At 46.5% G+C, this 288,358-nt stretch overlaps 1 protein-coding gene across 2 annotated transcripts; it reads left to right on the top strand.

Annotated features, from left to right (window-relative positions):
• The first annotated feature begins 61,660 nt into the window (after positions 1-61,660).
• ZCCHC8 (zinc finger CCHC-type containing 8) lies at positions 61,661-160,825 on the top strand. 2 transcript variants are annotated; one of them, XM_077293158.1, is made up of 15 exons: positions 61,661-61,861; positions 62,018-62,058; positions 73,567-73,638; positions 74,701-74,806; positions 94,847-94,921; positions 100,686-100,789; positions 128,146-128,217; positions 128,489-128,549; positions 141,294-141,436; positions 145,937-146,079; positions 146,162-146,283; positions 149,280-149,366; positions 149,945-150,062; positions 159,068-159,442; positions 159,551-160,825. In XM_077293158.1, exons 1-15 carry the CDS (start codon positions 61,670-61,672, stop codon positions 159,895-159,897), a joined length of 2,058 nt encoding a protein of 685 aa, XP_077149273.1. In that variant the 5' UTR covers positions 61,661-61,669; the 3' UTR covers positions 159,898-160,825. The 2 variants fall into 2 exon arrangements, with proteins under 2 accessions (XP_077149273.1, XP_077149272.1); XM_077293157.1 differs by having other exon boundaries at positions 61,662-61,861; positions 159,068-160,825.
• Positions 160,826-288,358: the final 127,533 nt, after the last annotated feature.

The raw sequence follows: 288,358 nt of genomic DNA, 5'->3' as shown, positions 1-288,358 counted from the left end.
AGGAAAAGAAAACAAACTGATGGATGCTTGTGAAAAACTAAGTTTAAAAAGGAGTGCACGAGGAGGGGGACAAGGCGGGTCATCTCCTTTCTAGAATGGTGGCGGCACAGAGAGACTCCACACATATAGTTACTTTGAAGGCAAAGGATGGGTCGGAGCATACTGGCTGCGGGGCAATTTTGGAGGTGATGACTGAGTATTATTCGGATCTTTCTAAATCGCGGGTACAACCAACGATGGAGGAGGTGGATGGTTTTCTGGCAGAGGTTCAGTTTCTTAGACTTTCTACGGTTGATCAGGGACTTCTTGAAGAGCCGTTTAATTTGGAGGAGCTTGACGCCGCACTGGCCTCTATGCCTAATGATAAAGCCCCAGGGGTGGATGGTATCCCAGGGGAGGTGTATATAAAATATAAAGAGGTATTGCTTCCCGCTTTGTTGGAGGTGTATGCTGCTGGTCTGGTGGAGGGGGAGTTGCCACGGTCCATGCTTGAGGCAATAATTGTAGTGTTGCCAAAACAGGGTAAGGATCCAACGGATCCGGCTTCTTGTCGCCCAATCTCATTATTAACCATAGATATCAAAATGTTGGCTAATCGTATTAACAAGGTGATAATGACAATAATACACTGGGACCAGTCCGGTTTTATGCCCAATAGTTCTACAGCATGTAATCCTAGACGATTGTTTCTCAAATGCAGGTAAAGTCGGACAATATGGGTCAGAGGGTTGTGGTGTCTATAGACGCCGCTAAGGCTTTTGATAGTGTGGAATGGCGGTACTTGTGGGCGGTTATGAAGGCTCTGGGTTTTGGCGGGAGATTTAGAAGTTGGGTGCAATTGTTATATGCCTCTCCAAGAGCCAGGATACCGGTAAATGGGCTCTTGTCGGGGGATTTCCCTTTATATAGGTGAACGCGGCAGGGGTGCCCCTTGTCTCCTCTCTTGTTTGCAATTGCTGTTGAGCCCTTGGCGGCGGCGATACGTAGGGATAGGGACATAAAGGGATTTAGATACGGAAACTATGAAGAAAAGATTGCCCTGTACGCGCATGACATGTTACTGTTCTTGGAAGAGGCACAGGAGTCTTTGGGGGCTGTTATGAACAGCATTAAAGAATTTTGGGCTCTTTCAGGATTATCTATTAATTGGCATAAGTCTGTGTTGTTTCCCATGGATGCTTCGGCTCCTCTGACACTAGACCCTGTGGTTCCCTTAAGGATGGTACATGAGTTTAAATATCTGGGCATCGTGGTTTCGGGCAAAATAGAGGACTATGTGTGGCTCAACCTGACTCCTTTGCTTGGGAAGTTCCAGCAGAAGATTGGGGCCTGGAAGAAGCTATTTCTGTCGGTTGCAGGAAGAGTAAATTTGATCAAAATGATACTTATGCTTCAGCTCCTCTACATATTGCATAATGTTCCAGTGTGGCTGCCTCAGAGTAAATTTTATAGGATCAATGCTCTATTTAGGGCCTTAATTTGGAAGGGTGACCTGGCGCACATCAAATTGGAACATGGGCAAAGGATGAGAGTGGTCTGGCGGTCCCCAATCCATGGATTTACTATATAGCATCTCAATGCCAGCATATGGTAGGTTGGGGAGAACTGGAACAGAGCGCTTCAGCGTGGATAATCATTGAACACGCCTTAGGGAAAGGCCCATTGTTAGCCAGTCTGGAAGCAGGCAGATTCAGAATTAACCCCAAACAATTCCCAACAATAGCTATGATAGGGAAAGTCTGGCATAAAATTAAGTATTGGAGGGGATTAACGGAATTTACGAGATATACGCCGATTTGGTTTGAGCCTAGTTAGCAGAGCTCATGAGATTGCGGGGGTTCGGTCAGTGGAGTGTACTCGGCAAGCAGCGAGCATTTCCGGGATTATTCGGCGGTAACTGGTGTCTCCACCCAGTGTTTTTGGCGGACTTTAGAGACCCAATCACGGTGCAGGGATTGTCTGCCAGGCCATGAAACACCGCAGCTATCTTTGTTGTGGTTGTGCAGTGATTGGCTTGGCTGTACAGCATCATCCCGAGTATAAGAGACCTTGCGCCACCCTGCTCGCCGCATTCTGTTTCTGTTTTAGCGAGAGTAGGGAGAGCTGGTGCCGAAATAGGGTCAGACTCGTGGTTTTTAGAGGTAGTGTAGGTCTGCAACTCTTACATCCACATCTCCTGAGAAACCAACAGTCCTTTTTAGGGCTAACTTGTGGGTCCCGATATTACAGCGCTAGGTAGGCAAGGCACAGCATATGCACATCATTGCAAGGCCTGCAGGCACTTTATGTGCGTCCATTGCTCCCACTGCATCCCTCCCAAAGCTCTATAACTGTCTGCTGCTGCAGCTTCTTTACTATATACTTTTTTTTTTCCCAAAAATTCACCCCAAAAAAACAAAAATATACAGTCTGTTCTGTCAGACTGAGGCCTGTTGAAAAATCTTAGTTTGTCAGGCATACGTAGCATAGTTGTGTGTGCTAGCCTTGTGCCACTTTTTTTTTGTGTGTTTTAAATTCACCGTAAAAGGCCTCTTATATCTGCGTGCTCCAAGTTTGTGCATTGTATGCCGGTGTACCTCTTTTTTTGCTGTCTGATACTCTAGTTCTCTACAGCAGTATTTTGAATCTTAAAAAAAGATGCCACATATTTTACAGTGTGGTATTTCCATGACAGCCCTCATATATCTGTGTGCTCCAAGTTTGTGCACTGTAGGCCGGTGTACCTCTTTTTTTTGCTGCGTGATACTCTAATTCTATACAACAGTATTTTGCATTTTATAAAAAAAACAGGCCACATATTTGCCAGTGTGGTATTTCCGTGACAGCCCTCATATATGTGTGCTCCAAGTTTGTGCATCGTAGGCCGGTGTACCTCTTTTTTTGCTGTCTGATACTCTAATTCTATGCAGCAGTATTTTGCATCTTAAAAAAAAAGGCCACATATTTTACAGTGTGATATTTCCGTGACAGCCCTCATATATCTGTGTGCTCCAAGTTTGTGCATTGTAGGCCGGTGTACCTCTTTTTTTTGCTGCGTGATACTCTAATTCTATACAGCAGTATTTTGCATTTTATTAAAAAAAGGCCACATATTTGCAAGTGTGGTATTTCCGTGACAGCCCTCATATATCTGGCCCGGATATTCCTCACCCTGATCCTCCTTCTTCCCACCATGCCAAGTGCCCTGAGCAGGCGCGGACTGGGCCGGGTGGCAAAGGGGCGTGTGCCCCCCGGGCCGGTCACCAAGCAGCTGATTCGGGCTGCTGGTGGCCGGCGCTGTATTCTCTATGTCCTGACAGCGGCCTCACAGTGGAGCAGACACGCCCCCTGCCCCCTGTGTGCGGCCGGCCGGCTGCTGAGGAAGAGGGAACACTGCTGCATGTAACTGCTGGAGATCTGCATGTGGACGGCTCACACATCAGTGAGTACCTTCAGCTCTGTGTGTGGAGAGGAGATGGACGCTGCTGCTCACCTCCTGATTAGTCCAGGGCCGGTCCCTATGGTATCAGTGGCCGCTCTGCTGATGCTCACAGATTTATTGCAGGAGTCTGAACTTTCACCCTGTCAGTGCCAGGTCATCGGCTCCAGAGTTACCAGACTGCAGGAAAGTTCAGTCTCCTGCAATAAATCTCCCTATACTGAGAGTGACCAGAGACTGTCTACAGAACCCAGCACTGGAGTGATCACTCCTGAACCTGGTGACTGGACATCACATGCTATACACATGGCCCTGTATGTAAACAGTGCATGTATGTCCTGGGCCAGGTGCAGGATTGATCATCCAGTGTATATAACATTGTGTACCTGTGCCTATAGTATACCCCTATCGGGCGTAACTACAGAGGTTGCAGCGGGGCCCGGAGTGCTAAGGGGCCCCTAAGCACGCTGAGCTACAAAATGGGTCGCCGGCCCTCTAAATCCTCTGCGCAGGCCATGGTGCGTGCTCTCTTGGTGAACGCGCTGACCAAGGCCGTGGCGGCCCACATGAGCGCGGCCCTCGTTCTTGCTTGCGTACATAACTGCCGCCTTTGTCAGTGAGGGAAAACAGGAGAGCGCACGCACCAGGGCCTGTGCAAAGGTTTGAAAAGGCCGCCACCGCGCGCAGAGATGCCTGAGCCTTACTGTGTCTGACCCTGGCCAGAACCAGTGTCAGAGAACAGAGCTCTCCTCACCAATCCCCGGCCTGCATCTGCTCCACATCCTCCGCACCTCCGATGCTGGCTGGACAGTGGACCCTCCTCATCCTCCCCTATCTCAGATGAGACCCAAGATGAAAACTTTTTTATGTATATGCAGCATTTGCAGTTTGACCTGTCTAATGTATATTGACTGTTGTATATGCAATATATAAGTGATACTGCGATTATATACCGCAGTAGCAGTATCACCTATATAATGTATGTACAGCAGTCTATATACATTATATAGGTGAAACTGCGGTGATACCACTGTGTGTATTATACTGCGACCGCTGTGTATAGCCCATATAGGTCAGCCGCAGTGTATATGTGTGTAGGTATATGTGTGTATATATATATATATATATATATATATATATATATACACACACATACACACACAGAGCGCCTGGCCTATATGGGCTATACATAGCGGTCGCAGTATATTACACACAGTGGTATCACCTATATAATGTACGTACCGCAGTCGCAGTTTCACCTATATAATGTGTGAGTGAGTGTGTGTGTCTATGTATGTGTGTGTGCATGTATGTATGTGTGTGTGTGCATGTATGTATGTATGTGTATATATATATATATGTGTGTGTGTCTATGTATGTGTGTGTGCATGTATGTGTGTATGTATGTGTATATATATGTGTGTGTATGTATATATATATATATATATATATATATGTGTGTGTGTGTCTATGTATGTGTGTGTGTGTGTGTGCGTGCGTATGCATGTATGTGTGTCTATGTATGTATGTGTTTGTGTGTATATACATATATATATGTGTGTGTCTGTCTATGTGTGTGTGTGTGTGTGTGTGTGTGTGTGATTGTGTGTCTATGTATATATATGTGTGTGTGTGTGTGTGTCTATGTATGTATATATATATATATATATATATATATATATATATCTAATATATAAAGCTGAATGTGTGTGTGTGTGTATGTATGTATGTATGTATGTATGTCCGGGATTGGCATCTGAACCGTAGCAGCTACAGCCACAAAATTTTGCACAGTCACACGTCTGGACCCCGAGAGCGTCATAGGCTATGTTGTGAGGTGAAATTTTAACCCCGCGCTTTCCAATTCACCAAACAATTTTGCCCCTATCTACATAATGGGGAAAAAGTGAAAGGAAAAGTGTTGGAGGCAAATTAACAGCTGCCAGATGTGAACAAGGGGGACTTAAAGAATGACAGCGATGGCACCAAAGAGTATATACTGTACAGTTGCTAAGGTGGGGCCCCAACATGGGATAATCACACCACCACGGGGATATGAACACACACACAAAATGCGCCACACACTACCACGTGCTCGAACACATATACCACCCTCAGTGCACATTTCACCACACATACACCAACCTCGCCACATAAAAGTAGAAACACAAAAGTCGCCGCTCAAAACTCGCCACGCGCAAAACTCTCCACATGCAAAACTCGCCACACGTGCAAAACTCGCCACACGCAAAACTTGCACACGCAGAAAAATTGCCACACGCAGAAAAATTGCCACATGCACAAAAGTTGCAACACATGCAAAAGTTGCCTCACACAAAACTTGCACATACTCAAAAGGCACCACACATAAAACTCGCCACGCGCAAAACTCGCCATGCGCAAAACTTGCTGCACACAACTTGCTACACTAACCTGTCACATGCAACTCGACACACAAAAAGTTGCTACACGCATGTCGCCACACAAAACTCATCTCACAAAAGTCCCTACATGCATGTCGCCACACGCAACTCAACACACACAACTTGACACACGAAACTCGCCCTAAAACACACACAAGTCTGGTATCCTTCAAAAATAAAAATCTGATTAATAAGCAGACAAACTACAAGAGCAACAAATGTACCATATAGGAATCCGGCAGCTGTCAGTCACATGACCAGTCTATTATGTGTATGTGTGAGCTAATATATACTGCCAGGGGGTGGGCTTACTGTTGGCTGGGGATTTATCAGGCTGCCATTTTAGCTTACAAATACTGAGGTAAAAATACTGACCAAATAACGTGTGAACGAGGGCTAATACAGGAGGAGATGGCATACAGCTATATACTATATACAGGAGATGACACACAGGTATATACTATTTACAGGGGAGATGACACACAGGTATATACTATATACAGGAGGAGATGACACACAGATATATACTATATACAGGAGAGATGACACACAGGTATATACTATATAGAGGAGGAGATGACATACAGGTACATACTACATACAGGAGGAGATGACATACAGGTATATACTATATACAGGAGGAGATGACACACAGGTATATACTATATACAGGAGCAGATTACCTACAGGTATATAGTATATACAGGAGGAGATGACACAGGTATATGCTATGTATAGGAGGAGATGACATACAGGTATATACTATATACAGGAGATGACACACAGATATATACTATATATAGGTGAGATGACACACAGGTATATACTATATACAGGAGATTACATACAGGTATATCTAATATATAAAGCTGAATGTGTGTATGTATGTATGTGTGTATGTCCGGGATTGGCATCTGTACCGTCGCAGCTACAGCCACAAAATTTTGCACAGTCACACGTCTGGACCCCGAGAGCGTCATAGGCTATGTTGTGAGGTGAAATTTTAACCCCGCGCGTTCCAATTCACCAAACAATTTTGCTCCTATCTACATAATGGGGAAAAAGTGAAGGGAAAAGTGTTGGAGGAAAATTGACAGCTGCCAGATGTGAACAATGAGGACTTAAAGAATGAGAGCGATGGCGACAAAGAGTATATACCGTACAGTTGCTAAGGTGGGGCCCCGACATGGGATACTCACCACACACGGGGATATGAACACAAACACAAAATGCGCCACACACTACCACGTGCTTGAACACATATACCACCCTCAGCACACATTTCACCACACACACACACCAACCTCGCCACATAAAAGTCGAAACACAAAAGTCACCACTCAAAACTCGCTACATGCAAAACTCGCCATATGCAAAACTAGGCTCACGCAAAACTCGCCACACGTGCAAAACTCACCTCATGGAAAACTCACCTCATGCAAAACTTGCACACACAGAAAAATTGCCACATGTACAAAAGTTGCACCACATGCAAAAGTTGCCTCACACAAAACTTGCACATACTCAAAATGCACCACACATAAAACTCGCCACGCGCAAAACTCGCCATGCACAAATCTTGCTGCACACAACTTGCTACACTAACCTGTCACATGCAACTCAACACACAAAATGTTGCTACACGCATGTCGCCACACAAAACTCATCTCACAAAAGTCGCTACATGCATGTCGCCACACGCAACTCAACACACACAACTTGACACATAAAACTCGCCCTAAAACACACACAAGTCTGGTATTGTCCTTCAAAAATAAAAATCTGATTAATAAGCAAACTACAAGAGCAACAAATGTACCATATAGGAAATACGGCAGCTGTCAGTCACATGACCTGTCTATTATGTGTATGTGTGAGCTAATATATACTGCCAGGGGGGAGGGCTTCCTGTTGGCTGGGGATTTATCAGGCTGCCAATAGCAACCAATCACAGCTCAGCTTCTATTTTGCTACAGTTAATTAACCTGAGCTCTGATTGGTTAATATAGGCAACAAAGACATTCTCAGTATAACAAAGCTAATATATGTTGTGAAATGCTTCTATTTGCTTAGTTTTTGCCTTTTAATAATTACATTTCTATCTATTTGTTTTGTGGTTTTTGTGTGCAGAATAAATTTTTGTTAACACATTCTATTTTGCTAACAGCAGTCATTAACCCGGGCGAAGCCGGGTAGTACAGCTAGTATATATATATATATTATACACACCACTTATTTTTCAGATTATAAGAGGCTCCGGATTATAAGACGCACCCCGAATAATAAGAAAAAAATATTTTTTAATAAAATGGTGGTGCTTCTTATAATCCATGCGTCTTATTGCTTACTGGGAGTAGTGGGTGCAGTGAAGGGGGATCTCAGGGTCGTTGCTGGAGGAGGCAGGAGTGGGGTGATGCTGCAGGCCAGGATGAAGGGGGCTCTGATGTGCGACGTGATGGTGTGGGGGGGTCTTGTGCTGGTGCATGTCCGATGCTGCTGCCGGGTGTCTCTGGGTGCCTGGCGGTTGCTGGCCGGTGCTGCGGGTGTCTCCGGGGCCCAGCAGTGCTGCGTGGGTGTCCGGCGCTGCCATTTTGCGACAGGCCAGAGCCCCGGTAATTCCACGGTTCCCTGTGTGTGTGCAGTGGACTCCGAGAATATGGCCAAGAATATGGGCTAATAAAGAGTCCACTGCTTAAAGGGATTGTCTCCCACTAGGACAACCTCGTCTTAAACTGAATGTTCGGCCCCGATAAATTAATAAAGCCTATACTCACCTGCCGTGCCGCGCCGTTCCCACAGTGGCTGTTATGTGGTGTTATGCCACATGTTGCCTGGAACCAATCAGTGCTGGTGTCACTGTCCCCGCCTTCAGACAAACTGAACATGAAGAGGAAGTGCAGGATGAGCTGCTTGATCCCGGACGTCCTCTTCATGTTCAGTTTGTGCGAAGATTGAGACAGTGACACCAGCACTGATTGGTTCCGGGCATCACATGTCATAACACCACATCACAGCCACTGTGGGAACGGCGCTGGCACGGGAGGTGAGTATAGGCTTTATTAATTTATCGGGGCCGAACATTTAGGAGTTGTCCTAGTAGTGGACAAGCCCTTAAATATTTGGTGCTGCTCAGTTATATATATATATACACTCACTGGCCACTTTATTAGGTACACCTGTCAAACTTCTTGTTAACACTTAATTTCTAATCAGTCAATCACATGGCGGCAACTCAGTGCATTTAGGCATGTAGACATGGTCAAGACAATCTCCTGCAGTTCAAACCGAGCATCAGTATGGGGAAGAAAGGTGATTTGAGTGCCTTTGAACGTGGCATGGTTGTTGGTGCCAGAAGGGCTGGTCTGAGTATTTCAGAAACTGCTGATCTACTGGGATTTTCACGCACAACCATCTCTAGGGTTTACAGAGAATGGTCCGAAAAAGAAAAAAAATCCAGTGAGCGGCAGTTCTGTGGGCGGAAATGCCTTGTTGATGCCAGAGGTCAGAGGAGAATGGGCAGACTGGTTCGAGCTGATAGAAAGGCAACAGTGACTCAAATCGCCACCCGTTACAACCAAGGTAGGCCTAAGAGCATCTCTGAACGCACAGTGCGTCGAACTTTGAGGCTGATGGGCTACAGCAGCAGAAGACCACACCGGGTACCACTCCTTTCAGCTAAGAACAGGAAACTGAGGCTACAATTTGTACAAGCTCATCGAAATTGGACAGTAGAAGATTGGAAAAACGTTGCTTGGTCTGATGAGTCTCGATTTCTGCTGCGACATTCGGATGGTAGGGTCAGAATTTCGTCGTAAACAACATGAAAGCATGGATCCATCCTGCCTTGTATGGAGCATCTTTGGGATGTGCAGCCGACAAATCTGCGGCAACTGTGTGATGCCATCATGTCAATATGGACCAAAATCTCTGAGGAATGCTTCCAGCACCTTGTTGAATCTATGCCACGAAGAATTGAGGCAGTTCTGAAGGCAAAAGGGGGTCCAACCCGTTACTAGCATTGTGTACCTAATAAAGTGGCCGGTGAGTGTATATATATATATATATATATATATATATATATATATATATATATATATATTGCTTGCATGGTGTAAATCTAAGTATCTGTGTATATACACTGCACAGTACCACTCCTCCTGTCCTGTGTATATACACTGCACAGCACCACTCCTCCTGTCCTGTATATATACAGTGCACAGCACCACTCCTCCTGTCCTGTATATACAGTGCACAGTACCACTCCTCCTGTCCTGTATATATACAGTGCACAGCACCACTCCTCCTGTCCTGTATATACAGTGCACAGTACCACTCCTCCTGTCCTGTATATATACACTGCACAGTACCACTCCTCCTGTCCTGTATATACAGTTAGGTCCATATATATTTGGACAGAGACAACATTTTTCTCATTTTGGTTATAGACATTACCACAATTAATTTTAAACAAAACAATTCAGATGCAGTTGAAGTTCAGACTTTTAGCTTTCATTTGAGGGTATCCATATTAAAATTGGATGAAGAGTTTAGGAGTTTCAGCTCCTTAACCTGTGCCACCCTGTTTTTAAAGGGACCAAAAGTAATTGGACAATTGACTCCAAGGCTATTTCATGGACAGGTGTGGGCAATCCCTTCATTATGTCATTCTCAATTAAGCAGATAAAAGGCCTGGAGTTGATTTGAGGTATGGTGCTTGCATTTGGAAGGTTTTCCTATGAAGTAAACTTGCGGTCAAAAGCGCTCTCCATGCAGGTGAAACAAGCCATCCTTAAGCTCTGAAAACAGAAAAAAACCCATCCGAGAAATTGCTACAATATTAGGAGTGGCAAAATGTACAGTTTGGTACATCCTGAGAAAGAAAGAAAGCACTGGTGATCTCATCAATGCAAAAAGACCTGGGCGCCCACGGAAGACAACAGTAGTGGATGATCGCAGAATAATCTCCATGGTGAAGAGAAACCCCTTCACAACAGCCAACCAAGTGACCAACACTCTCCAGGAGGTAGGAGTATCAATATCCAAATCTACCATAAAGAGAAGACTGCATGAAAGTAAATACAGAGGGTTCACTGCACGGTGCAAGCCACTCATAAGCATCAAGAATAAAAAGGCTAGACTGGACTTTGCTATAAAACATCTAAAAAAGCCAGCACAGTTCTGGAAGAACATTCTATGGACAGATGAAACCAAGATCAACCTCTACCAGAATGATGGAAAGAGAAAAGTATGTTGAAGGCGTGGTACAGCTCATGATCCAAAGCATACCACATCATCTGTAAAACACGGCGGAGGCAGTGTGATGGCTTGGGCATGCATGGCTGCCAGTGGCACTGGGTCACTAGTGTTTATTGATGATGTGACACAGGACAGAAGCAGCCGAATGAATTCTGAGGTATTCAGAGCCACACTGTGTGCTCAGATCCAGCCAAATGCAGCCAAACTGATTGGTCGTCATTTCATACTACAGATGGACAACGACTCAAAACATAAAGCCAAAGCAACCCAGGAGTTTATTAAAGCAAAGAAGTGGAATATTCTTGAATGGCCAAGTCAGTCACCTGATCTGAACCCAATTGAGCATGGATTTCACTTGTTATAGACTAAACTTCAGACAGAAAGGCCCACAAACAAACAGCAACTGAAAACCACCGCAGTCAAGGCCTGGCAGAGCATCAAAAAGGAGGAAACACAGCGTCTGGTGATGTCCATGAGTTCAAGACTTCAGGCAGTCATTCCCAACTAAGGGTTTTCAGCCAAGTATTAAAAATGAACATTTTATTTAAAATTATTGAATCTGTCCAATTACTTTTGGTCCCTTTAAAAACAGGGTGGCACATATTAAGGAGCTGAATCTCCTAAACCCTTCATCCAATTTTAATGTGGATACCCTCAAATGAAAGCTGAAAGTCTGAACTTCAACTGCATCTGAATTGTTTTGTTTAAAATTCATTGTGGTAATGTCTATAACCAAAATGAGAAAAATGTTGTCTCTGTCCAAATATATATGGACCTAACTGTATACACTGCACAGTACCACTCCTCCTGTCCTGTATATATACACTGCACAGTACCACTCCTCCTGTCCTGTATATATACAGTGCACAGCACCACTCCTCCTGTCCTGTATATACAGTGCACACTACCACTCCTCCTGTCCTGTATATATACACTGCACAGTACCACTCCTCCTGTCCTGTATATATATACACTGCACAGTACCACTCCTCCTGTCCTGTATATATACACTGCACAGTACCACTCCTCCTGTCCTGTATTTATACACTGCACAGTACCACTCCTCCTGCATATATACACTGCACAGTACCACTCCTCCTGTTTATATACACTGCACAGCACCACTCCTCCTGTCCTGTATATATACACTGCACAGTACCACTCCTCCTGTATATACACTGCACAGTACCCTCCTCCTGTCCTGTATATATACACTGCACAGTACCACTCCTCCTGTATATACACTGCACAGTACCCTCCTCCTGTCCTGTATATATACACTGCACAGTACCACTCCTCCTGTATATACACTGCACAGTACCCTCCTCCTGTCCTGTATATATACACTGCACAGTACCACTCCTCCTGTATATACACTGCACAGTACCACTCCTCCGGTCCTGTATTTATACACTGCACAGTACCACTCCTCCTGTCCTGTATATATACACTGCACAGTACCACTCCTCCTGTATATATACACTGCACAGTACCCTCCTGTCCTGTATATATACAGTGCACAGTACCCTCCTCCTGTCCTGTATATATACACTGCACAGTACCACTCCTCCTGTCCTGTGTATATATACAGTGCACAGTACCACTCCTCCTGTCCTGTATATATACACTGCACAGTACCACTCCTCCTGTATATATACACTGCACAGTACCACTCCTCCTGTATATGTACACTGCACAGTACCACTCCTCCTGTATATGTACACTGCACAGTACCACTCCTCCTGTCCTGTATATATACACTGCACAGTACCACTCCTCCTGTCCTGTATATATACACTGCACAGTACCCTCCTCCTGTCCTGTATATATACACTGCACAGTACCACTCCTCCTGCCAATCCTGTTCCTGTCCTGTTCTCGGATAGGTGACATTGGTCTTTGGGAGGGTTAATATTGGTTTATTATTTTCAGGAATACTATGGGAAAATAAATTATATATATATTGGAAAACACATTTAAATGGATTATACCAAGTAATCCCCTTTCCCGAGAACTTTGTAGTTGCTGGGGTCCGACCGCTGGGACCCCCATGATCTCGAGAACCGGCGCTCTAAAGAAGCGATCGATCGTGGGCACTGTGGCGACATTCACACATAGCTCTTCAAATAACGCCTTTAAGAGGAGCGTTGAAGGGCACAACACAGTATAGGAAAATTCACTGATCGGGTGTGGGGGGAGTGTTAGGGTACCGTCACACTCAGCGACGCTGCAGCGATATAGACAACGATCCGATCGCTGGAGCGTCGCTGTTTAGGTCGCTGTAGAGACGTCAAACACAGCAGCTCCAGAACGATGCAGGAGCGATCCAGTGATGTAACGGTGACTCACTTATCGTTCTTACAGGTCGTTAGCTCCATGTAAAACATTGCTGGCATCGTTGCTTTTGCTGTCAAACACGACGATACACGCCGACCTGACGACCAAATAAAGTTCTGGACTTCTAGCTCCGACCAGCGATATCACAGCGGGATCCAGATCACTGCTGCGTGTCAAACACAACGAGATCGCTATCCAGGACGCTGCAACGTCACGGATCGTTCTCGTTCTCGTTGTAAAGTTGCTGAGTGTGAAGGTACCTTTATAGTCTGTGGGCTGGTGGGGTTTGTGTGGCATTGCTCCTTTTTTGTCCCAGTCCGGCCCTGGACAGCTCTGCAGGGAGGCTGCCATACTTTGTACTGGTTTTACTCCCTGCATATTGTAGGGCAGCTGAAGGGTTCAGGTAGCAGTGTCATCGCCCTGTGTTGTTCTGTAGCCCACATCCCCACACTGACTATATACAGTGGGCAACTAAGGGGTAGACAGCAGTTCCTTATGAATAGTAGGGTCAGTGGGTAAATGTGTCTACCTGTTTTACAATGGTATGGCCCAAATGTGAGCTGAGGTAAAACATTGCCAGAAGCTAAGAGGGACCAAACTTTCTTCTCTCTAGCCTCTGACATGTCCATACACAGGCACTAATGCCCTCACACTTCTGCCAGTATGTACTGCCGTGTGTGTGGCAGTAGTTTTTCTAATAGTCTTATCACACCTGTCTGCCTTACTTCCTTGAGGAGGGACGGGAACCAAAGTTGACGTGTTCTAATATTGAAATCCCATTTCCCAGCTCTGGAAATTCACCACTTACGGTTGGAGGATTGGCAGTGATTGCATGGTTTAGAGGAGCACACTTCCATTTATAAGGGGTTGTCCCCGTCAGGCTGGGTTTACTGGAGGGATACCCTCCGCGAGGCTGGAGGTTGTGGTGCGTATACAGAATGTAAACTTCACTCTTGTGAACTCAGCCTACAACTAATTATGTAATGGTGCATGTATTACTAATGCAGATGACGTTTGCGTGTGTCGCCATTTCTAATTCATCTATATATTTTACTATATTATACTGCTCTGTAGTAAGCTCCGTTCTGCACCCATATGTCTGTAGTAAGCTCTGTTCTGCTCCCATATCTCTGCAGTAAGCTCTGTTCTGCTCCTATATCTCTATAGGAAGCTCTGTTCTGCTCCAATATCTCTGTAGTAAGCTCAGTTCTGCTCCCATATCTCTGTAGTAAGCTCGGTTCTGCTCCCATATCTCTGTAGTAAGCTCGGTTCTGCTCCCATATCTATGCAGCAAGCTCAGTTCTGTTCCCATATCTCTGTACCAGCCTGTTTTTAAAGCCTGTTATGTCTGCTGCTTTAATGCAATGGCCAGAGGTAAGCAGGGAAAAGGAGGGCCACCGCAACTCGAGGGCCACTGCCTTGTGATTGCCCCCCAGGCTGAAAAGTGCCAGCCAGCCCCTGGCCCTGAGACAACTGATCCCACACTTGGACACTCTGAAGAGCTGTTCAGTTTTCCATTTCAAGATTCCGGACTCTCTGCCAGTCAACCTCAAGTGGGGACAGATGATATCGCACGAAGGCTAAGGTGGGAAAGTGTCACAAGAGGTGGACGATGATGAGACACAATTGCCAGAAAGTCAGGAGGAGGAGCAGGGTGCAGATGTGGAAGATGAGGTGTTGGATGACGTAGTGAGTGACCCAACCTGGCAGGAGGACATGCATAGCAAGGACAGCAGCACACAGGGGGAAGGAGGCATATCCCCCCAACAGGCAGGAAGAAGCAGTGTGGTGGCCACAGACAGAAGGCGTGCATCCATTCCCCGTAACACCAACATGAGTGAAGTTGCCATTCCACCTGTGAGATCTTCCCGATTCTGGTTGTTTTTTTAAAGACTCTGCCGATAACCCCAAACAGGCCATTTGCAGCACCTGCCATGCGCGCATCAGCAGGGGTAGCAAAACAACCAGCCTGACCACCACCAGCATGATCAGGCACATGGCAGCAAAGCACCTGACTTTGTGGGCCAAACCCAAGGCTCCAGGACCACTGCCTGCAGGTCACACCACTGCTAGTTCCACTGTTTTGTGGAGAAGCCAATCCCCAGTACACCGTGCATGTGAAGATGCCTCTAGCCCTGCACCTGTTGTGGCCCACAGTCAAGCAGCACCATCATCAAGCCCATCCATGTCCTGGTCCCAGCACAGCCTTCAATTGTCTATAACCCAGTCTTTGGAACTTAAGCGGAAATACCCCGCCAACGCCCCACAGGCCACAGTCCTAAATTCTAATATTTCTCTTCTGCTTGCTCTAGAAATGCTGCCTTTTAGGCTCATTGAGACGGGAGCTTTCCGCAACCTGATGGCGGCGGCCTTCCCAAGGTACTCGGTCCCCAGTTGCCACTATTTCTCCCGGTGTGCCATACAGGCATTATACCAGCATGTGTTCCACAACATTACCCGTGCCCTCAACAATGCTGTTACAGGGAAAGTCCACCTAACCACGGACACGTGGACAAGTGCTTGTGGGCAGGGACGATACATCTCACTGATGGCACACTGGGTTAACATAGTGGAAGGCGGGATCCAGTCGGACCTTGGGATGGAACACACCCTCCCCATGCCAAGGATTGCTGGGCCTACGTTAATCAGGGTTGCCCCCACAGTCTACAGCTCCTGCACCTCTTCCTCCTCCATCTCTGAAATCAACACATCAGTCAGAAGCTGGAAGCACTCCAGCACTGCCTCAGCCAAGCGGCAACAGGCTGTGCTGAAGCTAATCTGCATTGGTGACAAACCTTACAATGCAGAAGAGTTGTGGACAGCGCTGAAAGAGCAAGAAAAAAAGGACAGCTGACAGCACATCAGAAAAAAAGATGCACGCTCCAAGTCCACAGACCCAATTGGACGTAGTACTCCAAAATAAAATATGGAACAGCATCCAGTCCAGGTGAAAGATTGGAAAAAAATTTATTCCGCCATCATACAACATTTCGACCAAATGGTCTTTATCAAGTATATATAGTTTAGATGGTGTTCCATATTTTATTTTGGAGCTCTGAAAGAGCAGTCAGATGTTTTGATGACACCGCTGAACCTACAGCCAGGCATGTTCGTGTGTGGCAATGGTCGTAACTTTGTGGCGGCTCTGAGGCAAGGTGAGCTCACACACGTACCTTGCTTGGCCCATGTGCTTAACCTCGTGGTTCAACGTTTTCTGAAAAACTACCCGGAGCTGCCAAATCTGCTAGTGAAAGTATGCCGCCTGTCTGCCCATTTTAGAAAGTCAGCTACAGCTTCAGCCACCTTTGCAGTGCTTCAACAGCGTTTGCAGCTTCCTGCTCACCGACTGGTGTGTGATGTCCCCACGTGCTGGAACTCTAGGCTGCATATGTTGGAAAGGATTTGTGAGGAGAAGATGGCAGTTGTTGACTACCAACATCAACAAGGGCGTCGATATTCAGTTCAGACTCCACACATAAAACCTCAGGAGTGGACATTGATGTCAGACATATGTACCATCCTCCAAAACTTTGAGGACTGCACCAAGATGGTGAGCGTCGATGACGCCATAATTAGCATCACCATCCCGCTTCTCAGCATTCTGAAAACCTCTCTGCTCACAATTAAAGAGGATGCATTCCAGGCAGAGCACGAGGACATGGACCAAGGAAACATACAGGGGGATTACACTCAGCCCAGCCTCATGTCTTCTCAACGTGGATTGGTAGGCAATGAGGAGGAGGAGGAAGAACAGGAGCTACTTTCCTGTGCTATAGACAGTACTACAAACACATCTGTATTAGCTTGTGTTCAGCGGAGATGGTCTGAGGAAAGGGAGGATGAGGATGAGGACAGCTTGGTCAGTCGTCATTGGTGAGGACACGGAAGTCTTGCCTGTTAGCAGTCTGGCACGCATGGCTGACTTTATGTTGTGCTGCATTTCACGTGACCATCGCATTATCAAAATTTTGGGTGACACTCATTACTGAAAACAATATGTGATATTTGCGCTAAGTTCACCTATATGAAGCCATAAATAGTTAAAATAGTTAAAATACTGGGAAATGTCATAAAACAAGGTTCCCCATACAGGACTGTGATTAACAAGATGTATTTACCTTAATATCAAAGAAAAGGAGATCTGTGTCCTAGTGCTGACATGCAGAAAGGTCCTTCACTCATGCGCTGAAAGGTTGGTATCTGAAGCCTTCTCTGAATCTCTGTTCCAAAAATATCCAATATGTTGCAGAGCAAAATAGTAGTATAGGAGACGCTGTCCCGGCCGGTGACTAGCGTACTCTCCCAGAGCTTGGTAACTGCCGTGCACAGGCAGTGGCGGCCGCGTGTATAGAGCTGAAGCCGACAAGGTGCAGGACCTTGTGTGACGTCACAGTCACGTGATATGTACACGTGACCAGCTGCTGAGCTACGGAGCTACGAGTAGCACACAGGACCAACAGTCCTGTATGGGGAACCTTGTTTTATGACATTTCCCAGTATTTTAACTATTTTAACTATTTATGGCTTCATATAGGTGAACTTAGCGCAAATATCACATATTGTTTTCTTTGATTAACAATTTCTGGGACGATTGGGAGTGATTTCGTCCATATATTTGCTGCTTATTCACCTGGAGCAACCAAGCAGCGCCGTATGGTTCATTTTTAGACACTCATTACTGGTTGGTGACACTTCTAGACCCATGCTACAATGAGAACTTTCAATCTCTTCTTTCTGAGGCAGAGAGGTGTACTAAAATGTTGCAGTACCAGAGGGCCCTTGTAGCGGAATTACTTAGAAAATTCCCATGTGAGAACGCTGGCAGCAGACATCAGAGTTTGTTGTACAGCCAAGGAATCCAAGCGAGAGAGAAAGAAGTGAAATCCAGCTCAGGCAGGGGAACAATGGCAAAGTTCTGGGACAGTTTTCTCAGACCCTCCTATCGTGGTGGCCCAGAGGCAAGGGGTGCTGTCACAAGAAGTGCAATGTTTATGAAGATGGTGAGGGAGTACCTTGCAGATCGTACAAACGTCCTCCGTGATTCCTCTGTGCCTTTTAATTATTGGGTATCCAAGCTGGACACGTAGCATGAACTGGTTCTCTACGCCTTGGAGGTCCTGGTCTGCCTTGCTGCTAGCGTTCTGACAGAGAGGGTTTTAAGTGTCGCTGGTGGAATTATAACAGATAAGCACATCTGTCTGTCAACTGAAAATGCTGACAGGCTGACTCTTATAAAAATGAACAAGGGCTGGATTGGGAAAGACTTCTGTACACCACCAAGTGAAAACAGCAAAACATAACCTCAAATACATTCTCTCTTTTGGGGAGGTGCATTCTCATGCACCTCTTCACAACCACACATGGGTATACGCTTCCAGATTTGGTCTGTTCTTATCCTCCTCTTTATCCTCATCTTCATCATCCAGAACCACTATATCACCAGGGTGAGCGTGCTCTGTACCGTTATAGGCCAGTGAATTTTGGGCAAGTAGGCTGTGATGGAACTATATTTTTAAGTCCAAAAAGAACAACACATTGGGGAATTGGGCATGACATTACTTTGGGCCTACTTCTTAACTCAGTCTCCTGCAATCTGTTCTGTACCTGCTAGTAGATCACCAGGGTGAACGTGTTCTGTACGGTGCATGTTGGTCAAGGGGGTTGTGATGGCACTCTTTTATTTTTTTTTAAAAAGGATCCCACATTGGGGAATTGGGCATGACATTACATTGGGCCTACAGTTGTGGCCAAAAGTATTGACACCCCTGCAATTCTGTAAAATAATACTCAGTTTCTACCTGAAAATGATTGCAAACACAAATTCTTTGATATTATTATCTTCATTTAATTTGTCTTAAATGAAAAAACTCAAAAAGATTTGTCCTAAAGCCAAATTGGATATAATTCCACACCAAACATAAAAAAGGGGTGGACAAAAGTATTGGCACTGTTCGAAAAATCATGTGATGCTTCTCTAATTTGTGTAATTAACAGCACCTGTAATTTACCTGTGGCACCTAACAGGCGTTGGCAATAACTAAATCACACTTGCAGCCAGTTGATATGGATTAAAGTTGACTCAACCTGTCCTGTGTCCTTGTGTGTACCACATTGAGCATGGAGAAAAGAAAGAAGACCAAAGAACTGTCTGAGGACTTGAGAAACCAAATTGTGAGGAAGCATGAGCAATCTCAAGGCTACAAGTCCATCTCCAAAGACCTGAATGTTCCTGTGTCTACCCTGTGCAGTGTCATCAAGAAATTTAAAGCCCATGGCACTGTGGCTAACCTCCCTAGATGTGGACGGAAAAGAAAAATTGACAAGAGATTTCAACGCAAGATTGTGCGGATATTGGATAAAGAACCTCGACTAACATCCAAACAAGTTCAAGCTGCCCTGCAGTCCGAGGGTACAACAGTGTCAACCCTTACTATCCGTCGGCATCTGAATGAAAAGGGACTGTATGGTAGGAGACCCAGGAAGACCCCACTTCTTACCCCGAGACATAAAAAAGCCAGGCTGGAGTTTGCCGAAACTTACCTGAAAAAGCCTAAAACGTTTTGGAAGAATGTTCTCTGGTCAGATGAGACAAAAGTAGAGCTTTTTGGGCAAAGGCATCAACATAGAGTTTACAGGTGAAAAAAAGAGGCATTCAAAGAAAAGAACACGGTCCCTACAGTCAAACATGGCGGAGGTTCCCTGATGTTTTGGGGTTGCTTTGCTTCCTCTGGCACTGGACTGCTTGACCGTGTGCATGGCATTATGAAGTCTGAAGACTACCAACAAATTTTGCAGCATAATATAGGGCCCAGTGTGAGAAAGCTGGGTCTCCCTCAGAGGTTATGGGTCCTCCAGCAGGACAATGGCCCAAAACACACTTCAAAAAGCACTAGAAAATGGTTTGAGAGAAACACTGGAGACTTCTAAGGTGGCCAGCAATGAGTCCAGACCTGAATCCCATAGAACACCTGTGGAGAGATCTAAAAATGGCAGTTTGGAGAAGGCACCCTTCAAATATCAGGGACCTGGAGCAGTTTGCCAAAGAAGAATGGTCTAAAATTCCAGCAGAGCATTGTAATAAACTCATTGATGGTTACCGGAAGCGGTTGGTCGCAGTTATTTTGGCTAAAGGTTGTGCAACCAAGTATTAGGCTGAGGGTGCCAATACTTTTGTCTGGCCTATTTTTGAAGATTTGTGTAAAATGATCAATTTTTTGCTTCATTCTCTTTTGTGTTTTTTCATTTAAGACAAATTAAATGAAGATAATAATACCAAATGAATTTGTGATTGCAATCATTTTCAGGAAGAAACTGAGTATTATCTGACAGAATTGCAGGGGTGTCAATACTTTTGGCCACAACTGTACTTCTTAACTCGGTGTCCTGAAATCTGTCCTGTACCTGCCAGTAGATCACCAGGGTGAACGTGCTTTGTACTGTTATAGGCCGGTGAAGTTTGGCCAAGGTGCCTGCGATGGCACTAGTCTATTTTTTTTTTTTAAAAACCCATTGGGCAATTGTTTGGCAGATCATGCACTGCATTGCAAGTCTCAGAGTCACACAACACTACATTGGGCCTAATTCTTAACTGTCTCCTGCAATGTCTCTTGTTTAACTGCCACTAGATCAACAGGGTGAACGTGCTTTGTACTGTTATAGGCTGGTGAAGTTTGGGCAAGGAGGGCTGTGATGGCACTAGTATATTTTTAAAAAAGGTACCCCACATTGGTGAAACCACATCCTTGTTGTCAAACACTTCATAACATTTGTGTACCTTAAGGAGCTCACTTGAAAAGCTCCTTTTTGCGTTGCCTGGTTGCATTGGACACAATACACTTCATATAAATTTGATAAAGCAATGCTGTTTGTTTGGCACAGTAGTTCATTCAAAATATTTCTTTGTCTACTATATTAGTTTCTCTCCTTGAGAGCCTTAACTTTGGCTGCCTCAAATGTACAAATGGCGAATATACAAATGGCAATTTGTAAACAAGATTGAAATACTGTATACCGAATGCATTCAGACAATTACATAGCTGTTTTTCTTGTAAAACATTTACAGATGTGACAGACAATGCTCATAGTGACACAATCTTGATAAATGTTTGTTTATTCACTTCACAAACAGTTCTAAGCCTCTATATGTTTGCTGTTTGTCATTGTAAAACATTAAGGTTTACTGAAACTATGCCTGTGGTGGTTTAATCTAAATCCTTGTGGCTTTTATTTTCTAGGGGTTTATGGCCCCTCGTCTGATGAGTCCATGATATCACAGTTTCATCCAACCTTGAAAAGTGGCCACTTGAAGGGCTGGGTAAAACTAGAGTTATTACATAGTGTAAATCACTATATAAGACCAGAGAAACATGACTGAGATAGATGCCAAAACTGGGGTACCTGTACATGTAAATTGTGCTGATACCTGCATAATTGGGGACGCCCATGCAGTGTAGGTAATCTCCCAGGGGTTCTCTCTCTTGGTGTTGCTTCTCTGATATTCCAGATGGATGATGTTTAAAAGCATCTTGATGATGTTCTAAGTATCCAGGGCTGCAACGCAGAGATGGAAAAGATCCCACTCCAACGAGAACTTTATCGCATTCAAACAGTCCCTCACTACTTTCAAGACCACACTCGCCACAACAAAACAAACCTACTTCTCTCATATCCTCCCTGTCTCACAACCCTAAACAGTTATTCAACACCTACAACTCTCTCCTCTGTCCTCAGCACCTCCTCCCTCCCCACTCATCTCAGCTGAAGACTTTGCCTCATTTTTCAAGCAGAAGATTGAGAACATCAGAGACAGTTTTAGTCGACAACCCCCAGAACCCTTCCTCCAAACTACCGATAACTCCACCTCGAAAACCAACTTCTCCACCATTACAGAAGATCGACTCTCCACTCTACTCTCAAGATCGCATCTCACCACCTGTGCACTTGACCCGATCCCTTCCCACTTTATCCCAAACCTCGCCACAGTCTTCATCCCAACTCTAACCCATCTCTACAACCTATCACTAACAACTGGTGTTTTCCCCTCAAGCTTTAAACATGCCTCAATCACACCTATCCTCAAAAAGCCCTCTCTTGACCCCTCCTCTGTATCTAGCTATTGCCCTATATCACTTCTCCCCTATGCCTCAAAACTACTGGAACAACACGTCCATCTTGAACTGTCCTCCCATCTATCTTCCTGCTCCCTCTTCGACCGCTTACAATCAGGCTTCCGGTCACATCACTCCACTGAAACTGCCCTAACTAAGGTCACCAATGACCTATTAACCGCCAAGAGCAAGCGACACTACTCTATCCTCCTCCTTCTGGACCTGTCCTCTGCCTTTGACACAGTGGACCATTCCCTAGTACTACAGACCCTCTCATCTGTTGGCATCACAGACTTGGCCCTCTCCTGGATCTCGTCATACTTAACTGACCGAACATTCAGCATCTCCCATTCACACACCACTTCCTCACCTCACCCCCTATCTGTCGGAGTCCCGCAAGGTTCAGTTCTAGGGCCCCTGCTCTTCACCATTTACACTTTTGGCCTGGGACAGCTCATAGAATCTCAGGGTTTTCAGTATCATCTCTATGCTGATGACATACAGATCTACATCTCTGGACCAGATATCACCACCCTACTAACCAGAATCCCTCAATGTCTATCCGCTATTTAATCCTTCTTCTCTAGATTTCTAAAACTTAACATGGACAAAATAGAATTCATTGTCTTTCCTCCATCTCACACGACCCCCCCAACGAACCTATCCATTACAGTAAACGGCTGCCCGCTCTCCCCAGTCCCACAAGCTCGCTGTCTCGGGGTAATCCTTGACCCTGATCTCTCCTTCAGACCACATACCCAAGCCCCTTCCACTTCCTGCCACCTTCAACTCAACAATATTTCACGGATCCGTACATTCCTAAACCAAGAATCTGCAAAAACCCTAGTTCATGCCCTCATCATCTCCCGCCTCGACAACTGTAACCTCCTGCTCTGTAGCCTCCCCTCTAACACTCTCGCACCCCTAAAATCTATTCTAAGCTCAGCTGCCCGACTAATCCACCTGTCCCCCCACTATTTTTCCGGCCTCTCCCCTCTGTCAATCCCTTCACTGGCTCCCCATTACCCAGAGACTCCAGTACAAAAGCCTAACCATGACATACAAAGCCATCCACAACCTGTCTCCTCCATACATCTGTGACCTCGTCTCCCGGTACTTTCCTGCATGCAACCTCCGATCCTCATAAGATCTCCTTCTCTACTCCCCTCTTATCTCCTCTTCCCACAATCGCATACAAGATTTCTCTCGCGCATCACCCCTACTCTGGAACTCTCTACCAAAACATATCAGACTCTCACCTACCATCGAAACCAAAAAGAATCTGAAGACCTACCTCTTCCGGCAAGCCTACAACCTGCAGTAACCACCGATCGACCAAACCACTGCACGACCAGCTCTATCCTCACCTACTGTATCCTCACCCATCCCTTGTAGATTGTGAGCCCTCGCGGGAAGGTTCCTCTCTCCTCCTGTACCAGTTGTGACTTGTATTGTTCAAGATTATTGTACCTGTTTTTATTATGTATACCCCTCCTCACATGTAAAGCGCCATGGAATAAATGGCGCTATAATAATAAATAATAATAATAATACTATACTGTATGTAGCTAATCTTCATATATACGTAATCACTATATTTATGTAATCCTTATATGCACTTATTAACCTTTGTATGTTAACATATACAAAAGTGTACGCACTCACACTATTCAATCATACTATTCCTTGAATTTTGCAAGTATTAGCCTTTTTTAAAGCAGTTTCTGAACCTTAGTGTTAAAAACATAGCAAATAAAATTGCCAAATTCGCTTGTAAATAATTGTGCAAAGAGGGATCCATCATACTATTAAAACATACGAGTGGATTTTCATGGGCCCATCCAGTATGTGGGTTCCAAGGCCTAATGGGGTGTATATGACTGACAAAGCAGCAGGGCTGGCCTTGCTGCCAATGTGTAAAACAAAGGAGTATGGGACTACAAAATGCATATTGTGAAGTCGATTTTCATGGGTCCATCCAGTATGTGGGTTCCAATGCCTAATGGGGTGCATAAGACTGACTATGCAGCAGGGCTGGCCTTGCTGCCAATTTGTAAAACAAAGGAGTTCGGGAGTACAAAATCCATATTGTGAAGTGGATTTTCATGGGCTCATCCAGTATGTGGGTTCCAAGGCCTAATGGGGTGCATATGACTGACTATGCAGCAGGGCTGGCCTTGCCGCCAATGTGTAAAACAAAGGAGTGCGGGAGTACAAAATGCATATTGTGAAGTGGATTTTCATGGGCACATCCAGTATGTGGGTTCCAAGGCCTAATTGGGTGCATATGACTATGCAGCAGGGCTGGCCTTTCTGCCAATGTGTAAAACAAAGGAGTACGGGAGTACGAAATGCATACTGTGAAGTGGATTTTCAGGGACCCATCCAGTATGTGGGTTCAAAGGCGTAATGGAGTGCATATGAATTGGTAGCAGGGCAGGCCTTGAATTCAATGCCATACTTACAATGAAACCCTGCAAAGTGCCCTGGATGAAGCTGCACCTCCTATACATAGAACAACTCGGCACAGACGGCGACAACCGTGGCACACGCTGCAAACACGTTTCCTGCAGCGGTGCTCCAGGTGCGCCGAACGTCTGGAGAAAATCTAATCTACCCGAAGATTTCATCCATTATAAGTTCATGCTAAAGGCATACAACTCTGCCCTTCACCTCACCAAACAAACCTATTTCAACACCCTCATCACCTCACTGTCAAATAACCCTAAACGTCTCTTTGACACTTTCCAGTCCCTACTCAACCCAAGAGAGCAGGCCCCAACCACAGATCTCCACGCTGACGATCTGGCCAATTACTTCAAAGAAAAAATTGACCACATTCGACAGGAAATCATCTCCCAATCACTTCATACCATGCACTGTCCTCCCTCCCCCACTTGTTATGATCCGGTGACTTTGGAGCCGCATGAAACTTTCTCTGGAGTAGGTGGAAACTGTACTGACCGCAAAACCTGAACTAACACCGCAACTAGAAGTAGCCGTGGGGTGTGCCTAACAAACCCTAGACACCTCGACACATCCGGAGGACTAAATACCCCTATAGATGGAAATGGGAATACTACCTTGCCTCAGAGCAGAACCCAAAGGATAGGCAGCCCCCCACAAATAATGACTGTGAGTAGGAGAAGAAAGACACACGCAGGCAGAAAACAGAATTCAGCAAAAGAGGCCTCTCTAGCTAAATAGGGCAAGATAGGACAGAATACTAAGCGGTCAGTATTAAAACCCTTCAAAAATATCCACAGCAGATAATACAAAAAGTTCCACAATCTAACTAAAGACATGGAATGTATATCTGCAACTCCTGAGAATCCAACAAGACTGAGAAAATACTGAAACAATCAAGCTGGACAAAAAAACAATGAATAGCACGGAATTATTAAGCACACAGCATGTGTGCCACAAAAACAGAACCAAACACTTATCTGTCATGATCTCTGCAGGCAGAGATCATAGCAAGCCTATAGAGGGACAAGCTCTCGGAAGATGGAACTATACTGACCATGAACTAAGCCTGCCGCGCAACTAGAAATAGCCAGGTAGCATTTCCTATTTATCACTAGATGCCCAGCTCTGGCCTAAGACCTAAATAGCTAGCAGAGGGAAATATAAGACCTGGCTCACCTCTAGAGAAATATTCCAAAGAAGACAGTAGCCCCCCACATATAATGACGGTGAGTTCAGATGAAACAACAAACGCAGCAGGAAAATAGTCTTAGCAAATTTGAGGTCCGCTTACTAGATAGCAGAAGACAGATAGTATACTTTCATGGTCAGCAGAAAAACACTAACAAAACACCATCCAGAGATTACCTTAAACTCTGGCATTAACTCATAACGCCAGAGTAGCAATCCCTGATCAACGAGAGCTTTCCAGACACAGTAACAAAACTTCAGCTGTGAACTGGAACAAATAGGCAAAACAAAACATGGACAAAAGTCCAACTTATCTAGTAGTTGTCTAGAAGCAGGAACAAGCACTGAGAGGCATCAGATAACATTGTTGACCGGCAAGAAACCACCAGAGAAATGAGCTTAAATAGCGACACCCACTACTGATGGAACCAGGTGAAACAGGAAAGAGGATGACAAGTCCAATTCCACAAGCGGCCACCGGGGGAGCCCAGAATCCAAATTCACAACAGTACCCCCCCCTCAAGGAGGGGGCACCGAACCCTCACCAGATCCACCAGGGCGACCAGGATGAGCCCTATGGAAGGCACGAACAAGATCAGAAGCATGAACATCAGATGCATTGACCCAAGAATTATCCTCCTGGCCGTAACCCTTCCAGTTGACCAGATACTGGAGTTTCCGTCTGGAAACACGAGAGTCCAAAATTTTCTCCACAACGTACTCCAACTCACCCTCAACCAACACCGGAGCAGGAGGCTCAACTGAAGGTACAACAGGTACCTCATACCTGCGCAATAACGACCGATGAAAAACGTTATGAATGGAAAAGGACGCAGGGAGGTCCAAACGGAAAGAAACAGGATTAAGAATCTCCAATATTCTATAAGGGCCGATGAACCGAGGCTTAAACTTAGGAGAAGAGACCCTCATAGGGACAAAACGAGAAGACAACCACACTAAATCTCCAACACAAAGCCGAGAACCAACACGACGATGACGGTTGGCAAAACGCTGAGTCTTCTCCTGGGACAACTTCAAATTGTCCATAACCTGCCCCCAGATGTGATGCAATCTCTCCACCACCGCATCCACTCCAGGACAATCCGAGGATTCCACCTGACCGGAGGAAAATCGAGGGTGAAACCCCGAATTACAGAAAAACGGGGACACCAAGGTGGAAGAACTGGCCCGATTATTGAGGGCGAACTCTGCCAATGGCAAAAAAGCAACCCAATCATCCTGGTCAGCAGAGACAAAACACCTCAGATATGTCTCAAGGGTCTGATTAGTCCGCTCGGTCTGGCCATTAGTCTGAGGGTGAAAAGCAGATGAAAAAGACAAATCTATGCCCATCCTAGCACAGAATGCCCGCCAAAATCTAGACACAAATTGGGTACCTCTGTCAGAAACAATATTCTCAGGAATACCGTGCAATCGGACAACATTCTGAAAAAACAGAGGAACCAACTCAGAAGAAGAAGGCAACTTGGGCAGAGGAACCAAATGGACCATTTTAGAGAAACGGTCACAGACCACCCAGATGACAGACATCTTCTGGGAAACAGGCAGATCTGAAATAAAATCCATCGAGATGTGTGTCCAAGGCCTCTTAGGAATAGGCAAGGGCAACAGCAGTCCGCTAGCCCGAGAACTACAAGACTTGGCCCGAGCACAAACGTCACATGACTGCACAAAGACTCGCACATCTCGTGACAGGGAAGGCCACCAGAAGGATCTTGCCACCAAATCCCTGGTACCAAAAATTCCGGGATGACCTGCCAATGCAGAAGAATGTACCTCAGAGATGACTCTGCTGGTCCAATCATCCGGAACAAACAGTCTATCAGGCGGACAACGATCCGGTCTATCCGCCTGAAACTCTTGCAAGGACCGCCGCAGATCAGGAGAAACGGCCGACAAAATTACTCCCTCCCTAAGGATACCTGTGGGTTCAGAATTACCAGGAGAGTCCGGGTCAAAACTCCTAGAAAGGGCATCTGCCTTAACATTCTTAGAACCCGGTAGGTATGACACCACAAAATTAAAGCGAGAAAAAAATAAAGACCAGCGCGCCTGTCTAGGATTCAGGCGTCTGGCAGTCTCAAGATAAATCAAATTTTTGTGGTCAGTCAATACCACCACCTGATGCCTAGCCCCCTCGAGCCAATGGCGCCACTCCTCAAACGCCCACTTCATGGCCAAAAGCTCCCGATTCCCAACATCATAATTCCGCTCTGCGGGCGAAAATTTGCGAGAAAAGAAGGCACAAGGCCTAATGACGGAGCAGTCGGAACCTTTCTGCGACAACACTGCCCCAGCTCCGATCTCCGAAGCGTCAACCTCAACCTGAAAAGGCAGATTCACATCAGGCTGACGCAACACAGGGGCAGAGGCAAAACGGCGCTTAAGCTCCTGAAAGGCCTCTACAGCATGAGGGGACCAATTAGCAACATCAGCGCCTTGTCTGGTCAAATCAGTCAGTGGTTTAACGACATCCGAAAAACCAGCAATAAATCGGCGGTAAAAGTTGGCAAAGCCCAAAAATCTCTGAAGACCCTTAAGAGAGGAGGGCTGAGTCCAGTCACAAATAGCTTGCACCTTGACGGGATCCATCTCAATGGAAGAGGGAGAAAAAATATACCCCAAAAAGGAAATTTTCTGGACCCCAAAAACGCACTTAGACCCCTTCACACATAAAGAATTAGACCGCAGAACCTGAAAAACTCTCCTGACCTGCTGGACATGAGAGTCCCAGTCATCAGAAAAAATCAGAATATCATCCAGATATATTATCATAAATTTATCCAGAAAATCGCGGAAAATATCATGCATAAAAGACTGGAAAACTGAAGGGGCATTAGAAAGACCAAAAGGCATGACCAAATACTCAAAGTGGCCCTCGGGCGTATTAAATGCGGTCTTCCACTCATCCCCCTGCCTGATCCGCACCAAATTATACGCCCCACGAAGATCAATTTTAGAGAACCACTTAGCACCCTCTATACGAGCAAACAAATCAGTAAGCAATGGCAATGGGTATTGATACTTAACAGTGATCTTATTCAGAAGCCGATAATCAATACATGGTCTCAAAGAGCCGTCTTTTTTTGAGACAAAGAAAAACCCAGCTCCCAAGGGAGAAGAAGATGGACGAATATGTCCCTTTTCCAAAGACTCCTTTATATATTCCCGCATAGCAGCATGTTCCGGCACAGACAAATTAAACAAACGACCCTTTGGATATTTACAACCCGGTATCAAATCTATGGCACAATCGCACTCACGGTGCGGAGGTAACGACCCAAGCTTGGGTTCGTCAAAGACGTCTTGATAATCAGAGAGGAACTCAGGGACTTCAGAGGGAATGGACGACGAAATAGAAACCAAAGGTACGTCCCCATGAATACCCTTACATCCCCAGCTCAACACAGACATTGCTCTCCAGTCCAAGACTGGGTTGTGAGACTGCAACCATGGCAATCCCAGTACCAAATCGTCATGTAAATTATACAGCACCAGGAAACGAATAATCTCCTGGTGATCCGGATTGATACGCATGGTTACTTGTGTCCAGTATTGTGGTTTATTATTAGCCAATGGGGTGGAGTCAATCCCCTTCAGAGGAATAAGAGTCTCCAAAGGCTCTAAATCAAAACCACAACGATTGGCAAAGGACCAATCCATAAGACTCAGAGCGGCGCCAGAGTCAACATAGGCGTCCGTGGCAATAGATGACAAAGAGCAAATCAGGGTTACAGACAAAATAAACTTAGACTGAATGGTGCCAATGGAAACAGACTTATCAAGCTTCTTTGTACGCCTAGAGCATGCTGATATAACATGAGTAGAATCCCCACAATAGAAACACAATCCATTCTTCCGTCTAAAATTCTGTCGCTCGCTCCTGGACAGAATTCTATCACACTGCATACTTTCTGGCGTCTTTTCCATAGACACCGCCAGATGGTGCACCGGTTTGCGCTCCCGCAGACGCCTATCAATCTGAATAGCCATTGTCATGGACTCATTCAGACCTGCAGGCAAAGGGAACCCCACCATAACATCCTTAACGGCATCAGAGAGACCTTCTCTGAAAGTTGCCGCCAAGGCGCACTCATTCCACTGAGTAAGCACAGACCATTTACGGAATTTTTGGCAGAAAACTTCAGCTTCGTCTTGCCCCTGAGATAGTGCCATCAAAGTTTTTTCTGCCTGAAGTTCCAAATGAGGTTCCTCATAAAGCAAGCCCAAGGCCAGAAAAAACGCATCCACATCGCGTAACGCAGGATCCCCTGCTGGCAATGAGAAGGCCCAATCTTGAGGGTCACCCCTGAGCAAGGAAATCACAATCCTAACCTGCTGAGCAGGGTCTCCAGCTGAACGAGACTTCAGGGACAAATAAAGCTTACAATTATTTCGGAAATTCTGGAAGCTAGCTCTATTCCCTGTGAAGAACTCCGGCAAAGGAATTCTCGGCTCAGATACCGGAGCATGTACCACAAAATCTTGTAAATTTTGTACTTTCGTGATGAGATTATTCAAACCCGCAGTTACACTCTGGAGATCCATTATTGTCAGGTGCACACAGAGCATACAGAGATTAGGAGGAGAGAGAGAAAAAAGACTGCAGCAAGGCAGACTGGAGGAAAAAAAAAAAAAAAAAAATACCAGCAGACTTCTTATAACTCTCCTTTCTCAACCTGGGTCTTTAACACTTTATTGGCCGGTCAAACTGTCATGATCTCTGCAGGCAGAGATCATAGCAAGCCTATAGAGGGACAAGCTCTCGGAAGATGGAACTATACTGACCATGAACTAAGCCTGCCGCGCAACTAGAAATAGCCAGGTAGCATTTCCTATTTATCACTAGATGCCCAGCTCTGGCCTAAGACCTAAATAGCTAGCAGAGGGAAATATAAGACCTGGCTCACCTCTAGAGAAATATTCCAAAGAAGACAGTAGCCCCCCACATATAATGACGGTGAGTTCAGATGAAACAACAAACGCAGCAGGAAAATAGTCTTAGCAAATTTGAGGTCCGCTTACTAGATAGCAGAAGACAGATAGTATACTTTCATGGTCAGCAGAAAAACACTAACAAAACACCATCCAGAGATTACCTTAAACTCTGGCATTAACTCATAACGCCAGAGTAGCAATCCCTGATCAACGAGAGCTTTCCAGACACAGTAACAAAACTTCAGCTGTGAACTGGAACAAATAGGCAAAACAAAACATGGACAAAAGTCCAACTTATCTAGTAGTTGTCTAGAAGCAGGAACAAGCACTGAGAGGCATCAGATAACATTGTTGATCGGCAAGAAACCACCAGAGAAATGAGCTTAAATAGCGACACCCACTACTGATGGAACCAGGTGAAACAGGAAAGAGGATGACAAGTCCAATTCCACAAGCGGCCACCGGGGGAGCCCAGAATCCAAATTCACAACACTTATCTTTGCTGATTTGGCAGTAAGGCAGAAGGAACCAAACAAGGACCAACACCTCCAAAACCATGGACAACTGGCAAGGACTAATGAATCCTGCAAGCCTAAATACCCCAGTCAGAACTGCAATCAGCAGATACATCTGACCAGGACTGCAACTCAGGGACAACTGCATTACCACCTACAACCACCGGAGGGAGCCCAAAAGCAGAATTCACAACAGTACCCCCCCCCCCTTGAGGAGGGGTCACCGAACCCTCACCAGAGCCCCCAGGCCGATCAGGACGAGCCAGATGAAAAACATGAACCAAATCAGCAGCATGAACATCAGAGGCAAAAACCCAAGAATTATCCTCCTGGCCATAACCCTTCCATTTGACAAGATACTGAAGCCTCCGCCTCGAAAAACGAGAATCCAAAATCTTCTCAACCACATACTCCAACTCTCCATCAACCAACACAGGGGCCGGAGGATCAACAGAGGGAACAACGGGTACCACATATTTCCGCAATAAAGATCTATGGAAGACATTATGGATAGCAAAAGAGGCCGGAAGCGCCAATCGAAAAGACACCGGATTAATAATCCCAGAAATCCTATAAGGACCAATAAACCGAGGCTTAAACTTAGGAGAAGAAACCTTCATAGGAACATGACGGGAAGACAACCAGACCAGATCCCCAACCCGAAGCCGGGAACCAACACACCGACGACGGTTAGCAAAACGTTGAGCCTCCTCCTGAGACAACACCAAATTGTCCACCACCTGAGCCCAAATCTGCTGCAACCTGTCAACCACAGAATCCACACCAGGACAGTCAGAAGGCTCAACCTGCCCAGAAGAAAAACGAGGATGAAAACCAAAATTACAAAAAAAAGGCGAAACCAAAGTAGCCGAACTAGCCCGATTATTAAGGGCAAACTCGGCCAACGGCAAAAAGGCCACCCAATCATCCTGATCAGCAGACACAAAGCATCTCAAATAAGTCTCCAGGGTCTGATTAGTTCGCTCGGTTTGGCCATTTGTCTGAGGATGAAATGCAGAGGAAAAAGATAAATCAATGCCCAGCCTAGCACAAAAGGCCCGCCAAAACCTAGAAACAAACTGGGAACCTCTGTCAGACACAATATTCTCCGGAATACCATGCAAACGAACCACATGCTGAAAAAACAACGAAACCAAATCTGAATAGGAAGGCAATTTAGGCAAAGGCACCAAATGAACTATCTTAGAGAACCGGTCACAGACAACCCAGATAACTGACATCCTCTGGGAAACCGGAAGATCAGAAATAAAATCCATAGAAATATGCGTCCAAGGCCTCTCAGGGACCGGCAATGGCAAAAGCAACCCACTAGCACGGGAACAACAAGGCTTGGCCCGCGCACAAGTCCCACAGGACTGCACAAAGGAACGCACATCACGTGATAAAGAAGGCCACCAAAAGGACCTACCAACCAAGTCTCTGGTACCAAAAATACCAGGATGACCAGCCAGCACAGAACAGTGAACCTCGGAAATCACTCTACTAGTCCATCTGTCAGGAACAAACAATTTCCCCACTGGACAACGGTCAGGTCTGTCAGCCTGAAATTCCTGAAGAACCCGTCGTAAATCAGGGGAAATGGCGGAAAGGACCACCCCTACTTTCAGAATGCCGACCAGTTCAAGAACCTCAGGAGAATCAGGCGAAAAACTCCTAGAAAGGGCATCAGCCTTAATATTCTTAGAACCCGGAAGATACGAGACCACAAAATCAAAACGGGAAAAAAACAAGGACCATCGAGCCTCTCTAGGATTCAACCGTTTGGCAGACTCAAGGTAAATCAGATTCTTATCATCGGTCAAGACCACAATACGGTGCTTAGCTCCCTCAAGCCAATGTCGCCACTCCTCAAATGCTCACTTCATAGCCAACAACTCCCGATTGCCGACATCATAATTGCGTTCAGCAGGCGAAAATTTACGGGAAAAGAAGGCACACGGTTTCATCAAGGAACCAAAAGGATCCCTCTGAGACAAAACAGCCCCTGCCCCAATCTCAGAAGCGTCAATCTCAACCTGAAACGGAAGAGAAACATCCGGTTGGCGCAACACCGGAGCAGAAGTAAATCGACGTTTAAGCTCCTGAAAAGCAGAAACAGCCGCAGAGGACCAATTCGCCACATCAGCGCCTTTCTTTGTCAAATCGGTCAAGGGTTTAACCACGCTGGAAAAGTTAGCAATGAAACGGCGATAAAAATTAGCAAAACCCAAAAATTTCTGAAGGCTCTTTACGGACGTGGGTTGAATCCAATCATGAATGGCCTGAACCTTAACCGGATCCATCTCAATAGATGAAGGAGAAAAAATAAAACCCAAAAAAGAAACCTTCTGCACCCCAAAGAGACACTTAGACCCCTTCACAAACAAAGCATTGTCACGAAGAATCTGAAATACCCTCCTGACCTGTTCCACATGAGACTCCCAATCATCAGAAAAAATCAAAATATCGTCCAGATATACAATCAAGAATTTATCAATATAAGTCCAGAAGATATCATGCATGAAAGATTGAAAAACAGATGGAGCATTAGTGAGCCCGAACGGCATCACAAGGTATTCAAAATGGCCTTCGGGCGTATTGAACGCAGTTTTCCATTCATCACCCTGCTTAATACGAACAAGATTATACGCCCCCGAAGGTCAATCTCCGTAAACCAACTAGCCCCCTTAATCCTAGCAAACAAATCGGAAAGCAAAGGTAAAGGATATTGAAACTTGACCGTGATCTTATTCAAGAGGCGATAATCAATACAGGGTCTCAAGGAGCCATCTTTCTTAACAACAAAAAAAAAATCCCGCTCCCATCGGAGAAGAAGATGGCCGAATATGTCCTTTCTCCAAAGACTCCTTAACATAACTCCGCATAGCGGTATGTTGAGGCACAGACAGGTTGAAGAGTCGGCCCTTAGGAAACTTACAGCCTGGAATCAAATCAATAGCACAATCACAGTCCCTGTGCGGTGGAAGAGAACTGGACTTGGGCTCATCGAATACATCCTGAAAATCAGACAAAAACTCTGGAATTTCGGAAGAGGAAGAAGAAGAGATGGACATTGAAGAAACATCATTATGAACCCCCTGACAACCCCAACTAGTCACAGACATAGACTTCCAATCCAACACAGGATTATGTTCCTGCAACCACGGAAAACCCAGCACGATAGCATCATGTAAATTATGCAACACCAGAAATCGACAATCTTCCTGATGGGCCGGCGCCATACGCATGGTCACCTGTGTCCAAAACTGGGGTTTATTTTTAGCCAAAGGTGTAGCATCAATGCCCCTTAGAGGAATAAGGTTCTGCAAAGGCTGCAAGGGAAAACCACAACGCCTGGCAAACTCAAAGTCCATTAAGTTCAAAGCGGCGCCTGAATCCACAAACGCCATGACAGAAAATTATGACAATGAACAGATCAAGGACACAGATAACAGAAATTTAGGTTGTACAGTACTGATGGTAAATGAACTAGCGATCCTCTTTGTCCACTTAGGGCAGGCTGAAATGACAAGAGAAGCATCGCCACAATAATAACACAACCTATTCTGACGTCTGAATCCTTGTCGTTCTGTTCTAGACAGAATCCTATCACACTGCATTGGCTCAGGACTCTGCTCTGAGGACAACGCCACAGCGTGTACAGTTCTGCGCTCCCGCAAGCGCCGATCACTCTGAATGGCCAGAGACATAGAATCACTCAGACGGACAGGCGTGGGAAACCCCACCATAATATCTTTAACGAATTCAGAAAGACCCTTTCTGAAAATTGCCGCCAAAGCATCATCATTCCATTTAGTCAACACAGACCATTTTCTAAATTTCTGACAATATAATTCTGCCGCCTCCTGACCCTGAGACAGGGCCAACAAGGTCTTCTCTGCTTGATCCACAGAATTAGGTTCATCATATAATAGTCCTACAGCCTGAAAAAAGGAATCTACATTAAGCAAAGCCGGATTCCCAGATTCCAGGGAAAATGCCCAATCCTGTGGATCGCCACGCAGCAGGGAAATAACGATTTTAACCTGCTGAATGGAATCACCAGAGGATCGAGGTCTCAAAGCAAAAAACAGTTTACAGTTGTTTTTAAAACTCAAAAATTTGGACCTGTCACCAAAAAACAAATCAGGAGTAGGAATCTTCAGCTCTAAAACAGGAGTCTGAACAATATAATCAGAAATTCCCTGTACCCTAGCAGCAAGCTGGTCTACACGAGAAGCTAATTCCTGAACATCCATGCTAACACAAGACTCCTCAGCCACCCAGAACTGTACTGACCGCAAAACCTGAACTAACACCGCAACTAGAAGTAGCCGTGGGGTGTGCCTAACAAACCCTAGACACCTCGACACAGCCGGAGGACTAAATACCCCTATAGATGGAAATAGGAATACTACCTTGCCTCAGAGCAGAACCCAAAGGATAGGCAGCCCCCCACAAATAATGACTGTGAGTAGGAGAAGAAAGACACGCAGGCAGAAAACAGAATTCAGCAAAAGAGGCCACTCTGTCATGATTCCCCAATGGCATGGGAACATCAGAAACACAAAATAACAGACTAGCCCTCGGGTGATGGAAACTCAAGCTGACCGTGACCTAAATCTACCACACAACTAACAGTAGCCAGGAAGCATTCCTACGGCTGCCTAGATGCCATGCGCCAGCCGGAGAACTAACTACGCCTGGAAGAGGAAGGAACAGACCTGGCTTACCTCTAGTGAAATTCCCCAAAGATGATAGTAGCCCCCACATATATTAACGGTGAGTTCAGAGGAAAAGACATACACAGTATGAAGGTAGATTTAGCAAAGCGAGGTCCACTTACTAGATAGAGGAAGGATACAAAAGAGGACTTCACGGTCAGCTAAAAAACCCTTTCAAAAACCCATCCTGAAATTACTTTCAGACTCCTGTGTCAACTCATGACACAGGAGTGGCAATTTCAGTCCACAAGAGCTTCCAGTAACAGGAAATGACAAACTGTAAACTGGACAAAAGATACAAAACAAAAAGGACAAGAGTCCACTTAGCTGATCAGCAGACTGGTAGCAGGAACATGCAACTGAAAGACTCAGGTTACAATGATGACCGGCAAGGAAGTGACTGGAGAGCAAGGCTAAATAGGGAACTCCCAAAACTGATGGAAGCAGGTGAGCTGAGGCAGAAAAGAACACACAAGTCTCCAGTACCACCAGCCACCACTAGGGGAGCCCAAAAAGCAGATCACAACAGTACCCTCCCCTTAAGGAGGGGGCACCGAACCCTCACAAGAACCGCCAGGGCGACCTGGATGAGCCCTATGAAAGGCACGAACCAAATCCGAGGCATGAACATCAGAGGCAGTTACCCAAGAATTATCTTCCTGACCATAGCCCTTCCATTTAACCAGATACTGGAGTCTCCGCCTGGAAATACGGGAGTCCAAGATCTTCTCTATAACGTACTCCAATTCACCCTCAACCAGCACAGGAGCAGGAGGCTCAGGAGAAGGAACCACCGGCACCTCGTATCTCCGCAACAACGACCGATGGAACACATTATGGATAGCGAAAGATGCCGGGAGGTCCAAACGAAAGGAAACAGGGTTAATAATCTCCAAAATCCTATAGGGACCGATGAACCGAGGTTTAAATTTAGGAGAAGAAACCCTCATTGGGACAAAACGGGAAGACAACCACACCAAGTCCCCAACACGAAGGCGAGGACCAACCCGACGCTGGCGGTTAGCAAACCGCTGAGTCCTCTCCTGGGACAAATTCAAATTGTCCACCACTTGTTCCCAAATCCGATACAACCGATCCACCACAGCATCTACTCCAGGACAATCCGAAGACTCCGCCTGACCAGAAGAAAAACGGGGATGAAACCCCGAATTGCAAAAGAAAGGGGAAACCAAAGTGGCCGAACTAGCCCGATTATTAAGAGCAAACTCCGCCAACGGCAAAAAGGCAACCCAATCATCCTGATCCGCAGACACAAAACACCTCAAATACGTCTCCAAAGTCTGATTAGTTCGCTCCGTCTGGCCATTAGTCTGAGGATGGAAGGCAGACGAAAAAGACAAATCAATGCCCAACCTGGCACAGAATGCCCGCCAAAATCTAGAAACGAACTGGGTACCCCTATCAGAAACGATATTTTCAGGAATACCATGCAAGCGAACCACATTTTGAAAAAACAAAGGAACCAACTCAGACGAGGAAGGCAACTTCGGCAATGGCACCAAATGAACCATCTTAGAAAAACGGTCACACACCACCCAGATAACAGACATCCTCTGAGAGACAGGAAGATCAGAAATAAAGTCCATCGAGATGTGCGTCCAAGGCCTCTTCGGAATAGGCAAGGGCAACAACAACCCGCTAGCCCTAGAACAACAAGGCTTGGCCCGAGCACACACATCACAAGACTGCACAAAAACACGCACATCTCGAGACAGAGATGGCCACCAGAAGGATCTAGCCACCAAATCCCTGGTACCAAAAATTCCAGGATGACCCGCCAGCGTAGAAGAATGAACCTCCGAGATGACTCTACTGGTCCAATCATCAGGAACAAACAGTCTACCAGGTGGACAGCGATCAGGTCTATCCGCCTGAAACTCTTGCAAAGCACGTCGCAGATCTGGGGAAATAGCGGATAATATCACCCCATCCTTAAGGATACCTGTAGGTTCCGAATCACCAGGGGAATCAGGCTCAAAACTCCTAGAAAGGGCATCTGCCTTCACATTCTTAGAACCTGGTAGATATGAGACCACAAAATTAAACCGAGAGAAAAACAATGACCAGCGCGCCTGTCTAGGATTCAGGCGCCTGGCAGACTCAAGATAAATCAGATTCTTGTGATCAGTCAAAACCACCACCTGATGTCTAGCACCCTCAAGCCAATGACGCCACTCCTCAAATGCCCACTTCATGGCCAAAAGCTCCCGATTACCGACATCATAATTTCTTTCGGCGGCAGAAAATTTTCGAGAAAAGAACGCACAAGGTCTCATCACTGAGCAATCGGAACTTTTCTGCGACAAAACCGCCCCCGCTCCGATCTCGGAAGCATCGACCTCAACCTGAAAGGGGAGAGAGACATCAGGCTGGCGCAACACAGGGGCAGACGAAAAGCGGCGCTTAAGTTCCCGAAAGGCCTCCACAGCGGCAGAGGACCAATTGGCAACATCAGCACCCTTCTTAGTCAAATCCGTAAGAGGCTTAGCAACACCAGAAAAACCAGTTATAAATCGACGATAAAAATTAGCAAAGCCCAAGAACTTCTGAAGACCCTTTAGAGAAGTAGGCTGCGTCCAGTCACAAATAGCCCGAACCTTGACAGGGTCCATCTCAACAGAAGAAGGGGAAAAAATGTACCCCAAAAAGGAAATCTTTTGAACCCCAAAAACACACTTAGAACCCTTTACACACAGAGAATTCTCCCGCAAGACCTGAAAAACCCTCCTGACCTGCTGAACATGAGACTCCCAGTCCTCAGAAAAAATCAAAATATCGTCCAAATACACAATCATAAATTTATCCAGATATTCACGGAAAATATCATGCATAAAGGACTGAAAAACTGAAGGTGCATTAGAAAGGCCGAAAGGCATTACTAAATACTCAAAGTGGCCCTCAGGCGTATTAAATGCGGTTTTCCACTCATCCCCTTGCTTAATTCGCACCAAATTATACGCCCCACGGAGATCAATCTTGGAGAACCACTTAGCCCCCCTTATGCGAGCAAACAAATCAGTAAGCAGCGGCAACGGATACTGATATTTGACAGTAATTTTATTCAGGAGTCGATAATCAATACAAGGCCTCAGCGAGCCATCCTTTTTAGAGACAAAGAAAAACCCAGCTCCTAAAGGTGATGAAGAAGGACGAATATGTCCCTTTTCCAGGGACTCCTTAACATACTCTCGCATGGCAGCATGCTCAGGTACAGATAGGTTAAACAAACGACCCTTTGGAAATTTACTGCCTGGAATCAGATCTATGGCGCAATCACACTCTCTGTGGGGAGGGAGAGAACCAATTTTAGGCTCTTCAAAAATATCCCCAAAATCTGACAAAAATGCCGGAACCTCAGAGGGAATAGATGACGAGATAGAAACCAAAGGTATGTCCCCATGAGCCCCCCGACATCCCCAGCTTAACACAGACATAGTTTTCCAGTCCAGTACTGGGTTATGAGATTGCAACCATGGTAATCCAAGCACTAACACATCATGTAAATTATGCAACACGAGGAAGCGAATCATCTCCTGATGGTCTGGAGTCATACGCATAGTCTCTTGCGTCCAGAACTGTGGTCTATTACAAGCCAGAGGTGTAGAATCAATACCCTTCAGAGGTATAGGAACTTCCAGAGGCTCCAAATCAAACCCACAGCGCCTGGCGAAGGACCAATCCATGAGACTCAGAGCAGCGCCAGAGTCCACATAGGCATCCACGGTAATATCTGATAATGAACAAATCAGAGTTACAGACAGAAGAAATTTAGACTGTAAAGTGCCAATAGAAACAGACTTGTCAACCTTCCTAGTACGTTTAGAGCATGCTGATATAACATGCGCGGAATCACCACAGTAGAAGCACAAGCCATTTTTGCGCCTATAATTCTGCCGCTCGCTTCTTGACAGAATTCTGTCACATTGCATTTTCTCTGGCGTCCCTTCAGAAGATACCGCCAAATGGTGCACGGGTTTGCGCTCCCGCAAACGCCGATCAATCTGAATCGCCATTGTGATGGACTCATTCAGACCTGTGGGCGTAGGAAACCCCACCATGACATCCTTAACGGCATCAGAAAGGCCTTCTCTGAAAATTGCCGCTAGGGCACACTCATTCCACTGAGTAAGCACAGACCATTTACGAAATTTTTGGCAGTATATCTCAGCTTCATCTTGCCCTTGAGACAGGGCTATTAAAGCTTTTTCAGCTTGAATCTCCAAATTAGGTTCCTCATACAGCAACCCTAAAGCCAGAAAAAACGCATCCACATTGAGCAACGCAGGATCCCCTGGTGTCAATGAAAATGCCCAATTTTGAGGGTCACCTCGCAGCAAAGAAATCACAATCTTAACCTGCTGAACAGGATCTCCAGAGGAGTGAGGTCTGAGAGAAAGGAATAATTTACAATTACATTTGAAATTCAGAAACCGAGATCTATCTCCGGAAAATACCTCTGGTGTAGGAATCTTAGGTTCAGAAATAGGAGTACGTATAACATAATCTTGTAAATTCTGAACCTTCGTAGCAAGATTATTTAAACCTGCAGCCAAACTCTGAGAGTCCATCCTTAAACCGGAGAGATCAGAGCCATTCAAGGATTAGAAGGAGAGAAAGGCAAGGCTGTAAATAGAGCAGAAATACAACTGAGCCAACTAAGTAGCAAACATGTGGAAAAAAAAAAAAAATCTACAGACTTCTTTTACTCTCCTTTCTTCTGCCAATTACTTTAACTCGGCCGGTCATACTGTCATGATTTCCCAATGGCATGGGAACATCAGAAACACAAAATAACAGACTAGCCCTCGGGTGATGGAAACTCAAGCTGACCGTGACCTAAATCTACCACACAACTAACAGTAGCCAGGAAGCATTCCTACGGCTGCCTAGATGCCATGCGCCAGCCGGAGAACTAACTACGCCTGGAAGAGGAAGGAACAGACCTGGCTTACCTCTAGTGAAATTCCCCAAAGATGATAGTAGCCCCCACATATATTAACGGTGAGTTCAGAGGAAAAGACATACACAGTATGAAGGTAGATTTAGCAAAGCGACGTCCACTTACTAGATAGAGGAAGGATACAAAAGAGGACTTCACGGTCAGCTGAAAAACCCTTTCAAAAACCCATCCTGAAATTACTTTAAGACTCCTGTGTCAACTCATGACACAGGAGTGGCAATTTCAGTCCACAAGAGCTTCCAGTAACAGGAAATGACAAACTGTAAACTGGACAAAAAATACAAAACAAAAAGGACAAGAGTCCACTTAGCTGATCAGCAGACTGGTAGCAGGAACATGCAACTGAAAGACTCAGGTTACAATGATGACCGGTAAGGAAGTGACTGGAGAGCAAGGCTAAATAGGGAACTCCCAAAACTGATGGAAGCAGGTGAGCTGAGGCAGAAAAGAACACACAAGTCTCCAGTACCACCAGCCACCACTAGGGGAGCCCAAAAAGCAGATCACAACACCACTCTAGCTAAATAGGGTAAGATAGGACAGAATACTAAGCGGTCAGTATTAAAACCCTTCAAAAATATCCACAGCAGATAATACAAAAAGTTCCACAATCTAACTAAAGACATGGAATGTATATCTGCAACTCCTGAGAATCCAACAAGACTGAGAAAATACTGAAACAATCAAGCTGGACAAAAAAACAATGAATAGCACGGAATTATTAAGCACACAGCATGTGTGCCACAAAAACAGAACCAGACACTTATCTTTGCTGATTTGGCAGTAAGGCAGAAGGAACCAAACAAGGACCAACACCTCCAAAACCATGGACAACTGGCAAGGACTAATGAATCCTGCAAGCCTAAATACCCCAGTCAGAACTGCAATCAGCAGATACACCTGACCAGGACTGCAACTCAGGGACAACTGCATTACCACCTACAACCACCGGAGGGAGCCCAAAAGCAGAATTCACAACAGCACTGAAAGGGTGAGACAAACCTGACATTACAGACACACTGGGAGGTGAAGGGGGAGGAATACTAAGAGTCCGCTGTTTTTTGTTGTTTTTTTTTCAGTAATTGCCGGGTTCTGGTAAGCCTCGGTGGGCTCATATGTCGTGGCATGGCCGTGGTGGGTGACCTGTCAGGGTCCGGCTGCACTGTGGCAGAGTCCATAGTGCTCATAGAGCATGCAGCCATGCCAGAGTCCATAGTGCTCGTAGAACGTGCAGCCATGCCAGAGTCCATAGTGCTCGTAGAGCGTGCAGCCATGCCAGAGTCCATAGTGCTCGTAGAGCGTGCAGCCATGCCAGAGTCCATAGTGCTCGTAGAGCGTGCAGCCATGCCAGAGTCCATAGTGCTCGTAGAGCGTGCAGCCATGCCAGAGTCCATAGTGCTCGTAGAGCGTGCAGCCATGCCAGAGTCCATAGTGCTCGTAGAGCATGCAGCCATGCCAGAGTCCGTAGCACTTGTAGAGCGGAAGGCCATGCCAGGGTCCTGATGCATCGTGGTGGTGGTACGGAAGGCCATGCCAGGGTCCTGCTTGTTGTGAATTCCGCTATTGGGCTCCCTCCGGTGGCTGTAAGTGGCACTTTTGTGAGTTCTGCTCTTGGGCTCCCTCCGGTGGTTTTGGGTGGTATGGCTGCTTCTTGGATTTAGCATCAGCAGCTGCTTCCACTGATCGTCTTTCTGGCTCAGCTATTTTAGTCTGGCCTTATCCCTCAATCAATGCCAGTTGTCAATTGTTCCTGCTTGGAGTCACGGCTCTTTTGGATTTCCCTGACACTCTGACCTGTTCAGCAAAGATAAGTCCTTGCTTGTCCTTTTGCAGTCCACTTGTTGTGGACTTTATTGTTCAGCACATTCTATGTTTTTCTCATTTGTCCAGCTTATCAGTATCGATCTATTCAGCTAAGTTGGAAGCTCTGGGCAGCAGATTTTGCCCTCCACACCTTTAGTCAGGTGTGGAGATTTTTGCATTCTCTGCGGTGGACTTTTTCTAGTTTTTATTACTGACCGCACAGTGTCTGTCCTGTACTATCTATCTAGCTAGAAGTGGCCTCCTTTGCTACATCTTGTTTCATTCTACGTATGTAATTTCCCTCTCCACTCACAGTCATTATTTGTGGGGGGCTGTCCTATCCTTTGGGGATTTTCTCTGAGGCAAGATAGCTTTCCTGTTTCTACCTTTAGGGGTAGTTAGCTCTTAAGCTGTGACGAGGTGTCTAGGGAGAGACAGGAACATCCCACGGCTGTCATGAATCCCCAATGGCTAGGGATAGCACAGGACAAGCAAAGTACAAATAAATAACGGACGAGCTCTAGGGTGATGGAACCTGGGCTGACCGCTGCCCTACGCCTGACAAACGCAACTAGAGATAGCCAGGGAGCGTGCCTACGTTGGTTCTAGACGCCACGCACCAGCCTAAGAGCTAACTAGTACTGCAGAGAAAATAAAGACCTCACTTGCCTCCAGAGGAATGAACCCCAAAAGATATAGTTGCCCCCTCACATGTATTGACGGTTAAATGAGAGGAAGGCACACACATAGAGATGATATATATAGATTTAGCAAATTGAGGCCCGCTGTAAACTAGAAAGCAGAATGATACAAAAGGGGACTGAGCGGTCAGCAAAAAACCCTAATAAAAAAAAAACATCCTGAGATTACAAGAACCCATGTGCCAACTCATGGCACATGGGGAGAACCTCAGTCCACTAGAGCTACCAGCTAGCATAGAGACATAATAAGCAAGCTGGACAAAAAAACCAAACAACTGAAAATCAGCACTTAGCTTATCCTGAAAGATCTGGGAGCAGGTAGGCAGGAACCAAACAGAGCACATCTAAATACATTGATAGCCGGCAAGGGAATGACAGAAAGGCCAGGTAAAATAGGAAACACCCAGCCTCTGATGGACAGGTGGAAACCAAAGGCCGCAACCCACCAAAGTCACCCAGTACCAGCAGTAACCACCAGAGGGAGCCCACAAACAGAATCCACAACACACGGCTACTTCTAGTGTTGTGTTAAGATCAGGAACTGCGGTCAGTATAGTTACCACCTGCTCAGAGCTAGTCGCATGTCGCTCCTAAATCACCAGTCCATAACACCTGCTGCATCGTGGTGGTGGCAGTACGGAAGGCCATGCCTGGGTCCTGCTGCATCGTGGTGGTGGCGGTACGGAAGGCCATGCCTGGGTCATGCTGCATCGTCGTGTCAGTGGAGGAGGTCCAAGCAGGAGCAGCGGTTGTCATGGTGGTGGCGGTGGGCTGTCCAACAGCACTCGGCATCGTGGTGGTGCTGTATTGGTGTCCGGCAGTGCTAGGAATAGAGGTGGCCGTGCAGTGGTATGCAGCAGAGGTCGGCATTGAGGTTAATCGTGACAGTGAAGGCACAGGTGGATATGCCGCCACTGTCTGCTGAAAATACCGACTGTGCTGCATAGCCTGCACGTAAGCAGCATTGCAGGCCTGCATGACACTCAGCTGGAGGTCAGGAGTAAGGTGTTCCGACATGCCCTGCTCAATTTGGTTAAAAAGATGATGTGCTGGCCTCTGGAGGTCGGCTTTTACTTGGTCAAGGTTTTTGGTGACCTCCTGGATACGTGTATTCATGTGGCTAAGTGAAATATCCATTTGGTCACCCAAAGCCTTGAGTCCTTCGTGAAAAACCGAGCTCAAGTGCAAAAACTCGGGCATGAGGGACCTGTCTGATGCCCTCTGCTGCCGGGAGGAGCCCAAAAAAAAAGGGGCAGTGGCAGAGGACTGGGAAAGGGGAACACCTGATGGACCAGCTTCCTGGTCTCCAGTTAGTGTGGCAGGCCCACTTGCTGCAGCGCTGCTGGATGGCTGGGACGGGTCCGTGGCTGTCTGATGAAGGACCGCTCCAGAACCTGGGCCAACAGTAGTGCTCCATGTGCTGTGAAAAAAGGAAAAAGAAAATTAATACCAAAAATTAACCATATTAGATACAATTACCCATGTATAAGTAAACTGGGAAAACGAGGCTGAAGGCAATAATATAAAATAAAATAATTTTTAATGAAAATATTTAAAAAAATTTAGCATATAACAGGAAATGTTCATAAAAACAATGTATGCTGGGAACAAACTATTGGCAGGACGGAAAAACACAAAGTGCCAATAATAACCCTAGCATTTAATGTGACCTACGCCCCCTATTTGAGGAAGCCGGTCAGGCGAAACGGCGCTGTCGGGGTCGCTGTGGAACATTCTTGGCATTGGACACCTATCTATGTGAGTCTACATACCCTTGTGCACGGTCCACTTTACCATTGCACCGTGCACATTCACATTAAATGCTAGGGTTATTATTGGCACTTTGTGTTTTTTCATTTGTGCCCCTCAAACCACATCCGCTTTAGCAGGTTTGCTTTATGATATTGAAACATTCACTTTAGAAATGTTTTAGTGCGCATAGGAAATTAGTTTCCATGTTTTTGCTGGCTATGCGTACACCTGTTATTCCACATTACTTGGACAGGATAGCAGCACTCAGAGATATTTATTAGTTGCTTTATAATGTGATTATTTTCATAGCGGATTAGTGGTATATGGGCAATTATAGCATTTTTCTAAATTCTTATGCGGTGTGTGCCGCACAGGGACGTAGGAAATTGGTTTTCACGTTCCCTTGTTTTGATGCTGTTACTATTTAATATTTATTGAGCATTTGTTATTTATTTATTATTCTTTGGTGCATTCCTTAGCTATAGATGTCATGATATATCTTTAGACATTTGTACATGATTTTCCGTCCTGCCAATAGTTTGTTCCCAGCATACATTGTTTTTATGAACATTTCCTGTTATATGCTAAATTTTTTTAAATATTTTCATTAAAAATTATTTTATTTTATATTATTGCCTTCAGCCTCGTTTTCCCAGTTTACTTATACATGGGTAATTGTATTTAATATGTATTTATTGAGGTATGCACAACAGTTTCTATTGACACATGATAAAACCAAAAATTAACCAGATGCAAAATCCTGTGGAATAGAAATATACAGATTATGGCAATACAATATAACCTAATGCACGGGAGAAATACTTACGTTCTCTGGGCAAGGACCGGTCTTAAAAATGCCAGAACGCGATGGTATTTGTATTTTCTGATCCTTAATAATAATAATAATAATAATAATAATTTTATTTATATAGCGCCAACATATTCCGCAGCGCTTTACAACTTATAGAGGGGACTTATACAGACAACAGACATTACAGCATAACAGAAATCACAGTTCAAAACAGATACCAGGAGGAATGAGGGCCCTGCTGCTCGCAAGCTTACAATCTATGAGGAAAAGGGGAGACACAAGAGGTGGATGGTAACAATTGCTTTAGTTATTTGGACCAGCCATAGTGTAAGGCTCGGGTGTTCATGTAAAGCTGCATGAACCAGTTAACTGCCTAAGTATGTAACAGTACAGACACAGAGGCTATTAACTGCATAAAGTGTATGAGAACATGATGGAGGAACGTGATTATGTTGTTGTTTTTTATTAATAGGCCACACAGGGATAATTAGGTTAATGCGTTGAGGCGGTAGGCCAATCTGAACAAATGAGTTTTTAGTGCACGCTTAAAACTGTGGGGATTGGGGATTAATTGTATTAACCTAGGTAGTGCATTCCAAAGAATCGGCGCCGCACGTGTAAAGTCTTGGAGACGGGAGTGGGAGGTTCTGATTATTGAGGATGCTAACCTGAGGTCATTAGCGGAGCGGAGGGCACGGGTAGGTTGGTAGACTGAGACCAGAGAGGAGATGTAGGGTGGTGCTGAGCCATGGAGTGCTTTGTGGATGAGGGTAGTAGTTTTGTACTGGATTCTGGATTGGATGGGTAGCCAGTGTAATGACTGGCACAAGGTAGAGGCATCGGTGTAACGGTTGGCGAGGAATATGATCCTGGCAGCAGCATTCAGGACAGATTGGAGCGGGGAGAGTCTGGTAAAAGGTAGGCCAATTAGTAGAGAGTTACAATAGTCCAGACGAGAATGAATAAGTGAGACAGTAAGAGTTTTTGCAGAGTCGAAAGTAAGAAAAGGGCGAATTCTGGAAATGTTTTTGAGATGCAGATAAGAAGAGCGAGCCAGTGATCGGATGTGGGGGGTGAATGAAAGCTCGGAATCAAGGATGACTCCAAGGCAGCGGGCATGTTGCTTTGGAGTAATGGTGGAACCGCACACAGAGATGGCAATGTCGGGCAAAGGTAGGTTTGTAGAGGGAGAGAACACGAGGAGTTCAGTTTTTGACAGGTTCAGTTTCAGATAGAGGGAGGACATGATGTTAGAGACAGCGGTAAGACAATCACTGGTGTTTTGCTCCTGAACCACTGGGAACACGGCTCTCTTGACGCAGGTCCTTGTTGAAGCGGTCCTTCATTGAACGCCAATGTGTTTTGACTCTGGCCACTGTTGAAAAAACAAAACATAATGGTTAGACAATCGACTTTTGGCCATGCTCACACAACTCTGTGTGATGAGAAAAACTCCTGAGAGTTTATCTCATCACACACAGTTGTGTGAGCACGGCCAAGGTCTCTGCTGCTTCACACTGCATTGCAATACTTACCAAAAGCATTTTGGACCCGAGTTGGGGCGTTGTCCCAGCCATCCCACATCTCTTTGGCCACCTCATTCCATAGACGCCGGATCGTGACGTTGTCCAAGTGCTGTGGAACCTGGGTGTCCCACAACGGGACTCGCTCCTGGACCAGGGAGATGAGGAGGTCATTTTCTATGAGGTCTTCATCCCGTTCTGGAACCTAAAAATTAAATAAAGACATTAATGTTGGGTCAATTAACATATGGAAAAGAAAGAAAACAGAGGCTGAGAAATGGCATGAATAGGAAAGTCAAGATACAAAAGGATTCCAGAAGAAAAATGTAAAGAAATAGGAATGTAAAGAAAGGAAGATTCAAGAATACTAAAGTGAGGATACAGTAAACTGTTAGCCTTGTATACGTACACGCTGCCGCCTTGCCACCCGACCCTGACTCCGCTGCTCCTGCCCAGTTTCTTCCGCAGTAGAAGAAGAGCTCTAAAAAAATGAAAAACAAAAATTGTCATATGTGTAGATGTGACAGTGAATACTTACCAATCTGAGGAGGCAAGTACTCACCTAACTGACATGTTCTACTTCAGAAGGTCCAGGACGTTGCTCCTCATCAGAAGAAGAAGACATTCTGATGCATGCAGAAAGAAAGAAATGGCAGAAATTAGGACATGTAGAGACAGAAAATAGAAAATAAAGGCATTGGATAGGATATACTCACATTGTTCAGTGTCTTGTTTTCCTCCAAGGATGTAGCCTGCGTCTCGTCTGCTTCAGTGTCTGCTGAGTAGTGACCTGCAAATGTCCACTCCCTCCCTTTATCACCTTGTATGTGGGGGGTGGCTTATCAGTGTCTAGACATGTTTTTCTCATGTGGAACGCATGCGTTCACGAGCGCAAGCAAACGCATGTGCTTGTGAATGCATGCGTTCACATAGACAGCAATGCGGGGTTTTTTGGCGCATTCCTTGCGCAATCGACCGCATACGTTTCCAGGCGGCAAATTGACGCCTCTAAAAATTACTACATGTTGCATTTCCGCGACAAGCCACAGACGATGAAACGACGCATGCGTCGTCAAACGCGGCAAAACGCGAACGATCACAGACGCATGCGTCCCTAATGTTAAATATAGGAATACACAACGCATGCGGATATTTGCGGAAGAAACGCAATGTGAATGTGAAACCGGCCTTACATTTTATCATCTGTACCTCTATATGGAAAACTATATCTGCACCAAAGAATGAAAAGATGAAATGTAGCTTGCTTTAGGTAGCACAATAGTAAGAAAACCTATTTTTGATTTTATCATGTGTACCCTTGTATAGAGAACAATATTAGCACCAAAAATGTCAAACTGACATATAGCCTGCTGTATAACATTGCTAACAGAAGAAAGTATTTTTACTGTGGATGAGGCCTGTATACAATAGAATATATGCTCAAAAATTCAGTTATAGCCTTCTGTATCATGTTTGGCACAGAAATTGTTTTTTTTTACTCTGCATGATCTCTGCATACAGCTGAATTTCACCACCACTAAATGACAAGGTGAATCACGATAGCAAATGCTATGCAACAGGTCAAATTACAGAACAATTTCACCGCCACTAAATTACAAGGTGGGATATGGTATGCTGTATCATGTTTACAAACTGAAAAAATAAAATGTAGAAAGATCTACTCGTGCATGGAGCCCAATAGAAGCAGTGCACAATCCACTTCTATGAAATGAGCCCTGCTGTCTTTGTATGTGGAGCTTAGTAATGGCACAAAAAAAATCTGCTGGAAGGTCAATTTCACAGCCACACAGTGTCATGTCGGACGCTGTTCAGACCAGGTCGTTCGACAGACAGCGGTAATTCCGCTTTTGACCACTATGCGCTCATTGGCGTCGGCTAGATTTTATCTAGCTGATCCAGGGTTAAATTACCTGGTGCTCGGATTGGAAGCTGGGCCATGCCCACTGCCTTTAAATAGTTATCCTGAACATTGGGCGTCGCCGATTATAGCTTCTGTCTTGTGCATGTTATCTCGGTCTGGAGTGGTGAGCTAGTAGTTGGAGTATCGTTGCTGGTGGTGTATTTACCTTTGTCTTATTTACTCCTTCCTATATTTGTATTTATTTTGCCCTGTGCATTTATATTGTATTCCTGAGTGACTGCGGCGTGGTGTATATTTTCCGTTACCCTTGTCTGTGCTAACTGTTGGGTATTGGTGTATTATCTCTTCACTGGGTGGTGGTTTCAGCCTAGGGTTGAAACAGGAGACAGGGAGAGGGTGGAGGCCTAGACATGCACACCATCAGTGTAAACTCTAGGTAGAGGGTCAGTCAGGATTTCCCTAGTCTGAGGGAAATTGCAGGGGCTCGGGTTATTAGCTCTTGCCCAACTAGACTTCCCGTGACACACAGGACACTAGCTATCTAAACTATTTGACTTAGAAACAACTGCCTAGCTAACTAGCTAAAATCTATCAGCACCCAGGCCCAGCGTCAGGAGCGGCCTTTCTGCACTGTGCTAGTGACAAAATTCTGCTAAAACAAGATGTCCGCTCTTTATACAGATAGGGACATGTGATTTCAGCTGCCAATGACACAAGTCATTGTGTCAGGATATTGTGAATGTTTCCTGTGCCATGATTGGCTAGCCGCAAAGGGCACACAAAAAGTTAGAAATGAAACGTTTTTTACAAGCACACTGCTCTTCTGAGTGCACCTCACCCCGTACCCTCATATGGGTGTGCAAAACAAATTCTGATGTCATACAAAGCCACAGTACAGCATCCATTTTTACAGATACATTGCAATTCTGTAACGTAGGCAACTGTAAATGGTCTTGTAAATGATTAATGTAACGCTCTCCAGGTATCTGTGCATGATCATTCTCCCTCCTCCCAGCAGGGATCCCGATATACTCACAGTCCTGACTGCTCTGTGGTGCGTCCCTGTTCTGCATGGCTTCCCAGTCTCCCATCAGAGTGCCTTGTGCGCGCACGCTCCCCTATTCTTAAAGGGGCAGTGCGTACTTTGGTAATGCCCCAGCCAATAGCTGAGAGGCATCTAGTTTTTAAGGCACGCTTCCCTGTAGGGAGGAGCCTATAGAACGCCCTTTACTATTGTTAGTTTGCATTCATTCCTGTTTGATGTCAGGTCAAAGACCCTATCCCTGAACCTTTTGTGTATCTGAACCTGTAGTAGATCCCGCTTAACCTGAACCTGTGCCAGTGACCCTTGTTGTCTAAACCTGAACCTGCAGCAGCGGTACATGAACCCTGAAGAAGCACAGGTGGTACCTGAGCCCTGAAGTCCAACCCTTCAGCACCTGAACCCTGACACCGCTCCTGAAGTTCCTGAGCCTGAAGCCATACATGTGGTATCTGAATCCCGACGCAGCTCCAATGGTACCTGTGCCTAAAGTCGCACCTGCAGTATGTGATCCCTGACACTGCTCCTGTGGTACCTGAGCCTGAAGCCATACCTGTGGAATCTGTAACCAGACACCACTCCGGCAGTACCTGCGCTTGAAGCCACACCTGCAGTACATGAACCATGACCCTTCTGCTATATCTGAGCCTGACACCGCTCATGTGGTCTCTGAACCCTGACATTGCTGCTGCAGTACCCAAATCCATAACCGTACCAGCAGAACTTGAACCAGCACCAGTGTCTCCTCTGGTTAGCATTACAGGGTCCGTACAGTCAGAGCCTGTTCCAATATCCGAATCCAGCCAGGCCTGTGACTCTGTGTCAGTATCTATTGTGCCGAATGATCCAGACCCTGTGTTGTCTGAACAGAGTCCTAATCCAGTCTTACCAGTCACTCTAAGCCCTGTCCGTGTCTGTGAACCTGACCCCCAGGGTCAGCAGCTGCAGTACTGGGGAATGCCTAGGAGTGGTAAATGGTGGCTACCTGCAGCTCAAGCCTAACTCCACCATCAGGAGCTCTAGTGAAAACCAGGTAGCCCCTTAGCTATGCCCCTCCTAGGTAAACCTGGATCCTGGCACTGTGGGTTCAAGATCCACACGTGCATGACAATTGCTGCTCCTGTACAAACAGATTGCATATGGATCGCACACCGATGACAAGAGAGAAAAAAATTGTCTACGTTTTCTGGATGAAAATCTGAATGATTTTTTATACGCTCATGTGAACCTACCCTATCATAGATGGACTGACAGCATAGTGAGACAGGTTACAAAGCCTACAAAGTCTATATGGAGAGGGAAGGAGGTGAGAGGACCATAGTGAGTGAGCAGAGTCATTACACTCCGAGTGATGTATTTCAAGTGTTTATTTCTGTTAATGTTGATGATTATAACTTACAGCCAATGAAAACCCAAAAGTCATTATATCAGTGAATTAGAATACTTTATAACACCAGCTTGAAAAAATGATTTTAAAATCTGAAATGTTGGCCTACTGAAATGTATGTTCAGTAAATGCACTCAATACTTGGTGGGGCTCCTTTGGCATCAATTACTGCATCAGTGTGGCATGGCATGGAGACAATCAGCCTGTAGCACTGCTGAGGTGTTATGGAAGCCAAGGTTGCTTTGATAGCAGCATTCAGCTTGTCTGCATTGTTGGGTCTGGTGTCTCATCTTCCTCTTTACAATACCCCATAGATTCTCTGTGGGGGTTAGGGTCAGGCGAGTTTGCTTGGCCAATCAACCACAGTGATACTGTTGTTTTTAAACCAGCTATTGGTACTTTTGGCAGTGTGGACATGTGCCAAGTCCTGCTAGAGATTGAAATTTCAAACTCCAAAAAGCTTGTCGGCAGAGGGAAGCATGAAGCGCTCTAAAATTTCCTGGTAGACAGCTGTGCTGACTTTGGTCTTGATAAAACACAGTGGACCTATACCAGCAGATGACATGGCACTAGACCTTAAGCAGCTTGGATTGTGTGCCTCTCCACTCTTCCTCCAGAATCTAGGACCTTGATTTCCAAGGTCTAGTTTGAGAGTATTTTCACAAACATTAAGTGACCATAAATGCCATTTATTGTCATCGGCAAATTACTGAAAAGTTTACACACAAAAGGGGCAAATGTATATCAATACTGTGTGATTGTTAGTGTAAGTCATTTATCACAACGACTCATGTAGATTGATCAGTGCCAGTGTAGGTTTTAGTTGTGAAACCTAGCAAGTATTTTTCCTATAGGCTTTGGTGTACCACTATTAGGGTAGGTACACACGGTCAGTAATTTGCAGCAATTTGGACGCAGCACATGTCCGCTGTGTCCAAAGTGCTGCCGGCTATTAAGCGGAGGTGAATCCGCATGTGTTCACTGAACCACGCGGATTCACCATGTCCAATGCATTGTATTGGATAGGCATGCTTGCGGTCTGGAAAGACGTGCCGCATGTCTGTCTCTGCAGGTGAGTCGTGAGCATCCCTGCACGCATAGTGGGCATGTGATTTCTTGAAATCCCATCCACTATGCTGCAACAGCTGGATGCACTGGGTTGGATGCTGCATAAGTATGCAACGTCCAACCCGCAGCGTTTACTGACCGTGGGAACATACCCTTAAAGGGAATCTGTCACCTACTTTTTCGTATATAAGATGCGGCCACCGCCATCAGGGGCTTATCTACAGCATTCTATAATGCTGTAGATAAGCCCCCGATGTAACCTGACAGATAAGAAAAAAAAGTTAGATTATACTCACCTGGGGGAAAGCGGTCCGGGTCCGATGGGCGTCGCGGTCCGGCGTCTCCCATCTTCATGCGATGACGTCCTCTTTCTTGCTTCCTGTCGCAGCTCCTGCGCAGGCGTACTTGGAGTCACGATGGTCGTCGCGGTCCGGGTCTGGCGCCTCCCATCTTCATGCGATGACGTCCTCTTCCTTGCTTCCTGTCGCAGCTCCTGCGCAGGCGTACTTTATCTGCCCTGTTGAGGGCAGCGTAAAGTACTGCAGTGCGCAGGCGCTGGGCTTCTCGGACCTTTCCCGGCGCACTGCAGTACTTTGCTCTGCCCTCAACAGGGCAGATAAAGTACGCCTGCGCAGGAGCCGTGACAGGAAGCAAGGAAGAGGATGTCATCGCATGAAGATGGGAGGCGCCAGACCTGGACCGCGACGCCCATCGGACCCGGACCGCCCCCAGGTGAGTATAATCTAACTTGTTATTCTTATCTTTCAGGTTACATTGGGGGCTTATCTACAGCATTACAGAATGCTGTAGATAAGCCCCTGATGGCGGTGACCGCAGCTTATACACGAAAAGGTGACAGATTCCCTTTAAAATAAAAAACAATGTCCAACATATAACAAAGAGAAAAAAAAAAGCATTAAAAAACTTGAAATAAGTAGGATGGTTTTAAAATGCTGAAAGGGATTTTCCCGATCACAAAGTCTCTATTCCTGGTTGCGCTTTAAAAACAAAAAAACCAAAGTGCACCTTACTCTCCCTCCCCGGGTCAGGTGCTTTAGTCCTCACTGCTGCTCCGTGTGCCGCCTCCATTTCCTTCCTGAACGTCCCGGCGCCTGCGCTGTAAGTTTTTTTTCAGGCATGCACAGTTTGCACTGCCCTTCAAACTTACAGCGCAGGCGCCAGGGACGTTCATGAAGGAAATGGAGGCGGCGCACGGAGGCCCTGAGTGACGGCTGGGAGGCGTTTGTGTCAGGGAGGAAAATACATGCCCCCTGACAAATTCAGGTATGAGAAAAAGAAAAAGACTGACAGCACTCACTTGTTGGGGCGCCCGGTCCAAATCCAGGGAACCTTACTGGATATTCCACGTAGTCCAATAAATAAGTAAAGAACCAGCGCTCCATCCGGGTGTAGTTACACCCGGATGGAGCGCTGGTTCTTTACACCCGGATGGAGCGCTGGTTCTTTACTTATTTATTGGACTACGTGGAATATCCAGTAAGGTTCCCTGGATTTGGACCGGGCGCCCCAACAAGTGAGTGCTGTCAGTCTTTTTCTTTTTCTTGAACTGTTTGAACCTGGATTGACGTGAACCCTGCTACCATTATGGATATAACTACTAACCCAGATGTGGGTGATTTGGGTAATGCCATGACTTTTTCTTATACCGAAGATGATGCTGCCCGGATTTTATCTGATACCAATATGGATTTTGCGTTTTTAAGCAAGCCGACGACAGAGATGCTTAAGAGGAAGCTGGAAAATGAAAAACGGAGATTAATCTCCTTTGAGCTTCATATTGTAACTTTGACGGAATACTTTAAGATCCGTAGGATTCCACGTGGGTTGCGACCACACCTGAGACCTACTTTGCTTCCGGATAATGTACAGTTTTGTACAAAATTTGAGTCCATTTCCAACAAATATGCCTTTGACATCATGCTACTGAATTTTTAAAAGCAGAAACTATGATTAAACAGAATATTGTTGGATTGGAGAAACAATTAAAAACTCAACTGACAGCACAGGACTGGGGCCCCCTGGAGGCCAAGATGGATGAGAACTTATCTAAATTCAGGAATGATATTGAAACCACTAAGAGAACTAAGTGGTTTCGTGATGCTGATGATTACAAACTAGGCCATGTATTTTCCTGGCAATCAGGTCCTAACCAACATCCTAATAGTGGCAAAAAGAGATTCACGGCACCAAGGAGATGGAAGAAACCACAGAACAGGAAACAGTCGAACTTTGGCTTCACTACGGCTGACTCCGAATCTACGGATCACTCCAGTGCGGGAGGGGCCAAGAAGGATCATCGCCATTTTTTTGAGAAAGAGAGAATAGATAAAATAACCCCAGGAGGCGCGGCCGGAGAGGTGGTCGCAAGCAAAGGAAGTGGCAACACATCTCGAGGACAACGAGTGGGGCGGAATACCACAATGCGGACGAGGAACACGAAGGACAATTAGTAACTAGTAAGGAGTTAGTGGTTAACATTTAATCGGTTACTTTGTCGGATATTGAACTTAAAGTTTTGTCTAAGGGTCTCTCATTTTGTCCATCAAATAACTCAGATTGGTTTGGTCTGGAGGTTGATTTGCATGCTTTTTTTAGGAGACTGAGGCTGTCATCTTACTTTTCGGATAAGGTGGATAACTATGATACGAATGGTGAGATTTCAACACAGGGCTTTACTTTACGTGAAATAGGTTTATATAATAAGAGCATGTTTCAACCACCGAGTAAGAATCATTTTGTAGAGTCCTATATTGAATTGGTGCAAAAGGATGTTGATAGAATAAGAAATAGCTTTAGACCTACGACAGCTCATAACCTAACGTATATGGAGAGACAAACTTTGGATGCTTTGGCTGGGAATCCATTAATAACCATCAAACCGGCCGATAAAGGCGGAGTGGTGGTGGTGATGGACAGCTCAAAGTATAGGGCTGAGATACTACGACAATGGGCTGATGTTTATGTATATGAAAAACTGTCTTGCAATTCGACTCTAAGGTTCCAGAGAGAGTTACTGCTTGTGGTCAGTGACTCCCTAGCCATGGGACTTATTGACCACAAGCTGTCTGAATTTCTGATTGTTGATTCCCCGGTTACACCGGTTATATATGCGTTGCCTAAAATACATAAGAGTTTGAGTGATCCCCCGGGTCGCCCAATAGTTTCGGGGCGGGGCTCTTTATTCAATAAGACGGCCATCTTCTTGGATCGTGTGTTACGACCTTTTGCAACTTCGGCAAGGTCATATGTGAAGGACACAAATGACTTTCTTGATAAGATTGAGGATGTATATATCTCTGAGACAACTGTTCTAGCATCCTTTGATGTTGTGTCTCTGTACACTTCCATTGAGCATGAGAAGGGTTTGGATGCTGTCTCGTGCATGCTATCAGGCTCTGACGTGGCCCCGGAGTGTGCACGGCTTGTCCTCACACTGCTGGAAATCGTCCTCAGGAGGAATTTTTTCCTCTTTGGGGATGATTATTTCCTGCAGTGTTGTGAATTTCGTTCTTGGGCTCCATCCTGTGGTTGCGAATGGTATTTTTGGGAGTTCTGCTCTTGGGCTCCCTCTGGTGGTTTCAAGTGGAACTTAGCAGCTGCTGTCACTAATCGGTTCCCTGGCCTTGTTATTTAACTGGGCTTTTGGCTGTAGTTGATGCCAGCTGTCAATGTTCTCCTGTGGATTCAGTCCTTTTCTGGAAGCTCTCTGTTGGCCAGTCCATTTCAGCTCAAGATAAGCTCTGCTAGTTTTTGGGTGTTTCCCTGCTTATGACCTTCTGTTCAGTTTATGTTATGTCTCTTTTGTCCAGCTTGTCATTATGAAATATTCCGGCTAGTTGGAAGCTCTGGGGTTGCAGATTTGCCCCTCCACACCGTGAGTCGGTGTGGGGGTTATTTTTGTAAACTCTGCGTGGACATTTAGTTTTTATACTGACCGCACAGTAGCCTTTTCTATCTCTGTCTATTTAGATAGTATTGTGTTGTGAATTTGGTTTCTGGGCTCCCCCGGTGGCCACTGGTGGTACTGAACTTGTGTGCTTCATCTCCTCTGTTCACCTGTTTCCATCAGGATGTGGGAGTTTTCTATTTAACCTTGCTCCTCAGTCATTTCTATGCCGGCCAACAATGTTACCAGAAGCCTTTCTGTTGCATGTTCCTGCTCCTAGACTACTATCAGCTAAGTTGGACTTGTAGTCCTAAGTTTGTTTTGCATTTTTGTTCCAGTTCTCTGTGTTTGAATATTTCTGAGGCTGGAAGCTCTTGTGAGCTGAAATTGCCACTCTAGTGTCATGAGTTGATATTAGAGTCTTAAAGTAATTTCAGGATGGTGTTTTGAAAAGGGTTTTCAGCTGACTGTGAAGTTCCCTTTTCTGTCTTCCTACTATCTAGTAAGCGGACCTCAATTTGCTAAACCTATCTTCATACTTCGTATGTCAATTTCCTCTAAAATCACCGACAATATATGTGGGGGCTACTGTCTGCCTTTTGGGGAAAATTTCTCTAGAGGTAAGCCAGGTCTGTATTTTCCTCTGCTAGGGTCAGGCAGTCCTCCGGCTGGCGCTGGGCGTCTAGGGATAAAACGTAGGCACGCTACCCGGCCACTGTTAGTTGTGCGGTAGGTTTAGCTCACAGTCAGCTCGAGTTCCCATCTTCCAAGAGCTAGTCCTTTTGTATGCTTTACTACGGTCTCTTGCCATTGAGAACCATGACAGTATTGGCCTCCTTTGCTAAAATTCTAGTTTCATTTCTGAGTTTGTCATTTCCCTCTCCACTCACCGTCAATATATGTGGGGGCTATCTTTCCTTTGGGGGTTTCTCTGAGGCGAGATAGTTTTCCGTTTCCATCTTCAGGGGTAGCTAGTTCTTAGGCTGTGAAGAGGCGTCTAGGCAGAGATAGGAACGCTCCACGGCTATTTCTAGTGTTGGTGTTAGGAGTAGGGATTGCGGTCAGTAAAGCTACCACCTCCTCAGAGCTAGTTCATTATTTGTTTTTCCCACCAGGTCATTTCAGTGCTGCTCCGTAATCACTAGGTCATATCAGTGATTTCTGTCTGTGGAGCTGCCACCTCCTCTGAGCTTGTTCATGATTGGTTTTACCCACCAGGTCATCTCAGTACCACTCCGTAACCACCAGGTCATAACACTGCAGCTTAGGGGCACCGCCATGGGGTCCAATGTGGCCCCCACCTATGCAAACATCTACATGGCAGTGCTCGAGGACAGGTTCGTGTACAGTTCCAACCTCTGGTGCCATGTCAGAGCCTGGTGGCGTTATATAGATGACATTTTTGTTATTTGGGAAGGTTCTTTGGAGGAGCTGCATGATTTTCAGGCATATTTGAATCAGATACACTCTGAGTTACGGTTTATGTTAACATATTCAATGACACAAATACAGTTCCTTGATACTCTGGTGTATAAGGATGTAGATAAGTTGAGAACTGACATCTTTGTGAAAGAAACAGATAGGAACAGTTTATTGACGTTTGATAGTAACCATCCAAGGAGAATGGTGAATTCTCTACCGTGGAGTCAACTGCTGAGAGTTCGGAGGATAGTGTCTGATGAGGGTAAAGTGGACCAGCGTTTGGATGAGATGTGCTCTAAATTTTTGGCGAGGGGGTACCCTGTGAAGGAGGTGGTAAGATATAAGGAAAGGACTTTGAGTTGCTCTCGTGAGAGCATTCGCAACAAGACACGTGTCAAACGGACTTGTGATCGTATTCCGTTTGTGACAACATTTAATCCAGCTAGCAACCAAATTGGCAGAGTGATAAGGAAACATTGGTCTCTTTTACAACAAGGTCTGCCATCGATTCCTAGTTTTGGAACATACCCATTGATGTCCTTCAGAAGAGGATGAAATTTAAGAGACAGGTTAGTTCGTTCCGATATTGGAACATCAAAAATTTCAATACAAAAGACTCTTAGCACGGTGAAGTATGGTAATTTCCCATGTTTGGGCTGTGCGTGCTGCAATAATATGCTGAAAGGGGAATTTTTTTGCCATCCCCATACTGGTAAAAAGATCTTCCTGAAAGAGAGATATACTTGTGTGTCGAGTTGGGTTGTGTACATGATTGTATGCCCGTGTGGGCTCACCTATGTGGGCGAGATGACCATGGAGGTTAGGGCTCGCATCAGTAAGCATAAGAGCACTGTGAGGACAGGGCTTACTGAGCTACCGGTACCGAAACATTTTCATGAACACAAGCATTCGGTTAATCAGCTGAGATTTAGGGTCATTGACAGTGTTCCGGCTCTTAGGAGGGGTGGTGACAGACTACAATTGTTGAAAAAAAAGGAACTAAAGTGGATTTATATGTTGGGATCCTTGCAACCCAAGGGTCTCAATTTGGATTTCAATTTACAGACCTGTGTTACATAGTTTCATCACACAGATGTGATCTGGGTCATGCACATTGGTATTGTTTTTAATGTAGTCTACTCCGTGGTTTAGTACTTGTATACTCACCTTAATTTTATTTTATCTTGAAGGTTGTTATATATATATGGATGATTGGGGACTGGATTTACTGAGGACAATGTATGTCGGGGTTGGATTATTGGATCCGCCTCCTGTCTACTCCGATTTCCCCAATAAATGATAGGAGATGGGTTTCATGTTGTGATTTTCGGCTTCAGGTGTGTGGTTGGATGGTTTGGATCTACATAATATAGCACCTTACTGTGGAACTATGAAAAGACCAGGGTTTTGTTTGCTGGTATCACCTAGGCAATTCTTCCTGGCCTCGGACGTGTGGTACCGCTGCGGATGTGGGGGCGGGTACTCCTGCCGACTGGGTTTGCTGCTTATTGGCGGCGTCCTTTTCGGGCTGGTTGTGTGCGTGCGCACCTCTGCGGTGATGCCTTCATGTCCTGAGGCTTTTGGTGGATGATGCGGCCATAGTGGGTGTGTATATTGACGTTACCTAGGCAACTTTCTTTGGCCGCGATCATGTGATGCTGCCACTGTGTGTGGGGGCGGGCGCTCCTGCCGGCTGGGTTTCACCACCTTACATGGTGTACTCTCCCGGCTTGGTGTGCGCGTGCGCACTCCTGTGGTGACGTCAGCATGACTGGAGGCGGAGATTAGACGATGGTGGACGACAGAGCCGCTGTGCAGGGATATGACGTGAGTGGTGCGTTATGTGAGATGGTGGTTGATTGGTTGGGTGATGAACCTCCTGCTGGAATGTGACTTCTGATAGGCATCAGGTACATTTAGGCGCCGGTTTTGGAGGTAACCAATTGGCCTTATCCACCATAGGAGACAGTGTAGGGCCTACTTTGGATTGGGCCATTGTTCTCATGGCAACGATGGACACTTTATGCCGATTGGTTGGTGGAATAGTAAACAATCTATGAAACTCCGAATATATATATGCTTTCTATATTTACTATGCGGTGATTATATCTGCGGTGGTGGATTTTTAACATGTGTATAGTTGATGTCTGTTTTGATATTTTTTTATGGTATATTTTGTGGTGGGGGGTTGGCTTGATTACGATTGGTGCACTGTGTAGCATCGACGCTATTTAAAGCTGACCCCTGACATGTTTTGTTATGCTCGAAAAAGACCTTCGGGTCGAAACGTTGCTGTAACATGGCTTAATAAAATTCAGGTATGAGGCGCACATTATAAAACCGATTATTTCAGCATTTGCAGGGACCCGAACTAAAAGAGCCACCATGACAGAACGCATTAGTGCTGCACAAGGTGGCTCTTTTAGTTAAAACGGGGGGGTTGACAGGTTCCCTTTAATGACTTGGAGAATCATAATGGCAGGTCAGTTTTAGCGTTTCAATTTTTCCCCATTTTGCAGGCACTATATGGTGAAATCAACTGTCTCATTCGCAAGTACAACTCGTCCCGCAAAGAATAAAGCCATATAAGCGAACAAGTTAAGGCAACATTGACGGGAAAACAAAAAGTTATTGCTCTGGGAAAATGGGGAGCCAAAAACGAAAACGCCCCCCCCCCCCCCAAGGAAATCGCATAGTCTTTAAGGGGTTAAATGACAGTAAGGAAGCCCTACTAAATACTGGGTGCTAGCATGTGACCATACACAGTAAACTGTGGTAATAAGTCATACAATGCGCTGATATCAGTTCTGTACTAATACATAGCCCCCGGCTGTCTCCTGGGGAGCACTACACCGCTCACACACTCAGGTTCCTGCCGCCCCCCCCCACTGACTGAGTGCTCAGCTCATTCCAGAAACAAAGATGGCGGCCGCGTGCGTCACGTTACGTCTCTGACGTTGGCGGCGCGTGCTATTACCTCTATGGTACGCCTCTATGACTGGAGGTCTGAAGATGGCGGAGGTGGAGTTCGGGGACAGTGAGCTCTTTGAGCAGTTGGATGGTGACGCTGCTCAGCCCGTGCACATAAGGTTTGACCAGACCGAGGACAGCGAGGTGGAGGCTAACAGCTTTCACGAACAGCTCGCCAGATGTGAGGAAACCATAGAGCAGCTGCGGGCGGAGAATATCCTTTACACTAAGGCTGAGAGTCCATTGCAGGAAGTGTCCGTCCAATAATCCCCCTCCCCTAGTAATGGCAGCTCTCAGCTGTTTTAGCACACGTGCATACACATTCCCCTCTGTCTTCTCTTACTGCTTATTTCCTTATCCAGTCGTGAACATCAAGAGCTCAGGAGGAAGCTGTCTATTCTGTCCCGACCGAGGTAGGCTATGCTGCGACCTGTGGTTCTCCACTGTGCCGTGACCAGAACAGGGCAGTGCTCTAATGTACAGACTGATGGGTAACTGCTGGGATCTCCGGTGTGATGGATCACATTGGTATAATGGGGTCCGAGTCTCTCCATCAGTAGCTGTGTGTACATCTGGCATATCCCTACAGTGGTTTTCTGGACCAACCTCTGTAGGGTGTGTGTGTGTGTCACTGTTGCGTGCCACAGTAGGGGTGGGAGGGGTCACTGTTGCGTGCCACCGTGTGTGTGTGTGTGTCACTGTTGTGTGCCACCGTGTGTGTGTGGGGGGGTCACTGTTGCGTGCCACCGTGTGTGTGTGTGTGTGTGTGTGTGGGTCAATGTTGCGTGCCAACGTTGCGTGCCATCGTGTGTGTGGGGTCACTGTTGCGTGCTATCATGTGTGTGGGGTCACTGTTGCGTGCTATCGTGTGTGTGGGGTCACTGTTGCGTGCCACTGTGTGTGTGTGTGTGGGGTCACTGTTGCGTGCCACTGTGTGTGTGTGTGTGGGGTCACTGTTGCGTGCCACTGTGTGTGTGTGTGTGTGGGGTCACTGTTGCGTGCCACTGTGTGTGTGTGTGTGTGTGGGGTCACTGTTGCGTGCCACTGTGTGTGTGTGTGTGTGGGGTCACTGTTGCGTGCCACTGTGTGTGTGTGTGTGTGGGGTCACTGTTGCGTGCCACTGTGTGTGTGTGTGTGTGTGGGGTCACTGTTGCGTGCCACTGTGTGTGTGTGTGTGTGTGTGTGGGGTCACTGTTGCGTGCCACTGTGTGTGTGTGTGTGTGGGGTCACTGTTGCGTGCCACTGTGTGTGTGTGTGGGGTCACTGTTGCGTGCCACTGTGTGTGTGTGTGTGTGTGTGTGTGGGGTCACTGTTGCGTGCCACTGTGTGTGTGTGTGTGGGGTCACTGTTGCGTGCCACTGTGTGTGTGTGTGTGTGTGGGGTCACTGTTGCGTGCCACTGTGTGTGTGTGTGTGTGTGGGGTCACTGTTGCGTGCCACTGTGTGTGTGTGTGTGTGTGGGGTCACTGTTGCGTGCCACTGTGTGTGTGTGTGTGTGGGGTCACTGTTGCGTGCCACTGTGTGTGTGTGTGTGTGGGGTCACTGTTGCGTGCCACTGTGTGTGTGTGTGTGTGTGTGGTCACTGTTGCGTGCCACTGTGTGTGTGTGTGTGGGGTCACTGTTGCGTGCCACTGTGTGTGTGTGTGTGTGTGTGTGGGGTCACTGTTGCGTGTGTGTGTGTGTGTGTGTGGTCACTGTTGCGTGCCACTGTGTGTGTGTGTGGGGTCACTGTTGCGTGCCACTGTGTGTGTGTGTGGGGTCACTGTTGCGTGCCACTGTGTGTGTGTGGTCACTGTTGCGTGCCACTGTGTGTGTGTGTGTGTGTGTGTGTGTGTGTGTGTGTGTGTGTGTGTGGTCACTGTTGCGTGCCACTGTGTGTGTGTGTGGGGTCACTGTTGCGTGCCACTGTGTGTGTGTGTGTGTGGGGTCACTGTTGCGTGCCACTGTGTGTGTGTGTGTGTGGGGTCACTGTTGCGTGCCACTGTGTGTGTGTGTGTGTGTGGGGTCACTGTTGCGTGCCACTGTGTGTGTGTGTGTGTGGGGTCACTGTTGCGTGCCACTGTGTGTGTGTGTGTGGGGTCACTGTTGCGTGCCACTGTGTGTGTGGGGTCACTGTTGCGTGCCACTGTGTGTGTGTGTGTGGGGTCACTGTTGCGTGCCACTGTGTGTGTGTGTGGGGTCACTGTTGCGTGCCACTGTGTGTGTGCGTGGGGTCACTTGCGTGCCACTGTGTGTGTGTGTGTGTGTGTGTGTGTGTGGTCGGTCACTGTTGCGTGCCACTGTGTGTGTGTGTGGTCGGTCACTGTTGCGTGCCACTGTGTGTGTGTGTGGTCACTGTTGCGTGCCACTGTGTGTGTGTGTGGTCACTGTTGCGTGCCACTGTGTGTGTGTGTGGTCACTGTTGCGTGCCACTGTGTGTGTGTGTGTGGTCACTGTTGCGTGCCACTGTGTGTGTGTGTGTGGTCACTGTTGCGTGCCACTGTGTGTGTGGGGTCACTGTTGCGTGCCACTGTGTGTGTGGGGTCACTGTTGCGTGCCACTGTGTGTGTGGGGTCACTGTTGCGTGCCACTGTGTGTGTGGGGTCACTGTTGCGTGCCACTGTGTGTGTGGGGTCACTGTTGCGTGCCACTGTGTGTGTGTGGTCACTGTTGCGTGCCACTGTGTGTGTGTGTGGGGTCACTGTTGCGTGCCACCGTGTGTGTGTGTGGGGTCACTTGCGTGCCACCGTGTGTGTGGGGTCACTGTTGCGTGCCACTGTGTGTGTGTGTGTGTGTGTGTGTGTGTGTGTGTGGTCACTGTTGTGTGCCACTGTGTGTGTGTGTGTGTGTGTGTGTGTGTGTGTGTGTGTGTGTGGTCACTGTTGCGTGCCACTGTGTGTGTGTGGTCACTGTTGCGTGCCACTGTGTGTGTGGGGTCACTGTTGCGTGCCACTGTGTGTGTGGGGCCACTGTTGCGTGCCACTGTGTGTGTGGGGTCACTGTTGCGTGCCACTGTGTGTGTGGGGTCACTGTTGCGTGCCACTGTGTGTGTGGGGTCACTGTTGCGTGCCACTGTGTGTGTGGGGTCACTGTTGCGTGCCACTGTGTGTGTGGGGTCACTGTTGCGTGCCACTGTGTGTGTGGGGTCACTGTTGCGTGCCACTGTGTGTGTGGGGTCACTGTTGCGTGCCACTGTGTGTGTGTGTGGGGGGGGGGTCACTGTTGCGTGCCACCGTGTGTGTGTGTGGGGGGTCACTGTTGCGTGCCACCGTGTGTGTGTGTGTGGGGTCACTGTTGCGTGCCACCGTGTGTGTGTGTGGGGTCACTGTTGCGTGCCACCGTGTGTGTGTGTGGGGTCACTGTTGCCTGCCACCGTGTGTGTGTGTGTGTGGGGTCACTGTTGCGTGCCACCGTGTGTGTGGGGGGGGGTCACTGTTGCGTGCCACCGTAGGCGGTGGCGGTCGAGATGTCACGGTTTCGTGCCGCCATGGGGGTTCACTGATGCGTACCACCGTTTTTGCTGTAAATGGACAAACTACTTGTAGTAAAGCCTCTTTCACACTTCCGTCTTTTTCCTCCCCTTGAAATCTGTTGATTTTTGAAAAAACAGTATCCAGCAAATTTTTCTGCTGGATCCTGTTTTTTCCCATAGACTTGTATTAGGCCTCTTTCACACTTCCGTCAGTACGGGGCCGTCGCAAACCGTCGGCCCGACTGACGTTGTGCAAAATGTGCACAACGTGGGCAGCGGATGCAGTTTTCAGACGCATCCGCTGCCCATTATGAGTTCCAGGGAGGAGGGGGCGGAGTTTCGGCCACGCATGCGCGGTCGAAAATGGCGGATGCGTCGCCCAAAAAAAGTTACATTGAACTTTTTTTGTGACAACAGTCTGCCAATTACCGACGCATCCAGTGCACGATGTATGGAACGTGTGTCCATACGTCGTGATGTGTCGGTAATACAAGTCTACGTGCAAAAAACACATCCTGCGGGCAACTTTGCAGGATGCGTTTTTTGCACAGAACGACGCATTGCAACGTCTTTATAAAGACGGAAGCGTGAAAGTTGCCATTGTGACGGATGGCCTTCCGTTTCATCCGTCGTGCACTGCATCCGTCGGAAAATTGCTGTCCAGCGGGCGGAGACAACACACAGAGGAACGTTTTTTCTGTGTGTCGGAAAATCGCTCAGTGACAGATCCTGCGCTGCCCATCGTTGGCTATAATGGAAGCCTATGGGCGCAGGATCTGTCGCTGACTGTCAAAAGCAGGAATCCAGCGACGGATGCCGTCTTGTGAAACTGAGTCAGGGACATTCTCTCTCGCTCTCTCTCTTTTTACTATGCTTCATAGGCACACCTATACACCTTAAAGAGTATATCTGGGACTTCACAAAAAATGAGCCTAAGCTAACAGGCAGGTAATGGCAGCTTACCTGCCTGTTGTGCGCTGCGCTATTCTTCCTCAACACAGAGCAGTCACAGGCATCTCCTGCTGGGGATTCAGAAGCCTCTGCTGACGTCACGTTTACAAGGTGGAGGCTTCTTTTCCGGTATTCTCTGTCAACGGTTCGAGACTTTCGAGTTAATTCTGATTACCAGCCAGAACCCTGCTGCCTAACTGAGGGAGTCTGCTGTCAATCAGAATAATCTTGGAAGTCTCGTCAGGAGAGGCTTCTGAATCCCCGGCAGGCGCGTGTCCGCTCTATGCCTGGGGGAGAACAGCGCCATGCGCAACAGGCAGGTAAGTTGCAATTACTTGACTTAGTGGTTAAGTATATTTTTTGTTTAAGTCCTGGAAACCCCCTTTAAGAATCCTGCTTAGGTCATTTCTCTGTGATGTTAAGGGTCTCTGCATTCATCTAATATATAATTGCCTAGAATACTACTTCCTGCAATTTGTGCCAACTTCCGTGGCTATGTCCGGAGCTAATGTCCGGAGCTAATGTCCGGAGCTAATGTCCGGAGCTAATGTCCGGAGCTAATGTCCGGAGCTAATGTCCGGAGCTAATGTCCGGAGCTAATGTCCGGAGCTAATGTCCGGAGCTAATGTCCGGAGCTAATGTCCGGAGCTAATGTCCGGAGCTAATGTCCGGAGCTAATGTCCGGAGCTAATGTCCGGAGCTAATGTCCGGAGCTAATGTCCGGAGCTAATGTCCGGAGCTAATGTCCGGAGCTAATGTCCGGAGCTAATGTCCGGAGCTAATGTCCGGAGCTAATGTCCGGAGCTAATGTCCGGAGCTAATGTCCGGAGCTAATGTCCGGAGCTAATGTCCGGAGCTAATGTCCGGAGCTAATGTCCGGAGCTAATGTCCGGAGCTAAGTGACGTCACCAGTGTCCTACACCCAGGCAGAGCACAGGGGCCCCAGGCAGAGCACAGGGGCCCCAGGCAGAGCACAGGGGCCCCAGGCAGAGCACAGGGGCCCCAGGCAGAGCACAGGGGCCCCAGGCAGAGCACAGGGGCCCCAGGCAGAGCACAGGGGCCCCAGGCAGAGCACAGGGGCCCCAGGCAGAGCACAGGGGCCCCAGGCAGAGCACAGGGGCCCCAGGCAGAGCACAGGGGCCCCAGGCAGAGCACATGGGGCCCCAGGCAGAGCACATGGGGCCCCAGGCAGAGCACATGGGGCCCCAGGCAGAGCACAGGGGCCCCAGGCAGAGCATCGGAGGCCGAGGGGCCCCGCCCACCAAATCGGAGGCCGAGGGGCCCCGCCCACCAAATCGGAGGCCGAGGGGCCCCGCCCACCAAATCGGAGGCCGAGGGGCCCCGCCCACCAAATCGGAGGCCGAGGGGCCCCGCCCACCAAATCGGAGGCCGAGGGGCCCCGCCCACCAAATCGGAGGCCGAGGGGCCCCGCCCACCAAATCGGAGGCCGAGGGGCCCCGCCCACCAAATGTAAGTGCGCCCCCGGGTGCAAAAGTAAGTGCGCCCCCGGGTGCAAAAGTAAGTGCGCCCCCCAGTCCCGTGTGTGAAAAGTGCTGCTGTAAAGCTGGTAGCGCTGTTCAAGCACCATGTATTTCCTTCAGGAAATGCCCATCTAATATATAATTGCCTAGAATACTACTTCCTGCAATTTGTGCCAAGAAAGAACATACCAATATACATAGTTATTGATACATATTATTTATTATTTACATTATTGTTCTTAGGCAAATAACCGTTGTTGTGGCATTTGCCACAACACGCAAAGTTGTTGTCTGATGTCTTTCATCACTCCCCTCATAAGCATGTTCATGGATCCTGTGTAACTGTACCTTAAATAACAAGAATTGTCAAGAGCTGGTGAGTGCAGCCATTTTTTGTTCTTTCTTACTATTATTTATTAATTGTATTATTCTTACATTTGAATAAATAAAGTATATATGGATTCTAGACTCCCGATTCTTTAGAATCGGGCTGCCATCTAGTCATATATAAAAAGATATTTTTGGAACAATGGAAACAGTATCTACAAAATGAGAATGTTGGACCAGTGGTCCCCAACTTTTCTTACCTTGAAAGCCACATTGTCGCTTTGATGCAGAGTTGTGAGCCACATCCATAGCCCCCTGACTAGTGACATCAAGCTCCTGCTTCTTCACCTTTCCCCACTAGTGACACCCAGAGTACAGTTACTGGTATAATGACAGCCAAAGCTTTCCCATAGAAATCACACCAAGGCAGTACAGGTACATCCAGAGGGTTCCCACCTTACCTTCAGTATTAACATGTTCAAAAAAGAAAAAGGAATGCGCAAATGAAAGTGCTCACACAAGTGAAAAAGGCTTTAATAAGGGAATAAAGTGCAAAAAGACATAAACTTTTAAAAATTGCATAAAAAAAGCATATACTGACATGCACACACCCCTAATAGAATGTGCGTATACAGGCTAAGTTAAAATACCGATCAGAAAGTCGAGCGCATGAATCAGGCAAAGCTCACATCTGCGCAATAGATCGGCGTGCATTCCAGGTAGGCCGGTCAAGTATGCGCATCACCGGACGGAAATAGTCGCAGCACCTGCGCAGTGGGATCGCTTGCATTCCATAAAGATAAATCACAGAAAAGTGCGCTCCAAAGATCGGAAGCCATTACTGCGCTTGCGCAAAAGGTCAACATGCGTTCCAAAGGAGCAGAGAGTGCATCTCATCACCAATATACGGTGAGCAAAGAGTATCACAAAACTACAAAAGCAAAACAAGCTTTTGAGAGAAAATTGTTAGTTGATTCAGAGTATATTCAATAGCACTCAAAAACCGTATGTACAAGGCAGACGTGAGCTTTGACTAATGCGCTCGACTTTCTGATCGGTATTTTAATTGTTTCGCTCTTTTGCTTCACTGCTCAAGTGCGCTAACAAATCACTGCTGGCCTGAATGTTCTCTGATTGCCACCTACAGGTGTTTGCGATCACGGGAACATTAGTAAGTGCACTTACTGCCATGTATACCTGACGTCAACAGGGCAGACAAAGTACTCCTGCGCCAGAGCCACGGCAAGAAGACAAGAAGAGGACGTCATCGCATGAAGATGGGAGGCACCGGACTGCGACGCCCATCGTACCAGAACCGGACCGGGACCGCCCTTTTTGCAAGAGCCCTGGATTTTTATTTCATATTTGTTTCTAAGAAATAACTTTGCCTGTTCTTGGCATCCCCCAGTGCTATCCTCATTCCCTCCCTAGTGCTCCCCTTGTCACCTAGGTCCATCTGCTCTCCTGAAGAGCACTGGGAAGGCACTAGGGTGTTATCAAGGGCAGGTAATTGTTTATTTCTGCTACACATAAACAACTCGCAAAAAGTTAGGGATATTTTGGGTTTTTGTCAAAATTTATAGAAAACGTAAAGTGCAGGCTACAGTGATATTTTATCATGAAAGTTGGGCAGTGGTGGGTAAAATTGAGTTAGTGTCTCAATAATTTGTCATGTGGCCTTGAGCATCAATTAGTTTGACAACGACATCTCATGCTGTTCTCAAGTGGAGTTCTTGTTTGCTGAGGCATGGCGTCCCACTCTTTTTGAAGGGCAGCCCTCAGGTCATTGAGGTTCTGTGGTACAGAGTTACGACTTTCTACTCAACTGATCCCATAGGTTTTCTATGGTATTTAGGTCTGGAGAAACTACAGGCCGTTCCATTTGAGGTACCCCAGTTTCCAGCAGCCTTTCTCTAATGATACAACCTCGATGATCTGGAGCATTGCTGTCCATGAAGATGCAACTAGGCCTGTATTATTTATTTAGACGCACAATGACCGGATTAATGTTATTTGAGTAGTATCGGCTTGTCACTGTTACATTCACAAAGTATAGGACAGTTCTGTATTGACTAGACACACCTGCCCATACTGCAACAACACCACCACCAAAGGCTCGTCTGGGGACAATCGTGGCTCATGCATAGTGCTCTTCTTGACATCTCCAACATCGTTAGTGGCCATCATTTCTGCTCATCATGAATCGACTTTCATCAGTGAATAGTGAGGCCCACTGGTCCCTCGTCTAGTGTTGATGATGCCTGTGACTGGTGAGGTCAGGTAACCTTGCAGGTTGTGTAACACAGACCACGCTGTTGTGAACTGTTTCTAATTATTATTATTTATTGTTATAGCGCCATTCATTCCATGGCGCTTTACATGTGAGGAGGGGTATACATAATAAAAACAAGTACAATAATCTTAAACAATACAAGTCATAACTGGTGCAGGAGGAGAGAGGACCCTCCCCGTGAAGGCTCACAATCTACAAGGGATGGGTGAGAATACAGTAGGTGAGGATAGAGCTCGTCCTGCAGCGGTTTGGTTGATCGGTGGTTACTGCAGGTTGTAGGCTTGTCGGAAGAGGTGGGTCTTCAGGTTCTTTTTGAAGATTTCGATGGTAGGCGAGAGTCTGATGTGTTGTGGTAGAGGGTTCCAGAGTAGGGGTGATATGCGAGAGAAATCTTGTATGCGATTGTGGGAAGAGGAGATAAGAGGGGAGTACAGAAGGAGATCTTGTGAGGATCGGAGGTTGCGTGTAGGTAAGTACCGGGAGACGAGGTCACAGATGTATGGAGGAGACAGGTTGTGGATGGCTTTGTATGTCATGGTTAGGGTTTTGTACTGGAGTCTCTGGGCAATGGGGAGCCAGTGGAGGGATTGACAGAGGGGAGAGGCCGGGGAATAGCGGGGGGACAGGTGGATTAGTCGGGCAGCAGAGTTTAGAATAGATTGGAGGGGTGCGAGAGTGTTCGAGGGGAGGCCACAGAGCAGGAGGTTGCAGTAGTCAAGGCGAGAGATGATGAGGGCATGGACTAGGGTTTTTGCAGATTCTTGGTTGAGGAATGAACGGATTCGTGAAATATTTTTGAGTTTAAGTCGGCAGGAAGTGGAAAGGGCTTGGATATGTGGTTTGAAGGAGAGATCAGCGTCAAGGATTACCCCGAGGCAGCGAGCTTGTGGGACTGGGGAGAGTGGGCAGCCATTTACTGTAATGGTTAGGTTCGTTGGGGGGGGTCACGTGAGATGGGGGAAAGATGATGAATTCTGTTTTTTCCATGTTAAGTTTCAGAAATCTAGCGGTGAAGAAAGATGAAATAGTGGACAGACATTGAGGGATTCTGGTTAGTAGGGAGGTGATATCTGGTCCAGAGATGTAGATCTGTGTGTCAGCATAGAGGTGATACTGAAAGCCATGAGATTCTATGAGCTGTCCCAGGCCAAAGGTGTAAATGGTGAAGAGCAGGGGCCCAAGGACTGAACCTTGCGGGACTCCGACAGATAGGGGGCGAGGTGAGGAGGTGGTGTGTGAGTGGGAGACGCTGAATGTCCGGCTTGTTAGTTATGATGAGATCCAGGATAGGGCCAAGTCTGTGATGCCAAGGGATGAGAGGGTCTGTAATAATAGGGAATGGTCCACTGTGTCAAAGGCAGCCAACAGGTCGAGGAGGAGGAGAACAGAGTAGTGTCGCTTGCTCTTGGCGGATAAGAGGTCGTTGGTGACCTTAGTTAGGGCAGTTTCAGTGGAGTGGTGTGACCGGAAGCCAGATTGTAAGCGGTCAAAGAGGGAGCAAGAAGAGAGATGGGAGGACAGTTCAAGGTAGACGTGTTGTTCCAGTAGTTTGGAGGCATAAGGGAGAAGTGATATAGGGCGATAGCTAGATACAGAGGATGGGTCAAGAGAGGGCTTTTTGAGGATAGGTGTGATAGAGGCATGTTTAAAGCTTGAGGGGAAAACACCAGTTAGTGATAGGTTGAAGAGATGGGTTAGGGTTGGGATGAAGACTGTGGTGAGGTTTGGGATGAGGTGGGATGGGAGTGGGTCAAGTGCACAGGTGGTGAGATGCGATCTTGAGAGTAGAGTGGAGAGTTGATCTTCTGTAATGGTGGAGAAGTTGGTTTTGGAGGTGGAGGGCTGGGAAGTCGGGAGGAAGGGCTCTTGGGCTTGTTGACCAAAACTGTCTCTGATGCTATCAATCTTCTGCTTGAAAAATGAGGCAAAGTCTTCAGCTGAGATAAGTGGGGAGGGAGGAGGTGCTGGGGGACGGAGGAGAGAATTGAAAGTGTTGAATAACATCTGACATGACACTTGGGTACCTCTCACCTCTTTTAAATGAGCTTGGAGTTGTGTGGTATGCATGATATGGCTCAGAAGGGTATTGTTCAAAATTAAGCGTTCATTAGTGTGAGATGTGGCCAAAGAATGTCCACTTCTCTGCCTTTCTTTGACTCTTCCAGTCTCTCTCTCTGTTGCAACCTGCTGATGACACTCTGTGACACACAGCTCAGTGGTCACTTCCGTCTGAGAACATCTTGCTTGAAGCCTTGTAATGGCGAGGTATTGTTCATCAATTGTTAGGTGTCGTCTTGATCTCATGATATCAAAATCTGAACAACATGATGAGGAAAACTGTTTATATACGAATCTTAATTGAACCCTGAAATTGGCCGATAAATGAATCAGATACCTGTTGTGAATTTTTCCATTCAGCTCCTTGTTGGAAAACAGCAAATTGGGCAAAAAGTACTGAAACATTGAACTTTTAGAGAGGGTTACATTAATGGGGTTGTCCACTACTAGTACAACCCCCTTCTTGATCAAAATGTTACGCCCTCATAAAATAATAAAGCTTATAGTCCCCTCCTGTGCCGGCACCATTCCAGCGGTGTCTGCATTCGCGGTCCCAGGGTTCTCATGCGGTTGTGACGCCAGCGCTCAATCGACATTAGAGTCACTGTCCCCGTCTTTGGACAGATCGAACATGAAGAGGAAGTCTGGGCAGCAGCTGATCTGACTTCCTCTTCCTGCTTAATTAGGATGGGGACTGTGACGCCGCTGCTGATTGGGTTCCAGCTTCACGTGTCACAACAACAGCATGGGAGCCCCGGGAGACAGAGTGCTTACACTGCGGGAACAGTGCCAGCACGGAAGGTGAGAATAAGCTTTATTATTTTATGGGGGTCAAGCAAGGGATATGAGAAGTTGATGTCCAAGTAGTGAACAACTTCTTTAAGTTCACTTGAAAGTTTAGAGTGCACTTTAGGTTCATCCTGACATTTCACCTAAAAGCTATATGTCCCAAACGTTTTGTGAGTAGTGTATATACTTCCAAACTATTCCACAACCAGTGTTCATAGCAATAAATAAGAGCATGTATAGTTTGGGATAAACCATCAGAGATCTAGTGCTTATTTACAGCTGTCTCCTTTACATACTTTTTTTCAGAATAGTGTTACACAGGCCACTCGCTATCATTTTGCCATCTCTTTGAAAGATTTCAATAATTTTGGAATTATTGTTCGGAAAATTCAAGATTTTTTTTTTTTCAGTGTGACCCAATGTTTATATAAAGGAATGTCCTGTAACTTTGTAACTTGAGACTTCTTGTATACCTTCATTGTGTTTTTCAGTGGTTCAGAACACCGCCTTACTGTGTTTTTTTTTTTTTTTTTTTTTTTGTTTTTTTTTTTCTGCTATTCTGTTTCTTTCAGTGGCTTGTCGGTGGATGATGTGCTTGATGGACCACTGCTGCAGATCCTATTTATGAACCATGTCATTTCAAAGTAAGTCTTTCAATCCATTACATCAAATGTGTATAGGTGTGACTCAATTCTTCCCTGAAAGCAGATGTCTGGGGAGGAGGGAGTAGTTTTTATTGTCATGTAAGGAAGATGGGCAGCCATCAGAAGTGTCTGACAGTGATCTGTTGAGAACAGATGCAGGTCAAGGCCCCGTCTCACATAGCGAGATCGCTAGCGAGATCGCTGCTGAGTCACAAGTTTTGTGACGCAACAGCGACCTCCGTAGCGATCTCGCTATGTTTGACACGTAACAGCGACCAGGCCCCTGCTGTGAGATCGCTGGTCGTGTCGGAATGGCCTGGACCTTTTTTTGGTCATTGAGGTCCCGCTGACATCGCTGAATCGGTGTGTGTGACATGGATTCAGCGATGTCTTCACTGGTAACCAGGGTAAACATCGGGTTACTAAGCGCAGGGCTGCGCTTAGTAACCCGATGTTTACCCTGGTTACCAGCGTAAATGTAAAAAAAAAAAAACAGTACATACTCACATTCCGGTGTCCGTCAGGTCCCTTGCCATCCGCTTCCCGCACTGACTGACTGCCGGCCGGAAAGTGAAAGTACAGCACAGCGGTGACGTCACCGCTCTGCTGTTAGGGCCGGCGCTCAGTCAGTGCAGGAAGCGGACGCCGGGGGACGTGAAGGTGAGTATGTACTGTTTGTTTTTTTACATTTTACACTGGTAACCAGGGTAAACATCGGGTTACTAAGCGTGGCCCTGCGCTTAGCAACCCGATGGTTACCCGGGGACCTCGGCATCAGTGGTCGCTGGAGAGCGGTCTGTGTGACAGCTCCCCAGCGACCACACAGCGACAAAACAGCGACGCTGCAGCGATCAGCATCGTTGTCTGTATCGCTGCAGCGTCGCTGTGTGTGACGGGGCCTTCAGACAAAGTCCAGTGTGTATTGAGGGGCGGGGGTGGGAAATCTGTAGAAATCGCTTTTGGTCATGGTGTATGGCCACCTTTTGTATGTGTGCAGAATAAATATATACTAAATGGTGCAAAGAAAAAACTGCAATCGGTAATCTTATTACTTCTCTATAGGCAATATCATCAAGAGATTGAAGATTTTGTTGCAAGTCTACTCCAGAAGCATGAAGAGGAAGAGAGAGCTAACCCTGAAAAGGCCACTTTTAATATTAAGCCTCAGGTAAGTCTCATCTACCATTTCTTAACGCACATTCTTGCAGTGGCACCCCGGCTGATGCCCAGAATAGAGTATGGATTCAATATTAAGTGTAGGCTTCATATGTAGCCTATGCTTTCTTTTGAATCTATAAAGTGTTCTAGTGTTTAACTGGTAAACACGCCAAAAGGACACTTAACATGTATGACCCATCTAACCGTATGAGAATATCAGCATATTTCTCTGCATAGTTGCGTGACTGTAATCGCTACCCGACATTTTGATTGCACTAGGGAGTAATTACTGACGTAAATCACATTATAGTAAGCTATGACTGTAATTGCTATGTGCACACCCCTTTCATTGAAGGCTAGCGGCTACAGAAATGAAATTACCTTGTAGCCATGTTTTCAGCAAAGGTGCCAAGCGGCATCTTTATGCTATTTACCTGCAGATTAACACAATATCCACAGTTAAATAGTGTTTTTGCACACAACCTGTACAGTTTAACCCCTTCATGACCCAGCCTATTTTGGCCTTAATGACCTTGCCGTTTTTTGCAATTCTGACCAGTGTCCCTTTATGAGGTAATAACTCAGGAACGCTTCAACGGATCCTAGCGATTCTGAGATTGTTTTTTCGTGACATATTGGGCTTCATGTTAGTGGTAAATTTAGGTCGATAATTTCTGAGTTTATTTGTGAAAAAAATGGAAATTTGGCGAAAATTTTGAAAATTTCGCAATTTTCACATTTTGAATTTTTATTCTGTTAAACCAGAGAGTTGTGACACAAAATAGTTAATAAATAACATTTCCCACATGTCTACTTTACATCAGCACAATTTTGGAAACAAATTTTTTTTTTTGCTAGGAAGTTATAAGGGTTAAAATTTGACCAGTGATTTCTCATTTTTACAACAAAATTTACAAAACCATTTTTTTTAGGGACCACCTCACATTTGAAGTCAGTTTGAGGGTTCTATATGGCTGAAAATACCCAAAAGTGACACCATTCTAAAAACTGCACCCCTTAAGGTGCTCAAAACCACATTCAAGAAGTTTATTAACCCTTCAGGTGTTTCACAGCAGCAGAAGCAACATGGAAGTAAAAAATGAACATTTAACTTTTTAGTCACAAAAATGATCTTTTAGCAACAATTTTTTTATTTTCCCAAGGGTAAAAGGAGAAAATGGACCATGGACGTTGTTGTCCAATTTGTCCTGAGTACGCTGATACCTCATATGTGGGGGTAAACCACTGTTTGGGCGCACGGCAGGGCTCGGAAGGGAAGGAGCGCCATTTGACTTTTTCAATGAAAAATTGGCTCCAATCTTTAGCGGACACCATGTCGCGTTTGGAAAGCCCCTGTGTGCCTAAACATTGGAGCTCCTCCACAAGTGACCCCATTTTGGAAACTAGACCCCCAAGGAACTTATCTAGAGGCATAGTGAGCACTTTAAACCCCCAGGTACTTCACAAATTGATCCGCAAAAATGAAAAAGTACTTTTTTTTCACACACAATTTCTTTTAGCCTCAATTCTTTCATTTTCACATGGGCAACAGGATAAAATGGATCCTAAAATTTGTTGGGCAATTTCTCCTGAGTACGCCGATACCTCATATGTGGGGGTAAACCACTGTTTGGGTGCACGGCAAGGCTCGGAAGGGGAGGCTTGCCATTTGACTTTTTGAATGGAAAATTAGCTCCAATCGTTAGCGGACACCATGTCGCGTTTGGAGAGCCCCTGTGTGCCTAAACATTGGAGCTCTCCTACAAGTGACCCCATTTTGGAAACTAGACCCCCCAAGGAACTTATCTAGATGCATAGTGAGCACTTATAACCCCCAGGTGCTTCACAGAAGTTTATAACGCAGAGCCGTGAAAATAAAAAATAATTTTTCTTTCCTCAAAAATGATTTTTAGCCCAGAATTTTTTATTTTCCCAAGGGTAATAGGAGAAATTGGACCCCAAATGTTGTTGTCCAGTTTCTCCTGAGTATGCTGATACCCCATATGTGGGAGTAAACCACTGTTTTGGCACACGTCGGGGTTCGGAAGGGAAGTAGTGACGTTTTGAAATGCAGACTTTGATGGAATGGTCTGCGGGCATCATGTTACGTTTGCAGAGCCCCTGATATGCCTAAACAGTAGAAACACCCCACAAGTGACCCCATTTTGGAAACTAGACCCCCCAAGGAACTTATCTAGATGTGTGGTGAGCACGTTCAACCCCCAAGTGCTTCACAGAAGTTTACAACGCAGAGCCGTGAAAATAAAAAATCATTTTTCTTTCCTCAAAAAAGATGTTTTAGCAAGTAATTTTTTATTTTTGCAAGGGTAACAGGAGAAATTGGACCCCAACAGTTGTTGCCCAGTTTGTCCTGAGTACGCTGGTACCCCAAATGTGGGGGTAAACCACTGTTTGGGCGCACGTTGGGGCTTGGAAGGGAGGGAGCACCATTTGACTTTTTGAACGCAAGATTGGCTGGAATCAATGGTGGCGCCATGTTGCGTTTGGAGACCCCTGATGTGCCTAAACAGTGGAAACCCCTCAATTCTAACTTCAACACTAACCCCAACACACCCCTAATCCTAATCCCAACTGTAGCCATAACCCTAATCACAACCCTAACCCCAACACACCCCTAACCACAACCCTAACCGCAACACATCCGTAACCCTAATTCCAACCCTAAACCTAATCCCAACCCTAACCACAACTGTAACCCCAACACACCCTTAACCCTATCCGTAACCCTAACCACAAGCCTAATCTTAACCCTATTTCCAACCCTAGCCCTATTTCCAACCCTAACTGTAATTCCAACCCAAACCCTAAGGCTATGTGCCCACGTTGCGGATTCGTGTGAGATTTTTCCACACGATTTTTGAAAAATCTGCAGGTAAAAGGCACTGCGTTTTACCTGCAGATTTACAGCAGATTTCCAGTGTTTTTTTGTGCGGATTTCACCTGCGGATTCCTATTGAGGAACAGGTGTAAAACGCTGCGGAATCCGCACAAAGAATTGACATGCTGCGGAAAATACAACGCAGCGTTTCTGCACGGAATTTTCCGCACCATGGGCACAGTGGATTTGGTTTTCCATAGGTGTACATGGTACTGTAAACCTGATGGAAAACTGCTACGAATTCGCAGCGGCCAATCCGCTGCGGATCCGCGGCCAATCCGCTGCGGATCCGCGGCCAAATCCGCACTGTGTGCACATGCTATAACCCTAACCCTAACCCTACCCCTAGTTCTAACCCTAACCCTAGTGGAAAATGAAAAAAAAATATATATATATATATTTTCTTTATTTTATTATTGTCCCTACCTATGGGGGTGATAAAGGGGGGGGTTTATTTATTATTTTTTCTCTAGTCACCTTCCACGACGGCATATGGAGGTTGTCTCTTTGCCCTAATGGGGAACAGGAAACACAGAGGTTAAAAGGACCTCCCACCTCCCACTTGCCAGTGTCTTTCCTGTTCCCCATGGGACAGGTAGAGGTTTCCTCATGTGCTGTAGTGGCCGGTGGCTACGGTACCTTGCAGGCGCTGCCTGTTTAGCCGGGCAGCAGATGGTCGCCTCTGGCCTCCTTCTCATGCTGCTCCCGTCGTTCCTGCTTGCAGGGCCTCGGGACCCCCGCCCGGCCTTCCCGCGCCCCCACGAGGGCAAAGCAGGCCGGGGTTCCCTAACCGGGCTCCTCCTGGAGCTGCCCGGCGTCCTCCTCCTCCATGTTGTCGGCTCGGCGTTCCGGAAGTGACGTCAGCGGCTCTCGCGCGTCACTTCCGGTTTCTTCATGCATCCAGAAGCCGGTACTTCCGGGTTTCGCCGGCCGGCGTGTCGGACCGCACAGCTCCCTCACCTGGATTCTGGAGGGGGAGGGGGATTAATCGCTGGAGCAGCTGCTTGGACGGCGTCCATAAAAGCCTGCTGAACCACCACTGAGGTAAGGCTATCTCCTTCAGTATGGAAGGTTCTTCATGCCCCGTATCTGCGGAGCCCAGCGCCACCCCTGCCTCTGTAAGTGTTCGCAGGGATGGGATCCGGGAGGAGTGTAGCAGGGGTTAGAAGTCCTCACCCCTCTCTCCCTTTATATATTTCAGGGAGAAAAACCTGCCCCTAAAGGTGCCTATAGAAAGAAGTGCCCTATCTGTTCCACTAAATGTCCTCCTAACTGGGACAAGAAACTTTGTCAATCATGTACGGACAAGATAATAAGAGCTGAGCAGCCATCACTATTGGATGAGATTCGCTCATTAGTAAAACAGGAGGTACAATCTTCTCTGGCAGCCTTTACACCTCCACCCCCACCTCCATCTCCGCAGCCACAACCTCATTCCCCGGCTAAGAAGAGGAAAATTCAGGTTGTGGAATCCGACTCTGATTCGGACCTCTCTCATGCCTCATCTGTTGGCTGGGAGGATCCAGTATCCCCTAAAGCTGAGGTCAGGAAGTACCTTTTCTCCTCAGACTATATTGAGGATCTAGTCTCTGCTGTCCGTAATACCATGGGACTAGAAGAGGAACCTGTACCGCAGTCCATACAGGATCAGATGTTCGGTGGTCTTTCATCGGAGAAGAGAGTGGGCTTCCCAGTTCATGCCAATATCACTAATATGATTAATCAGGAATGGGAACTACCTGAGAGGCGTCTTAGTACCCCTTCAGAAATGAAGCACAGATTTCTGCTTGAGGATGACCTTAAATTAGATATTCCCAAGGTCGATGTGCAAGTGGCTAGAGTCGCCAAGAGAACCGCACTCCCCTTTGAGGATTCTTCTCAATTGAAGGATCCCATGGATAGAAAGATCGAAAGTCTCCTCAGAAAATCATGGGAAACTTCTGCAGCTGTCCTTAAGGCTAACGTCGCCTCCACCTGTGTGGCAAGAGCCCTCTCCTGCTGGCTTGAGAAATTAGAGAATCACATATCTCAAGGTACCTCAAGAGGCGAGATATTGGATTCCCTACCCATTCTGCATAAAGCTACAGGGTATTTGGCGGACGCTTCTCTGGAGTCTGTAAGAGTCGCCGCCAGATCCCTCGTACTTTCCAACTCCGCCAGAAGAGCCCTCTGGCTTAAGCTCTGGAGTGGGGATATCACCTCTAAGTCTAAGCTCTGCACCATACCTTTCAAAGGAGACTATGTCTTTGGTCCTGCCCTAGACGATATTCTCGATAAAGCCACCGACAAAAAGAAGGCGCTCCCTGAGCAAAAACAGCCTAGGAAACGTTTTTTTCGTGGCCCACAACCTCAGCCCTCTCAAGCAAGAGGCAAAGGAAAAACCGGCAGGTGGAGCTACGCAAAGGGCAGGGGAAAGAATATCTTTGTCCCGCAACAGCAGCAGCAGCAACAATCCCAGCAGGACAAACAATGACTCCGACCCGGTGGGGGGAAGACTCTCGAAATATGTGGTTCAGTGGGAGGATATTACCAGCTCCCACTGGGTTCTCAATGTCATCAGAGACGGCCTGTTAATAGAGTTAATTTCTCCCCCACCTCAGGGTCTAAAAGTCACTTCCCTTCCATCATCAAGGGATCGCAGTCTATTGTCCTTAGGTCTCAAAGACCTTATCAGATCAAATGTAATTTCCCCAGTCCCACAATCAGAGTGGGGGAAAGGACACTACTCCCGACTCTTCCTGGTTCCCAAACCTTCAGGAGACGTCCGGATTATTATAAACTTAAAGGGTCTGAACCAGCACGTGAAATATCGCAAGTTCAAGATGGAGTCCGTAAGATCTGCGATTCCTCTGATAGAACATCACTCTTTTATGGCTACCATCGATCTCAAGGATGCGTATTTCCACATCCCTATTCACCCGAGACACAGAAAATATCTCAGGTTTGCGATACAGGGGAATCATCGGGTGGAGCACTATCAGTTTGGAGTCCTTCCCTTCGGCATTTCATCAGCACCGAGGGTGTTCTCCAAGGTGATGGCCGAAGTAGTGTCATTTATCCGAAAGCAAGGTGTCTGTATAGTGCCCTATCTGGACGATCTTCTGATAGTAGCTTCCACCGAGATAACCCTGATAGCACATGTCTCTACCACTCTAGACATTCTGAGATCTCTAGGTTGGATTCCGAACCTACAAAAATCTCATCTTCAACCTGCAAAAACCAGGAGATTTCTGGGAGTAATGCTGGACTCAGCAAAACAAATGTCCTTCCTCCCAGACGATCACAGACTTCCCCTACTAACAAAAGTCAGGAAGTTCAAAGAAACGAGATCTCCTACTCTGCGAGAGGGAATGTCGCTGTTGGGTTCCATGACAGCCTGCATACAGTCGGTGGCTTGGGCTCAAGCTCACTCAAGGACTCTACAAGCCCACATTCTTCACAATTGGGATGGTCAACCTGGCACTCTTGCCAAGAGGATCCACACTCCGGGCAGAGTGAAAGCTTCTTTAACATGGTGGATGAAGCCCAGGAACCTTCTGAAAGGGGTATGCTGGATTCAGTCTCCTCTAACCACCATCAAAACAGATGCCAGCAAGAGAGGCTGGGGAGCCATAGTGAACCATGTCCCCTATCAGGGCCAGTGGAGCCAATCGATTTCCGAGAAATCATCAAATTTCAGGGAGCTCAAGGCTGTGGAAGAGACTCTACTAGCGGCAAGTCATCAGATTTCGGGTCAACATGTACAGATATACTCGGACAACATGACCACGGTGGCCCATATCAGGCACCAGGGCAGTACAAGAACCCTCAGTCTAATAAAAATCTCCGCTCGAATCTTTTCTTGGGCCGAAAAGCACTTATTATCCCTGACGGCAATCCACCTCAAGGGAACTACAAATATTCAGGCAGACTACCTAAGCCGCCAGGAAATCCATCCTGGCGAGTGGAGCCTGGATCCTCAAATATTCAGCATGCTGGTTCACAGATGGGGTCATCCAGACGTCGACCTCTTTGCCTCTCACCAGAACGCAAAGGTCGAAACCTTTTTTTCCCTGAACCCGAGAGGCAATCCCAGGGGGTTGGATGCTTTAACCCAAGATTGGCCGTTTCATCTAGCTTATGCTTTTCCGCCAATCCCCATCCTTGCCAAGGTTCTACGGAAGATACGCCTAGAAAGGACTCCAACTATCCTGATAGCTCCATTGTGGCCCAAAAGGAGTTGGTTCAACCTAATTACCCAACTACAAGTGGATGGACCAGTAATGTTGCCGATAAAACACGATCTTCTTTCTCAGGGTCCCATTCTCCACCCAGACCCTCAGAAGTGGAGCTTGGCGGCGTGGTTGCTGAAACCCAGGTTTTAAGAGCTAAAGGACTATCAATTCCTGTCATAGCTACCCTACAAAAATCGAGAAAACCGGTGACCAACGCCATCTACAACAAGATCTGGAAAAAGTTTTCTTCATTCTGTCTGCCTAACCTTCCAGACCCCCTCAAGCCTAATATACCCGTTATATTGGACTTTTTGCAAAAAGGCTTGGAAATAGGTCTCAGGCCTAGTACCCTCAAGGTCCAGGTTTCTGCACTTAGCGCGGTCTTTGATCAAGATTTAGCGAGTCATCGCTGGATTAAAAGGTTCATGACATCGGCTACTAGAATGAATCCTAGAAAACAGGTCATAGTTCCCCCATGGGATCTCAATATAGTTCTCCAGGGTCTGACAGGCCCACCCTTTGAACCACTATCATCTTGTTCTCCACAAAACCTAGCCTATAAAGCCGTGTTCTTGGTTGCCATTACTTCAGCCAGAAGAATTGGTGAATTACAGGCCTTGTCTACACGAGAACCTTATCTCCTGGTAAGAGATGATTCAATTGTGCTTCGTCTTGATCCGTCCTTTCTTCCGAAGGTTATCTCTGACTTCCACCGTTCTCAAGAGATTTTTCTACCAACCTTTTGCCACAATCCAGCAAACTCGGAAGAAAGAAGATTCAACACCTTGGATGTTCGACGTATTCTTTTACAATACTTGGATCACACCAGTACATTCCGAATTGATCATAACCTGTTTATCCATCTCTCAGGACAAAACAAGGGGAAAAAGGTAGCCAAAAGTACCATCGCTACATGGATCAAGAAGGCTATTACGGAAGCCTATCTCTCTCAAAACAAGTTACCTCCAGTAGGTATCAAAGCCCATTCAACAAGATCCACATCGGTTTCCTGGGCAGAAAGAGCAGGCGCATCTCCGGAGCAGATTTGCAGGGCAGCAACGTGGTCTTCACTCCATACTTTCTCTAAACATTACAGACTAGATGTATTGTCCAACAAGGACTTAGCCTTCGGCCGCAAAGTACTCCAGGCCGTTGTCCCTCCCTAGTGCCAAAATTAGTTGGTATTCCTCCATATGCCGTCGTGGAAGGTGACTAGAGAAAATAGAATTATTCTTACCGTTAATTCGGTTTCTAGGAACCTTCCACGACGGCACTAATTTCCCACCCGATATATATTCCTGGATTAGTTCTGGGATTTTAAAGGTAAACCAGTGCAATGGTCTCAGTTGTAAGTCACTGGCAAGTGGGAGGTGGGAGGTCCTTTTAACCTCTGTGTTTCCTGTTCCCCATTAGGGCAAAGAGACAACCTCCATATGCCGTCGTGGAAGGTTCCTAGAAACCGAATTAACGGTAAGAATAATTCTATTTTTTATTTTGATCGCTGTGATAGAACCTACCACAGCGATCAAAATGTACTTGTAAGGAATCTGCCGGCTGGCAGATTCGGCGAGCGCACTGAGCATGCGCCCGCCATTTTGGAAGATGGCGGCGCCCAGCGAGGAGACGTACGGACACCGGGAGGATCGGTAAGTATGAAGGGGTGGTGGGGGGGTAATCGGACCACAGGGGGGGTGAATCCAAACAAGGAGGGAGCGGACAGGAGGACGGGGGAGCCGGCAGGCGGACGGAGGGGACCGGACCCCATAACGGAGGACTGGACTGGGGGGGAGATCGGTGGGTGTGGGGGGGGGTCACTTCTGTATTTCCAGCCATGGCCGATGATATTGCAGCATCGGCCATGGCTGGATTGTAATATTTCACCAGTTTTTTAGGTGAAATATTACAAATCGCTCTGATTGGCAGTTTCACTTTCAACAGCCAATCAGAGCGATCGTAGCCACGGGGGGGTGAAGCCACCCCCCTGGGCTGAAGCACCACTCCCCCTGTCTCTGCAGATCGGGTGAGATTGGAGTTAACCCTTTCACCCGATCTGCAGGGACGCGATCATTCCATGACGCATACGCTTCGTCATAGGTCGGATTGGCACAGACTTTCATGACGCAGCGTATGCGTCAAAGGTCGGGAAGGGGTTAAAAGCTATGACCACCTTTTTTTTTTTTTTTTTTTTTTAAACTTGTGCAGTTAACAGTGCAGGCTGCTAGATCCTGCTTTGTGCCATCAGATGATCTTCGTGATGGTTCTTGTCATCTGTTTACAAATTGTCAATGGCAAATAAACCCTAACTAAAGATTCTATAGTGCTGTTAAACTATTGAAAAGTAATTTTTAGTCGTCAATTTAATACACTTATGTGCTTATTAAGACCGCAACGTTTGTTTTGGTCTCTCTGGTTCACTACTAGTCCTGATATAATGGCTTGAGAATCCTTTTGGACATACCTCTATAGGTTTATTGATGTGATACTGTTGTCTTTATATACCGTACATATATAGATATAGATATTTTGGTACAAAAAAAGTACAATTGGATACAATCAGTGATATAACAGCACCAATATCATTCCATCTGTGGTTATTACTGGCTTGTTGCTGTCCTAACCTCTGGTACAAGTATTAATATATTTGTCTTCAAATTAAATATCCCCTTTCTCCTTCACCTCATTGGGGGACACAGACAATGGGTGCTTGCCACTAGGAGGCTGACACTAAAGGTACCTTCACACGAAACGACGCTGCAGTGATAGCAACAACGATGCCGATCGCTGCAGCGTCGCTGTTTGATCGCTGGAGAGCTGTCACACAGACCGCTCTCCAGCGACCAACGATGCCGAGGTCCCCGGGTAACCAGGGTAAACATCGGGTTGCTAAGCGCAGGGCCGCGCTTAGTAACCCGATGTTTACCCTGGTTACCAGCGTAAAATGTAAAAACAACAAACAGTACATACTTACATTCGCGTCCCCCGGCGTCCGCTTCCTGCACTGACTGACTGAGCGCCGGCAGTAGCAGGGCACAGCGGTGACGTCACCGCTGTGCTGTGCTTTCACTTTCACTTTGCGGCGCTCAGTCAGTGTGGGAAGCAGACGGCGGGGGATGCGAATGTAAGTATGTACTGTTTTGTTTTTTTTACATTTTACACTGGTAACCAGGGTAAACATCGGGTTACTAAGCGCGGCCCTGCGCCTAGTAACCCGATGTTTACCCTGGTTACCAGTGTAAAACATCGCTGGTATCGTTGCTTTTGCTGTCAAACACAACGATACACGGCGATCGGACGACCAAATAAAGTTCTGAACTTTATTCAGCGACCAGCGACATCACAGCAGGAGCCTGATCGCTGCTGCGTGTCAAACACAACGATATCGCTAGCCAGGACGCTGCAACGTCACGGATCGCTAGCGATATCGTTACAAAGTCGTTTCATGTGAAGGTACCTTAAGTTAAGCAGCTCTGCAGTATACACCCTCGTGTTGGCTCCCAGAGGACCAGTTCTTGCTTAGTGTACATTGGAGGCACACAGGTCTGGTTTTATTTTTACATTTTTCCAAGTGGAATGAAAGGGCAATGGATCCTTTCACGGTTCCGATCTCCCTGAACCATCAACAGGCGAGCACGAGGAGTGACGCCTCTCTGTATCCTCTCCTGCGACGTGGGATGCCAATCCTGTGTGTGTGTGTATATGTGTGTATGTTTTATATATGTGTGTGTGTGTGTGTGTGTGTGTGTGTGTGTGTGTATATACACACACACACACACACACACACACACACACACACACACACACACACACACACACACACACACACACACACACACACATATACATATACATACACACACACACACATACACACTGTTTATTTTCGGATGACTGGGCACTTCTAGTAGGGCACCAATCTCCCATAGCGGACGAGCACATGGAGTGTCGCCTCCACATATCCTCTTACGCAGCCAGGCCTTTTGCCAGACATTTAGCCCTGTCCCATCCTAGGCGATTTAACCCCTTGGATGTACAGTGGCCCCTTTTTCGGCGTCCGAGCAGTCCCCACTGCACCACCACTGTTAAAGCGGATGGTACAAGGAGGCGGACGGTCCTTCTTCAACTCCCTTTTAAAGTGGGTTTTCCCCCTTATCCCTGTACTGTCCAGGCCAGCAGCAGCACAGGAGGACCTGCAGCAAGCTGCCATACCTGCCACCCTGCAGCTTCTCCAGGTTAGGCCTCTTTCACACTTGCGTCGTTTGGCCTCCGTCGCAATGCGTCGTTTTGGGAAAAAAACGCATCCTGCAAATGTGCCCGCAGGATGTGTTTTTCCCATAGACTTGTATTGCCGACGGATCGTGACGTATGGCCATACGTCGCGTCCGTCGTGCACTGCATGCGTCGTGTTTTGGGGGACCGTCGTCACAAAAAAAGAGCTTCTGCAGGACTGATATAGACGGATCCTTCCCAAGCCGGAAGCAGTCGGTTAGCAGGGGCACGAAAACAGATCAGTAGCACGTCTCCTGAGCAGACGCGTGCCTTGTCGCCTCGGAGCTCTGTTTCTTGCTCTCCCTCTCCAGGGGTCAGTAGCGAACGTTTTTTGAGTGAATCTGATGGTTCCTTAGATCCGGATTCGCCAAATTTTCAGAAAACCGTGGATTTGCTGATTGAGGCGGTCAGCTAGGCCTTAAAGGTTGAGGAAGATTCCAGCTCCGCTCCGGAGAGGAGTAAATGCTCTCATAAGGCATTTGCTGAATTTAGAGCCATAGTTAGTAGACACAGAGAACGCCCGGATAAACGTTTCACAGGACAAAGGCATCTTTAAGCAAAGTATCCTTTTTCAGCTGATCTGAAAGAAGATTGGGCTGAATCTCTGGTGGTAGGTCCCCCAGTATCTTACCTAGCATCCAAAACTCCTGTCCGTGCCGGATGGCTCATCCATCAAAAACCCCACGGATCGTCAGTTTGGCTCTGTCCTTGAAGCCTCAGGTTCGTCTCTCTGACCAGAAAACCATTGCCTTAGCTACCCATGCTGCAGCAAAAGATGGATAGAGACCTTAGCTACTTCTCTTCGGAGCAGTAGCCTTCCTCCTGAGGCGGCGCACCTTGCCAACCAAATTTCCCGGGCAGGCGATTCCTGGTACATGGATCCTTGGATTCGGCCAGTTGTGCTGCTCATTCAGCAGCTAATGCCATCACTATCAGAAGGACATTATGGCTCAGAGAGTGGAAGGCGGACTCTGCATCAAAAGTCTCTTACCTCCCTTCCTTATCAAAGCGGTTGCTTTTTTGGAGAAAAGCTGGATCAGCTTACTTCCGATGCTACGGGAGGGAAGAGTAAATTCCTTCCCCAACAGAGACTTAGGCCTCCCTTTTGGAGACAGTAACAAATCCGTTTCAGTTCCTTTCTCTCCACTCCAGGCTGGGCCTCTACCACTACTTCGTACAGTTCGGGACGTTCTCCACGAAGGGATGGAGGAGCTCAGGTCTCGTACAGACCTAACCAGCATTGGAAGTTCCGACCCAAGCAGTTGAGACCTAAAGGTCCTGGGTCTCAGATTTTCCTCACGCTGACTACCAGCGCTATCCGGACGACGCTGGCAGGGTAGGTGGCTAGCAGGTCTGGCTTTCCATCGTCTCCGACGAGTGGGTCAGAGATCTGGTGTCTGGATACAAGATCGACTTTGCTACGTGCCCCCTTCACGTTTCTTTCCCTCCCATCCTCCCTCTTCAGAGGCAAGGGCAAACGCTTTCTCCCGGGCCATAGATGCATTGCGTCACGATGGCATCATTGTTCCTGTCCCAGAAAGCGAAAGGTTTCAGGGTTTCTATTCGAACATTTTCGTCGTCCCAAGAAGGAAGGAAAGGTGAGACCCATACTAGACCTCAAACTTCTAAACAAGTTTGTCAATGTCCATTTCCGCATGGAATCGCTGCGCTCCGTTATCACTTCCCTGGAAGAGGGAGAATTCTTGGCCTCAATCGACATTCAAGACGCTTACTTACTCCGTCCCCACCACCACCACCACCAGAGATTCCTGCGCTTCGCCATTCGTGACCAGCTATTTCAATTCACAGCCCTGCCCTTCGGCCTCGCTACAGCCCCCAGAGTGTTCACAAAGGTCATGGTGGCTGTCATGTCCATTCTTCACTCTCGGCTGCGTGATCATTCTGCCCTATCTGACCTGTTGATCAAGGGTCCATCTTTCCACGACTGCGCGGAGTCTGTTCGCATTACTTGTGATGCACTTTCTCACCTGGGCTGGCTGATTAAACTTAAGCAAATCCTCTCCTATCCCAGCCCAACAGATTACCTTTCTAGGAATGTCACTAGACTCGTCTCGGGGGTTGGTAATTCTCCCTCCAGGCAAGGTGTTAGCCCTTCAACAAGGAGCCCGATTGCTTCTTCATTCTTCTCACTCCATCTGGTTTGCATTGAGGGTACTAGGAAAGATGGTGGCCGCAATGGAAGTGGTCCCTTTTGTCCAACTGCACTGTTGTCCCCTACAACATGCCCTTCTGGCAGTTTGGGACAGAAACCCGTTCTCTCTCGACCGCAGGTGCCACTTGTCCCTTCAGGTCAGACAGGCTCTCAAGTGGTGGACTTTGAATTCTTCCCTTAACCAGGGAAGTCTTTCTTACCCGTTCAATGGCTGGTGGTGACTACCGATGCCAGTCTTTCGTGCTGGGGAGCAGTCGTCCGCCACCACACTGCTCAGGGCCGCTGGTCAATTCAGGAATCGAGACCACCGATCAGCATTTTGGAGATCCGTGCTATTCGGCTGTCCCTGCAACAGTTCATCATCTTCTAGCGGGTCACCCCATCTGTATTCAGACAACGCCATGGCTGTGGCATACATCAAACAATCATCAATGGGGTACCCGCAGCAGGGCCGCCATGTCTGAGAACTCACATCCTCCGATGGGCAGAGAACAGCCACTCAGTGATCTCTGTGGTGCACATTCCAGAAGTGGAAAACTGGACGGCGGACTTCCTCATCCGTCAGGGTCTCACCTCGGGAGTGGGAGCTTCGTCCAGAAGTCTTCAACCAGATCTGTCTTCGCTGGGGGATCCCAGATGTGGATCACATTTCGTCCAGACTGAATGTCTGGGTTCCCCAGCTTATAGCGGGGTCTCGAAATCCGAGGGCTATCGGTGTCCGCTCTGGTTCTTTCATGGCGCCAATTCTGCCTTTCGTACATTTTCCCCCCTCTACAGTTACTCCCGAGAGTAATCAGGAAGATCAAGGCGGAAGGCGTTCCAGTGATCCTGGTTGCTTCTGATTGGCCATGCCGCTCGTGGTTCGCAGAGTTGGTACGCCTTGTTGCCAACATGCCCTGGAGGCTGATGGATCGGCCAGATCTGCTTTCCCAGGGCCCGATCTACCACCGGAACTCAGGGGCCCTGTGTTTAATGGCGTGGCCGTTGAATCCTGGGTCTTGACCCAGGCTGGGTTTTCTCAATCTTTTCCACTATGGTTAGTGCCTGTAAACCCACATCGGTCCATATCTGAAAGACCTTTTTTTTGCTTGGTGCAAGGATCACGGTCTTTCCCCTCTTGTCTTCTCAGTTCCCACCATTTTAGAGTTCCTACACCCCGATCTTGACTCCGGTCTGGCACTCCGCTCTCTCAAGGGCCAAATCTCCGCTCCATCTGTCTTATTTCAAAGACGCATCGCGTCAAAACTTCAGGTTAACACCTTTCTTCAGGGCATGTCACACGTCGCTCCTCCCTATCCCATGCCTCTAGAGCCTTGGGACCTCAACTTGGTGCTAAGTGCCCTTCAGGAACCTCCCTTTGAATTGCTTTAGGACAATTCGTTGATTTTTCTGCCCTGGAAGGTTGCCTTCCTTGTGGCGATCACATCGATCAGAAGAGTTTCGGAATTAGCTGCCTTGTCCTGCCAGGTGCCTTTCCTTAATTTCCATCAGGACAAGGTTGTCCTCAGACCGTCGCCGTCCTTTTTGCCAAAGGTCGTTTTGTCCTTCCATATTAACGAGAACATTGTTCTTCCTTCCTTCTGTCTGACCCCTATTCACATCTCTGTGAAGGTACTTCTCAAGGATGGCGTACTTCAGAAGAACAGATGCTCTGTCCGTTCTCCGGGAAGATCACCGGAAGGGTCTTGCCGCTTCTAAGGCCTCAATAGCCAGGTGGATTCGTTCTACCATCCACGAGTCATATCGAGACAGAAGTCAGCCCATCGCAGTGGGGGTCAGAGCACACTCCACTCGGGCGGTGGGGGGCTTCTTGGGCCATTCAACATTAGGCGACAGCGGAGCAGGTCTGTAAAGCTGCGACTTGGTCTAGTTTACACACTTTCGCAAAGCACTATAATATTCACTTTCAGACTTCAGCGGATTCGAATCTGGGCAGAAGAATTTTGCAGGCAGCGGTAGCGCACATTTAGGCGGCAGTTGCATGAAGCCTAATCCTTTGTGGTGTTTTCCCACCAAGGGACTGCTTTGGGACGTCCCATGGTCTGTGTCCCCCCAATGAGGCGAAGGAGAAACAGGGATTTTTGTGTACTCACCGTAAAATCCTTTTCTCCAAGCCACTCATTGCAGGACACAGCACCCACCCTGTTAGTTTAATATGACTTTTGCCTGTTCTTTTAAATTGACATGTTGTACTCTATGTTGTTACTGTTTGTTCCTACTGCTTTTGCACCGAACTGGTTCTCTGGGAGCCAGCAAGAGGGTGTATACTGCAGAGGAGCTAACTTTTTTTTCGTGCTAACTTGGTGTCAACCTTCTAGTGGCAAGCAGCATGCGCCCCATGGTCTGTGTCCCCCAATGAGTGGCTCGGAGAAAAGGATTCCACAGTGGGTACACAAAAATCCCTGTTTTGTGGTTCCTCATCTAATTTACTCCTCTATCATTCATCTATTAGCATTAGTTATAACCTTCAGGACTACAGATTCATCATATCGTTTGCGTTGTGTGGCTGCGAACCATCACTTCTTGCTTTTCTAGACCTCTACAAACATTTGCTTTTAAAACGTGTAACAAACTAAAGAAGCAGCTAATTTGCCATTGGTAATTTGTAAATGGGTTCTAAGTACGCTACTCTGATTTCTTTTGAACAAGTTAAAGGGTTCTTGTCGGCAGACACTAACCTCCTATTGAAGAAAATGTAATCTCAAATTTTATTTGGTTTAAGTTTATTATAATATCCAATAAATTGGCTTCTTTATTATATTGTACTGACCATTTGAACTATTTTATTTGACATTTTGGTGCTTAACCCCTTCCCGACCTTTGACGCATACGCTGCGTCATGAAAGTCTGTGCCAATCCGACCTATGACGCAGCGTATGCGTCATGGAATGATCGCGTCCCTGCAGATCGGGTGAAAGGGTTAACTCCAAACTCACCCGATCTGCAGAGACAGGGGGAGTGGTGCTTCAGCCCAGTGGTGCTTCCCCCCCCCCCCCCCCCCCCCCCCGTGGCTACGATCGCTCTGATTGGCAGTTTCACTTTCAACAGCCAATCAGAGCGATTTGTAATATTTCACCTAAAAAACTGGTGAAATATTACAATCCAGCCATGGCCGATGCTGCAATATCATCGGCCATGGCTGGAAATACTGGTGACCCCCCCCCCCCCCCCACACCCACCGATCGCCCCCCCAGTCCTCCGTTATGGGGTCCGGTCCCCTCCGTCCGCCTGCCGGCTCCCCCGTCCTCCTGTCCGCTCCCTCCTTGTTTGGATCCCCCCCCCCCCTGTGCTCCGATTACCCCCCCTGTGCTCCGATCCACCCCCCCCCACCACCCCTTCATACTTACTGATCCTCCCGGTGTCCGTACGTCTCCTCGCTGGGCGCCGCCATCTTCCAAAATGGCGGGCGCATGCTCAGTGCGCCCGCCGAATCTGCCAGCCGGCAGATTCCTTACAAGTATATTTTGATCGCTGTGGTAGGTTCTATCACAGCGATCAAAATAAAAAAAATAATAAATAAACCCCCCCCTTTATCACCCCCATAGGTAGGGACAATAATAAAATAAAGAAATTTTTTTTTTTTTCTTTTTTTTCCGTTTTCCACTAGGGTTAGGGTTAGAACTAGGGTTAGAACTAGGGGTAGGGGTAGGGTTAGGGGTAGGGTTAGGGTTACGGGTAGGGTTAGGGGTAGGGTTAGGGTTATGGCATGTGCACACAGTGCGGATTTGGCTGCGGATCCGCAGCGGATTGGCCGCGGATCCGCAGTGGATTGGCCGCTGCGAATTCGTAGCAGTTTTCCATCAGGTTTACAGTACCATGTACACCTATGGAAAACCAAATCCACTGTGCCCATGGTGCGGAAAATTCCGTGCAGATACGCTGCGTTGTGTTTTCCGCAGCATGTCAATTCTTTGTGCGGATTCCGCAGCGTTTTACACCTGTTCCTCAATAGGAATCCGCAGGTGAAATCCGCACAAAAAAACACTGGAAATCTGCTGTAAATCTGCAGGTAAAACGCAGTGCCTTTTACCTGCAGATTTTTCAAAAATCGTGCGGAAAAATCTCACACGAATCCGCAACGTGGGCACATAGCCTTAGGGTTGGAATTAGAGTTAGGGTTGGAAATAGGGCTAGGGTTGGAAATAGGGTTAAGATTAGGCTTGTGGTTAGGGTTACGGATAGGGTTAGGGGTGTGTTGGGGTTACAGTTGTGGTTAGGGTTGGGATTAGGGTTGGAATTAGGGTTACGGGTGTGTTGCGGTTAGGGTTGTGGTTAGGGGTGTGTTGGGGATAGGGTTGTGATTAGGGTTATGGCTACAGTTGGGATTAGGATTAGGGGTGTGTTGGGGTTAGAATTGAGGGGTTTCCACTGTTTAGGCACATCAGGGGTCTCCAAACGCAACATGGCGCCACCATTGATTCCAGCCAATCTTGCGTTCAAAAAGTCAAATGGTGCTCCCTCCCTTCCAAGCCCCAACGTGCGCCCAAACAGTGGTTTACCCCCACATTTGGGGTACCAGCGTACTCAGGACAAACTGGGCAACAACTGTTGGGGTCCAATTTCTCCTGTTACCCTTGCAAAAATAAAAAATTACTTGCTAAAACAAAATTTTTGAGGAAAGAACAATTATTTTTTATTTTCACGGCTCTGCGTTATAAACTTCTGTGAAGCACTTGGGGGTTGAAAGTGCTCATCACACATCTAGATAAGTTCCTTGGGGGGTCTAGTTTCCAAAATGGGGTCACTTGTGGGGTGTTTCTACTGTTTAGGCATATCAGGGGCTCTGCAAATGCAACGTGACGCCCGCAGACCATTCCATCAAAGTCTGCATTTCAAATGCCACTACTTCCCTTCCGAGCCCCGGCATATGCCCAAACAGTGGTCTACCCCCACATATGGGGTATCAGCGTACTCACAACAAACTGGGCAACAAATATTGGGGTCCGATTTCTCCTATTACCCTTGGGAAAATAAAAAATTCTGGGCTAAAAATCATTTTTGAGGAAAGAAAAATTATTTTTTATTTTCACGGCTCTGCGTTATAAACTTCTGTGAAGCAGCTGGGGGTTATAAGTGCTCACTATGCATCTAGATAAGTTCCTTGGGGGGTCTAGTTTCCAAAATGGGGTCACTTGTAGGGGAGCTCCAATGTTTAGGCACACAGGGGCTCTCCAAACGCGACATGGTGTCCGCTAACGATTGGAGCTAATTTTCCATTCAAAAAGTCAAATGGCACGCCTCCCCTTCCGAGCCTTGCCGTGCACCCAAACAGTGGTTTACCCCCACATATGAGGTATCGGCGTACTCAGGAGAAATTGCCCAACAAATTTTAGGATCCATTTTATCCTGTTGCCCATGTGAAAATGAAAGAATTGATGCTAAAATAATTTTTTTGTGAAAAAAAAAAAGTACTTTTTCATTTTTACGGAACAATTTGTGAAGCACCTGGGGGTTTAAAGTGCTCACTATGCTTCTAGATAAGTTCCTTGGGGGGGGTCTAGTTTCCAAAATGGGGTCACTTGTGGGGGAGCTCCAATGTTTAGGCACACGGGGGCTCTCCAAACGCGACATGGTGTCCGCTAAAGATTGGAGCCAATTTTTCATTGAAAAAGTCAAATGGCGCTCCTTCCCTTCCGAGCCCTGCCGTGCGCCCAAACAGTGGTTTACCCCCACATATGAGGTATCAGCGTACTCAGGACAAATTGTACAACAACGTCCATGGTCCAGTTTCTCCTTTTACCCTTGGGAAAATAAAAAAAATTGTTGCTAAAAGATCATTTTTGTGACTAAAAAGTTAAATGTTCATTTTTTACTTCCATGTTGCTTCTGCTGCTGTGAAACACCTGAAGGGTTAATAAACTTCTTGAATGTGGTTTTGAGCACCTTGAGGGGTGCAGTTTTTAGAATGGTGTCACTTTTGGGTATTTTCAGCCATATAGAACCCTCAAACTGACTTCAAATGTGAGGTGGTCCCTAAAAAAAATGGTTTTGTAAATTTTGTTGTAAAAATGAGAAATCACTGGTCAAATTTTAACCCTTATAACTTCCTAGCAAAAAAAAAAATTGTTTCCAAAATTGTGCTGATGTAAAGTAGACATGTGGGAAATGTTATTTATTAACTATTTTGTGTCACATAACTCTCTGGTTTAACAGAATAAAAATTCAAAATGTGAAAATTGCGAAATTTTCAAAATTTTTGCCAAATTTCCGTTTTTTTCACAAATAAACTCAGAAATTATCGACCTAAATTTACCACTAACATGAAGCCCAATATGTCACGAAAAAACAATCTCAGAATCGCTAGGATCCGTTGAAGCGTTCCGGAGTTATTACCTCATAAAGGGACACTGGTCAGAATTGCAAAAAACGGCAAGGTCATTAAGGCCAAAATAGGCTGGGTCATGAAGGGGTTAAAGGGAGGTGTGTTTTTTTTTTTTTTTTTTTTTTTTTTAAAGCTGAACATCTATGCTGATTTATTTATTTTATTTTTTTCCCCAGCCATCAAGTATTTCTTTGGAGGCCAGTGATAACTCTAGTGTAAATGCCGTTAAGAAAATCAAGGAGGCCTTCAGCGTAAGTGTAAACGAATTGTTAACATATCCCATTTTTGCCTTATTATTTCTTTAAGGGGTATCTGGCATCCCCAAAACTGAGATTAAACTATTTAGACCTTCATATAGGGGTCTTGGTTCCAAAAGAAATCATACCGATGCTGAAGATTTTAGTCAGTTTGTATAGAAAGTTACATTTCTAAGGCTTTGTGCATGGTGATGACACACTGACACTGTACGCGTTCTCATGTCTGTCTGCATCGCCCACTCCCCGCTTTATGGTTCTGTGTGCAGCATGTGGTCGCTACACACAGAGGGGGATGAGAACTCAACTCTTGCACACAGTGACACTTGTTTGCCCTCAGCTACTGCAGTGTCAATATGTGCAAAACTAAGGATTTGGAATATGCAGAGAAGAGAATGGTAATTGAGGGTTCAGAAGAGAGAGAAATGGGGTCCCCCAATCACCCCCTGTACCTCTCGAGTTCCTGCCGTCCCCTCGTGATGTCCCCCGGACTGCCGGAGTTGTCTTCTGGGAGAAAATGGCGGGCGCATGCGTATTGCGCCCGCCGAGATCTGCTGGCCGGCACCCAGCCACAATAGGAAATTTGTCATATTGGGTCATTTTGATCACTGTGATAGACCCTATCACAGTGATCAAAATAAAAAAATATATAAATAAACCCCCCCCCCTTTATCATCCCCTTAGTTAGGGCAAAATAAAATAAAAAAAATTTTCTTTAGGGTGTGAGTTGGGCTAAAGTGAGTTGCGCTTAGAATTTGGGGGGGGTTCCCACTGTTTAGGTACATCAGGGGGTCTCCAAACGTGACATGGCGCCACCATTGATTCCAGCCAATTTTGCATTCAAAAAGTCAAACAGTGCTCCCTCCCTTCTGAGCCCTGCCATGAAACAGTGGTTTATCCCCACATATGGGGTATCCGCATACTTGCTCCAGTGGTCTCCAAATATTAGTAACTGCTCAGAGATTTAGTTTTTGTTGACGCAGCTGCATGATTTACGGCTGCTAGCCAGCCTGAGTACATGTGGGGGTTGCCTGGTTGCTAGGGAATCCCCACATGTATTCAAGCTGTCCATCAGCTGTAAATCATGCAGCTGAGGTGACGAAAACTAACTTGGAGACCACCCAAGCATGCTCGGGAAAACCCGAGCAACGAGTATACTCGCTCATCACTACTTAGGAAAAATTGCACAACTACTTTGAGGGTTTAATTTCTCCTGTTACCCTTGGGAAAATAACAATTTGGGGGCGAAAAGATAATTTTTGTGGAAAAAATGATTTTTTTTTTTTAATTTTCATAGCTCTACATCATAAACTTCTGTGAAGCACTTTGGGGTTCAAAGTGCTCACCACACATCTAGATAAGTTCCTTTGGGGGTCTAGTTTCCAAAATGGTGTCACTTGTGGGTATTTTCTGTCATGTACACCCCTCAGTGACTTAAAATGTGATGTGGTCCCTAAAAAGAAAAAAAAATGGTGCTGTAAAAATGAGATCGCTGGTCAACTTTTTAACCCTTTTAATTTTGTAACAAAAAATTTGTTTCCAAAATTGTGCTGAAGTATACCATGTGGGAAATGTTATTTATTAACTATTTTGTGACACAACTCTCTGATTTAAGGGCATTAACCCCTTAACGACCGCCGATACGCCTTTTAACGGCGGCCGCTAAGGGTACTTAAACCACAGCGCCGTTAATTAACGGCGCTGTGGAAAAAGTGAATAGCGCCCCCCAGAGTCGGATTTTCTCTGGGGTCTCAGTTGCCGAGGGTAGCTGAGACCCCAGAGAACATGATTCGGGGGTTTTTTACCGACCCCCGAGTTGCGATCGCCGGTAATTAACCGTTTACCGGCGGTCGCAAAAAAAAACAAAACGCGATTTGCCATTTAATTTCTCTGTCCTCCGATGTGATCGCACATCGGAGGACAGAGAAATGTGGTCCCCGATAGCCCCCCAATACTCACCTACCTCCCCCGGTGCTCCTCGTGGCTCCCGATGGGCGCCGCCATCTTTTTCCGGGGAAATAATGGCGGGCGCATGCGCAGTGCGCCCGGCACCCGGATGTTCTTTGGGGTCTCGGCTGCCGGGGGTAGCCGAGACCCCAAAGAACATGATCGGGGTCAGTTTTTACCGACCCCTGTTTTGCGATCGCCGGTAATTAACGGTTTACCGGCGACCGCAAAAAAAAAAAAAAAAAGCGATGTCATTCTCTGTCCTCTGATGTGATCGCACATCAGAGGACAGAGAAATAGGGGGATTCGGGGACCCTGTTATACTTACCGGTGTCCCTGGGTCCTCCTGCTTCTTCTGCTGGCCGCCGGCTTCTTGCTCCGGTAAGAAAATGGCGGGCGCATGCGCAGTACGCCCGCCATGATCTGCCGGCCGGCAGAAGAAAATTCTTCCCCTTTTTTTTTTTTTTTTCATTTTGGTCACTGTGAGATCCTATCACAGTGATCAAAATTTAAAAAAAAGTAAATAACCCCCCCCCTTTATCACCCCCTTAGTAAGAAAAAAATAATAAAATAATTTTTTTTTATGAATTTCTATTTTCCAAATAGGGGTAGGGGTAGGGTTAGGGTTAGGGTTAGGATATGTGCACACATAGAATGGTTCTCTGCGGATTTTTCCGCAGCGGATTTGATAAATCCGCAGGACCAAAACGCTGCGTTTTTCCTGCGGATTTATCGCGGATGTACCGCGGTTTTTGTGCGGATTCCACTGCGGTTTTACCCCTGCGGTTTTCTATTATGGAGCAGGTGTAAAACCGCTGCGGAATCAGCAGAAAGAATTGACATGCTGCGGAATGTAAACCGCTGCTTTTCCGTGTGGTTTTTTCCGCAGCATGGGCACAGCATTTTATGTTTCCCAAAGGTTTACATTGTACTGTAAACTCATGGGAAACTGCTGCGGACCCACAGCTGCGGAAACGCTGCGGATCCGCAGCAAAATCCGCAACATGTGCACATAGCCTTAGGGTTAGGGCTTGGGTTAGGGTTAGAGCTAGGATTAGGGTTAGAGCTAGGGTTAGGGCTAGGGTTGGGGCTAAAGTTAGGGTTAGGGTTGGGGCTAGGTTTAGGGCTAAAGTTAGGGTTTGGGCTAAAGTTAGGGTTAGGGTTAGGGCTAGGGTTGGGGCTAAAGTTAGGGTTAGAGTTGGGATTAGGATTTGGATTAGGGTTGGCATTAGGGTTACATTTGGGATTAGGATTAGGTTTGGGATTAGGGTTAAGGCTAGGGTTGGGATTAAGGATAGGGGTGTATTGGGATTAGGGTTAGGTTTTGAGGTTAGGGTTGAGATTAGGTTTAGGGGTGTTTTGGGTTTAGGGTTGGAGTTGGAATTGGGGGGTTTCCACTGTTTAGGTACATCAGGGGGTCTCTAAACGCCACAGCCAATTTTGTGCTCAAAAAGTAAAATGGTGCTCCCTACCTTCTGAGTTCTGCCGTGCGCCCAAACAGTGGTTTACCCCCACATATGGGGCATCAGCGTACTCGGGATAAATTGGACAACAAATTTTGGGGTCCAATTTCTCCTGATACCCTTGTGAAAATCTTTTTTTGTGGAAAAAAAAAAAATATTTTTTATTTTCACGACTCTGCATTATAAACTTCTGTGAAGCACTTGGGCATTCAAAGTTCTCACCACACATCTAGATAAGTTCCTTGGGGGGTCTAGTTTCCAAAATGGGGTAACTTGTGGGGGGTTTCTACTGTTTAGGTACATCGGGGGCTCTGCAAATGCAACATGACACCTGCAGACCATCCCATCAAAGTCTGCATTCCAAGCGGCGCTCCTTCCCTTCCGAGCCCTGATGGGTGCCCAAACAGTGCCCTCCCCCCACATGGGGTATCAGCGTACTCAGGACAAACTGGTCAACAGATTTTGTGGTCCAATGTCTCCTGTTACCCTTGATAAAATGAAAAATTGCAGGCTAAAAAATCTTTTTTGAGTGAAAAAAAAGGATTTTTTATTTTCACGGCTCTACGTTATAAACTTCCGTGAAGCACCTGGGGGTTTAAAGTGCTCACCACACATCTAGATAAGTTCCTTAAGGGGTCTAGTTTCCAAAATGGTGTCATTTGTGGGGGGTTTCCCCTGTTTAGGCACATCAGGGGCTCTCCAAACGCGACATGGCATCCGATCTCAATTCCAGCCAATTCTACATTGAAAAAGTAAAACGGCACTCCTTCTCTTCCAAGCTCTGCAGTGCGCCCAAACAGTGGTTTACCCCCACATATGGGATATTGACGTACTCAGGAGAGGTTGCACAACAACATTTGTTTTCTAATTTCTCCTGTTACCCTTGTGAAAATAAAAATTTGGGGGCAAAAAGATCATTTTTGTAGAAAAAATGCAACTTTTTTATTTTCACGGCTCTACGTTATAAACTTCCGGGAAGCACCTGGGGGTTTAAAGTGCTCACCACACACATCTAGATAAGTTCCTTAAGGGGTCTAGTTTCCAAAATGGTGTTATTTGTGGGGGGTTTAAACTGTTTAGGCACATCAGTGGCTCTCCAAACGCGACATGGCATCCGATCTCAATTCCAGCCAATTCTGCATTGAAAAAGTCAAACGGCGCTCCTTCTCTTCCAAGCTCTGCGGTGCGCCCAAACAGTGGTTTACCCCCACATATGGGGTATCAGCGTATTCAGGAGAAATTGCACAACAAAATGTATGGTTAAATTTCTGTTTTTACACTTGTGAAAATAAAAAAATATGGTTCTGAATTAAAGTGTTTGCAAAAAAAGTTAAATGTTCATTTTTTTCCTTCCACATTGTTTGAGTTCCTGTGAAGCACGTAAAGGGTTAATAAACTTCTTGAATGTGGTTTTAAGTACCTTGAGGGGTGCAGTTTTTAGAATGGTGTCATACTTGGTTATTTTCTATCATATAGACCCCTGAAAATGACTTCAAATGTGATGTGGTCCCTAAAAAAAAAAAATGGTGGTGTAAAAATGAGAAATTGCTGGTCAAATTTTAACCCTTATAACTCCCTAACAAAAAAAAATTGTGTTTCCAAAATTGTGCTGATGTAAAGTAGACATGTCGGAAATGTTATTTATTAACTATTTTGTGTGACACATCTCTCTGATTTAAGGGCATAAAAATACAAAATTTGAAAATTGCAAAATTTTGAAAATTTTCACCATATTTCCATTTTTTTCATAAATAATCGCAAGTAATATCGAAGAAATGTTACCACTAGCATGAAGTACAACATGTCACGAAAAAACAATCTCAGAATCAGCAGGATCCGTTAAAGCGTTCCAGAGTTATAACCTCATAAAGCGACAGTGGTCAGAATTGTAATAATTGGCTCAGTCATTAAGTACCAAATTGGCTCTGTCACTAAGGGGTTAAATTTCAAAGTTTGAAAATTGCAAAATTTTAAAAATTTTCGCCATGTTTCTGTATTTTTCATAAATAAGTCTTATCAAAGAAATGTTACTGCTAACTTGAAGTACAATATGACACGAAAAAACAACCTCAGAATCAGTGGGATCCGTTGAAGCGTTCCAGAGTTATAACCTCATAAATTGACAGTGGTCAGAATAGTAAAAATTGGCCTGGTCATTAAGTGCCAAATTGGCTCTTATCACTAAGGGGTTAAAAGTACTGTTGAATTTTAAACACTCCCCAACATCTCCGCTTTGCTTTTTAGTGACAGATCTTGTAGTTTATAGGTGCCCTACAGTATCCCACTGAAACTTGTGTTCATTTTAATGACGTTGGATGCAAATGGTTAATTTCATTCTCACTTTCTTACAGGTTGTGGGAAGTGTACTTTATTTTACTAATTTCTGCCTTGACAAACTTGGGCAGCCCCTGCTGAATGAGAACCCTCAATTAACTGACGGATGGGAGGTACCAAAGTATCCTAATATGAAGTTGCATTTGCACAAATTGTTAATCTTCCTCATCACGTCAAGTTTCACCTTTAACACCTAAAACCGCCTAGATAGATAGATAGATAGATAGATAGATTGTGCTGATCTTCCAGGACCACATGTTTAACACTATGGTATTTATGTGCTTCATCTTTACTTGTCAAGTGGCTGAAAACGTTTTAGCAATTTGCAATAAAACAGCATGTTATTTCCATGTGGTTTTTCACAATGAGCGCCCAACATCTACAAGTGCTTCTTAAAAAATTATAATATCATCAAAAAGTTAATTTATTTCAGTTCTTCAATGCAAAAAGTGAAACTTTATATTATATATTATATAGTCATTACAAACTGATCTGTTTCAAGTGTTTTTTTTTTTCTGTTAATGTTGATGATTCTGGCTTACAGCCAATGAAAACCCAAAAGTCATTATCTCAGTAAATTAAAATACTTTCTAACACCAGCTTGAAAATTGATAGTAAATTCAGAAATGTATGTTCAGTGAATGCACTCAATACTTGGTCGAGGCTCCTTTTGCATCAATTACTGCATCAATGTGGTGTGGCATGGAGGGATCAGCCTGCGACAATGAGGTGTTATGTAATCCCAGGTTGCTTTGATGGCATCCTTCAGCTTGTCTGCATTGTTGGGTCTGGTGTCTCTCATCTTCCTCTTGACAATGCCCCATAGATTCTCTGATGTTAAGGTCAGGCGAGTTTGCTGGCCAATCAAGCACAGTGATACTGTTGTTTTTAAACCAGGTATTGGTACTTTTGGCAGTGCGGACAGGTGCCAAGTCCTGCTGGAGAATGTAATTTCGTTCTCCAAAAGGTTGTCGGCAGAGGGAAGTGTGACATTTTTATGGTAGACGGCTGTGCTGTCTTTGGTCTTGATAAAACACAGTGGACCTACACCAGCAGATGACATGGCTCCCCAAACCATCACTGATTGTGGAAACTTCACACTAGACTTTATGCAGCTTGGATTGCGTGCCTCTCCACTCTTCTTCCAGACTCTAGGGCCTTGATTTCCAAAGAAAATGCAACATTTACTTTAATCTGAAAACACCTTGGACCACTGAGCAACAGTCCCGTTCTTTTTCTCCTTGGCCCAGGTAAGACACTTAAGGTGTTGTCTATTGGTTACGAGTGGCTTGACACAAGGATTGTGACACTTGTAGCCCATGACTCCAGCAGCAGTCCACTCCTTGTGAATCTCCCTCAAATTTTTCTTAACCTCTTTCTGACCTCGGACGGGACAGTATATCCGAGGTCAGATATCGCGCTTTGATGCAGGGCTACGGCGGTGAGCTCGCAACAAAGCCGGGACATGTCAGCTGTTTTGTACAGCTGACATGTGCCCGCAATAGTGGTGGGTGAAATCGCGATCCACCCGCCGCTATTAACTAGTTAAATGCCGCTGTCAAACGCTGACAGCGGCATTTAACCAGCGCTTCCGGCCAGGTGGCTGAAAATGAGCGCATCGCTGACCCCCGTCACATGATCGGGGGTCAGCGATGCTTCTGCATTGTAACCATAGAGGTCCTTGAGACCTCTATGGTTACTGATGCTGGTTTGCTGTGAGCGCCACCTGTGGTCAGCGCTCATAGCACACCTGCATTTCTGCTGCATAGCAGTGATCTGATGATCACTGCTATGTAGCAGAGCCGATCGCGTTGTGCCAGCTTCTAGCCTGCTATGGAGGCTATTGAAGCATGGTAAAAATGAAAAGAAAAAAATAAAAAAGATATAAAAGTTTAAATCACCCCCCCCCCCCTTCGCCCCATTCAAAATAAATCAATTAAAAAAATCACACCTACACATATTTGGTATCGCTGCGTTCAGAATCGCCCGATCTATCAATAAAAAAAAGGATTAACCTGATCGCTAAACGGCGTAGCGAGAAAAAAATTTGAAACACCAGAATTACGTTTTTTTTTGTCGCCGCGACATTGCATTAAAATGCAATAACGGGCGATCAAAAGAACGTATCTGCACCAAAATGCTATCATATTGAAAACGCCAGCTCAGCACGCAAAAAAATAAGCCCTCACCCGACCCCAGATCATGAAAAAATGGAGACGCTAAGGGTATCGGAAAATGGCGCAATTTTTTTTTTCTTTATAGCAAAGTTTTGAATTTTTTTTCACCACTTAGATAAAAGAGAACCTAGACATGTTTGGTGTCTATGAACTCGTACTGTATGGAGAATCATAGCATGATTCGCATTTAGCATTTAGTGAACCTAGTAAAAAAGCCAATCAAAAAACAAGTGTGGGATTGCACTTTTCTTTCTCGCCTCATTGGGAGACACAGGTAACCATGGGTGTATGCTGCTGTCACTATGAGGCTGACACTATGCAAATAAAGTAGAAGTAGCTCCTCCCCAGCAGTATACACCCTCCGACAGGCACCAGGCAACTCAGTTTTTGCTTAGTGTCTGTAGGAGGCTTACCTAGATCTAACACCAGATCCGTATTTTCTTTTACAGGGATTTGTTGTGTGTATTAACCTTTTTCTCCTTTCTTTTTCAGACTCTTTCTTCAGGGTAACAGGGTGCAGTTCTTCTCACCCTGTTTTCCCCACTTTGAGCGTCCGAGAGCCCAGTGTGGTATCATCCACATTGCACCCTCTCGGACCCGCTGGGCAGGACTTTGTCCTCTGTCACCCTTTCGGGTGTTCAGGGTGACCACCTTCTCGGTGGCCAGTCCTGCCCGTTTCCCCTCCTCATCCCTCTCCTTCCAGTGACCCTCTCCCCTTGGTTAGGGGTCGACGCCATCTTCTGCGCTGGGACTCACGGCGCGGGAAGGAGGACTTCTTCCAGGATCCTCATCTCTTCCAGGGATCCTGATGCGTTCCTTATCTCCAGGTAGGGAGCCTTCAGGCAACAGTATCGCGCCGCAACCCCCCCCCTTTCCGGCAAGCTATCTCCCTGATCTTACCCGGCTGGATGTGCATACCCTTTTCAAGGGTCTCCTGCATAAGAAAGGGGGCCGCAGTTTCGGGATCGCCGCGCTTTTTCCGCCTTTTTATTCAAACTGCGCGCGCCCGCCATTTTTTTTCTCTTTATCCCGGCTTTCTTCTCCTGCATTCGGCGCTTGCGCGCCCTCTTGTGGCGGCCGGCATTATTGCGGCCAGGAGTTTAACGCTGGGGCCGTTCTTTATGCATCCCCCCTTCGGCGCTTGTGCACGCCCACAGCGTCGCGCTGTCTCAGCGCTCCTTCTGTGGCTTCCTGTTCACTGCGTGGGACGCAGAATTCTCGGGGGAACACAGGCACCGACTCCTGCGGCTGTCGCTGTCCTTCAGCAGGCTCAGCGCTATAGCTCTATCGGGCTCTACTACTCCCGGCAGTATTTCTCCTCGCCTGGACAAGGTAAAATCCACCTATGTCCGACCCCACTCCGGCCTTTGCCACTCCGGCCATCCATTACGCCTGCGCTCTCTGCAAGAAAAAGTGGGCCTCAAGTCAGCCTTCCCCTTTCTGCCCGTCCTGTGTTCCTCCCACCATCTCAGCTCCCCTGGAAGCTCCTAGGTCCCGGGATGAGTGCACCCCCCCCCCCCCCCTCCCCGGAGTTGGCTGTTGCAATGTCTCAATCTGTGTCTGACCTGACTAAGGTGTCTCAGTCCCTGGTCCAGGCACTTGAACGTATCCCGCTTTTCTCTAATGCCACCAGTGCCATGAACACCTCACACGGCGATTCGCTCGCACCTGTCCAAGACCCTCACAGAGGCAGACCGGACAAAGGAGACAGGAAAAAAAACCTTATCTAGATCCTCTTCCAGTTCCCCTGACCACATCGGGATTCCCCTATCTGTCCGTTCCCCTTCCACACAGGCGGACCTCAGGTCTGACGTAACCTCTCAGTTGGAATCTGACTCGGATGCAGATCAGACTTCCGGAACACAGGACATGGTCGATGGCCTTATTTCAGCTATCATTCAGACGCTTGATCTTAAGGAGGATGAGGCAAGCTCTCAGGACGTCTCCGTTGCGTTTAAACGAATTAAACGTCCCTCTAGGGTTTTTCCTAATCACAAGGAGTTTGACAACACTACCTCCGCTCACTGGGAAAACCCTGGTAAGCGTTTCCCTGGCAGGAAACGGCTAGACGTTTTATACCCTTTTCACTCCGACCTAGTCTCCAAATGGTCCGAGTCTCCTAAGGTCGACCCGCCCGTGTCCAGGCTATCCTCGCAGACAGTTCTGTCTATCCCGGACGCGGCTTCCCTTAAGGACCCCACGGACAGACAGATCGAGGCGCTAGCAAAATCGGCATTTGAGGCCTCCGGAGCCTCCCTTTGCCCTAGTTTCGCCACGTCATGGGTAGCCAAGGCTGTATCAGCCTGGGCCAAGACCCTGCGCAGGGACATTTTGGCCTCTGCTCCTGCTGAGGAACTGTCTGATTTGGTGGATCAGATTTCTCTGGCAGGAAAATACCTCATGAATGCCTTCCTTGATGCAGCGGCCTGCTCCACCAGGGCTAACGGCAACATTGTGGCCATTCGCCGGATTCTCTGGCTAAAGGCGTGGAATGCTGACCGCGCCTCTTAAGAAATCACTCACTGGTCTCCCTTTCCAGGGTTCCAGACTCTAAGGCACGCAGCCAGATCAAATGATCTCGGACGCTACAGGTGGTAAGAGTACCTCCTTACCCCAGTCCAAGCCGAAACGTCCCTTCAACAGGAGGGGCCCCCAGTCCTTTCGTCCCTTTCGGTCCTTTACCTCCTCAGGAAACCCCAACCAGGACCGTTCCTCCTCACAAGGGGACCGAAGAAAACCTTCTTTCCAGTCCACCACCTGACAGCACCATTGGAGGACGTCCTTCTTACCCTCAGTGGGACAGGAACAACAAGCGGTTAAAAGGACCCTCCCCACTCCACCCACCAGTGTTTTTCCTGTCCCACTGCGGATAGGAACGGCAAGCGTGTCCTGCGACGGTGCTGTGCAGATGGTGGGGATCTGGGGGCCCAGCCTTTCCCTTCCCCGCCGCAAGATATCTGCGGCTGATACCTGCTATGGGGGGTCCCTCAGCCTCCCCAGTGTAGCGCTGCTCCTGGGGTCGGGTCCGCTTCCTCCTCATGGGGGCTCTCGGTCCAGGTGCCTGTCTGCCGGGGGGTGAGTGCGGCGGCCGCTTCCAGCGTGCGGCCGCGGCTTCTCCGGCGACCGCTTCCAGGCGGCCGCTTCCGGGTCCAGCAGCCGCATCACTTCCGGCCGCATCACTTCCGGTCGCGGCCAGCGTGGAGGATGGCGCCGGCAGCAGCGTCGGCCTGTGTGAGGGGGGCACAGTGCGGTCACCGCAGCGGCGGTAAGGAGGGCAGGATCAACCAGGTAAAACCTATATAAACTCACTAAGGGGGTCTGTATGCCGCCGGCCATCCTGACAAAGGAGCACTCGGCTATACGGTTAACGTTATCTTCACTATGGAGGAGACTGCCAGACCTGAGGGGACTGACCAGCTTCAGGGGCACGTGAGTGGGCTATGTAAAAGCCATACTACAAAGCTCACCCCTCCCCCTGCTTCCCTACTTACGTACCCCACACATATCTCTATTTATCCTAGGCTGAGCCTCCCATTCCCACAGCTGAAAGGAAAAAATCGGGGAAAAATAAATGCCCAATATGTGCCACTAAGTTTCCGGAAAATTGGCGGAAACCATTGTGCAAATCGTGCACATCCAAAATTGTTGGTGATGAGCAGACTGCGCTACTATCCAGTATGAGGACCATGATTCGACAGGAGGTTCAGGCTTCTATCTCAAGCTTGAATCTTCCCCAGGCAACTCAGTCAGAACCGCAGACTTCACGGAAGAGGCCAAGGGAGTCTAGCCCCTCTTCCGAGGGTGAGGTTTCGGAAGATTCTGACCAGGAAGAAAGAAACGGATCTTTGGGCAGAGGGAAGAGATATCTCTTCTCTGCAGCAGACACAGATGAACTTCTTTATGCTGTGCGTAACACCATGCAGTTACAAGATACGCCAGAGGAGACCTCGATCCAGGACGAGATGTTTGGCGGATTACATGCCCAAGTGACAAAAGTTTTTCCCGTCAACAACCACATCCGTTCCATGATCCTGGAAGAATGGCAGGAAGCGGAGAAGAAACTGGTGATACCCAGGGATTTTAGACTTCGTTTGCCCTACAATCCAGAGGACATTAAAGTGTGGGATGAAGTTCCCAAGATTGATGTTCCACTAGCAAAAGTGGCGAAGAAGACCTCAATCCCATTTGAGGACTCCTCCGCATTAAAAGATCCTATGGATCGTAAAGCGGACGGTTTGCTAAGGAGAACTTGGGAGTCCTCCGCAGCAATAATACGGGCCAATATAGCGGCAACATCGGTAGCCCAGTCAATGCATTTATGGATTGACGATTTGGAGGATCATCTTAAGGCCAAGACTTCCAGAGATGTTATCCTTAAATCCCTGCCGTTGCTTAAACTCGCAACAGGCTTTATGGCGGACGCTTCTGCCGAAGCTGTACGTTTCGCGGCCAGAAGCGAGTCTTTTGTCTAAAGCGGCCAGAAGAGCCATATGGCTAAAAACCTGGTCTAGGGATCTCCAGTCAAAATAAGTTGTGTGGAATCCCATTCTCAGGGAATAAAGTATTTGGGCCTATTCTAGACGACATCTTAGAAAAAGCCTCAGATAAAAAGGGATTCCCTGAGGAAAATACAAAAAAGTACCAGCCCTTTCGTAGGTCCCGACCTAGTCAGAGGACAGACTACAGGGGGAAAGGGAAGACTGGGAGGTGGTCTTATCCCAAGGGTGGAAAGAGCAGAGACTCCATCTTCCCAAGTAGAGGTACATCAAAGCCAAACAAATGACACGATGCCTCTTATAGACAAGGACATGGCGATGTGCACCCTAGACCTAAGCAATGCATACTATCATGTCCCGATACGTCTCCTACCAAAAATTCCTGAGATTCGCCATAATGAACAAGGGGATAGTACATCACTTCCAGTTCAGATGTCTCCCCTTCGGGCTTGCTTCGGCGCCCAGGATTTTTACCAAACTGATGTCAGAAGTTGTGGCCTATCTAAGAAACCAGAATGTGACCATAGTACCATATCTGGATGACTTTCTGATAATGGCGAAATCAGAGAAACTCCTCAGAATAGACTGCAGCTTCACTCTTTCCATCCTACAGGAGCTGGGGTGGATTGTGAACTGGAAGAAATCCTACCTGGTCCCAAATTCCAGAATAAAATTTTTGGGGGTGATGTTAGATTCCAATCTAAGAACATCTTTTTTACCAGAAGACAGACAAGAGGCCTTGATCAGGCACATTCATCAGTTCAGAAGAAGTACCCCCTCCATAAGAGAGGCAATGAGGATACTTGGCTTCATGACCGCATGCATACCCTGTGTGAAATGGAGCCAATTCCACTCGCGGGAGTTACAAAGAGAAGTCCTAGGATCCTGGAACAGGAAACAGAGCTCCCTAGACAGGAAGATAGTTGTGTCTCTGTCTGTAAAGAGATCCCTAGCCTGGTGGACCACACCGGGAAACCTGAGAGAAGGAGTTCCATGGATACTCGATCCCTATGTTACGGTTACCACAAACGCCAGTCAGTACGGATGGGGCGGTCATATAGGAAGAACATTCTATCAGGGAGAATGGACCCCTCAGATTGCCGCAAGATCATCAAATTTCAGGGAGCTGTATGCGATCTGGAAAGTGTTGTACCAGGCCCAGTCACTGGTCCGGGACAGACACGTGAGAATGCTGTCCGACAATGTCACAGCAGTGGCATTTCTGAGGCACCAGGCAGGTCCGAAGCATCTACCACTGCAACACTTGGCAGACCAGATTTTCAGGTGGGCAGAAAAATTGGTCAAATCCATCTCGGCAGTTCACCTGGAAGGCGCCAAGAATCAGGTAGCAGATTTCTTGAGCCGAAAGTCTGTACATCCTGGAGAATGGGAACTGAACCCAGAAGTATTCAGCAGTCTATGCCAGAAATGGGGAACACCTCAGGTGGACCTCTTTGCCACCAGGTCAAACACAAAGGCCAGAGCATTTTTTTTCGCTCAATCCTTTAGACGGAGCCACTGCAGTAGACGCCTTGTCTCAGTATTGGGGAGAAGGTCTCCTGTATGCATTTCCGCCTCTTCCTTTGATACCGAAGACCCTCAGGAAGATACGAGACGAAGGAGCAACCGTAATCCTGGTGATTCCTTTTTGGCCAAAAAGAAGCTGGTTTTCTCTACTATCCAAAATGTCAACAGAGAAACCAGTCTTATTCCCGAACAGGCAGGACCTTCTTCTACAGGGGCTGGTGTTCCACAAGAATCCAGACTCTCTTCACCTATCTGCTTGGATCCTGAACGGCAAACCCTAAGATCCAGAGGCCTGTCAGAAGATGTCATTACCACACTCCAGGCAAGCAGAAAGCCGGTGACTTCGGCCATTTACAACAAGATCTGGAAGCAGTATTGTTCCTTTTTGGGAGGGGGTCCTGTGGATACTTCGAAACCAGACATTCCCAGAATACTCGATTTCCTGCAACTCGGATTTGACAAGGGCCTTCGGCCTAGTACTCTAAAAGTACAAATTGCAGCACTTAGTGTCTTTTTTGATACATCACTAGCCTCCCATCCCTGGATAGCAAGATTTTCCAGGGCCACGCAGAGAATGAGGCCACTTGTGAGGAAATCAACTCCTCCTTGGGACCTAAAACCTGGTCCTTAACACTGTATAAATTCCCGTACTTACTGTCGGAAGATATGGACATAGCCAATCTCTCCTTTTAAGACTGCCTTCCTAATTGCCATCACATCAGCTAAAAGGCTGGGGGAGATGCAGGCTCTTTCTATCCAGAACCCATATCTTCAAATCTTTGACGACAGAATAGTCTTTAAACTTACCGTATATACTCGAGTATAAGCCGAGATTTTCAGCCCAAATTTTTGGGCTGAAAGTGCCCCCTCGGCTTATACTCGAGTCATGATCGGTGGTGGGGTCGGCGGGTGAGCACCGTCATATACTCACCTGCTTCCGGGGCTCCTGTCGCCCCCCCTACACGTCCCACGGTCTCCGGGTGCCGCAGCCCCTTCCCCTGAGCGGTCACGTGGGACTGCTCATTAGAAAAATGAATAGGCTGCTCCACCTCCCATAGGGGCGGAGCCGCCTATTCATTTCTCTAATGAAGCGGTGCCGGTGACCGCTGACAGAGGAAGAGCTGCGGCACCGAAGACAGGCAGGGGGAAGGAGCGGGACGCCGGGAGCAGGTAAGTATTACATATTTACCTTCCCTCGTTCCACACGCCGGGCGCTGTCTCCATCTTCCCGGCGTCTCTCCGCTCTGCCTCTGACTGTGCAGGTCAGAGGGCGCGATGACGCATATAGTGTGCGCGCCGCCCTCTGCCTGATCAGTCAGTGCAGAGAGACGCCGGGAAGATGGCGCCGAGGAGCTGCAAGCAAGACAGGTGAGTATGTGTTTTATTATTTTTATTGCAGCAGCAGCAGCACAGCTATGGGGCAATAATGGTGCAGAGCACTATATGGCACAGCTATGGGGCAATGGTGCAGAGCACTGTATGGCACAGCTATGGGGCAATAATGGTGCAGAGCACTATATGGCACAGCTATGGGGCAATAATGGTGCAGAGCACTATATGGCACAGCTATGGGGCAATAATGGTACAGAGCACTATATGGCACAGCTATGGGGCAATAACGGTGCAGAGCACTATATGGCACAGCTATGGGGCAATGGTGCAGAGCACTATATGGCACAGCTATGGGGCAACGGTGCAGAGCACTGTATGGCACAGCTATGGGGCAATAATGGTGCAGAGCACTATATGGCACAGCTATGGGGCAATAATGGTGCAGAGCACTATATGGCACAGCTATGGGGCAATAATGGTGCAGAGCACTGTATGGCACAGCTATGGGGCAATAATGGTGCAGAGCACTATATGGCACAGCTATGGGGCAATAATGGTGCAGAGCACTATATGGCACAGCTATGGGGCAATAATGGTGCAGAGCACTGTATGGCACAGCTATGGGACAATAATGGTGCAGAGCACTATATGGCACAGCTATGGGGCAATAATGGTGCAGAGCACTATATGGCACAGCTATGGGACAATAATGGTGCAGAGCACTATATGGCACAGCTATGGGGCAATTATGAACGGTGCAGAGCACTATATGGCACAGCTATGGGGCAATTATGAACGGTGCAGAGCACTATATGGCACAGCTATGGGGCAATAATGGTGCAGAGCACTATATGGCACAGCTATGGGGCAATAATGAACGGTGTAGAGCACTATATGGCACAGCTATGGGGCCATAATGAACGGTATGGAGCATCTATTTTTATTTTTGAAATTCACCGGTAGCTGCTGCATTTTCCACCCTAGGCTTATACTCGAGTCAATAAGTTTTCCCAGTTTTTTGTGGCAAAATTAGGGGGTCGGCTTATACTCGGGTCGGCTTATACTCGAGTATATACGGTAACCCAGCTTTCCTCCCCAAAGTGGTATCCTCTACCAATATAAATCAGGAGATAATCCTTCCTTCATTCTGCCAACACCCTAGAAACGAAGGGGTCTACCATAACCTTGACGTTAGGGAGACTGTTCTAAAATACCTGGGGGCGACGGAAAGTTGGAGACAGGACACTAACTTATTTATACAGTACGGTGGTCCAAATAGGGGTTGTAAAGCAGCAAAATCAACCATTGCTAGGTGGATTAAAAACATGATTAGCCTAGCATATACAGACCAAGGGAAAGATCCCCCGGACACTCTTAGGGCCCATTCAACACGAGCTATCTCTACATCATGGGCAGAGAAGGGGGGAGCCTCAGCTGAGCAAATCTGTAGGGCGGCAACTTGGACTAGTCTTTCTACCTTTGTTAGACACTATAAATTAGATGTCGTATCAGACCAGTTAGCTTTTGGTAGAAAAGTATTACATGCAGTAGTCCCACCCTAGTTAAACATCCTTTGGTATTCTCCAATGGTGCTGTCAGGTGGTGGACTGGAAAACGGTAATTAGTTCTTACCGGTAATTGTATTTCCAGGAATCCACCTGACAGCACTACTAGTTCCCTCCCACTGCAAGCTTATACTACTGACTAATGTGATGTAACATTGGTGTATAATTGTACATAAACTCTTTTTGCATCCATCCAGATGTGGTACTTAGAAAATCACTGGTGGGTGGAGTGGGGAGGGTCCTTTTAACCGCTTGTTGTTCCTGTCCCACTGAGGGTAAGAAGGACGTCCTCCAATGTGCTGTCAGGTGGATTCCTGGAAATACAATTACCGGTAAGAACTAATTACCGTTTTCAGGCCTCTGCTGCGCTGGAGAGCTAAGAGCCACCCCGCAAAACCATCTGGATCTCGGGGCCACAGGTTTTCTAATAAATGACGGGTCGCCCCCACCTGGAAATCCTTCCAGGGTGGGAGGCCGCCTTCTGTTCTCAGAGGTTTGGCTTTCAGTAGTCGACGACGCCTGGGTCAGGGAGATCGTCACGTCAGGCAACAAAATAGAATTTTCTTCGCCCCCAGGAAGTCGTTTTCTCCTCTCGTCCTCCCAAACAGCCCTCTCATCTCCCAGGGCTTCTCCAGGCCGTCGATTCGCTCCTCGCCTCGGGAGTCGTAGTGCCAGTGCCTTTTCGCGAGCGGTTTTCGGGTTTTTACTCAAACCTCTTCGTGGTTCCAAAAAAAAAACCGGCTCTTTCCGTCCGATTTTGGATCTCAAGCGATTGAACCGCCATCTTCGGATTCGGCACTTCAGAATGGAATCTCTGTGCTCGGTGATCGCGTCCATGGAACCGGGAGAGTTTCTGCTCAGTGGACATTCGGGATGCGTACCTCCACATTCCGATTTGCGTACAGCATCAGAGGTTCCTCCAGTTCGTGATCCAAGAGCATCATTACCAGTTCACGGTCCTCCCTTTCGGGCTGGCGTCTGCTCCCAGGGTCTTTACGAAGGTCATGGCAGCTGTCATGGCCATTCTGCGTTCAAAAGGGATTCTGGTAATCCCATACCTCGACGACCTCTTGATCAAGGGCTCATCCCGTCGGGATTGCAGCCAGAGCCTCCAACACTCTGGACACGCTGGTTCGCCTCGGCTGGATAATCAACTACCAGAAGTCCTCCTTGATCCCAACCCAGCGTCTGGAGTTCTTAGGCATGGAATTCGACACCTTTCGGGCTCAGGTCTTCCTTCCCAAGGAGTTCCTTTCTCTTCGTCGGGGTGTCAGAGCACTAAAGAGCCCGAATCCTCTGTCCCTCCGTCTCGCCATGATGGTTCTGGGGAAAATGGTCGCTTCTATGGAAGCGGTCCCCTATGCTCAGTTCCACTCTTGTCCCCTCCAGCTGGCTCTTCTCTCTGCCTGGGACAGGTACCCGCTTTCCCTGGACCGTCTGTTTCGCCTCTATTCCAAGGTGAAGCAGTCTCTCTTGGTGGACGCTGTCCTCCATTCTGCGCGGGAGGTCATTTCTCCCTCCCCGCTGGCAGGTGATCACCACCGACACCAGTCTCCAGGGTTGGGGAGCGGTCTTTCTCCACCTCACAGCCCAGGTCCGCTGGACTGCTCAGGAGGCGTGCCTCCCTATCAACCTCTTGGAAATCAGAGCCATCTTCCTAGCCCTCATCCGCTGGGAGTCCCTCCTCTCGGGAAAGCCGGTCCGCGTTCAGTCGGACAACGCCACCGTCGTGGCCTACATAAACCACCAGGGAGGCACTCGCAGCAGTCAAGTCATGATGGAAGTGGCAAAAATTCTCCGTTGGACGGAGGGTCACGTTCCCTCTGTCAGCCGTCCACATCCCAGGGGTGGACAATTGGGAAGCCGACTTTAAGTCGCCAGGGCATCGTAGCGGGCGAGTGGTCTCTTCCTGCAATCTCCAGCCAGATTTGCCAGCGGTGGGGCGTTCCAGACGTCGATTTGATGGCCTCCCGGGCGAACCACAAGGTTCCCCAGTACGTTTCCAGATCTCGGGATCCGATGGCCGTCGGATGCGACGCTCTCGTGATCTCGTGGGCCCAGTTCCAGATGCCTTATCTGTTCCCGCCCCTCCTCTTGATCCCAAGGGTCGTAAAGAAGATGAAGACCGAAGGGGTCCCCATACTCTTGGTAGCTCCAGATTGGCCTTGCAGGGCCTGGTATGCGGAACTGGTGAACATGCTATCGACGTTCCGTGGAGGCTTCCGGATCTTTCGGACCACCTTCTTTCACAGGAGCCCCTCTTCCACCCGAATTCTCGGTCTCTGAATTTAACGGTATGGCCGTTGAGGCCGCGGTCCTGAAGAACGCGGGTTTTTCTCATAGCGTCATCCAGACTATGATAAGAGCGAGAAAACCGTCTTCCTCGCGTATTTACCACAGATGTTGGAAGGCCTTTTTCCGGTGGTGTCAGGACAACAATCTGTTTCCTATGACCTTTTCCCTTCCTTCCCTTCTCAGCTTCCTTCAAACGGGTCTAGATTCGGGTCTTTCCCTTAGCACCTTGAAGGGTCATATCTCCACTCTATCCATTCTTTTTCAAAGAGACCTGGCTTCCCTGCCTCAGGTGAGGACCTTCATCCAGAGGGTCGCACATATAGCTCCCCCTTATCGTTCTCTTGTCGAGCCTTGGGATCTCAACCTCGTCTTAGACGCCCTCCAGCGTGCGCCCTTTGAACCGCTTCAGGACGTTTCCTTCTCACTTCTATCCTGGAAGGTAGCCTTTTTGGTCGCCATCACCTCCATTAGAAGGGTGTCAGAGCTGGTAGCATTATCCTGTCGTTTTCCCTTTCTAGTCCTGAATCAGGACAAAGTGGTTCTTCGTCCGGTTCCTTCTTTCTTACCGAAGGTAGTCTCATCTTTTTCACATCAATGAGGACATTGTCCTCCCTTCCTTTTGCCCTTCCCCGGTTCATCCCTTGGAGAAATCTCTTCACAAGTTGGATGTGGTCAGGGCTATCCGGATTTACCTCGCCAGAACTGCCTCTTTTTGTCAGGCCGATCCTCTGTTCGTCGTCTCGGATGGGCGTCGAAATGGACTCCCCGCCTCCAAGTCCACAATTGCTCGTTGGATCCGTTCGGCAGTTCTGGAGGCATACCGTGTCCAAGACAAACCGCTCCCTTCGGGGGTGAAAGCTCACTCTACCCGGGCTGTGGGAGCTTCCTGGGCAGTTCGCCACCAAGCTTCGGCTTCGCAGGTTTGCAAGGCCGCTTCGTGGTCATCCATTCACACTTTTGGCAATTTCTACAAGGTGCATTCTCAGGCTTCCGCGGATGCGAGCCTGGGTAGGAGGATACTGCAGGCGGCGGTTTCTCACCGGCCGACCTAACTCCTTTTTCTGCAAAATACCCGCCCTAGGGACTGCTTTTGGACGTCCCATGGTTACCTGTGTCCCCCAATGAGGCGAGAATTAAAGTGGGATTTTTGGTTCTTACCGTAAAATCTTTCTTGGAGCCTTCATTGGGGGACACAGCACCCTCCCTTTAAGTTGTACCGTGTTGGCTAACGTGCCGTTGTTGTGGGTTGGTACATAGGTTGAGTTTATTACCTGTTCCTACTACTGCTTTTGCACCAACTGAGTTGCCTGGTGCCTGTCGGAGGGTGTATACTGCCGGGGAGGAGCTACTTCTTCATTTGCATAGTGTCAGCCTCCTAGTGACAGCATACACCCATTTTTTACCTGTGTCCTCCAATGAAGGCTCCAAGAAAGAGATTTTACGGTAAAAACCAAAAATCCCACTTTTTTGCAATTTCACCGCACTTGGAATTTTTTTCCCGTTTACTAGTACACGACATGCTAAAACCAATGATGTCGTTCAAAAGTACAACTTGTTTCGCAAAAACTAAGCCCTCACATGGCCATATTGACGGAAAAATCAAAAAGTTATGGCTCTGGGAAGAAGGGGAGCAAAAAACGAACACGGGAAAAAACGGAAAATCCCAAGGTCATGAAGGGGTTAACAATCCTTTCAAGGCTGCGGTTATCCCGGGTGCTTGTGCACCTTTTTTCTACCACAGTTTATCCTTCCACTCAACTTTCCATTAATATGCTTGGATACAGCACTCTGTGAACAGCCAGCTTCTTTAGCTATGACCTTTTGTGGCTTACCCTTCTTGTGGAGTGTCAGTGACTGCCTTCTGGACATCTGTCTCGTCAGCAATCTTCCCCATGATTGTGGAGCCTACTGAAACAGACTAAGGTACATTTTTAAACGCTTAGGAAGACTTTGCAGGTGTTTTTTTTTTTTTTTTTTATTCTAATTTACTGATAATGATTTTGGTTTCCATTGGCTGTAAGCCATAATCATCAACATTAACAGAAAAAAAACACTTGAAATAGATCACTCTGTAATGACTCTATATAATCAGTTTTTCTTTTTGCATTGAAGAACTGAAATTAACTTTTTGATATTCTAATTTAGTGAAAAGTACTTGTATGTATACAGATAATCTAACGTGAAGCTGCATTTTCAGAGGGGCAGTTTCCTTAATTTTGAGTTGCATCCGTCTTTCCTCTATGGGCTTGCCTTGTATTCATATAATAAAATTAGTTGTTGATCACTCTCCTTGTCTACATCTGCAGGGCTGCAGTTTTTACTAGTGCCATAGCCATGATGACACCACTCTAAGGGTACTGTCACACAGTCACACTTTGATCGCTACGACGGTACGATTCGTGACGTTCCAGCGATATCCATACGATATCGCAGTGTCTGACACGCAGCAGCGATCAGGGATCCTGCTGAGAATCGTACGTCGTAGCAGATCGTATGGAACTTTCTTTCGTCGCTTGATCACCCGCTGACATCACTGGATCGTTGTGTGTGACAGCGATCCAGCGATGTGTTCGCTTGTAATCAGGGTAAACATCGGGTAACTAAGCGCAGGGCCACGCTTAGTAAGCCGATGTTTACCGTGGTTACCAGCGTAAACGTAAAAAAAACAAACAGTACATACTTACATTCCGGTGTCTGTCCTCCGGCGTCTCAGCTTCTCTGCACTGTGAGCGCCGGCCAGCCAGAAAGCGAGCACGTCTGACGTCACCGCTCTGCTTTCCGGCCGCTGTGCTTACACAGTGCAGAGAAGCTGAGACGCCGGGGGACAGACACCGGAATGTAAGTATGTACTGTTTGTTTTTTTTACGTTTACGCTGGTAACCAGGGTAAACATCGGGTTACTAAGCGCGGCCCTGCGCTTAGTTACCCGAAGTTTACCCTGGTTACCCGGGGACTTCGGCATCGCTCCAGCGCCGTGATTGCAACGTGTGACCGCAGTCTACGACACTGGAGCGATAATCATACGATCGCTGCGACGTCACGGATCGTGCCGTCGTAGCGATCAAAATGGCACTGTGTGACGGTACCCTAACAGCTGTAGTGGGTGAGCAAAAGCTAATTTTTAACACTTTCACTACTAGGGATTTATTTTTATTGCTTTTTTTTTTCATCTGTGGGACTGTGCCACTAGGAGGCTGACGCTAAAGGCCCCGTCTCGCATAGCGATTTACCAACGATCACGACCAGCGATACGACCTGGCCGTGATCGTTGGTAAGTCGTTGTGTGGTCGCTGGGGAGCTGTCACACAGACCGCTCTCTCCAGTGACCAATGATCAGGGGAACGACTTCGGCATCGTTGAAACTGTCTTCAACGATGCCGAAGTCCCCCTGCAGCACCCGGGTAACCAGGGTAAACATCGGGTTACTAAGCGCAGGGCCGCGCTTAGTAACCCGATGTTTACCCTGGTTACCAAAAAAAACAAACAGTACATACTCACCATCTGATGTCCGTCAGATCCCTTGCCGTCTGCTTCCTGCTCTGACTGAGTGCCGCCGTACAGTGAGAGCAGAGCGGTGACGTCACTGCTGTGCTGTGCTTTCACTGTACGGCGGCACTCAGTCAGAGCAGGAAGCAGACGGCAAGGGACCTGACGGACATCAGATGGTGAGTATGTACTGTTTTTTTTGTTTTTTTTTACATTTACGCTGGTAACCAGGGTAAACATCGGGTTACTAAGCGCGGCCCTGCGCTTAGTAACCCGATGTTTACCCTGCTTACCAGTGAAGACATCGCTGGATCGGTGTCACACACACCGATTCAGCGATGTCAGCGGGACCTCAACGACCAAAAAAAGGTCCAGGCCATTCCGACACGACCAGCGATCTCACAGCAGGAGCCTGGTCGCTGGTACGTGTCACACATAGCGAGATCGCTACTGAGGTCGCTGTTGCGTCACAAAACTTGTGACTCAGCAGCGATCTTGCTAGCGATCTCGCTATGTGAGACGGGGCCTTATGTGAATACAAAAAAGTTAGCTCCTCCTCTGCAGGATACACCACTCTCCTGCAACGCAAGACAGGCCTAGGGGCGACGGTTCCCTACAGGGAGACGATCTCTCCACACCAGCAACAGATGGGAACATGGAGTGTCACCTCCATGTACCCCCTTCTGAGCCAGGTGACAGCCGGACACAGCCTTGTGAAATCCTAGGGGAGTGAACCCATAGGATACACAGAGGCCCCTATGGCATCTGTGCTGCTCCCACTGCACCACCACTGATGGAACAGCGGTGCTGCATGGAGCAGGACAATCCCTGTCCATCTCCCCTATAAAAGGGGATGGTGGATAGAGGGTTCCTGCACCGTCCACATCATACCTGCAAGCAAGGCCTTTCCTCCATCCAGGCTCCACAGTAACTTGAGAATCCAGGAGGGGGGGGGGGCTCCGTTATTTAGTCCGAAGCTGGTAAATCCGCCCACAAGCGTGCTGATGGTCCCACCCCACCTCCCTGGCACTTCTCGTTCTCTGGGAGAAGCGCCTTTTTCCACTCTCGGCAGCTATTGTACCCCAGGAGGACAGGACTGCGTATGGTCCCACACAGAGGCAGCAACTGGGCGACAAGGCTATCTAAGGGGGCACAGGACCCAAGTTAAGTGCTCTTCCACACTTTCCCCAGGCCACCCTTTGTTTTTTAAACATAGGGCTCTGCTGCACCTTTTTGCAGCGCATCGCTTTTAGAGCTGCACTTGTATAGATAGCCTTCCCTGCAAAATATATATTTATTTATCATAGATACAGCATGTCCCTACCTAAGGCTGCCAAAAGTGATTTTCACCTTATGTACCTCCTGTCAGGCTGCGTTACCTAGCTGACACACTGCTCCTCTCTTCCACGCATGTGATCCCAAATGCGCTCAGGAGCCCCCCTGCTGCAACCGATCCCACTGTGGCTAGTCCTCATTAGTGGGTTGCATCCTTATCACAGTCCATGGCTTCTTTAGGGTACTGTCACACAGTGCAATTTTGATCGCTACGACGGTACGATTCGTGACGTTCTAGCGATATCGTTACGATATCGCAGTGTCTGACACGCAGCAGCGATCAGGGACCCTGCTGAGAATCGTACGTCGTAGCGGATCGTTTGGAACTTTCTTTCGTCGCTTGATCACCCGCTGTCATCGCTGGATCGTTGTGTGTGACAGCGATCCAGCGATGTGTTCGCTTGTAACCAGGGTAAACATCGGGTAACTAAGCGCAGGGCCGCGCTTAGTAACCCGATGTTTACCCTGGTTACCAGCGTAAACGTAAAAAAAACAAACAGTACATACTCACATTCCGGTGTCTGTCCCCCGGCGTCTCAGCTTCTCTGCACTGTGAGCGCCTGCCGGCCGGAAAGCACGTCTGACGTCACCGCTCTGCTTTCCGGCTATGGTGCTTACACAGTGGAGAGAAGCAGAACGCCGGGGGACAGACACCGGAATGTAAGTATGTACTGTTTGTTTTTTTTTACGTTTACGCTGGTAACCAGGGTAAACATCGGGTTACTAAGCGCGGCCCTGCGCTTAGTAACCCGATGTTTACCCTGGTTACCCGGGGACTTCGGCATCGCTCCAGCGCCGTGATTGCAACGTGTGACCGCAGTCTACGACGCTGGAGCGATAATCATACGACGCTGCGACGTCACGGATCGTGCCGTCGTAGCGATGAAAATTGTACTGTGTGACAGTACCCTTCACCAAGGCCATTGAGTTTCTTCAGGACCCCTCCAGGAGCTGGGACACTAATCTGCCTGTCTCAGAGGATTCCCCTTAATCTCGGGAATTGTCGGCTTGCATGGGCCGTTCTCGCTTAAGGCAGACACAGCCATCCAGGAAATGGATACATGGCACATCTCCCACGCCCTGTGGCGCCTCGGCATCCATAAGCTCCTTTTCTCGCTCTCCCTCTCCAGGGATTGATAGCGAACAAGCCTCTGAGTACGAGTCTGAAGGGCCCCTTGACTTAAGGTACCGTCACATTAAGCGACCCTGCAGCGATATCGACAACGATGCCGATCGCTGCAGCGTCGCTGTGTGGTCGCTGGAGAGCTGTCACACAGACAGCTCTCCAGCGACCAACGATGCCGAAGTCCCCAGGTAACCAGGGTAAACATCGGGTTACTAAGCGCAGGGCCGCGCTTAGTAACCCGATGTTTACCCTGGTTACCAGCATAAATGTAAAAAAACCCAAACATTACATACTTACATTGCCGTGTCTGTCGCGTCCCTCGCCTTCAGCTTCCCTGCACTGTGTAAGCGCCGGCCCTAAAGCACAGCGGTGACGTCTCCGCTGTGCTTTGCTTTACGGCCGGCACTGACACATTCAGTGCAGGAAGCTCTGAGCAGCAGCGCGGACGCCGGGGGACGTGACAGACATCAGAGGGTGAGTATGTAGTGGTTTTTTTTTTTTTACTTTTACAATGGTAACCAGGGTAAATATCGGGTTACTAAGCGCGGCCCTGCGCTTAGTAACCCGATATTTACCCTGGTTACCATTGTAAAACATTGCTGACATCGTTGCTTTTGCTGTCAAACACGACGATACACGCCGATCTGACGGCCAAATAAAGTTCTAGATTTTCAGCAACAACCAGCGATATCACAGCGGGATCCAGATCGCTGCTGCGTGTCAAACTCAACGATATCGCTATCCAGGACGCTGCAACGTCACGGGTCGTTGTCTCGTTGCAAAGTTGTTTAGTGTGAAGGTACCTTTAGAATCTCCAGGATACCAGACAACAATAGATAGTCTCAGAGGCCGTCAACCACACCTTACAGGTTGGCGAAGGGCCAAACGTCCTCATAGGGTGTTTGCTAATCATCCTGAGTTCCAGGACATAGTTCGGCGCCACAAAGAGCGGCCAGACAAGCGCTTTGCAGGTCAGAAGTCCATTGAGACTAGATATCCTCTCTCATCTCACCTCAGCAAGCAACGGACAGAATCCCTTCCAGTGGATCCTCCTGTGTCCCGCTTGGCCTTCAAAACCCTTCTGTCCTTGCCTGATAGATCCTCCATCAAGGATCCCACGGACCACCTAGCTGACAGCCTCGCCCGTTCAGTTTTCAAGGCATCAGGTTCTGCACTTGCTCCCTCCTTTGCAGCAACATGGGTAGCTAAAGCCATGGTATCCTGGGCAGACTCTCTATCAGATTATACAAAAGAACAATCTTCCACCGGAGGTAGCGGAGCTGTCAAATCAGATTTCCTTGGCTGGCGACTATGTGGTAAACGTATTCATAGATGCGGCTAATTTCGTTGTGCTCGCGGCTTCAAACGCAGTAGCTATCAGAAGAGGCTCAGAGACTGGAGAGCGGACTCTGCATTAAAGAAGTCCTTAACCTCTTTGCCTTACCAGAGCAGCTACTTATTTGGAGAAAAGCTAGACCAGCTTATCTCGGAGGCTACAGTTGGGAAGAGCAAATTCCTTCCCCAGCAGAAAGTTAGGCGTCCTATTTGCCGACCACTGCAGACACGATTCCGGTCCTTTCGCAGCAATTTCGGCTGGTCCTCTACAGGCAACTCGCCTGGTTCAGGGCATCCTGCTCCACAGGGACAAGAGTCCACAGGCATCGGGCAAGACCAACCACTCGTGGAAATCTCGCTCCAAGCAGGCCAGCTATAGGGGATCCAGATCCCAGAGACTCTCTGCTAAACGACTCGCGACATGGTCTGGATGACACCAGCAGAGTAGGCGGCCGCGTATTCCATTTTTGCAATGTCTGGCTTGCCGTCGTCCAAGACGAATGGGTCAGAGATCTGGTGTCCTCCGGATACAAAATAGAATTTGCTTTCCATCCCCCAACTTGGTTCTTTGCCTCTCGTCCCCTCCAAAGCGGGAACCAGGGCTCAGTTCGTTAACCAAGCCATTGAGTCACTCCGCCAGGACGGCGTCATTACCCCGGTTCCGGTAAATGAAAGGTTCGAGGGGTTCTATTCTAATCTGTTTGTAGTCCCAAAAAGGATGGTACAGTCAGGCCCATCCTGGACCTAAAGCTCCTGAACAAAATTGTCAGTCTGACATTTCAGGAAGGAGTCTCTCCGTTCCGTCATCTTAATGGAGCAAGGGGAGTTCCTGGCCTCCATCGATATTCGGGATGCCTATCTTCACATCCCAATCTTTCCTTCTCACCAAAGGTTCCTGTGCTTCGCCGTTAGCGAAGAACATTATCAATTCACAGCTTTGCCCTTCGGCCTTGCTACCGCCCCCAGGGTGTTAACAAAGGTCATGGCGGCCATCATGTCCATTCTACACTCTCTGGGTTTGGTCGTCTTGCACTACCTAGACGACCTCTTGATCAAGGGATCATCCTTCCAATCCTCAGAGGAGTTCCTCCACGTTTCTTTGGATACTCCTTCTCAGCTAGGCTGGTTGATAAACCTGAGCAAATCTTCTCCAGTCCCAGCCCTGCGGATTTCCTTTCTGATCCTGGACACTTCCCGAGGGTTGGTGCTTCTCCCTCAGGACAAGGTCTTTGCCCTTCAGTAGGGGGCCCCAGCACTTTGTCATTCATCTCCTCGTTCCATCTGCTTTGGCATGAGGGTCCTAGGGAAAATGGTGGCTGCAATGGAAGTGGTTCCATTCACTCAGCTGCATCTATGTCACCTACAACATGTGCTTTTGGACACATGGGACAGGAGCCCCTTTCGATCGTCCTTGCCGGCTTCCCCCGCGGGTCAAACAGGCACTCAGGTGGTCGATGTTTTGGTCTTAACTCCAAGGGAAATCCTCCCAGTCAATTGGCATGTGGTCACTACCGACGCCAGCCTTCTGGGTTGGGGAGCAGTCGTCCGTCATCACACGGCTCAGGGGCGTTGGTCTCCTCTGGAGTCACATCTTCCCATTAATGTCCTGGAGATCCATGCGATTCGGCTGTCCCTGAGGCTGTTCCATCATCTCCTGACAGGCCATCTCATCCAAATTCAAGACAATGCCACGGCTGTGGCTTACATCAATCATCAAGGGGGCACCCACGGCAAAGTGCGAGGTGAAACACATTCTTCGTTGGGCTGAAAGGAACCATTCTGTTATCTCGGCGGTTCATATTCTGGGCATGGAAAACTGGGCTGCAGACTTCCTTAGCCGTCGAGGCCTGGCCGCGGGAGAGTAGTCACTCCATCTGGAGATTTTCTAACAGATCTGTCTTCGCTGGGGGACCCCGGATGTGTACCTGATGGCATCATGGTTCAATGCCAAGGTGCCCGAGTTTGTAGCTTGGTCCTGGGACCCGAGAGTTATCGGGATAGACGCGCTCATTCTTCCATGGAGCCAGTTTCGCCTTCCCTACTTGCTTCTGAAGGTCATTGGGAAGATCAAAGCAGAGGGGGTTCCGGTAATCCTAGTTGCTCCAGACTGGCCATACTGGGCGTGGTACGCAGAATTAGTGCGAATGGCTGCAGACACCCCGCTGGCGACTACCAGATCGACCGGACCTGCTTTCTCAGTGCCTGATTTACCCCCAGAACTCAGGGGCCCTGTGTTTGACTGCTTGGTCGTTGAATCCTGGATTCTAACCCAAGCTGGTTTCTCCCAGGAGGTAGTTTATACCATGATTAATGCTCGGAAGCCGGTGTCGTGACTCCTCTATCATTGGATCTGGATAACCTTTTTTGATTGGTGTAGAGGCCGAGGTCAGCCTCCTGGTTTTCTCTATTACCACCATTTTGGAATTTCTTCAGTCCAGCCTGGCATCGGGCTCCCTTTAAGGAGCAGGTCTCAGTCTTGTCCGTCTTGTTTCAGCGTAAGATCGCTTCCAAACCGCAGGTGAGAACTTTCTTTCAGGGAGTCTCCCACGTGGTACCTCCCTACAGAGCACCCTTAGACGCCTGGGACCTTAACTTGGTTCTAGGTGTCCTACAGGAATCTTCTTTCGAACCATTACAGGACGTCTCTCTCACCTCTCATGGAAGGTCACCGTCTTAGTTGCAGTAACATCAATCAGAAGCGTTTCGGAGTTGGCTGCTCTGTCCTGCTGAGCTCCCTTTTTGACCTTTCATCAAGACAAGGTGGCTCTCAGGCTGTCCTTGCCCTTCCTACCAAAGGTCTTGTCTTTTCATCTTTACAAGGACATCGTCCTACCCTCTTTCTGCCCGGCTCCGATGCACCGTGTGGAGAAAGCTCTTCACACTTTGGATCTCGTGAGAGCTCTCAGAAGGTATGTTTCGAGAACAGCCTCTTTTCAGCAGACAGATGCGCTGTTCATCCTCCCAGAGGGCCACCAGAAGGGATTGGCCGCTGCAAAGTCAACAATAGCCAGGTGGATTCGCTCGGCTATTCACCTTGTCAGAGGAATACCTACTCCAGCGGGGATCAAGGCACACTCCACTCGGTCGGTAGGTGCTTCGTGGGCAATTCAGCATCAAGCATCAGCAGAACAGGTTTGCAAGGCAACGACCTAGTCTATCCTGCACACTTTCTCAAAGCATTACAATGTACATACTCTGGCCTCAGCAGATGCGGGTCTGGGCAGATGAATTCTGCAGGCAGCGGGTACGTGGGGTTTACTCCGTTATGCTATTTCCTCTCCCAGGGACTTCTTTAGGACATCCCACGGTTCTGTGTCCCCCAATGTAGCGAAGAAGAAATGGATTTTTGTGTACTCACCGTAAAATCCTTTTCTCCGAGCCACTCATTGGGGGACACATCACCCACCCTGTTGGCCTGACGGCTTTTTTTTTGTTTTCTGGTTTGACATGTTGTACCTATTGTTAGTGATTATAATCTCCTACTGCTTGGTCACTGAACTTGTTCTGTCTAGAGCCAGAGGGTGGTGTATACTGCAGAAGAGGAGCTAACCTTTTTTGTATTCACTTAGTGTCAGCCTCCTAGTGGCAGCAGCATACACCCACCGTCCTGTGTCCACAATGTGGCTCAGAGAAAAGGATTTACGGCTGTTTTGTGGCTCTGGTAGCCACAAGATTTTTTTCTTTTTTCCTTTTTTTGACCTGTACAAATGTAAAATCAAAATTACAAAATAAATTGATAATAAACCCTCAGATTTATTTTCTGAAAGTAGTTACCTGATGCATTATGAAAATGCCACTCAGCACTTTAATACATGCAGGCACATTCATGCAATTTTGCAAACAAAAAATTTAAATAAGCCACACTTCGCTTTAACCGCTTCCCGACCGCCCACGGTAGCTAAATGTCGGCGCTTGCTGGGCTCTGTGCAGTGCCGATGTTTATATAAGTGGTCGCTGGTCTGGCAGCGCTCAGGACCCCCCAGTGAGGACCCCCAGCATAGTGATGGCTCTGACAGGTGACTTCATCGGGACCTGATTTAGATCAGACCCCAATGAAAACCCTTTGCTATCTTCTAGATGCCTCGATCGCGGCATTTAGAAGATAGCCCAGGGAGACCATTGCTGTTCTCTCCTCTGACGTCCTACACCCCCACCCCCTGTGATGAGATCTGATTGCATAGGTCACGTGATGACTTCCAGGTCTGCCTGCTGCAGTGGCTTGTTAGACTCAGCCTGCATTGTATGAGACCCGTGATCAGAGAAATAAAAATTGAAGTCCCATACAGGGACTAAGTATGAAAAAAAAAAAAAGTGAAAAAATGTTTTAAAACTATTAAAAAAATCTCAAAATAAGAGTAAATATTAAACCAACAAATACATATATTTTTGTAAAAACAAAAAAGTACACATTTGTAATCGCCGCGTTTGGAGCAAGCCGACCTATTTAACTGTCACACTTTTTAACTCCTTCAGTGCACTCCGTAAAAAAAATAAAAATTACGGAGCAAAAGCCTTTGCTTTTTTCATCATGGTTTTCAAAATGGTAGCGATGAAAGCATAATCTTGTCCTGCAAAAAAATAAGCTGCCATACAGCTCCAACAGTGGAAAAATAAAAAAAGTCATTCTCCAGATAAAGCGATGCAAAAACAATATTTTTTTTTCTATATAATAATTTTTATTGTGAAAAAGCGGCAAAAAAAACAACAATATAAATGATTTTACCACATGCGGAACCGCAGTTTAAAAAAAATAAATTTAAATTAAGAAAAAACTTAAACCAATTCCTGAATTCCTGGTGTTTGATCATTGTCTCACAAAAATCAGAATAGAAAGCGATCAAAAAATATCATGTGCCCAAAAATGGTACCAATAAAAACGTTGGCTCGACCTGCAAAAAACAAGCCCTCACATGACTCTGTTGGCCGAAATATGGAAAAAATTGTAGCTCTCAAAATATGTTGATGCAAACACTTGTTTTTGCAATAAAAGCGTTTTTTAGTGTGACAACTGCCAAACATAAAAACCCGATTTAAATCTGGTAACACTGTAATCGCACCGACCTGAAGAATAAAGTCACCTTATCACTTATAACGCACAAGAAACGACATAAAAAATAAATAAAAATCAATTCTTCACCTGCTGTTGATTTTTTTTTTTTTTTTCCATTCTGTCTCCCAAAGATCACAGTAAGGCTCGGCGCAAGTTTTTCCTGTGCTCTGTGTTTACACTGGGGTTTCCTTTAAATCTCTGAAATACGTGATTCAGGTGGAAGATTCCCTATGTGGCAGATGGAGGCACTGTGGACACTATAGGACCTGTGATCCGGCGGTGTCCGTCTTTTTAGTCATACATAAAAGAGCAGTCCGCCAGTTTTGTGCACCTCTGAAAAGGACACTGCAGCCAGACGGAGTCCAGGATAACTCTGCTGCCTCATTATACTGAATGGATCCCTCAGGGACTTCATCTGAATCACGTCACTCATAGATTTAGATGGAAAGCCCAAAGTAATTGCTCAGTGTAGAGCGTCGGATAAATGTGATCCCAAACGTTATGTAAAATGTTCCCAGTAAAAGCTTCAACTCAATCCACGAAAAAAGCAAATACCCACTCAGGTCTGTTAACGGAAATATAGGGGCTTCCACGTTACTGTTAGTACAATGGCTCTGGAAACGCGTTATGGCTCCTCACCCCCTAAAAGACATTCTGCGCTGCCAAATCCAAATGCCTCTCTCCCTTCTGAGCCCCAGTGTGTCCAAACCACATATAGCGCCCATATGTTTGGCATTTCTGTAGTGATGAGAGCCCGCCAAATTTACTGGTGCATATCTCCAGAAGCACGGGCTGGGCATAACGTACTGGTGACTGCAACATACTGGTCACTACAATGGCAGTTTGCAATTTTCAGTCAGCAACATCAACTACTGCTTGTTCCTGGAAAACACCCATAGAGTCAAAATCATCACTACAGCTGTAGATAAATTCCCAATGGGGTGTAATTTCCAAACTGAGGTCACTTGAGGGGGGATTCTGCTTTTCTGGCATTTAGGGGCTTTTTATATGGAGTCCGGAAGCTATTCTGCTATTCCACAAAACTGGTGACAGGTCTCTTCATCATCCAGTTTCCTCGGCACTGCGCTCCTGTGCAGACGTACTTCTCTGCCCTGTTGCGGTCAGAGCAAATTACTTCAATGCGCCGGGGCTCTTTGACCTTTCCCAGCACCTGCGCACTACAGGGCAGAGAAGTACGCCTGCGCAGGAGCACGGTGCAGGGGAGACTCGTCATCCACTTTAAGCAAGCAGGAGGGCAGCATCGCAAGAAGAATTGAGGTGCCGGAACAAGACCAGTGATGCCCATCGAACTCAACTGCCCTGCTGGTGAGTATAATAAGTTATTTTTCTTTTCTTACAGGTCAGGTTGGGGGCAGATATACAGTATTATAGAATGCCGTATATCAGCCCTGAAAGGTGATGTCCATTATCTCTTATCGTCCAGATCTGGTGACAGGTTCACTTTAAATGAGCAAATTGTAAAGAAGATTTTCTCAGCAAGATAATCTTCCTGCAGGATAGCCTTTTAATCTAGGAGGTAGACAGCTGCCAAACCCAACAAGCACTTCACAATCAAAAACTAAATTTAGGCCTGTGCTCACTCTTATCGGCTGAGTCTGGTGACAGGTTCCCTTTAAATCTTTGAGATTCGTCAGGACAAGAGTTGTCTGCTCTAGTTACAGAATGGTTGTCAGTCAAAGGACTCTTTTTTTTTTTTTTTTTTTTTTATTTAATCCTTAATATTTTAATAAAGATATCCGCAAGTCTTTGGGCAGATTTTGTCTCTAGATGGCCAAGAAGTGCAAGTACAAGTAAAAACAAAAAGGTTTGTATATATTTTCTAAAATTTCCTAGTTGCTGGTAATTATTTTTTAACTTTAAGAAAAAACAAAAACATTAATTTCTTGAGCACTGTCTGTAGATCTCAATATGTTTCCACATTTCTAGAATAAAGAGATATAAACTGTTTAAAAAATGTAGAGCATATAAGATTCTGCACTTTGGCAAAGCCATAGTTTTACAAAAAAATAATTATATTAGGGAATGGGACAGAGCAATATTATTTTGCTACTCAAAACTGTTTTAATTTATTACAGGCCCAAACCATGCTGCTTCAATTGTGGTTCAGAGGAACATCAACTGAGGGATTGTCCAAAAGTAAGTTTTTTTTGTTTCGTCCTTTTGGGTGGGAAAAGTAATTATTATTCAAATATTTTTATTGGTATTTTAATAACATTTTAAAGGGAGTCACAAACATTAAACAATATAAGCCTAAAAGGTACGGGAGGGAAGTGAAGGAGGTAACATAGTAACAGTTATTAAGGTTGAAGGAAGACTTTTAGTCCATCTAGTTCAACCCCATAGCCTAACCTAACATGCCCTAACATGTTGATCCAGAGGAAGGCAAAAAAAAAACATGTGGCAAAGAGTAAGCTCCACATTGGGGGAAAAAAATTCCTTCCCGACTCCACATACGGCAATTAGACTAGTTCCCTGGATCAACACCCTAACAAGGAATCTAGTATATATAACCTGTAACAATATACTCTTCAAGAAAGGCATCCAGTCCCCTCTTAAATTTAAGTAATGAATCACTCATTACAACATCATATGGCAGAGAGTTCCATAGTCTTGCTGCTCTTACAGTAAAGAATCCGCGTCTGTGATTATGCTTAAACCTTCTTTCCTCCAGACGTAGAGGATCCTCCCTTGTCCCTGTCTCAGGTCTATGATTAAAAAGACCATCAGAAAAGTCTTTGTACTGTCCCCACATATATTTATACATTAACATAAGATCACCCCTTAGCCTTCGTTTTTCCAAACTAAATAGCCCCAAGTGTAATAATCTATCTTGGTATTGCAGACCCCCCCCCCCCCCCCCCCCCAGTCCTCTAATAACCTTGGTCGCTCTTCTCTGCACCCGCTCTTGTTCAGCCATGTCTTTCTTATACACCGGAGACCAGAACTGTACACAGTATTCTAAGTGTGGTCGCACAAGTGACTTGTATAGAGGTAAAATTATGTTCTCCTCATGAGCATCTGTGCCTCTTTTAATGCATCCCATTATTTTATTTGCCTTTGTAGCAGCTGCCACTAAATATGAGTTTGTCATCCACCCATACTCCCAGGTCTTTTTCATTGGTAGGAAAGTTGGCAAGATTTTAATAGGGGTGGAGGAAAGGGCACAAAGGAAAAAAGTGAGCCCCATGAAAATGGGCAAAGAGGAGACGTGTACAAATAACTGCTTTTAAAATTAACATGTAAGTTACTGTACTTAAAATTATAGCTTAGTCCTTTAATATGAGTTAAGTGCTGATAGACAGAAAAACAAGTAAGACACATATGGTACATTAGAAGTAACTTGATGTTGTATATGGACACTGTTCGTGATCGAGGTGTACCCCATCGACCTAGAGTGGGGGGGGGTGTCTGAGTGGCGTTTGGATATGAGTTTGCAGACCTGATGAAAATCTTGGATTGTTTTCAGGTTGAAGGATAAGGGGGGAAAAAAGGAATTATGGTTTGTTTGTAATCCGGTTGCCAATGGTAATAGTACAGACTGTAAAATCATTGTTATAATCCAGTTGAGATCCAAGGTAGTGACCGGAACTGACCCATATTGTAATCCAGTTTACCGCATATTGTAATCCAAGTGGTTCAAAATGATAGTTATAATCAATTTTCCTGATCCAGTTGCCAGCTGCAGCGTCTTCATGCAGTGTGCAGACTGTCAAGCAGGGCCGGGTTAATGAGTCGGTGTAAGATGATGCGGGGGATGATGAGGTCCTAGACCCCACATGGGGCGGAGGCTATCCTAGTGATGTGCGCAGTTCAGAAGAGGAGGAAGTGGCCATGCTGCCATAACATCACCGCAAAAGAGGGAGCAGGGTGCAGAGTCATAGTGGGCAGCCCCTAGCTAGTACATCGGCCGCTACTGCCCACCATGCTGATTCTTTAAAGGGAACCTATCACCCCGTTTTTTAAAAATTAGATAAAAATAGTGTGAAATAGGGGCAGAGCTGGGCTTTACATTAGTGCCTTTTTGGTGCCTTTACACCCCCGTTAGGCTGCCGAAATACCTTTGTGAAGTGGCCGTTTTGTCCTGTCACTCAAGTTGGTCAGGTCGGATGGGCGTGGTCACAGCGCTGTTTCTCCCCCAGATCAGGCTCATCATTACGTTGGTGGCGTAGTGGTGTGCGCATGTCCAAAGAGAAGATCCACTGCCCAGGAGATTTAAAACAGCGCGGTCTACGCTATTCGCCGTTTACCGGTGGGCGCGGCCATCTTTCCTGTGGCCGCGCGTGCGCAGATGGAGCGCTCTTCTGCCCGGGGCTTCAGGAAAATGGCCGCGGGATTCCGCGCGTGCGCAGATGGAGATCGCGGCGGCCATTTTCCTGAAGCCCCGGGCAGCAGAGCGCTCCATCTGCGCACGCGCGCCCACCGGTAAACGGCGAATAGCGTAGACCGCGCTGTTTTGAATCTCCTGGGCAGTGGATCTTCTCTTTGGACATGCGCACACCACTACGCCACCAACGTAATGATGAGCCTGATCTGGGGGAGAAACAGCGCTGTGACCACGCCCATCCGACCTGACCAACTTGAGTGACAGGACAAAACGGCCACTTCACAAAGGTATTTCGGCAGCCTAACTGGGGTGTAAAGGCACCAAAAAGGCACTAATGTAAAGCCCAGCTCTGCCCCTATTTCACACTATTTTTATCTAATCTTTAAAAAATGGGGTGATAGGTTCCCTTTAAGCACACCAAAGACTGCTCAAAAGAGCATCCTGTCACGTCATTTCTTCAGGGAATGTAATGCTGACAAGTGACAGGTGGTTTGCACTCTGTGCCATCAGATACTTAAGTGAGGCATACATGTTCTGAACCTGAGCACCACCTGTATGATGAGGCATCTGCATTTCAAGCACAAGCCGCAGTGGAGTATACTCTTTAAAAACCATGACAAATCTGAGCCTTCTCCTGCCCCTTCTGCTGCAGGCTCAGCCTCTTCCTCACGATCAACAGGGCCATCTGCCTCCCTCCATTTAGAGGATGTGACAGCATCACCACCACCAGTGTCACCGAGCATCTCAACACCACCTCATTGTTCAGCTTTCCATCCCCCAAATCCTAGAGAGAAAGAGGAGATGCTAACTTAGCCACCCATGAGCCCTGGCCCTGAATGACTGCATTTCAAAATTACTGGCCTTTGAAATGCTGCCTTTCTGGCTGGTGGAGTCACAGTTTAAAAAAATAAATGTTGGTGGCTGTCTGCAGTACGTTGTTTCCAGGCTGGCCATACCTGCCCTACACAAACATGCTGTGGACCAAATCAAGTGTGCATTGCACAACACCATTAGTGGCAAGGTCCACATAACCACCGACACGTGGACCAGTAAGCATGGCCAGAGATGTTACAGCTCACTAATTGCCTACTGGGTAAATGTACTGGCGGCTGGAGCAGAGGCGGAAGCTGTTCTACCTCATGTTCTACCACCACCTAGTATTGCTGGATGTTTATGTCCAGGTTCCCTCCTCCTCATTACTCTTCTTCCACCGCCTCCTCATTCGGTTACAGGAAGACCTGTACCACCAACTTGAGCACAGCCAGGGGAATACCACAGCAGGCTGTACATAAACTCCTCTGGGGGACAAATTTCTCAACGCGCAGCAGTTGTGGACTGGGATCAAATGGCAAATAGATGAGTGGTTGCTGCTGGTGAACTTCTTGCCCGACCTGGTGGTGTGCGATAACAGTCAAAAATCTCATAGCAGCTCTGGGCCTAGCTGGTTTGACACACATCCCTTGCCTAGCACATGTACTAAACTTGGTGTGGCAGAGCTTCCTAAAAAAAACTACCCACACATGTCAGAGCTGCTGCTGAAAATGCGGGCAGTGTGTGCGCACATTCAGCCTGCCTCTGCTCAGCTGTCTGCGCTGCAGCGACACTTCAGCCTTCCTGCTCCTTGACTGATATGCGAAGTACCAGCAAGGTGAAACTCCAACTTGCAAATGCTGGAGAGACTGCAAGCAACAGTGGAGTTTAAACTGCAGCAAGCACAGCTAAGTTGCTCTGCAGAACAACACCACTTCACCAATAACTGGGCATCCATTTGGGACGTGTGGGACGTGTTGCGCTGCTTCAAATATTACCACCAATATAGCCAGCGCTGATGACTGCATCATCAGTGTTACTATACCACCTCTGTGCCTGCCTTAAAAAAAAAAAAAACCAATTCAGGCCATGATGGATGAGGTGGTGACACAGGAAGAGGAGGATCAGAGCCAATTCACACCATTATCAGGCTTGTGGTCCACACATGGCTGCAAAAGGTGGGTTACTGTTCCAACATTGGCTAGGTACCCAACTGTACAGGCAGGAGTCAGCTTATGATGAGGATGTTGTTGTGGTGGTGGAGAAGGAACAACTGTTTTTCACAGCAGGGTGGCACTCTGATCATTTCACAGGCATCACTGGAGTGTGGCTGGTGGGGATACTGCGTACCCAGACGATAATGCCTCCCACCGAGGACAGCTTGTCCTTGTCTCTGGGCAGCCTGGCACACATGAGCCTATACATGCTGCAGTTCCTGCAGAATGTCAGCAGAGTTGCCTATATTACCAGCACAGATTACTGGGTGGCCACTCTGATGGATCCCCGCTACAAGGACAACGTACCATAATTACTTTCGTCACTGAATAGTGATCGCAAAAATACATGAATACAAGCACACGCTGGTAGAAAAACTACTAATGACTATCCTACCTGACAGCAGTGGCTCAGTGGAACAAACATGGTGGAGGAGCAAGTTGTCAATGCAGCTGGGGCACCGCCAGCACCTCGGAAGGCAGGGTTAGCATGGCTGAAATGTGGAAAAACTTTGCGCACGCCACAACATCCGTATTAGCAGGAGGCAGTGTTACAACAGCTTGGTGGAAGACTACCTGTCCACACGTCTCTACGTACTAACAGATAAGTCTGCCCCATTTAACTTCTGAGTCTCCAAATTGGAGACATGGAATGAGCTTGCCCTTTATGTTTTTGAGGTGTTGACCTGCGCTGCAGCAAGTGTACTGTTGGAATGTGTGGCAAGCTCGACAGGGGAGGCCTCATAGACGGGTGTATCCGCCTGTCCTTATCCAACATGGGTAACCTAACATTACTTAAAATGAACTATGCGTGGATCCCACATGACATTCCATACCTTTTGGATTACTAGACAACTATAACAGCCGCACCTAGCCAGTCTCTATTTGCCATTTGTTTCATTTGGGGGCCTCCTGTACAAATAAAAATACAAACTGTGTTGTTTACCTCCCTCCTCCGCCTCTTCAATCTATGCCACCATATCCACCTCCTACACCACTTGGACTTGTTCCTCCTGGTTCAAGAATCTTCTTTATTTCTACTCTGCTTAGTGTAGGAATAGAACGCCACTGTAAAGAGGGACCATATTGAGTTTTGCGTATGTGCAGTTTTACAAAAAACAGTGTACTCTGCATCTGTCTCTGTGATCCTACCCAGCGTACCCAAAACGGTTTAGAATTTTCTACTGAGTCGGTGGGAGTGATGTAAAAAAAAAATTAATTCTACTCTTAGGCAACCTGGTCTGTCATAGTACTGTGCCAAAATAGCTCTGTGTATTCTGGAACCCATATCTGTGGGAATAGTTTGCCAAAAGCTGCTGTGTGTACTCAAACCCTGCATGTGGGGGTACTGTGGGCCATTGTTAGGGTGTGAAATTTGCAATCAGCTCCTGTGGGATAAATTTCAAAACATGCTCTATGGGTGCAATTTTTAACTGGACTGCCGGTAGCAAGCTTTACTGTGGACCGCCAGCTCGATCCAAGATCATACTACAAGCTTTTCATCAACGGCATTTGGAACATATGCTACTGGAGAAGACATTTTGGAGCTGTGGGATACTCTGCCCCATGGTCTGTAAATGAAATTTGTAAGATGTTTCTGTGGGGGTACTCTTCACCATGATCTGTGGATGAAATTTTTAACTGGACTGGAAGTAGCTAGCCTCAGTCTCTGTGATGGCACTCTTTAAAATTTTTGTTATTCATTTACTTCCTACTTACAAATGATTGCTATGGTGACAGAACCCCTTTAAGTTATTTCCCTATTTACATTTATTTTTGCAGGGCAATTGTCTGCTCTTACCCCCATTTAACTTCCTTTTGCAGCCCACTTGCTCTCACTGTGACCATTTTGTAGAATTTTAAATGAGGATGGGGACTGGCAACTTAAATATGGAATGTGATGTTTGGCCTCCTGATAGAAGATTTGCAGCAATGCCTGTCCATGCAACTGGCAAGACGACCCTTTGTTCACCTCGTAATATGTGACATAACGTCTTGTAGAGAAATGTTTTTCATGATCCTCCAGGTCCATCGATGAAGTAACAGTAGGGAAGGTTTTTTTTTGTTTTTTTTTCCTCACGGCGTGTAACCCCTCATTTGCTATCGCTGCCTGCTCTGCTTTGAGTTTGCTGTACGACTCTTCTCTGTTTTTGCACTCGTCAACATTGTACATCTCGCTTGGCTGTTGTACGTAAACTGGCTGTGGCAAATTAAATTGTTGACAGTTTGTGCCGTGTTGTTTGTAAATGTCTTGCAGTTGTAGGAGAGCACGGTTGTAGGATTCATCTGGTGGGTGTTGTCTTTGAAAATCTTCTGCTAAGGCGTGTCTGAATGTTACCCACAACTGAGGTACATTGCAAGATTTAGAGAAAATGCAGATAAATGCAAAAAGGCATCTCAACTGGGATGGCATTTGGTGTTGAGCAGCCTCTTGCAAGCATTCCTTCCATTCTGCATCATTAATCACCAAATGTAATTCGCTGAGATGGTGTCTGAAGAGATCTGGGACGTCTCGTTCGTGTTGGCCTGCCTCAAAGCCTGCTTTTTTTTTTATACGCCTCTTCCTAGTCATCATTCAAAGTAATTCCAAACCTATAAACAATGTCAGGTTTGCGCTCCAAAAGCAGCTTGAAATGTACAATAGGCAATGCATGTTTCCAATAGAATAAGCAGGTATTTGCATATGTGACTCACCTGCAGAGAAGTGTGCAATCTGTTTGGATTTGTTTGATGTCTGTAAGCAGCTTTGTGGTAGTGTGGTGCCACCTGCAGGTCATTTTTCCTTACTGCAGGTTTATGAAAATTAATGTTTAAACTGTATTTTGTGATCATATCGTGGATGTGTGGTTTGTTTGGCTATTTTCTTGCTGAAGGGGGCAAGTTTACCTTTCAAATGGTGTATCATTTGTGTGTGTGGGTGCAGTATGAATGGAGATACAAAGTAATCACCGAAAGAGTGTTTAGAATAACGATTAATTGAGTTTACAATCTCAGCATGGTTTTGTGTTTAAGAAAATCTTAACCTTGTCGATTTTCTTAATTTCATTTTTGAAATTTCAGAACAGGTAACTGAACTATGTGCATCTGGACTTTTTTGAAGAGAGATCTTGACTTCCATTGACCCCTGATCGACATCGGACGTACTATTCCGTCCGATGTCGGCTCCCCTGCTTTGATGCAGGGCTCCGCGGTGAGCCCGCATCAAAGCCGGGACATGTCAGCTGTTTTGAACAGCTGACATGTGCCCGCAATAGGCGCGGGCAGAATCGCAATCTGCCCGCACCTATTAACTAGTTAAATGCCGCTGTCAAACGCAGACAGCGGCATTTAACTACCGCATCTGGCCGGGCGGCCGGAAATGACATCATCGCCGACCCCGTCACATGATCGGGGGTTGGCGATGCATCAGGAAGGTAACCATAGAGGTCCTTGAGACCTCTATGGTTACTGATGCCGGCCTGCTGTGAGCGCCCCCCTGTGGTCGGCGCTCACAGCACACCTGCAATTCTGCTGTGTAGCAGCGATCTTATGATCGCTGCTACATAGCAAAGCCGTTAGCGTTGTGCCAGCTTCTAGCCTCCCATGGAGGCTACTGAAGCATGGCAAAAGTAAAAAATAAAAAAAAATTTTAAAAATAAAAAAAACATAAGTTTAAATCACCCCCCCCTTTCGCCCCAATCAAAATAAATCAATAAAAAAAAAAATCAAATCTACACATATTTGGTATCGCCGCGTTCAGAATCGCCCGATCTATCAATAAAAAAAAAGCATCAACCTGATCGCTAAACGGCGTAACGAGAAAAAAAATCGAAACGCCAGAATTACGTTTTTTTTTGGTCGCCGCGACATTGCATTAAAATGCAATAACGGGCGATCAAAAGAACATATCTACACCGAAATGGTATAATTAAAAACGCCGTCTCGGCACGCAAATAATGAGCCCTCAACCGACCCCAGATCATGAAAAATGGAGACGCTACGAGTATCGGAAAATGGCGCAATTTTTTATTTTTTTAGCAAAGTTTGGAATTTTTTTTCACCACTTAGGTAAAAAATAACCTAGTCATGTTAGGTGTCTATGAACTCGTAATGACCTGGAGAATCATAATGGCAGGTTAGTTTTAGCATTTAGTGAACCTAGCAAAAAAGCCAAGCAAAAAACAAGTGTGGGATTGCACTTTTTTTGCAATTTCACCGCACTTGGAATTTTTTTCCCATTTTCTAGTACACGACATGGTAAAACCAATGACGTCGTTCAAAAGTACAACTCGTCCCGCAAAAAATAAGCCCTCACATGGCCAAATTGACGGAAAAATAAAAAAGTTATGGCTCTGGGAAGGTGGGGAGCGAAAAACGAAAAAAAAACGGAAAAAGCTCCGGGGGTGAAGGGGTTAATATATCCTTAATGAATGTCTCTGGAGTTGCTTTAGAAGTAATTTCCTCAGTTGCGATCATGGGTTCACGCAGGCGATTTGCTTTCTGAGTTAATAGATTAGATTGAATATGGCAACATTTATTATTATTATTATTATTATTACACCATTTATTCCATGGCACTTTACATGTAAGGAGGGGTATACATAATAAAAACAAGTACAATAATCTTAAGCAATACAAGTCATAACTGGTACAGGAGGAGAGGGGACCCTGCCCGTGAGGGCTGACAATCTACAAGGGATGGGTGAGAATACAATAGGCGAGGATAGAGCTGGTCATGCAGCGGTTTGGTCGATCGCTGGTTATTGCAGGTTATAGACTTCATGGGATGAAAATAAAGCATTGAAAACTCTTCCATTAAATAAACATTAGCAGCTTGGATATTTTCAATCAAATTATCAATATCTTGAGATGACTGGCAGCCATTAAACTGATAATGAATTTTGTGGTTGGCTTCACTTTAAATTTTTCAGGGCTTTAGGCCATGTGCACACGTTCAGTATTTTTCGTGTTTTTTCCGCGTTTTTTCGCTATAAAAACGTGATAACGCGAAAAAAACGCTTACATATGCCTCCCATTATTTTCATTGTATTCCGCATTTTTTGTGCAAACGTAGCCTTTTTTTCCGCGAAAAAATCGCATCGCGGAAAAAAAAAGCAACATGTTCATTAAAATGCGGAATTGCAGGGGATTCCGCACACCTGGGAGTCCATTGATCTGCTTACTTCCCGCACGGGGCTGTGCACACCATGCGGGAAGTAAGCAGATTATGTGCGGTTGGTACCCAGGGTGGAGGAGAGGAGACTCTCCTCCACGCACTGGGCACCATATAATTGGTAAAAAAAAAAGAATTAAAATAAAAAAGTCATATACTCACCTTCGATGTCTTCCCGCCTCCACTGCACGCTGTCGCTTCGGTTCCTGTAGCTGGTGTGCGGTGAAGGACCTGCCGATGACGTCGCCGTCTTGTGATTGGTCGAGACCGGTCATGTGACCGCGACGTCATGGAAGGTCCTGCGCGCACACACCAGCTATACGGAACGGACGCCGGTGAGGAGATCAGCTGTCTGCGGGTGAGTATAAGCATTTTTTTTATTTTTTTTATTTTTAAACATTCTATCTTTTACTATAGATGCTGCAAAAGCAGCATCTATAGTAAAAAGTTGGTCACACTTGTCAAACGCTATGTTTGACAAGTGTGACCAACCTGTCAGTCAGTTTTCCAAGCGATGCTACAGATCGCTTGGAAAACTTTAGCATTCTGCAAGCTAATTACGCTTGCAGAATGCTAAAAAAAAAAAGCGAAAAAAAACGCAAAAAAAATAATTGCGGATTTCTTGCAGAAAATTTCCGGTTTTCTTCAGGAAATTTCTGCAAGAAATCCGGACGTGTGCACATACCCTAAATGTGACATGTCCAAGGGGTATTATGATTGAAGATGCAGTAATGTGATTTGGACCATTTCTTTGTAAAGTTGCAGATTCTACATCTCTTTTGAAAGGTGAAATCCTCTGTATTAATAAACTCTTGAGAACTCATCTCTTCATGGCTATTCTCAGTGTCCTGAATGGATTCAGCATATGATTGACAGAAAGATGTCTCTTTCAACCTGTAGATTCATAGCTGACAGGGAAGCAATCGACGTGTATTATTTGTCTCCATGATCTCTCCAATCATCCATCTGTCAGCTGTTACCTCCTGCCTGTTCCTGACTAGATGAGCAAATTTGATCAGGTCAGGGCTTATTTAGCAAGCTATAGGGCTTACCGAATAACCTGCAGAGGGAACCCGGCTTCCTGGATCGCTCCAGCTGTTATTCTCCGCAGCTGCATGTGTCGCGGCTGTGTGATAGTTGCAACACATGCTTGGAGAGCCTCAGCAATCCAGGAAGCCGGGTTCCCTCTGCAGCCTTTTCGATAAGCGCTGTAGCTTGCTGAATAAGCCTTTACCTGATAAAATTTGCTCATCTCTATTCCTGACCCGAAGCAAGCAGTTGTTGTTCTTTTCTTTATACTGTATAGAGACTATGCCTCTGTCCTGTCTCTCCCTTGCTTCTATGCCCGTGCTGCAACACTTCTCAGGGTCTCTGTTGCTTCTGTACACCATTAGTAGACACCTTGCTGCTACAGATTCCTCTAGACCTATCAGTACCTTTCGGACACTTCCTCTAGGTTATGGTAGGCACCCTGTGCTAGGCCATCACCTCTTTTCACTATGAATTACAGTACCTACTTCTGTCCAGGAAGATACTTTATCTCCTAGATTAGGGATGTCACACTCAAATACACAAAGGCCAAAATTAAAAGCTTGGACAAAGTCAGGGGCCAACCTTAATATTTAAAAAAAAGTCTACAATTGTAGTTTTTTCTTATCAAATAAGGTACATTTTAATTAATAGATCTTAATATGAAATATTATGATAATGTGGTGTTGGGTAAGAGCACTGAAAAGCATATGGCCCAGTGGCCTAATTTTAAATATGATATAATAAAGGATAAAAAAACATTGAATAATGCAGATAAACTATGATGTCAACAAAAGTGCTCGCATACACAGTATGGTAATCCCAGTGAATTCCTCCACAGTACCTTCCACACGCATTGTATGATTACCCTATTGTACACCATCCTCCCTCAATCTCTGACAAATTGTGACCCCTATCACCATAGGATTCTCCAACTGTAATCCCAACACAGCCCTCCACACAGTATAATGGGCCTCCCGTAGTGCTCCATACAGTATAATGGACCCCCTATTTCGGTCCATACAGTATAATAGGCCTCCCATAGTGCGCACTATTTAGATGCCATTTGTTTGTGTGTTCTCATGCAAAATTGAGAGGTAGCCCACATCCTTGGATGAAAAGAAATCCCACACATGAAAGGTCTCAGGATACTTACTGTTGGTATGGTGCAGGACTCATGGTAGCACTTACGTTTTCTTCACTGGACAATCATTCTTCCATTTGTCTGTCTGAAATGGGCTTCTCTCGTTTCTCATTTCACGAGTCAGGATTGGACTAAGCCTCTCCTTCCTTAAGTGACAGTTTTCTGCCTTTTCCATTCTTTTTCTTGGCATTCCTCAGATTAATATTTTCTTCCAGTGGGTGTTCCATTGCTTCAAGCATATGATGAAACCTTTGCACCTCAACCCTGTCCTATATGTGCTACTACAGTCACGATTTGAGCCTCTTTGCAATTCTTCCCCAAAATTCCTTTCCTGAATGCAGCATTTCTGGTGCTCATTGATTCACAAGGTGTCAAATCTTGTTGCAGTTTCCTATAAGGCTCTCTTATTTTCAGTCAGGATAAGATGGTCTTATGTAATGTGCATTCTTTCTTTTAAAAGTGGTGGTGTCTTTCCATTTTAACAAGGATATTGTTCTTTGCATTTTTTGCCCTTCCATCTCTCATAACCAGGAGCAATCTTTTATTGTCTGGCCATTAAGGAATTTGTTTCAGAAACCGTAGCCTTGCAGCATTCCAATTCTTCTTGTGCTGGACAGCTCAAGGACATGTAGATCTCCAAAACAACCATTTTGAAGTGGAAAAGGTCTGTGAATATGGAAGCCTACAAGTTCAAAAATAAATCTGTCATTTTAGATTACTGCTTATTCCACAAGAAGGATTGAGGTTTAATGTGCTAAAGATCACTATGCGCTTTGTGAACCACATGGTGATCTGTTCTGTTTCTCACCCATTTACCCAGTGTTATCCACTGTTAGTAATCAAAAAAATTGAATTTTTGCACTCCAAGTAAAATCTCATTGAATACATTGGGGGGGATGCGTCTCACCCAGTTTTATATTTTTTGTTTTCAGGAGTCAGTTTTAGTAACCTTGGGCATTATCTTCCCCTAATTTAGATCTTGTTAATTCCGGTGGTTTTTTGTTGCTTTTTTTTTTTTTTACTTGTAGGCAGAGTACAGCCCACCACTGAAAGCCAATATTATGTACCTAGAGTCATGTCTTATACATAGTGTTATGTTCCTATATTTAGTGAACTAGAGATTTTACAATGAGTAAAAAAGGAAAAAAATCTACTTTCCACTTCTGTTTGTATGGGTGTTTCTCATTTATTATATTATTATTTTTAGCCTCGAGATCCTGCGCATATTGACATGAAAAGAAAAGCTTTTAGAGAATTATGTGCGGAATCTGGCAACCAGAATTACCAGCAACGTTATCATGTTGAGGAGGTAGCAGAGAGATTTGGAAAGTTTAAACCTGGGAATATTAGGTAGGTAATTGGTATTCACAGTTAAAAAGTATTAACCATTTTCTAATTACTTAATTCTTTGGTATGAGAAGATCATGGAAAATTTGCAGTTCAGAAAATTTCTCTTTACTAAACTTTTTCAACCAGTTAAAATAATTTGAGTATGAGGGTCCAATTACAGTTGGGTCCAGAAACCTTTGTACAGTGACACGTTTTGGCATTTTGCCTTTTTTACCAAAGCATTCAAGAGAGTTTTGTATAAATAAATGGGTTGTCGACAACTAGGACAACCCCTTCTCAATTTGGTTTTATTTTGACTGTGGAAAACACTCCCTTATACTCACCCCCTGAGCCTGCTCTGTTCCAGCAATGTCTGCACTTGTGTTCCCTTGACTCACGTGAGGTTTTCCAGGGACTCGGGTGAAGTGTTTCCGTCACATGAGCTCTGCGCTCAATCAACGTCGAGTACTGTCTCCCCGCCTTTTGGAAGACTGAGTAATTGACAGGAAGTAAGCATCAGCCGCAGTTCTAACTTCCTGGTAATTGTTTAACCGTTAAGTTAGAACTGCGGCTGCCGCTCGCTTCCTGTCAATTACCCAATCGTTGGAAGGTGCTGAGAGAGAAGCCGGTGCTGACTGGGCACTTTTTTTTTTTTTTTCATTTTATTTTGACAGGGGAATACACTCAGATTGAGAAGGGGTCATCCTAGTAGTGGATGAAACCTTTTTAATATGGGTTTAAAGTGCAGACTCTGTTATAGGGCTTGCTCATATGATCGTATAACACAGCCAAGTGCTATCTGATTTATCCGATAGCACTCTGACTAATGTTTTACTATGGGGCAGTGTAGATCTGATACTTCTTTTCTGATGCTGATTCTGCATGACAAAAAATATCGCAGCATTCTGAGATTTGGCTTCAGAATTTGGATCACGTGCACCCATTCACGTCTATGGGTGCATTTAAAACCTCGGACTGCACTCTGATGTAGTCCGATTTACACGGCGACAGACCATGAAGAAGGAGAAATTAAAGGTTGTAACGGCACTTTAAGGAAAAAAAAATGTGCCTAAGCACGAACATGTAGGTAGTTGGTAACAGTAGCAACTATCTGCCTGTTGTACCTGGCGCAGGTCATTTACTTCTCCTGCCGGAGATTCAGCTTCTCCCTGTCAAAACAGCAGCAGTTTCTCTTCCTGTTTGAAAGGGCAGGACTACTGGTGTCATACGGATTGAGAGCTAGCTTCTGCCAGTTAGGCAGAGGGGAGACTGCTGTCAATCAGCATGACCCCAGTAATTATGCCTGTCAACCGGAAAAGAAACTGCTGCTCTAACGTAAAGTTAGTTGAAATCTGTGACTGGAACTACCTGTTACTACCTAGTTACATTTTTTTTTTTTTTAAAGTACTGATATCCCCTTTAAATTCTCCATCTTCTCCACATCTTTGCTGCGATTCTCTTACGCGATAGAATCGGATCACACTAAGATGACACTTGGCTGAAACTGAGGTGAAAAAAAACACTTCACTACATCCACCCAAGTGAAGAAAACTGTCCAGAAAGTGGGCTTTTCAGTAAGTTTACCATAAAGAGAAGACTTCATGAGAGCTAATACAAAGGGTTTGTAACAAGGTGCAAACCATGAATTAACCTTAAAAATAGAAAATCCATATTAGAATTTGACAAAAAAAAAATCTAAAGAAGCCAGCCCAGTTCGGAAAAACATTCTTTAGACAGATGAAATGAAGATCAACCTTTTCCAGAATGATGGGAAGAATAAATTATGAAGAAGGCTTGGAAGGCTCATGATCCAAAGTACACCACATCATCTGTAAAGCATGGTGGAGGCAGTGTGATGGCATAGGCATGCATGGCTGCCAGTGGCACTGGTCACTAGTGTTTGATGTGACAGATGAATTCTGAAATGTACAGGGCGATTCACCCAAATGCGGCAAGTTTGGTCAGTGCTTCACAGTACAGATAAACAGTAACTCAAATCAAACTGCAAAAGCAACCCAGGATTTTTTTTATTTTTTTTTAAGTCTGAATGTAACTTTCTGCAATGGCCCAGTTAAGGACCAGATCTCAGGCCCATCGAGCATGCATTTCACATGCTTAAGGCGAAATTTAAGGCAGAAAAACCCACAAACAAGCAACAATTGTAGTCGGCTGTAGTAAAGCCTTGGCAAAGCATCGCAAAGGAGGAAACCCGGCGTTTACATGAAGTCTGGAAGCCATTGAATATTACCAGTCATTGCCTGCAAATGATTCTCTACAAAGTGTTAAAATGAACATTCAATTTTTGATAAAGTTAATTTGTTCAATTACTTGTGAAATGACGAGTTTAAAGAAAGCTTGTTGCAATTCCTTAACGTTACATAGTCAAATCTTTTGCTCAAAATGAACTGGTTGATGCCATTGTTGTTGGATTTGGAAAAGGTCTGCTGACTGACCACAGTACTCAGACCTACTGCTGGTCTTCCGACCTGAACTCAGACGCAGCCTTCTATTTGCCTTTGAGGTTGTTAGTTGAAGTCATAAGATCAGGTCAGTGTATACATTGCAGTCCATATACAGACGTCTGAATTCGGCCTTACATGGAGCACTCAATTACTGCCAATGTCAGCAGCACATCCTTTAAACAAGGTGATTTGCTGCAGACAAGGCATGATTTTAATTTCAACCCAACGTAATGTATACTACAAGTTTGGGGTAAGTATATATCGAGCTGGGTGAGCTATACACCAAGCATCTGCCTCTAAAAGCAGCGATTGCAGCTAGCTCTGATTGCTGCTGTTCGACTGTTTAGGTGGCGCTGTCAATCTGACAGCAGAATCTAACCTTATGGCATTCATCGCCGTTCCTTTAACACAATTGTTGCTTTATTGTTAATTACTTCATGACCGTTTCAACAAAAATGTCAGTTTGTCACACAAGCTTCCACTCTGCTCCATCGACAAGAGAATAGTCACAGGACTACAAAATGGCTACACGAATTTCCTGTATTTAAGAAAAATTTGAGCTTTTTTTGGTATTTCATATTGTAAAGTGGTTTCTTACACAATTATCCCATCCTTCAAAAAAAAAAAAAAAAAAAGCCCTTATAGGGCAATGTTGGCAGAAAAATTTCTCGGTCATGAACAGGTTAATCTCTGCATTCATATTAACTTTGTGGAAAATGGTTTTCTACTTTTTTTTTTTTTTTTTTAAATTCGTTTATTAACAACAAAATAGTAGTGTTACAAACATTTTGCATCCAAGAATGTCGAACATAAAATGTAATACATATAAACAGCGTATTAAGCTTGAAATAAAATACAGCTGTCATCTATAACCAACGTTATATTATAATTATTAAAGCTGTTGGATCAATAGTAACACATGAAATTATGTAAATAGAAAAAACTTACTAATTCGCCGCTGTACCTCGCGTCTGGCCCCCACGCGATATCCCCGCTCCACGACAAGTCGACAGAGTAAGATGGGAAGAATTCCACCTACCCCAGATTTTTTCAAATTTGCCCGGGCACCCTCTATTCTGATATAACGTGCGTTCATATGGAATGATCGAGTTGTCCAGTTCAATCCAAGTTCCCTTAGTTGGACTTGTATTCCCCATCCACCGCAAAGCCAGTACCTTCCATGCCATAAAGAGCGTCTCATGTAAAAAAATATCAATATAGTGATCCCAAGTCTCCTCCTCCCATACTCCAAATATACAAACTAATGGGTCAAGGGGAACTGGAATTGATAGCAGTGATGCAAGTAGTGATGTCACCTCCCTCCAGTATTGAAGAATAACGGGACAACCCCATATCATGTGAATGAAGTCTGCATCTAAGGAGTGACAGCGCATACACTCTGATGTTTGAAATCGACCCATTTTAAAAAGGCGTGTCGGAGTTAAATACGATTGATGTATTATGTATAGTTGAGTCATCCTGTTAACTGATGGGGATACTTTAATTGGGGATTCAAGGATGTCTTCCCATTCCTCCCCCTGCATATTAGGAAGAAGTCCCTCGCATTTCCCCTTAACAGAGTTAACAGTAGACGCATCTCCCGAAGATAGCATATAAGTATATAGGGAGGAGATAAGACCTTGGGGACCCTGCGATTTGAGAATTCCTATCAAGGGCAGAGAGGATATAGCACGACCCGCACCCGCCTGTCTCATATATGATTGTACGGCTGACCTTAACTGTAAATATCGAAAAAACTGGGATCTCTGTATATCATGCTTGATTTGCAATTGCTCGAAAGACATAAAAACCCCCCCATCATACAGATCGCCTATTGAGGAGACACCATGCCCGATCCAGAAGTCAGTGGATGGGTGATTCAATAAAGTTGAGAAATAGCCATTTTTCCACAGGGGCATCTCCGCCACAATGGTTTTCTACTTTGACATTGATTGTATAGATTTATATTATTTATTATTATTATTATTATTATTATTATTATTTAAAAAAAAAATCTTATTGTTTGCTTTTTGCCCCCAAAACTATTTGTCATGCATAGTGAAGGGCTGCAAGAGGCGCTTGGAATTTCTGACAGACATCTTCCTCCATTTATATATCGAATGCGACAACTAGGTTACCCTCCAGGTTGGCTGAAAGATGCTGAGCTGGAGAATTCCGGCCTCTCGCTTTATGATGGAAAGGGTATGTATTAATCGTAGCTATGCAAATACTTTGTTTTCTGGATGGTGTGAAATTGAACTTTGAAACATGTTTTGCTTTGTAGATCCCAGTGATGGTGAGATTGTAGAAGAGGCAATAACAAAGAAGAATCAAGTATCTTACGATGTATCGAAATTAATCAGCTTTCCTGGATTTAACACACAGACTCTTCCTGGAGTTTCAGATGTCAGTAGCTTTTTTTTTTTCTTTTTTTTTTCCCCTCCAAAATAAATAAATAATGAAAGTGTGTGTGTGTATATGTGTGTGTGTATATGTGTGTGTGTATATGTGTGTGTGTATATGTGTGTGTGTATATGTGTGTGTGTATATGTGTGTGTGTGTGTGTATGTGTATATATATATATATATTACACAGTGCCTTGCGAAAGTATTCGGCTCCGTGGAACTTTTCAACCTTTTCCCACATATCAGGCTTCAAACATAAAGATACCAAATGTAAATTTTTGGTAAAGAATCAACAACAAGTGGAACACAATTGGAAGTTGAACGAAATTTATTGGTCATTTTAAATTTTTGGTATCTTTGTTTGAAGCATGGTATGTGGGAAAAGGTTGAAAAGTTCCAGGGAGCCGAATACTTTCGCAATGGTCTGTATGTCTGTCTGTCTATCTAGAATCCGTTTATCTTAACATCCACATGGGGAAGAATATACTGGGATGTAAAGGAAAGTGATAGTAGTTGGCTGTATGACTGGTGTTGGAGGGGAGAGAAAACGAACAATAAAATATTTACATACATACATTTTTTTTTTCTCCTTCACTACATTGGGGGACACAGGACCATGGGTGTATGCTGCTGCCACTTGGAGGCTGACACTAAGTTAAAACAAAAAGGGTTAGCTCCTTCTCTGCAGTATACACCACCCACTGGCTCCGGATAGAACCAGTTCATGCTTACTGTCTGTAGGAGGCACACTGAGGTCTGCTATTCAGACCATACTTTTTTTATATTTTTTTAAACCTTTATGCCATCTTTCCAAGCCTGCGAGGAGTGCGTCTGCATTTCTTTGGATGCTCTTTCTCGGCTTGGCTTGATAATCAACCTGAACAAGTCCTCTCCTGTTCCAGCTCAGCAGATTTCCTTCCTGGGCATGATCCTGGGCACTTCCTGAGGGCTGGTGATTGTCCCTCGGGACAAGGTCCTAGCCCTTCAACAGGGGAGTCCAGGTGCTCTGTCATCCGTTTCGGCATGAGGATTCTCGGGAAGATGGTAGCTGCAATGGAAGCAATCCCATTCATCCAACTGCATCTTCGGCCCCTGCAACACGCACTCCTGGATGCATGGGACAAGAGTCCTTTTTCCCTCGATCGTCCATGTTGACTGATCCCCTCGGGTCAAGCAGGTACTCCAGTGGTGGACGCTTCAGTCTTCCCTCCTTCAAGGGAAGTCCTTTCTCCCGGTCCATTGGCTGGTGGTCTTGACCGACACCAGTCTCCTCGGCTGGGGAGCTGTTTTTCGTAATCACAATGTCCAGGGGAGTTGGTCCCTGCAAGAATCTAGTCTTCCCATCAATGTCCTGGAGATCCGAGCGATTTGGCTGTCCCTGCGTCTGTTCCATCAGCGTATTGTTAGTTTTCTCTCCAATGCCAATCCTTCAGTCAGACATACAGTAAACTACTAGTGCTTGCCTTTACATCCCAGCATATATTTCCTCATGTAGATTTTTAAAGTTCAGACAAACTGCTTAGCATGTCAGTCAATGTATATAGGTTGTTTCTATATAGTATGTGAACAAACGAATAGTGAAAGACCGATACAGGGGTGAAGGCCATACACTTGCGGGCTTACATTTTATAGGTAAACAGTAGCAAATGGGGAAACTGTGGTTTATAGCTGTTATCGGTGTTGCTTCGTTCCAGGCTTTTGAGGATATCGTATAGGCATTCCACTGTTACATTTCAACATGTTTTTTATTGAAATTTTTTACTTTAACAAAACAATACACTTAGAAACATATTACCTCACAAGGGAATTTTTAGCTTATCATGAGAAACCTGTAATTGACATGGGGAAAGACAAAACCGTGACAAGAGGATAAAACAGTAGGGAAAGGAAGTATTAAATCCACATTGTGTTCCACTGTTTAAAGCTCCATTCTAGCGTTTTTTTATTTTTCATTTCAGCGCTGGAGTGGTGCGACTAATGTATAATCCCTGCATACTCGCCACCCACCGTCTTCAGCTGTTCCCACTCTGCTGCAGTCCTGCACAGCCATCTTATGACCTCAACTTTTGAGTGAGTGGAAGTCAGAAGTAATGGTCACAAGTTGTCAATGGAAGTCTATGGAAGCCAGAATGAGGCTCTCATAATTTGCATTGAAAAGTGACCTCTGGCCAGCAAACACTGGAGCGACCATGCAGGTCCCAAACTGTTGAAGACCACCGGGAGTTGTGCAGGAGATGGCAGATGAGACGAAGTACATTATTAGCACTACTCCAGCACTGCAATAAAAACACAAACGCTGAAGTGGTGCTATACCTGTGTGGATATAGTATATTTCTTCTTTAAAGAAAGGCATTAGACAACTTAAAAACAAGTTTTTTTTGCTGTGGACTAGGAGCTTAATCCGGTTTATGACATGGAAAAATGTACAAGATATTTTTTGACCTTTTATGAAGTTCCTAGTTCACGGCTGAAAACTGGTTAGTTTTGAAATTAAGTTTATATTTAAATAAAGAAGTTTATGCAGAACGGCCTGGAAAAAAGTAATACTGATGACGGTGTCGTAAACTAGAGTCACCCATTAGCTACTACTGATTTGTGATTTTCCAAAAGACTGTGCCCCCTTTGTTTGAAAGTCTCGGCCAAAGGAGAAAGACAGCAATCATCCAAGAATATTTTGTACTATGCTTATCCAAATTACATACCAAAAAAAAAAAAAAATCCATTAGCATGCATACAATCTCATTATGAGGAAACGTTTTTTTGTCTGCTTTTTTTCTTTTATGTAGTAATTGATTGCAGACACATTTGATTTAAGGTGCGGTCTTCATATTAATTGAACTCTTAAATCAGGTTCTATATTTTTTTTTTTTTTAATGTCACCTTGTTCAATATTTTGGTTTGAATAACTATTTAGTTTCATTTCTCTTCTCCTTTTTTTTTTTTTTTTTTTTAATTTATTTAATCTTTTCTTTTACTTCCTCTCTTGAACGTCCCTAGGACTGGAGAAATTTTGGGTCAATCCCAATGCAGCCAGAACAGCAAAAAGAAGTCTTGGCAAATTACTTGTGTTCTAATTTCCCTGATGTAAGTATCTATTGGAATGCATGTGGCTACGTAAATGTTTAACCCTTAGTGACCGAGCCAATTTTGACCTTTATGGCCAAGTTAAATTTTACAATTCTAATCACTGTCACTTTATGTGGTTATAACTCTGGAACTCTTCAGTGGATTCTGTGACATATTGTACTTCATGATATTGGTACAATTTCATCGATAGTTTGTAAAGTTTTCAATATTCAGACTGGAAAATGTGCAGTTCTGTCATGCATAGGGTAGTTATGTAAACTATTAGTGCATTTATGTACTGCTAAATTGTGACTTTTGCCAAAAAGACTAGTCTTTTTAATTGGATTTCCTTTTGAGCACTGCCATGGTGGCTCTGATTACTTAGGACCTAGTTAAAAGAAGCAGCACCTTATTTTCAGGTGCAGCGTAAAAGGCTGTTTGGGGCTCGGATCTGTACATGGATCTCTAGATATAAGCTAATTTTATTTTCTTTTAGACTGAAACTCGGGATTTTGTACATCAACATGTGACTATTTGTGCACTTCAGACTACCATTGTGACTACAATAGCCATATTAAAATATCCTTTTTTCACAGCCACAATATAATGCAGCCCAGAAAAGAACATCCTCTCAATCAAGCTCTGATCCAAAAAGACAAAAGACATCTGGAAATGGCCAAGGGCAGTCATCGGTGGATATGGATATCGCATCAGGTATGGGGACATCTGTTTAACCCCTTCACCCCCGGAGCTTTTTCCGTGTTTTCGTTTTTCGCTCCCCTCCTTCCCAGAGCCATAACTTTTTTATTTTTCCGTCAATATGGCCATAAAGATTATTATTATTATTTATTATTATGTGAGGGCTTATTTTTTGCGGGACGAGATGTACTTTTGAACGATACCATTGGTTTTACCATGCCTTGTAACAGAAAACGTGAAAAAAATTCCAAGTGTGATGAAATTGCAAAAAAAAGTGCAATCTCACACTTGTTTTTTGTTTGGCTTTTTTGCTAGGTTCACTAAATGCTAAAACTGACCTGCCAATATGATTTTCCAGGTCATTATGAGTTCATAGACACCAAACATGTCTAGATTCTCTTTTATCGAAAAAGTAAAAAATTCCAAAATTTGCTTAAAAAAAAAAAAAAAATTGCGCCATTTTCCGATACCCGTAGCATCTCCAATTTTCGTGATCTGGGGTCAAGTGAGGGCTTATTTTTTGCGTGCCAAGCTGATGTTTTTAATTATACCATTTTGGTGCATGTACGTTCTTTTGATCGCCCTTTATTGCATTTTAATGCAATGTTGCGGCGACCAAAAAAACTTAATTTTGCCGTTTTTATTTTTTTTCTCGCTACGCCATTTAGCGATCAGGTTAATAATTTGTTTTTAGTGATAGATCGGGCGATTCTGAACTCTTAATACCAAATGTGTGGGTTGATTTTTATTTTTTTTTATTTTGATTGGGGCAAAAGGGGGGTTGATTTGAACTTTAAAAATATATATATATATATACATATATGTATATACACATACACACACACACACACACACACACACACACACACACACACACACACACACATACACATACACATACACACACACACACACACATACATATACACTAGCTGTACTACCCGGCTTCGCCCGGGTTAATGACTGCTGTTAGCAAAATAGAATGTGTTAACAAAAATTTATTCTGCACGCAAAAACCACAAAACAAATAGATAGAAATGTAATTATTAAAAGGCAAAAACTAAGCTAATAGAAGCATTTCACAACATATATTAGCTTTGTTATACTGAGAATGTCTTTGTTGCCTATATTAACCAATCAGAGCTCAGATTAATTAACTGTAGCAAAATAGAAGCTGAGCTGTGATTGGTTGCTATTGTCAGCCTGATAAATCCCCAGCCAACAGGAAGCCCTCCCCCCTGGCAGTATATATTAGCTCACACATACACATAATAGACAGGTCATGTGACTGACAGCTGCCGTATTTCCTATATGGTACATTTGTTGCTCTTGTAGTTTGTCAGCTTATTAAATCAGATTTTTATTTTTGAAGGATAATACCAGACTTGTGTGTGTTTTAGGGCGAGTTTCATGTGTCAAGTTGTGTGTGTTGAGTTGCGTGTGGCGACATGCGTGTAGCAACTTTTTGTGTGTCGAGTTGCATGTGACAGGTTAGTGTAGCAAGTTGTGTGCAGCAAGTTTTGCGCATGGCGAGTTTTATGTGTGGTGCCTTTTGAGTATGTGCAAGGTTTGTGTGAGGCAACTTTTGCATGTGTTGCAACTTTTGTGCATGTGGCAATTTTTCTGCGTGTGCAAGTTTTGCGTGTGGCGAGTTTTCCATGAGGTGAGTTTTGCACGTGTGGCGAGTTTTGCATGTGGAGAGTTTTGCGCGTGGCGAGTTTTGAGTGGTGACTTTTGTGTTTCTACTTTTATGTGGCGAGGTTGGTGTATGTGTGGTGAAATGTGTGCTGAGGGTGGTATATGTGTTCGAGCACGTGGTAGTGTGTGGCGCATTTTGTGTGTGTGTTCATATCCCCGTGGTGGTGTGGAAATTATCCCATGTCGGGGCCCCACCTTAGCAACTGTACAGTATATACTCTTTGGCGCCATCGCTCTCATTCTTTAAGTCCCCCTTGTTCACAGCTGGCAGCTATTAATTTGCCTCCAACACTTTTCCTTTCATTTTTTCCCCATTATGTAGATAGGGGCAAAATTGTTTGGTGAATTGGAACGCGCGGGGTTAAAATTTCGCCTCACAACATAGCCTATGACGCTCTCGGGGTCCAGACGTGTGACTGTGCAAAATTTTGTGGCTGTAGCTGCGACGGTTCAGATGCCAATCCCGGACACACACACATACATACATACATACACACATACATACATTCAGCTTTATATATTAGAGATATATATATATATCTATATATATCTATATATATCTATATATATATAATATCTATATCTATATCTATATATCTATATATATATATATATCTATATATATTTATCTATATATATATATCTCTATATATATTTATCTATATATATATATCTCTATATATATTTATCTATATATATATCTATATATATATCTCTATCTATATCTCTATCTATATATATCTATATCTATATATATCTATATATATATATCTATATATATCTATATATATATATATCTATATATCTATATCTATATATATATATATCTATATATATATATCTATATCTATATCTATATATATATATCTATATATATATATCTATATATATATATCTATATATATATATCTATATATATATATATCTATATATATATATCTATATCTATATATCTATATCTATATCGCTATCTATCTCTATATCTCTATCTCACATTTTTTTTATTTAAATTTTGGGATGCTTCAATAGCCTCCATAGGAGGCTAGAAGCATGCACAATTCGATCGCCTCTGCTACATAGAGGTGAAGCACAGATCACCTCTATGCAGCAGAAATGCAGGGTTGCTTTGAACGCCGACCACAGGGTGGCACTCAAAGTAATCGGCCATCAACAAGCATAGAGGTTTCAAGGAGACCTCTGGTTGTTATGGCAATGCACCGATGACCCCCGATAATGTGACGGGGGTCAGCGGTGCGAGCACCTCCGGCCGCGTGTCCGGGAGATCTAGTTAAATGCCGCTGTCAGCGCTTGACAGCGGCATTTAACTAGTCAATGGGCGCGGGCGGATCGCGATTCCGCTCGCGCTCATTGCGCGCACATGTCAGCTGTACAAAACAGCTGACATGTCGCGGCTTTGAGGTGGGCTCACCGCCGGAGCCCACCTCCAAAGCGGGGGTTCTGCCAGCTGACGTACTATTCCGTCAGCTGGCAGAAGGGGGTTAATCATTCACGGGAATGGGCACATCAGGGATTTTTCTGCCATATATGTAAACCTAAAAGAAAGAAACTATATGCCATATATACTAGAGTATAAGCCAACCCAAGTATAAGCTGAGACCCCTAATTTTGACACGAAAAACTGGGAAAACTTAATGACTCAAGTATAAGCCTAGGGTGGAAAATGCAGCAGCTACTGGTAAATTTCAAAAATAAAAATGGGTACCAATAAAATTAAAATTAATTGAGACATCAGTAGGTTGTTTTTGAATTTCCATATTGAATCAGGAGCCCCATATAATGCTCCATACAGTTCATGATGGGTCCCATAAGATGCTTCATACAGTTCATGATTGGCCCCATAAGATGCTTCATACAAAATACGCCCCATATAATGCTCCATAAAGTTTGATGGGCCCCATAAGATGCTCTATATTAAAATATGCCACATATAATGCTGCACAAAGGTTAATAATGGCCCCGTAAGATGCTCCATAGGAAATTTGCCCCATATAATGCTGCATAAAAGTAGATTATGGCCCCATAAAATGCAGTTTATGCTGATATTTTTGACTGTACAGTATATCTGCTAATGCAATTAAAAAAAAAACAAAAAAAAAAAAACATACTTACCTCTCGTCGCTGCCCGCTGCTCCTCAGCGTCCTCCGCAGTGACTATTCAGGCAGAGGACGCGCGCACACGAACACGTCATCGCGCCCTCTGACCTGAACGTCACAGACAGAGGACACAGAAGATGGCGGTGGAACGAGGAGAGGTGAATTTTGCGCCATTCCCCCGTTATACTCACCTGCTCCTGACGCTGTCTCTGCACGTCCCTGGTTCTCCGGCGCTGACAGCTTTTTCCAGCGTTGAGCGGTCACCTGTACAGCTCATTACGGTAATGAATATGCGGCTCCACCCTTATGGGAGTGAAGTCTCGTCTATATCCATTACTGTAATGAGCGGTACCATGTGACCGCTCAACACAGGAAGAAGCTGTCAGCGCCCGGAGAACCAGGGACCGCGCCAGCAGCAGGTGAGTATGATTAGACAGCTGCCGCTCCCCCCTCCCCTGCCGACACCTGGGAATGACTCGAGTATAAGCCGAGGGGCAATTTCAGCCTAAAAAAAATTGGGCTGAAATTCTCAGCTTATACTAGAGTATATACGGTAAGTGAAATTGCTGCATTCCTATATACACTTATAAAAGTAGTGGAGCAACCCTTTAACATAATATTGATGACCTATTCTTAGGATATGGTATCCATATCAGATTAGCAGGGGCTGGCGCCCCCACCAAACATTTCATTTAAACGGAGATCAGCTGATTGGTGGAGATGTCGGACCCTCACCAATCTGATATTGATGGCTTATGCTAAGGAAAGGTCCTCATTAATAGTGGAACAAAATTTAACACATTAAAAATCAACAAATTTTAAGAGCCTTAACATCAGATGAGAACTACAGCTTGTCCCCAAAAAGTCCACATAGTCACCTTAGCCGAGAAATAAACGTGTGTGTGTGTGTGTGTGTGTGTGTGTGTGTGTGTGTATGTATATATGTATGTGTTTTTATTGTGCATAAGTAGTGAAACCTTATTTTTCCTCCCCTTATACCAAAAGCCATAACTATTCTTCTGTATAGCTAATCAGTCTCCTATGAACACTGGCCGCAGACTGGCATTCACAGGAGTACTGTGATGACGGACAGTGGTCTTCAGTAGGTGCTGTTAACCTACAGATTAACCTTATATCAGCTGGTTAACATAGTTTTTTCTGGTGACAGGTTCCCTTTAAATACCATCACAGAATCCCCCTCTTGTAGCCACCCCTAACCTTTTTTATACATTATAAGGATCCCCACATTCTACACTCAGTATCTATTTTATTCTGTGTATATACAGGTCCTTCTCAAAAAATTAGCATATAGTGTTAAATTTCATTATTTACCATAATGTAATGATTACAATTAAACTTTCATATATTATAGATTCATTATCCACCAACTGAAATTTGTCAGGTCTTTTATTGTTTTAATACTGATGATTTTGGCATACAACTCCTGATAACCCAAAAAACCTGCCTCAATAAATTAGCATATCAAGAAAAGGTTCTCTAAACGACCTATTACCCTAATCTTCTGAATCAACTAATTAACTCTAAACACATGCAAAAGATACCTGAGGCTTTTAAAAACTCCCTGCCTGGTTCATTACTCAAAACCCCCATCATGGGTAAGACTAGCGACCTGACAGATGTCAAGAAGGCCATCATTGACACCCTCAAGCAAGAGGGTAAGACCCAGAAAGAAATTTCTCAACAAATAGGCTGTTCCCAGAGTGCTGTATCAAGGCACCTCAATGGTAAGTCTGTTGGAAGGAAACAATGTGGCAGAAAACGCTGTACAACGAGAAGAGGTGACCGGACCCTGAGGAAGATTGTGGAGAAGGACCGATTCCAGACCTTGGGGAACCTGAGGAAGCAGTGGACTGAGTCTGGTGTGGAAACATCCAGAGCCACCGTGCACAGGCGTGTGCAGGAAATGGGCTACAGGTGCCGCATTCCCCAGGTAAAGCCACTTTTGAAACATAAACAGCGGCAGAAGCGCCTGACCTGGGCTACAGAGAAGCAGCACTGGACTGTTGCTAAGTGGTCCCAAGTACTTTTTTCTGATGAAAGCAAATTTTGCATGTCATTCGGAAATCAAGGTGCCAGAGTCTGGAGGAAGACTGGGGAGAAGGAAATGCCAAAATGCCTGAAGTCCAGTGTCAAGTACCCACAGTCAGTGATGGTGTGGGGTGCCATGTCAGCTGCTGGTGTTGGTCCACTGTGTTTCATCAAGGGCAGGGTCAATGCAGCTAGCTATCAGGAGATTTTGGAGCACTTCATGCTTCCATCGGCTGAAATGCTTTATGGAGATGAAGATTTCATTTTTCAGCACGACCTGGCACCTGCTCACAGTGCCAAAACCACTGGTAAATGGTTTACTGACCATGGTATTACTGTGCTCAATTGGCCTGCCAACTCTCCTGACCTGAACCCCATAGAGAATCTGTGGGATATTGTGAAGAGAAAGTTGAGAGACGCAAGACCCAACACTCTGGATGAGCTTAAGGCCGCTATTGAAGCATCCTGGGCCTCCATAACATCTCAGCAGTGTCACAGGCTGATTGCCTCCATGCCACGCCGCATTGAAGCAGTCATTTCTGCCAAAGGATTCCCGACCAAGTATTGAGTGCATAACTGAACATTATTATTTGATGGTTTTTTTGTTTGTTATTAAAAAACACTTTTATTTGATTGGCCGGGTGAAATATGCTAATTTATTGAGACAGGTTTTTTGGGTTATCAGGAGTTGTATGCCAAAATCATCAGTATTAAAACAATAAAAGACCTGACAAATTTCAGTTGGTGGATAATGAATCTATAATATATGAAAGTTTAATTGTAATCATTACATTATGGTAAATAATGAAATTTAACACTATATGCTAATTTTTTGAGAAGGACCTGTATACATTGCACATTACCACTTATACTGTCCTGTATGCTGGGTGCAATTTTCTGTATGTGCTCTTACTCTCTTATTTTGGACATCTCCTGTGTGGTCTTTATGAGCATGGCCTTAAGAGTTTAGAAAATGTCTGAGAATTTTGATCCACCTTTGAATTTTGTTCCAGTTAACCATGAAACATTTATGCAAAAATAAGTAGCATTTAGGATACAGAAAAGGACCATGTTTCTAAATATGGGTAACTCCCAGTACAGTTGGAGCAATGAAAGGAGAACATAATCGGCCTATACACCCCAAATAACTAGAAAGATAGTGAAGAAACTTGAATATCATAAAACATTAAATTTTAATTGAAAAGTAATAAACAGGCTGGTAAAGTCAACAACACAGGCCATATGTAGATGTTAGTATAAGGGCAGTTCATTAAATGTCTTTGTACTGCAAAGTACATGGGGGGGGGGGGGACCACAGAATATAAAAATGTAAATACATAGGAAGATGCAGTGTAGCAAATGGTAGGATAAGCACTGCTGCCACATTTTGCACAAGCGGTGCACCAAAGTGAGGGTGAAAGCAGGTAGCTACCCTTATGCTGGGTTTACCTGACGTGCATAATAGCGGCACTGCTTATCTCATACAATAGTAATAAAGAAACATAAGTTGGTATGTAACTAGAAGTAAAGGATAGTTCTTACCCATAAAGTGCAGTTGTGCATGTCAGGAAAAGCCCCTCCACGCGTTCTGCAATGGCTAGCTCAGGGGGCCAGTCGACTGCATCTGCCAATGTATATACATTTTTTCATTCTGTTAAGTATTTTTTTCCGTGTACTATATAGTTCATGGACATATAATTAACTGTCTTATACTAGCATCTATACATGGCCTGTGTTGTTGTCTTCACAGTTGTATCTTGACTATTTTTTTTTTTTAGTAATCTGTACTATTAAATCCTGTTTTTACATTTTAAGATTTTGAAATAAAATGTTATTTTTTATGACCTTCAGGTTTCTTGATTATATTGACTATTTCTTGACTTTTGTGTTATTTGGAGTGTACAGGCTACGTATGGTCTCCTTTCATTGTCCATGAAACATTGAATAGTAGGATGGAAACTCTGGTGATTATCACCCGATCATCGCTAGTTGTCTCATGTGATGCCGACGTCCTACTTTGTGTAAACACGCCCCACCACTGATTAAGGCTAGGTTCACATTGCACTAGGTGAGTCCGTCTAACGGACCCGTTTTTAAGTAGTGAAAACGCAATGTAACGGACAATGTAACGCACCCATAGACTTGCATTGTATGACGCATCGTGACGCATGTCAAAATTGGCATGCGTTTGCCACATTCCGTTTTTTTATGACGGACCTTCGAACGTGGCTTGCAGCGTTTTTGAGTCCGGTCAAGCTAACGCAAGAGTAACGGATGCGTCAATTCTGCCATTGAAGGCTATTGCAAACGCAGCCAGACGCAAATCATGCAAAATTTCCAAATAATCCATACGTTTGAATTGCATTAATGAGGGTGGTCCATGTGGTCATGTGACAGGAAATATGATTTCAGCCATTTTTAATTCACTTTATGGATCCAATATCTCCTTTGGGAAATACGCCTTCTCCGCCGAAGTCGTAACTGCATCAAGCGAAATCTAACGAGCTCAGACACAAACATCTTGCTAGCAGAAGTTCACTCAATGCTTTCAAAATGGAGAATGTGTATGCACCCACACCCGTCGCTGACAAAAGGAGAAAAAAATAAATAAAAATAAATAAAACTTTATTCAGTGCCTGAAGGCAGAGAAACGGATGCTTCACGAACGGACATCAGAATGAGATAACGCAGTCACGTGCGTTAACGCAAGCGTTAACGTGAAGCCAAATTTTCAACAAATTTGCCTCATTTCTGTACATGCGTTTAACGGATCCGTTAAACGGTATGTACTTAACGCAATGTGAACCTAGCCTAACTGTTTTCTGGGCATTGGAAGCCTTTTGCCTATCTGTGGTGTGGGCAGAGTTTTACTGCGCTCAGCATTCAGAAAACTGCTATGCTTGCAGAGAAAAGTAGTTTTATCAAAACTACATGAGTCTTAGCCGCTCCATCATGCTCCCCTCAGGTTATATATCTAAAAAACTGACACATTCCCTTTAAAACTAATGACTGACCGTTTCAAGAAATATTTGAACTAAGTGCTTATCAGTTTAGTCAATGTAAACCAGCACTTGAAATATATTTTTGCTAAATATACCTAGTTTATATTAATAATGTATGTAGAAACTGTGATTTGATTACTTTAATTTTTTTTGCAGATCAATCGTACTGCTCTCCTTCCCAAAGGTTTAATTTTCAGCCACCTCTTCCCCCTGGATCTCCATATAATACTCCACCTTCACTCTCTCGTGGAACTCCTCCTTCAACACCTACAAATTTCATACCCCCACCACCACCAACACCAACTCCTCCACCCTTACCAAAAGGAACACCTCCACCCACTCCTCCCTCTAGAGGCTCCCCTCTACTTCTTTCAAGAGATGGTTTTCCTCTGCAACCAAAGGTGGCAAATTCCATGGATGAAGACACTTTGACTTTGGAGGAATTGGAAGAACAACAACGTTTAATCTGGGCAGCTCTGGAGAATGCAGAGAGCACAAACAGCGAATCAGATGTTCATACACCATTAAATGGTAATTCTGTTTCTTCTTCTCCAAGCAGAGTTGAAAGTGACAGTGTCACAGAAGGGAAAATTACAAGACACAATATTGAAGAATTGAAGAATTCTGTTCTCCCCACAGAGTCCATTCTAAAAGAATCTAATGAAAATGTTCCTCTGACAACAGAAGAAGAATCCTTTAACAAAGATCCCAATGAAGATGCTCCGATTCAGGAGATGGTTGTTACAGAGCCCATTGACAGTACTGATGAGAAAAAGACATGTGTGGGAACAGATGTTACCGAAGAGGCTGCATATATTGACCCTTCTTCTTCCAACTTTAGAATTCCAGATAGGAGTAAGTTTGCAGAAGGTATTACACCATTTGAATTTGAGAACATGTCTGAGTCAACTGGTACTTACCTTCGTCTTAGAGATGTCCTGAAAAATTCCCCACGAAACCAGCAGAAAAATAAACAGGGGATGTAACACAATTCTTAGCAGAGGACTGTTTTGTTTTTTGTAATTGAAAATATTTTATTGGCCAACAGCATTCATATACATGTACAGCAATTTATATAAACAAGAAGGTATAAATGTGTTTTTATTGGCCCGATTACTGATGAGTATTAAGAACCACCGCCAGTTGGCTGGTTATTTTCAGGTGTTTTGTCAGCGAAGTTAAAAGCTTTTTAAAAAAAAAAAAAAGTCTCATACGAAAGGGTGTGAAAGTCATATTCCATTGTATTCTGAATTTTTTCCTTAAGAAAGTGGTTATATAGAGATGCTGTTTCTAAATTCAAAGTGTTCGTTATCTTGGCAATCTTTTAAAAACCTTTTTTTTTTTTTTCTCCATTTTTTTACTTTTTGCTGAGTTTATTACTGTGTTTAATGTTTTGAGATTTTTTTTTTAAGCCTGATGTAACTTACTGTTTTACATATCCACTTTTTAATGATATTTTTCAGTTAATGAATTCCAACCCACTGATCAGATCTCATTTAGGAAAAAAAATCCCATTTAATATTGGTGGCAAATAATTGATCATAAGGTGGGAATAGATGGGAAAACAATACTGTTTATATAAAGAAAATATTTCACTCTTAGGTTTTTTTCTTGTTTTTGTTTGTTAAAGTAGAAGGTAGGGTGGATTTTTTCTTTTGTACATTTATTTTTACAATGCATATTTGAGATGCAACCTATCTGTTCAATATATTGAATGCTTTTAAACCATCTCAAACTTTTACTGTTGAATACTAGATAAACAGGAATTAACTGTTATAATTCTTTTTTATACATTATGGAGAATGTTTCAGTTTTTAATGCCACTGCTATCCTTTTCTAAGATGATATCTCCTAAACTTACTGTGCACCCGTCACAACATACAGAAGTTTAATAAATGGGGTTTAAAAAATGTCTTTTGCTTGTTGGAATTTTTTTTTTACTTTTCACTACTCATCAGCTTAACTCTTAGGAATATTTTTGTAATGACATTTTCGTGTGTGTCGCGGTGCTATATTTGTTCGAGGAGTGTTCAGTAAGTAATCTACCCCAGCATGTGTTGTCAGTGCTAGGCTGGTTTCACACTTGCCTTGGGCAGAGCTTTGGAGGGCTGCATAGTTCCTCCTTTAAGTCCCGCCCACTGCCGCACTTCTTCCATTCAGCTCCGTCTACATCGGCATGCATCCTGCCTACCTATCTTCAACATTGGGTACACAGGCCATGCGAATGTATGCGGATGCCTCCGCATGTGTCGTTTTTGACGCTGCCCCGACCGCAACAAAAAGCATACATTCGCATGGCCTACGTACCGAATGTTAAAGATAGGTACGCAGGACGCATGCCGATGTAGGCGGAGCTGAATGGATGAGATGTGGCAGTGGGCGGGGCTTAACGAAGGAACTACGCAGTTCTGCCCAACACAAGTGTGAAACCATCCTTAGGCCATGTTCACACTTTGCGGGTGACCTCTGCGGGTTCTCCCGCAGCGGATTTGATAAATCTGCAGGGCAAAACCGCTGCGGTTATCCCTGCAGATTTATCGCAGTTTGTTCCACGGTTTCCGCTGCGGGTTTCCGCCTATACTATTGATGCTGCATATGCAGCAATATGCAGCATCAATAGTAATGTTAAAAATAATAAAAATCGGTTATACTCACCCTCTGATGTCCGGATCTCCTCGGCGCTGCACCCGGCGGTCCGGTTCCAAAGATGATGTGCGAGAAGGACCCTTCGTGACGTCACGGTCATGTGACCGCGACGTCACCGCAGGTCCTGTTCGCACAGCAACTCTGACCGGCCGGCCGCTTGCAGCGCTGAGAGGTGAGTATAACATGATTTTTTATTTTTATTCTTTTTTTTTTACCCCAAATATGATTCCCAGGGCCTGGAGGAGAGTCTCCTCTCCTCCACCCCGGGTACCACCCGCACATTATCCGCTTACTTCCCGCAACGTGGGCATAGCCCCATGCGGGAAGTAAGCGGTTCAATGCATTCCTATGGGTGCAGAATCGCAGCGATTCTGCACAAAGAAGTGACATGCTGCGGGTTTTAAACCGCTGCGTTTCTGCGTGGTTTTTCCCGCAGCATGTGCACAGCGGTTTGCGGTTTCCATAGGGTTTACATGTAAATGGAAACGCTATGGAAACTGCTGCGGACCCGCAGCATCAAAATCGCGGCGGTTCCGCGGTAAAAACCGCAAAGTGTGAACATGGCCTTAGAGCTGAGCTTTTAACAAACACAGAAGTTCAGTCTAATGAAAGTACTAGAAGTGACAGGATGGCAAATGCCGTACTGTGCGGCTGTACAAAGAAAGTGAGGGATTTTAAGCTTTGTTTCGTGATTCACTTCCCTACAAAGGAATTAAAGAAACCTAAAGAAATCCATGAAAAGATGACCCTCTTTCAGTGTGACCTGCCAAACATCTATAGAAGAAATGTTCCATAAAGCGCAGGCCATGATTCTGCATGATCTTCGGGTTAGAGTCAGTGTTATAGCTCATGAATTGGGCATTTCAGTTGGCATGGTTTTCAGTATCATTCATGATGTTTTGATGATGTCCACATCCTTTCCAGGTGGATGCCACAAATGTTGATGCTTAACCCCTTAGTGACGGAGCCAAATTTTTAAAATCTGACCAGTGTCCCTTTATGTGGTAATAACTCTGGAACGCTTCAACAAATCCCAGTGATTTTGAGACTGTTTTTTCGTGACACATTATACTTTATGATAATGGTAAATTTAGGTCGACATGTTTTGTGTTTATTTATAAAAAATATCAAATATTTGAGAAAAATGTTAAAAAATTAGCAATTTTCTAAATTTGAATGATTATCCCTTTAATCCAGATGGTCATACCACAGCAAACCATTAATAAATAACATTTCCCACATGTCGGCTTTACATCAGCACCATTTGTAAAATGTTATTTTATTTTGCTAGCATTTTAGGAGGTTTAAAAATGTAGCAGCAATTTTGAATTTTTTCAAAGAAATGTACAAAATTTATTTTTTTAGGGACTTATCCATGTTTGAAGTGACTTTAGGGGTCCCATATATTGGGAAACCCCCAAACGTGATATCATTTTAAAAACAGCACCCCTAAACATATTGAAAACTGCTGTCAGGTAGTTTATTAACCCTTTAGGTGCTTTACAGGAATTAATGCAAAGTGGTATGACAGAAATGAAAATGTGTATTTTTACCACCTAAATGCCACTAACTTCTGAACAGGTTACAACAGCCATCAGACTGTAAGGCCGCTATTTGGTCGTGAATTGCCATTGCAAACATCAGGACCACAAAATAATGATCTGAGGGCAGCAACTGGGATAAAGAGGAAGCCCCCAAACTCTGTTAACCATTTATAGTGATGTAGTCATTATTGACAGCAGTATCTAAGGGGTTAAACAGATTTGGAAGGTGCAAACACTGATCGTGGCTGATACAGCAAGTTGTCAGCTATAGTGTACAGCCGACAGCTGTGGGATTGTCTCCTGTATGGGGATGCTATTACCTTATATCTTAGGTCAGTTAAAAGACGTATTGGCTGTCATTAAGGGGTTAAGCAAAAAAAAACAAAAAACATTTTGCCAGCAATTTAGTCTATTGAATTTAGTGAGTCTTAGCGAAAGTCCAGGAGACTTCTATCACAGGTAATGAATCATGGGTCCATAACCTTGATCCTGAGACTAAACAAGAGTCCACGAAATGGAAGCAAACGGGATCACCAACTCCCAAAAATGTGTCCAGCAGTTAGCTGGAAAGATGGCAACAGTTTTGTGATACAGAAGGCTTTTTTTTTTTTTTTTACTGAATTCATGTCACACTTGATGACAATTTTTCCAGAGACACCTATGCTTCTATAACAAAGGCATTCAAGGAGCAACTCTGTGGGAAGTTGATGATGGGTGAGTTGCTGCTTCACGACAATGCTCATAAGTCTCGCACATCGCAAGCTGCTATGAGGGAATGTGGCTTCATGGAGCTTAACCATACACCCTACAGTCCAGACCTGGCTTTCAGTGATTACTTTCTATTTCGGAACCTGAAGAGATTTGTACATGGGCAATGATTTCCTGATAATACAAAGAGTCAGTAACAGAGTTCTTGCTGCAGCACGACGTCTCCTATTCTGCAAATTTCCAACTTTGAATTTTTATGCAATTAAATCAGAGATATGTCACACAAAATACTTAAGTAACATTTCCCACATGTCTACTTTACATCAGCACAATTTTGGAACCCAAATTTTTTTTGTTAGGGAGTTAAGGGTTAAAAGATGACCAGCAATTTCTCATTTTTACAACACCATTTTTTTTTTAGGGACCACATCTCATTTGAAGTCATTTTGAGGGGTCTATATGATAGAAAATACCCAAATGTGACACCATTCTAAAAACTGCACCCCTCAAGGTGCTCAAAACCACATTCAAGAAGTTTATTAACCCTTCAGGTGTTTCACAGGAATTTTTGGAATGTTTAAATAAAAATTAACATTTTAACTTTTTTTCACAAAAAATTTACTTCAGCTCCAATTTGTTTTATTTTACCAAGGGTAACAGGAGAAAATGGTCCACAAAAGTTGTTGTACAATTTGTCCTGAGTACACCGATACCCCATATGTGGGGGTAAACCACTGTTTGAGCGCATGACAGAGCTCGGAAGCTAAGGAGCGCCATTTGACTTTTCAATGCAAAATTGACAGGAATTGAGATGGCACGCCATCTTGCGTTTAGAGAGCCACTGATGTGCCTAAACATTGAAACCCCCCACAAGTGACACCATTTTGGAAAGTACACCCCCTAAGGAACTTATCTAAATGTGTGGTGAGCACTTTGACCCATTAAGTGATTCACAGAAGTTTATAATGCAGAGCCGTAAAAATAAAAAATCATATTTTTTCACAAAAATGATCTTTTCGCCCCCAATTTTTTATTTTCCCAAGGGTAAGAAGAAATTGGACCTCAAAAGTTGTTGTACAATTTGTCCTGAGTACGCTGATACCCCATATGTGGGGGTAAACCACTGTTTGGGCGCATGGGAGAGCTCGGATGGGAAGGAGCGCCGTTTGACTTTTCAATGCAAAATTGGCTGGAATTGAGATCGGACACCATGTCGCGTTTGGAGAGCCCCTGATGTGCCTAAACATTGAAACCCCCCACAAGTGACACCATTTTGGGAAGTAGACCCCCTAAGGAACTCATCTAGATGTGTTGTGAGAGCTTTGAACCCCTAAGTGTTTCACTACAGTTTATAACGCAGAGCTGTGAAAATAAAAAAAACTTTTCCACAAAAAATTTTTTAGCCCTCAGTTTTGTATTTTCCCAAGGGTAACAGGAGAAATTGGACCCCAAAAGTTTTTGTCCAATGTGTCCTGAGTACGCTGATACCCCATATGTTGGGGTAAACCCCTGTTTGGGCACACGGGAGAGCTCGGAAGGGAAGGAGCACTGTTTTACTTTTTCAACGCAGAATTGGCTGGAATTGAGATCGGACACCATGTCGCGTTTGGAGAGCCCCTGATGTGCCTAAACAGTGGAAACCCCCCAATTATAACTGAAACCCTAATCCAAACACATCCGTAACCCTAATCCCAACCCTATTCCCAACCGTAAATGTAATCCTAACCCTAACTTTAGCCCCAACCCTAACTTTAGCCCTAGCCCTAACCCTAATGGGAAAATGGAAATAAATACATTTTTTTTATTTTTCGCTAACTAAGGGGGTGATGAAAGGGGGTTTGATTTACTTTTATAGCGGGTTTTTTAGCGGATTTTTGATTGGCAGCCGTCACACACTGACGGCGTTTTAAAAAAAAATAAAAAAATTTTTTTTGCGTTAGCACATTTTGAGAGCTATAATTTTTCCAGATTTTGGTCCACAGTCATGTGAGGTCTTGTTTTTTGCGGGACGAATTGACGGTTTTATTGGTGACATTTTCAGGCACGTGACATTTTTTGATCGCTTTTTATTCTGATTTTTGTGAGTCAGAATGACCAAAAACCAGCTATTCATGAATTTCTTTTGGGGGAGGCGTTTATACCGTTCCGCGTTTGGTAAAATGGATAAAGCCGTTTTATTCTTCGGGTCAGTACGATTACAGCGATACTTAGTTTATATAATTTTTTTATGTTTTGCTGCTTTTATATGATAAAAACTATTTTATAGAAAAAATAATAATTTTTGCATCGCTTTATTCTGAGGACTATAACTTTTTTCTTTGACGCTGTATGGCGGCTCGTTTTTTGTGGGACAAGATGACGTTTTCAGCGGTACCATGGTCATTTATATCCGTCTTTTTGATTGCGTGTTATTCCACTTTTTGTTTGGCGGTATGATAATGCGTTGTTTTGCTTTTTTTTTTTTTTTTTTTTTTTACACATGTGAATATTTTTTTTTTTTTACACTATAACATTGCCCCAGGGGGGGGGCATCATGTTATAGTGTAAGATCGCCGATCTGACACTTTGCTGTGCACTGTCAGATCGGCGATCTGACATGCACAGCTCCTGGAGGCTTCCCGGCGCCTGCTCTGACATCAGCTCATCAATGGAATGAGTGTCAAACCCTGACCGATTAGACATGAATGACCTATCTTAAGGATAGGTAATTAATGATAAAATAGTGGACAACCTCTTTAAAAACTAAAGTAAAATATCATAGTGGTAGTCCCTTTTCAATTACAGTGGGTACAGAAAGTATTCAGACCCTTTAAATTTTTCACTCTTTGTTTCATTGCAGCCATTTGGTAAATTCAAAAAAGTTCATTTTCTCATTAATGTACACTCTGCACCCCATTTTGACTGAAAAAAAGAAATTTTTGCAAATTTACTAAAAAAGAAAAACTGAAATATCGCATGGTCATAAGTATTCAGACCCTTTGCTCAGTATTGGGTAGAAGCACCCTTTCGAGCTAGTACAGCTGAGTCTTCTTGGGAATGATGCAACAAGTTTTTCACACCTGGATTTGGGGATCTTCTCTGGTTCCGTCAGGATGGATGGTGTATAGCCATTTTCAGGTATCTCCAGAGATGCTCAATTGGGTTTAGGTCAGGGCTCTGGCAGGGCCAGTCAAGAATGGTCACAGAGTTGTTCTTGAAGCCACTCCTTTGTTATTTTAGCTGTGTGCTTAGGGTCATTGTCTTGTTGGAAGGTGAACCTTCGGCCAAGTCTGAGGTCCAGAGCACTCTGGACGAGGTTTTCTTCCAGGATATCTCTGTACTATCCGCATTCATGTTTCCTTCAATGACAACCAGCTGTCCTGTCCCTGCAGCTGAAAAACACCCCCACCATGTTTCACTGTTGGGATTGTATTGGGCAGGAGATGAGCAGTACCTGGTTTTCTCCACACATACCGCTTAGAATTATCACCAAAAAGGTCTATCTTCGTCTCATCAGACCAGAGAAACTTATTTCTCATAGTATGAGAGTCCTTCATGTTTTGTTTTTTTTTGTTTTTTTTAGCAAACTCTGTGGGCTTTCATATGTCTTGCACTGAGGAGAGGCTTCCGTTGGACCACTTTGCCATAAAGGCCCGACTGGTGGAGGGCTGCAGTGATAGTTGACTTTGTGGAACTTTCTCCCATCTCCCTACTGCATCTCTGGAGCTCAACCACAGGGATCTTGGGGTTCTTCTTTACCTCTCTCACCAAGGCTCTTCTCCCACGATTGCTCAGTTTGGCTGAATGGCCAGGTCTTGGAAGACTTCTGCTGGTCCCAAACTTCTTCCATTTTAAGGATTATGGAAGCCACTGTGCTCTTACGAACCTTGAGTACTGCAGAAATTCTTTTGCAACCTTGGCCAGATCTGTGCCTTGTCACAATTGTCTGAGCTCCTTGGCCAGTTCCTCTGACCTCCAGATTCTCATTTGGTCTGACATGCACTGTGATCTGAGAGGTCTTATATAGACAGGTGTGTGCCTTTCCAAGTAAAGTCCTATCAGTTTTTTTAAACGTAGCTGGACTCCAATGAAGGAGTACAACCATCTCAAGGAAGATCACAAGGAAATCGACAGCATGTGACTTCAATATGTGTGTCTGAGCAAAGGGTCTTAATACTTATGACCATGTGATATTAAAAAAAGAAAAACCAATACATTTGTAAAAATTTCTATTTTTTTTTTTTTTTTTCAGTCAAGATGGGGTGCAGAGTGTACATTACTAATAAAAAATTAACTTTTTTGAATTTACCAAATGGTTGCAATTAAACAAAGTGAAAAATTTCAAGGGGTCTGAATACTTTCCGTACTCTCTGTAAATTTCTTTCCTTAATGCAATGTTTGATCGCAGGGGGAATTTCACCGGGGGATTACAGTGGGCACTCATTTAGGATCGGCGCAGCGACGGAAGCTGCCAGGAGGGGCCTGGGCGAGGAGGTGGTTAAAAAGATCGGGCGGCGGGAGACGAGGAGATTAATTTCCTATATCCGCCCGGACTTGGTCTAATGGTTTAATAGTTGAGTTGTTTTTTTTTTTTTTCTTATTGTTGTGTTATTTATTTCAGGCTGCGAACACCAGCTGGTGTGGATCATGGGCCACTCTTTCATTTTTTGGGCGGCTTTGCGGGCCGCAATTCGGCCAGATGGGCGGCAACTGGGGTTCTCAAGAGAGACAGCGATTCTGCGGTGGATCGGGAAACGCGGAATGATATGGAGCCAGTTTTTGCCAGAGTTCCACCAGTTTGTTCGTTTGGATTGAGCATTGGATGTGGTAGTAATTTATTTGGGCGGGAATGACTTGGGCAAGAGGCCCTGTAGGGAATTGATAAAGGACATAAAGTTCGATATTTTAAGACTTTGGGCGGCGTTTCCGAAGTTGTTAGTTGTCTGGTCGGATATTATACCTAGGAAGGTGTGGCGTGGTGCTCGCTCAATTGAGGGGATAAATAAGGCCAGAATAAAAGTAAATAGGTCGGTCTCTCCGTTCATGGCGCGGAATGGGGCGTTGGTAGTACGTCATGTAAATTTGGAACCTGGAAAGGGCGAATATTGGAGGGCAGATGGCGTGCATTTGAATGCAATTGGGGTCGACATGTGGTGTCTCGCTGTTCAGGAAGGAATTGAGATGGGTTTGAAGGTGTGGAGGGACACAAATGTTTGAGGTGTCAAAACATTTATGTTGGTGGTGGGGGAGGGAGGTCCTCGAAGTTGGTGGAAAGAGGGGAATGACGGATTGTAGGGGGGGACCTCTAGTGGTCCTGGACTCCTCCGGAGTGGATTGCGAGTGGTTGTGGTAGATCAGCCCGTGGAGGGGCTGATTAAAGGATTTGGTAATCGGTTGGTTTGGCCAGGTTGGTCATTACCTGCCTCCGAGCTGGTGCTTAGCGGCTGGAGTCAAGACTAAGCCTGGAGGCCAAGGTACACAATTTTTAATTTCTGCAAGGTTATTTTTGAGGCTTCGAGGACCACCACTCCCTGGGGGGGATATTGTTTACATGTTGTATTGTATGTTTAATAAAAGGCTGCTGTGGCCATTTAATCCAAATCTGGTGTAATGTCATTATTCAGGAGTGGACCTTATGATAAGGCAGTTTACGATGGATCGGTTTCAGTAAGTAATTAAGGTGAGGCAATTTAAGTCAGTGAAGGCGGTCATGAGTCACGTGTACCCCTTACGTCAAGCAGTTGGGTGCACAAAGTGTTAACTTACGGATTTGTTGGATTTTGAGATGTGTATGTATTACTCCTGCTTTGAAAAAGTAGCCTATTCCCTGGTTCCTTCTACTTTAGCTGCAATATTTGTAGACAAATTATTGGTAGAATTTCAACTATTCCTAGAAGAGGGAACAATATTGTCACGCTTTAAGCAAAATGAAGAGACCAACAAAACGTTTTTGGGATTGTATTCTGGAAAAGGCATTACTAAGTCATTGGTAAGGCTTTAGGATTCCACCAAAGAAAAGTATCTATACAGGTGGTGAATATTGCTAGGAGTCACTGACCTGCCAAAATGACTCAGCACTGAGCATAGCAACAAGTGAGAAGATCCGTAGGACTACTGAGGCAACATGCCCATGACCTGCAGAGAAAAAATAGTAGCATGCTCAATGAGTCAGATGTGAAGGTTACAGAAATATTTTCCACTGGATGCATTGCATCTTTGTCAGATATCATCTATAAAACTATCTAACAGATATCTATGTGATAGAGTAATAGGCTTGGCTGGTTCTTCCTTTTCTAAGCAAATTGCTGTTTAAAAAAAAAAAAAAACTAGCCGAAAATTCTAAAAATTCTGGGATGCAATTACGGTATGTAGCAAAGTAATAAAAAATAAATACAAGAACAAACAAGTCCTCATCTAAATGGTGGAGGTTTATAATAATGCTGTAAAGTATCAAGCTGAGGAACAAATGAAGGGCTCCGGATACTTTCTGAAAGTATTGCATGTGCTTTTTTTGAGCCAAAGCCATAAGTGAATGCTGCAGGAATGATAATTATTAAAAAGAACCTTACACTGGAAGTTTTAATTTAAATTGAGCAAAATCCTCGATTGAGGCTGCCTAAGGCCTCTTTCACATTTCCGTCTTTTGCCATCCGTTGCAAACCGTCATTTTGGCAAAAAAACGGATCCTGCAAATGTGCCCACAGGATGCTTTTTTTTGCCATTGACTTTTAATTGACGGATTGCGACGGATGGACACGTCGCATCCGTCGTGCAACGGATGCGTCGTGTTTTTGCGGTCCGTCGTGGCAAAAAAAGTTCAAGGGAACTTTTTTTTGTCTGTTGGATCCGCCATTTCCAACCGTGCATGCGCGGCCGGAACTCTGCCCCCTCCTCCCCGGACTTCATTATGGGCAGCGAATGCATCGGAAAACTGCATCCGCTGCCCACGTTGTGCACTATTTGCACAACGTCCGTCGGGCCGATGGTTTGCGACGGCCCTGTACCGACGGAAGTGTGAAAGAGGCCTTACTGATTCTGAAACATTTCCACTATTTTGAGCCCCAGCAATATAAGGGCAATGTTTTCCTTCAACAACAGTAGATATGTGGTACACGCCCAGTTAGATGAAGAAAACTTTCACCATTATTACTACAGGGCATAACTTTGCAAGAAAGGAGAACCGAAGAAAAAGAAAAACTGTTCTAGAATTAGTGAAGAAGCAATTGCAGTTGTTACTCAGTTTACATGAAAAAATCAAGGAAGAAGTCCTATTGAAGTCATTCTTTTAAATTTTCCAAATCCTTTTAATCTACATCTGGCTTTATCTTAAAAACAAATTCCTTTCAGACAACTGGGTCACTCACAACATAATTTGCAGTATGTAAATCCACACCAAGGCCTCATTCAGACAGTGTTTTTCATGTGCACAAAAAAAGGGCACCGTCGCTAGCCTCAAGATCTGAGGGTGTGGCTCCTGCCCCAAACTTCTTGGCCAGAATCCCAGAGCTTCTGCGACCGCCACATTGAACCATGTCAGCATCAACATGACGCCAATACAGTTCAATCTTGTGATAGTCAACGCTCTGTTCTCTATCAATGTTCGTCTCATAAACCACAGATTGCTATATGCCTGCAGTTTACAGGACATCAGCGAACAAACGCAGGAAGCACGATGATGTCATTGCATCTCGCCACCTCTGCAGGCCCGCCATAAAGGTTGGAAGAAGAAATGGAGGCTGCTGTCGGATCTCAAGATTAGGTGAGTATAATCTGTATTGTATTTTATATTATATGGCTGTGGAGGCAATCGTATTATATATAGGAGGCTGCATGGGACATAATGCTGTGTACAAGGAAGCTGTGGGCTATCGAAATGTATATAGAGGGCAGTGGGATATATATATATATATATATATATATATATATATATAGGAGAGCCATAAGATCAAATACTTAATTAACCTCAACACATAAGGTAATTGAGGGAAGCAACCTATAACATGTATTGTTTAACCTTACATAAGTTTTTCTCAGACAAAGTAAGACACTGAAGATGGCCGCCATTTCCTGTTTCAGCAGACCGTGTGGTCTGGTATCCAGGATGACGCCCACCCTGATGACCTCATGGATCCACCCACAGCGACGCCCACCCTGATGACCTCACGGACCAACCCACCTTGATGACCTCATGGATCCGCCCATGGACTTGCTCATGCCCAACCCACTAACCAATGGAATACATCCGATCACTCCCATTTTAGAGCTAACCGAGCCCCCTTACAGGAGATATATAACATTGTGTTTGACTAATAAATCTTCTTGGAGCTGAGCCACACATTGATCAAGGAGAGTTACAGCTGACTGTGTCTGGTGTATTTCTTTAGTGCACATGATCAATATCCATTAGGCCAGGAGTAGGCAACTAGAGAATTGAACATTTATATTAATTGTTCAACCCTAATATTTATATATACATACATACATACATACATACATACATACATACATATACACACACACAGTATACGGAGTTGAGACGATCATACTATATATGGGGGATGTGGGGACATTATACTAAACATACAGTGTGTATGTATATGTGTGTGTGTGTGTATATATATATATATATATATATATATATATATATATATATATATATATATACATACATTCACACACACACACACGTTGAAAGTGTTGGCACCCTTGAAATTGTTCCAGAAAATGAAGTATTTCTTCTAGAAAATTATTGCAGTTACACGTTTTGTTATACACATTTATTTCCTTTGTGTGTATTGGAACACAAAAAAAGACTGAGGAAAAAAAGGCAAATTGGACACAATTTCACACAAAACCCCCAAAATCAGTTGGACAAAATTGTTGGCACTCTCTACTTATTTGGTTGCACACCCTTAACCCCTTTCTGACCTCGGACGGGATAGTACATCCGAGGTCAGATACCGCACTTTGATGCAGGGCTCCGGCGGTATCAAAGTCGGGACATGTCAGCTGTTTTGTACAGCTGACATGTGCCCGCAATAGCGGCAGGTGAAATCACGATTCATCCACCGCTATTAACTAGTTAAATGCCGCTGTCAAACGCAGACAGCGGCATTTAACCGGTGCTTCCGGCCGGAAAAGAGCGCATCGCCGACCCCTGTCACATGATCGGGGGTCGGCGATGCTTCTATATAGTAACCATAGAGGTCCTTGAGACCTCTATGGTTACTGATCTTGGATAGCTGTGAGCGCCACCCTGTGGTCGGCACTCATAGCACACCTGCATTTCAGCTACATAGCAGCGATCTGGTGATCGCTGCTATGTAGCAGAGCCGATCGTGTTGTGCCAGCTTCTAGCCTCCTATGGCTATTGAAGCATGGCAAAAGTAAAAAAAAAAAATAAAAAAAAAAGTGAAAAAAATATATAAAAGTTTAAATCACCCCCCTTTCGCCCCAATCAAAATAAATCAATTAAAAAAAAAAAAATCAAACCTACACATATTTGGTGTTCAGAATCGCCCGATCTATCAATAAAAAAAGATTAACCTGATCGCTAGCGATACCAAATATGTTAGCTAGCGTAGCGAGAAAAAAATTTGAAATGCCAGAATTACGTTTTTTGGGTCGCCGCGACATTGCATTAAAATGCAATAACGGGCGATCAAAAGAAAGTATCAGCACCGAAATGGTATCATTAAAAACGCCAGCTCGGCATGCAAAAAATAAGCCCTCAACCGACCCCAGATCATGAAAAGTGGAGACGCTACGGGTATAGGAAAATGGCGCACTTTTAGTTTGGAATTTTTTTTCACCACTTAGATAAAAAATAACAAAACCTATAAATTTATACTTCCAAATATATAAAAAAACTCCCAAAAACATAAATCGATGTATTCACATTTTACCTATCGCCACATAGTCCTAGATTTTCCACAACATAATAATGTTGCTTAGAGCATCCCGGGCTATATAGATTGAAAAGGAGACCAAATAATAATCTGTACATACATAACGAAATATAGCAAATTTTATTATATGTATCAAAATGATACGTAAAATTACATGGACAAGTCAAATACTGTGAGCAAGTACAAAGAAGGTAATCCAAGACGAAACAACAACATCCACCATAGTGGGACTAGCCGGGGGTGCCAATAAGCCAATGGTACTAGAGATGGAACACATGAAAAACCTCAATGAGAGGAAACGTAAATATACCTATGGTAAAGTATACAGACAGCTGAGACCAAGGATATCAAATTTTATCTACACAAGTGGAGAAACTATACCAACATATCATCATTAATATAGCATAAGTCCCTAACACAAAACACAAATAGTGGAACTTGTATAAGCCTATACCTAAGTATAGTCACCAACTTGTGAGAGAGTCACAACTGGTCATAGCATGAACAAATATTCATGTAGTACCTGTGGCCATAGCTAAGGCTGGTGTGTACACCAAAAAAAAAATAACCTAGTCAAGTTAGGTGTCTATGAACTCGTAATGACCTGGAGAATCATAATGGCAGGTCAGTTTTAGCATTTAGTGAACTTAGCAAAAAAGCCAAACAAAAAACAAGTGTGGGACTGCACTTTTTTGCAATTTCGCCGCACTTGGAATTTTTTTCCCGTTTTCTAGTACATGACATGCTAAAACCAATGATGTCGTTCAAAAGTACAACTCGTCCCGCAAAAAATAAGCCTGCACATGGCCATATTAACGGAAAAATAAAAAAGTTATGGCTCTCGGAAGGAGCGGAGCGAAAAACGAACACGGAAAAACGGAAAATCCCAAGGTTATGAAGGGGTTAAATAACTACAATCAATCGTAACCATCAACAGGTTTCTTACACCTCTCAACTAGACCACTCTACTTTTGCTCCAGGTCGCTCATATTTGAAGAGTGCTTTCTCCCAACAGATGATCAATGGGATTTAGATCCGGACTCCTTGCTGGCCACTTCAGCGCTTCGTTTCAATCCATTTCTGGGTGCTTCTTGAAGTATGTTTGGGGTCATTACCCTGCTGAAAGACCCATGACCTAGGACACAAACCCACCTTTCTGACACTGGGCACTACATTGTGACCCAAAATCCTTTTGTAATCTTCAGATTTCAAGATGCCTTGCATACAGTCGACACCCAGTGCCAGAATCAGCAAAACAACTCCTAATCATCTTTGAACCTCAACCAAATTTGACTGTACATACTATGTTCTTTTCTTTGTAGGCCTCATTCAGTTTTTGGTAAACAGTAGAATGATGTGCTTTACCAAAAAACTGTATCTTGGTCTCATCTGTCCACAAGACTTTGAACCAGAAGGATTTTGGATTACTCACTTACATTTTTGCAAACTGCAGTCTAGCTTTGTCTCCATTGCATTCATCTCATTCAAATGTTGATGGATAGTTCCCACTGACACTGATGCACCCTGAGCCAGCAGGATAGCTTGAATTTCTTTGGAACTTAATTGGGGCTTGTAAGCGTTTCCCTTACTTCGGGTCTTGGGAGACACTCACTTTGCACAGGAATAACGCATACAGGCACGATATCTCACACAAATTTAATCCATTCCGGTTTATTAAACGTCATAAACTGCACCGTAAGCCAGGTTACACACCACCAGCTTACACATAGCCTGTTACTTTAACACGTGTGGCTTTACAAAACATTCAGTAGTCACGCCTTATCTCTCCAGTCAGCAGGTGACTGCACAGTTCATTGTATGCATCAACGGAACATATTACCCACCGACAGTCTGTTCCAATGGCAGATACGCCTCTGCCGTATATTACAGATTTTTTCCCATACCAGGGGTTACCTCTCAGGAGTTCTGGCTCCACCCACTGACTCCTGCCAGTGCTGGTTCACAGAGGAAAGCTGCCTCACTGGGATCACCGTCCTTGTGACCCAGGGCCCTCGGATAGTCCAGACCCACAGTAGGAACTGTAGCTTCCCTAACACAGAAACCGTCTCAGGCTCTGTAGATGCAGCCTTTCCATGCGCTTCCAGGAAGTTCAATCACGGGCACTTCCAACACACAGGCCATCAGTCCATGATCTTCCCCAGTGCTTACAGGACTCCAGTCCATCCGCGGACAATCCAACACTCTGACCATTCCAGGACTCACACTCTTACCAGGTGCTTCTAGGATTCCAGTCCATCCCAGGACAATCCAACACCCTCAAGCATTCAGTCCATAGCCTCAGCAGTGCTTCCAGCCCACTTCAGGACAATCCAACACTGACCGTCTACTAGGTCCACGGTCTCAGGTGCTTGCAGGACTTCTCCAATGCCACGAGACTCCAACACTGACCGTCCAGGACCTTGCACATGGAACAAACTGCTCCATACCCAGGAACCACACCATAACATGTGACCCACACCCTGGTCACATTATATACCTGTAACCACTCCCTGGGTGGGAGTGAGGGTGTGTGTGGCTAGTTTGACCCTCCCATCTCTCATAACTAGCCCCACCAGTCTCCCATTAGCATTACACAATCACTTGTGGGACTACAGGTCCCAGCACACCAACTTAACTTCAGTCTGACAGCGCAGAGTGTCTTCCTCTGCAACACACACACACCGGCCATTTACACTCCTGCCGGACTTTGTCTCATCACATTTATGCCTCCAAGCGCATCTTGAAGCGCACATACAGTGCCCTATGGCTGTAACATTGGTCACTGTGGAGCGGCCCCCAGACGCAGGACGGCGGGGTACTCGGTACCGGGTCTATCGGTTCTGAGGATGTCACGGTGGCACGACCCGGTCCGTGGTCCTGCTAAGGGGCGCCCAATAAAAGGTGTAGGTGATGGTGTAGGTCGCAGTAAATAGCGAGGACACAGGGTTGCAGTCTCTATCTCTTTACTGAAGGCTTCGGCATCCGCAATCCAGAGCACTGTTAACTGGGCTGGCTGAGACCGGCCGGTCCGAAGGCACATCCAGAGTTCCCTTTGCAAGTGGAAATCAGTGCCTACCTACTAGCGCCTGGGTGTTGTAGTACTTCCCTGCTGAGCACCACGGGATAGTCCTCACAACTGTCGTGTATGTTTCTGTTCTTTCTCTCCGTCCCCCAGATGATATGGATAGGACGCACCCGTATGACGGGGTAAGCCTGGAGTTATTTTATAGGGACCCAAGAGACGCCCCTCTCCCACAATTGCCTCCGTTGTCTTCATTAGGTGATTAAGGTGAGGCAGCCAACCTATAATTAACTTCCCTGCCGTTGGTTTGAAGTAATGCGTAGAGCCCAATACTTCCTCGGCATTCCGGCCACCGGCTACGCGCCTCAGTAGGATGTTGCCGATCTCGGGGCACGACTCCTACTGGTTCTATCGCCTTTGTGTTGTGATCTCGTTTCTCACTTCTCCACAATAAACCTCGCTTCTTATCCTTTCTTAAGATACCGCCGCAATGAAGTGCAGGCGCGGCTCCGTTACAATCTGTCCTTTTCGCTAGGCCTCTGTCAGGATCCCACCCCTGACAGGGACCCCCTGAATCTTCCCAAGCAACCTCTTCTCTCACTAGGTGTTGCCTGGGCAAAACCCAGTCCGCTTCTCTCTAACTTCCTATCCAGCCCCCAGTTTTACCAAAGTGTGAGGAGTGGCCTAATACATAGAACCCTTTGCTCCCCCTGGTGGCCGGAGTGTGAAGTGTAATGTGGGACTGTGATACCTGGTCAGGTGAACTCCTTAAGTGCCATCAGACGTACCATCACTCCCCTTAGTGGCAGAGCGACAGTACTGCAACGACCAGGACTCTGGGGCGCTGCACCAACCCCCGCCCCCCCCCCCCCCCCCCCCCCCCCGGGCTGGGAAATAAGAACAAAAATACATGTTAGCAATGCAATAAACAAGTAAATTTAACAATGCTTCCCTTTATGAGAGGTGAGGACACTTGAACGTTACAAACAGAACATATTTACATAGTGCTTAAGGTCTTAAATAACATTTATTAAATAACTGACTATAAATAACTATGATTACCCAGCCGGGTATACTACTCACTATCTACTTAAGTGCAAACTTTTCTCGAACAATAATTCAATTTCTCCTTTAAGGGCGTAAGGCAGGAACCCACTAAAGGCATACTACAAGACTAAAAGTGCAAATCAACATTTTCCGGAGCTCTCTTTCTCCTATGCAGGACTCTCTGGTCTACCCCCACGGGCTTACTGCATCTTTCCTTGGCTCCCTATCATTAGTTCCGATAATCACTTCAACTTCAATTTTTATTCACATGTCATCATCAACATTTCTATTCTTTATCACTATCTCTCTGGCTACATACTACTATGTAAAACATTATTACTAACCAACTTTCTCAAAGCAACATTATGGATTAAGCGAAGTGTAACTACTAAACATCCCCTTTAAGAGGAAAACCAAGTCCCTTTGAGGTAGTGCAACTCTCAAGTTGCAAGTCCGTTTAAAGCAAGAACTTCTGCGCTGTATTCAGGAAGAGTCTCTTCAAAAAGCTCTTTTCCTTTGTAAAACCAGTAGGGGCGCCTTTAAGAAGGTGCAACTATTTACAGCAACAGTTTTTGAATCATTCACCGTCCATGATTCGGCAGTCTTTTAAAACAGTGATGCAAAACAAACATAAAGCAATAGGGATCCCGGGTAAACAAAGGGATCCCTTTAAGGACTAACCCTGGTCGGGTTTAAAGCAGCAAGGAAAACACACGGTTAACTATTTACAGTTTCGTTGTTCCAAGGTTTATCCTCATAGTAGATTGCAAGACACCAGCCGGTAGCGAACACTTCCTGACCGGGGAAGCTCCGGTTCCCTGTTCTCGGCTGATGCGGTATCAGTATCAGGCTGGAGTCACACATGGCGTAAGACAATACGCCACGTATTATACGTCCGTATTACGGCCGTAATACGGAGAAATGTTCCAAAAATAGTGATCCGTAGTCAGGGTGTGTCAGCGTATTTTGCGCATGGCATCCTCCGTATGTAATCCGTATGGCATCCGTACTGCGAGATTTTCGCGCAGGCTTGCAAAACCGACATCTAATGGATTTATGTGCTCAAATGTTAGGGAAAACATATATACAGTATATATATATATATATATATATGTCATTGAGACACATATATATATTCTGTATTTAGATTTCATTCAGCGCGATATCTGTGAACAGCCGGTAATTCAATTGCCGGCTTTTCATGTCTCCTTCCCAAACCCGACAGGATATGAGACATGGTTTTCATACAGTAAACCATCTCATATCCCATTTTTTTTTTGCATATTCCACACTACTAATGTTAGTAGTGTGTATGTGCAAAATTTCAGCGCTGTAGCTGCTGAAATAAAGGGTTAAATGGCGGAAAAAATTGGCGTGGGCTCCCGCGCAATTTTCTCCGCCAGAATGGTAAAGCCAGTGACTGAGGGCAGATATTAATAGCCAGGAGAGGGTCCATGGTTATTGGCCCCCCCGTGGCTACAAACATCTGCCCCCAGCCACCCCAGAAAAGGCACATCTGGAAGATGCGCCTATTCTGGCACTTGGCCACTCTCTTCCCACTCCCTGTAGCGGTGGGATATGGGGTAATGAAGGGTTAATGCCACCTTGCTATTGGAAGGTGACATTAAGCCAGATTAATAATGGAGAGGCGTCAATTATGTCACCTATCCATTATTAATCCAATTGTTGGAAAGTGTTAAAAAACACACACACATGATTAAAAAGGATTTTAATGAAATAAACACAGCGGTTGTTGTAATAATTTATTGTTCTCGCAATCCATTTCCAGGCCCTCACTTGGCAAAATAATAAACACACAAGATACATACCTTCTGATGTCAGATCACGTCCCACGAAGTAATCCATCTGAAGGGGTTAACTAATATTACAGGCAGAGCTGCGATAAACCACTCGCTCGTGCCTGTAATCCCCGGGTGCTGAAAGGAAAGCAGGATCTGTACTTACATTGAGTCGCGGTGATGCGCCCTCTGGTGGATGTTCTCATGAACTGCAGCCTGGGAACTTTTTCCCACGCTCCAGGTCATATGAGGACATCCACCAGGGGGCGCATCACCGCGACTGAAGGAAATGTAGGTCAATGACCTACATTTCATTCATTCGCCGGGGATTACAGGTACGAGCGAGTGGTTTATCGCAGCTCGTGCCTGTAATATTAGTTAACCCCTTCAGATGGATTACTTCGTGGGACGAGACGGTTCACCAGAAGGTATGTATCTTGTGCGTTTATTATTTTTCCAAGCGAGGGTGTTCCTGATGGATTGCGAGAACAATAAATTATTACAACAACCGCTGTGTTTATTTCATTAAACTACTTTTGAATCATGTGTGTGTGTGTTTTTTAACCCTTTCATACAATTGGATTAATAATGGATAGGTGTCATAATTGACGCCTCTCCATTATTAATCTGGCTTAATGTCACCTTACAATAGCAAGGTGGCATTAACCCTTCATTACCCCATATCCCACCGCTACAGGGAGTGGGAAGAGAGTGGCCAAGTGCCAGAATAGGCGCATCTTCCAGATGTGCCTTTTCTGGGGTGGCTGGGGGCAGATGTTTGTAGCCAGGGGGGGCCAATAACCATGGACCCTCTCCTGGCTATTAATATCTGCCCTCAGTCACTGGCTTTACCACTCTGGCGGAGAAAATTGCGCGGGAGCCCACGCCAATTTTTTCCGCCATTTAACCCTTTATTTCAGCAGCTACAGCGCTGAAATTTTGCACATACACACTACTAACATTAGTAGTGTGGAATATGCAAAAAAAAAGGGGATATGAGATGGTTTACTGTATGTAAACCATGTCTCATATCCTGTCGGGTTTGTGCAGGAGAAATGAAAAGCCGGCAATTGAATTACCGACTTTTCACTAACACCGCTGCGTATTTCTCGCAAGTCACACTGCTGGTCCGTGTGGAATCCGTATTTTTCTCGCCCCCATAGACTTTCATTGGCGTATTATTTGCGCAATACGCTGACAAACGCAGCATGCTGCGATTTTGTACGGCCGTAGAAAGCCGTATATTACTGAACCGTAATATACGGCTAATAGGAGCAGCCCCATTGAGAAGCATTGTGCCGTATGTAATGCGAGTTTTACGTACGTAGTTTTTGCGCTCTTACGTACGTAAAACACGCATGTGTGACCCCAGCCTCAGTGGTTTGTCTCTCAGGTGCGGCTAGGTCACCCGGTGTCTGGATTCGAATGTCGGCTTTGGTTGCAAGCTCAGTAGCAGCAACAATGCACACCGTGGTGATGGTAGCAGAATTTGTCAGGTCCGAGTTAGTCGTAGTCAGGACAGCAGGTGGCGCCACTGCAGGCTCGCATCGCTGGACGTTCTGAGCGCACCTTCCCTGCGCACTCCGTTGGCGACTGTAGGTCACCTGGTCCCCTTTACATAATAGTGGATCGTCACATCTGTTGCGGAATGGGGTTTTCACATTGTAGCTGGTAAAGAAGATTTCAGTCGGCAGTCCCAGTTCTTGTATAGAGCCCCAACCCCTTTTCGCGTGAAAGGCTAGTACAGTCCCCCGTTTTACCAAGTCCTTCTTACCGCGCGCAGTCTTTGGGTTTTGTACTTTCGGTGGGTCACTTTGTTCTGTCTCTTTTCGGTTTTTCCAGTGTAGAATTAAGCATTGTTTATATTGTTCCCAAGTGAGCACAGCAATGCTGAGGCCCTCTTGTCTGGCCCCGTCTGGTCCTATCCTCAGGGTATCCCATTGGAAGATCACCCCCTCCGAGCTCACATCAAGCGGCTCTCCCATAGTTGTCGGTAATGGAGGCACCAGCTTCTCCATAGGGTCGGGGGTTACCACTACCAGCTCAGCGGAGAGGAATCAGTCACTATCGGGATGGGGAGCGGTCATGGGAGCAGGATCAGTTGGGAGAGCAGGGGCGATTTCCATACCTGCGTCTGATGTGGTTCCATCGATGCCGATCTGTCCCACTGATGAGGACACTGGAGTCGGCAGCGGCTCGGACCGCGGTTCCTCCAAGTTGTCTCCCCGGCACTGCTCCGACTTCCATTGCTTTACATCTACTGGCTCCGTGTTCGGGATAGGTTGACTTAGCTCCCCCGCCTGCGGCTCCAAGAGGTCCGGATCCTCCAGCTGCGGTGGGTTCGGATCCGCCTCCGGTAGGTGGGGATAGTCCGGGATCACTTCGTCGTCGTTCCGGTACTCGCTGGTCACCCTCGCTGTTCCGCAGTCGGCAGCTGCACACACACACCTGGTTCCGCCATCTTTCCAGGGTGGGGCTCCTTCTTGTCTTGGTTCCCGCCGTTGCAAATCAGGGGGCGGTTCTCCTCTGCTTCAGGGCAGGTCGTCATCTTGCAGCAATAATCGGAGGGGGCGGTCTCCACTTTTGGCACTGCTTTGATAGTCTCCTCCCATGGCACGCCCTTCTTCCTCTGCGTTCCTCGTGGCGCTGTAATGGCGGCGGTTTTGGCGGGAACCTTTGGCGGCAAATAGCAATACACAGTCTTTGCAATAAATCACGGTTCAAGCACAATTCAATCACAGTTCCAAGGCACACATGACCTGATTCTTCAGGCTTAAGTAGATCCTGTTCGTGACGCCAAGTTGGAGCGGCCCCCAGATGCAGGACGGCGGGGTACTCGGTACCGGGTCTATCGGTTCTGAGGATGTCACGGTGGCCCGACCCGGTCCATGGTCCTGCTAAGGGGTGCCCAACAAAAGGTGTAGGTGATGGTGTAGGTCGCAGTAAATAACGAGGACACAGGGTTGCAGTCTCTTTACCTCTTTACTGAAGGCTTCGGCATCCGCAATCCAGAGCACTGTTAACTGGGCTGGCTGAGACTGGCCGGTCTGAAGGCACATCCAGAGTTCCCTTTGCAGGTGGAAATCAGTGCCTACCTACTAGCGCCTGGGTGTTGTAGTATTTCCCTGCTGAACACCACGGGATAGTCCTCACAACTGTCGTGAATGTTTCTGTTCTTTCTCTCCGTCCCCCAGATGATATGGATAGGACGCACCCGTATGACGGGGTAGGCCTGGAGTTATTTTATAGGGACCCAAGAGACGCACCTCTCCCACAATTGCCTCCGTTGTCTTCATTAGGTGATATAGGTGAGCAGGCAACCTATAATTAACTGCCCTGCCGTTGGTTTGAAGTAATTCGTAGAGCCCAATACTTCCTCGGCGTTCCGGCCACCGGCTACGCGCCTCAGTAGGATGTTGCCGATCTCGGGGCACGACTCCTACTGGTTCTATCGCCTTTGTGCTGTGATCTCGTTTCTCACTTCTCCACAATAAACCTCGCTTCTTATCCTTTCTTAAGATACCGCCGCAATGAAGTGCAGGCGCGGCTCCGTTACGATCTGTCCTTTTCGCTAGGCCTCTGTCAGGATCCCACCCCTGACAGGGACCCCCCTGAATCTTCCCAAGCAACCTCTTCTCTCACTAGGTGTTGCCTGGGCAAAACCCAGTCCGCTTCTCTCTAACTTCCTATCCAGCCCCCAGTTTTACCAAAGTTTGAGGAGTGGCCTAATACATAGAACCCTTTGCTCCCCCTGGTGGCCGGAGTGTGAAGTGTAATGTGTGACTGTGATACCTGGTCAGGTGAACTCCTTTAGTACAATCAGACGTACCATTACTCCCCTTAGTGGCGGAGCGACAGTACTGCAACGACCAGGACTCTGGGGCGCTGCAACTGCACCACAGGCTGCTTAGGTCAACACAAAAAAATCAGTTAAGGTAATACGTCTGTTTTATGGAGTTTGATGTGCTGATTCAAAAAAAATGCTTAGTTTTGCTCCGCCACCTCTTTCTCTAAGGCACTCACACGGCACTCAGCAGCCTGTCTCCAAAGCTCCTCTTGCTTTAACCGGGTTTCTACTTCAGGCCCCACTCCTTTGGTGGCCTCCTACACAAGGTGCACGTGGTACCATTTCTTTGCACTCTTTACGTCTCCAGCGACGGGAAGATTTTTTATTTTGGTGGGGCTCTTTACTGTACTCCCTTACTTCCTCAGAGTCACAGTCACCCATATAGTCTGTGCCATACCCCACAGTATGGTGAACTCCCAAGTCACTCTCTAACTGGGTGTCAGCTCCACAGGTTCTATTTTCCACATTACAAACCGTCATATTGGGGTACAAATCAGGTGACATAATGTCCGTAAGTTGGGCCCATCCACGACTTCCTTTGGTCACCAGTTTATCGGACCCGTCAGTTTTGGGAGGTGTTACTGCCAACGTCGTGTCACTAAGTTGGGCCCGTCCACCATTTTCCTTGGTCACGCCCACCTTAGGACTGTCAACTATAGGGGGTGCATTCTCTGCAACAGTATTCATACACATTAACCCCACAGACACTTTCCCTTTTATCCACCAGTCCCAAAGGGTTTTCAAGTCTCGCCCTATTACCATAGTGTACCGTAAGTCCAGGACTACCCTTACTTCGTGGTACGTTGACTCCTCTGTCGTGTCAATGTAGACAGGCTGTCAAATGTCGTTTAACGTCCCCACCTGTGTCATTCACTCTTGTCCCTAACCCAGGTGACACAGTGCATTGAGAAGGGGTTCTCCGTAAAGTTGCTTCACTCCCTGGGTCTATCAGTCCCACCACACTTTCTCCATCCAAAGAAAAGGAGCACTGTCATGACAAAACATTAGCTGAGCAATTTACAGTATAGCATGGACCTGCATAGCACAACTGTGCCTGGGGCCCACCGATCTGCGCCACCCCTTTAAAGGGCCACTGTCACCCCCTCCAGCCGTTATAAACTAAAAGAGCCACCTTGTGCAGCAGTAATGCTGCAGTCTAACAAGGTGGCTCTTTTAGTTTTTGATTCATTTATTACCTCAATAAAGCGTTTTAAAAATTGGCCACACATACCAGATATTGTACCAGGAGGCGGTCCGAAGCGTCCTGTATGAATCCCCCAACTGCCGTCACTCTTCTCTTCAGGGCCGATGGTACCCGCCCCCTTCGCGTTGTTGCTTCTTAAATCCGGCGCCTGCGCTGTGCGTGCCTGCCTGGGGCCTGCGCAGTGTTCTTTGTCAGCCACATCTTAGATGCCGGGTGCCTGACTGCGCCTGTGCGGGCAGTGCGGCCACCCTGTTACTGAATCCCCGCCCCGCACTGTGTTATTCATTATGCACAGTGCGGGGCTGGCATTCCTGGGCATGCGCACTGCGCTGTTCAGGCGCTCCCCCATCTCGGACGCTCTCCCATCTCTGACGCTCCCCCGCCTTCCCAGGAACCCCAGCCCCGCACTGTGCATAATGAATAACACAGTGCGGGGCGGGGATTCAGTAACAGGGCGCAGTCAGGCACCCGGCATCTGAGATGTGACTGACAAAGAACACTGCGCAGGCCCCAGGCAGGCACGCACAGCGCAGGTGCCGGATTTAAGAAGCAACAACGCGAAGGGGGCGGGTACCATCGGCCCTGAAGAGAAGAGTGACGGCAGTTGGGGGATTCATACAGGAAGCTTCGGACCGCCTCCTGGTACAATATCTGGTATGTGTGGCCAATTTTTAAAACGCTTTTTTGAGGTAATAAATGAATCAAAAACTAAAAGAGCCACCTTGTTAGACTGCAGCATTACTGCTGCACAAGGTGGCTCTTTTAGTTTATAACGGCTGGAGGGGGTGACAGTGGCCCTTTAACTTCAGGAGGCTCCGCCCTTTTTTGGATTCCACCCCTTTAGGGTCACCACCCCTTTTTGGGCAACTACTACCTGTTGGGAAACTGCCCCCTTTTTGGACTCCGCCCCTTTTTTGGCAACCATCCCTGATTGGGTTTTCCGCACCATTTTTGGGACACTACCCCTTTTAGGGACACCACACAACGGTATTCTCTGGCACCAGTTCATACAGTACAAGAAAAAACATGTCTTTTCGGGTCGCACTGGCCCTTTAAGAGACTGCAAAACAAAACAAAAAAGTTTTTTTTTTTTTTTTTTTTTCAACTCTTCACCAGCTCCTGCTGGCAAGCCGCTGCTGCTGAACCTCTTGCTGCAACTGCAGCTACGCTCCACAATTCTCTGCACGGCTCCACCGCAAACTTCGTGGACCCGCCGATCCACAGCAAGCCGCTTGTCACCTTCGTCGACCCGCAGATCCACAGCAAGACGCTTGTCACCTTTGTGGACTCACTGATCCACAGCAAGACGCTTGTCACCTTCGTAACCCCGCCGAGTTACAGGCATTAACTCCGCACATGCGTCCTGGATCGTTGCCCGCTTCGAGCACCATATGTAGCGTTTCCCTTACTTCGGGTCTTGGGGGACACTCGCCTTGCACTGGAATAACGCATACAGGCACGATATCTCACACAAATTTAGTCCATTCCGGTTTATTAAACGTCATAAACTGCACCGTAAGCCAGGTTACACACCACCAGCTTACACATAGCCTGTTACTTTAACACGTGTGGCTTTACAAAACATTCAGTAGTCACGCCTTATCTCTCCAGTCAGCAGGTGACTGCACAGTTCATTGTATGCATCAACGGAACATATTACCCACCGACAGTCTGTTCCAATGGCAGATACGCCTCTGCCGTATATTACAGATTTTTATTCGGACTCCCATGACAGCACTACGAGAGAGGGGATCCGCCCTTAAGGAACAGGAAACCTACAGATACAAAAAGGGCGGTACCTCTCCCATGCATCAGTTGGTTTCCTGTTCCTAAAGGGACTGGATCCTACAAGAAGATTTTAAGGAATTCCAGGCCGGCCGGCCGATCCAGGTAGCGAGGGGGCCTCCTACCTCGGCCGGCGCGAGGTACCTGAAGCGGTCCCGGTGGGGCCGGCTGCACGGCTGTGGCTGTATCAGCAAGGAGTGGTCGCCAGGGGTGTCCTGTCTCCGGAGCCGGCGAGTGGTGAGTATATCGGGTTCCCCTCCCTCGAGTGCTGTGGGGGCTCTGTTGGGGCGGCAGCATCATGGTGGCGCCACCCGTAGTGTAGCCGGCGAGCCTCGGCATCCCACGCTGTTCGCAGCGCTGACAGGAAGCGCTGTGGACTGGGGGTGACGTCAGAAGGCGGAGCCGACGATGACTTCCGGGTCACGGACCTTTTGCGCATGCGCGGGGGCTCCAAGATGGCGGCGCCCACCGGAGATTGCATGCCGGCTACCCTCAGGCCTTCGGGCGATCCCCTGCAGCTGCGGGGGGGAGTGGATAACCGAAGAAGTGCTGAGCATGTATGCTGACCGAAGGAGGGGCTATATAACAGTGCTCCAGGTGCGTGTTCCTTGCTTCTGGTCTCCAAATTCTTAAGGGAATGGAGTCTGATCGGATCAGCAGCCCTTGCTGCTGGATGAAGCATCCCGGAAGCCTAAGGAGAAAGAACACGAGAGAAGGAGCGATGGATCTGGCCGCAAAAGCTCCTCCAGACAAGGGTCTGGAGCTTCAGCCAGGAAAAATCCCCCTCGTACTTCGGTATCTCTCTGGGTGTGGGCAACCACTGGTAAGTGATCTTCGAGAAAGTTCACTCAGTGACTGGTCTCCCCTCGTATGTTTTGTTACAGGGAAGGAAAAGTGTCAGTAAGGCGAAGCGTAGGCATACCTCCCAACCGTCCCAGATCCCGCGGGACTGTCCTGATTTTGACAGTCAGCCCCGGGATCCCGGGAGGGACATTAGTTGTCCCGCACTACGTGCCTTGGGTGGGGACAATGCAGGGGGCGGCACCTGAGTAACTTAGGTTTGTGGCTGTTTTTTTTTTTTTTATAAAAGCTGGGTCACCTCCCCACCGACCCCGCCCCCTGTGCGGCGCTGCGCTGCCTGCCACGCTGAGGGAGAGAGGCTGAGAGCCAGCAGCGATCAAGATGAGAGGTCAGCGACTCACTACCTCCTGTGTGTGCACGGAGCTCCGGCTTCTCCTGCTCTTATCTGCTATCCCGGCAGAGAAGGAGAGACGGGGGAGGTGCCGGGACAGTGCAGAGATGTGAGCAGCCGGAGAAACTGAAGAGCTGCACATGGACATCAGCCGCCCCTGCACCACAGAGGAGAGTGTGTGTGTGTGTGTGTGTGTGTGATGCTGCATGTGTGTGTGTGTGTGATGCTGCGTGTGTGTGTGTGTGTGTGTGTGTGTGTGTGTGTGTGTGTGATGCTGCATGTGTGTGTGTGTGTGTGTGTGTGTGAGATGCTGCATGTGTGTGTGTCTGATGCTGCATGTGTGTGTGTGTCTGATGCTGCATGTGTGTGTCTGATGCTGCATGTGTGTGTCTGATGCTGCATGTGTGTGTCTGATGCTGCATGTGTGTGTCTGATGCTGCATGTGTGTGTGTGTGTGTGTGTGTGTGATGCTGCATGTGTGTGTGTGAGATGCTGCATGTGTGTGTGTGTCATGTGTGTATGAGGTATCTGGTGTGTATGTGATGGCTGCGTGTGTGTGATGGGTGTGTGTGATGGCTGCGTGTGTGTGTGTGTGATGGCTGCGTGTGTGTGATGGCTGCGTGTGTGTGTGTGTGTGTGTGTGTGTGATGGCTGCATGTGTGATGCATTTGTGTTAAAGCTGCATGTGTTTGTGAGCTGCGTTTGTGATGCTGCGTGTGTATGTGTGATACTGCGTGTGTATGTGATACTGCGTGTGTGTGATGCTGCATGTGTGTGAGGTGTGTGCTGCGTGTGTGAGCCGTGTGTGTGAGCTGTGTGCGTGTGTGAGCGTGTGTGTGAGCTGCGTGCCTGTATGTCATTATACAGTATGGAGAACTGTGGCCATTATACAGTATGGAGCATCATGTGCAGTCATTATACAGTATGGAGCATCATGTGCAGTCATTATACAGTATGGAGCATCATGTGCGGTCATTATACAGTATGGAGCATCATGTGCGGTCATTATACAGTATGGAGCATCATGTGCGGTCATTATACAGTATGGAGCATCATGTGTGGCCATTATACAGTATGGAGCATCATGTGTGGCCATTAGACAGTATGGAGCATCATGTGTGGTCATTATACAGTATGGAGAATCATGTGGGGCCATTATACAGTATGGAGCATCATGTGCGGTCATTATACAGCATTGAGCATCATGTGCGGTCATTATACAGTATGCAGCCTCATGTGCGGTCATTATACAGTATGGAGCATCATGTGCGGTCATTATACAGTATGCAGCATCATGTGCGGTCATTATACAGTATGCAGCCTCGTGTGCGGTCATTATACAGTATGGAGCCTCATGTGCGGTCATTATACAGTATGGAGCATCATATGCGGTCATTATACAGTATGGAGTGTCATGTGTGGCCATTATACAGTATGGAGCACTGTGTGGCCATATTTTTTTTGTTTATAATTATTGTATATGAAACAGTGTGATCAGCAGTGCTAAATGGGTGTGGTTGGGACGTGGATATGGGTGTGACTAATTATGAATGGGTGTGGTCAGGGGCGTGGCCTAAAATTTGCCGCAGCGCGCTTTGCGCGCCGCAAACTTTGTCCCTCTTTCCCAGCTTCAAAAGTTGGGAGGTATGGCATAGGGAATGTGCCATCTGCGGGGCTCCCTTGCCTGACTCATACTCTAAAAAACTATGCAACCCCTGTATCCAGCAGACGGTGAGGTCTTGGAGAAGGGGTAGGGGATATGGCATTAGATCTTATAGACTAGTTTGCCTTACTTGCCCCCTCAGGTAGCGGAAGAATCCTCTTCTATTGCGGCCAGTCTGAAGGAAATGGTTAGAATGGAAGTTAAACAGTCCATTCGCAACCTTTCACACGCAGGAGGCTCTAAGCAGAAAACTCAGTGGACATCTGATTCGTCTGTGGATAAGGACAAGAGCGAAATCTCAGACGATTCAGCAGCATCATCCTCCTCCTCCTTGGAAGAAGACGCTGCTCGTTTTTTGCTTACCCCTAGAGAGGATAGATAAATTAACAAAGGCAGTCAGAGGCACAATGGGTATAATAGAACCCAAGCCTCAATTATCTAAAGAACAAATGATGTTCAGTGGTCTAGAGCAAAAGAGGCGTAGAGTTTTCCCTCTGAATGAAAAAATACAGGAACTTATTGACAAGGAGTGGAAAAAACCTGAGAAAAAAGGTTCCTTACCACCAGCACAGAAGCGTAGGTATCCTTTTGATAACCCAGCAGTAAGCAGTTGGGAGAAAGACCCAAATTGGATGCGGCAATTGCCAAGGTGGCAAAGTGATCCTCTCTCCCATTTGAGGATTTGGGAACTCTTAGAGACCCCCTGGATAGAAAGGTGGACACCTTCCTAAAAGGTACTTGGGAAATGGCGGCTGGCTCCTTAAGACCTGCGGTGACGTCAACCTGTACGGCAAGGTCGATGATGGTTTGGCTGGACCAATTAGAGATCCAGTTAAAACGGGGCCTCTAGAGACTCTATACTCGCAGTATTACCAGTTATCCATGAGGGGGCTGCTTTCTTGTCAGACGCTTCAATTGATTCTGTTAAGTTGGCAGCTAGAGCAGCCGGACTCTCTAATGCTGCAAGAAGAGCCCTATGGTTGAAATGCTGGCCTGGGGATATGCAAGCAAAAGCAAAGCTCTGTGCTATCCCTTGTAAAGGTGAATATTTATTTGGACCCACCCTGGATGAACTCCTGGAGAAAGCAGGAGATGACAAGAAAAAAAATTCCAATTTATTTGGTTCATATCGTTGTCCCTTCAACAAAAGGAGGTTCAATCGGGGAAGGAAGCGCACCTTCTCACCGGTTAGAGATCGATCTAGATGGGATGATAAGCGAAAACGAGGTACAGGATTCATGTTTCGCCGTACCTCGACAGAAAGCAAAAAACAGGATCAATGATTAGCACTCCTGGTGGGAGGGAGATTGTTACATTTCTCTGCAGAATGGTCGAGAATCACAAACAGTGTTTGGATACAAGACACTATATCCCAAGTACTCAAACTGGAATTTATTCATACTCCATGGAATAAATTTAAGTTAACCCCCTTGCGCTCATCTCCCACTGAACAATTTGCTTTAGAAGAGGAAGTGAGGACTCTTTGCTCTAAAAACGTCCTGGTAGAAGTTCCGTATTCTCAGACAGGAAAAGGGTTTTACTCTCCCCTATTCCTAATCCAGAAACCTGATAAGACTTATAGCACTATTATAAATCTTAAAGGTCTCAATAAATTTTTGATCAAACATACTTTCAAAATGGAATCCATCAATTCAACAATAAAAATGCTTTTTAACAACTGTTTTATGGTAGTAGTAGATTTAAAAGATGCCTACTATCATATACCCATTCATGCGGATTGCCAGCAATACCTGAGGGTGGCGGTGTTAATGGGGGGAATGATTCGACATTTTCAGTTTAGAGCACTCCCCTTTGGGATAACTTCTGCCCCTAGAGTGTTCACTAAAATAATCGCTGAAGTCATGGCGCATTTAAGAGAATCAAATATACTTATAATCCCCTACTTAGATGATTTCCTCATTGTAGGAAATTCGGTAGATCACTGCCTATCACAATGGGAGATTACTAAAACTAAATTAGAACACCTAGGTTGGGTCATAAACTACGAAAAATCTTAAGTTACAGCCCCTAAATATTCAAAAATTCCTGGGGTTAATAATAAATTCAAAAACACAAGTGTCTTCTCCCTATAGAAAAATTGGAACAGATTCAAAATCATGTATTGAAAGCAATTAATACACCCTCCATGACGCTTCGACAAGCGATGTCCCTACTAGGGTCACTCACATCATGCATTCCGGCAGTTAAATGGGCTCAGTTTCATGCCAGATCCCTACAAAAAGTCTTGTTCCATGACAGGGCTTTAGGAGAGCAGGGCTTTTGGGGTCAATAACATTGGATTCCCTTAGGTGGTGGCTAGATAAACAAAATTTATCAGCGGGGGTTCCCTGGATTGTAGATATTACCAAGGTGATAACCACAGATGCCAGCTCTTCGGGGTGGGGAGCCTATATGGGGGACATGATGGTCCAGGTGCAATGGGAACCCTTCACAACATTCTCATCCAATCAAAGGGAGTTGTTTGAGGTTGAATTGGCTGTTAAAAAATTCCTCATATCTGCAGGGCCAGCACGTCAGAATTCTATTGGACAACAGAGTTGCAGTCGCTTATATAAACCGGCAAGGGGGAACACGTTCCGAGACATTAATGCAAATCACAGATCGCTTGTTCCGGATGGCAGAGTCAAACTTTCAATCTTTGACGGCCCTTCACATCAAAGGGAAAGAGAATGTGACAGCAGATTTCCTCAGCCGAAATGTATTAAAGCAAGGAGAATGGTCTCTCAACAAGGACATTTTCAATCAGATCGTCCACAGATGGGGTCAGCCAGTGGTGGATCTGTTCGACAGCAGAAGCAACAAAAAAGTAAAACATTTTTGCTCTCTAAATCCCAGGGAGAATCCCCTGGCGGTGCACGCGTTCCTAATAAAATGGGATTTCCCGCTTGCTTATGCCTTCCCACCGTTGAACCTGATACCTCTAGTTGTGAGGAAAATCAGGGAAGATAGAGCAAAAGTCATCCTTATCGCCCCCCTTTTGGCCCAGAAGAACCTGGTTTGCCTGGCTCAGGACAATGTCCGTATCGGTTCCCTGGGTACTACCAGAGATCCCGAACTTACTTTCTCAGGGACCGATCTCCCATCCACAAGTGGCAGCGCTCCATTTAACGGCTTGGAGTTTGAACGGTCACTGTTAGTAGATAAAGGCTTCTCTCCAAACTTGGTAGAAACACTCCTAAAGAGTAGAAAGCAAATAACTACGAGAATCTACTCTAGGACCTGGAGGAAGTTCTTGACCTGTTCAAAATGTAATATCCAAGAAGGGTTACCGATACAACAGATTTTAGAGTTTCTGCAGAAGGGGTTTGAATTAAAACTCTCTACTAGTACCCTTAGAGTGCAGGTCTCAGCCCTGGGTGCCCTGTTTTCCTGTAATATAGCTAACTATTGGATAGCGAGATTTATTAAAGAAGTTAGTAGAACTAGACCAGTACATAAAGACAGAACGGTTCCGTGGGATCTAAATTTAGTTCTGTCATCTCTAACAAAATCCCCCTTTGAATCTCTACAAGATGCCTCAATCAAAATGTTGACCCTTAAGACAGCTTTTTTGATTGCCATAACCTCAGCTCGCAGGATAGGGGATATCCAGGCGCTTTCTAGACTTCCCCCATACACGGAATTCTTGTCAGACAGGGTAGTCCTTAGGCCAGACCCAGCATATCTACCGAAGGTAGCGACACGTTTTCATAGATCACAGGAGATAGTTTTGCCATCCTTTATTCCTAATCCTTCTAATCCTAAAGAACAAGAACTTCATACGTTAGATGTTAGGAGATCTCTTCTACAGTATATCTCGGTCCCCAATAATTGGAAGAAAGATAATGCACTGCTTCTCTCCTTCCAAGGTCCGAGCAAAGGGTGTAGAGTATCAAAATATACACTAGCTAAATGGATTAGGGAAGCTATCTCTCTGGCTTACACAGCAGGTGGGGGGCCTGCTCCACAGAATCTGAAGGCACATTCCACCCGGGCCATGGCGTCATCTTGGGCAGAAAGGTCTGGAGTGTCAGTGGAACAAATATGTAAGGCGGCCACATGGTCATCCCCTTCCACCTTTTTTAAGCACTATCGGTTGGATTTGGGGTCTTCCTCTGATCTCCCCTTTGGGTTAAGGGTGCTACAAGCTATAGTCCCTCCCTAAGGTAGCTTACATCTCTGTAAATCTCTCGTAGTGCTGTCATGGGAGTCCGAATAAAGCATTAAGCTACTTACTGGTAGCGGCATTTTTCGGAGGCCCATGACAGCACCCTTAGTTCCCTCCCTATTCACGTAGGGGTTGCACTTCCTAAAATATATATGTGTATATAATGAAATATATAGATCTCACGGGTAGTATTTGGTTACAATGTAATAGGATATTTCTTTTTGTACATTTAAACTGTATATAATGTATATTTGTGTACCACTAACCATGGTAGTCCTCCCAGGCTCTGAAATACAACTGATGCATGGGAGAGGTACCGCCCTTTTTGTATCTGTAGGTTTCCTGTTCCTTAAGGGCAGATCCCCTCTCTCGTAGTGCTGTCATGGGCCTCCGAAAAATGCAGCTACCAGTAAGTAGCTTAATGCTTTTCCCATACCAGGGGTTACCTCTCAGGAGCTCCGCCTCCACCCACTGACTCCTGCCAGTGCTGGTTCACAGGGGAAAGATGCCTCACTGGGATCACCGCCCTTGTGACCCAGGGCCCTCGGATAGTCCAGACCCACAGTAGGAACTGTAGCTTTCCCAACACAGAAACCATCTCAGGCTCTGTAGATGCAGCCTTTCCATGCGCTTCCAGGAAGTTCAATCACAGGCACTTCCAACACACAGGCCATCAGTCCATGATCTTCCCCAGTGCTTACAGGACTCCAGTCCATCCACGGACAATCCAACACTCTGACCATTCCAGGACTCACACTCTTACCAGGTGCTTCCAGGACTCCAGTCCATCCCAGGACAATCCAACACCCTCGAGCATTCAGTCCATAGCCTCAGCAGTGCTTCCTGGACTCCTGCCCACTTCAGGACAATCCAACACTGACCGTCTACTAGGTCCACCATCTCAGGTGCTTGCAGGACTTCTCCAATGCCAGGAGACTCCAACACTGACCGTCCAGGAACTTGCACATGGAACAAATGGATCCATACCCAGGAACCACACCAGAACATGTGACCCACACCCTGGTCACATTGTATACCTGTAACCACTCCCTGGGTGGGAGTGTGTGGGGGGGTGTTTCTATTTTGACCCTCCCATCTCTCATAACTAGCCCCACCAGTCTCCCATTAGCATTACACAATCACTTGTGGGACTACAGGTCCCAGAACACCAACTTAACTTCAGACTGACAGCGCAGAGTGTCTTCCTCTGCAACACACACACCGGCCATTTACACTCCTGCCGGACTTTGTCTCATCACATTTATGCCTCCAAGCGCATCTTGAAGCGCACCCCCTGGCTGTAACATTGGTCACTGCACCACAGGCTGCTTAGGTCAACACAAAAAAATCTTCAGCTAAGGTAATATGTCTGTTTTATGGAATTTGATGTGCTGATTCAAAAAAAAAAAATGCTTAGTTTTGCTCTCACATAAAGTTTCTGAGATAGAAGTATTTTTGCTATTACGCTATTTATGCATTTTCAATGTATGTGGTTTTTCCTATGTTATTAACATTTCTTTGCTGGTCTTAAATGTGAATTTTGTTACAGGGACAACATCAGTAAAGGTTTTAGTGAATTTTATGGGAAGGAGTATTGACAGTGCAGTCAACCAATGACTGCTTCTCGAAAAGTCACATGTTATGGGGAGGAGCTAACTTATGAGGCGGTAAGATTTGAGTCAGTCAGAAAAGGATGGTGATGGCAGCAAGGACTTGTATGTGAGACTCTGACAGGAGACAGGCCTCTATAGGGATCTGAACCCTGCCACAGGGAGATAGAAGGGAAGGCAGCGGACAGCTGCCATTGTGAGAGGATTTTCAGTGCATTTCTGGAAGGGCAAGTTGCTTCAAAGGGAAGAAAACAGGTCAGCCACTGAGCTATAACTGAGTGAGGGTCTCTACAGAGACAGAACCTGAAAGCAGCCAATATCACACTGAGAAACTGCCTGTCTGCAAATGCTCATCTGTAAGGAATAGGCTGACCCATTTACCTCATAACTGTATATAGTTATCTACAAGATTACCTCCAGTAAAATCAATTCTAAATACAAGCTGCCTGTGTCATCTCTGGGGAAATAACTAAATTTAGTCGGTCGGCTCATCACGTACTTTTTTTTTTTTTTTTAGTTTGTCACCACCAATGAACTGAACTTACTCTATTGTTTGATCTAATTTAAAAGAGAAAAATGCCTCGACAGTGTATCAATCATCCAAACAGATTCTGCTATGTGTGTGGTTCTTTTACACCAAAAGGCCAAGTACATTCAATCACTCATGATATTAAAAAGATGTACCAGATGTATTTTAAGTGTCCACTTGGTGATCAAGACGAAAGCTGGGCCCCTCATGTGATATGCTCAAGTTGTTCAAATGGTCTTCGTGACTGGTTGAATATGAGGAAAGTGGCTATGCCATTTGCTGTTCCCATGATTTAAAGAGAACTCAAATATCTTAGTGATGACTGCTACTTTTGTTTTGTCAAACTGAACGGCTTTTCTACAAAGAACAAACATAAGATTACTTACCCTGAACTTGAATCTGCAATTAGGCTAGTTCCACATGATGGTACCTTGCCAGTTCCTGTACCACCGTTGTCTGGATTGGATGAAAATGAAGTAGAATATGAAGACTATGGAGCTGAAGCTACTGGCGAAGACATGGAGACCTCAAGTCAAGATGAGTATGTACCTGATGGAGCATCCAGAACGCTTTACTCAATGAAATGATCTCATCAGAGACCTTTCATTATCAAAAGATAAAGCTGAACTTCTTGCATCTAGGTTGAAAAAGAAGACTCTTTTTCACGATGATGTCAAAGTGTGTTATTACTAAAACAGAAGTAACACTTTAACACAATTTTTCACAGTTGACCAATGGTGTACTGTATCAATGTGAATGGCCTCTTTGAAGAACTGAATCAAGAGTATTTTGTTGCAGATTGGTGATTGTTTGACTCATCCCAGAGAAGTTTGAAAGCAGTGTAGCTTCACAATGGAAATGTAAAACCATCAATCCCTATTGCTCACTCATGTCATCTAAAGGAAAGATATGAAAATCTGTCAGTTGTTTTGGATGCTATACAATATAAGCTTAATCAATGGCATATCAGTGGAGATGTGAAAGTGATTGGTTTACTAATGGGAATGCAACGAGGTTTCACAAAATATTGTTGCTTCTTGTGTTTATGGAATAGTAGAAATACAGTAGAGCATTATGTTCATGTCTGGGGACAGAGAAACATCTATGTTGCAGGTAGAGACAATGTTCAGTATAATCCTTTAGTTGCTCCAACAAAAAATCTTTCTTCCTCCACTACATATAAAGTTGGGATTGATTAAAAACTTTGTGAAAGCCATGGCAAAGACAAATTCTCAAGGGTTCCAATACATTTCACAGAAATTATCCATCATTTCACCAGCCAATCTGAAGGAAGGGGTATTTGTTGGTCCTCATATCAGAGAGCTTATGAGAGATGATGTCTTTGAAGGATCTCTAAATGATAGGGAATTAAGATCTTGGAAAAGCTTCAAGCGGATCTGTGAAAACTTCTTAGGAAAACAAAAATCTCCAGAATATGTTGAAGGTGTTGAGGAACTGCTAAATGCATACCAGCAGGGGCGTAACTACCGCGGTCGCAGGGGTCACAATTGCGACGGGGCCCGCAGTGCTTAGGGGCCCGCCCAGTCCAGCAGACTGGGCGGGCCCCTAAGAACTCTGAGCTACAAAATGGGCCGCCGGCCCTTTAAATAAATCTTCTTTACAGGCCCTGGTGCGCGTGTACTCTCTCAGTGCATGCGCGATCACGGGTGGGACTGCACTTGTCCTGCAGCAGAGCCCCTCCACCGCAGAGAGCCGCACACCACAACTATGGCTGCAGCTGCTCTGTGCGCACAGGACCTGTGATGTAGTGATGTGTCATTCGCGAACGAGCCGACACAAAGAGCTGGCTCCCTGCTGTGAACGATGGGAGCCGGCACACCAGTGAGAGCCACTAAAATCCCTGAATGGCTCTCACTGGGCGTAAAATCCCGGGCTTCGGGGGGCGTAACTCCGCCCACCTGCGCAAACCCCGCCCACTCTTCAATTTAATTGGCTCTCTAAAAAGTGGGTGGAGTTTTGCGGTAGGTGGGCGGAGTTTCGGACGCATGAACAGGTACTCAATAGGGATCTAATACGATCCAAAAAGAGCCGGTTCACGAGCCGAAAGAGCCGACTCTTTTTGGTGAGCGGAGCCATGAGAGCCAGATCACCAAAAAGAGCCGGACTGCCCATCACTACTGTGATGAGGTCACAGGAGGGGAGGAGTTGGAGTCACATGATCAAGGGCTTCCGTGTAGTGCAGGACAGTAGTGCAGTGCTGGTTGTCATCGTGCTGGAGTAGGGTAAGCTTTTGTGTGAGGTCAGTAGGGGTTTGTGTGGATGTAGCAGAGCAGTGTGTGTATGAGGTGTACAGAGTGGAGCCGTGTGTGTATGAGGTGTATGGAGCGGAGCCGTGTGTGTATGAGGTGTACGGAGCGGAGCCGTGTGTGTATGAGGTGTACAAGGCGGAGCTGGGTGTGTATGAGGTGTACGGAGCGGAGCCGGGTGTGTACGAGGTGTACGGAGCGGAGCTGGGTGTGTATGCGGTGTATGGAGCGGAGCCGTGTGTGTATGAGGTGTATGGTGCAGAGCCGTGTGTGTATGAGGTGTACAAGGCGGAGCTGGGTGTGTATGAGGTGTACGGAGCGGAGCTGGGTGTGTATGAGGTGTATGGAGCGGAGCTGGGTGTGTATGCGGTGTATGGAGCGGAGCCGTGTGTGTGTGTGAGGTGTATGGTGCGGAGCCGGGTGTGTACGAGGTGTACGGACCAGAGCCGCGTGTGTATGAGGTGTACGGAGCGGAGCCGTGTGTGTATGAGGTGTACGGAGCGGAGCCGGGTGTGTATGAGGTGTACGGAGCGGAGCTGGGTGTGTATGCATTGTATGGAGCGGAGCCGTGTGTGTGGTGTATGGTGCGGAGCCGGGTGTGTACGAGGTGTACGGACCAGAGCCGCGTGTGTATGAGGTGTACGGAGCGGAGCCGTGTGTGTATGAGGTGTACAGAGCGGAGCCGGGTGTGTATGAGGTATATGGAGCAGAGTCGTGTGTGTACGAGGTGTACGGAGCGGAGTCGGGTGTGTACGAGGTGTTACGGAGTGGATCTAGGTGTGTATGAGGTGTACGGAGCTGAGCTGTGTGTGTATGAGGTATATGGAGCGGAGCCGGGTGTGTACGATGTGTACGGACCGGAGCCGCGTGTGTATGAGGTGTACAGAGCGGAGCCGTGTGTGCAAGGTGTACGGAGCGTAGCCGTGTGTGTACGAGGTGTACGGAGCGTAGCCGTGTGTGTACGAGGTGTACGGAGCGTAGCGGTGTGTGTACGAGGTGTACGGAGCGGAGCCGTGTGTGTACGAGGTGTACGGAGCGGAGCCATGTGTGTACGAGGTATACGGAGCGGAGCCGTGTGTGCAAGGTGTACGGAGCGGAGCCGGGTGTGTACGAGGTGTACGGAGGGGAGCCGCATGTGCAATGTGTACAGAGCTCAGCCGCGTGTGTAGGAGTAACTCTGTGTGGCCATTATACTGTAGGCAATATCATGTGTGGCCATTGTACAGTATAGAGCACTATGTGTGGCCATTGTACAGTATGGAGCACTATGTGTAGCCATTGTACAGTATGGACAGGGGCGTAACTACCGCGGTTGCAGCGGTCGCCATTGCGACCAGGCCCGGCAGGTCAGGGGCCCGGGGCCGGCAGGTCAGAGCAGGGCCGGACTGGCCATCGGGCACTTGTGGCAAATGCCAGAAGAGCCGGTGCCAGTCATGGGCAGCTCGATCCGCCTCCCCCCGCCGCTGCCGACTCACCCCCCCTGCCGTCGCATTCAACTATACCGGCGTCTATGACGCCGGTACAGTTGAATGTAATGACGGAGGAGAGAGCGTCTACAGACGCTCCCTCTCCCATCATTCCCCACTCTGCCTCTGACACTGCGGGTGCGCGATGACGTCATATCATCGCGGTCCTGCTGTGTCCCGGGCAGACTGCAGCCGAGCCTGAGACCAGAGCAGGAAGCAACGCTGGCAAGAGGAAAGGAAAGGAGAGTGGTTTTTTTTTTTTTTTACTGGACTATGGGGGCATTCTCGGGGGGGGGGGGGGGGGGGCGAGAGATGCGGGCTGTGCTGTATATACCACTGTGCGGGCTGTGCTGGATATACCACAGTGCGGGCTGTGCTGGATATACCACTGTGCGGGCTGTGCTGGATATACCACTGTGCGGCTGTGCTGTATATACCACTGTGCGGGCTGTGCTGGATAGACCACTGTGCGGGCTGTGCTGGATAGACCACTGTGCGGGCTGTGCTGGATAGACCACTGTGTGGGCTGTGCTGGATAGACCACTGTGCGGGCTGTGCTGGATAGACCACTGTGCGGGCTGTGCTGGCACCCAACACCATGTTGCAGTGCAGGAGATTCCTCCTGCACGGCAACAGTCCGAGGCGTATCTAGGGGAAGGGGGCAGCCGGGGCACGTGAGAGACAGGAAGCAGCTCCAGTCATCACGATGAGACAGCTTCTCAGTCTGTATTTTTCCCCCCTCATACATCTCATGTACGTCTGAATGAGATCGTATTTAAGAGAAAGCCAAAATAACCCCGGGACAGAAGGTGAGAGCAGGGGGGAGGTGCGGGACAGAGCCGCTTTAGTCAGGAGAAGCTGAGGAGCTGCAGCCGGTTTACATCAGCCACCCCTGTACCAGAGAGGAGATTGTGAGTTGTGTATATGAGCTGGTATCTCTGGTGTGTGTGTGTGTGTGTGTGTGTGTGATATCTGTAGTGTGTGTGTGTGTGTGTCTGTGTGATAACTGTAGTATGTGTGTGTGATATCTGTAGTATGATGTGTGTGTGATATCTGTAGTATGTGTGTGTGTGTGTGTGTGTGATATCTGTAGTGTGTGTGTGATAACTAGTATGTGTGTGATATCTGTAATATGATGTGTGTGTGTGATATCTGTAGTGTGTGTGTGATATCTGTAGTGTGTGTGATATCTGTAGTGTGTGTGTGTGTGTGATATCTGTAGTATGTGTGTGTGTGATATCTGTAGTGTGTGTGTGATATCTGTAGTATGATGTGTGTGTGTGTGTGTGTGAGATATCTGTAGTGTGTGTGTGATATCTGTAGTATGTGTGTGTGTGTGAGGCAGCGGCGTAACTACCACGGTCGCAGCTGCAAGCGGCTCTGGCAGGTCAGGGGGCCGTGTGTCCCTTTGAGCCTGTCTCCCTTATGCTTGTGTCTCCATGTGCCAGTCTCCCTTGCCCATTAATCCCTGTGTGTCCCCATGTGCCTGTCTCCTATGTCCCCTTGTGCTTGTCAGTCTCCTTTGTCCCCTTGTGCTTGTGTCAGTCTCATTTGCCCACTAGTCCCTGTGTGTCAGTCTCCCTTTCCCACTTGTCCCTGTGTGTCCCCTTGTGCTTGTATCCCTTGTCCCCTTGTGTCAGTCTCTTGCCCACTAGTCCCTGTGTGTCCCCTTGTGCCTGTCTCCCTTGTCCCCTTGTGCTTGTCCCTTGTTCCCGTGTGTCCCCTTGTGTCAGTCTCCCTTGCCCACTATTCCCTGTGTGTCAGTCTCCTTTGCCCACTAGTCCCTGTGTCCCCGTGTGCCAGTCTCCCTTGTCCACTAGTCCCCGTGTGCCCTTTGTGTCAGTCTCCCTTGCCCACTTGTCCCCATGTGCCCCTTGTGTCAGTCTCCATTGTCCCCTTGTGTCAGTCTCTCTTGCCCACTAGTCCCCTTGTAACCTTCTCCCCTGCCTCCTAGCCCCCATGTGTCCCCTTGTGCCTGTCTTCCTTGCCCCCTTGTGCCCTCTCCCCTGACCCCTCGTCACCATTTGCTCTTGTCTTTCTCACTGCCCCTGTATGGAGGGGCTGCATTATACTATGAGGGGGGCTGCATTGTATTCTATGGGGGTTACATTGAATTTTATGGCGGGGGGGGGGGGGCATTTGGAAGTTCGCACCGGGGCCCATAACTTTGTAGTTACGCCACTGCATACCAGTGTCTTGGATGTCGCATGTCTCTGAAAATACACTTCACATTTAGAATTCTTCCCTCAAAATCTTGGGAATGTAAGCGATGAACAAGGCAAGTGGTTTCACCAGGATATTAAAGTAATGGAACACCGATACCAGGGTTTTTTGAATGACTCAATGATGGCAGATTACTGTTGGATGTTATATAGGGACAGCCCTGAAAAATCGCATCAACTACAGTCTAATGTCAAGCACTATTAATTTCTGCTCATGTTTTGGTTTCTATTTTGCATGTGAACTTATTTTGGTTCAATAAAAACTGTTTTGTAAGGTGAAGCATTGTTTTCTGATATGTAGATTACTGCTTTCTTAATATCGCCAGTATATTTCCTATACCTTATAATAATGATGCTGCTCCATGGAAACTATACATGCTGCAGAAAAAGTATATACATTTTTTAAAATCAGGACAAAAAGATGATTCAGAAAAGTACAAAATCACCTGCGATGATTAAAAAAAATTTATTTATTTTTTATTGTTTTTTTATAGACCTGTGTTACCCACCATCTAGACTATACAGCGTGGCAACCTTTCATAAATTTCCCGCTGCCGTCCACGTCCAGGGAGATTAGCTACATTGCCATGGGTTGTAAACTTCTTGATTATGCTGCATACCGTGGACAAAAGAACATCAAGATCTCTTGAGATGGACATGCAACCTTGAGATTGTTGATATTGTTCAAGAATTCTAGTTCTCAAGTACTCAGCATTCTCTTCTCTTTCTGTTCTCCATGCTTAGTGTGGCACACACAGACACACAATGCAAAGACTGAGTATACCTCTCCCCTTTTTACCTGGTTTCAGATGTGATTTTCATAAGGAGCTGTGAGGACTATCATACAATATATAGGAGACTGTAGGCCCTCATTCTATATATAGAAGGACTGTGGGGACATCATACTATATACAGGGGGTCATATAGCCCTTATAGTATACAAAGAGAGCTCTGGGGGCTTCATAATGTCTGATTGAGGGCCTTGGGTGTTGTGAACTCTATTTCTGGGCTCCCTCTTGTGGTCACAAGTGGTACTGTGTGAGTGCTGTCTTTCTGCAGGTTTGTGACTGGCATCAGCTGTCTCGTTATCTGTGGGCTGGTTTTCTATTTAAGCTCACTTGGACTCTCAGTCTATGCCTGCTGTCAATGTATTCAGTGCTATTCTGATTCCTTCTGACTACCTTGCTCCCAGTCTCTTCAAGAGAAGCTAAGTTTCCATTTTGTTCATTTTTTGATCATCAGTGTTCTATATGTTTCTTGTCCAGCTTGCTAATATGTGATTTCCCAGCTTGCTGGTAGCTCTGGGGGGCTGAGTTTCTCCCCCCACACCGTTAGTTGGTGTGGGGGTTCTTGAATTCTCAGCGTGGATATTTTGGTAGGGTTTTTTACTGACCGCACAGTTCGCTATCTGTTTTCTGCTATCTAGTATTAGCGGGCCTCATTTGCTGAATCTGTTTTCATTCCTACGTGTGTCTTTTCTCCTTACCTCACCGTTATTATTTGTTGGGGGCTTCCTATATCTTTGGGGTTATTTCTCTTGAGGCAAGTGAGGTCTTGCTTTCTCTTTAGGGGTAGTCAGTTTCTCAGGCTGCGTCGAGACGTCCAGGATTTTAGGCACGTTCACCGGCTACCTTTAGTGTGTTTGGATAGGATCAGGTTTTGCGGTCAGTCCAGTTACCACCTCCCTAGAGCTCGTGTCTATGTTTAGTTACTTAGCTAGTATTTCCTGTGATCCCCAGCCACTGGGATCATAACACTTGGGAGCCCCAAATACTGTCCCCTATATTGTAAATAGGGGACAGTAGTGCCACCATAATGTATATACAAAGCTGTGTGGGGACTAAGAGACCATTGTTTGTTTTAAATGTGGTTAGTTTTAGTTTTGATTTGGGCACTCATGGGATATTGTTACTTTAACACCATAACGTTCAATGACTGACACAGCATGTCATGGCTGGGTGTCAGTTTCCACTCCATGCCCTGCTGTGCACGTCATTGCATTTATCAGCTGATTGGCACGGGAATAGGTGCAGGGACCCATGCTGTTGGTCCCCACATCCAGATCGCTGTGATCGGTCAGTCAATATGACTGACCGATCACAGCATGATCACGCAGGAGATGCTGAAATATCAGCATTTCCTGCCCGATCAGTGCATCTCAGCACTGCAAGTGGCTGTGCTGCTGCTGTAAGAGCTGGGGGCGGTGCTGGAACACTGCCCCTGACTAATTAACCCTCCAGATACCGCAATCGCTTTTTTTGTACTGTAGTATTTTTTGGAGTGTCTTGCAACATTTTTTAACCATTTTGCTGATCAAAAAAATCTCTATCTGGCCAAAAAATACTTAGCTACAGTTCTTCTATTTATCACTGTGTTTTTTCCGCCACACACATTTCATATCATTGCACTAAATACTTTACAATTTTAGCACTCCAACATTTTTTTTTTTTTTTTTTAGTGTCATAGCCTACTTATTGACAATTTTGGTGGGCCCAAAAAAACCAGGCCACATATTTAACAGTGTTCTATCTCTGTCAGACTCCTGGTCTATCTGTGCTCACCAAATAGTTGCTTTTCAGACCTACATTCCACTTTTTTGGCTGTCTGCTACCCCAGCTCTAAACACTATTTTGGGGTAAAAAATTAAAAAATGCAGGGCATATACTGTATATTACAGTGTGGTATTTCCGTGACATGCCTCATCTATCTGTGGGCTACAAAAGTGCTTTTGAGGCTGCCACTCACCTTTTTTTGCTGTGTGTTACCCTAGCTCTGAACACTATTTTGGGGTAAAAAAAATTAAAAATACAGGCCACAAATATAAAAGTGTGGTATCTCCATGACACGCCTCATCTATCTGTGGGCTACAAACTTCTTTTGAGGCTTACGTTCACCTTTTTTTGAGGTGTGTTACCCTAGCTCTAAACAATATATTTGGGTAAAAAATACAGGGCATGTATTGAACAGTCTGTTATCTCCATCAGACTCCTGGTCTATCTGTGCTCTCCAAATAGTTGCTTTTCAGGCCTACATTCCACTTTTTTGGCTGTCTGCTACCCTAGGTCTATACAGTATTTTGGGGTAAAAAAATACAGGCCACATATTGAACAGTCTGGTATCTCTGTGACACGCCTCATCTATCTGTGGCCTACCAATTGTGTAATTAGATTAGAGTCGAGGCTTGCATTCACCTTTTTATTAAAATGGGCAAGGCGCGTGGCAAGGGATGGGGAAGTGGACGTGATGGTGATGGTGCATGCAGAGGTTGAGGCCATGGACAAGCTGAAAATGGGCCACAACAAACACCCACATCGTCTCGCAACAGACTCCTGTCAGAATTCATAGGGCATGGCAGAACAGCACTCTTGAAACCAGAGAAGCATGAAAAGGTAGTTGGTTGGATGGCAGATAATGCTTCCAGTCACTTTGCCACCACCAGCACACTGTCTTCCACATGGTCAAGTCTGAGTAGCCATGACTCTGGACCACATATTCCTCACCCTGATCCTCCTTCCTCCCACCATGCTGAGTGCCTGAGACAGCTGATCCAACACTTGGACACTCCGAATAGTTGTTCACTTTTCCATTTATCGATTCTGGTCTCCCTCCCGGTCCACTTGAAGCGAGGCAAGATGAGATTCCATGTAGTGATGCCCAAATATTGAAGCAGCCATGGTCACACGAAGGCGACTGTGTTAATGTGTCTCAAGAGGTGGACGATGATGAGACACAATTGCCAGAAAATCAGGAGGAGGACCAGGGTGCGGAAGATGAAGAAGAGGTGGTGGATGATATAGTAACTGACCAAACCTGGCAGGAGAACATGCATAGCGAGGACAGCAGCTCACAGGTGGATGAAAGCGTAGCACCCCAACAGGCAGGAAGATGCAGTGTGGGGTCCGCAGACAGAAGGTGGGCAACCATTCCATGCAACACCAACATGAAGGAAGTTGACAGTCCAACTGTAAGGTCTTCACGAGTCTGGTATTTACCTACACGCAACCTCCGATCCTCACAAGACCTCCTTCTCTACCCTCTTATCTCCTCTTACCACAATCGTATACAAGATTTCTCTCACGTATCACCCCTACTCTGGAACCCTCTACCACAACACATCAGACTCTTGCCTACCATCGAAACCTTCAAAAAGAGCCTGAAGACCCACCTCTTCCGACAAGCCTATGACCTGCAGTAACCACCGATCGACCAAACCGCTGCATGACCAGCTCTACCCTCACCTACTGTATTCTCACCTATCCCTTGTAGATTGTGAGCCTTCGCGGGCAGGGTCCTCTCTCCTCCTGTACCAGTTATGACTTGTATTGTTTAAGATTATTGTACTTGTTTTTATTATGTATACCCCTCCTTACATGTAAAGCGCCATGGAATAAATGGCGCTATAACAATAAATAATAATAATAACAATAAATAATATCAATTTCATCCCACCATCAACTTAACACTCAACTGCTCCAGCATTGAAATTTACTTTTTGGACACCATCATGAAGCTATAGAACAATGAAATAGAGACATCCCTGTATCAGAAGCCAATTGACCGTCCAACATACCTTAAATCCGGGACAGTTTCCATCCAAAACACATACAAACTCTATTGTCTACAGCCAAGCCATCAGATACAATTGGATATGTTCCAAGCTCATGGATAGAAACCTTGGTCACCTCATAACTAGTGTTGAGCGATACCTTCCGATATCGGAAAGTATCGGTATCGGAAAGTATCGGCCGATACCGTCAAAGTATCGGATCTAATCCGATACCGATACCCGATCCCAATGCAAGTCAATGGGACGAAAATATCGGAATTAAAATAAACCCTTTATAAACTTGTAGGTTCATTCTACATGAAGGAAAACAACTAAGAATAATGTAGGATGTATTGGGGGAGGTGGCAGAGACATTAAAGGCACAGAGGTTTAGCCCAATCAAATAGAATAGCAGGATTTTTATTTTTTTTTATGACGTTCGGCGTTAGAAAGATTTTGACTGTTATTTTTTTTTATTTTATTTTGTCAGATATTGATGTTTCACTACTTCCACGCCCTTCACCTTCTTTTTTACTTCTCCCACACTTTCTTCTTCATTATCCTCATCATCAGCTTCTTTGACATCAACTTCTTCACCTTATTCATCTTCTTCTTCATCTTCTACCTATTATTTTTTTTGTTACATTGTTCATATTCTTTTTATTTTACTATTATCTTCTTCATATTCTTCTTCTTCATCATATTCTTATTTGTGACAGGCATTCCCGTAGTTGTTATCTATAAAAGTTTGAAGATTACACCTTCCGTTCTGCCTGTCACAAAACAGTTACATTTGTCCGCGTTCAGTTTGGCCTGCAGCATCAGGCTTTATCCAGGGGCACCACGAGGAGGAACGGACTCACTCCCATACACTGCTTAGTCTTCTTCTGCTTATAATTTAGATAATATCTTTTGCTCTGATATTTAGTCTTATGCTTAATGTTCTTCTGCTCTTTGTTCTGCAGCCTCTTGTTCTTCTGCTTCTCGGTCTTCCAGGTCGTCGTCGTCTCCAGGGTCGTCGTCTCCGGGGTCGTCGTCATCGGGGTGGTCTTCAGGGTCATCGTCTCCAGGGTCGTCGTCATCACGGTGGTTGTCGTCTCCGGGGTCGTCGTCATCGGGGTGGTCTTCAGGGTCATCGTCTCCAGGGTCGTCGTCATCACGGTGGTTGTCGTCTCTGGTGTCGTCGTCATCTTAGGGGTGGTCTTCCGGGTCATCGTGTTTAGTCTCTTGAACTTGGAAATGTAGCAGAAGGTACAAGAAGGCTGAGAAAATGCCGAGAACCAGCTGATGGAACTGGAACTCGGATGGCTACCCGAAGGTCCAAGAGCCAATGGAACTACCGAGGACCAGCTGACGTTACTGGAACCCGGTTACTAAGCAGGAGGTACCCGTGCCTGAAAGCACTACCAAGGACCACCTGACGTTGGTGGAACTCGGATACCCAGAGGGAGGCACCTAAGCCAAAGGCTCTGCCCGGAACCAGCTGACGGTACTGGAACCAGGATGGGGAGCAGAAGGTACAAGAGCAAAAGACACTGCCGAGAACCAGCTGACGGTGCTGGAACCCGGATGGGTAGCCGAAGGTCCAAGAGCCAATGGAACTACCGAGGACCAGCTGACGTTACTGGAACCCGGTTACTAAGCAGGAGGTACCCGTGCCTGAAAGCACTACCAAGGACCACCTGACGTTGGTGGAACTCGGATACCCAGAGGGAGGCACCTAAGCCAAAGGCTCTGCCCGGAACCAGCTGACGGTACTGGAACCAGGATGGGGAGCAGAAGGTACAAGAGCAAAAGACACTGCCGAGAACCAGCTGACGGTGCTGGAACTCGGATGGGTAGCCGAAGGTCCAAGAGCCAATGGAACGACCGAGGACCAGCTGACGTTACTGGAACCCGGTTACTAAGCAGGAGGTACCCGTGCCTGAAAGCACTACCAAGGACCACCTGACGTTGGTGGAACTCGGATACCCAGAGGGAGGCACCTAAGCCAAAGGCTCTGCCCGGAACCAGCTGACGGTGCTGGAACCAGGATGGGGACCTATTCAAGCTTGTCTTCCTAGAGCCCCAACTAGCAGTGTTGGAGCCAAGGGTCAGCAGGAGGAGGAGAGGGAGCAGAGTGTAGGCCGAAGCCTGCACTGGCGGCAGCTTTGGGTCTGTTGTGCCTGCGTGGCAGTTGCAGGACACGTTGCCGGCTACACAGCAGGGGAACAGCTGGCGGTGCTGAACCCCACTGACACATTGGCTGGTGTTTGGCTCTGTGCAGCTAGTAGCACCGGGCCCCAACTGGCGGTGTTGGAGCCCGGGCTCTCCAGGGGGAGCAGAGTGTAGGCCGAAGCCTAATTGAACCAATTTCAAAGGTAACCTTTAACCCCCCCTCAGGTGTTACAAAGTAGAAGAGCCACAGCTTATGCAGCAGTAGTGCTGCACAAGTCAAAGGTTGCTCTTTTAATTTTTCTCCTTGCACACGCTGAATGAAACACGTATAACATTTAGCCCTTTATACAGTCAAACTGTGTTGGAGGCGCGAGTTCCCTTCGTAATGAGACGCAGCACAGATGTCAAGAATCCCACCTTGGTGCTGGGTGCAGCCTCCTGAGCGTTGTTATTTGCTGTACAGGAGTCTGCGCTGTCGTGTTATCCCCTGGCCTAGCGCTGTTAGCGCTGCCCATCTTCTGACATCATTTAATGTCGGCCGGTGCGGTTCGCGATGACCATGAATCCCAGCCCCGCAGTGTCTTAACATTGTTAAAACACTGCGGGGCTGGGATTCATGGCCTGGCGCAGCACATATGTTCGCCTCTCACACTCGGGTCCTTACACCCGCTTCAGACTGTGCGGCGTCAGCTGATCCCTTATCGCATGCCACGGCCATGAAGCCGCACAGTCTGAAGAAGGCGGAAGGAGATGAGGGACAGGCGAACTGATGCACTGCTCATGCCCATCAATCACACCCTCGCAGTCCCAATAAATAAGACACCGAGGGGCGTTGTGTGGGTCAGGGCGGCCGCAGAGGCGCAGGCAGCCAAACAATGATGCCAGAAGACGGGCAGCGCTACCAAGGGGGTTGCAGCGTGTCATTACAAAGGAAAGTCACACCTCCGGGACGGTTAAATGGTCACACAGAGGACACATTTTAGACGTGTTTTCAGTTCCACATGTGCGAGGAGAATACGTTTATGAGCCACCTTGCACACATGCAGCATTACCGCTGTACAAGGTGGCTGTAAAACGTACAAATGCCTGGGGGAGGGGGGACAGGTTCCCTTCAATTTCAGTTCTTGTGTCTGCGTGGCTTTTGCAGGACACGATGCCGGCTACACAGCAGGGGAACAGCTGGCGGTGCTGAACCCCACTGACACATTGGCTGGTGTTTTTCTCTGTGCAGCTAGCAGTACCGGGCCCCAACTGGCGGTGTTAGAGCCCAGGGTCAGCAGGAGGAGGAGATGGAGCAGAGTGTAGGCCGAAGCCTGCACTGGCGGCAGCTTTGGGTCTGTTGTGTCTGCGTGGCAGTTGCAGGACACGTTGCCGGCTGCACAGCAGGGGAACAGCTGGCGGTGCTGAACCCCACTGACACATTGGCTGGTGTTTTTCTCTGTGCAGCTAGCAGTACCGGGCCCCAACTGGCGGTGTTGGAGCCCGGGCTCTGCAGGGGGAGCAGAGTGTAGGCCGAAGCCTAATTGAACCAATTTCAAAGGTAACCTTTAACCCCCCCTCAGGTGTTACAAAGTAGAAGAGCCACAGCTTATGCAGCAGTAGTGCTGCACAAGTCAAAGGTTGCTCTTTTAATTTTTCTCCTTGCACACGCTGAATGAAACACGTATAACATTTAGCCCTTTATACAGTCAAACTGTGTTGGAGGCGCGAGTTCCCTTCGTAATGAGACGCAGCACAGATGTCAAGAATCCCACCTTGGTGCTGGGTGCAGCCTCCTGAGCGTTGTTATTTGCTGTACAGGAGTCTGCGCTGTCGTGTTATCCCCTGGCCTAGCGCTGTTAGCGCTGCCCATCTTCTGACATCATTTAATGTCGGCCGGTGCGGTTCGCGATGACCATGAATCCCAGCCCCGCAGTGTCTTAACATTGTTAAAACACTGCGGGGCTGGGATTCATGGCCTGGCGCAGTACATATGTTCGCCTCTCGCTTGGGTTCTTACACCCGCTTCAGACTATGCGGCGTCAGCTGATCCCTTATCGCATGCCACGGCCATGAAGACGCACAGTACGAAGAAGGCGGAAGGAGATGAGGGACAGGCGAAGAAATGCACCGTTCATGCCCATCAATCACACCCTCGCAGTCCCAATAAATAAGACACCGAGGGGCGTTGTGTGGGTCAGGGCGGCCGCAGAGGCGCAGGCAGCCAAACAATGATGCCAGAAGACGGGCAGCGCTACCAAGGAGCTTGTTGCGTGTCAATACAAAGGAAAATCACACCTGAGGGACGTTTTAATGGTCGCAGAGGACTCATTTTTAGACGTGTTCACTTCAACATGGGCAAGGAGAATAAGTTTCTGAGCCACCTTGCACACATGCAGCATTACTGTCGTACAAGGTGGCTGTAAAACGTAAAAACGCCTGGGGGAGGGGGGACAGGTTTCCTTCAATTTCTGTTCTTGTGTCTGCGTGGCTGTTGCAGGACACGTTGCCGGCTACACAGCAGGGGAACAGCTGGCGGTGCTGAACCCCACTGACACATTGGCTGGTGTTTGGCTCTGTGCAGCTAGCACATCTGGGCCCCAACTGGCGGTGTTAGAGCCCAGGGTCAGCAGGAGGAGGAGAGGGAGCAGAGTGTAGGCCGAAGCCTGCACTGGAGCAAGTTGAAAGGGAAACTTTAACCCCCCCCAGGCGTTTGTAGCTGAAAGAGCCATCGTGTACAGCACTAATGCTGGAAAAGGTAAACTTAGCTCTTTTAATTATGGTCCTTGCACATGCTGAACCTAACACTTATGAAAAGTGTCCCCTCCTACCGTGATACCGTCCGGTAGGTGGAACTTTCCTTTGTGATGTGACGCAGCACAGCCGTCATTCTTACCCCCTTGGCGCCGTGCGCCGCCTCCTCAGCGTTGTTTGAATCAGTCCCGGAGCCTGCGCTGTTAGGTTAGCCCTTGGCCATGCACACATTTTGCGCTGCCCGTCTTCTGACATCATTTGGTGTCAGGCTGGCTGCGCCTGTGCGGCCGCGCTGGCCGAGATCCCGCCTCGTACTGTCTTCTGATTTAATCCCACTGGGGGCCTGAGATCCGTGGCCATGCGCAGTGCATATCCTCGCCTCTCACTCCCCTCCCTACGGCTTCTTCAGACTGTGCGGTGTCACGGCCGTGGCATGCTATTAGGGACCAGCTGACACCGCACAGTTTGAAGAAGCCGTAGGGAGATGAGTGAGAGGTGGAGGTTCAGATATGCACTGCGCATGTCCATGGATCTCAGGCCCCCAGTGGGATTAAATCAGAAGACAGTACGAGGCGGGATCTCGGCCAGCGCGGCCGCACAGGCGCAGCCAGCCTGACACCAAATGATGTCAGAAGACGGGCAGCGCAAAATGTGTGCATGGCCAAGGGCTAACCTAACAGCGCAGGCTCCGGGACTGATTCAAACAACGCTGAGGAGGCGGTGCACGGCGCCAAGGGGGTAAGAATGACGGCTGTGCTGCGTCACATCACAAAGGAAAGTTCCACCAACCGGACGGTATCACGGTAGGAGGGGACACTTTTCATAAGTGTTAGGTTCAGCATGTGCAAGGAGCACCACGAAAAGAGGCACTTTTTCCCTTTGCATCATTACTGCTGCACAAGGTGGCTCCTTCAGTAACAAACGCCTGGGGGGGGGGGGGACAGGTTCCCTTAAATTTAACTTGTTGTGCCTGCGTGGCGGTCGCAGTACACGTTGCCGTATACACAGCAGGGGAACAGCTGGCGGTGCTGAACCCCACTAACACATTGGCGAGGTGTTTGGCTCTGTGCGGACAGCACTTCTGGACGGCAACTAGCGGTGTTGGAGCCCAGGGACAGGAGGGGGAGGTGGAGGTGGAGGAGATAGGAGGGATTGCCACACACACAGCAGGGGAACAGCTGACAATACTGAACACCAATAACAGAGGAGGGACTGTTGACTGTGCGTACAGCACTACCAGGCAACAACTAGCGGTATTGGAGCCCAGGGAAAGGAGGTGGAGGTGGTAGGAGGGATTGCCACACACACAGCAGGGGAACAGCTGACGTTACTGAACCCCAATAACAGAGGAGGGACTGTTGGGACTGTGCGTACAGCACTACCAGGCAACAACTAGCGGTGTTGGAGCCCAGGGACAGGAGGTGGAGGTGGAGGAGATAGGAGGGATTGCCACACACACAGCAGGGGAACAGCTGACGTTACTGAACCCCAATAACAGAGGAGGGACTGTTGGGACTGTGCGTACAGCACTACCAGGCAACAACTAGCGGTGTTGGAGCCCAGGGACAGGAGGTGGAGGTGGAGGAGATAGGAGGGATTGCCACACACACAGCAGGGGAACAGCTGACGTTACTGAACCCCAATAACAGAGGAGGGACTGTTGGGACTGTGCGTACAGCACTACCAGGCAACAACTAGCGGTGTTGGAGCCCAGGGACAGGAGGGGGAGGTGGAGGTGGAGGAGATAGGAGGGATTGCCACACACACAGCAGGGGAACAGCTGACGTTACTGAACCCCAATAACAGAGGAGGGACTGTTGGGACTGTGCGTACAGCACTACCAGGCAACAACTAGCGGTGCTGGAGCCCAGGGACAGGAGGGGGAGGTGGAGGTGGAGGAGATAGGAGGGATTGCCACACACACAGCAGGGGAACAGCTGACGTTACTGAACCCCAATAACAGAGGAGGGACTGTTGGGACTGTGCGTACAGCACTACCAGGCAACAACTAGCGGTGTTGGAGCCCAGGGACAGGAGGGGGAGGTGGAGGTGGAGGAGATAGGAGGGATTTCCACACACACAGCAGCGGAACAGCTGACGTTACTGAACCCCAATAACAGAGGAGGGACTGTTGACTGTGCGTACAGCACTACCAGGCAACAACTAGCGGTGTTGGAGCCCAGGGAAAGGAGGGGGAGGTGGAGGAGATAGGAGGGATTGCCACACACACAGGAGGGGAACAGCTGACGTTACTGAACCCCAATAACAGAGGAGGGACTGTTGGGACTGTGCGTACAGCACTACCAGGCAACAACTAGCGTTGTTGGAGCCCAGGGACAGGAGGGGGAGGTGGAGGTGGAGGAGATAGGAGGGATTGCCACACACAGCAGGGGAACAGCTGACGTTACTGAACCCCAATAACAGAGGAGGGACTGTTGGGACTGTGCGTACAGCACTACCAGGCAACAACTAGCGGTGTTGGAGCCCAGGAACAGGAGGGGGAGGTGGAGGTGGAGGAGATAGGAGGGATTGCCACACACACAGCAGGGGAACAGCTGACGTTACTGAACCCCAATAACAGAGGAGGGACTGTTGGGACTGTGCGTACAGCACTACCAGGCAACAACTAGCGGTGTTGGAGCCCAGGGACAGGAGGGGGAGGTGGAGGTGGAGGAGATAGGAGGGATTGCCACACACACAGCAGGGGAACAGCTGACGTTACTGAACCCCAATAACAGAGGAGGGACTGTTGACTGTGCGTACAGCACTACCAGGCAACAACTAGCAGTGTTGGAGCCCAGGGACAGGAGGAGAAGCAGAGGAACACAATGTAGGCCGAAGCCTGATTGGAGAAAGTCGAAAGGGAACCTTTAACCCCCCCCAAGGCGTTTGTAGCTGAAAGAGCCAGCTTGTGCAGCACAAAAGATGCAAAAGGAAAAGGTGGCTCTTTTCATGATGCTCCTTGCAAACACAGAACTAAACACTTATAAAATGTGTCCCCTGATACCGTGAGACCGTCCCGGAGGTGGGACTTTCCTTCGTAATATGACGCAGCACAGCCGTCATTCCTACCTCCTTGGCGCCGTTCCCCGGCTCCTCAGCGTTGTTTGATTCCGTCCCGGAGCCTGCGCTGTTATGTTATCCCTTGGCCAGGCACACTTAGCGCTGCCCATCTTCTGACATCATTTGGTGTCAGGCTGGCTGCGCCTGTGCAGCCGCGCTGGCCGAGAGCCCGCCTCGCAGTGTCATCTAATGTAATCCCACCGCGGGCCTGGGATCCGTGGCCATGCGCAGTGCATATCCTCGCCTCTCACTCCCCTCCCTACGGCTTCTTCAGACTGTGCGGTGTCACGGCCGTGGCATTCTATTAGGGACCAGCTGACACCGCACAGTTTGAAGAAGCCGTAGGGAGATGAGTGAGAGGTGGAGGTTCAGATATGCACTGCGCATGTCCATGGATCTCAGGCCCCCAGTGGGATTAAATCAGAAGACAGTACGAGGCGGGATCTCGGCCAGCGCGGCCGCACAGGCGCAGCCAGCCTGACACCAAATGATGTCAGAAGACGGGCAGCGCAAAATGTGTGCATGGCCAAGGGCTAACCTAACAGCGCAGGCTCCGGGACTGATTCAAACAACGCTGAGGAGGCGGTGCACGGCGCCAAGGGGGTAAGAATGACGGCTGTGCTGCGTCACATCACAAAGGAAAGTTCCACCAACCGGACGGTATCACGGTAGGAGGGGACACTTTTCATAAGTGTTAGGTTCAGCATGTGCAAGGAGCACCACGAAAAGAGGCACTTTTTCCCTTTGCATCATTACTGCTGCACAAGGTGGCTCCTTCAGTAACAAACGCCTGGGGGGGGGGGGACAGGTTCCCTTAAATTTAACTTGTTGTGCCTGCGTGGCGGTCGCAGTACACGTTGCCGTATACACAGCAGGGGAACAGCTGGCGGTGCTGAACCCCACTAACACATTGGCGAGGTGTTTGGCTCTGTGCGGACAGCACTTCTGGACGGCAACTAGCGGTGTTGGAGCCCAGGGACAGGAGGGGGAGGTGGAGGTGGAGGAGATAGGAGGGATTGCCACACACACAGCAGGGGAACAGCTGACGTTACTGAACCCCAATAACAGAGGAGGGACTGTTGACTGTGCGTACAGCACTACCAGGCAACAACTAGCGGTGTTGGAGCCCAGGGAAAGGAGGTGGAGGTGGTAGGAGGGATTGCCACACACACAGCAGGGGAACAGCTGACGTTACTGAACCCCAATAACAGAGGAGGGACTGTTGGGACTGTGCGTACAGCACTACCAGGCAACAACTAGCGGTGTTGGAGTCCAGGGACAGGAGGTGGAGGTGGAGGAGATAGGAGGGATTGCCACACACACAGCAGGGGAACAGCTGACGTTACTGAACCCCAATAACAGAGGAGGGACTGTTGGGACTGTGCGTACAGCACTACCAGGCAACAACTAGCGGTGTTGGAGCCCAGGGACAGGAGCGGGAGGTGGAGGAGATAGGAGGGATTGCCACACACACAGCAGGGGAACAGCTGACGTTACTGAACCCCAATAACAGAGGAGGGACTGTTGGGACTGTGCGTACAGCACTACCAGGCAACAACTAGCGGTGTTGGACCCCAGGGAAAGGAGGGGGAGGTGGAGGTGGAGGAGGTAGGAGGGATTGCCACACACACAGCAGGGGAACAGCTGACGTTACTGAACCCCAATAACAGAGGAGGGACTGTTGGGACTGTGCGTACAGCACTACCAGGCAACAACTAGCGGTGTTGGAGCCCAGGGACAGGAGGGGGAGGGGGAGGTGGAGGAGATAGGAGGGATTGCCACACACACAGCAGGGGAACAGCTGACGTTACTGAACCCCAATAACAGAGGAGGGACTGTTGGGACTGTGCGTACAGCACTACCAGGCAACAACTAGCGGTGTTGGAGCCCAGGGACAGGAGGGGGAGGTGGAGGTGGAGGAGATAGGAGGGATTGCCACACACACAGCAGGGGAACAGCTGACGTTACTGAACCCCAATAACAGAGGAGGGACTGTTGGGACTGTGCGTACAGCACTACCAGGCAACAACTAGCGGTGTTGGAGCCCAGGGACAGGAGGGGGAGGGGGAGGTGGAGGTGGAGGAGATAGGAGGGATTTCCACACACACAGCAGGGGAACAGCTGACGTTACTGAACCCCAATAACAGAGGAGGGACTGTTGACTGTGCGTACAGCACTACCAGGCAACAACTAGCGGTGTTGGAGCCCAGGGAAAGGAGGGGGAGGTGGAAGTGGAGGAGATAGGAGGGATTGCCACACACACAGCAGGGGAACAGCTGACGTTACTGAACCCCAATGACAGAGGAGGGACTGTTGGGACTGTGCGTACAGCACTACCAGGCAACAACTAGCGGTGTTGGAGCCAAGGGACAGGAGGGGGAGGTGGAGGTGGAGGAGATAGGAGGGATTGCCACACACACAGCAGGGGAACAGCTGACGTTACTGAACCCCAATAACAGAGGAGGGACTGTTGGGACTGTGCGTACAGCACTACCAGGCAACAACTAGCGTTGTTGGAGCCCAGGGACAGGAGGGGGAGGTGGAGGTGGAGGAGATAGGAGGGATTGCCACACACACAGCAGGGGAACAGCTGACGTTACTGAACCCCAATAACAGAGGAGGGACTGTTGGGACTGTGCGTACAGCACTACCAGGCAACAACTAGCGGTGTTGGAGCCCAGGGACAGGAGGGGGAGGTGGAGGTGGAGGAGATAGGAGGGATTGCCACACACACAGGAGGGGAACAGCTGACGTTACTGAACCCCAATAACAGAGGAGGGACTGTTGGGACTGTGCGTACAGCACTACCAGGCAACAACTAGCGGTGTTGGAGCCCAGGGACAGGAGGGGGAGGTGGAGGTGGAGGAGATAGGAGGGATTGCCACACACACAGCAGGGGAACAGCTGACGTTACTGAACCCCAATAACAGAGGAGGGACTGTTGGGACTGTGCGTACAGCACTACCAGGCAACAACTAGCGGTGTTGGACCCCAGGGAAAGGAGGGGGAGGTGGAGGTGGAGGAGGTAGGAGGGATTGCCACACACACAGCAGGGGAACAGCTGACGTTACTGAACCCCAATAACAGAGGAGGGACTGTTGGGACTGTGCGTACAGCACTACCAGGCAACAACTAGCGGTGTTGGAGCCCAGGGACAGGAGGGGGAGGTGGAGGTGGAGGAGATAGGAGGGATTTCCACACACACAGCAGCGGAACAGCTGACGTTACTGAACCCCAATAACAGAGGAGGGACTGTTGACTGTGCGTACAGCACTACCAGGCAACAACTAGCGGTGTTGGAGCCCAGGGAAAGGAGGGGGAGGTGGAGGAGATAGGAGGGATTGCCACACACACAGCAGGGGAACAGCTGACGTTACTGAACCCCAATAACAGAGGAGGGACTGTTGGGACTGTGCGTACAGCACTACTAGGCAACAACTAGCGTTGTTGGAGCCCAGGGACAGGAGGGGGAGGTGGAGGTGGAGGAGATAGGAGGGATTGCCACACACACAGCAGGGGAACAGCTGACGTTACTGAACCCCAATAACAGAGGAGGGACTGTTGACTGTGCGTACAGCACTACCAGGCAACAACTAGCAGTGTTGGAGCCCAGGGACAGGAGGAGAAGCAGAGGAACACAATGTAGGCCGAAGCCTGATTGGAGAAAGTCGAAAGGGAACCTTTAACCCCCCCCAAGGCGTTTGTAGCTGAAAGAGCCAGCTTGTGCAGCACAAAAGATGCAAAAGGAAAAGGTGGCTCTTTTCATGATGCTCCTTGCAAACACAGAACTAAACACTTATAAAATGTGTCCCCTGATACCGTGAGACCGTCCCGGAGGTGGGACTTTCCTTCGTAATATGACGCAGCACAGCCGTCATTCCTACCTCCTTGGCGCCGTTCCCCGGCTCCTCAGCGTTGTTTGATTCCGTCCCGGAGCCTGCGCTGTTATGTTATCCCTTGGCCAGGCACACTTAGCGCTGCCCATCTTCTGACATCATTTGGTGTCAGGCTGGCTGCGCCTGTGCAGCCGCGCTGGCCGAGAGCCCGCCTCGCAGTGTCGTCTAATGTAATCCCACCGCGGGTCTGGGATCCGTGGCCATGCGCAGTGCATATCCTCGCCTCTCACTCCCCTCCCTACGGCTTCTTCAGACTGTGCGGTGTCACGGCCGTGGCATGCTATTAGGGACCAGCTGACACCGCACAGTTTGAAGAAGCCGTAGGGAGATGAGTGAGAGGTGGAGGTTCAGATATGCACTGCGCATGTCCATGGATCTCAGGCCCCCAGTGGGATTAAATCAGAAGACAGTACGAGGCGGGATCTCGGCCAGCGCGGCCGCACAGGCGCAGCCAGCCTGACACCAAATGATGTCAGAAGACGGGCAGCGCAAAATGTGTGCATGGCCAAGGGCTAACCTAACAGCGCAGGCTCCGGGACTGATTCAAACAACGCTGAGGAGGCGGCGCACGGCGCCAAGGGGGTAAGAATGACGGCTGTGCTGCGTCACATCACAAAGGAAAGTTCCACCAACCGGACGGTATCACGGTAGGAGGGGACACTTTTCATAAGTGTTAGGTTCAGCATGTGCAAGGAGCACCACGAAAAGAGGCACTTTTTCCCTTTGCATCATTACTGCTGCACAAGGTGGCTCCTTCAGTAACAAACGCCTGGGGGGGGGGGGGGGACAGGTTCCCTTAAATTTAACTTGTTGTGCCTGCGTGGCGGTCGCAGTACACGTTGCCGTATACACAGCAGGGGAACAGCTGGCGGTGCTGAACCCCACTAACACATTGGCGAGGTGTTTGGCTCTGTGCGGACAGCACTTCTGGACGGCAACTAGCGGTGTTGGAGCCCAGGGACAGGAGGGGGGAGGTGGAGGTGGAGGATATAGGAGGGATTGCCACACACACAGCAGGGGAACAGCTGACGTTACTGAACCCCAATAACAGAGGAGGGACTGTTGACTGTGCGTACAGCACTACCAGGCAACAACTAGCGGTGTTGGAGCCCAGGGAAAGGAGGTGGAGGTGGTAGGAGGGATTGCCACACACACAGCAGGGGAACAGCTGACGTTACTGAACCCCAATAACAGAGGAGGGACTGTTGGGACTGTGCGTACAGCACTACCAGGCAACAACTAGCGGTGTTGGAGCCCAGGGACAGGAGGTGGAGGTGGAGGAGATAGGAGGGATTGCCACACACACAGCAGGGGAACAGCTGACGTTACTGAACCCCAATAACAGAGGAGGGACTGTTGGGACTGTGCGTACAGCACTACCAGGCAATAACTAGCGGTGTTGGAGCCCAGGGACAGGAGGTGGAGGTGGAGGAGATAGGAGGGATTGCCACACACACAGCAGGGGAACAGCTGACGTTACTGAACCCCAATAACAGAGGAGGGACTGTTGGGACTGTGCGTACAGCACTACCAGGCAACAACTAGCGGTGTTGGACCCCAGGGAAAGGAGGGGGAGGTGGAGGTGGAGGAGGTAGGAGGGATTGCCACACACACAGCAGGAGAACAGCTGACGTTACTGAACCCCAATAACAGAGGAGGGACTGTTGGGACTGTGCGTACAGCACTACCAGGCAACAACTAGCGGTGTTGGAGCCCAGGGACAGGAGGGGGAGGTGGAGGTGGAGGAGATAGGAGGGATTGCCACACACACAGCAGGGGAACAGCTGACGTTACTGAACCCCAATAACAGAGGAGGGACTGTTGGGACTGTGCGTACAGCACTACCAGGCAACAACTAGCGGTGTTGGAGCCCAGGGACAGGAGGGGGAGGTGGAGGTGGAGGAGATAGGAGGGATTGCCACACACACAGCAGGGGAACAGCTGACGTTACTGAACCCCAATAACAGAGGAGGGACTGTTGGGACTGTGCGTACAGCACTACCAGGCAACAACTAGCGGTGTTGGAGCCCAGGGACAGGAGGGGGAGGGGGAGGTGGAGGTGGAGGAGATAGGAGGGATTTCCACACACACAGCAGGGGAACAGCTGACGTTACTGAACCCCAATAACAGAGGAGGGACTGTTGACTGTGCGTACAGCACTACCAGGCAACAACTAGCGGTGTTGGAGCCCAGGGAAAGGAGGGGGAGGTGGAAGTGGAGGAGATAGGAGGGATTGCCACACACACAGCAGGGGAACAGCTGACGTTACTGAACCCCAATAACAGAGGAGGGACTGTTGGGACTGTGCGTACAGCACTACCAGGCAACAACTAGCGGTGTTGGAGCCAAGGGACAGGAGGGGGAGGTGGAGGTGGAGGAGATAGGAGGGATTGCCACACACACAGCAGGGGAACAGCTGACGTTACTGAACCCCAATAACAGAGGAGGGACTGTTGGGACTGTGCGTACAGCACTACCAGGCAACAACTAGCGTTGTTGGAGCCCAGGGACAGGAGGGGGAGGTGGAGGTGGAGGAGATAGGAGGGATTGCCACACACACAGCAGGGGAACAGCTGACGTTACTGAACCCCAATAACAGAGGAGGGACTGTTGGGACTGTGCGTACAGCACTACCAGGCAACAACTAGCGGTGTTGGAGCCCAGGGACAGGAGGGGGAGGTGGAGGTGGAGGAGATAGGAGGGATTGCCACACACACAGGAGGGGAACAGCTGACGTTACTGAACCCCAATAACAGAGGAGGGACTGTTGGGACTGTGCGTACAGCACTACCAGGCAACAACTAGCGGTGTTGGAGCCCAGGGACAGGAGGGGGAGGTGGAGGTGGAGGAGATAGGAGGGATTGCCACACACACAGCAGGGGAACAGCTGACGTTACTGAACCCCAATAACAGAGGAGGGACTGTTGGGACTGTGCGTACAGCACTACCAGGCAACAACTAGCGGTGTTGGACCCCAGGGAAAGGAGGGGGAGGTGGAGGTGGAGGAGGTAGGAGGGATTGCCACACACACAGCAGGGGAACAGCTGACGTTACTGAACCCCAATAACAGAGGAGGGACTGTTGACTGTGCGTACAGCACTACCAGGCAACAACTAGCGGTGTTGCAGCCCAGGGAAAGGAGGTGGAGGTGGAGGAGATAGGAGGGATTGCCACACACACAGCAGGGGAACAGCTGACGTTACTGAACCCCAATAACAGAGGAGGGACTGTTGACTGTGCGTACAGCACTACCAGGCAACAACTAGCAGTGTTGGAGCCCAGGGACAGGAGGAGAAGCAGAGGAACACAATGTAGGCCGAAGCCTGATTGGAGAAAGTCGAAAGGGAACCTTTAACCCCCCCCCAAGGCGTTTGTAGCTGAAAGAGCCAGCTTGTGCAGCACAAAAGATGCAAAAGGAAAAGGTGGCTCTTTTCATGATACTCTTTGCAAACACAGAACTAAACACTTATAAAATGTGTCCCCTGATACCGTGAGACCGTCCCGGAGGTGGGACTTTCCTTCGTAATATGACGCAGCACAGCCGTCATTCCTACCTCCTTGGCGCCGTTCCCCGGCTCCTCAGCGTTGTTTGATTCCGTCCCGGAGCCTGCGCTGTTATGTTATCCCTTGGCCAGGCACACTTAGCGCTGCCCATCTTCTGACATCATTTGGTGTCAGGCTGGCTGCGCCTGTGCAGCCACGCTGGCCGAGAGCCCGCCTCGCAGTGTCGTCTAATGTAATCCCACCGCGGGCCTGGGATCCGTGGCCATGCGCAGTGCATATCCTCGCCTCTCACTCCCCTCCCTACGGCTTCTTAAGACTGTGCGGTGTCACGGCCGTGGCATGCTATTAGGGACCAGCTGACACCGCACAGTCTGAAGAAGCCGTAGGGAGATTAGTGAGAGGTGGAGGTTCAGATATGCACTGCGCATGTCCATGGATCTCAGGCCCCCAGTGGGATGAAATCAGAAGACACTGCGAGGCGGGCTCTCGGCCAGCGCGGCCGCACAGGCACAGCCATCCTGACACCAAATGATGTCAGAAGACGGGCAGCGCTAAGTGTGCCTGGCCAAGGGATAACATAACAGCGCAGGCTCCGGGACGGAATCAAACAACGCTGAGGAGCCGGGGCACGGCGCCAAGGGGGTAGGAATGACGGCTGTGCTGCGTCATATTACGAAGGAAAGTCCCACCTCCGGGACGGTTTTACGGTATCAGTGGACACATTTTATAAGTGTTAAGTTCTGCGTGTGCAAGGAGCTAAACGAAAATAGCTACCTTTTCCTTGTGCAGCATTACTGCTGTACAAGGTGGCTCTTTCAGTAACAAACGCCTTGGGGGGGGGGGGACAGGTTCCCTTACATTTCAGTTGTTGTGTCAGCGTGGCGGTCGCAGGACACATTGCCGGCTACACAGCTGGGGATCAGCTGAAGTTACTGAAACCCAATAACACTGGGTCGTATGTTTTGACTGTGCAGACGGCACTTCTGAGCCTCAACTGGCGGTGTTGGAGCCCAGGAATTTAAGTTCAGGTGGTAGAAAGATGAACACAACAGGAGACCTGGATACTGTAGACAGTCACCTAATTATTTAATCAGGAAGAGGAGTGGCAAATTCCTGCGAGATCCAGGCCTTGTTCATTTTCAGGAAAGTAAGCCGGTCAACGTTATCGGAGGATAGTCGCATGCGACGGTCAGTTAGTACACCACCTGCAGCACTAAAGACACGTTCCGATAATACACTGGCCGCAGGGCAAGACAGCACCTCCAATGCATACTGGCTTAGCTCTGGCCATGTATCCAGCTTTGAGACCCAAAACTTGAAAGGGGAAGAGCCGTCTGGGAGTACAGCAAGAGGGCAAGACATGTAGTCTGTCACCATCTGACGGAACCGTTGCCTCCTGCCGACTGGAGCCGTCTGTGATGGTGTAGACTTTTGTGGCGGCACTGGCGGGCACAGAAAACTGTGCCACAGTTGGGCCATACTGGTCTTGCCTTGGGCAGAGGCACTGCTTCTGCTCCCTCTTTGTGCAGAGCCTCCACCACTGCCTGGACGCACTGAGCTGCTTTGGAATGCACTAGCAGCACTTCTCTCACTTGGAATGGAGAAGATGATGGAATTGACCAGTGTGTCTTGGTACTCCCGCATTTTTCGCTCCCGGTTCAACGGTGTGATGAGGCTTTCTATGTTGTCCCGGTAGCGAGGATCGAGGAGGGTGAACACCCAATAATCAGACATGTTGAGAATGTGGGCGATGCGGCGGTCGTTTCGCAGGCACTGCAGCATGTAATCCACCATGTGCTGCAGACTGCCAACTGCCCAAGAAACGCTGTCCCCTGCTGGAGGCGTGATCTCTGCCCGCTCGTCATCACCCCACCCTCGCTGTACACACTGAGTACTGGACAATTGTGTAACTCCCTCCTCTGGACGGATGTCTTCCTCCTCCATTGACTCCTCCTCATCCTCCTCACAAACTGTCCCCTGCCTACGCGTTTGTGAGGAACCACGTGGCGCTGACTGTCCAGAAGATGATGGAAATGCTGAATCCTCATCCTCCACCTCTTCCACAACATCATCCCTTAGCGCTTGCAGTGATTTTTCAAGCAGGCAGATAAGGGGGACATTCATGCTGACTAGTGCATCATCTGCACTCGCCATCCGCGTGGAATAATCAAAGGGACGCAAAACCTGGCAGACGTCATTCATAGTGGCCCACTCTGTGGTTGTGAAGTCTGTACGGCGCTGAGTGCGACTTCTTTGCGCCTGAAGCAGCTGGTACTCCATTACAGCTTGCTGCTGCTCACACAACCGCTCCAACATATGTAACGTGGAATTCCACCTGGTAGGTAGGTCACATATGATGCGATGTTCCGGCAGGCGGTGTCGGCGCTGCAGAGCCGCAATGCGCGCTTTTGCCGTGCTGGAACGCCGCAAGTGAGCACACTCTAGGCGGACCTTGTGCAGCAGTGCATCAAGATCCGGATAGTCCCTCAGAAAACTCTGCACGACCAAATTGAGCACATGTGCCAGACATGGGATGTGAGTGAGGTTGCCGAGGCCCAGAGCTGCCACCAGATTTCGGCCATTATCACACACTACCATGCCTGGCTGGAGATTCGCTGGCACAAACCACACATCGCTCTCCTGCTTGATGGCATTCCAGAGCTCCTGCGCTGTGTGGCTTCGATTCCCCAAATAAATTAATTTCAAGACGGCCTGTTGACGTTTGGCCACGGCTGTGCTCATGTCGGTTGTAACAGGTACACGTTCATCACGGGTCCATGTGGAGGTGGACTGTGACGGCTCCTGCAGCGATGATTCTGAGGAACTGGTGTAGGAGGAGGAGTCAATGCGTACAGAATGGATTCCTGCAATCCTTGGAGTGGGCAAGACACGTCCTGCGCCACTCGCACGGTCTGTACCCGGCTCAACGACATTAACCCAATGGGCAGTGAGGGAAAGGTATCGCCCCTGTCCATGTTGACTGGTCCACGCATCGGTGGTGAGGTGGACCTTGCTACTGACGGCGTTCAGTAGCGCGTGTTTTATGTGTCCCTCCACATGCTTGTGCAGGGCAGGGACGGCTTGCCTGCTGAAGTAAAAGCGGCTGGGCACATTGTACTGTGGGACTGCCAATGACATCAAGTCACGGAAGCTGTCAGTCTCCACCAGCCTGAATGACAGCATTTCCAGTGACAGAAGTTTGGCAATGCCTGCAGTCAGAGCCTGTGCTCGTGGGTGGTTTGACGAGAAAGGCCGCCTTTTCTCCCATGCCTGTACTACCGATGGCTGTAGACTGGGCTGGGAGTGTGTGGATGACTGGGAAAGTGGTGCTGCGGGTGGAATTACAGCGGGTCTCTGGACAACAGGTGATGTCACGATATCGCTGCTTCTAAAAGATATCAACTGGATATTATTTGTCCACCATATGTACTCTATCTTATATATGAGGGTGGTCAATTGAAATATATTTTGCCAGGCAGTGTTTCTATGATAACATCCGCATTTGTACAAACACTGACCAATGGCTATTAACTACTATCAGTACTGGCATGTGATTCTATGTGCGGTGATGCCACGATATCGCTGCGTCTAAAAGATATCAATTGGATATTATTTGTCCACCATATGCATTTTATTTCATATATGAGGGTGGTCAACAGAAATATATTTTGCCAGGCAGTGTTTCTATGATAACATCCGGACTGAATTTGGTCATTTGTATCTATTTCTACCTCCCTACCGAGGTCCCATTATCGATATATATTAGTAAAGAAATATTTTTTTACTGCAAGACTGCACAAGGACAATTGTACCCAAAATATTGTTTGAGCTATTGTGAATATATGTGTGTGGTACCTTGTCCACATCTGGGACCAAACAATAGGGAGTTGGTTAACTTTTATATAGTGTGCACCTGATTATTTGCCTATTTGTCTTTTTTTCATTTCTTTCACATTGCTCATTGTTTTCTTCCCTTTCAGCTGGCAGGGTTTCATTAGGGCCAGCAGGGGTTAGCCGTCGCGGAGTGGGGGCGCCAAATTCACTATCAGGGTGCCAACCTCCACTGTCAGGCAGGGGCAGTAGGCCATTGTAGGGCTATCCTTGAGGACAGGTGCACCTATATTAGTATCTCCTTATATATTTATACATTTTGTCTGTTTTCACTGGGAAGTGGTATTTTTAAAATATTTAAACAATAAAATCATATTTTTAAGGGGATTTATATATGTTTTTCTCTGGACAACAGGGCCAGAGGTTCTTCCACGGCGATCCTGGGAGGAAGCCGAACCAGCTGCGTGTGAGCTGGAGGAAGAGGCAACACGAGCTGAAGAGGTGGTAGCTGCCGCTGTTGGTTGGCCTAGCTCTTCAGTGTGTTTTTCTAACTCCGCCGGGTGCCTGGTGCGCACATGTTTCCACATGTTGGAGGTATTGAGGTTGCTGACATTTTTCCCTCTTTTGACTTTGTGATGACACACCTTGCATTTGACATAGCAAATGTCATCTGCAACTGTGTCAAAAAAGGACCAGGCACTGCAAGTCTTGGGAGCGCCCTTTTTGGCTTTTGGAAGAGACATGCTCCTAACGGGTGCCAAAGCGGAGGCTGCAGGATCCGCAGTCTTCCCCCTCCCTCTCCCTCTTTGGGCCGTACGGGGAATCTCTTCCTCAGAGCTGCTCCCACCACCTTCCTGTCCCTCACGCCAAGATGGGTCAAGGACCTCATCATCTACACTACCCTCTGCCCCCAACTGCTCCTCCTGGGTAGTCTCAGCAGCAGAGCACGCACCAGTAAGTGGCACCTGAGTGTCATCATCAGCTGATGCGGCTTGCGATGTGGTGACCGGAGCCACTGGCCCACCCGCCTCTTCAGAGGAAGAGAGAAAAAGCTGTTGGGCATCACTGCACCCTGCCTCTTCTTCCATTTCTCCAATGCTGCTTGGCTGGCCCCCTGTTTCCAAGCCAAGAGATTCAGAGAACAGAAGTAGAGACGGCTCCTGTCCTGGGCTCTCTGTCTGCCTGGGCAATTTGGCAGGTGGTGAAGAGACAGATGGCTGCTCTCCAGTGCTCTGTGTCTGAGAGGATGTGGCACTAATTGAAGTTGATGCATTAGCTGCCATCCATCCGACAACGGCTTCAATTTGTTCTTCACGCAGCAGCGGTGTACGGCGCTCTGCCACAAAGCTGCGCATGAATGACTGTTCCCTGGTGAAAGTGGGTGCTGATGAGTCACCGGTGCCCGCAGCAGGCACAGAATCCCCACGTCCCCTCCCTGCTCCGCGCCCACGCCCACGCCCACGTGCCTTACTCACTGCCTTCTTCATCTTGGTTGACTGATAAAGATAAGCAGAAAAGTACTTACGGCTTTGTGTGCTTATTCCTTAACAACTCCTCCTAACAGGTATAAGAAACACTAATTTTCTAAAGTGTGGACTAGACTTTAATATGAGCTAATGTGGCCTACACAAATGTAAAGTGGTGTCACTGGTGTGTTTGGTGAACTTTATTATTTATTTATTTTTTGGGGGCTGAACTGACAACAGATAGAGCTGCAGTCACACGGAGACCGTGCAGACAGCCGTAAACGGCGCTGCAAGGCCCAAAAACCCTCCTCTACGTAATCCTATGTAGTCTTTTTCCACAAGTTAGCTGGAGACGGGTGGAAAGACACTAATAGGAATTTTTTGAAAAAATGTGCAGCAGCCTGCACTACTTAAAACAAAATGAAAATTGATTTTGCGGTATGACGCAGTGAAGAACCCTGAGCTGGAGACAACCAGGCTATGGCTGCTCACAGACTACAGGGCCAGCTGCAGTCACATGGAGACCGTGCAGACAGCCGTAAACGGCGCTGCAAGGCCCAAAAACCCTCCTCTACGTTATCCTATGTAGTGTTTTTGCACAAATTAGCTGGAGACGGGTGGAAAGACACTAATAGGATTTTTTGTTAAAAATTAGCAGCAGACTACACTACTTGGAAAAAAAAAAAAAAAAAAGAACAGTATGAGGCAATGAGCCACCCTCCCTGAACTGAATACAACCAGCTATGGATGGCCTATGTGGCTGCACTCAGACTAGAGAGTGGGCTGCACTCACACACACACACACACAGACCTTGCAGATCGCTGTGAAAACAGCGCTACAAGGCAAAAGCAAGGTGAATAGTAGGTGAACACAGCGGTTGCTAAATTAGCCTTTGGAAAGCACAAAGAAGCAAATCGCTATCTCTAAACTGGCCCTCAGTCAGCAAACAGCGTCCTGTCACTAACTGAATTCACAGCAGAGTGATCGCAAAATGGCGCCAGCGACTTTTAAACTGCATCATGACATCATTTCAGCAGCCAATCACAGCCATGCCAGTAGTTTCATGCCCTCCATGCTGAACAGGATGTGCCCACACTTGAAATCATTCTCATTGGCTGAATTTGTGCATTTTGAATCTGGGAACTTCCGATTCCGGTATCCGATACGCGGCAAGTATCGGAATCCCGGTATCGGAATTCCGATACCGCAAGTATCGGCCGATACCCGATACTTGCGGTATCGGAATGCTCAACACTACTCATAACGAACTTTTTGAATCAGGGCTACCATCCAAGAACGATTCAAAACCAAATTACAAGAGCCACCAAAACATCAAGGAATCACCTCCTTCATTAAAAAGCTAAAGAAGAAAATAACTGGGTGCCTCTAGTAGTCACCTACAATCCAAATCTGGAAGTGCTAAGGGGAGCTGCACAGAAATTACAACCTTTACTACAAAAAGATGCCCGATTACAATCCATTTTTCCAGACCCCCACTGCTGTGTTTTAGGCAGCCCCCAAATCTAAGAACCATCATTATCAGAAGCTCCCTGTCCTTTCCAACAGCTGCATGAACCTTTCCTTGCAACCAAAAAAAAAGATAAAGATCCCCAACTCACATCAGGACTACATTATCCCAGGTACTTTCAGCTGGAACACATCTAATGTGGTGTACTTGACTATTTGTACCAAATGTCCAACTGGGGGTCTGTATGTAGGGGAACAAGGATGAACAAGCTTAGAACAAGGATGAATTCTCATCAACAGACAATAAGAGAAAAAAGAATGGATATACCTGTGGCCAAACATTTTTGTCTCCCCGATCATAGCATCATGGACATGAAATTACTTGTATTAAAAGGTAACTACATATCTCAGAGAAACAGAAGGGTCTGAGAGTATAAACTCATGAAATCCTTTGACACACTCAGTGCAGGAATGAATGTGTCCCATGGATTTATGTATTTTTACATCAATTAAGGAATTTGTTCCTCAGACCTTGTGGGGGCATCACAACCCAGAACCAGACCCCAATCAAAGGACAATAAAACTTTCACACTCCTTATCTATGAACTGTTCCAATATTTATGGCCACAACTGTTTATCCCTCCCCATAATGATAGTTCTGCTTCACATCACTTGTCTTAGCTATTGCTTTATTTCTGTGCTGTGTTGTGTATATATATATGCGATTCTTCAGATTTTGTATTAGACTATGCCTGATGAAGAGACCCGAGTAGTCTCGAAAGCTTGCAATTTGTTACCATCTTTTCAGTTAGCCATTAAAAGGTATCAACCACTGAGGAACCTCAATTGTAAATATTTTTCAATGTATCCCAGTGATTGAGATTTTTTCGTGACACATTATACTTTATGACAATGGAAAATTTAATTGGATATGTTTTATTTATAAAGATATCTGAAACTTTACAAAAAATTTTTAAAAAGTTGCTATTTTTAACATTTGAATGATTTTCCCTTTAATCCAGATAGTCATACCACAGAAAAACATTAATAAATAACTTTAATATCATGTCTGCTTTACATCAGCACTATTTGTAAAATGTTGTTTTATTTTATTAACATTTTAGAAGGTTTAACCCCTTAAGCCCCGAGGGTGGTTTGCACGTTAATGACCGGGCCAATTTTTACAATTCTGACCACTGTCCCTTTATGAGGTTATAACTCTGGAACGCTTCAACGGATCTTGGCAATTCTGACATTGTTTTCTCGTGACATATTGTACTTCATGATAGTGGTAAAATTTATTCGATATAACTTGCGTTTATTTGTGAAAAAATGGAAATTTGGCGAAAATTTTGAAAATGTCGTAATTTTCCAACTTTGAATTTTTATGCCCTTAAATCACAGAGATATGTCACGCAAAATACTTAATAAATAACATTTCCCACATGTCTACTTTACATCAGCACAATTTTAGAACCAACATTTTTTTTGTTAGGGAGTTCTAAGGGTTAAAATTTGACCAGCAATTTCTCATTTTTACAACACCATTTTTTTTTAGGGACCACATCTCATTTGAAGTCATTTTGAGGGGTCTATATGATAGAAAATACCCAAGTGTGACACCATTCTAAAAACTGCACCCCTCAAGGTGCTCAAAACCACATTCAAGAAGTTTATTAACCCTTCAGGTGTTTCACAGGAATTTTTGGAATGTTTAAATAAAAATGAACATTTAACTTTTTTTCACACAAAATTTATTTCAGCTCCAATTTGTTTTATTTTACCAAGGGTGACAGGAGAAAATGGACCACAAAAGTTGTTGTTCAATTTGTCCTGAGTACGCTGATACCCCATATGTGGGGGTAAACCACTGTTTGGGTGCATGGCAGAGCTCAGAAGCGAAGGAGCTCCATTTGACTTTTCAATGCAAAATTGACTGGAATTGAGATGGGGCGCCATGTTGCGTTTGGAGAGCCCCTGATGTGCCTAAACATTGAAACCCCCCACAAGTGACACCATTTTGGAAAGTAGACCTCTTAAGGAACTTATATAGATGTGTGGTGAGCACTTTGATCCAACAAGTGCTTCACAGAAGTTTATAATGCTGAGCCGTAAAAATAATCATATTTTTTCACAAAAATGATCTTTTCGCCCCCAATTTTTTATTTTCCCAAGGGTAAGAGAAGAAATAGGACCCCAAAAGTTGTTATGCAATTTGTCCTGAGTATGCTGATACCCCATATGTGGGGGTAAACCACTGTTTGGGCGCATGGCAGAGCTCGGAAGGGAAGGAGCGCCGTTTGACTTTTCAATGCAAAATTGACTGGAATTGAGATGGGACACCATGTCGTGTTTGGAGAGCCCCTGATGTGCCTAAACATTAAAACCCCCCACAAGTGACACCATTTTGGAAAGTAGGCCCCCTAAGGAACTTATCTAGATGTGTTTTGAAAGCTTTGAACCCCCAAGTGTTTCACTACAGTTTATAACGCAGAGCCGTGAAAATAAAAATTCTTTTTTTTTTCCACAAAAATTATTTTTTAGCCCCCAGTTTTGTATTTTCCCAAGGGTAACAGGAGAAATTGGACCCCAAAAGTTGTTGTCCAATTTGTCCTGAGTACGCTGATACCCCGTATGTGGGGGGAACCACTGTTTGGGCGCATGGCAGAGCTCGGAAGGGAAGGAGCGCCATTTGGAATGCAGACTTAGATGGATTGGTCTGCAGGCATCACGTTGCATTTGCAGAGCCCCTGATGTACCCAAACAGTACAAACCACCCACAAGTGACCCCATATTGGAAACTAGACCTCCCTAAGAACTTATCTAGATGTGTTGTGAGAACTTTGAACCCCCAAGTGTTTCACTACAGTTTACAGCGCAGAGCCGTGAAAATAAAAAATCTTTTTTTCCCACAAAAATGATTTTGAGCCCCCCAAATTTTTATTTTCTCAAGGATAACAAGAGAACGTGGACCCCAAAAGTCGTTGTCCAATTTGTCCCGAGTACGCTGATACCCCTTATGTTGGGGTAAACCCCTGTTTGGGCGCACGGGAGAGCTTGGAAGGGAAGGAGCACTGTTTTACTTTTTCAACGCAGAATTGGCTGGAATTGAGATCGGACGCCATGTCGCGTTTGGAGAGCCCCTGATGTGCCTGAACAGTGGAAACTCCCCAATTCTACCTGAAACCCTAATCCAAACACACCCCTAACCCTAATCCCAATGGTAACCCTAACCACACCCTTAACCCTGACACACCCCTAACTCTAATCCCAACCCTAATCCCAACTGTAAATGTAATCCAAACGCTAATCCTAACTTTAGCCTCAACCCTAACCCTAACTTTAGCCCCAACCCTAACTTTAGCTCCAACCCTAGCCCCAACCCTAACCCTAGCCTTAACCCTAGCCTTAACCCTAGCCCTAACCCTAGCCCTAACCCTAGCCCTAACCCTAGCCCTAATCCTAATGGGAAAATGGAAATAAATACATTTTTTTAATTTTATTATTTTTCCCTAACTAAGGGGGTGATTAAGGGGGGTTTGATTTACTTTTATAGCGTTTTTTATATCGGATTTTTATGATTGGCAGCTGTCAGACACTAAAAGACGCTTTTTTATAGCAAAAAAGTTTTTGCGTCTCCACATTTTGAGAGCTATAATTTTTCCATATTTTAGTCCACAGAGTCATGTAAGGTCTAGTTTTTTGCGGGACGAGTTGATATTTTTATTGGTAACATTTTCGGACACGTGACAGGTTTTGATCACTTTTTATTCCGATTTTTGTGAGGCAGAATGACCAAAAACCAGCTATTCATGAATTTCTTTTGGGGAAGACGTTTATACCGTTCCACGCTTGGTAAAATGGAAAAAGCAGTTTTATTTGTCGGGTCAGTACGATTACAGTGATATCTCATTTATTTCATTTTTTTATGTTTTTGCGCTTTTATACGATAAAAGCTATTTTATAGAAAAAATAATTATTTTGGCATCGCTTTATTCTGAGGACTATAACTTTTTTTATTTTTTTGCTTATGATGCTGTATGGCAGCTCGTTTTTTGCGGGACAAGATGATGTTTTCAGCGGTACCATGGTTATTTATATCCGTCTTTTTGATCGCGTGTTATTCCACTTTTTGTTCGGCGGTATGATAATAAAGCATTGTTTTTTGGCTTTTTTTTTTTCTTACGGTGTTCACTGAAGGGGTTAACTAGTGGGACAGTTTTATAGGTTGGGTCGTTACGGACGTGGCGATGCTAAATATGTGTACTTTTATTGTTTTTTTTTTTAATTTAGACAAAGAAATGTATTTATGGGAATAATATATATATTTTTTTTCTTTATTTAGGATTTTTTTTTTTTTTTACACATGTGGATTTTTTTTTTTTAACATTTTTACTTTGTCCCAGGGGGGGACATCACAGATCGCTGATCTGACAGTTTGCACAGCACTCTGTCAGATCGGCGATCTGTCTTAGAGCGCTGCAGGCTTGCCAGAGCCTGGTCTGCACCCGGAAGTAATCCCTGCAGGACCCGGATGCAGCCCCGCGGCCATTTTGGATCCGGGGCTTGCAGGGATAGGAGGTAAGAGACCCTCGCAGCAACGCGATCACATCGTGTTGCTCCGGGGGTCTCAGGGAAGCACGCAGGGAGCCCCCTCCCTGCGCGATGCTTCCTTATACCGCCGGAACACTGCGATCATGTTTGATCGCAGTGTGCCGGGGGTTAATGTGCCGGGGGCGGTCCGTGACCGCTCCTGGCACATAGTGCCGGATGTCAGCTGTGATAATCAGCTGACACCCGGCCGCGATCGGCCGCGCTCCCCCCATGAGCGCTGCCGATCGCGCTGGACGTACTATCCCGTCACTGGGAATTAAGTCCCAGGTCACCTTGACGGGATAGTACATCCAATGGGATTAAGGGGTTAAAAATGTAGCAGTAATTTTTCATTTTTTTCAAGGAAATTTACAAAACGAATCTTTTTAGGGACCAATTCATTTTTTAGATGACTTTGGGGGTCCAATATATTGGCAACGCCCCAAAGTGATATCATTTAAAAAAGAGCTCCTCTCAATGTGTTCAAAATTGCTTTCAGGTAATTTATTAACCCTTCTGGTGCTTTTCAGAAATTAATGCAAAATGACAACAGGAAGGAAGAAATGTATTTTTACCACCTAAATGTCGCAAACTTCCGAACAGGCCACTATAGTCGGTAGACTTTAAGGCCATTATTTAGCCACGAATTGCCATTGTAAACATCAGGACCACATGATCAAGATATCAGGGTGGCAATAGGGTAAAAGAGGGAGCCCACACATTCTGTTAACCATCTAGATGCTGCAGTCATTATTGACAGCAGTATTTAAGGGGTTAAACGGCTATAGTCGGACCAACACTGATCATGGCTAATGCAGCAAGCTGTCAGCTATAGTGTAATGCAGATAGCTGCTTGATTTTCACCTGTCGGGGGGATGCTGGTCTCCTATATTGCAGGTCAATAAAAAGACGTATTGGTGGTCACTAAGTAGTTTTAAGTATTGGGGATACTGTTTCACATTGCAAGTGCACGCAGAATGGGGAGTTTTTCTGGGTTAGCAATAGATGGGGACGGTGATGAAAAAGTGAGAAGTCAAATGTGTCTTTGTTGTAAACTGTACAGACAAGTCGTGGTTGTCATGTCTTCCTGGACCAGATGGAAAAGACGAAAAAGGTGAATGACTCCATCAGAAAGAACATCAGCTGTAATTTAGTATACCTTATACACCTGAACTGTAATCATTTATAAGTTCTGCACTAGTATCTACAACTACATGGCCACTGCATGCTCGTCCTGTTGGTCTTTTTCATAGCACCTTTTAGGGGCTTGGGCCTCTATCCTATAAATTGTTACAATGTTAAACACGGACAGCGTACAGATGGCATATGGGTGCCATTCGTGCGCTGTACATAGTTTTCACGGACCCGTAGACTTATATTGGCCCTTTTCATCTGTGCTGTTGGATATGACAGGCATGTCTCTGTGAGTTTTGCACAGACTCACTGTCTGTGGAAAAAAACATGGAAATGTGCACAGACGTATAGACTACAATGGTAATGCGTAGATCATGTAGGCGCAACACGGACGTCTGAATGATACCTACTAGTAATAAAGAATGCAGTGGACTTATCCTTATGAGCACACTCTAATCACGAGTGTTTTTCCTTTTTCTCCCTTCACCAGTGACTGAAATACATCTGCATATTGTGATGCAGCAGTACGACCATACGCAGTGAAACGGCAGTGACCCAAGCAAGTTCAAACAAAACGTTCCTTTATTGTGCTACTTCACACAGTCTATTAGCAATACACAGTAAATAGCTTCTTCATACAGACCAATGGAAAATACATAGTACACGGCTTCGTGACACAGTCCATTAGAAATACACAGTAAACGGTTTCAGTTTGCAATCCCGTCACAGGCCAGACTTCCCTTTGTCCAGTTTCCCTGGGGCAGCCGCACGCCGTTACCAAGTCTCTTTACTCACGCCATGCACCACACGCTATCCTCAGGATTGCAGCCTGGCTCTTTGGCTCCTTTTGCCCCTGTGTAGCTCCACACAGAAAGAGCTCTGCAGACAACTGCTCAGTCTGCTTCCAAGACCAACACTGACACACCTCCCCCTCTACTACTTTTTAATCAGTCATTGCTTCACCATTCTAAATCACAGCCACACCTGTGACTGCCTTATGCCCTCATGGCCTTACTACACCTCCGTGCACCTTCTGGAGAGCACAAAAAGCACCCCCTAGCTGTAACACGGGTCACTACTTCACATATACTCCCCCCGTTCATACCTGTGGGGTTGAACATTTGTTACCCCTTGTGCAAGCCCTTGTGACATTCCCGCCCGACACTACACTAAGAAACCAAAGTAGGGACTAAAACCATCGATCGGCGCATGCATCCCTTCCCTTTGCGTTTCTCCTCTGTTATGATCTGGTGGCCTAAGAGCAGCATGAGACGTACTCTGGAGAAGGTGGTACCTGTACTGACCGCAGACCCTGAACGGCCGGAGGAATAATTACCCCTAGAGATAGAAAAGGGAAAACTATCTTGCCTCAGCGAAAATCCCCAAAAGATAGGCAGCCCCCCACAAATATTGACTGTGAGAGGAGAGGGAAAAAACATACAGACTGAAATGAGAATTTAGCAAAGGAGGCCACTTCTAGCTAAATAGAAAGGATAGGACAGAGTACTATGTGGTCAGTATTAAAACACTAGAAAATATCCACCACAGAAAATACAAAATCTCCACAGCTAACTAAAGATATGGAGGGTATATCTGCATCTCCAGAGATACCAGCTTGGCTAAACAAATCCTTATACAGACCAAGCTGGACAAGACAAAAACATGAAAAAGAACTGAACAATAAGGCCACAGCAAAAATCAAGGCCAGAACTTATCTTTGTTGAAATGAACTGCAAAGCAAAAGAGACCAGGCAGGGATGTGGATCCTCCAGGAACAATGGACAACTGGCACTGACTAAAGGGTGAAGCAAGACTAAATAGCCCAGTCAAAATTGCAAAAAGTGAACACACCTGATAAATGCTGTGATTCAGAGACAGCAGCGGTACCAGTTACAACCACTGGAGGGAGCCCAAGAGCAGAATTCACAACAGTACCCCCCCTTGAGGAGGGGTCACCGAACCCTCACCAGAGCCCCCAGGCCGATCCGGACGAGCCAAATGAAAGGCACGAACCAAATCATCAGCATGAACATCGGAGGCAACAAGCCAAGAATTATCCTCCTGGCCATAACCCTTCCATTTGACAAGATACTGAAGCTTCCACCTCGAAAAACGAGAATCCAAAATCTTCTCCACCACATACTCCAACTCCCCATCAATCAACACCAGGGCAGGAGGATCAACAGAGGGAACAACGGGCACCACATATTTCCGCAACAAAGATCTATGAAAAACATGGATGGAAAAAGAGGCTGGAAGGGCCAAACGAAAAGACACTGGATTGATAATCTCAGAAATCCTATAAGAGCCAATAAACCGAGTCTTAAACTTAGGGGAAGAAACCTTCATAGGGACATGACGGGAAGACAACCAGACCAAATCCCCAACCCGAAGCCGGGAACCAACACACCGACGACGGTTAGCAAAACGTTGAGCCCCTCCTGAGACAACACCAAATTGTCAACAACATGAGCCCAAATTTGCTGCAACCTGTCAACCACAGAGTCCACCCCAGGACAATCAGAAGGCTCAACCTGCCCCGAAGAAAAACGAGGATGAAAACCAGAGTTACAAAAGAAGGGTGAAACCAATGTAGCAGAACTAGCCCGATTATTAAGGGCAAACTCGGCCAATGGCAAGAAAGCCACCCAATCATCCTGATCAGCAGACACAAAGCATCTCAAATAAGTTTCCAAAGTCTGATTAGTTCGCTCGGTTTGGCCATTTGTCTGAGGATGAAATGCGGAAGAAAAAGACAAATCAATGCCCAGCCTAGCACAAAAGGCCCGCCAAAACCTAGAAACAAACTGGGAACCTCTATCGGACACAATATTCTCCGGAATGCCATGCAAACGAACCACATGCTGAAAAAACAACGGAACCAAATCAGAAGAGAAAGGCAATCTAGGCAAAGGCACCAAATGAACCATCTTAGAAAACCGGTCACAAACCACCCAGATAACTGACATCCTCTGGGAAACCGGAAGATCCGAAATAAAATCCATAGAAATATGCGTCCAAGGCCTCTCAGGGACCGGCAAAGGCAAAAGCAACCCACTAGCGCGGGAACAGCAAGGCTTGGCCCGCGCACAAGTCCCACAGGACTGCACAAAAGAACGCACATCCCGTGATAAAGAAGGCCACCAAAAGGACCTACCAACCAAATCTCTGGTACCAAAAATCCCAGGATGACCAGCTAACACAGAACAATGAACCTCCGAAATCGCTTTACTAGTCCATCTGTCAGGAACAAACAATTTCCCCACTGGACAGCGGTCAGGTTTATCAGCCTGAAATTCCTGAAGAACCCGTCGTAAATCAGGGAAGATGGCAGAAAGAATCACCCCTTCCTTCAGAATACCGACCAGCTCAAGGACCCCAGGAGAATCAGGCAAAAAGCTCCTAGAGAGGGCATCAGCCTTAACATTCTTAGAACCCGGAAGATACGAGACCACAAAATCAAAACGGGAGAAAAACAGGGACCATCGGGCCTGTCTAGGATTCAGCCGTTGGGCAGACTCGAGATAAATCAGATTCTTATGATCGGTCAAGACCACAATACGGTGCTTGGCCCCCTCAAGCCAATGTCGCCACTCCTCAAATGCCCACTTCATAGCCAACAACTCACGATTGCCGACATCATAATTGCGTTCCGCAGGCGAAAACTTTCGAGAAAAGAAGGTACACGGTTTCATCAAGGAACCATCAGAATTCCTCTGAGACAAAACGGCCCCTGCCCCAATCTCAGAAGCGTCAACCTCAACCTGAAAAGGAAGAGAAACATCCGGCTGACGCAACACAGGGGCAGAAGTAAATCGGCGTTTAAGCTCCTGAAAGGCAGAAACAGCCGCAGATGACCAATTCGTCACATCAGCGCCTTTCTTCGTCAAATCGGTCAGGGGTTTAACCACACTGGAGAAGTTGGCAATGAAACATGTTGTGAATTAGACTTTTTTGGCTCCCTCTTGTGGTCACTAGTGATATGACTCTGGGATTGTCTTTCCTCAGTTTGGCACCCACCTGGGTCGTTAGTCCAGGGGTGTTGCTATATAAACTTCCTGGTTTCTCAGTCCAGTGCCTGGCATCGTTGTAATCAGTTCCTTTCTGTTTGCTCCTGTCTGCTGGTCTTGGATCTTGCAAAATTAAGCTAAGTCCTGCTTCCTTGTTTTTTGGTTATTTGCTTGCTCTTATTTTTTGTCCAGCTTGTACTAAATGTGATTCCTTATTTTGCTGGAAGCTCTAGGGGGCTGGTGTTCTTCCCCCGGGCCGTTAGACGGTTCGGGGGTTCTTGAATATCCAGCGTGGAAATTTTGATAGGGTTTTTGCTGACCATATAAGTCATCTTACTATATTCTGCTATTAGTCAGTGGGCCTCTCTTTGCTAAATATCTAGTTCATTCTTACGTTTGTCTTTTCTCCTTACCTCACCGTTATTATTTGTTGGGGGCTTGTATCCAACTTTTGGGGTCTTTTCTCTGGAGGCAAGAAAGGTCTATCTTTTCCCTTCTAGGGTTAGTTAGTTCTCCGGCTGGCGCGAGACGTCTAGAACCAACGTAGGCACGTTCCCCGGCTGCTGCTATTTGTGGTGCTAGGATTAGATATATGGTCAGCCCAGTTACCACTGCCCTATGAGCTGGTTTTTTGTGTTTGCAGACTTGGTATGTACTTTTGAGACCCTCTGCCATTGGGGTCATAACAGTATGCCAGGCCCAGGTTGAATGTTTAATGCATTGCAGAAGTGGGATTACAAGAAAGGAAAGTCTGAGGTTTTTTTTTTTTTTTTTCTTTCCTCTCTTTTTTCCTCCCCTTTACCTCTGAGTGGCTTGTGTTTGCTGCAGACATGGATGTCCAGACTTTGATTACAAGTGTGGATCAGCTTGCTGCTCGTGTGCAGGGCATACAAGATTTTGTTACCAGTAGTCCAATGTCTGAACCTAAAATACCTATTCCTAAAATACCTATTCCTATACCTATTAGAACTGTTCTCTGTTCTCTGGAGACCGATTTAAGTTTAGGAATTTCAGGAATAATTGTAAATTGTTTCTATCTCTGAGACCCCGTTCATCTGGAGACTCAGCTCAGCAAGTAAAAATTGTTATCTCTTTCTTACGGGGCGACCCTCAGGATTGGGCCTTCTCGCTAGTGCCAGGAGATCCGGCATTGGCAAATATTGATGCGTTTTTTCTGGCGCTCGGATTGCTTTACGAGGAACCCAATCTTGAAATTCAGGCAGAAAAAGCCTTGCTGGCTATTTCTCAGGGTCAGGATGAAGCTGAAGTGTATTGCCAAAAATTTCGGAAATGGTCCGTGCTTACTCAGTGGAATGAGTGTGCTCTGGCCGCAAATTTCAGAAATGGCCTTTCTGAAGCCATTAAGAATGTGATGGTGGGTTTCTCCATTCCTACAGGTCTGAATGATTCCATGGCGCTGGCTATTCAAATTGACCGGCGTTTGCGGGAGCGCAAAGCCGCGAATCCTCTGGTGGTGTTGTCTGAACAAACACCTGATTTAATGCAATGTGGTAGAATTCAGACTAGAAATGAACGGAAAAATCATAGACGTCAGAATGGGTTGTGTTTTTACTGTGGTGATTCTACACATGTTATATCAGCATGCTCTAAACGCCTAACTAGGGTTGTTAGTCCTGTCGCCATTGGTAATTTGCAACCTAAATTTATTTTGTCTGTGACTTTAATTTGCTCATTGTCCTCCTACCCTGTTATGGCGTTTGTGGATTCAGGTGCTGCCCTGAGTCTTATGGATCTGTCGTTTGCCAAGCGCTGTGGTTTTGTTCTTGAGCCGTTGGTTAATCCTATCCCTCTTAGAGGTATTGATGCTACGCCATTGGCGGAAAATAAACCGCAGTTTTGGACACAGGTAACCATGTGCATGACTCCTGAACATCGGGAGGTGATTCGTTTTCTTGTTCTGCATAAAATGCATGATTTGGTCATTTTGGGTCTGCCATGGTTACAGACCCATAATCCAGTCTTGGATTGGAAGGCAATGTCTGTGTCAAGTTGGGGCTGTCAGGGAATTCATGGTGATTCCCCGCCGGTGTCTATTGCTTCCTCTACTCCTTCGGAAGTTCCTGAGTATTTGTCTGATTACCAGGATGTATTCAGCGAGTCCAGGTCCAGTGCTCTTCCTCCTCATAGGGACTGTGACTGCGCTATAGATTTGATTCCAGGTAGTAAATTTCCTAAGGGAAGATTATTTAATCTGTCTGTACCTGAGCATACCGCAATGCATTCGTATATCAAGGAATCTCTGGAGAAGGGGCATATCCGTCCATCCTCTTCCCCTCTTGGTGCGGGATTATTTTTTGTGGCCAAGAAGGACGGATCTTTGAGACCTTGTATTGACTATCGGCTTCTGAATAAAATCACTGTTAAATTTCAGTATCCTTTGCCTCTGTTGTCGGACTTGTTTGCCCGGATTAAAGGTGCCAAGTGGTTCACCAAGATAGATCTTCGTGGTGCGTACAACCTTGTGCGCATTAAGCAAGGAGATGAATGGAAAACTGCATTTAATACGCCCGAAGGTCATTTTGAGTACTTGGTGATGCCTTTCGGGCTCTCTAATGCTCCTTCAGTGTTTCAGTCCTTTATGCATGATATTTTCCGGAAGTATCTGGATAAATTTATGATTGTTTATCTGGATGATATTCTTGTTTTTTCTGATGATTGGGACTCGCATGTAGAGCAGGTCAGGATGGTGTTTCAGGTTTTGCGTGAGAATGCTTTGTTTGTTAAGGGCTCAAAGTGTCTCTTTGGAGTACAGAAGGTTCCCTTTTTGGGTTTTATTTTTTCCCCTTCTGCGGTGGAGATGGACCCAGTCAAGGTCCGAGCTATTCATGATTGGACTCAACCCACGTCAGTTAAGAGTCTTCAGAAGTTCTTGGGTTTTGCTAACTTCTACCGTCGTTTTATCGCTAATTTTTCTAGCGTTGTTAAACCTTTGACGGATATGACCAAGAAAGGTTCTGATGTTGCTAACTGGGCTCCTGCAGCCGTGGAAGCTTTTCAAGAGTTGAAGCGCCGGTTTACTTCGGCGCCTGTTTTGTGCCAGCCTGATGTCTCACTTCCCTTTCAGGTTGAAGTGGATGCTTCTGAGATTGGGGCAGGGGCCGTTTTGTCGCAGAGAGGCCTTGGTTGCTCTGTAATGAGACCATGTGCTTTTTTCTCTAGGAAGTTTTCGCCTGCTGAGCGGAATTATGATGTTGGCAATCGGGAGTTGTTAGCCATGAAGTGGGCATTTGAGGAGTGGCGTCATTGGCTCGAGGGTGCTAAGCATCGTGTGGTGGTCTTGACTGATCACAAAAATCTGATGTATCTCGAGTCTGCTAAACGCCTGAATCCTAGACAGGCCCGCTGGTCATTGTTTTTCTCCCGTTTTGACTTTGTGGTCTCGTATTTACCAGGTTCAAAGAATGTGAAGGCTGATGCTCTTTCAAGGAGCTTTGTGCCTGACTCTCCTGGAGTCGCAGAACCAGTTGGTATTCTCAAAGAGGGAGTTATCCTGTCAGCCATTTCTCCGGATTTGCGACGTGTGTTGCAGAGATTTCAGGCTGGTAGACCTGACTCTTGTCCACCTGACAGACTGTTTGTTCCTGATAAGTGGACCAGCAGAGTCATTTCCGAGGTTCATTCCTCGGTGTTGGCAGGGCATCCGGGAATTTTTGGCACCAGAGATCTGGTGGCTAGGTCCTTTTGGTGGCCTTCCTTGTCACGGGATGTGCGGTCATTTGTGCAGTCCTGTGGGACTTGTGCTCGAGCTAAGCCTTGCTGTTCTCGTGCCAGCGGGTTGCTCTTGCCCTTGCCTGTCCCGAAGAGGCCTTGGACACACATTTCCATGGATTTCATTTCAGATCTTCCGGTGTCTCAGGGCATGTCTGTCATCTGGGTGGTATGTGATCGCTTTTCCAAGATGGTCCATTTGGTATCTTTGCCTAAGCTGCCTTCCTCTTCCGATCTGGTTCCTTTGTTCTTTCAGAATGTGGTTCGTTTACACGGCATTCCTGAGAATATTGTGTCTGACAGAGGATCCCAGTTTGTTTCCAGGTTCTGGCGATCCTTTTGTGCTAAGATGGGCATGGATTTGTCGTTTTCGTCTGCCTTTCATCCTCAGACTAATGGACAAACGGAGCGAACTAATCAGACTCTGGAGGCTTATTTGAGGTGTTTTGTTTCTGCAGATCAGGATGATTGGGTGACCTTCTTGCCGTTGGCTGAGTTTGCCCTTAATAATCGGGCTAGTTCCGCTACTTTGGTTTCGCCATTTTTTTGCAACTCTGGTTTCCATCCTCGTTTTTCCTCGGGACATGTGGAGCCTTCTGACTGTCCTGGGGTAGATTCCGTGGTGGATAGGTTGCAGCGGATCTGGAATCATGTGGTGGACAACTTGAAGTTGTCACAGGAGAAGGCTCAGCGTTTTGCCAACCGCCGCCGCGGTGTGGGTCCCCGACTTCGTGTTGGGGATTTGGTATGGCTGTCTTCTCGATTTGTTCCTTTGAAGGTCTCCTCTCCTAAATTTAAGCCTCGCTTCATCAGTCCTTACAAGATATTGGAAATCCTTAATCCTGTGTCCTTTCGCTTGGATCTTCCGGTGTCGTTTGCCATTCACAACGTGTTCCATAGGTCTTTGTTGCGGCGGTACGTTGTACCTGTGGTTCCTTCTGTTGAGCCTCCTGCTCCGGTGTTGGTTGAGGGCGAGTTGGAGTACGTGGTGGAGAAGATCTTGGATTCTCGTCTCTCCAGGCGGAGGCTTCAATATCTGGTCAAGTGGAAGGGCTATGGTCAGGAGGATAATTCCTGGGTGGTTGCCTCTGATGTGCATGCGGCCGATTTAGTTCGTGCCTTTCACGCTGCTCATCCTGATCGCCCTGGTGGTCTTGGTGAGGGTTCGGTGACCCCTCCTTAAAGGGGGGGTACTGTTGTGAATTAGACTTTTTTGGCTCCCTCTTGTGGTCACTAGTGATATGACTCTGGGATTGTCTTTCCTCAGTTTGGCACCCACCTGGGTCGTTAGTCCAGGGGTGTTGCTATATAAACTTCCTGGTTTCTCAGTCCAGTGCCTGGCATCGTTGTAATCAGTTCCTTTCTGTTTGCTCCTGTCTGCTGGTCTTGGATCTTGCAAAATTAAGCTAAGTCCTGCTTCCTTGTTTTTTGGTTATTTGCTTGCTCTTATTTTTTGTCCAGCTTGTAATAAATGTGATTCCTGATTTTGCTGGAAGCTCTAGGGGGCTGGTGTTCTTCCCCCGGGCCGTTAGACGGTTCGGGGGTTCTTGAATATCCAGCGTGGAAATTTTGATAGGGTTTTTGCTGACCATATAAGTCATCTTACTATATTCTGCTATTAGTCAGTGGGCCTCTCTTTGCTAAATATCTAGTTCATTCTTACGTTTGTCTTTTCTCCTTACCTCACCATTATTATTTGTTGGGGGCTTGTATCCAACTTTTGGGGTCTTTTCTCTGGAGGCAAGAAAGGTCTATCTTTTCCCTTCTAGGGTTAGTTAGTTCTCCGGCTGGCGCGAGACGTCTAGAACCAACGTAGGCACGTTCCCCGGCTGCTGCTATTTGTGGTGCTAGGATTAGATATATGGTCAGCCCAGTTACCACTGCCCTATGAGCTGTTTTTTTGTGTTTGCAGACTTGGTATGTACTTTTGAGACCCTCTGCCATTGGGGTCATAACAGAAACGGCGATAAAAATTAGCAAAGCCCAAAAATTTCTGAAGGCTCTTCACGGATGTGGGCTGGATCCAATCATGAATGGCCTGAACCTTAACCGGATCCATTTCTATAGATGAGGGAGAAAAAATGAAGCCCAAAAAAGAAATCTTCTGTACTCCAAAGAGGCACTTAGACCCCTTCACAAACAAGGCATTATCACGAAGGATCTGAAATACCATCCTGACTTGTTTCACATGAGACTCCCAATCATCTGAAAAAATCAAAATATCATCCAAATATACAATCATGAATTTATCAAGATAATTCCGAAATATATCATGCATGAAGGACTGAAACACAGATGGAGCATTAGAGAGTCCGAATGGCATCACAAGGTATTCAAAATGACCTTCGGGCGTATTAAACGCAGTTTTCCATTTGTCACCCTGCTTAATACGAACAAGATTATATGCCCCTCGAAGATCAATCTTAGTAAACCAACTAGCCCCCTTAATCCTAGCAAACAGATCAGAAAGCAAAGGCAAAGGGTATTGGAATTTGACCGTGATCTTATTCAAAAGGCGATAATCAATACAGGGTCTCAAGGAGCCATCTTTTTTGGCAACAAAAAAAAAACCTGCTCCCAATGGTGAAGAAGATGGCCGAATATGCCCCTTCTCTAAGGACTCCTTAACATAGCTCCGCATGGCGGTATGTTCTGGCACAGACAGATTGAAAAGTCGGCCCTTAGGGAACTTACAGCCTGGAATCAAGTCAATAGCACAATCACAGTCCCTATGCGGTGGAAGGGAACTGGACTTGGGCTCATTGAATACATCCTGGAAATCTGACAAAAACTCAGGAATTTCAGAAGAGGGGGAGGAGGCAATTGACATCAAAGGAATGTCACCATGAACCCCCTGACAACCCCAACTAGTCACAGACATAGATTTCCAATCTAATACCGGATTATGCACCTGTAACCATGGGAAACTCAGCACAACAGCATCATGCAAATTATGCAACACCAGAAAACGACAATCTTCCTGATGGGCTGGCGCCATGCACATGGTCAGCTGTGTCCAAAACTGAGGTTTATTTTTAGCCAACGGTGTAGCATCAATACCCCTCAAAGGAATAGGACTCTGCAAAGGCTGCAAGGGGAAACCACAACGCCTGGCAAATTCTAAGTCCATTAAATTTAGAGCGGCGCCTGAATCCACAAATGCCATGACAGAAAATGACGATAATGAGCAGATCAGGGTCACAGATAACAGAAATTTAGGTTGTACAGTACTGATGGTAACAGAACTAGCGATTCTCTTGGTACGCTTAGGGCAATCAGAAATAACATGAGCAGAATCGCCGCAGTAAAAACACAACCTATTCTGACGTCTGAATCCTTGTCGTTCCGCTCTAGACACAATCCTATCACACTGCATAGGCTCAGGACTCCGCTCGGAAGACAATGCCATAGTATGCATAACTCTGCGCTCGCGCAAGCGCCGATCAATCTGAATGGCCAGAGACATAGAATCACTCAGACCAGCAGGCGTGGGGAACCCCACCATAACATCTTTAACGGATTCAGAAAGACCCTTTCTGAAGGTTGCCGCCAAGGCATCCTCATTCCATTTAGTCAGTACAGACCATTTTCTAAACTTCTGGCAATATGATTCTGCCGCTTCTTGACCCTGAGACAGGGCCAACAAGGTCTTCTCAGCATGATCCACTGAATTAGGTTCGTCATACAATAACCCAAGCGCCTGAAAAAAAGGTGTCTACATTAAGCAACGCCGAATTCCCAGGTTCCAGGGCAAATGCCCAATCCTGGGGGTCACCATGCAGCAGAGATATAACAATTTTAACCTGCTGGATGGGATCACCAGAGGAACGGGGTTTTAGAGCAAAAAACTGTTTACAGTTATTTTTAAAGCTCAGAAATTTGGACCTATCCCCAAAAAACAAATCAGGAGTTGGAATTCTAGGCTCTAAAACCGGAGTCTGAACGATATAATCGGAAATACCCTGTACTCTAGCAGCAAGTTGATCCACACGAGAAGCCAATCCCTGAACATCCATATCAGCGCTGAACTCCTGAGCCACCCAGAGGTAAAGAGGGAAGAGAAAGAAAAAAAAAACAACACAACAGACTACAGAAAAAAAAATGGCTCAGCACTTTCCTTCCCTTCTTCTGAGATGCGGTTAACTCATTGTTGGCCAGTTGTACTGTTATGATCTGGTGGCCTAAGAGCAGCATGAGACGTACTCTGGAGAAGGTGGTACCTGTACTGACCGCAGACCCTGAACTTAACACCGCAACTAGAAGTAGCCGTGGAATGTACCTAGCGCTCCCTAGTCATCTCGACACAGCCGGAGGAATAATTACCCCTAGAGATAGAAAAGGGAAAACTATCTTGCCTCAGCGAAAATCCCCAAAAGATAGGCAGCCCCCCACAAATATTGACTGTGAGAGGAGAGGGAAAAAACATACACAGACTGAAATGAGAATTTAGCAAAGGAGGCCACTTCTAGCTAAATAGAAAGGACAGAGTACTATGCGGTCAGTATTAAAACACTAGAAAATATCCACCACAGAAAATACAAAATCTCCACAGCTAACTAAAGATATGGAGGGTATATCTGCATCTCCAGAGATACCAGCTTGGCTAAACAAATCCTTATACAGACCAAGCTGGACAAGACAAAAACATGAAAAAGAACTGAACAATAAGGCCACAGCAAAAATCAAGGCCAGAACTTATCTTTGTTGAAATGAACTGCAAAGCAGAAGAGACCAGGCAGGGATGTGAATCCTCCAGGAACAATGGACAACTGGCACTGACTAAAGGGTGAAGCAAGACTAAATAGCTCAGTCAAAATTGCAAAAAGTAAACACACCTGATAAATGCTGTGATTCAGAGACAGCAGCGCTACCACTTACAACCACCGGAGGGAGCCCAAGAGCAGAATTCACAACACTCCTCCATATTTCATTACGGGATCACCCACCCCGTTCTCCATTGCAGAAGCCAGGCCCTCTTCTGATTAACCGCAGATTTGGTCCAGTTTTAGGTGGTCTCGACCTTGTTTATTTTGGGTTCACTAACCCCGTGGGTCATCCTGTCACCTAAGTATCTGCTTTTGGGTCCCTGGTACCGTTTCCTCTGTACCCTTACCCGTGCCTCAGTGACTACATCACGCTGAAACGCGCCAGCAACTCTGAGCATGTCTGTATTATGTTGCACCCGTATCTGAGCCTCCCGACACTGCTGTCTAGCGAGCGCTCTCTCTTATTTACCCTGACCCGCGGCCCCATCCTTGACCGGTGCCAGAGGGTTCCTCGTGAGCATATCCCCAGTTGCCTCAGCAACCATACACTCCTAGCTCTTCTCATCCCTGTGTCTTTTATACCTGCATCTCCATGTGGGACCCTGGATCTGAGCTGTCCCAACCTTACCAGGGAACACCTCCAGCTCTGGGTTCAATGGGGTCCCCACGACCTCTACTGCCACAACCTCTAGGGGGAGCCTATCAGGGTAAAACTCTAACCCGAAATTGGCAACCCCTGTGGCAGACCTCTTAGGATCTTTGGGTTCTACGCCCGAAACAACATCTTCAATTTCTCCTGCCATTATCTCTAGGGGGAGCCTATCGGGATTACACTCTGTCCCTAGGTTGGCAACCCCTATGGCAGGTATCTCAGTATCTTTGGGTTCTGCACCTGATGCAACCTTTATTGTGTTACTTCACACAGTCTATTAGCAATACACAGTAAACGGCTTCTTCATCCAGACCAATGGAAAATACACAGTACACGGCTTCTTCACACAGTCCATTAGAAATACACAGTAAACAGTTTCAGTTTGCAATCCCTACACAGGCCAGACTTCCCTTTGTCCAGTTTTCCTGGGGCAATCACACGCCGTTACCAAGTCTCTTTACTCACGACGCGCAGCACACGCTATCCTCCGGATTGCAGCCTGGCAAACACAAGACAGCCCGGGACGCAGGGAGTCAGTCTCTTTGGTTCCTTTTGCCCCTGTGTTGCTCCATACAGAAAGAGCTCTGCAGACAACTGCTCTGCTTCCAAGACCAACACTGACAGACCTCCCCTTCTACTACAGGGCTTTTTAATCAGTCACTGCTTCACCATTCTAATCACAGTCACACCTGTGACTGCCATACACCTTCATGGCCTCACTATGCCTCCGTGCACATTCTGGAGAGCACGAAAAGCACCCCCTAGCTTTAACAGGGGTCACTACCTCACAATATGTACATCAACAACATCAACCATTAATTATACAGGAAATGGAGTGCTCCTTTTATGAACTTAGCAGACCCATATTTAGGAATCCATTGGCGCAGTCAATTAACATATTCCATATTTCTTACAAAATTTATGTTTCCTCATCAAAATTCTGCTACAAAGTACCGTATCATGTAAGTAAATGGGATTCATTTCAACATTACTGTCACGCTCACGCCCTGACTGGTGGGTGTGAGCTCGGGGGGTTTGTGGCCACACTGTGTCACAAACCAGACTACCCTGGAAGGGGCGTGACTATGACAGCTGCCTGCATTTTCACTGCAGCCTCTGATGGTGAGGTCAGGCTTGTGCAGCAGGTAGCTGCCAGATGCTACTCCAGGGTGGTGTCTGGCTGTGGCTGCTGATCCCACTTGGGAGACAGGAACACCAGGAATGGTGTGGGCATCAGGCAGGACTGGCAGAAGAGCACGGCTGAAACTCAGATGAGTAGGCTGGCACGGCTGAGACACAAGGCTGGCAGAGACACGGCAGAAAACACAGGGCTGGTTGATGTGGTGTATGAAGGAACAGGTAGGGACCTGTTCACACTGGAGGTGCAGGTACGGATATGTAGTATGGAGGAACAGGTAGGGACCTGTTCACACAGGAGGTGCAGGAACGGATATGAAGTATGGAGGAACAGGTAGGAACCTGTTCACACAGGAGGTGCAGGAAAGGAAACAAGCAGAAAGGAATGAGGTATGAAGGAACAGGTTGGGACCTGTTCAGACTGGAAGAGAACTGCAAGGCTGCGGATAGGAGCGGTAGAGCAGCAATAAAAGCTAAGCAGAGCAGAACCACAAGGAATATGGAGAGGAGCTGCAGCAAGAGATTACTGCAGCAGCAGAAGCTAAGCAGAGCAGAGCCACAAGGAATGTGGAGAGGAGCTGCAGCAAGAGGTTTCTGCAGCAGCAAAGCTAAGCAGAGCGGAGCCACAAGGAATGTGGAGAGGAGCTGCAGCAAGAGATTACTGCAGCTGCAGAAGCTAAGCAGAGCGGAGCCACAAGGAATGTGGAGAGGAGCTGAAGCAAGAGGTTTCTGCAGCAGCAAAGCAGAGCAGAACCCCAAGGAATGCTGAGAGGAGCTGCAGCAAGAGATTACTGCAGCAGCAGAAGATAAGCAGAGTAGAAAGGAGCAGAACCTCAGGAGTGCAGAGCAGAGGTAAAGCCACAAAGGTACAGATCCGCAAGAGTGCGGAGTGTAAGCAGACTGAGAACATGAGGAAAGACACAGCAGGGAAGGAAGCCACAGACAAGGAGACCGAGATAAGACTAATTTCAGACAAGGAAATGGAACAAGACAAGAAACAAGGACAAAGACACAGGGACCAGGATATTCTGCCTCCGGGAGGGCGGACAACAAGATCAAGGCAAGAATACAGAGTAAAGCCTCCCGAGAGGGAGTAACACAGAGCAAGGCCTGGCAAACTCAGAAGCTAAACACAAACTGAGCTAACACATTGCACAGGCCCAGTCCACTGGGTGGAGCTGCACTAAATACTGGAGGCCTCCTGGCAATTGGTCAGGAACAGATTAGACAGATGCACCTGATTCCTATAAGAACCAGAGAGTTCAGGCGCCGCCCCCCTATGCACACAGCCAGGAAGCATGCAGAGAGCAGAGACACAGAATATGGAGCTGGCATGAAACAGAAACCACATCATGGCGTGGAGCAGTGGGTAAGATATTGTGAGAGATGAGAGGCCATGCCGTGATGCCAGCAGAGTTGTTACAATTACAAGGTAGAAAAAAATGTATTGTGGATTTTTAGGTCAGAAGCATGCTGTCACGAAATGGAACTACCCAACAGGTGGTCAGTCAACAGACGGGTCGACTCACACACAATGGGATGGAAATGGGGAGACGAAGGCCCTACCAATAGGGAATGAGGGATGGTCACCTCCTGCTCAAACCTGAGCCTGTTCCTGCACTCCCCTAATGCCCTAAGTGGGTCCTTCCCCCCAACCACCGTCAGGAACCTTGTCCCTCGCTGTCACCTAGCACTGCCATGGCTAGTGCACTGGCCAGCAAGGGTGCTAGCATCACCACTGCAAATGGTACAACACACGGGCACAGTGACAATCACGATACAGACAAACTTTGCTAAATAGCCTCTGCTGCAAAACACTGCACAGCAGAAGAAAGGCACCCAGACTACGAACTCCACCAAACCAGCAGATTCACCACTACAGCCAGAGCGCTCCTTACTCCAGGCTTGGTCAACATGCTCTATCACTTACAGTCAACTGATGCATCAGGTGACTATTTAAAGGATGATGGGAGTGGTCACCGCCCACATCAGCTGACCTAGCAACTCTGCAATTGCAGTACACAGCCAACAAGTGAAACTCACATTATACCCTGCTGGCCTGAAGGGGGAAAAAGCTATATTTAATTCAAATTGAACCAGAGCTGCCACGCATCCAAAAATGGATCGTGAAACATGCCTTGTGTAGTGGAAACGGTATAAAGTTTTCACTGAGATTCCGTTAAAAGTTATGTAAGGAGAGAAATCTGATGATATATCAGTACCAAAATCAAAACCAAAATCTACAGGTAGAAAATTTCCACTGTTGGATTTGACTGCAGAATATTTGAATCACCAGCTTAATTTTTACACTGTGTGAGTGCATTTTAGGGCTCAATTAGCCAAACAGTGCAATGAATATTTTTGTCAATTGGACTAATAGTGCACCAGACATGTTTCCAGGGCACACAGCCCGAAACAGTATTATGAAAATACTGCAACTATTAAAGGGATCCTGTCACAGTTTTGTCATATATCAACTAAAACTACCACTTTAACCAGTGTCTGTACTACATTCCACAAATCTACTATATAACTGTCTAAGGGTCACTTCCTTCTTTCTGTCTGTCTGTCTGTTATGGAAATCCCAAGTCGCTGATTGGTCACGGCAAAACAGCCACGACCAATCAGCGACGGGCACAGTCTAGCGGCAAATGGCCGCTCCTTACTCCCCGCAGTCAGTGCCCGCTCCATACTCCCCTCCAGTCAGCTCTCACACAGGGTTAATGGCAGCGTTAACGGACCGCGTTATACCGCGGGTAACACAGTCCGTTAACGCTGCTATTAACCCTGTGTAACCAACTTTTTACTATTGATGCTGCCTATGCAGCATCAATAGTAAAAAGATCTAATGTTAAAAATAATTTAAAAAATAGTTATATACTCACCGTCCATTGGCCCCTCGGATCAGGAACAGGCCTTTCCCGCTCCTTGCGACTCTTCGGTGACCACTCCATGCATTGCGATCTCGCGAGATGATGACGTAGCGGTCTCGTGAGACCGCACGTCATCATCTCGCGAGACCGCAATGCACTATTGGTACCGGAGCGCGCGAGGAGCATCGGTAAACGCCTCGCTTGGATCCGGAGGCCAATGGAGGGTGAGTATAGAACTATTTTTTATTTTAATACTTTTTTTTAACAGGTATATGATGCCCACATTGCTATATACTACGTGGGCTGTGCAATATACTACGTGGGCTGTGCAATATACTGCATGGCTGTGCAATATACTTCGTGGGCTGTGCAATATACTATGTGGGCTGTGCAATATACTACGTGGCTGTGCAATATACTACGTGGGCTGTATTATATATTGCATGACTGTGCTATATACTACGTGGCTGTGCAATATACTGCGTGGCTGTGCAATATACTACGTGGTTGTCATGTCGGACGCTGTTCAGACCAGGTCGTCCGACAGACAGCGGTAATTCCGCTTTTGACCACTATGTGCTCATTGGCGTCGGCTAGATTTTATCTAGCTGGTCTGGGGTTAATTTACCTGGTGCTCGGATTGGAAGCTGGGCCATGCCCACTGCCTTTAAATAGTTCTCCTGAACTTTTGGCATCGCCGATTATAGCTTCTGTCTTGTGCGTTGTTATCTCGGTCTGGAGTGGTGAGCTAGTAGTTGGAGTATTGTTGCTGGTGGTGTATTTCCCTTTGTCTTATTTACTCCTTCCTATATTTGTATTTATTTTGCCCTGTGCTCTTATTGTGTATTCCTGAGTGACTGCGGCGTGGTGTATATTTTTTCCATTATCCTTGTCTGTGCTAACTGTGGGTATTGGTGTATTATCGTTTCACTGGGTGGCGGGCAGTGGTTTCAGCCTAGGGTTGAAACAGGAGACAGGGTGAGGTTCGAGGCCTAGACATGCACACCATCAGTGTAAACTGTAGGTAAAGGGTCAGTCAGGATTTCCCTAGTCTGAGGGAAATTGCAGGGGCCCGGGTTATTTGCTCTTTCCCACCTAGTCTCCCCGTACATTATAATCGGCCTTTAAAACAAAAGAAAAAAAAAAAAAGGGGTTTCCTTTTTTTTTTTTGTTTTGTCATGGATCCCATGACTTCCATAACCCGCCAGTTGGAGGCGCTGTCCCTACAGGTCACTGAGTTGAGGGGAACAGTGCAGCAACAAGGACTAGCAGTATCTAATGTGCAAGCTGGAGCGGCCGACAGGTAGAGTTGCTGAGCCTAAGTTTCCTTTGCCTGAAAAATTTGCTGGGGAACGCAGTAAATTTGTTTCTTTTCGTGAAGCTTGCAAACTATATTTCCGTATGCGCCCGATCTCCTCGGGTAATGAAGCTCAGCGTGTGGGCCTGGTGTTGTCATTGTTAAGCGGGGATCCCCAAGCATGGGCGTTTTCTTTGCCATCTGATTCTGCTGCATTTGACTCTGTGGAGAGTTTTTTTTCCTTTCTTGGAAATATTTACGATGAGCCTGACAGAATGGCTCTAGCAGAATCTAAGATATGCACTATTCGCCAGGGGGAGCAAGTTGCAGAGGATTACTGTTCTGAATTTCGTCGCTGGGCGATCGATACACAGTGGAATGATCCAGCGCTGCGGAGTCAGTTTATTCATGGGGTTTCTGGAAGGGTTAAAAAAGTCCTTCTGATGTACGAGACTCCTACTTCTCTAGGTTCCGCTATGAGTCTGGTTGTCCGCATTGATCGCCGTTTGCGTCAGGGGGAGCATGATACATCGCCTATGGGAGAGGGTTTAGGTTCACGTGAGGTTGCTGCAGGTGAGCCCACGGAGCCTATGCAAATCGCAGGGGTGTCACATGTGAAGCGTCGAGCCCCTGAGCTCAGGAAGCAGGGAGCCTGTTTTTACTGTGGTAAAACTGGTCATTTTATTAACATCTGTCCTCTGCTGTCTAAGAAAAACGCAACGGCAGAAAACTTCTAAGCTCAGAGGGTGTGGAGGAGACCAATCTGAGCTTATGTATATCCTCCATGGTGGTTTCTCAATGCATGCTCCCTGCTAAGGTTATTATCGCTGGCAGTGAGCTGCCAATTACTGTTTTTGTGGATAGTGGTTCAGCCACAAATCTCATTGATAAGGAGTTTGCGCGCACAGCAGGTTTTAGGATTGAAAAACTGCCTCATCCTATCCGCGTGGTCACCATCAATGCTGCTCCTCTCTCACAGGGGGAGATTACTGAATTTGTGGCTGAGGTGAAACTTCACATTGGGGTTTTACATTCCGAGCAGGTTACATGTAAGGTGCTCAGGAATCTTCCTGCTCAGGTGGTTTTGGGTTTTCCATGGTTGTCTATGCACAACCCGGTAATTGACTGGAAAACTCAGGACATAGTTCAGTGGAGCGAGTTCTGCCAGGTGAATTGCCTGGCCACATGTGTGTCTGCTGTGACTTCAAACGTTCCGGAGTCACTTCTGGATTTTGTGGATGTGTTCTCTGAGAAGTGTTGTTCAGAGTTGCAGCCACATCGTCCCTATGACTGTACTATCAGGTTTAAACCAGGGGCCAAATTGCCTAAAGCAAGGATGTTTAATATCTCCGGTCCGGAGAGACAAGCGTTAAAGGATTACATTGCTGAAAGTTTGAGCAAAGGGCACATTAGACCTTCATCCTCGCCTGTGGCAGCAGGGTTCTTCTTCGTGAAGAAGAAAGATGGCGGATTACGCCCGTGTTTGGATTTCAGGGAGTTGAACCAGATTACGGTTCGTGATCCATATCCTATGCCACTGATACCGGATTTGTTCAACCAGGTGGCAGGTGCTAAGTGGTTTACCAAGCTTGACCTCAGGGGGGCGTACAACCTCATAAGAGTCCATCAAGGTGATGAGTGGAAGACGGCTTTTAATACCCCTGAGGGTCATTTTGAAAATTTGGTGATGCCATTTGGGTTGACTAACGCACCTGCAGTGTTTCAACATTTCATAAATGATGTGTTCTCGCATGTTTTGGAGAAATTCGTTATTGTGTACCTAGATGACATCCTCATATATTCTTGTGACCGTGATACTCATTTAGATCATGTCAGGCAGGTGTTATAGCTTCTCAGAGAGAATAAGCTATATGCGAAACTGGAGAAATGTGTATTTTCGGTACACTAGTTGCCTTTCTTGGGCTATATTGTGTCTGCTTCAGGGTTTAAAATGGACGCCGCTAAGGTGCAAGCGGTGTTGCATTGGGAACGGCCTGATAACCTAAAAGCACTTCAGCGGTTCCTTGGGTTTTCTAACTACTATAGGAAGTTTATCAAGGATTTTTCTATCATTGCTAAACCGCTAACTGACATGACTAAAAAGGGTACCAATTTCTCCGTTTGGCCTGAGGCTGCTGTGTGCACATTTGAATCTCTTAAAAACAGGTTTGTTTCGGCTCCCATTCTGGTGCAGCCAGATGTATCGAAACCTTTTGTTGTAGAAGTCGATGCGTCTGAGGTTGGTGTGTGGGCGGTGCTGTCACAAGGCTCATCCTTGAGCGGTTTGCGTCCATGCGCCTATTTTTCCAAGAAACTGTCGCCCGCCGAACGTAACTACGATATCGGCAACAGAGAGTTGTTGGCAATCAAATTGGCCTTTGAGGAATGGCGACACTTCTTGGAGGGGTCGGTTCATCAGGTTACTGTTATTACCAACCATAAGAATTTGCTTTATTTGGAGTCTGCCAAGCTTCTGTCTCCCAGGCAGGCTCGCTGGGCATTGTTTTTCACGCGGTTCAACTTTGTTGTCACTTACAGCCCTGGTTCTAAAAACACTAAGGCGGATGCTTTGTCCAGGTGTTTTCCAGGGGAAGAGCCTCGGGAAGATCCAGTACCCATCCTCCAAAAGGGTGTTGTGGTTTCGGCTCTCACTACCGAGATTGAGGCTGAGATTGCCGAGGCCCAGGAGGAGGTACCTTCTGAGCTTCCCGTCAACAAAACGTTTGTACCGCTTCATCTCCGCTTAAAGGTTTTGGCGGAGCATCATGATGCTGTCCTGGCTGGCCATCCAGGGGTTAGGGGTACCTTGGAGTTGGTGTCACGTCGGTTTTGGTGGCCCAAGATCCGACAGGACGTGGTCTCATACGTGTCAGCTCGCACCACGTGCGCCAGGACTAAGACGCCTGTTATGAACTGGTGGCCTAGGAGCAGCATGAGACGTACTCTGGAGAAGGTGGTACCTCTACTGACCGCAGACCCCGAACTTAACACCGCAACTAGAAGTAGCCGTGGAATGTACCTATCACTCCCTAGACATCTCGACACAGCCGGATGACTAATTACCCCCTAGAGATAGAAAGGGGAAAACTATCTTGCCTCAGAGAAAATTCCCCAAAGGATAGACAGCCCCCCACAAATATTAACTGTGAGAAGAGAGGGAAATAACATATGCAGACTGAAATCAGGATTTAGCAAAGGAGGCCACTTCTAGCTAAATAGAAAGGATAGGACAGAGTACTATGCGGTCAGTATTAAAACACTAGAAAATATCCACCACAGAAAATACAAAAACTCCACATCTAACTAAAGGCATGGAGGGTATATCTGCATCTCCAGAGATACCAGCTTGGCAAAACAAATTCTTATACAGACCAAGCTGGACAAGACAAAACATGGAAAATAACTAGAACGATCAGGCCCACAGCATGTGGACTGCAGAAAACAAAGCCAGCACTTATCTTTGTTGAAATGAACTGCAAGCAAGAGAGACCAGGCAGGGAAGTGAATCCTCCAGGAAACAATGGACAACTGGCACTAACCAAAGGGTCAAGCAAGACTAAATAGCCCAGTCAGAAGTGGACACACCTGATGACTGCTGCGATCCAAAGACAGCAGCACTACCACTTATAACCACCGGAGGGAGCCCAAGAGCAGAATTCACAACAGTACCCCCCCCCCCCTTGAGGAGGGGTCACCGAACCCTCACCAGAGCCCCCAGGCCGATCTGGACGAGCCAAATGAAAGGCACGAACCAAATCGTCAGCATGAACCTCGGACGCAACAACCCAAGAATTATCCTCCTGGCCATAACCCTTCCATTTGACAAGATACTGAAGCCTCCGCCTCGAAAATCGAGAATCCAAAATCTTCTCAACCACATATTACAACTCCCCATCAACCAACACCGGGGCAGGAGGATCAACAGAGGGAACAACAGGCACCACATATTTCCGCAACAAAGATCTATGAAAAACATTATGGATGGAAAAAGAGGCCGGAAGGGCAAAAACGAAAAGACACCGGATTGACAATCTCAGAAATCCTATAAGGACCAATAAACCGAGGCTTAAACTTAGGGGAAGAAACCTTCATAGGAACATGACGGGAAGACAACCAAACCAAATCCCCAACCCGAAGCCGGGAACCAACACACCGACGACGGTTAGCAAAACGCTGAGCCTCCTCCAGAGACAACACCAAATTGTCCACAACATGAGCCCAAATCTGCTGCAACCTGTCAACCACAGAGTCCACCCCAGGACAATCAGAAGGCTCTACCTGCCCTGAAGAAAAACGAGGATGAAAACCAGAATTACAAAAGAAGGGTGAAACCAAGGTAGCAGAACTAGCCCGATTATTAAGGGCAAACTTGGCCAATGGCAAGAAAGCCACCCAATCGTCCTGATCAGCAGACACAAAGCATCTCAAATAAGTTTCGAAGGTCTGATTAGTTCGCTCGGTTTGGCCATTTGTCTGAGGATGAAACGCGGAAGAAAAAGACAAATCAATGCCCAGTCTAGCACAAAAGGCTCGCCAAAACCTAGAAACAAACTGAGAACCTCTGTCGGACACAATATTCTCCGGAATGCCATGCAAACGAACCACATGCTGAAAAAACAATGGAACCAAATCAGAAGAGGAAGGCAATTTAGGCAAAGGTACCAAATGAACCATCTTAGAAAACCGGTCACAAACCACCCAGATAACCGACATCCTCTGGGAAACTGGAAGATCTGAAATAAAATCCATAGAAATATGTGTCCAAGACCTCTCAGGGACCGGCAAAGGCAAAAGCAACCCACTAGCGCGGGAACAGCAAGGCTTGGCCCGCGCACAAGTCCCACAGGACTGCACAAATGAACGCACATCCCGTGACAAAGAAGGCCACCAAAAGGACCTACCAACCAAATCTCTGGTACCAAAAATCCCAGGATGGTCAGCCAACACAGAACAGTGAATCTCAGAAATCACTTTACTAGTCCATCTGTCAGGAACAAACAATTTCCCCACTGGACAGCGATCAGGCTTATCGGCCTGAAACTCCTGAAGAGCTCGACGTAAATCAGGGGAGATGGCAGAAAGAATCACCCCTACCTTCAGAATGCCGACCGGCTCAAGGACCCCAGGAGAATCAGGCAAAAAGCTCCTAGAGAGGGCATCCGCCTTAACATTCTTAGAACTCGGAAGGTACGAGACCACAAAATCAAAACGGGAGAAAAACAGGGACCATCGGGCCTGTCTAGGATTCAGCCGTCTGGCAGACTCGAGGTAAATCAGATTCTTATGATCAGTCAAGACCACAATACGGTGCTTGGCCCCCTCAAGCCAATGACGCCACTCCTCAAATGCCCACTTCATAGCCAACAACTCACGATTGCCGACATCATAATTGCGTTCCGCAGGCGAAAACTTCCGAGAAAAGAAGGCACACGGTTTCAACAAGGAACCATCAGAATTCCTCTGAGACAAAACGGCCCCTGCCCCAATCTCAGAAGCGTCAACCTCAACCTGAAATGGAAGGGAGACATCCGGCTGACGCATCACAGGGGCAGAAGTAAATCGGCGTTTAAGCTCCTGAAAGGCAGAAACAGCCGCAGTGGACCAATTCGCCACATCAGCGCCCTTCTTCGTCAAATCGGTCAGAGGTTTAACCACACTGGAGAAGTTGGCAATAAAGCGGCGATAAAAATTAGCAAAGCCCAAAAATTTCTGAAGGCTCTTCACAGAAGTGGGCTGGATCCAATCATGAATGGCCTGAACCTTAACCGGATCCATTTCTATAGATGAGGGAGAAAAAATGAAGCCCAAAAAAGAAGCCTTCTGTACTCCAAAAAGGCACTTAGACCCCTTCACGAACAAAGCATTCTCACAAAGGATCTGAAATACCATCCTGACTTGTTTCACATGAGACTCCCAATCATCTGAAAAAATCAAAATATCATCCAAATATACAATCATGAATTTATCAAGATAATTCCGAAATATATCATGCATGAAGGACTGAAACACAGATGGGGCATTAGAGAGCCCGATTCACAAGGTATTCAAAATGGCCTTCGGGCGTATTAAACGCAGTTTTCCATCCGTCACCCTGCTTAATACGAACAAGATTATATGCCCCTCGAAGGTCAATCTTAGTAAACCAACTAGCCCCCTTAATCCTAGCAAACAAATCAGAAAGCAAAGGCAAAGGGTATTGGAATTTGACCGTGATCTTATTCAAGAGGCGATAATCAATACAGGGTCTCAAGAAGCCATCCTTCTTGGCAACAAAAAAAAAACCTGCTCCTAATGGTGAAGAAGATGGCCGAATATGCCCCTTCTCCAAAGATTCCTTTACATAGCTCCGCATGGCGGTATGTTCTGGCACAGACAGGTTAAAAAGTCGGCCCTTAGGGAACTTACAACCTGGAATCAAGTCGATAGCACAATCACAGTCCCTATGCGGTGGAAGGGAACTGGACTTGGGCTCATCAAATACATCCTGGAAATCTGACAAAAACTCAGGAATTTCAGAAGAGGGGGAGGAGGTAATTGACATCATAGGAACATCACCATGAACCCCCTGACAACCCCAACTAGTCACAGGCATAGATTTCCAATCTAATACCGGATTATGCACATGTAATCATGGGAAACCCAGCACAATAGCATCATGCAAATTATGCAACACCAGAAAACGACAATCTTCCTGATGAGCTGGCGCCATACACATGGTCAGCTGTGTCCAAAACTGAGGTTTATTTTTAGCCAGCGGTGTAGCATCAATGCCCCTCAAAGGAATAGGATTCTGCAAAGGCTGCAAAGGGAACTCACAACATCTGGCAAATTCTAAGTCCATTAAGTTTAAAGCGGCGCCTGAATCTACAAATGCCATGACAGAAAATGACGATAATGAGCAGATCAGGGTCACAGATAACAGAAATTTAGGTTGTACAGTACTGATGGTAACAGAACTAGCGATTCTCTTAGTATGCTTAGGGCAATCAGAAATAACTTGAGCAGAATCGCCGCAGTAAAAACACAACCTATTCTGATGTCTGAATCCTTGTCGTTCCGCTCTAGACACAATCCTATCACATTGCATAGGCTCAGGACTCTGCTCGGAAGACAACGCCACAGCGCGCACAACTCTGCGCTCGCGTACGCGCCGATCAATCTGAATGGCCAGAGACATAGAATCACTCAGACCAGCAGGCGTGGGAAACCCCACCATAACTGTTGTGAATTCCGTTCTCGGGCTCCCTCCTGTGGTCATGAGCGGTATTGTGTGAGTTTGTTCTGGGGCTCCCTCTGGTGGCCTTTAGCGATATGGCTGGTCTTGGCTGGGCTCAGCGTCTTCATTTCCTGCTATGCTGAGGCCTATTTAATTCACCTGGCCTTTCATTTGTTGCCTGCTGTCGGTGTATTCAGTCCTGTTTCTGAGAGGTCCTGAATATTCCTTGTGACCAGTCTCCTGCTGGAGAAGTTAAGTTTGTTTGTTCATTTTGCTCATTATTTCCTTGAAAACGTTTCTCTGTATATGATGAGTTCAGTCCAGCTTGCTTATATGTGATTTTTCGCTTGCTGGTTAGTTCTGGGGTGCAGAGTGCGCCCCTCACATCGTGAGTCGGTGTGGGGGTTCTTGTATTCTCTGCGTGGTTTAGTTTTGATAGTTTTTGCACTGACCGCACAGACTCCTACCTATTTTCAGTCTATCTAGTGTTAGCGGGCCTCATTTGCTAAACCTGTTTCATTTCTACGTTTGTCTTTTCCCCTTAACTCACCGTTATTATTTGTGGGGGGCTGACTAAAACTTTGGGGTTATTTCTCTGAGGCAAATGAGGTCTTTGCTTTCTCTCTAGGGGTAGTCAGTTTCTCAGGCTGTGAACGTGGCGTCTAGGATTTTAGGAACGCTCCACGGCTGCCTTTAGTGTTTGTGGATAGGATCAGGTTTGCGGTCAGTATAGCTTCCACCTCCCCAGAACTGGTCCTATATTCTGGTCACATGTGTCAGGTCAGTTTTGAGATCCTACCACCGGATCATAACAGTACAGCAGGCCAAAAAGCGTTAATGCAGCAGAAGAGGGAGAAGAGAAATCCTGAAGTCATTTTTTATTTTTTTTTCCTCTGCACTGTGTTTAGCCTCTCCCCTCCCCTTAATCTTTGGGTGGTTCTGAATTCAGTTGCAGATATGGACATTCAGAGTCTGTCTTCTAGTGTGGATCATCTCACTGCAAGGGTGCAGGGCATTCAGGATTATGTAGTCCGCAGTCCTATGTCAGAGCCTAAAATACCAATTCCTGAACTGTTCTCCGGAGATAGATCTAGGTTTTTGAACTTTAAGAATAATTGTAAGTTATTCCTTTCTCTGAGACCTCGCTCCTCAGGTCACTCTGTTCAGCAAGTTAAAATTATTATTTCTTTGTTACGTGGTGGCGACCCTCAAGATTGGGCATTCTCTCTGGCGCCAGGAGATCCTGCATTGCTAAATGTGGATGCGTTTTTTCTGGCGCTAGGAGTGCTTTATGAGGAACCAAATCTGGTAGACCAAGCAGAGAAGGTTTTGCTGGCTCTCTCTCAGGGTCAAGATGAAGCAGAGGTTTATTGTCAGAAGTTTAGGAAGTGGTCTGTGCTCACTCAATGGAATGAGTGCGCCCTGGCGGCGATTTTCAGAAAGGGTCTTTCTGAAGCCCTTAAAGATGTTATGGTGGGGTTCCCCACGCCTGCGGGTCTGAATGAGTCAATGTCTTTGGCCATTCAGATTGATCGGCGTTTGCGGGAACGCAAACCTGTGCACCATCTGGTGGTATTTTCTGAGCAGAAACCTGAGCCTATGCAATGCGACAGGACTCTGACCAGAGTTGAACGGCAAAACCACAGACGTCAGAATGGGTTGCGCTTTTACTGTGGTGATTCTACTCATGTTATCTCAGCATGCTCTAAACGCACAAAAAGGTTCTCCAAGTCTGTCACCATTGGTACTGTACAACCTAAGTTCATTTTGTCTGTTACTTTGATTTGCTCTCTGTCATCCTACTCAGTTATGGCTTTTGTGGATTCAGGTGCCGCCCTGAATTTGATGGATTTGTCATTTGCCAGGCGCTGTGGTTTTATCTTGGAGCCTTTACAATTCCCTATTCCATTAAGGGGAATTGATGCTACGCCATTGGCCAAGAATAAACCTCAGTATTGGACTCAAGTGACCATGTGCATTGCTCCTGCACATCAGGAGGTGATTCGCTTTCTTGTGCTACATAATTTGCATGATGTTGTCGTGTTGGGTCTGCCATGGCTGCAGGCTCATAATCCAGTCCTGGATTGGAAAGAAATGTCTGTGTCAAGTTGGGGTTGCCAGGGAATTCATGGCGATGCCCCTTTGGTGTCAATTGCTTCTTCTACTCCTTCTGAAGTCCCTGAATTTTTGTCGGACTACCAGGATGTATTTGATGAGCCCAAATCCAGTGCCCTACCTCCTCATAGGGATTGTGATTGTGCTATAAATCTGATTCCTGGTAGTAAGTTCCCCAAGGGACGACTTTTTAATTTATCTGTACCAGAACATGCCGCTATGCGGAGTTATATAAAGGAGTCCTTGGAGAAGGGGCATATTCGCCCGTCCTCGTCCCCTTTGGGTGCGGGGTTCTTTTTTGTGGCCAAGAAGGATGGTTCTCTGAGACCCTGTATAGATTATCGCCTTCTGAATAACATCACGGTCAAATTTCAGTAGCCCTTGCCACTGTTGTCCGATCTGTTTGCCCGGATTAGGGGGGGCCAGTTGGTTCACCAAGATAGATCTTCGAGGAGCGTATAATCTTGTGCGCATAAAGCAGGGCGATGAATGGAAAACAGCATTTAATACGCCCGAAGGCCATTTTGAGTACTTGGTGATGCCTTTTGGGCTTTCTAATGCCCCCTCTGTGTTTCAGTCCTTCATGCACGACATCTTCCGAGAGTATCTGGATAGATTTATGATTGTGTACCTGGATGATATTTTGGTATTTTCTGATGATTGGGAGTCTCATGTGAAGCAGGTCAGGATGGTATTTCAGGTCCTGCGTGCCAATGCCTTGCTTGTGAAGGGCTCTAAATGTCTCTTCGGAGTCCAGAAAATTTCCTTTTTGGGCTTTATTTTTTCTCCTTCTACTATTGAGATGGATCCAGTCAAGGTCCAGACTATTCATGACTGGACTCAACCTACATCTGTGAAGAGTCTTCAGAAGTTCTTGGGTTTTGCTAATTTTTACCGTCGCTTCATCGCTAATTTTTCTGGCGTGGTTAAGCCTTTGACGGATTTGACCAAGAAGGGTTCTGATGTGACGAATTGGTCTCCTGCGGCCGTGGAGGCCTTTCAGGAGCTGAAACGTCGGTTTTCTTCGGCTCCTGTTTGCGTCAGCCCGATGTCTCTCTTCCCTTTCAGGTCAAGGTTGATGCTTCTGAGATTGGAGCAGGGGCTGTCTTGTCGCAGAGAAGCTCTGATGGCTCTGTGATGAGACCATGTGCTTTCTTTTCGAGAAAGTTTTCACCTGCCGAGCGGAATTATGATGTTGGTAATCGTGAGTTGTTGGCAATGAAGTGGGCATTTGAGGAGTGGCGACATTGGCTTGAGGGAGCAAAGCATCGTGTGGTGGTCTTGACTGATCACAAGAATTTGACTTATCTCGAGTCTGCCAAACGGTTGAATCCGAGACAGGCTCGGTGGTCGCTGTTTTTCTCTCGTTTCAATTTCGTGGTTTCATATCTTCCGGGTTCGAAAAACGTGAAGGCTGATGCCCTTTCTAGGAGTTTTGTACCTGACTCCCCGGAAGTTTCTGAACCTACTGGTGTCCTCAAAGAGGGGGTGATTTTGTCTGCCATCTCTCCTGATCTGCGACGGGTGTTGCAGGAGTTTCAGGCCAATAGACCTGACCGTTGTCCACCGGAGAGACTGTTTGTCCCAGACAGATGGACCAGTAGAGTTATTTCCGAAGTTCATTCTTCAGTGTTGGCAGGTCATCCTGGGATTTTTGGTACCAGGAATTTGGTGGCGAGGTCCTTTTGGTGGCCTTCCTTGTCGCGGGATGTGCGTTCCTTTGTGCAGTCCTGTGGGATTTGTGCTCGGGCCAAGCCTTGCTGTTCTCGTGCCAGTGGATTGCTTTTGCCTTTGCCTGTCCCGAAGAGGCCTTGGACGCATATTTCCATGGATTTTATTTCGGATCTTCCTGTCTCTCAGAGGATGTCTGTCATATGGGTGGTTTGTGATCGTTTTTCTAAAATGGTCCATTTGGTACCCTTGCCTAAGCTGCCTTCCTCCTCCGATTTGGTGCCACTGTTTTTTCAGAATGTGGTTCGTTTACATGGTATTCCGGAGAACATTGTGTCTGACAGAGGATCCCAGTTTGTGTCCAGATTTTGGCGGTCCTTTTGTGCTAAGATGGGCATTGAATTGTCTTTTTCGTCGGCCTTCCACCCTTAGACGAATGGCCAAACCGAACGAACTAATCAGACCTTGGAAACTTATTTGAGATGTTTTGTTTCTGCTGATCAGGATGATTGGGTGACTTTTCTGCCATTGGCTGAGTTCGCCCTTAATAATCGGGCTAGTTCTGCTACTTTGGTTTCACCTTTCTTTTGCAATTCTGGTTTTCATCCTCGGTTTTCCTCGGGTCAGGTTGAGTCCTCTGACTGTCCTGGGGTGGATTCTGTGGTGGATAGGTTGCAGCAGATTTGGAACCATGTGGTGGACAATTTGACGTTGTCCCAGGAGAAGGCTCAGCGCTTTGCTAACCGCCGTCGCTGTGTGGGTCCCCGACTTCGTGTGGGGGATTTGGTATGGTTGTCTTCTCGTTATGTCCCGATGAAGGTTTCCTCTCCTAAATTCAAGCCTCGTTTCATCGGTCCTTATAAGATTTTGGAAATCCTCAACCCTGTGTCATTTCGTTTGGACCTCCCAACATCGTTTGCCATTCATAATGTGTTCCATAGGTCATTGTTGCGGAGATACGTGGTGCCTGTGGTCTCTTCTGTTGATCCTCCTGCTCCGGTCTTGGTCGAGGGGGAGTTGGAGTATGTGGTGGAGAAGATCTTGGATTCTCGTATTTCGAGACGGAAGCTTCAGTACTTGGTTAAATGGAAGGGCTATGGTCAGGAGGATAATTCCTGGGTTGTCGCCTCCGATGTCCATGCGGCCGATTTGGTTCGTGCCTTTCATTCGGCTCGTCCTGATCGGCCTGGGAGCTCTGGTGAGGGTTCGGTGACCCCTTCTCAAGGGGGGGGGGTACTGTTGTGAATTCCGTTCTCGGGCTCCCTCCTGTGGTCATGAGCGGTATTGTGTGAGTTTGTTCTGGGGCTCTCTCTGGTGGCCTTTAGCGATATGGCTGGTCTTGGCTGGGCTCAGCTTCTTCATTTCCTGCTATGCTGAGGCCTATTTAATTCACCTGGCCTTTCATTTGTTGCCTGCTGTCGGTGTATTCAGTCCTGTTTCTGAGAGGTCCTGAATATTCCTTGTGACCAGTCTCCTGCTGGAGAAGTTAAGTTTGTTTGTTCATTTTGCTCATTATTTCCTTGAAAACGTTTCTCTGTATATGATGAGTTCAGTCCAGCTTGCTTATATGTGATTTTTCGCTTGCTGGTTAGTTCTGGGGTGCAGAGTGCGCCCCTCACATCGTGAGTCGGTGTGGGGGTTCTTGTATTCTCTGCGTGGTTTAGTTTTGATAGTTTTTGCACTGACCGCACAGACTCCTACCTATTTTCAGTCTATCTAGTGTTAGCGGGCCTCATTTGTTTCATTTCTACGTTTGTCTTTTCCCCTTAACTCACCGTTATTATTTGTGGGGGGCTGACTAAAACTTTGGGGTTATTTCTCTGAGGCAAGTGAGGTCTTTGCTTTCTCTCTAGGGGTAGTCAGTTTCTCAGGCTGTGAACGTGGCGTCTAGGATTTTAGGAACGCTCCACGGCTGCCTTTAGTGTTTGTGGATAGGATCAGGTTTGCGGTCAGTATAGCTTCCACCTCCCCAGAACTGGTCCTATATTCTGGTCACATGTGTCAGGTCAGTTTTGAGATCCTACCACCGGATCATAACACATAACATCTTTAACAGATTCCGAAAGACCCTTTCTGAAAATTGCAGCCAAGGCATCCTCATTCCACTTAGTCAGCACAGACCATTTTCTAAATTTCTGGCAATATAATTCTGCCGCTTCTTGACCCTGAGACAGGGCCAACAAGGTCTTCTCAGCATGTTCCACTGAATTAGGTTCATCATACAATAACCCTAGCGCTTGAAAAAAGGTGTCTACATTAAGCAAAGCAGGATTTCCAGCTTCCAGGGAGAACGCCCAATCCTGTGGGTCACCGCGCAGCAGAGAAATTACTATTTTAACCTGCTGGATGGGATCACCAGAGGAACGGGGTTTCAGAGCCAAAAACAGCTTACAGTTATTTTTAAAGCTCAAAAATTTTGACCTGTCCCCAAAAAACAAATCAGGGGTAGGAATCTTAGGCTCCAAAAGCGGAGTCTGAACGATATAATCGGAAATACCCTGTACTCTAGCAGCAAGCTGGTCCACACGAGAAGCCAATCCCTGAACGTCCATACCAGCGCCGAACTCCTGAACCACCCAGAGGTAAAGAGGAAAGAGAAGGCAAAACAGACTACAGAAAAAAAATGGCTCAGCACTTTCCTTTCCTTCTTCTGAGATGCAATTAACTCATTGTTGGCCAGTTGTACTGTTATGAACTGGTGGCCTAGGAGCAGCATGAGACGTACTCTGGAGAAGGTGGTACCTCTACTGACCGCAGACCCTGAACTTAACACCGCAACTAGAAGTAGCCGTGGAATGTACCTATCACTCCCTAGACATCTCGACACAGCCGGAGGACTAATTACCCCTAGAGATAGAAAGGGGAAAACTATCTTGCCTCAGAGAAAATTCCCCAAAGGATAGACAGCCCCCCACAAATATTGACTGTGAGAAGAGAGGGAAATAACATATGCATACTGAAATCAGGATTTAGCAAAGGAGGCCACTTCTAGCTAAATAGAAAGGATTGGACAGAGTACTATGCGGTCAGTATTAAAACACTAGAAAATATCCACCACAGAAAATACAAAAACTCCACATCTAACTAAAGGCATGGAGGGTATATCTGCATCTCCAGAGATACCAGCTTGGCAAAACAAATCCTTATACAGACCAAGCTGGACAAGACAAAACATGGAAAATACCTAGAACGATCAGGCCCACAGCATGTGGACTGCAGAAAACAAAGCCAGTACTTATCTTTGTTGAAATGAACTGCAAGCAAGAGAGACCAGGCAGGGAAGTGAATCCTCCAGGAAACAATGGACAACTGGCACTAACCAAAGGGTCAAGCAAGACTAAATAGCCCAGTCAGAAGTGGACACACCTGATGACTGCTGCGATCCAAAGACAGCAGCACTACCACTTATAACCACCGGAGGGAGCCCAAGAGCAGAATTCACAACAGACGCCTCGCTCCTGTCCTGTTGGCACACTACTTCCTCTCGAGGTACCTAGTAAGCCATGGACGGAAATCTCCATGGATTTTATCACTGACTTGCCCTCCTCAGCTGGGAACACGGTCATCTTGGTGATTGTTGATCGGTTCTCAAAAATGTTGCACTTTGTGTCTTTGCCTTCATTACCTAACGCTAAGACTCTGGCTTAGGTATTTGTGCAGGAGGTGGTCAGACTTCATGGGGTTCCATCTGACATCGTTTATGATAGGAGTTCTCAGTTTGTGGCAAAGTTTTGGAAAGCATTTTGTTCACGGCTGGGGATCAAGTTGTCTCATTCTTCGGCGTTTCACCCTCAGTCTAATGGTCAGACCACGCGTATGAACCAAAATTTGGAACAGTACTTACGCTGCTTTGTTTCGGATAACCAGGAGTAGTGGTCAAAGTTTCTTCTTTTGGCTGAGTTTGCCATCAATAATCACCGCCAGGAGTCGTCTGGGGAGTCTCCGTTTTTTTGTGTTTACGGACTTCATCCTCAATTTTGTACTTTGAGTCAGGGGGGCTCTTCCGGTGTCCCGGAGGAAGACCAGTTAGGAGCACAATTATCATCAGTCTGGAGGAGAGTTAAACAGCGCCTGTTGAGTGTGGGTGCTAAGTACAAACGTGTGGCTGACAGTAGGTGTGTGACCTGAGTGTGGTTGACTGGGTGTGGTTATCCACAAAAAACATAAGACTCAAAATACCATCCCTTAAATTGGGTCCACGGTTTATTGGTCCATTTAGGGTCACCGCCGTCATTAACCCAGTAGCGTAATGATTGGAGCTTCCTACGGTGTATAAGATACACAACGTGTTCCATAGGTCTCTTTTAACCCCTTCCCGACATGTGACGGGATAGTACGTCACATGTCGGGACCCCCGCTTTGATGTGCGCTCCGGCGGTGAGCGCACATCAAAGTCGCGACATGTCAGCTGTTTTTTACAGCTGACATGTGCGCGCAATAGCGGCGGGTGAAATCGCGATCACCTGCCGCTATTAACTAGTTAAATGCCGCTGTCAAACTCAGATAGCGGCATTTAACTACCGCATCCGGCCGTGCGGCCGGATATGAGCGCATCGCCGACCCCCGTCACATGATCGGGGGTCGGCGATGCGTCAGGAAGGTAACCATAGAGGTCCTGGAGACCTCTATGGTTACTGATCGCCGGTGGCTGTGAGCGCCCCCCTGTGGTCGGCGCTCACAGCACACCTGCATTTTAGCTACATAACAGCGATCTGATGATCGCTGTTATGTAGCAGAGCCGATCGGGCTGTGCCTGCTTCTAGCCTCCCATGGAGGCTATAGAAGCATGGTAAAAGTTAAAAAAAAAAGTAAAAAAAAATGTGAAAAAAATAAAAAAAATATAAAAGTTTAAATCACCCCCCTTTCGCCCCAATCAAAATAAATCAATAAAAAAAAAACCCAACCTACACATATTTGGTATCGCCGCGTTCAGAATCGCCCGATCTATCAATAAAAAAAAAGCATTAACCTGATCGCTAAACGGTGTAATGAAAAAAAAAATCGAAACGCCAGATTTACGTTTTTTTTGTCGCCACGACATTGCATTAAAATGCAATAACGGGCGATCAAAAGAACGTATCTGCACCAAAATGCTATCATTAAAAATGCCAGCTCGGCACGCAAAAAATAAGCCCTCACCCGACCCCAGATCACGAAAAATGGAGACGCTACGGGTATCGGAAAATGGCGCAATTTTATTTATTTATTTTTTTGCAAAGTTTGGAATTTTTTTTCACCACTTAGGTAAAAAGCAACCTAGTCATGTTAGGTGTCTATGAACTCGTAATGACCTGGAGAATCACAATGGCAGGTCAGTTTTAGCATTTAGTGAACCTAGCAAAAAAGCCAAACAAAAAACAAGTGTGGGATTGCACTTTTTTTGCAATTTCACCGCACTTGGAATTTTTTTCCCTTTTTCTAGTACACGACATGGTAAAACCAATGATGTCGTTCAAAAGTACAACTCGTCCCGCAAAAAATAAGCCCTCACATGGCCAAATTGACGGAAAAATAAAAAAGTTATGGCTCTGGGAAGGAGGGGAGTGAAAAACGAATACGGAAAAACGGAAAATCCCACGGTCATGAAGGAGTTTTAAAGAAGGTGGTGGGTTCCATGGACGCGGCGCCTATGCCACCTCCAGTCTTGGTGGATGGTAATTTGGAATTTGAAGTCTCCAAGGTGGTTGACTCTCGTGTAGTGCACCGCACTTTACAGTACTTGGTACACTGGCGTGGTTATGGGCCTGAGGAGAGGTCCTGGGTATCAGCCTCAGACATTCATGCGGATCGGCTGGTCAGGTTTTTTCACCGCCGCCATCCGGACAAGCCGGGTCCTATAAGCCCTGGGGTCCCTCGTAGAAGGCGGGGTACTGCCATGTCGGACGCTGTTCAGACCAGGTCGTTCGACAGACAGCGGTAATTCCGCTTTTGACCACTATGTGCTCATTGGCGTCGGCTAGATTTTATCTAGCTGGTCCGGGGTTAATTTACCTGGTGCTCGGATTGGAAGCTGGACCATGCCCACTGCCTTTAAATAGTTCTCCTGAACTTTGGGCGTCGCCAATTATAGCTTCTGTCTTGTGCCTTGTTATCTCGGTCTGGAGTGGTGAGCTAGTAGTTGGAGTATCGTTGCTGGTGGTGTATTTCCCTTTGTCTTATTTACTCCTTCCTATATTTGTATTTATTTTGCCCTGTGCACTTATTGTGTATTCCTGAGTGACTGCGGCGTGGTGTATATTTTTTCCGTTATCCTTGTCTGTGCTAACTGTGGGTATTGGTGTATTATCGTTTCACTGGGTGGCGGGCGGTGGTTTCAGCCTAGGGTTGAAACAGGAGACAGGGTGAGGTTTGAGGCCTAGACATGCACACCATTAGTGTAAACTCTAGGTAGAGGGTCAGTCAGGATTTCCCTAGTCTGAGGGAAATTGCAGGGGCCTGGGTTATTTGCTCTTGCCCACCTAGTCTCCCCGTGACAGTGGGCTGTGCAATATACTACCTGGGCTATGCAATATACTATGTGGGCTGTGCAATATGCTACGTGGGCTGTGCAATATACTACGTGGCTGTGCAATATACTACGTGGCTGTGCAATATACTACGTGGGCTGTGAAATATACTACGTGGCTGTGAAATATACTACGTGGGCTGTGTTATATACTGCGTGACTGTGCAATATACTACGTGGCTGTGCAATATACTCCGTGGCTGTGCAATATACTGCGTAGCTGTGCAATATACTACGTGGCTGTGCAATATACTACGTGGGCTGTGCAATATACTACGTGGCTGTGCAATGTCCTATGTGGCTGTGCTATGTACTACATGTCTGTGCTATATACTACGTGGGCTGTTATATACTATGTGGCTGTGCTATATACTATGTGGCTGTGCTATATAATGCATGGCCGGCCGCGAACAGTCAGCGACAGGCACTGTCCGGCCACGAATTGGCGTGGGATTTGAACCACGCTTCGCTAATTGGTCGCACCCGGCCGGCCGAATCCTGTGTATTCAATGTATTATTCTAAAATCTTCATCAATAAACTACATACATATTCTAGAATACCCGATGTGTTAGAATCGGGCTACCATCTAGTGCTTATATAACCATCTGACTCCCCCCTGTACAACCTCCAAAAACCTTTTTAAGTTCTCCAGTGCTGTACGTTAATTGGATTGGTCTTTAATTGACTTGGATGATGCCTTGCATCATGCACATAGCCAGGCATAATCTTGCTCCTCTGCACTGAAATCGTGGCTCGAACCTGTGTAAGGAAGTGGCGGGAACCCTCGATTGCCTTCCCTCTCCTAAATGTCGAGTAACCGTGTCATGTGCGGTTTCCTAATGTTTTATGAATATAATGTGTGGTTTTCTCATGTTCTTGCATTGTGTTACGTGCGGTATCATAATGTGATGTACTCTTAATGTCTTGTTACTGTAAATGTATTTGTACGTATGTGCTGTACGTCAGGGACAGAAGAGTTAAACTGTTGGGTGTTGTTAGGATGTAACAGTTCGGAGCCACAGGGGTACAGGGAAGCATTTCCTGTATAGTGGCAGAAGCCCAGGCAGTTTTGCCCAGGGCAGGACGTGTGCCTCAGTGAGCACAGAGAGTTCCCCCATTGTGGAGGATACAGCTGCTCCAGATTGGAGAGCAGTGAGAACAGGCGTCAGCTCGACAAGATCGTCTCCAGGCAGAATACGGGGCCCGAGACCAGGATAGGAGCTGATGAACAGATGGGACCCGAATGGTCCGTGGAGATGGCAGGGAAAGCATAGGAACTGTTGACCTCTGTGAACTGTACCCCTGGATGTGATGGACACCTTGCCATTTAGTAAAGTTTAATAATGGAACAAAGATTGTGACTCTGTGGTGCTTCATGAGATTAGGATTCCGGCTGACACAGTGAGTACTCATCCCTTCATGTGCAAGGTGCCGGGGTGCTCACTGACTATTGCTTAGTGAACTCGCCCACGACTACCACCCTGTGCCACATTGCTACACTTGCGCACTATGCTTCGACCCACTGAGGGAGCAAGACACAAGATTTCACCTGGCAATGTGGATGAAGTGAGGCATCATCCATGTCAATTAAAGGAGGATGGCAAGCAGCTTCCGGGGGTGGGATGGAGAGGCCCGATACCACGCCCATCAGGCCGAATCACCCGGATTACCATACAGCACAGGAGAACTTAATGAAGTTTTGGGGGGTTAACAGGGGGAGTCAGGAGGTTATATAAGCATTTTTGGAATGCAGCACAGGTGCTGAATAAGGTAATAGTTAAAGTTGATTTATGACAAAACTGGTGACAGGTTCTCTTTAGTGACCAGACACGTACCACACACATGTGATCTTATTCTCAAGTTTTGTGATATGTCAGCGACCTAGCATATGACAAAATGCAAAGAAAAATAAAAAAAGGGCGTGACAAATTGGCACATAAAACAGAATAAAAAGTTTGTTTATTACTGTTTGAAAATATTCAAATATTACATTTGTATGTTAATGCATTCATTTTTATACTTGATGTTATTACTAAGGAGTAATATATGCAGCAGAGTCAAATTCTGTTCCACAAATATAATTATTGTTGTGCTGCCACTCTGTGACAGATTCAAATGTATTTACGTTATTGTTTTTTTTTCTGTTTTCCCTAGTTGTTCTGAAAATGCATTCAGTTTGTATTGTGTTCTTACTTGTTATGATTTGCTGCCACCCAGTGGTCATCTTGGTGTTCAACATGTATATTTGTATATGTTAATGACCTGGGTGGAGACCTTGCTTTCCCGGGCAGAACTAGTTCTTCTTCCTGTCTGCATTCTGTAATTGTGGAACATTGATGGAAGTCATACTTTCTGACCTGGCAAAGGAATTGTCTTTTTACCTAGCGGACCGTGATTTGCTTCAAGGCAAAATAAACTGCCAAGTAATCTACTCCCTGACTCCTTGTCTTGTGGATACAGAGGTACTAGAAGAATTCAGGTACGATTTGAGTAATATCTGCATGCAGTTTTCCCACACATGGCAACGTTCTCATGAGGCTGAGCATAAGACAGTCCATACGTGAGGGACGCGTGACAGAATAGTAAAAAGACATTTCAGTATATTCAGGAGGAAAGCTTTGTGAGAAGATTCTCAGCACCGCATAGTGTGTGTGTCATAAGCTGCCGGAAGCCTCAGCAGCCCAGTGCAAATCAGAGACTGTAATATGTAATAGGACACCTGCCTGTGTGTGCCTCATCCAGCAGCCGCATGGTGCCCACAACTGTTCAAGACACAATCCGAACCCATCTGCCCTCAATTAAGTGATAATCCGATCCGATTTGTCATACAATCTGCTTATCTATGAGTGACTGTGACTTATGATCCACCATTTGTGAGAGCACATGTTGAAATCACAGCTTGCCGCCATCTACAGTTCGCGCCATCCGCCACGCGCTCAAAGAGATCTTGATTAATCATAGACTGTATTCCTTTCTTGCATCATCTAAAACCCTGCTTTCTGCCTCAAAAAAGATTTAAAGTGACAGTACATCTTTATTGCAAAGTGAAGGAAAATGTCTGATATAAGCTCGCCTGCCGATGCAGTGACAGTGATGGACATTCCTGTGTGCACAGAAGTCACAGAGAGTGCAGATGCAGCCACAAAACCTAAAAGGGCACTCCACCCATCCACAAAGGCAGTGGAAAGTTACATGTGCACAAAAAGTGAATATGAAAGCAACTTAAGTGAACTGTGGGAAAGAGTCTCCCAATGCATCTCAGCTTTCCCTCACGGTGATGATACAGCAGAATTAACAGCGTTCATTAACCGTTTATCTGCCAAGCAGGAATCTTATGAGAGGCTTCTTACCAAGTATACCACCTTTCTGAAAAGTAGTAATGTTCCAGATGCCTCACTAACCCTTGCCCAAATAGAAGAACTGAGCCAGCAGAGGCAGGGGACAGTGGAAAACACCAAGGTTAAAGCAGACCTCCGCATCGCCCATTTACAGGAGACCAGATCACACCGATCTGCTGCATCCAAGCAAACCATCAGGACAGCCAGATCATTACGGTCATGCAGAACTACTAGTTCCAGGAGGTCAGTCTTAAGTGACCAACTCATCCAAGCGCAAATAGCCGCTGCAGACTTAGAGGTGAGGAGTGCCTTCTCAAGGAAAGAAGCAGAAGCAGAGGCTGAAGCCAAACAAGCACAAGCAGAGGCCCAAGCCAAACAGGCAAAAGCAGAGGCTGAAGCCAAACAAGCACAAGCAGAGGCCCAAGCCAAACAGGCAAAAGCAGATGCCCTATTGAAAATCCTCCATACAGAAAAGGAAAAGGCCGCTGCCTTCGCTAAAGTAAAAGTCCTGGAACAAGCGTTGGGCCAGTGCACTAATACAGACTGTTTTCTCCCCACAGAGGAGGTTAGCACGGCTGATCGCACTGCTGAGTACGTGCTGAACCAATCAGCCTCCATGCCTCCTACCAGCGATCTCATGCAACCGCCTAAACCGGATGTCGCAGTGCCGCAGACACTGGCGCCACCTCCAATCCAATCTTTAAATGTGCCTACACACCAGCAGATCTCATCTGCAGCAGACCACAAGGTGAACACCAGCGCACCACCACAGTTCAAGCTACAGCCACCAGTCACCACAGAGGTTAAACCGCAACTCAACCCTTATGCTATGTCATTCCACCCTGGTACAGCTCAGCCTTACACGCCAAACGACTTACCCGTCCAAGAGGGACTACAAGTTTCAGCGGCAACAAGGAACGAGAGGTCAGATCTGTCTGACTTTGCCAGGTACATGATACGCAGGGAGCTGATCAAGGTTAGCCTCTCCAAGTTTGATGACTGTCCAGAGAACTTTAGGGCCTGGAAATCAACTTTCAAGGCTGCAATCGCAGATTTAAGCCTCACCGCCAAGGAAGAACTTGATCTACTCATCAACTGGCTTGGCCCAGAGTCTACCAATCGCATCAAACCGCTAAGGTCAGTGCACATGGATAACCCAGCTCCGGGTCTCGCTGCCGCCTGGAAAAGGCTTGAGGAGTCGTATGGCAGCTCGGAGGTCATTGAGCGTGCCTTGCTCGACAGACTTAAGAACTTTCCTAGGATCCAGATGAGGGAAACTCGCAAGCTTCAGGATCTCAGCGATTTACTGACGGAACTCGAGTTTGCTAAGGCTGACCCACGCCTAACTGGACTGAGATATCTTGACAGTGCTCTTGGTGTGAACCCCATAGTAGCGAAACTACCACATGGCATACAGGAGAGATGGACAATACAAGGCTTCAAGTACAAGGAAGATTATGGTGTGTCTTTTCCCCCTTTCTCTTACCTTTGCAGGTTTGTCCAGAATCAAGCGCGGGTGAGAAATGACCCCAGTTTCGTCTACACCGATCCTGACATGTCAATGCCACCATCTGCCGCTAAGAGGTATGACAACACCACACCAAAACGCAGAGACATCAGAAGGACTGTATCCATCAAGAAAACTGACATCCCTTCTGCCATGCCCCCTCCTGCTACATCAGTTCTCCCTGCCCCGAGGGAAAGGGATCCCAATAGAGAGTGCCCACTCCATGGCAAGTCTCACTCTCTTCATCACTGTAGGGGGTTTAAGGCAATGCCTCTGAGAGAGCGCAGAGAGTTGTTAAAGAAACATAGAATATGTTACAGGTGCTGCGCATCTACCAACCATATTGCCAAAGACTGTACGGTAGAAGTCAAATGTGCTGAGTGCAGTAGCAATAGACATGTAACAACCATGCACCTTGCCTTAGCTCCTGGAATTGCCCAGCATACCCCTGCCTCCAGTCCTGTACCAGTCCATGGCGGGGAGGGTGAGGGGCCAGTAGCTGCTAAAGCAACAGTCTCATCCTCTTGCACTGAAGTCTGTGGGGAGGGATCCGGTCCCAAATGCTGTGCCAAAATATGCTTAGCCAGTGTTTACCCAGAGGGGAAGCCAGAGGGGGCTGTCCGCATGTACGTTATGTTAGATGAACAAAGCAACAGGTCTCTAGCAAAACCCAAGTTCTTTGACATCTTTGGTATAAAGACACCGGCCACTCCCTACACTCTCAGGACCTGTTCCGGCCTGGTAGACACCACGGGCAGAAGGGCCAGCGGGTACATGATCTCTCCAATTAAAGGCACAAAGAGCTTTCCCTTACCTGCATTGATTGAGTGCAATGATATGCCAGATGAGAGAGAGGAAATACCCACGCCTGAGGCCGCTTATCATCATCCCCACTTAAGGCACCTGGCCAGTGAGATCCCTCCCATGGACATGAATGCAGAAATACTAATCCTTCTTGGGAGAGACGTCCTTAGGATGCACAAGGTGCGCCAGCAGTGCAACGGTCCCGATAATGCCCCATACGCGCAGAGACTTGATTTAGGCTGGGTAATCGTAGGAGATGTGTGCCTGGATAGGATGCATCACGCAGACTGTGTGAGTTCCTTTAAGACTTATGTTCTAAGTAATGGCCGTCCTACCTGCTTCAGACCCTGTCCCTGTCATTACCAAGTGAAAGAGGGGCCTTCTGACATAGTGCAGACACCCGATGTCATTCCCACCCCTTATGATGACAGTTTGGGGGGACAGGTTTTCCGCACAACTCACGATGACAACAAGATAGCCTCATCAGTAGAAGACGAGGAGTTTGTCAATATTATGGACAGTGGGTTTGTCAAGGACAAGACCAGTCATTGGGTCGCACCCTTACCCTTTAAACTCAACAGGGCCAAACTCCCAAGCAACCGGGAACAAGCCTTATCCAGACTCAACTCCTTACAGCGCACTTTAAGCAACAAACCTCAGATGAAGGAACACATTGTCACCTTTATGGGTAGGATATTCAGCAACAACCATGCCGAATCAGCCCCTCCACTACAAGTCAACGAGGAGTGCTGGTACCTGCCTTTCTTTGGGGTATACCACCCACGTAAGCCAAACCAAATAAGAGTAGTGTTTGACTCTAGCGCAAAGCACCACGGTACATCCCTTAATGACGTGCTCCTTACAGGTCCCAACCTCACCAATAACCTAGTGGGGGTGCTATTGAGGTTCAGAAAAGAGCGTGTAGCCATCACTGCTGACATTGAACAAATGTTTCATTGCTTTATTGTGCAAGAGGATCATAGGAACTTCCTCAGGTTTCTGTGGCATCGTGACAATGACACCAGTAAGGAGGTAATCGAGTACCGTATGAGAGTACACGTGTTTGGTAACAGCCCTTCACCTGCCGTAGCTACCTATGGGTTGCGCAGGACTGCATCTGAAGGAGGGGCAGAATACGGGGCAGATGCTCAGCGCTTTGTGGAGAGAGACTTTTATGTTGATGATGCACTGAAGTCCCTGCCCACTGAAGGGGAAGCCATTGATCTGTTGAAAAGAACCCAGAGTATGCTGTCCAAGGCTTGTTTAAGACTGCACAAAATTGCCTCCAATAGCGCAGAGGTCATGAAAGCCTTTCAACCTAGTGACCATGCTCCAGGTTTTAAAGACTTAAACCTAGGGTCAGATTTGCCACCTGTGCAGATGAGCCTAGGCCTGAAATGGGACTTGTCAACAGACTCCTTTGGGTTTCAGGTCAGCTGTGCCAACAAGTCATTTACGAAAAGAGGTGTCCTTTCAGTAGTCAATAGCCTCTATGATCCCATGGGATTTGTTGCCCCCATCACCATTCGGGGTAAATTCCTATTAAGGCAGCTTTCAGAGACTGTGAAAGATTGGGATGAACCGCTGCCTGACAGTAAGCTTAAAAAATGGGAATCCTGGAAGCAGTCCCTTCAAGCCTTAGAAGGGGTTAATGTGTTAAGACGCTATGTACCAATACCTCTTGCCTCAAGTAAAAGAACTGAGATACATGTGTTTTCTGACGCATCCACTGAGGCCATAGCAGCAGTTGCCTATCTAAGGATTACAGATTCTTCAGACAAAAACCATATTGGGTTCCTGTTCGGCAAGGCTAAGCTAGCCCCCAAACCCGATCATACAATTCCTAGACTTGAACTTTGTGGGGCAGTGCTGGCCGTGGAGATGGCAGACTTTGTGCAGCAGGAGCTAGATGTCAATGTGGACAATGTTAAGTTTTATACAGACAGCAAGGTCGTCCTTGGTTACATTTACAATCAAACCAAGCGCTTCTATGTGTATGTACATAACCGTGTGACAAGAATCAGGAAATCTTCTAAGCCTGAACATTGGAGCTACGTTTCGTCTGAACTTAATCCTGCTGATCTCGCTACCAGGGCAATATCTGCCAGTGCCCTAGTGAAATCTGCCTGGTTAACAGGCCCATCATTCTTGCTGGACAAGGAGGAAGAGTCAATTCAGGACAACTTCTTCAGTCTCCAGAATCCCAACAGCGATCCTGAGATCCATCAAGAAGTCAAGACTTATAAAACCAGAGCAGGACAGGACCGCCAGCACTTTGAATGCTTCTCGAGCTGGACGAGGCTTGTACGAGCTATTGCAAGAGAAATAGCCCCTTTTCAACTTAATCAGTTCACGGCGGGAGTTATCCTGTGGTCGCTGGGAACTCTTGGATTTGCTACCCTGTGGATTACAGTTACACTGTGGATTACAGTTACACTTTGGATTACAGTTTGCTGTTCTTTTTTCTTGAGGCCTTGGCCTGTAGGCAGCCTTCCACCTTCATTACAATTTGTTCCTGTTTTACATTTTTGCTTTTTTTTATGAACAAAGACTACAACTGTTCTTTTTGCATATTGTGTCTATTAAAAGTGCATCTATTCATGCTTTTCCCTTGCAGCTATTCCATGGACTGTGGGCATTTTCCAATGCAGTTAATAAAGGAGTAAAATCCCTTGGATTTTAGGCGAGGAGTGTGCTGCCACTCTGTGACAGATTCAAATGTATTTACGTTATTGTTTTTTTTTTCTGTTTTCCCTAGTTGTTCTGAAAATGCATTCAGTTTGTATTGTGTTCTTACTTGTTATGATTTGCTGCCACCCAGTGGTCATCTTGGTGTTCAACATGTATATTTGTATATGTTAATGACCTGGGTGGAGACCTTGCTTTCCCGGGCAGAACTAGTTCTTCTTCCTGTCTGCATTCTGTAATTGTGGAACATTGATGGAAGTCATACTTTCTGACCTGGCAAAGGAATTGTCTTTTTACCTAGCGGACCGTGATTTGCTTCAAGGCAAAATAAACTGCCAAGTAATCTACTCCCTGACTCCTTGTCTTGTGGATACAGAGGTACTAGAAGAATTCAGGTACGATTTGAGTAATATCTGCATGCAGTTTTCCCACACATGGCAACGTTCTCATGAGGCTGAGCATAAGACAGTCCATACGTGAGGGACGCGTGACAGAATAATTGTGCAATGTGATCACAGAGGATCCGGCCGTCTGTGTTTGGACTTAACTGTAACATGGCAACAGTGTGGAGCTTCACATTTCTAACATGTCGCTTCTGAGCTGCTCTGAAAGTTATGTTCCCTCGCTCAGCCTACAAAGACATAATGCACAGCTAATTACATCTCACCATCAAGTTATAGAAACTTTAGATGGCTGCTAGTTTAGCGTAAGGTTTTGCCGGCTGCATTAGTGGACAGAGTGTGGAAAAATAAATTGAAAGGAATAGACTCATCAATTAGAAGTAGAATACAATGCAAAACTACATCAAAAGATGGTAAGAGACCAACACTGGTAAGAGATCGACACTAAACCGGAGTGTTTAAAGGGAACCTGTCATTAGATTCATGGTGCCGGACCTTGGCCAACATGAGTCAGAGCCAAGCTGTATGATTGCAGCCAGGTATGTTTTATCAAGCAACTTTGCAGCATTTGAAAGAAAAATGTTTAAAAAGTCTTTGAGAAGGGAAAGAACTGACTAGTCCGGCGCAGCCCTGCTTTAGTTGTTTGACAGGTCACACCCTACGTGCGCACATGGTAGAGACCTGTCAAGCAACTAGCAAGGAGAAGCAGGCCAGGAACGTCTTCTGACTAGTCAGGTCTCATCCTATTGTCTCCCATTGACTTTTCAAACTGTGTTTTGTTTCCGATCGACTTTTCAAACTGTGAGTTTTTTCAACACTATGGCGTTTCAGAAAAAACAGTTACAAAAGTCAGTCAGAGACGATATAAAAGAACAGGACACTGTAAATGCAGAGCTAATTTCACATAACTTCACATATCGTCGTGCTGACAAGTATGGAGAGATTAGGAATACAGACACCACTCAAACTAATTTTAGAACTGTTAGGTTAAGTGCTGACTGCTTTTGTGGAATCTGACGGCAGCGTACACTCAGGAACTATTTGCCTGACAGTGACAACAGTATGGATGAGCACCATGGAAACTATCTGTCAGAGAATTATTACAAGCAAAATGTATATTGCTTTTTTTTTTTTTCCTGAAGCCTTGTGAGAAAGTGCGCTACTGGACAGTTAAATATACAGTATGTACTATACAAGTCAAATGGAGGCCAAAAGAGCAAACAGTACTTTTGGCCCGTCTGGGGAATAGGAGCCTTTGCTAATGTATGTGTCGGGAAAAGCCCTTTTCGGCTAAGTGTACCAACACATTGTGTGCCACACATTGCTACCTTCCAATACGTGGCACTAGAGTTCTAGTTCTCTTCCTCTCTGAAGAGACAATTTGCATATTTCCCAGAGGAGCATTGCGGCTTTAAGTCTCCTCATCTCAGCATGCTTAGCATGTCAATCTCCGCAAGGAGAAATGATACTTTTTGGATATTGGCCGGACGCCTATCACACAACCTAACCAGATCTCCACTTTGCACTGATGAGGTGCAGTACCCCGGAACACACTAAGTCATGTGACAAGGCTCGTTAAAGGGTTGACATTGACTTGTAGGATTGCTACCTTTCAATAGGTGGCACTAGAGTTCTAGTTCTCTTCTCTATAGAGACAATTTGCATTCTTAGCATATTTGCCAGAGGAGCATTGCGGCTTTAAGTCTCCTCATCTCGGTATTCTTAGCATGTCAATCTCCGCAAGGAAAAACGATACTTCTTGGACACAGTTACTACTCACTTTTCTACCAGAAAACCTCTGTACAGAAGGAAACAGCTGCTTAGCAGAGGGCCTGCAATCTACAAGGGTAAGTGGCAGCAGGTGAGGGTAGAATTCTAAAACAATCATTTTTTCCTTATTGTACTCTTTTTGGAAAATTTCCAAGGTGTGAGAATTGGATGAGTTCATGAGTAGTAGGATACATGGGAGAAATTCGGGAATAAAAATGTGAGAAGCAGGGAAGAAGGTCTTTTACTACCACATTGAAATGTATTCCCTTGCAATAAATAGCCAATGAAAGAACTTGTCTTCAGAGGAGGCAGTAATGGAAAGAACAAAAGCAAATTTTGATTACCTGTGCAGCGAAGAGGAGGATGGATTAAGCTACATTCCCACAATGAGCTTTTGTTAAGTTTTTGACGCTGCAGAATTTCTGCACTATTTCTGCACCTATTATTTAAATTAGGCTACTTCAATTTTTTTATTGCGGTTTGTGTGCGTTTTTTTAAGATGCGTTTTATCTGCGTTTTTAACACTGCAGTTTGTTTCATGTTTTAAATAAAGCTGCTTTATTATTGATAATTCATAGAATTTGTTTTTGACAACCCTTCTTGACATACTTAGATGGGGATTACAGTGGCTTATCTAGGGGGGGGCAGCCGGGGCATGTGCCCCGGGCGCAGCCGGCAGGGGGGCGCAGTCGGGCCGCCTAAAGCGGCGGTCCGCAGTGTCTCCCCCGGCGGCTGCATTCTGCCGCCCCCTGCACTGGGAGTCAGCTGTTCTTTGTGCCGACTGTCAAGCTGACAGCCGGCAACGAGAAGCTGCAGCGCGCCGGCTCCCAGTGTTCAATTGTACTGCATCTGAGATGCGAGTACAATTGAAGCTCTGACTGCCGGGTCAGAGCGACGCCAGCAGCGTGATCAGGTCATGTGATCACGCTGCTGACGTCACTCACCTGCGCGGCATAGCAGAGGCAGAGCAGGAGATGCAGATCGGTAGTAAGTGCTCCAGTGGAGCTGAAGACACCGAAGGTGCAGGGGGGGATTTACTGTGAGTGGGGATGGGGGGGATATATTGTGGGGGGATTTAATGTGAGTGGGGGTGGGGGGGATATATTGTGGGGGGGATTTAATGTGAGTAGGGGTGGGGGGGATTTAATGTGAGTGGGGATTTATTGTGGGGGGGAGATTTAATGTGAGTGGAGATGGGGGGATTTATTTTCGGGGGGGAGATTTAATATGAGTGGAGATGGGGGGGATTTATTGTGGGGAAGGGATTTAATGTGAGTGGAGATGGGGGATTGAATGTGTGTGGGGGGAGATTTGTCATGGGGATGGGGGATTTAATGTGTGGGAGAGATCTGAGGACACAAAATGAAGAGCAAAGGGGGAGATGGGGGCATGTATGAGGAAACAGTATGGGGGATAGGTGCAGACAGTTTGGGGAGCAAACGGGGGAATGTATGCAGACACAGTATGAGTAGCCATGTGAAAAACATATGTGGACAGAGTACAGGGAGGGTGTTGGGATGTGTGCATGCGTAGCATGGAGGGACAGTGTAAGGGCACATCCAGGAGGGGACAGTATACCAAGGAGAGGGAGTGTGATGAGAGAGTACAGTATAAATACTGGGCCCTATAGAGGGGGACACAGTGTGAGAGGACAGTGTGAAAATGGGGGCCGGTATGGAAAGGGGAGGTCCGTGTAAAGAGCATGTACCATAAGAGGGACAGTGTGGGAGTCATATTTTATGCAGACAATATAGTGAGGGGCAATTTTTTATTCAGGAGCATTTTTATGACACTTGTATCTTTAACCCCTTTACCCCCAAGGGTGGTTTGCACGTTAATGACCAGGCCAACTTTTACAATTCTGACCACTGTCCCTTTATGAGGTTATAACTCTGGAACGCTTTAACGGATCCCGGTAATTCTGACAATGTTTTCTCGTGACATATTTTACTTCATGATAGTGGTAAAATTTCTTTGATATTACCTGTGTTTATTTGTGAAAAAAAATGGTAATTTGGCGAAACATTTTGAAAATTTCGCAATTTTCCAACTTTGAATTTTTATGCCCTTAAATCACAGAGATATGTCACGCAAAATACTTAATAAGTAACATTTCCCACATGTCTACTTTACATCAGTACAATTTTGGAACCAACATTTTTTTTGTTAGGGAGTTATAAGGGTTAAAAGTTGAGCAGAAATTTCTCATTTTTACAACACCATTTTTTTTTTAGGGACCACATCTCATTTGAAGTCATTTTGAGGGGTCTATATAATATAAAATACCCAAGTGTGACACCATTCTAAAAACTGCACCCCTCAAGGTGCTCAAAACCACTTTCAAGAAGTTTATTAACCCTTCAGGTGTTTCACAGGAATTTTTGGAATGTTTAAATAAAAATGAACATTTAACTTTTTTTCACACAAAATTTATTTCAGCTCCAATTTGTTTTATTTTACCAAGGGTAACAGGAGAAAATGGACCCCAAAAGTTGTTGTACAATTTGTCCTGAGTACGCTGATACCCCATATGTGGGGGTAAACCACTGTTTGGGCGCATGGCAGAGCTCGGAAGGAAAGGAGAGCAATTTTACTTTTCAATGCAAAATTGACTGGAATTGAGATGGGACGCCATGTTGCGTTTGGAGAGCCCCTGATGTGCCGAAACATTTAAACCCCCACAAGTGACACCATTTTGGAAAGTAGTCCCCCTTAGGAACTTATCTAGATGTGTGGTGAGCACTTTGACCCACCAAGTGCTTCACAGAAGTTTATAATGCAAAGCCGTAAAAATAAAAAATCATTTTTTCACAAAAATTATCTTTTCACCCCCAATTTTTTATTTTCCCAAGGGTAAGAGAAGAAATTAGACCACAAAAGTTGTTGTGCAATTTGTCCTGAGTACGACGATACCCCATATGTGGGGGTAAACCACTGTTTGGGCGCATAGCAGAGCTCGGAAGGGAAGGAGTGCCATTTTACTTTTCAATGCAAAATTGACTGGAATTAAGATGGGACGCCATGTTGCGTTTGGAGAGCCACTGATGTGCCTAAACATTGAAACCCCCACAAGTGACACCATTTTGGAAAATAGACCCCATAAGGAACTTATCTAGATGTGTTTTGAGAGCTTTGAACCCCCAAGTGTTTCACTACAGTTTATAACGCAGAGCCGTGAAAATATATATATTTTTTTTCACAAAAATGATTTTTTAGCCCCCAGTTTTGTATTTTCCCAAGGGTAACCGGAGAAATTGGACCTCAAAAGTTGTTGTCCAATTTGTCCTGAGTACGCTGATATCCCGTATGTGGGGGGGAACCACTGTTTGGGCGCATGGCAGAGCTCGGAAGGGAAGGAGCGCCATTTGGAATGCAGACTCAGATGGATTGGTCTGCAGGCGTCACGTTGCATTTGCAGAGCCCCTGATGTACCCAAACAGTACAACCCCCCCCACAAGTGACCCCATATTGGAAACTAGACCTCCCAAGGAACTTATCTAGATGTGTTGTGAGAACTTGTAAACTGTAGTGAAACACTTGGGGGTTCAAACGCAGAGCCGTGAAAATAAAAAATCTTTTTTTTTCCCACAAAAATGATTTTTAGTCCCCCAAATTTTTATTTTCCCAAGGATAAAAAGAGAAGTTGGACCCCAAAAGTTGTTGTCCAATTTGTCCCAAGTACGCTGATACCCCATATGTTGGGGTAAACCCCTGTTTGGGCGCACGGGAGAGCTCGGAAGGGAAGGAGCACTGTTTTACTTTTTCAACGCAGAATTGGCATGAATTGAGATCGGACTCCATGTCGCGTTTGGAGAGCCCCTGATGTGCCTGAACAGTGGAAACTCCCCAATTCTACCTGAAACCCTAATCCAAACACACCCCTAACCCTAATCCCAACGGTAACCCTAACCACACCCCTAACCCTGACACACCCCTAACTATAATCCCAACCCTAATCCCAACCGTAAATGTAATCCAAACCCTAACCCTAACTTTAGCCCCAACCCTAACCCTAACTTTAGCCCCAACCCTAACCCTAACTTTAGCCCAACCCTAACCCTAAATTTAGCCCCTACCCTAACCCTAACTTTAGCCCCAACCCCATCCCTAACTTTAGCTCCAACCCTAGCCCCAACCCTAACCCTAACCCTAACCCTAGCCCTAGCCCTAACCCTAATGGGAAAATGGAAATAAATACAATTTTTTAATTTTATTATTTTTCCCTAACTAAGGGGGTGATGAAGGGGGGTTTGATTTACTTTTATAGCGTTTTTTATAGCGGATTTTTATGATTGGCAGCTGTCACGCACTAAAAGATGCTTTTTATAGCAAAAAAGTTTTTGCGTCTCCACATTTTGAGACCTATAATTTTTCCATATTTTGGTCCACAGAGTCATGTGAGGTCTTGTTTTTTGCGGGATGAGTTGACGTTTTTATTGGTAACATTTTCGGACATGTGACAGTTTTTGATCGCTTTTTATTCCGATTTTTGTGAGGCAGAATGACTAAAAACCAGCTATTCATGAATTTCTTTTGGGGGAGGCGTTTATACCGTTCCACGTTTGGTAAAATGGATAAAGCAGTTTTATTCTTCGGGTCAGTACGATTAGAGCGATACCTCATTTAGATTACTTTTTTATGTTTTGGCGCTTTTATATGATAAAAGCTATTTTATAGAAAAAATAATTATTTTGGCATCGCTTTATTCTGAGGACTATAACTTTTTTATTTTTTTGCTTATGATGCTGTATAGTGGCTCGTTTTTAGCGGGACAAGATGACGTTTTCAGCGGTACCATGGTTATTTATATCCGTCTTTTTGATCGCGTGTTATTCCACTTTTTTTTGGCGATATGATAATAAAGCGTTGTTTTTTGCCTCTTTTTTTTTTTTTCTTACGGTGTTCACTGAAGGGGTTAACTAGTGGGACAGTTTTATAGGTTGGGTCGTTTTGGACGCGGCGATACTAAATATGTGTACTTTTATTGTTTTGTTTTTTTTTACTTAGATAAAGAAATGTATTTATGGGAATAATATATATATATATATATATATTTTTTTTTTTTATTTAGGAATTTTTTTATTTTTATTTTTTACACATGTGGAATTTTTTTTTTTAACTTTTTTACTTTGTCCCAGGGGGGGGGACATCACAGATCGCTAATCTGACAGTTTGCACAGCGCTGCAGGCTTACCAGCACCTGCTCTGGACCCGGAAGTAGCCCCTGCAGGACCCGGATGCAGCCCCGTGGCCATTTTGGATCCGGGGCCTGCAAGGATAGGAGGTAAGAGACGCTCGGAGCAACGCAATCGCATCACGTTGCTCCGAGGGTCTCAGGGAAGCACGCAGGGAGCCCCCTCCCTGCGCGATGCTTCCCTGTACCACCGGAACACTGCGATCATGTTTGATCGCAGTGTGCCGGGGGTTAATGTGCCGGGGGCGGTCCGTGACCGCTCCTGGCACATAGTGCCGGATGTCAGCTGCGATAGTCAGCTGACACCCGGCCGCGATCGGACGCGCTCCCCCTGTGAGCGCGGCCGATCGCGCTGGACGTACTATCCCGTCGGTGGTCATACGGGCCCACCCCACCTTGACGGGATAGTACATCCGATGTCAGAAAGGGGTTAAGGGCATCATGTGGAGATTTTCTGCAAAAGAGCGGAGAAGATGGAAGTCTGCAGAGACGGCTGTGGATGAGAAAACTCATCATGGAGTCTGGACAAGATGAAGAAAAGGAGAATGACTCCAGAGATTACGTCATCTATAAGGTACCTGGATGTAAATGTTATTTGTGATACTGACTAATTCTCATGTTTTTATTTATGTTAGGAGCATTAAAGGGGATGTCCAGGTTTGTGATGAGTCTGCAGTCATTCTTTGTGACTGCTTCTGAGTTCTCACAGTGCGCACTACATGCTGTCAGGATTCTCTCGTGCTGGTGATTTACATACATGCAGTCACATGCTGACTAGACATATGTGGCCTCACTCAATGAAAATGAACTGAGTGAGGCCGGGCACGTCTGGTAGGAATGTGGTCAGAAGTATACAAATCACATACTTGTGCTGACATGACTGTCCACTGGCAAGGGAGAATCCTAAAAGTGTGCAGTGCATTAGTTGTGAGAATTCAGAAGCTGCGATGTCAGGATTCAGCTCTGCAGGTTCCAGTCGTCGTCACATGGACACTTCACTCATATGCGACTTTCATACTTGTGGTCCTGTGACAACGAGCTTCTCTTCTGCTTCTCTCAGTTTTTCACTGAACATTGAAAGCTTAAGTGAGAGGAGCTCGTCGGTATATGACTAAGTGTGAAAATCACATACGTTCTGGGGGGGGGGGGGGGGGGGTCGCCAAAATCAATTCTTGCCCTGGGTGCCAGAAACCCTAGATACACCTCTGGGGGATTACATGACATTTTGATGCGTTTCAGTTGCGGTTGCGCCCTGTACGCATGTACATGTTTTTCCTGCGGAGTTCTCGCATATCATGCAAGTCTATGGAGAAAAACTCAGTGTACCCGCAAGAGAAATTTACATACTGCAGATTTTGAGGACCACAAGACTTATAGGAGAGAGGTCCTGACTACTGAGCCCTGTGTTCCAGAGACTATTGAGGTTAAAATAGTTAGATGAGATTGCCCTCCTCCTGGCTATTTTCGGGTTGGTAAATTTCTGTTCAGCTTGGGGTGTTCCCCCTTATTGGTCCACCCAGCATCTTTGTATAGCTATGTGTGGTTCTGTGGTCTTCATGTTTCACCCTTCTTCCTCCCTCTGCTTAAACTAAAGTGGTCTTGTCCCCCCTGTTATATATATATATTTGGTTCTGTTTTTCCTTTTCCTTGGTACCTGTTGACTGAGCTGTTTGTGTCACACCAGCAGTATGGCTGCCAGAAAGTTAGTGACAGCCCTGAGGGCACCCCTACAGGCAGAAGGGCAGGGCCTTCTGCTTGTAGGACAGTGCCTACAGTGCCTCCTGGCCGAGCTTGCTGCTCCAGTTCCTACTTCCCAGTCAGTGTTGGGTTCGCAGGTTAGTATGGGCGGCCGGCGGTCCACTTGCCTTTATCGTCCACCACAGAGGCATTGTCTCAGACCCCTTGCTTCTGCTCGGAGATGCGAAGTGGTTGAGGTGAGCAGGAGACAGTTGGCGTATGCAGTGTCTGAGGCCTCCTCAGAGCTGCTTTGCACCCATAGTGTAGCTAGGCCCCCCGACTCCATTTCCTGCAGTGCTGTCCACTGTATGTGGTGCTGATGTGCCAGTAGCAATGGGCAATCAGAGAAGCACTTCATCTGCTGAGGAACCTTTTATGCTTCCTGCTACACAGATTATATGAAGAGGTTACAACATCTCTCATACACCCCCCAGCTACTGAGGAAGCTGAAAACTCTTTCTTTGATGCCCCTAAGACCTCTTAAACAACTCACAAGTGGAAAAATTTCCACGTACTGTTGCCCTGGTGCTGTGTCACGCCGGCGCCGCAGGAGGGCTCCTTCACGGTCACGCTCTCAGTCGGATCCCAGAGCTCTGCTATGCATGGGCATTGCAGAGCTCCTGAGCTCCTCAACATAGATGGCATGGACACAGATTATCCTCAAGCTCATCCAGGAGCAGCCAAAGGTCTCACCGCTCCAGATGATCTTGCTGACGTTTGCCATCATCATTATGTGACAGTTCCTGCAGTTCGGGTAGGTCAAGCCAGCGTATGAGGCAAGAGTTTTTACTGTTGGCTGGGCCACGGGGCAAGTCACGCTTGCATGATCCCGAGTTCCCTGCAAAGATTGTCGCAAGTTCCATCAGTCAGTGAGTTTAACTTCACCAGGGCTTGGAGTTCCAGGTGTAAGTAAATGGAATTAGCAACAGCCATTAAGGCTTTGTTGTTAAAATTAGAACTATCAAAACCCTTGCCCCAATCGTTTCAACCACTGGTAGCAGTTGGTTCCAAAATGGCCAACTTCAAAATGGCCGCCATG

This window comes from Ranitomeya variabilis, chromosome 1 (genome assembly GCF_051348905.1).
Source record: "Ranitomeya variabilis isolate aRanVar5 chromosome 1, aRanVar5.hap1, whole genome shotgun sequence".
NCBI lineage: Eukaryota > Metazoa > Chordata > Amphibia > Anura > Dendrobatidae > Ranitomeya > Ranitomeya variabilis.
The sequence above is the reverse complement of the archived record's forward strand: the minus strand, read 5'-3'. Positions and strand labels throughout refer to the sequence as shown.

What these genes read in the sequence shown, in the direction of transcription:
- ZCCHC8 (XM_077293157.1), top strand. Translation starts at nt 61,670, where the DNA reads ATGACTGGAGGTCTGAAGATGGCGGAGGTGGAGTTCGGGGACAGTGAG. An exon ending in TTTAAACCTGGGAATATTAG is followed by an intron (nt 141,437 to 145,936) that starts GTAGGTAATTGG and finishes TGTCATGCATAG; the next exon opens with TGAAGGGCTGCAAGAGGCGC. An exon ending in CTCTTCCTGGAGTTTCAGAT is followed by an intron (nt 146,284 to 149,279) that starts GTCAGTAGCTTT and finishes GAACGTCCCTAG; the next exon opens with GACTGGAGAAATTTTGGGTC.